Consider the following 288358-nt stretch of genomic DNA (forward strand, 5'->3'; position numbering starts at 1 on the left):
TAAGATTTTGAAACTGTAGATATCAGAGTAAACCTTGATATATTATGTAAATTGAGAACCGAGGCTACTTATTGGTAGTGCTGAATGGATGGTTGATCATGTCTGGTGTCATAGAGTCATAGAGTTATACAGCACAGAAAGAGGCCCTTCGGCCCATCGTGTCTGCGCCAGCCATCAAGCCCTGTCTATTCTAATCCCATTTTCCAGCACTTGGTCCGTAGCCTTGTATGCTATGGCGTTTCAAGTGCTCATTTAAATGCTTCTTGAATGTTGTGAGGGTTCCTGCCTCTACCACTCTTTCAGGCAGTGAGTTCCAGATTCCAACCACCCTCTGGGTGAAAAAGATTTTCCTCAAATCTCCTTACCTTGAAACTATGCCTCCTGGTTATTGACCCCTCCACTAAGGGGAAAAGTTCCTTTCTATCTACGATAGCAAAATACTGCAGATGCTGGAAATCCGAAATAAGAACAGAAAATGCTGGAAAAACTCAGCAGGCGAGGCAACATCCGTGGAGAGAAATTAGAGTCAATGTTTCGGGTCAAAACCCTTTATCAAGACTAAAGAGGCACAGGGAATGAAATAGATTAAGAGGCCGGGCTGGGAGAGAACAAAAGAGAAGAGACATTAAGAGGTATTCAAAACGAGACGAGATGGTGATAGGACTAGTGGAGACAAAAGACAGCTCTAGATTAGGTGTGAAATGCGCTGGCAGAATGGGAGACAGCTGCCATGTGGGAGAGAGAAAAAAAAAGGAAAGGGGGGGAGGGAAAAACCAAAACAAAGGTGTGGATAAAAAATATAAGTAAAAATGTAATAGGGGCCGAGGTTATGATCTGAAATTGTTGAACTCGATATTGAGTCCAGAAGACTGTAAAGTGCCTAATTGGAAGATGAGGTGCTGTTCCTCGAGTTTATGTTGAGCTTCCGTGGAACAATGCAAGAGGCCAAAGACGGTGAGGTCCGAGTGGGAATGGGGCGGTGAATTAAAATGACAGGCGGCTGGAAGCTCGGGGTCACCCTTACGGACTGAACGGAGGTGTTCCGCAAAGCAGTCACCCAATCTGCATTTGGTCTCCCCAATGTAGAGGAGACCACATCGTGAGAAGCGAATACAGTATACTAGATTGCAAGAAGTACAAGTAAATCGCTGTTTCACCTGGAAGGGGTGTTTGGGGCCCTGGACAGTGGGAAGGGGGGAGGTATAAGGGCAGGTGTTACATCTCCCGTGCTTGCACGGGAAGCTGCCAGGTGAAGGGGAACGGGTGCTGGGGGTGATAGAGGAGTGGACTAAAGTGATCCCACCACCAAACGCATATTCCCCTCCCCTCCCCTTTCAGCATTCCGTAGGGAGCGCTCCCTCCGAGACACCCTAGTTAGATATATTTCTTAAGGCTAAAGGGATCAAGAGATATGGGGAGAAGGCAGGGACAGGGTACTGAATTTGGATGATCAGCCATGATCTCATTGAATGACGGAGCGGGCTCAAGGGGCAAAATGGCCTACTTCAGCTCCTATCATCTATGTTTTTATGTTTCTATGTTTCTATACTCCCGTGTGTTCATCAACACCTTCAATTCATTTGCCTTACTTGCAAGACTCCTTGCATTAAAATAAGTGCCATCCAGTCTTGCCAAACTCCCTTGTCCCGTTATATATTTGCTCTGCCTTCCAGACTGACTTGTTTTTTCCTCTATATTTGGCTGTGCATCACTCCCGCTCCACTACATATCCCATCCCCCTGCCAAGTTAGTTTAAACCACCCCCCCAACAACACTAGCAAACCTCCCTGCAAAGATGTTGGTCCCGTTCCGGTTCAGGTGCAACCCGTCCGACTTGTACAGGTCCCACCTTCCCCAGAAACAGACCCAATGATCCAGGAAACTAAAGCCCTCCCTCCTGCACCAACTCTTTAGCCACGCATTCATCTGCTCTATCCTCCTATTCCTATACTCACTAGCATGTGGCACCAGGAGTAATCCAGAGATTACAACCTTTGAGGTCCTGCTTTTTAATCTGCTACCTAGCTCCGTAAATTCTTGTTGCAGGACTTCATCCCTCTTTCTAGCTATGTCGTTGGTACCTATGTGGCCTTCATTAAGGTGATGGCACAGCTATGCGACAGCTTTCTTGCTTAGTCTCAGTCTACTAAGGCACTGCTCTTCATTCATTTGCAGGTAGCTGTACTTGGGACCATAGTCCTGATGTGTTACATGTTGGCAGGACCTGATAGTCTATCTTGTGCTCCACCTTATAGCACAGTCAGCCCTTTCCTGCTCTTGTTGGCGGTTACATAAGAACATAAGATAAGAACATAAGAAATAGGAGCAGGAGTAGGCCAATCGGCCCCTCGAGCCTGCTCCGCCATTCAATAAGATCATGGCTGATCTGATCCTAACCGCCAATCCACTATCACAGAACCATCTCATGAATCTAACAGAATTAGACACACGAAATAGGAGCAGGATCAGGCTACATGGCCCCTGGGCCCGCTTCGCTACCCACAGGGCCATGACCGATCCGAACCTAGACTCATGTCCAAATTCCTGCCCGCTCCCCATAACCCTTAATTCCCTTTACTTCTTGGAAACTGTCTATTTCTGTTTTAAATTTATGTAATGATGTAGCTTCTACAGCTTTTTGGGGCAGCATATTCCATGGACCTACCACCCTCTGAGTGAAGTAGTTCCTCCTCATCTCAGTTTTGAAAGAGCAGCCCCTTATTCTAAGACTATGCCCCCTAGTTCTAGTTTCACCCATCATCGGGAACATCCTCCCCGCATCCACCCGATCCAACCCCTTCACAAACTTATATGTTTCAATAAGATCGCCTCTCATTCTTCTGAACTCCAATGAGTAGAGTCCCAATCTACTCAACCTCTCCTCATATGTCCATCCCCTCATCCCCGGGATTAACCGAGTGAACCTTCTTTGTACTGACTCGAGAGCAAGTATGTCCTTTCTTAAGTATGGACACCAAAACTGTGTGCAGTATTCCAGGTGCGGTCTCACCAATACCTTGTGCAACTGAAGCAATACCTCCCTATTTTTATATTCTATCCCCCTAGCAATGAAAGCCAACATTCCATTGGCCTTCTTAATCACTTGCTGCACCTGCATACTAACCTTTTGAGTTTCGTGCACCAGGACCCCCAGATCCCTTTGTACTTCAGTACTTTCCAGTTTCTTGTCATTAAGATAATAACTTGCTCTACGATTTTTCCTGCCAAAGTGCATAACCTCACACTTTCCAGTATTGTATTCCATCTGCCAAATCTCTGTCCACTTACTTAGCCTGTCTATGTCCCCTTGCAGGTTTTTTATGTCCTCCTCACTCACTACTTTCCCTCCCATCTTAGTATCATCTGCAAACTTTGATATGTTACACTCGGTCCCCTCCTCCAAATCATTAATATAGATTGTAAAGAGTTGGGGACCCAGCACTGACCCCTGCGGAACACCACTAGTTACTGATTGCCAGTCTGAGAATGAACCATTTATCCCAACTCTCTGCCTTCTGTTAGATAGCCAATTCTCTATCCATGCCAGAATATTACCCCCAATCCCGTGATTTTTTATCTTAAGCAATAATCTTTTGTGTGGCACCTTGTCAAATGCCTTTTGGAAGTCTAAATACACTACGTCCACTGGTTCCCCTTTATCTACCCTATATGTTACTTCCTCAAAGAACTCCAGCAAATTTGTCAAACATGACTTCCCCTTCATAAAACCATGCTGACTTTGTCCTATTAAATTATGATTATCCAAATGTCCTGTTACTGTCTCCTTCATAATGGACTCCAAAATTTTACCTACCACAGATGTTAGGCTAACCGGTCTATAGTTTCCAGCCTTCTGTCTACTGCCCTTTTTAAATAAGGGTGTTACATTAGCAGTTTTCCAGTCTGCCGGGACCTTTGCCGAGTCCAGGGAGTTTTGGAAAATTATTACCAATGCATCCACAATCCCTACCGCCACTTCCCTCAAGACCCTAGGATGTAAGCCATCAGGTCCAGGTGATTTATCCGCCTTGAGTCCCATTATTTTACCGAGTACCACCTCCTTAGTGATTTTGATCATGTTTAGCTCCTCCCTCCCTTTAGCCCCCTGTTTGTCCAGTGTTGGGATATTCTTAGTGTCTTCTACTGTAAAGACTGATATAAAATATTCATTCAGTGTTTTTGCCATTTCCATATTTCCCACCATTAATTTCCCGGTCTCATCCTCTAAGGGACCAACATTTACTTTAGCCACCCCTTTTCTTTTTATATAACTATAAAAACTCTTACTATCTGTTTTTATATTTTTTGCTAATTTACTTTCATAATCTATCTTCTCTTTCTTAATCAATCTTTTTGTTATTTTTTGCTGTCTTTTAAAGTTTTCCCAGTCCTCTATCCTCCCACTAGATTTGGCTACCTTATATGCCCTTGTTTTTAGTCGAATACTATCCTTAATTTCTTTACTTAGCCACGGATGGCTGTCTTTTCTTTTACACCCTTTTCTTCTCAGTGGAATATATATTTTTGGAAGTTGTAAAATAACTCCTTAAATGCACACCATTGATCATGTATCATCTTACCCTTTAATCTATTTTCCTAATCCACTCTACTCAATTCCGCTCTCATAACTTCATAGTCTCCTTTATTCAAGCTTAGCACGCTTGTTTGAGATCCAACCTTCTCACCCTCTAATTGAATATGGAATTCAACCATGTTATGGTCACTCATTCCAAGGGGATCCTTTACTAGGACATTTTTAATTAATCCTGTCTCGTTACACAGGACCAGATCTAAGGTTGCTTGCCCCCTGGTCGGTTCAGTTATATACTGCTCAAGAAACCCATCCCTAATACACTCAATGAACTCATCCTCAAGGCAGCCCTGTCCAATTTGATTTGTCCAATTAATATGATAGTTGAAATCCCCCATAATTATTGATGTTCCCTTATTACAAGGTTCTCAGTCAACTGCGGTGCTCGTAAAAAATTGAATCCAAGACCCATTATAGACAAAAACATGCTCAAGGTTGTAGCTGAGCTATGTAGCTGCTCACTTATCAGTACAAACAATCTGCAGTCTTGACTCAACATTGGCCTCTTACTGGACTCTGCAGCCTTTGACTTGATCATACCATCCTCCTTACACACCTCTCCTCTGTTGTCCAGCTCGGTGGGACTGCCATTGTCTGATTCCATTCTTACCTATCTGATCATAGCCAGAGCACCTTCAGCAGTAGTATCTCCTCCCACCACTACACAGTTACCTCTGGAGGCCCCGAGGATCCAAAATTCTGCTGCCTATTTCTTAGGGCTTTGAGGGTGTAACAGAGAGGGTTGATGAGGGTAGTGTGCTTGATGTTGTGTATATGGACTTTCAAAAGGTATTTGATAAAGTACCACATAATAGACTGGTTAGCAAAATTGAAGCCGATGGAATTAAAGATGCAGTGGCAGCGTGGATAGGAAATTGGCAGAGAGTAGTGGTGAACGGGTGTTTTACAGACTGGAGGGACGTATACAGTGGTATCCCCCAGGGGTCAATATTAGGACCATTGCTCTTTTTGATATATATTAATGTCCTGGACTTGGGTATACAGGGCATAATTTCAAAGTTTGCAGATGACATGAAACTCGGAAATGTAGTAAACAATGAGGAGGATAGTAACAGACTTCAGGAGGACATAGACAGACTAGTGAAAGGGCAGACACATAGCAGGTGAAAGTTAACACAGAGATTTTGGAAGGAAGAATGAAGAAAGGCAATATAAACTAAATGGTACAATTTTAAAGGGGGTACAGGAACAGAGAAACCTGGGGGTGTATGTTACACAAATCTTTGAAGGTAGCAGAACAAGTTGAGAAGGCTGTTAAAAAGGCATACGAGATCCTTGGCTTTATAAACAGAGGCATAGAATACAAAAGCAAAGAAGTTATGCTAAACCTTTATGAAACACTGGTTAGGCTCCAGCTGGAGTATTGTGTCTAATTCTGGGCATCATACTTCAGGACGATGTCAAGGCCTTACAGAGGGTACAGAAGAGATTTACTAGAATGGTAGCAGGGATGTGGGACTTCAGTTACCTGGAGAGAATAGAGAAGCTGGGGTTGTTCGCCTTCGAGCAGAAAAGGTTAAGGGGAGATATAATTGAGATGTTCAAAAGCATGAAGGGTTTTGATAGAGTAAATAAGGAGAAACTGTTTCCAGTGGCAGAAGGGTCGGTAACCAGAGGACACAGATTTAAGGTAATTGGCAACAGAACCAGAGATAAGATGAGGAGAATTTTTTTATGCAGTGAGTTGTTATGATTTGGAATGCACTGCCTGACAGGGCGGTGGAAGCAGATTCAATAATAACTTTCAAAAGGCAATTGAATAAATACTTGAAGGGGAAAAATTTGCAGAACTATAGGGAAAGGGGCTAATTGGATAGATCTTTCAAAGAGCCGACACAGGCGCCGAATGGTCTCCTTTTGTGCTGTATCAGTCTATGATTCTATATAAAATCATGCACCAAGTCCCACTCGCCTATCATCCCTGCCTTTACTGACTTACATTGGCTCCCAGTCCCCAACGCCTGAAATTTAAAATTCTCATCCTCCTGTTTAAATTCTTCCATGACCTCATTCCTCCCTATCTCTAACCTTCTCCAGCCCTACAATTCCCTTCCCCCAGTCAAACTGGCCATTCCTCTGATTTGTCTTCATCCCTCCCTTCCCCCCATCATTGGGGGTCTTGCCTTCACCCACATAGCCTCCATGCTCTGGAATTACCTTCCTAAATCTCTCGATCACTCCAACTCCTTCTTCTTTTTGAAGACTTAACTTAAAACTCACATCTTTGATGACGGTTCTGGTCACCTCCCCCGCCCCCCCCACCTGCAACCCCCCAACATTGTCTTCTTTAGCTCGGCATCCATTTATTGATTACACCCCTGTGAAGTGCTATGAGACATTCTTCTTAATTAAAGGTGCTATATAAATGCAGGCCTTTGTTGTTGTTGGTGTGTGAACTTTGAAATATGATGCATTTTGGAATGAAATACCTATTATACCATCAGTAATTATCTTAACAGGTTTTGTGTTACAGCTCCACAAGTCACTTCCTGCAAACAACAATTTAACAACATACAAAAACTATCGCACATTGCCAAGCTCCTGCTTGTGGGAGCATTCAGTGTTACTTTCCTTTCCAATTATTACGATTCTCTACCACATGAATAGCACAGGAGTTCAATGGAACCCCAGCTTGAATCTTGCACTCATTAATCCATGCTGGAAAACAGAACTTTAAAAAAAATGACCACCTTGTGTCAGAATAAATTTCCTGTCAGGTGCAATACAAGTTGCATGAAGGATAAATCTTCTTCCTCGCTGGCCTTGACCGTCAGCCTCAGCAGAAAGCCCCTCCTGCACCTCCAATTCCCACACTAGCATCCTTGTATCCTCTTTGAGTAAGATTTATTTAAATTAGTGCTACACCTCAACCAGTTTTGCACTTTGGATAATCATTAGGAAATGAATTGAGACCTAATATAGTGGAATCTTAATTATTTGTGATAATGGAAGGGACCCCCTCCCCAAAAATGTTTAATGTTAACTGACACACCACTGAGAGCCCCGCCCCCCACCCCGACCTTAGTCTAACACAGTGGAGTAGAATTTCTGTTGGGATTCTTCAATCTCCTGCTGTAACCCTGCAGAAGCACTGTAAACAGACATTGACACCAATTCACCAGGATTTCCACCAATCTTCCACTATAGTTACTGTCATAAATCGCAACACCTACAAGAAGTAACTCAGGAAGTGTAAAGTCCGCGCCTCAATAATACACGGACTTCGGGAGAACAGTTTAACAGGTACTTTACTGAACAGAAGGCAGTGTCAGACTGAAAATACAGAAGCCTGCTAGGGCCTTTTATACAGGGGTGGTCACTGCCAGTACTGCAGTCTAAGACCAGTTATTCCCTTAAAGGTACATACACAACAATTCCTCCCCTTTTAGATAAACAGTACATAACATTCATTTAACAACTAAATAATAACTAATTACAATTACAATTTTCTCAGTAATATATACATCAACTGAAATAGTCATTTATAAGTTCAGTCTTTGAGGAGGCTTCCTGATCCTGACTGGATAGCGCCTTTCTCGAGTATCCTGTTCTGGCGGTGGAGTCAATTCTGGCTCATTGTCATTGGTTGGTTCGTCAGCTTCCAATACCCCTGCTTCTGAGGTAGACGCAATCTGTACTTCAGGCTCATTACCAGGTGCACATGCTTGTGGTATAGGTTTGGCTTGTTCCTGTGACTCTAGAATCTGGTCAGCATGGCGTCTCACGATGCTCTCTCCAACGTCCACTGTGTACATTAGTGGTCCCTGCTGTGTGCATATCGTTCCTGGCTGCCATTTTTCTGTTCAGTAGTCGCAGGCCAAGACTGGTTGCCCTATCTTGAAACTCCTGGTTGGCTTCTCATTTATGTGCTGGAACTGCTTATCCTCAACATCTCGTCTTATGTTTGGTTTGAGCAAATCCAAGCGACATCTTAGTCTCCGGTTGAAAAACAGTACGGCTGGAGTTTGGTTGGTTACTGCATGTGTCGCATTCCGGTAAGCAAACAAGAAGTTATCCACCTTGTGTTGCAGTGGTATGTCGTCATTATACATTGCCTTTATGGCCTTTTTAAAGGTCTGAACAAACCTCTCAGCCAATCCATTTGTGGCTGGATGATATGGGGCAGATGTGTAATGTTTCACCCCATTATTCTTCAGGAACCTCCGGAAATCCTCAGACGCAAACTGTGGGCCATTGTCGGAACAAATCTGTTCTGGCAACCCATTCCTGGCGAAGACTGCAATAGTTTTCTCCGTGGTGGTGGAGGACATTTTAATGAGCTCTGGCCATTTTGAATGGGCGTCCACAGCGATTAGAAACATTGAGTCCATAAATGGACCAGCAAAATCAATGTGTACTCGTTGCCATGGAGATGAGGGCCACTCCCATGGATGTAGCGGGGACTGTGGTGGAGCGTTTTGGACCTTCTGGCATCCTGTGCATCTCTTGGTCATATCCTCGATTTCTTTATCGATTCCCGGCCACCACACAAACGCCCTGGCTAGGCTCTTCATTTTTAGCCCTCCCAGATGACCCTCGTGAAACTCATTGAGCACTCTATCTCTCAACTTGGGTGGAATTACCACTCGAGATCCACACATCAAGGTTCCCCGGCACACTGACAGCTGTTCTCTCCTTGGCGAGAATGCTGGCAACAGTGAGTCACCATATGCTGGCCATCCCTTCACCGTCAAATCATAGACCCGAGAGAGTGTCGGGTCATTTCGGGTTTCCTTCTCAATACTTGCGTTTGTAACAGGCAAACATTCGACTATGGTCACATGGAATATCTCCACAGGGTCCACTGCAGGTGCTTCTTCCACCGTAGGCAACGGTAGGTGCGACAGCCCATCAGCGTTTCCATGTTGTTTCGTACCTTTGTACTCTATGTCATACTGATGTGCCCCTAGAAAAAGTGACCATCTTTGCAGCCGTTGCGCCGTCATCACCGGAACGCCCTTCTTTGGGTTAAAAATTGAGACCGGGGGTTGATGATCAGTCAGTAGGGTGCATTTCTGCCCGTGCAGATAGTGATTGAACTTCTTCACCCCCCACACCAGGCTGAGGGCCTCCCTGTCAATCTGGGCATAGTTACGCTCGGCTGAGGTTAGCGAGTGCGATGCAAAGGCTATTGGCCTCTCTGAACCGTCACGGAATTTGTGTGACAGCACTGCTCCAATGCCGTAAGGTGACACATCACATGCCAACCGAATCGGTAGTGTTGGGTTGTAGTGGGCCAATACTTCTTTTGAAGTGATTAGGCATTTACATTCCTGAAAGGCACGCTTACACTCATCACTCCATTTCCATGTTACACCAGTTTGAAGCAGGGCGTTCAGTGGGTGCAGAATTGTAGATAAATTCGGCAAGAACTTATGGTAGTAGTTCACCAACCCGAGGAACGACCTCAGTTGTGACACATTTTCCGGTGCTGGAGCCTTGACTACAGCCTCAATCTTGTCCGGCGACTTATGCAACCCTTCCTCATCAATCATGTGGCCACAATACGAGATTTGTCTCCTGAAGAACTCGCATTTGGGACGGTTGCCTCGTAGCCCATATTCCTGCAATCTCGTGAGCACCTGTTCCAGGTTGGCAAGGTGTTCATTGTCATTTTCGCCCGTAACCAGGATGTCGTCCAAATAACACTGGGTCCCCGGGATCCCTTGCAGGACTTGTTCCATTGCCCTCTGCCAAATAGCCGGGGCCGATGCTACCCCGAATACCAGTCGATTGTACTGGTAAAGGCCTTTGTGAGTGTTTATCGTGAGGTATTTCCTCGATGCTTCTTCCACCTCCATTTGTAGATACGCTTGAGCCAGGTCAATCTTTGTAAAACGTTTCCCTCCAGATAGTGAGGCGAAAATATCTTCTATCCACGGAAGCGGATACTGTACTGTGTGCAGGACTGGGTTCACAGTCACCTTGAAGTCCCCACAGATGCGAACCTTCCTTGGCACCCCAGGCGTGCTGCTCAATGCTTTCTTCATTACAGGAACGATGGGTGTGGCCCACTCGCTCCAGTCCACCTTAGACAGCACCCCCGAACGCTCCAGACTCTCCAGTTCAGCTTCCACAGCTGGGCGGATCGTGTATGGCACCGGTCTGGCCTTGAAAAATTTTGGGGTTGCGTTATCCTCAATCTTTATGGTTGCCTTTACTCCTTTTAGAATCCCAAGTCCTTGTTGGAACACCTCATCCGCGTCAGATAGAATTTGTGACAGACGTCCAGGTGCGACGTCGTCATCTTTTTTGTCAGTCACAGTTAGTGCCAGAATGGAATGCCAATCCAATTGTAGTTTTCGGATCCATTCACGTCCCAATAATGGTGGTCCTCCATCTCGTAGTATATACATCACAGATCACAGATCACACAGATCACAGAAACCCCACAGTGCAGATAGAGGCCATTTCGGCCCATCGAGCCGACCCTATCCCCGTAACCCCACGTATTTAATCCCCCTAACACTAAGGGTCAATTTATCATAGCCAATCAACCTAACCTGCACATCTTTGGACTGTGGGAGGAAACCGGAGCACCCGGAGGAAACCCACGCAAACACGGGGAGAATGTGCAAACTCCACACAGACAGTCACCCGAGGCCAGATTCGAACCCGGGTCCCTGGCGCTGTGAGGCAACAGTGCTAACCACTATGCCACCGTGCTACCCTGTGTTTCCTTTCCGTTATATTCAACTGGCACCCTTATTTTTCCTCTGGGGTAGACCTTTTGCCCCGTGTATGTCTTCAATACAATGGATGTGTCCTTTAAGGCTATGTGTGAGAATAGCCGCTCATAGTCTCGTCGATTCATGACAGTTAGGGCTGATCCTGTGTCCAATTCCATCTTTACTGGGGACCCTGCTATCATGAGGGTGACCCAAATGGTTCAGTGATCTTCCTTTGCGATCATGTTGTGTAACTTTAAACAACTTATTCTCCTGCTCCCGGAGTCCTTATCACTCTCCTGATCTTCTGAACTACTATCTGTCAGTTTCTTTACTTTCCTGTATTGTTCCTTAGTAGTTCTTGTCATGTTGGTCTTCTTTCCCGACCTGCAGACTCTTGCTATATGTCCCATTTTTCTGCATTGCCTGCATATTTTGTCTTTAAACCAGCAGTCCTTCTGCTCATGGGTTGTTCTGCCGCAGCGATAGCACTTTTCGGCTCCATACGCCATTTCGTTAGCGCTGTATTCTTGTGGTTTCTGTTGTATTTCCGCAGCTCCCCGTGCTGCTGCTTCGTAGGATACTGCCACGCTGAAAGCCTGTTCTAGCGTCAGGTCCTTTTTTGAAAGTAGTCGTTTCTGGGTTCCTTCACTCTGGAGCCCGCAGACAAACTTATCCCGTAAGGTGTCTGCCAGTCCTGCTCCGAACTGGCAGTGCTTCGATAACTTGCATAGTTCCGTAAGATACTTAGCATTGCTCTCATCTTTGTGCTGGTTTATTTTATGGAACTTGAATCTTTCTGCTATCAGCAGTGGTGTAGGGCTTAGGTGTTCCTGTAAGATATGAACAATCTCCTCAAAACTTTTCTCCATTGGTTTAGCTGGGGTAATTAAATTCCGCAATAGGCCGTACGTACTCGCACCCATCAGATTTAATAATACCGACGCCCTCTTTCCATCGGCCACCTCATTTGCCTTGCAGTACACTTCATTTCTATCCGCATACGTGGTCCAGTCTTCTACTTCGTTGTCGAAAGCAGAGATACTGCCACTTTTCGGCATCTTGGGCGATTTAAAATGGCGCCTCCCGCGCTTTTGCTTCTGCCGCAATGGATTAAAATGGCTCCTCCCGCACTTTTGCTTCTTCCCCAACAGGATAAAATGGCGCCTCCCGCACTTTTGCTTTTTCCCCTTACTGCCACGCTGTTCCTAGCATTCTACGGGGTAATGGCGGCGACCCGCAGCTTCGGCGCGTCTCGCTTTCCTTCCCCCCATTTAGTTTCTCTCCGCTGTCCTGTTCTGGGGCATCGGCCGCGACCTGTGCGCTCCACCCTCTCTCTCTTGTTTTCTTTTCCCGGCGACGCTGCACGGCCCGTTTTGTAGAGTCGCTCGATCGAGCTTGAGCCCGCTGCAGTCCGGAAGGGTCAGCGTGCTACCTGTTACCAGCACGATTCGCTGGAACCACAGTCTCTCCCGCAATTCTCCGAACACCGATGAATTCTTTGGGCGGTTGCCCTCGGTCGACGCCCGTTGCTCAGACTACGACCTTCCAGGACCCTCCTCTCAGGCGAGATCCCCGTGAGATGATGCCACACTGCAGGTGAGTTCGAACTTACTCGTCGCCACTGTAAAGTCCGCGCCTCAATAATACACGGCCTTCGGGAGAACAGTTTAACAGGTACTTTACTGAACAGGAGGCAGCGTCAGACTGAAAATACAGAAGCCTGCTAGGGCCTTTTATACAGGGGTGGTCACTGCGGGTACTGCAGTCTAAGACCAGTTATTCCCTTAAAGGTACATACACAGCAGGAAGTACTACTGAACGGCCAGCTGAGCGCACCGCCCGAGGAGTATAAATACTCGGGCGTGGGCCCAACTTGGCCAGAGACAATCTGGAAACAGGAAGCTAGTGACTACTAACTAGACCTCCATGTTTTGTTACAAGTCGATTAAAGCCTTGCTTTATGTACAACCAAGTGTGTTGTGAGTCTTTATTACGTCAATTTAATCGACTTGTTATCGTCTCCACACCTTGGGTGATTTGGAACAACCAGCTGCAACTCGAACCGCAGAAAGGGACCTGGGCAAGAAACTGATCCATCATGGAAAAACTCCTTAGACCCGCTCGTCTCGACCTGGACCCAAATGCACCTGTGGCAGCGAAGGTATGGAAGCATTGGTTTCGTACCTTTAGCAACTTTCTTGAAGAATGTGGGGCGGGTGCGTCTAATAAATTACGAATGCTTATTAACTACATATCCCCTCATGTGTATGATTATATTGAGGACTGTATAGACTACGATGCTGCTGTGACGGTACCACCGGTTGTACCTTACATAAAGACACATAATTCGCTTTAACTTACGTTACTGCATGTTTAACTTACCTTTTGGGGCCGTTGCCCTTTTAACTTACCTGTTGGGGCCATTGCCCCTTTAAGACACACCCTAGCGCGCTGACATCACGTCACGTACTACGTGACGTGCGTGCGGTGGCTGCCGGCCCGACTCGGCCTTCCAGGATGGCCGCCGGCACAGCCCGGCCGAGCGTCTTCGGCCTCAACGGCCAGCTGACAGGAGCGACGCGATCTTCCGCTCCCGCGGCAAGCACCGGCACAGCCCGGCCTCGCAACCTCGGCCTCAACGGCCAGCGACGCAACGACGTGCATCACGTGACGCCCTAAGCACGGGAAACGTGAACAACGTGATGACGTCACAACACAAACGCGATGCCGTCATCACGCTCCCCACAGGACTGCAAACTCAGTCCTCGTGGAGTCCCCGCTGGGACAAGACCTATACCATGATGCTCCTACAGTCAGCCATCTTACCTGCCATCTTACCTGATGTAATTAGTCTGTTCCTGTAAATAAACAACTTGTTAATAGTTCGTCAAAGTCAAACTCTCTTATTTAGTGGCGATCTACCCGAACTGCTACATTGGTGACCCAACGATGTGAGTACGGGAGCTCATCAATTACAACGCTACATTGGTGACCCAACGACGTGAGTACGGGGCATCAATCGCTACATTGGTGACCCAACGACGTGAGTATGGGAGCTCATCAATTCCAACCCTACAATTGGTGAACCCGTATCTGTGAACGATTTTCACGGTAGCAACGCGCACCTGAACCTCGTCTTCCCACAAGACAACCGACGAACAACCACGGAACTGCAATCGCCTAACACCAATTCCTCCAAAGGTGACCCCGTCTTTGCGAATGTATTTGCAAGGTAAGCGCAGTCTGGAGCAGATCCTGTTTGACACGGACAAAACTCAACCGGACCCCGTTTTTTTTTGTGAGCAATTTTCACAAAAGAAGCACGCCATGGAAGCACCAGCCGTTTTGCTGTCGCTACCGCAATCCAGGGAGCCACAGTCTCCCTCGTGCTTTATACCGGTAGAAGCCCCATTCGACGAGAACATCGATGCGGCGCCGACCAAGCACTTGCTCACGGTCCCCGTACTCGTCTTTCCTACCGCCACACGGATCGTCCGCCTCTACGTCCACAGCAACAGCAAGTATAAATCTCTCCAAGCGCGGGGTACAGCATGTTCGGGCCCACAAAATCGGAGCGCGCCCTGCGGGGATACCATGAGGACTCACCCCTGTGAAACACGAGGACCCACTCCTCGCGCACGAGGACCCATCCCTTGCGAACCACGAAGACCCATCCCTCGTGAAAAATGACGACTCCTTCTCCGCCGATGATGCACCAGCCCTTCAGCCTGCTGGTTGTGTTACCTACTACACGATTCGGCGTGAACAAAAGGCGTGCCGCCCTCCCGGCTGTTTTCTCCTAAATCTACAACTGTTACAAGTGTTGCCGCCCTCCAGGCAGAGTTAACCCCTCCTGAAAGCAACAACAACCTGGACCGTTGCCGCCCTTTCTCCAGTTTTCCCTTTAACAAACGCAAACGTCTACTGAAGCTGCACACATCGAGGACGGGTCCAACGGGCATCCTGCGGCCGCGATCAGCCACGTGAAAGTTGCTAGCCTCACCGATCACAGGATAATGCAGTAACTCTTCACGCTCTGTTGTGTTAACGTCGTAGCACTATGGCACACACCGTTCTGCGTGTTCCAGCCTCCTGAAGGTTTCGCTCACCTGTCGGCGAGTTCACTCACCTTGCCTGTCAAGTCCTTCTGGAACGTTCGTTTGGCGTTCCTGCAGAGTTCGTCGTAACAAGGACTTGCTCCAACGTCAACAGAGTCATCGCCCACGTTCGCCCAACCTGCCCGTCACTCTGACAAGGCCTGCTGTTTCGCACGTCTCCACGGTCCTTCGCCTGATGGATACATTTTATTCGCCACGACACGCGTACAGATCTCCTCACGGGCAGCATCTTCGGACCTCGCTCGCCAAGCCGAGACAGCACGACCGCCGTGACCACCAGCTCGTCAGACCATCTCATCCTTGGACTTTCGTTAAAGTGAATTCTGGGGGGGCCCATGTGGTGGTACCACCGGTTGTACCTTACATAAAGACACATAATTCCCTTTAACTTACCTTACTGTATGTTTAACTTACCTTTTGTGGCCGTTGCCCTTTTAACTTACCTGTTGGGGCCATTGCCCCTTTAAGACGCGCCCTAACATGTGTGCAGCGGCTGCCGGCCCGACTTGGCCTTCCAGGATGGCCGCCGGCACAGCCCGGCCTAGCGTCTTCGGCCTCAATGGCCAGCCGACGGGAGCGACGCGATCTTCCGCTCCCGCGGCAAGCACCGGCACAGCCCGGCCTCGCGACCTCGGCCTCAACGGCCAGCGACGCAACGACGCGCATCACGTGATGCCCTAAGCACGGGAAACGTGAACAACGTGATGACGTCACAACACAAACGTGATGGCGTCATCACACTTCCCACAGGACTGCGAACTCAGTCCTCGTGGAGTCCCCGCTGGGACAAGACCTATACCACGGTGCTCCTACAGTCAGCCATCTTACCTGCCATCTTACCTGATGTAATTAGTCTGTTCCTGTAAATAAACAACTTGTTAATAGTTCGTTGAAGTCAAACTCTCTTATTTAGTGGTGATCTACACAAACCGCTACACTGCTATCGAAATTTTACAGCAGCTATATGCCAAGTCCCCGAATGAAATCTTTGCTTGACACCTACTGGCCACAACTCGGCAGCAGCCTGGGGAATCACTCGATGAATTCCTCCAGAAACTTTGCTGGCTCAGCAAAGATTGTAACCTTAAAACGGTTACAGCTGAACAGTATCAAGAGTAACTAATCCGCGATTCCTTTATCAATGGGATTGCGTCCCCTTTTATACGTCAGCGCCTGCTGGAAAATAAAACCCTCAATTTACGGGCTGCTTATGACCAGGCGTGTTCCCTGGACTTGGCCAAGAAGAATGCAGACACTTATCTCTCACCACGTGCATGGGCGGCTATCACCCTTAATAAGTCTTTCGATAGGTCTCGGGTGGATGCCCCCGCTGATGATGACTCTACTCTAACAGACGATGACCCTACCCTAGAGGCCTTTGCTGATGATAACCCCGCCCTAGCAGCATCCTGGCAATCAGGAAGAAAGTGTTTATTTTGTGGAGGTACGTTCCATTACAGAAAATTTTGCCCGGCTCGTAATGCGACCTGCAATCATTGCAGCAAGAAAGGACACTTTTCCAAGAAATGCCAGTCACGGGCCTCTGCTAACAAGAAAGGCCGCTCCTCTAAAGTATACCGGTCGAGAGCTCCTGTTAGCTTCACAGCTGCTATCTATGGAGCTGCTCCTCCCCCAAGAACCACTACTAAGGCTACAGCTGCTGAAGGAAAAATTACCCCTCCTCCCATCACTGCTGTTTTTCCCCAAAGTTTGTCCCATGCAGCCACAAAGGTTTCAGTAAATGGGCACACTCTAAGCGTGCTAATCGACTCCTGCAGCTCTGACAGCTTCATTAGTAAGCGGGCTGTCAGCAGGTTAAAACTGCGCATTTATCCCTCGGACAGGGAGATTGCAATGGCTCCGACGACTCTGACCACCAATTCTTCTGGCTTCTGTCTTATCAACCTCATCCTCAATGGTCGCACGTATCCCTCCACCTGGCTCGGAGTATTCAAAAACTTATGTAGCGATGTGCTTCTGGGACAGGACTTCCAGAAGCAGCACAAAAGACTCACTTTTGAGTTTGGAGGGTCGAAGCCGGAGCTTACCATTTCTAAGGTGCCATTTTGTGCGCTCTCAGCGGCACTGCTCAGTGAGCCCTCCCTGTTTGCCAATCTCTCCCCCCGCTGTAAACCCATAGCCACCAAATCGCGGTGCTTTAGCCAAGACGACCAAGCATTTATCGAGGCAGAAATCTCTCGCCTTTTAGCTGACGATATTATCGAGCCGTGTTCATTCCCCTGGCGGGCTCAAGTCGTCATTGTGAAAAACCCTTTAAAAAAACATAAGAAACGTCTGTGTATTGATTATTTGCAGACTATTAATCAATATACCGATCCGGATGCCTACCCGCTACCACGCCTAGATGACATGGTCAACAACCTTGCCAAATACAAGGTATTTTCAACCTTCGATTTAAAGAGTGCATACCATCAGGTACCGCTGAAAGACTCTGACAAAAAGTATACGGCCTTTGAGGCCAATGGTCAGCTTTATCAGTTTCGTCGCCTTCCATTTGGGGTCACCAATGGGGTGGCCGTCTTCCAACGGGCAATGGATGGCCTAGTCCGGCAAGAGAACTTGACGGATACCTTTCCGTATTTAGACAATATCACTATTGCCGGCCATGATCAAAAGGAGCATGACGCCAATCTTCAGAAATTTTTTGACATTCTCCGTCTTCGCCACTTAACGTTAAACGAATCCAAATCGGCGAAATCAGTGAACATTCTCGGCTACTGGGTGGGCAACGGTGTTATTAAACCGGACCCAGAGCAACGTTGTCCACTTCAGGAGCTCCCTCCCCCTACAAATCTCGGCTCTCTTCGTCGGGCACTTGGCATGTTTGCTTATTACGCAAAGTGGATACCTCGCTTCTCCGATAAAATACAGCCCCTGCTTCATGCGAAGTCTTTTCCATTAGAAGCAACAGCTATTTCTGCCTTCAACCTCCTCAAACAACAGCTGGAGAAAGCCACGCTTCGCTCCATTGACGAAAACCTTCCTTTTGTGGTCGAATGCGATGCATCGGAGGTGGCGATCTCGGCTACCTTGAATCAAGGTGGTCGGCCCGTGGCATTCCTATCCAGAACCTTACAGGGTAGCGAGCTCCATTACCCCCCTGTCGAGAAGAAGGCTACAGCCATCATCGAGGCTGTACGCCAATGGAGTCATTTTCTTGCTCGGCATCATTTCACGCTCATAGCTGACCAGCGCTCCATGGCCTTCATGTTGGATAACCGGAAGCGCACAAAAATCAAAAATAATAAAATTCAACTCTGGAGGATGGAGCTGGCCGCCTTTGGATATACTATCCATTACCGACCCGGCAAACAGAATGTGGCCCCAGATACCTTCACACGGGCATTTTGCTCTTCAATGTCAACGTCGACTCTGGCGGATCTGCATATGGACTTATGCCATCCTGGCGTTACCCATATGTTGCACTTTGTGCGCTCCAAAAATCTACCATTCTCAACGGAGGATGTAAAGAAAACATGCTCCTCCTGTAGGATTTGTGCAGAATTGAAACCACAATTCTTCCGCCCATCAAATGACTTACTCATACATGCAATGCAGCCTATGCAGAGGCTCAGCATAGACTTTAAAGGGCCATTGCCTTTGTCGACACTGAACACCTACCTACTTACGATGGTAGACAAGTATTCACGCTTTTCCTTTGCCTTCCCCTGTCCTAATATGCTTACCTCTACGGTAATTAAATGCCTCGATCAGGTCTTTTCCCTTTGCGGGACGGCCAATTTTATCCACCCGGATCAGGGTCCCTCTGTTATGTCGAGTGAACTTAAAAGTTATCTCTCCCAACGGGGAATCGCCTCGAGTAAGACGACACCATATCACCCAATCGGCAATGGACAGGTTGAACGATACAATGCCATCATCTGGAACGCTGTCTGTCTGGCACTGAGATCACACTCTCTCAGGTCTCTTCTCTCCACATCCACTAATGTCACACCTCATGAGCGATTCTTCAAGTTCCGGCGTCGCTCTACACATGGGACATCTCTACCGTCATGGTTGCTGGCTCCAGGCCCTGTGCTACTCCGGAGGTTCATCCGGTTGGCCAAGAACGACCCTCTCATTGATGAGGTGGTGTTAACGGAGGTAAACCCCACGTATGCACACGTGCGGTACCCCGATGGCCGGGAGTCCACCGTCTCGCTCAGAGATCTGGCTCCCTGCCCAACCGGTCACACGGGCCCGAATGATGTAGGATCCCACGACGATGATGTCAACACTCTGCACCCCTATGAAGATGACGCCCTGCCTGGGACATTGAGGGATCTGCCGGCAGTGCTACCAGATCAACTCAGGGAGCCGAACGCTCCCCGTAGGATGGCCACCCGAAATCAGGACGCCGGACAATCTCCGGCTACGACCCAGGATGAGGCCAGCTCTGCGCCTGTGGGGACCCGCACCCGGAGTCATGATATTCCCAGGCCTCCACAGGATGATCAAGATGACGCGGACTCTGCCGACTTACCGGTATGGACCAAGCGACCTAGGGACCAGGACACGGACCGGGTTGATGTGCCTTCCGGTCACATGCAGAAAGCTAAACAACTACGGCTATTTTTGGTCCGCCTAGTCCGTTAAAGGAAGACTGGACTTCCAAACCTTTTAGGGAGGAAGAATGTCATAAATCGCAACTTCTACAAGAAGTAACTCAGGAAGTACTACTGAACGGTCAGCTGAGGGCACCGCCCGAGGAGTATAAATACTCGGGCGTGGGCCCAACTTGGCCAGAGACAATCTGGAAACAGGAAGCTAGTGACTACTAACTAGACCTCCATGTTTTGTTACAAGTCGATTAAAGCCTTGCTTTATGTACAACCAAGTGCGTCGTGAGTCTTTATTACGTCAGTTACAGTGAGAGATGGGGAGATGCGCCGTGGAAATTCTGCCCTTATATGATTCCAGTTCCAAATTAAATATTCTTGGAGTAAGTTGCTTGTATCCCATCCCCTGCTGGTTTCCTATGCCCAGAGTCCTGACTCCCACTAGTCTTCTGACATGAAGCTCAATATCACAACTGAATGGATGTAGATTCCACCAGGTATAGGGCATCTGGATAATAACTACTTACCCTGCTGGATCAAGAACTCAGACTCTGAAAATTCAATTAAAAATGGTCAATTGCATTACTTTATGCAAAGATAATCCTTGACTCCCATAAAAATGTTTGTAGATAATCGAAAGTATGGATAATGGAGTGTGCATAATCAAGGTTCCACTGTAATGTGTTCATCTAAAAAGCAGCATTCAAAAGCGGCACTTCCATTACAGCTGGCATTCAAGCAGTTTTGATAGGGCTGATCCAGTCCTTGACTCCTCTTACTATTAATCTACATAGCAGAGAGTTGGCTCATGTTTTTAAATATATTTTCTAATGTTTTCTTTGCTGCTATAAAAGAGGAGCTGAGCAATGGGTAGGTCTCATTGAAACTCCTTGAACATCAAGTAGGATGAAAGTAGGGGGTTGGAGAGAGGTAAGCTGTGACTGCCTTGTTTTCTGCTCCCATTGCTCAGAAATAGGAAGACAGAAGAGGCACAAAGTTCTGAAATTTGTGGGTGGGGCGGGGGGAGGGGGCGGTGGGGAGGTGGTGGTGCAAAAGTGGTGTTGTTCTGGTGTAGGGGCTAGAATTTGGGGTGTGAGGCAGATACATTTGAGTTGCACTGGTTCTAAAATATATGTTGAATTCCAGTAGCACTGTAAACAGACATTGACAGCAATTCAGGCTGCTGGCAGAAGATGCACGCACCCCAAAGTGATGCATGTGTTTGGAACTAAGAGAATAATGGGTGTAATAGATACTGACCTAGGAATTCCACCATTTACACTAGAATTGCACCTAACTCAAGCTTAAGATGAGTAAGTTTCCAGCATGACTTGACAAAACAGGAAGTGGTTCAGTTCATAGGCTTTGACTGTCCACAATCTTTGTCTGAAACATCAGCTATGACTGGAGGGATTAGAAACATATTTTCTCAGCTGTGCTACTAAGAAAGGATTCTACAAACTTTGGCCCCCAACCCCAATAGCCTGTCCTCCTGTCCCATATCTCCATAAGGAGCACATCCAGGTCCGACTTCCTGACGTTTGTTGCCCACTTCTTTGATCTGGCTGTCATCCTTCTTGCCCAGGTTGCCTTCTTCCTGCAGTGCTGCCATTACTCCTTTAAAGAGTAACTGGTTTTTATTTGATTCTGCCTCCAGTGGAGGTTTATGCATCCATTTTCCACCCCTTCTTTGCGAGCCATTCAGGGCCCATTTAGGACCAGTGCCCCAGCTCTGCAGGAGTTTTCCGGCTTCCACACTCCTAGCATATCTGAGGTGCTGTAGGTCTTATTTAGACAGCCTGCACACTTCTCAGTATTTCAATGAGCTGGCCCTGCAATTTGGCACAGGGTCTGTGCCGTAACCTCCTGGAGTCCTGTCTTCCTCGCTTCCAGATGCTGTTGGAATCTTGGGGTCAAGAAATTAATTTTAATCAAGTTCACACCACTGTTAAAATAGTAGGGAGAGGACTGTTATATGAGTATGTTAAGCCTTTGCCTCTTTATATCAGCAGTTAACATGCCTTTTAAATGACAAAAAAACATTTAAAAGTGACCCTCCCTCACTTGACATTTGTAAAAGCTGTTCTTTTAAAATTGTGTAGAATCTCATCGATAGAACGTAAATTATTTGAGTTTCTATCTGAGATTAAACAATTGTGCTTGAAATCTGATAAAGAATTACAATAAGGTATCTTGCTGACTCTTGAGTTTGAAGAATAGAATCAGACTTGCAACCCACTATTTCCGAAATGGTGAAACCAGTAATTTAACATGGGCCTAAATTCTAGCTTTCAAAAAATTTAACCTGACATTTGTGTCCTGGCTGATTGGCCATAAGAACAAAACACTCTCATCCTCCCTGTTGGAATCCATTTGGTCAGTATGAGCTGTCTGTCCAAATGCTGATTTTTCAAGTAAGAATTCTGAATCCCAGAGGCATGCTTTGCATTGTATATCATAATGTAACGTGTTAAATTTTAATTCAGAGACTCTTGAGAAACAGATTTATTCAATAATTCTACTGTAGCAGCAGCAGGTATACTTTGTCCTCTAAACTTGAAAAACAAATGCATTTCCCTTTGTTTCACTTTTCTGTGTTATGGAGATATATTATGCTGGTCGAATTATAGATAATAGAAGGATTTTTAAAATAGTTTTTCTATGCAAATCATAAATATATATTTCTTAATCTAAATCTAAATATTAATAAACAGCAATAAAAATATTGATGTTTCTGCAGGGAAGAACAGTAATGCTAGTGTTGAAGTCTGTAGTCTTCTTCTTCTTAGGCAATCCCTCGGAACCGAGGATGACTTGCTTCCACATTAAAAATGAGCTTGCAGGTGACTGATGAGTCCAATGTTGGACCTATAGACTCTGTCACAGGTGGGGCAGACAGTGGTTGAAGGGGCGGGTGGGTGGGGTGCTTGGGTTGACGTGCGCTCCTTGCGCTGCTTGCGCTTGGCTTCCGCTTGCTCCCGGCGAAGAGACTCGAGGTGTTCGGTGCCTTCCCGGATGCTTCTCCTCCACTTTGTGCGGTCTTGGGCCAGGGATTCCCAGGTGTCGGTGGGATGTAGTAACTTAATGCTCTGTAACAGTCCCAGATTACCGCACAGAGATACATATATTTCCAAATTTCTATAAAGTTTAAGAAAAACAATTGTTAATTCATTGGAATTCATATACATTCCCATCCATATTAACACCTCATTTTATTAATAATCTCTCAGGTAAATACCTCCCCACTTGATTTTATTTCATTATTATGCATGGTTTATTTTTCCTGCCTTTTGCAGATTTCCATAAATCCCAGATTAATAAAGCAGCAGAATTTAAATTATTTTTGTCTCTGTTTACTTTCCGGTATTACATTTTTATTTTGAACTGTAAGGATTAAATTAAATGGACTCTCCATCACTGGCCCACTCTTGCTGTGCTGTTCATGATCATAAATTATTTAAAAAGTCAGTGACGCCATTGGAACAATAGCACTGCGAGGTCACCATCTGTTACAGTTTGCTACCTACACACAAAATGAACCGCATCATGTAATCATCTTGTAATGCATTATATATGTGTTGGAGAAGGTGTTCATGGAAATATATGATTACTGTATCAGTGTGTGAATTCATGAATAATAGGTTCTGTCGTACAGAAAGCTGTAATTTAATGCACTTTGCGCTGATGGAATAAGCAAAGTGGAGTGCTTTTAGTAGTCATTAATGTATACTTGTTAACATTAACAAGCACTTATGTGGTGACATAACGTCTGTGACAGTCTATAGAATTCTGTCCCTTGTCAATGCACTCTGGTGCTTTCTCCAGTCTGAATTATTTCCCTTTAATCAGGATTGATTTTCACTTTGATTCAATTTGTAGTTTCTCAGCAAAGCTCACAGCAGGAAATGTGAGAATTTGGTAATGTTGGATTTGTCCATTATGAAGAAAATGTTGCAGCATTTGAGGTCATGGCAAACTGTGATCAGCAAAAAAAAAGCCACCAGCAATTGTTCTTTTCACAATAAGGACAGCATGACACTTAATGAACGATAATTCAATATAAAACCCAGCTCACCATATCACACAGTTTGATTGCCCTTTGCATATCAGTTTGACCCACAGAAATTTCATCTTTGTTTAATCAGGGCTGTGCTGAAGCATTTTAAATGATCAGTTCAGACTATTTAATGGTACCACTTAAGAAGAGAAGCTAGAACAATGAAATTTAATTAAGAAAATGTGCACAAGATGCAGTAACAGCATGCTACGACACCAATACGCAGTACTACAATGTGCTGAGATGCAAGCTTGATTTTGCCACTTCCCAGTCTGAGCTCCCATCTCTGATCTTCTGTCTATCCCCGGGCACCTGCACTGCAATGGGTAAAATTCCCGATTAGCAAGGTTCACAGAGAAACATTTATCACATCTGTACCACATTCCTGTGAGTGGTATTTTTAGGCAGGTGTTAACACAACACTCGTGTAAAAATGATGCACGAACTTCACCGATCTGAGCTTTTGCCCTCTTGTCTCACAAGTCGGTCAAGAGTGGCGTAGGCGAAAGTCCCGGGATGCTCAGGACATGTAGGGCTCAGTGAAACAACAACAGGAAGGGAAATGAAGGAAACATTGGATTAGATAGCTAAAAAATAAAAAATGGTAATGAAACCCAAGCTCAATAATAAACATTGAGAAAAAAATATTTTGGCCCAAAAATTGAGGTCCGCAGTATAGCTCTGGAGTACGCTGCGGACCTGCGAAACGAATATGCACCTACTGGATGACGGCCCTTCTTCATAAACTTGCTCTCTGACGTTGCGAGTAGGAGGGCAGCGTAATGGTCCACGGATCCCAGGGACGCAGCCTATGTGGAAGCATACCTGGGATCACGTGGGTCTAGTCCTCCAATCAGGAAACAGATGGTCTTTCATTCATTTAAATTATTACATTGCTTAATTTCTACAGTCTTTAAAATACACTGGGAATACTATCAGGAATGGTAGCATATTGGTTATGTTAATGGACTAGTAATCCCGAGGCCTGGACTAATGATCCAGAGATGTGAGTTCAAATCCCACCACGGCAGCTGGGGAATTTTAAATTCAGTTAATCAAATAAATCTGGAATAAAAAGCTCGTATCAGCAATGGTGACCATGAAACTATCGGATTGTCGTAAAAACCCATCTGGTTCACTAATGTCCTTTAGGGAAGGAAAACTGCCGTCCTTACCTGGTCTGGCTTATATGTGACTCCAGACTCAGTTGACTCTTAACTGCCCTCTGAAATGGCCTAGCAAGCATCTCAGTTGCTATGAGAAACAATAATAAGAATAAAACCGGATGGAACAACCCAGCATCGACCTAGGCACCGGCTTCAGACATGACAATGGCACACCCAGCCCAGTCGACCCTGCAAAGTCCTCCTCACTAACATCTGGGGACTTGCACCAAAATTAGGAGAGCTGTCCCACAGACTAGTCAAGTAACAGCCTGACATAGACAGAATCATACCTTTCAGCCAGTGTCCCAGACTCCATCATCACCATCCCTGGGTATGTCCTGTCCCACCAGCAGAACAGACACACCAGAGGTGTTGGCACAGTGGTATACAGCTGTGAGGGAGTGGTCCTGGGAATCCTCATCTTTGACTCCGGACCCCATGAAGTCTCATGGCATAAGGTCAAGCATAGGCAAGGAAACCTCCTGCTGATTACCACCTACTGCCCTCACTCAACTGATGAATCAGTACTCCTCCATGTTGAACACCATTTGGAAGAAGCACTGAGGGTAGCAAAGGCACAGAATGTACTCTGGGTGGGGGACTTCAATGTCCATCACCAAGAGTGGCTCGGTAGCACCACTACTGACTGAGCTGGCCGAGCCCTGAAGGATATAGCTGCCAGACTAGGCTTGCACCAGGTGGTGAGAGAACAAACATAAAGGTAAAACCTAGTTGATCTCGTCCTCACCAATCAACCTGTTGCAGATGCATCTATCCATGACAGCATTGGTAGCAGTGACCACCGCATAGTCCTTGTGGTGACGAAGTCCCATCTTCACACTGAGGACGCCCTCCATCGTGTTGTGTGACACTACCACCGTGCTAAATGGGATAGATTCAGGGCAGATCTGGCAGCTCAAAACTGGGCATCCATGAGGTGCTGTGGGCCATCATCAGCAGCAGAATTGTATTCCATCACAATCTGTAACCTCATGGCCCAGCATATCCCTCACTCTACCATTACCACCAAGCCCAGGGAACTCTGGTTCAATAAGGAGTGTAAATGAGCATGCCAGGAGCAGCACCAGGCATACCTAAAAATGAGGTGCCAATCTGGGGAAGCTGCAGCACAGGACTACATGCATGTTAAAAAGCGGAAGCAGCATGTTATAGACAGGGCTAAGCAATCCCACAATCAACGGATCAGATAAAAGCTCTGCAGTCCTGCCACATCCAGTCGTGAATGGTGGTGGACCATTAAACAACTAAGAGGAGGAGGAGGCTCCATGAATATCCCCATCCTCAATGATGGTGGAACCCAGCACGCGAGTGCAAAAGACAAGGCTGAAATGTTTGCAACCATCTTCAACCAGAATTGCTGAGTGGATGATTCATATTGGCCTCCTCCTGAGGTCCCAACATCACAGAAGCCAGTCTTCAGCCAATTCGATTCACTCCACATGATATCAAGAAACAGCTGAGCGCACGGCCCTGCACCTGTTTCCAGCAGCTGTAAAATTTCCGTATGCAGTTGCTGGACAGTTGGTGGGCAAATAGCCCAACTCTGCGCCGGCAATTGGTTTTTCTTAGGCCATGCGGATGATCTGTCAATGCATACGTTGACAGACTGCAAGTTTGGGATTTAGCGCATGCACAATCGCAGGTGGAAATCTCGAACTTTCGGTGGATTTCAAAGGCGGTTTGACGGCGTACTTTGAGAGTACGCCACCATGCCCACCGCAAAATCCAGGCCAAAAAGACTAATGTTTAATGGTCCAGAATTTTCTACCAAAATAACAGTGAGGCTAATGGCACTCGCCGTTATTTATGCGCAAATGCTGCAGCAACTTCAGGCGAGGGACAAATGTGCGGTTAAATGCGGAAATCCAAAAGTTGCTGTCCGAGAGAGATGTGCCGCTCCACCATTAGCTTTGCGAAAACAGCATCTCACTGAATGCTTCATAATTGAAATGGATTTAATGACATGAAGTTGCTGTATTTGCGCTGTAGATAAGAGCTAAACTCGGCACAGAAAGCTAGTGCTTGTCTGAAGTGACGCGAGAAGCTTGTTTTGGAACCATTTAAAGTCCGCGCTTATTTAATTAAATCTAGATTAACTGTCAGAGATTCTTTTAACGATGTGCTAAGTGTTAATTACTGCCAATGAACCTCTCTGGCACTGAAAATTAACAATTACAAATGTGGTGTCTCAGTCCTTCAAGTTTTAATTGTTGGATTTTTAAATTTATAATTACATTTTTTTTACTTTTCCTTTCTGTCTCTTTTTTCTCTCTCTCTTAATCCAATATTTCTTTCCCTCTCCTTATTTCTCTTTCTGTACCTGATTTGACAGTAAATTCACCCACTCTAATTTACACTTCCTTCTCAGTCCTTGCACTGTTAATTTCACAATCCTTCAATCTGATTGGTTAAGGAGATACACAGTTGCTTGTCCTGTTCACTCAAGTCCCAGATGCCCGGTTTCCCTCACTGTGATGTTATCAGCTCACACTTTCAGCAACTTGCTGTGCAAGATATCATTGTGATTAAATGGGCAAGGGCAAGTCTAACTAAAGGTGGGCGCCATCCGTTGCCCTGCTACAACAAATTATGGCCAATATCTCTTTATTTTTGCTGCAAAGCAATTCTTTTTTATTCTTTCACAGGACATTTTAGAGAATTTATACCAACAAAATCAGCAGTAGAAGTATTAATTTAACACTGTTGTTATTGGTATTTAAGCCTGATGAATGGATAACTTATCGTGGAGGTGGTGTCGTAATATAGGAAAATTAGACTATAATTTAATTCAATCTTGCCCCCCCAATAATTGGCTCAATTGGTCATCAGTCATCTGCACATGTGATCAGTTCCTAACTGTGTCATAAATCATTTTTGTTTCTACAAACAATAGGCTAGATTCTGCTCTCAGCAGTGAACAAATGGCACCAGCTGTTCATTACACGTGCCCAGAGACTTTCTGTGGGGTTTTGCACTGGAACTTGCTGTAATTAGAAAGCCATTTCAGCACAGTGCCTTATACAGGGGATCTGGAACCTGTGTGAACTGGGCAACTGTGCATTTCCTTAACCAATCAGATTGAAGAATTGTTACTGAGTCGCACAGAGTCTGAACCAGGAAGCATACAGAAAACGCTGGAAAAACTCAGCAAGCCAGGCAACATCTGTGGAGAGAGAAACAGAGAAACAGACGTTTTAGGTCGAAACCCTTCTTCAGAACAGAGAAAAAAAAGGCAGGAAATGAAACAGATTAAAAGGCCAGTTTGGGGGCTGGGAAATGGGGGAGGGGATGAAAGAACAAAAGGGAATGTCTGGAAGGTGAAGAGACAAAAACAACAACTTATATAGCTCCTTTAATATAGTAAAACATGAGCACTGATAGCCTCACCATTATTTCTACAGCAAAATCTGGCCCCATATTTCCTTTCATTTTGTCGGCGAAAACCCTTTGGCAATTTGCCCGAATGGCATGGCATTAGTCTGTGGTGCAATCTCAAAACTTTTTTAAAGTGCTTTTTCAGGTTGGGATAATGCAATTTTTGCCTCATACCAGCCTTTACCCTCGAGTTGTACATTGTACTGCCAAAAATGCCATCTATCTATAACAATCTCTAAATTTACTCAATAATGCTGAAGAGTACAATTTTTCTGAACTCTCACAATCACATAGATGAGTCACATAAACTCACAGAACTTATTTCTTTCTCTGGCCTTTGCCCCTTCCAAGCCCTCTTTTCTTTGTCTCCACTCCCTCTGCTATATTTTCATGGCTTTTGCTCCTTTCCTCAGTAGGAAATTATGTGTATTCATTCTCCTTACTATAAATGAAATTATTCCATAATCTTTGAAAGTTATAAAGCAATTTAGCGTGTGCTAAAGAGGATGAATGAACTGTAGCAATGCTACTATACTTCACCCTCACCTGGAGAAGGAATGAGGGAGGCAAAATCATGAAAATGCTGGCGGAAGAGAATAAAGGCCAGGGAAGTGTGGAATGAGGGAATGCAATCTTTTCACTAAGGTCATTGCATACTTTGACGTTAAGGTATGCCTGAATCATATTATGCTAGAGTAGTTACTGCAAGCTTTATTAACTCGTATTAATTATATTATTATACAGATATTAAGCTTTTGTAATGCCAAAACTGGAGGAATATTTTAATTGGTGGATCTGCCCTAAGAAGGGCTTAATTGGTGTTATTTAATTCTGTAACAGAAATTGTCTAATGTTGAACTAAAAAATCAGAAAATGCTACAGTACTTTGAATTAACAATCCATCGGCACATTTCCACACCAAATCTGTTGTTTTCTAAATGGTGCAAAATTGATATAAATGTCACCGACACACAGTAAAGAACCCTACAAGTTTCTATTTCAGATAATAGTCACTAATTTCAATATTCAATGACCCTTAGGTACCTAGCCAGCAATGGGTGTGGTTTATGAATACCAATTATTGGGAGGAAGATTGAAATAAATTACGGTGTCATTTTTTTATATTACTAAGCCTTTACACCATCTCCACTTTAAGTTACCGATTGATGAGGCTTAAATACCAATAACAACAGCCTTAAGTTAATACTTTTATTAAGAGGTCATGAGGGACTGAAGCTGACCTTGCATTCATACTGGCGAGGGAAGGCAAAAGAGCTGGAAAAAGGCTAAGGGAAGAGCACAGGGATGTCTATAGTGTAAGATACTAAATGAAGGAACATTAATCTCAATAAACATTTGTATGTTGCATTTATTTTTAACAAATAAAAAGTCACTGCAACGAAAGGGGTGATCCATTCAAACATAGTCCTGATTTAAACCTAACCCACCTGTCAAGAATGGGTCCGATGCCCGATTTACACCCCACCTGATGCTCCATTCGCTTCAATTGACTTTGAATCTGTCCTGTTCTCACTGGGTGGGTTAGGTTAAAATCCAGGCTATAGAGTCCAATCTCAGTTAATTTTTGGAATTTGATAGCCCTATATCATGCAATTTGTGTGGCTATTGCAATGGGACATTTTGATTGACGTTTGAAAATTGGCCCCAGGTTTCAATGATCTAACATCTATAGAAATCAATTTCTTTAAATTTTTAATGGAATGTTGCTGCATAAAGTAAAATTAGAAAACATTCTGAAACCATAGAACATAGGCAGACAAATGATTATTAATGCCCATATATCACAACCTGATGGAATATTGTATGTCAGATCAATTATAGATAAGAATGCATTGATAAACCACACTCCTGCTAAGGGTCATTGAATGTTGAAATTAGTGACCATTAACTTAAATATAAACTTGTAGGGCTACTTACTGTGTGTCGGTGACATTTATACCAATTTGGCACCATTTAGAAAACAGCAGAATTGGTGTGCAAATGTGTCTATAAATTGTTAATTCAAAGTACTGTAGTATTTTCTGATAACGTTTCTTTTTAGTTCAACATGAAACAATTTCTGTTACTGAATTAAACATCAAGTAAGCCCATTAATAGGGGCAGACCCACCAATTAAAATATTCCTCTAATTTTGGCATTACAATAGCTTAATGGGCCAGAAATTCGGGTCCAAATGCGTGAGTACGGTCTGGGTACTCACGCATCTGGCCGGTGGAAATGCCAGCGTTCAGCATGCACAGCGCATGCGGGGAACGCCGGCATTTCCAGTCCTCTGAACGAAGGGGTTCAGAGGCACAGCGCGTGCGACTGCACAGGCAGCGCTTGCGCAGTGAACTTCGTCGATTTCATTCATGGATTCAGTGAGGGTAAGTCCTTACAAGTTACACTTGAAAAAAGCATGTGTAAAGTTGGTCCAAGGCTGCGGAGGAAGATATATTTTATCGTGGAGCTTCTGAAAGGCAATATTTTTGTTTGGGAAAGGGAGGGAAGTTATTTTAAGAAATTTTAAGTAAGTTTTAAAGTTAAAATTTTTTTTTTTAAACGGGTTTTCAGAATGGTAGGTAGAAGGAGCAATTGTGGCTGTGTGAATTGAATGTGAAAATAAGTGTTCTAAAATGAGTAATCTTCTTTTCTGCTCCATTCCAGACTTTCTATTCCAATTCATATCATATGTAAGCTGGAATCTTCAGAATGATGATATTCACCCTCTAATAGTTACTGTTTCTGGAAAGTTCTGTCATATGTGTCGCTCCTTAAAGTAATTTTTATGAATATGCCTTGCCTTTCCGAGTTCCAGTCGAAAAGGTACAAGTACAATGTGATGCACAAAGGCTCATTGCATATATCGCAGGAACAATTTCTTGCATCTTGTAGCCAGTCTGAGGCACCAGCTAGCAGCCAGCTCAGAGTGGGATTGTACAGGGCCAGTTCACCTTCTCAAGCCCACAACCTGGGTTACAATAAAGGGCCCTGCAAAAATTTTAAAAAGAAACTAACTGACAGACTTGAAGACTGTCACTCAGCAGATGTTTGTGGTCATCAGCATTCTTTGGTAATATGACTTTTTTTTTCCAAGTGTAATTATTTTGACGCAACAAAGTTCTTAATATTTTCTTTGGGAATTTAGATGCACACATTTTTCATCAATTATTGACCAATATACATTGATCTTTTATAGTGAAACATGGTTGCAAATTCAGGTTTAGATACTATTCACACACAGACACAGAAACCCCACAGTGCAGATAGAGGCCATTTCGGCCCATCGAGCTTGCACATATCCCACCCGATCCCCGTAACCCCTACACCAACACATGTCCCACTCTATCCCTGTAACCCCACGTATTTAATCCCCCTAACACTAAGGGTCAATTTATCATAGCCAATCAACCTAACCCGCACATCTTTGGACTGTGGGAGGAAACCGGAGCACCCGGAGAAAACCCACGCAAACACGGGGAGAATGTGCAAACTCCACACAGTCACCCGAGGCTGGATTCGAACCCGGGTCTCTGGCGCTGTGAGGCAACAGTGCTAACCACTATGCCACCGTGCTTTTTAGATTTTGTGAGCTACAATCTACACTTGTCATATGTTCTCAAGATCATTAATAGTTCTAACTAATGCTCTCTTTATTTGTTGGGCTATCTGCTTTGTGTGTTAAAAATATTATATTGTTCCTAATTTTTCATTGTAAGCTAGTGCACAGGTACAACAGATAATCAAAATGGCTAATAGTATGATAGCAAAATACTGCAGATGCTGGAAATCCAAAATAACAACAGAAAATGCTGGAAAAACTCAGCAGGCTAGGCAACATCCGTGGAGAGAAATTAGAGTCGACGTTTCGGGTCGAAACCCTTCTTCAAAACTGGAAAGGAAATGAAAGGGATCGAAAGGAGGGCTGGGGAGGGAACAAAAGAAGTGAATAGAAATTAAGAGGTATTCAAAACGAGACGAGATGGTGATAGGACTAGTAAAGAGACAAAAGACGGCTCAGATTAGGTGTGAAATGCACTGGCAGAATGAGAGACAGCTGCCATGTAAAAAAAAAAAGAGGAAAGGGGGGGAGGAGGGAAAACCCAAAACAAAGGGGTGGGGAAAAAAATATATAAGTAAAAATGTAATAGGGGCCGAGATTATGATCTGAAGTTGTTGAACTCGCTATTGAGTCCAGAAGGCTGTAAAGTGCCTAATCGGAAGATGAGGTGCTGTTCCTCGAGTTTACGTTGAGCTTCCATGGAACAATGCAAGAGGCCAAGGGCGGTGAGGTCCGAGTGGGAATGGAGCGGAGAATTAAAATGATAGGCGACCGGAAGCTCGGGGTCACCCTTACAGACTGAACGGAGGTGTTCCGCAAAGCGGTCACCCAATCTGCATTTGGTCTCCCCAATTTAGAGGAGACCGCATCGTGAGCAGCGAATACAGTATACTAGATTGCAAGAAGTACAAGTAAATCGCTGTTTCACCTGGAAGGGGTGTTTGGGGCCCTGGACAGTGGGAAGGGGGTAGGTATAGGGGCAGGTGTTACATCTCCTGCGCTTGCACGGGAAGGGGTGCTGGGGGTGATAGAGGAGTGGACTAGGGTGTCTCGGAGGGAGCGGTCCCTACGGAATGCTGAAAGGGGAGGGGAGGGGAAGATGCATTTGGTGGTGGGATCACTTTGGAGGTAGCGGAAATGGCGGAGGATGATCCGTTGAATGTGGAGGCTGGTGGGGTAAAAGGTGAGGACAAGGGGAACCCTATCGTGGTTCCAGGGGGGAGGGGCAGGAGTGAGGGTGGAAGTGCGGGAGATAGAACGGACACGGTCGAGGGCCGTGTCAACCACGGTAGAGGGGAATCCTCGGTTGAGGAAAAAGGAAGACATGTCGGAAGCACTGGTATGGAAGGTGGCATCGTCAGAGCAGATGCGGCGGAGACGGAGAAACTGGGAGAATGGAATAGAGTCCTTACAGGAGGTGGGGTGGGAGGAAGTGTAGTCCAGGTAGCTGTGGGAGTCAGTGGGCTTGTAGTGAATATTGGTCAATAACCTATCCCCAGAGATGGAGACGGAGAAGTCGAGGAAGGGAAGGAAAGAGTCAGAGATGGACCATGTGAAGGTGAGGGAAGGGTGGAAATTGGCTAATAGTATGTTGGCCTTTATCTCAAAGGAGTTGGAATTCAAAAGTGAGGAATTGGTGCTTTTTCCTTATTCGTTCCTGGGATGTGGGCGTTACTGGCAAAGCCAGCATTTATTGCCCATCCCTAATTGCCCTTGAGAAGGTGGTGGTGAGCTGCCTTCTTGAACCACTGCAGTCCGTGTGCTGAAGGTACTCCCATAGTGCTGTTAGGGAGGGAGTTCCAGGATTTTGACCCAGCAATTAGGAAGGAGCGGCGATATATTTCCAAGTCAGGATGGTGTATGACTTAGGGGTGATGGTGTTCCCATGCGCCCACTGCCCTTGTCCTTCGAGGTGGTAGAGGTCATGGGTTTGGGAGGTGCTGTCGAAGAAGCCTTGGTGAGTTGCTGCAGTGCATCTTGTAGATGGTACACACTGCAGCCACGGTATGCTGGTGGTGGAGGGAATGAATGTTTAAGGTGGTGGATGGGGTGCCAATCAAGTGGGCTGCTTTGTCCTGGATGGTGTCGAGCTTCTTGAGTGATGTAGGAGCTGCACTCATCCAGGCAAGTGGAAAGTATTCTATCATGCTCCTTGCTTGTGCCTTGTAGATGGTGGAATGTCTTTGGGGAGTCAGGGGGTGAGACATTCGCCACAGAATACCTAGCCTCTGACCTGCTCTTGTTGCCACAGTATTTATGTGGCTGGTCCAATTAAGTTTCTGGTCAATGGTGACCCCCCAGGATGTTGATGTTGGGGTATTCGGTGATGGTAATGCTGCTGAATGTCAAGGGGCGGTGGTTAGACTCTCTCTTGTTGGAGATGGTCATTGCTTGGCACTTGTGTGGCGTGAATGTTACTTGCCACTTATCAGCCCAAGCCTGAATGTCATCCAGGTCTTGCTGCATGTGGGCATAGAATGCTTCATTATCTGTGGAGTTGCGAATGGAATAAAACACTGTGCAATCATCAACAAACATCCCCACTTCTGACCTTATGATGGAGGGAAGGTCATTGATGAAGGTGGTTGGGCCGAGGACACTGCCTTGAGGAACTCCTGCAGCGATGTCCTCGGGCTGAGATAGCTGGCCTCCAACAACCATAACCATCTTCCTTTGTGCTAGGTATGACTCAAGCGAGTGGAGAGTTTCTCCCGATTCCCATTGGCTTCAATTTTACTAGGGCTCCTTGATGCCACACTCGGTCAAATGCTACCTTGATGTCAAGGGCAGTCACTCTCATCTCTCCTCTGGAATTCAACTCTTTTGTCCATGTTTGGACCAAGGTTTTAATGAGCTCTTGAGCTGAGTGGTCCTGGCGGAACCCAAACTGAGCATCGGTGAGCAGGTTATTGGTAAGTACCGCTTGATAGCACTGTTGACAACACCTTCCATCACTTTGCTAATGATTGAGAGTCGACTGCTTGGGCGGTAATTGGCCGGATTGGATTTCTCCTGCTTCTTGTGGACAGGACATAGCTGGGCAGTTTTCCACATTGTCAGGTAGATGCCAATGTTGTAGCTGTACTGGAACAGCTTGGCTAGATGTGTGGCTAGTTCTGGAGCACAAGTCTTCAGCACGACAGCTGAGATATTGTCGGGGCCGTTGTTGTATCCAGTGAGCTCAGCCATTTCTTGATATCACGTGGTGTGACTCAAATTGGTTGAAGACTGGCTTCTGTGATGGTGGGACCTCAGGAGGAGGCTGAGATGGACCAACTACTCGACACTTCTGGCTGAAGATGGTTGCAAACGTTTCATCCTTGTCTTTTGCATTCACTGCTGAGATCAGCCATCATTGAGGATGGGTATATTCATGGAGCCTCCTCCTACCATCAGTTGTTTAATGGTCCACCACCATTCATGCATGACTGGATGTGACAGGACTGCAGAGCTGCTTCTGTTGCTTAGCATGGATGTAGTCTTGTGTTGCAGCTTCCCCAGGTTGGCACCTCATTTTTAGGTACGCCTGGTGCTGCTCCTGGCATGCACTTCTACATTCCTTATTGAACCAGGGTTGGTTGCCTGGCTTGATGTTAATGGTAGAGTGAAGGATGTGCTGGGCCATGAGGTTACAGATTGTGGTGGAATACAATTCTGCTGCTGCTGATGGCCCACAGAGCCTCATGGATGCCCAGTTTTGGGCTGCTACATCTGTTCTGAACCTATCCCATTTAGCACGGTGGTAGTGCCACACAACACGATGGAGGGTGTCCTCAGTATGAAGACGGGACTCCGTCTCCACAAGGACTGTGCGGTGGTCACTGCTACCAATGCTGTCGTGGACAGGTGCATTTGCGACAGGTAGATTGGTGAGGACGAGGTCAAGTAGGTTTTTCTCCTCGTGTTGGTTCTCTCACCACATGCTGCAGTTATGTCCTTCAGAACCCGGCCAGCTGTAGTGCTACCAAGCCACTCTTGGTGATGAACATTGAAGTCTCCCACCCAGAGTATATTCTGTGTCCTTGCTACTCTAAGTGCATCTTTCAAGTGGTGTTCAACATGAAGGAGTACTGAGGGTGGTAGGTGGTAATCAGCAGGTGGTTTCCTTGCCCATGTCTGACCTTATGCCATGAGACTTCATGGGGGCTGATGTCAATGTTGAGGAGCCCCAGGGGCACTCCCTCCCAATTGTATACCACTGTGCCACCACCATTACTGGGTCTGTCCTCCCAGTTGGACAGGACATACCCAGGGATAGTGATGGAGGAGCCTGGGACATTAGCAGAAAGGTGTGATTCTGTTAGTATGACTATGTCAGGCTGTTACTTGATTAGTCTATGGGACAGCTCTCCCAATTTTGGCACAAGTTCCCAATGTTAGTGAGGAGGACTTTGCAGGGTTGACTGGGCTGGGTGTGCCATTGTTATGCTCAAAGGCCAGTGCCGAGGTTGATGCCGGGTGGTCCATCCGGATTTATTCTTATTGTTTTCTGTAGCGGTTTGTTACAATTGAGTGGCTTGCTCGGCCATTTCAGAGGGCAGTTAAGAATCAACCACATTGCTGTGGGTCTGGAGTCACATATACCAGGTAAGGACAGAAGATTTCCTTTCTTGACGGGCATTAGTGAACCCAACTTAATTTAAATTCCACAGCTGCCAACGTGGGAGTTGAACTCACATCTCCAGATTATTAGTCTAGGCCTCTGGATTACTAGTCTAGTACCATAACCACTATGCTACCGTTCCCTGGTTCTAGAACTCTTCAGTTCTACAGAGCTGTGGTCAGATCCCATCTGGAGCACTGCATTCAGTTTTGGGCACCCAACCTCAGGAAAGATATATTAGCCTTAGAAGGGGTATAGTATAGATTCACCAGAATTATTCACCTGGGCTTAAAGGGTAAAATTATGACAGATTGCATAAACCTGTGGGTGGGGTGAAAATCCCCTGGTGGTCTCCCACTGTCAGAAGCAGTGAGGTACAAATCCAGACCTGTACAGGCAGAATTGCAAATAAAAATGCTGCAAAAATCATTTCCAACTGCAGATATTGTGAGTGAAACTCTCCACACTCTTCAGGCTGAGCAACTCCTCAATTCTACCTATCTCAGTTGATGCTGGCGACAGCTGTGCCTTATAATTCTCCGTCTAAGTTACCCCGAGTGCTTTGTCAGTGTCAAAGTAGGAAACTTGGAGCTGCAGAATCATAGGCCCTCAGTATAATATATGTAAATAAGATCACTCAGGACTCACAGGTCGGATCACAGAAAAGGCCAAAAAGCACAAAGGAGCTTGGGGAATCGATCTTGGGGGTGGATAACCACTAGAAACAGCTTCCACTAAATTGCACCAAAAAACAGCCTGGGAATTCTCCCCCTTTCGTGTTTTAAGAGCACGGGAAGGTGCATGTACAGTACTTACAGTAAAACTAAAATGGGCTTATATTCATAGTGTGGCAGGAGATCCAATGGACCCCCTCCCAGCACTTCTTAAACTCTACAAGAGCCTGCACCAGGAGTTATACTGCATATGGTGTCAAGCCCAGGTGAAGAGGTGAAGAGCCTTCCTGAGGAGGGTTCTCACACTGCAGTCTGGATTTAGATTGGGGTCCGATTTCTGAATTACACCTTCACCTTTGCATCTCTGCAAAGTAAAAACTGCTCTTTACTGCAAAGGAAAATTAGCCAGGTGTTCTACATGCATGGTATTGGTGAAAGTTTTGTAATATCACATAACTTAAAAAAGCATATTTGCACCAATGTTTGATTTGGGGAAAAAATATTTATTCAACAGACTCAGAAAATTAAATTAGCTCAGCTACAGAGCCAGAGTGGTACATTAGAGTGAATGGATGAGTTAAAGAATGAATGAATGTCACCAGGGGTATACTGTAATACAAGTGTGAAATGAACTGCCAGAGACCAGAATGATATCCATAAAGTAGCATCAAAAATAGCTCCAACCTCATGCCCTAATGTATATTGGAGTGAGCTCAGCAGCAGGCCTGCCATGCCTCACTCATTTCGAGTGCGAGTGGGCTTGCAATCTCTTCCACTCACATTTATACTCATAAAATATCACTCCTGGCAATGTGCTCAAGCTGGCAGCTGTGGCACAATGAAAATGTAGAGCTCTTATTACCACATTAAAATGACTGCTGCTCGAAAGCGACTTAACAGCTCTTAACTGTGCATGATACAAAGGGTGGATGAAATCTCCACGCTTGAATTGGAGAGTAGATGGATTTTCAACTGCTAGAAAAGTTCTGACTTGAAAGAGGCCAGAGCTTCAAGAGAGAAGGCATAGTTCAATTTTGAGGATTTCAAGTCGTGAAAAGTAGACATTCAAATTATTATATAATTACATGTGTAACTAAAGGAGCAATAACTAGCAGATTATTACATGATTATGCTAACAAATCAGCAATAACTAGTAGATTATGTGTGTCTTTCATTTTTTCATAAGTGAAAATAAATTATTGAGTTGTTTATTTAAAATTGAATCTAATTCATGTAGTCAAGATTATTTATTCATGGTAGACACTATCTTTATCAGTTGGGCTCATGGCCAGGACTAATAATTATAGATTTTCAAGACTGTTTAATAAAATCAATAAGCACAGTGGGAGCTATTTGCAGACTGTCAGTAACTTTTACAACTTACCATCATATAGTAGACGGCACTCTAGTGTTAAGCCTACTTTGGTGGTGTAAACATCAGTTTGTGTATTCCTGTGGAAGTTCAACATATTGGTAAACTGAAACATAAACTGAACCAATTATGGTAGTGGGAGGTGGATCCAATTGAATTATTATCTGTGTACCTGAATGTACATGATGCACATTGGCACTTTCATACGGCTCAAGCAGCTATACTGATTGTTGGGTGAAAATAAATTCACATCTAATCTGTGGCAAAGTAAAAGGTGCAGTTTATTGAAAACAGAGCTCTGGGAGAAGCGTCTCGGACCCCGCGGTCTGTGCGAGCACCTTCTTCCCGATCAACAAAATTCACAAGCTTATATACAGTACAAGACTGGAGCACACCGATAGCCGTTATTACATTACTTATTCCTTGGCCAATCCGGCCCAATTATATTCCTTCAAAAACAACCTAATTATAACTTTACAACATTAGCTAAGCCCCTTCTTTCAGTTCTGTCTTTTATCTAAGTTTGTCCAGTTATCTGGATCGCAGGGTCCATTCTTGCTTCATCGTGGCTTCGGCCGATCATGATTGGACATGGCTCAAAGGTTAATCAAATATACCTTACATACATCCGCGTGACAGTTGTTACTTCGTAACCTGATTGTTCTGCAAATGTTAACCTTGTTATTGCAGCTTCTCATATCTCCACATGCTTAATCATTTTTGTAGTTCAGTTTCTGACCATCTGTTCCATTTGTGGTTTCAACTAGTTTCAACCGAAACTAAGTTGTCATGCTGTGTCGTTTGACTGCAACATTCAACTGGCTCAAATCCCAACCCTTCAATCCCTCCTGTTGGCCCCGGTACAAATTTAGATTTTGCCCCGGGATACCAACTTCCAATGCTGTTTCTTGCCATCCACCGGGTAGTCACCCTGTATTGAGGGTTGGGCTCAATTGTCCTGAGCTCGTCCTTCGTTGATCATCATGTGACTCCTTACATGTGAGACTCGTCTTCCTCGTCGTCTTCTCCTGTTGCTTGTAGTTCGTCTGTCGTTGATAGCAGGGGTTTTATCGCATCTTCAGATGCTACTAGAATGCCAGCGAGTGCCAATCTGCTAGGGAGGGCAAGTGATGGATGTATGGCACCACATATCTCAAATAGCAGGACCCGGTCCAATTTCGTGGAAGCCATGGGTATGCCTTATGCCCACAAATAAAATAGGTCCCGTTATAGGCAGTTAGGTTCATATTCGTTGCGACTGAGGAAAAGCCGGACTCGCCGTTACTCCCTGTGATTCCGTTCCATTTCCCCCCACTAGTGAGGTTTGTTAAACCAGTTGTGTTAAACCACCAAACTTCTAAGGGTGAACCTTGTTCGAGTGTTGTCCAATTATGTTTACAACTACTGTTTCCTGCTTCCAGATTCCCCTCTTGCCCTCTGCTTACATTCCTTATCCAACATATCGCCCCAACGGGTCTTCCTACCCCAGTTGTGTTTTTGAGGATAAGGTACGGTGGCTTTTTGCTTATATTATACACGGGTTTGTACCATCCTTCAAACATGTTTAAGGGATATCCTGCACTCCTGAACTGTACTCTTTGTTCCTCCCATTTTCTGCTCTGGGTGTCGTTACCATTAGTAATACTACTCGTATTGTTTCTACTAACTAACCATTCTGCCATTTGAATTACGTTCAATGGTATTGGTCTAAGAGGGATTCCCCTGTTGGAGTGGATTGGGATATGGCTACATACCCAACACACACTTTCTCCCTTGTCCCTTACATACACATAACTCATATACAAAAACGTATTAACATGTAACTCTCGCTTTTCCCGTGCCGGGTGGCATGTCACTCCGGTCAACGCCACACATATTCCACAAAACAATACTATAGTCAAATACATTTTAAAGACGTATTAACAATTTTCCAAAGGGTTATTGAGATTGATTGCAGGTATCACCTGTTAAATATACAAATATGCATTTTAGTCCTTGTAGACCTTCAGTTGAGTCCAGTGTTTCCATCGCCCCATCCCCTTTATATCTATATACATGCGCAAGTATCTCCACTAATAAGGACTTCAGTTAAAGCAGCTGCATGTCCATGCTCATCTTCCGAGGCGATTAACAGGTCATCCACGTATTGCAACACAGTGCTGCAATACGGGTTGAGGTTCACTGTTTCTAACAGTGAACTCATTACCCAGTGGAATACTGCCGGGCTGTTATGGAACCCCTGAGGTAGCCTAGTCCATGTATACTGTCTTTCCCCGACCGCAAAGGCAAACTTATTCTGGGATTCCTGGTCTAAAGGTAAAGACCAGAATCCATTAGCTATGTCCAAAACTGTAAAAATGTTGTGCTCCGAGTTCAAGGCATTTAAGATTGTGGATGGGCTGGCCACGATTGGGTGCAATTTGGGTGTTACCTTGTTTAATTCAGTATAATCAATAGTCAGTCGGAATGATTTATCCGGTTTGGTGACTGGCCATACGGGCGAGTTGGTCGTGCTTTCGGTAATCCTAATTATGCCCCTTTCTTCCAGATCACGCACTATTTCTTGTACCGCTTCCCGTGCTTCTGGTTTAATAGGGTATTGCTTATGGGGCTTGTGTTCTGGACCTGGAACCGTGATTGGCTCCGTTTTTACCCGTCCGGTGTCCTGTTCTGTCTTAGCCCAAACCCCTTTCATAATTTTGCATATGGTCCTGTATGGTTTTCGTTCTAGTTCCCAATCCCTGCTCAAAGATGCTGCGCTCCCTATCCTAGCCAAATTGGAGCATGGTTTATCTATACTGACCTTGGACCCATCTCCTTTGGACCAAACAATTTTATTTTGCGCTGAGTCCACCAATATATTAAATTATTTTAGCAAGTCTATTGCAGCTGGGCGGCGCAGACACGATGGGCCGAAGGGCCTCTTTCTGTGCTGTAAAACTCTATGACTCTATTCCTAATATGATACCTTTGTTATTTGGACACACATAAAATTGGGCGGGGAGTTTTCCTGTTATCTCTAAAACTTGTACTTCACTTTTATAAGCCTTAATTTTTATACCCCCTAATCCTACTATATATATATATACTCCTTGGTTGTCGGAAGGGGCAAATCAGTCAAGGATACTGATGCTCCTGTGTCAACTAACATTTCACACGGTTGGCCCCCTAATAATGCTGCTACCCTTTCCTGTTTAATTTTTTACATCTCCCTACTAAAGTTTCTAACTCTGCTATTCTCATTCCTTGTTCTTCAATCTTACTGGTTTGTGTCTTAACCCTTTTTGTTAACATTACGAACTGATGTATTAAAATTACTCCTGCTTTCTTAGTTTTCTTTTGTTTCTGCTTTTCCCACCACTCCCGTTGTGTTATTGGTTTTTCTAGTGGATCCCACCCATCTTTCTTCATTTTATCGATCAAAACCTTTTGGTCGTCAGCATAGAGCCGACTCATCGATCCTGATGGACCCCAGTCTGAGCCTCCGCCTTCCGCCATAATGTATTAATTCTTGTTACTAGTTTACCGTGTCCCGGTCCCCCCATATAACTCGTTCTCAGAGGTCTACCTATCGTCCACCACTAGTGATGGCGGTCCTGACTTGTAACTATCTCGCGGTCAGAGGTGATTGTTTCACTTGCAGCCGTTAATACATTAATACAATACATCACGTAATGCAATACAACAGATCCCGCAACGCAACACAGCAGAGAGACTTTTAGTCTGTTTCGGATTCCCAACTAACTCTGGCCTTCACGTGGGGCCCAGTCGCCCTCTTAATTCCGGCTCAGTATGGGTCCTCGAGACATTTACATTCCGAAATAACACATCAGGTTTCAATCAACTTAACCACTATTTAAACTGCACCTCTCACCCGTCACAGATACCAGATTCTTTCGAACTGTGTCGCTGTCACACCGCCCTTCTGAGTGATCCAATTTCTGGACGGTCAAAGATCTGACTACTCGCCCCGCTCACTGGTGCAGGCAGTCTTCCAGCTCCACAGTACCCTGCTCGCAGCGCCAATTTGTTGGGTGAAAATAAATTCACATCTAATCTGTGGCAAAGTAAAAGGTGCAGTTTATTGAAAACAGAGCTCTGGGAGAAGCGTCTCAGACCCCGCGGTCTGTGCGAGCACCTTCTCTCCAATCAACAAAATTCACAAGCTTATATACAGTACAAGACTGGAGCGCACCGATAGCCGTTATTACATTACTTATTCCTTGGCCAATCCGGCCCAATTATATTCCTTCAAAAACAACCTAATTATAACTTTACATCGTTAGCTAAGCCCCTTCTTTCAGTTCTGTCTTTTATCTAAGTTTGTCCAGTTATCTGGATCGCAGGGTCCAGTCTTGCTTCATCGTGGCTTCGGCCGATCACGAGTCAGTGACTCGTGATTGGACATGGCTCAAAGGTTAATCAAATATACCTTACATACATCCGCGTGACAGTTGTTACTTCGTAAACTGATTGTTCTGCAAATGTTAACCTTGTTATTGCAGCTTCTCATAGCTCCACATGCTTAATCATTTTTGTAGTTCAGTTTCTGACCATCTGTTCCATTTGTGGTTTCAACTAGTTTCAACCGAAACTAGGTTGTCATGCTGTGTCGTTTGACTGCAACATTCAACTGGCTCAAATCCCAACCCTTCACTGATTTTCACTGGAGAAAAGAAGATTGAGGGACAGCATGATACAGATCTTCAAAGTAATTAAGGGAATAGGTAAGGTTGAAGTAACTCAGCTATTTAAGTTGGACCACAAAGGTAATTCAGCGCTCCCGGCAGGGAACTGTGCTCGAGAGGAAAGAGGGTTGGAGAATCTACCTGACAGTGTTGCAGTTAGTACTCCTACCTGACCTTCCTTCGAGTAAAACTTCACGTGATGATGGTGTGGTGAGGGGTGGAGGAAGGAGCACAGGGTTGATAATTTACCTTTAAAATGAGCTGGATCAATATCTATTGTGGAGAGAAAAGGTTATACTGATTCATCAGTATTTGATCTGGCTTCCGGGGAGGTAGGGGGAGGAAGTTTTGGATCAATACACTGATCCTGCACTCACAGTGGGGAGCAGTGTTTGAAGTGAGCGCAGATTGGAGACAGGGCTACAACACTGTAGTGCCGATTCTTCATGTCACATTCTCTTTGAATGTGGCTGCCTTTAGGGAGAACAGGATTACTGAATTTATCCTCTGATGTCTCGAAAGTAGGGGATCAAAGTTGGTGAAAAAGGACAGGAGTCCATGCATGGACTCTGAATGCAGCAGGTTTGGGGCAAATAGCCTTTTCCCACTTTGAATTTTCTTTTGGTGTCAGACCCTTAGTTATATTTGGACCAGGTGATACCGCTGCCAACAAACTTAAAGGATAGGGAAAATCTTAGGGAGTAACTTTTAATTAAAGTACATCTTTTTATGGGAGAAAATGATAAACTCGCCTGAAATTTTTTTGACTTAGTTTTTTTGAAAACATCCTTGCCTTGCTAGTACACTCTTGTAACATCTATTACGGGGAGAATCTCTGTGTGTCCGGGATGCGGTAGTGTAGTAAAGATATTGAATTAGCAAACCAGAGGAAATCAGTTCAAACCCTGCCAATGTCAATTAGGAATTTGAAATCAATAAATCTGGTCATTTGTAGGCCACAGCAGAAAAAACAGGAAAATGATAACATGAAAGTTACTATATTGGCATAACAACACAACTGGTTCACCAATATCCTTCGTGGAAGGGAAGTTGTTACTTCTACCTGACTAGCCTACATGTGCCTCAATCGATACGCTGTTGTTGAGTCTCAATGCCCTCAGGGATTAGGTAATAAATGCTGCCATGTCAGTGTCGCTCACATCCCAAGAGCACATTTTTTAAAAAGTAGGCAACATGTCAAAGCATTAAAACTTACATGTGAGCTGGGAATGTAAAACTGGCATGGAAGGGAAAAGAAGGAGTTAGAGGAAAGAGCTAGAAAAAGGAAACCTTTTACAATAAGAACACATAAATATTATAGATAAAGCTCATTATTGTTTCTACTGTAAACTCAATTTGCATATCAATGTGATCATCTTCATTATAACCGTTTCCAGTTAAAAAAAACACACAAAATATATTTAAAATGGTTGTAATGCCACAGAAGTCCTGAACAGGAGAAATATGTGAACGGGATGAGAGTGATTGCTAAAAATGCATTATTCTCTGCTATTTCAATTTGATCAGTATCCACAAATATGTATCGTTGTTTTTGTAGTGTATGTGCCTTTAAGTCAGAACTACTTTTACAGCTCCTGTATACGGTAGTACCGGCAGTGACCACACCGGTATATAAGCTTTGCGCATGCCTCTGTACCCCCAGTCTAGAGATTACCCTCCTCCAGTAAAGACCTGTTATTTGTTAATGTACAGCATCTGTGTGATTATTTATCCATTGAACCACGGATCTAACAGTGGCGACGAGTGTCGATTCGAATCTACCTGCAACATAAAAAAGAAAACAAAAATTTTTTTTTTTAAATAGTCGAGGCCAGGAACACGGGCGTCGACCACGAGCAACCGCCCAGCAGTCAGGCAGAGATCCAACTTCGCAGGGGAGGCTGTGGAGAGCCGGGCTTGGTTCCCCAGCCACAACGAGCAGTAAGAGACCGACGACAGGTCCAGCGCAGACCCTTCCCGAGCAGCGGCGGCTGGAGCCGACCGACGGCAGAGAGAGAGCCGAGCAGCGTCGACGGGGTAAGACAGAGGGTGAAGAGCGCAGGGCGCAGCCGGGGGTTGAACACCGAGCGGCGTCGAGGAAAATAAAACAAATCGGAGAGAGAGAGGGTAAGAAACAGTCGGGCTCTAGACTGAGCGGCGTCGAAAAATATAAAAAGGAGAACGCACAGAGCACAGCCAGTGCTCACGGGCTGAACAGGGTCCGCGGGGCGAAGAAAGGGGAGATGCCATTGAGCCGCGGACAAGAAGGAAGAGCGCGGGAGGCGCCATTGAGCCGCGGAGAAGCAGGGAGAGCGCGGGAGACGCCATTGAGCCGCGGAGAAGCAGGGAGAGCGCGGGAGACGCCATTGAGCCGCGGAGAAGCAGGGAGAGTGTGGGAGACGCCATTGAGCCGCAGAGAAGAAGGAAGAGCGTGGGAGACGCCAATGTGAAAAGCCGCAGCGGAGAAGAAGGGTGAGCGCGGGAAGGAAGGAAAGCGTGGGAGACGCATTTTGTGCCAGCGGAGAAGAAGGGGAAGCGCGGGAGGCGCCATTGGTGATAGTTAACGTACACCCAAGGATGCCGAAGAGTGGCAGTATCTCTATGTTCGACAATGAAGTCGAAGATTGGGCGACATATGTGGAACGTATTGAGGTGTACTGCATGGTGAATGAAGTGCCAGATGCTAATAAAGCACTGGTTCTGTTAAATTCCATGGGTGCAAAAACTTATGGGTTACTGCGAAATCTAATAACCCCAGAGAAGCCGGTAAACAAGAATTTTGAAAGCATAGTAGAAATCCAACAGAACCACTTAAACCCCACACCGCTGCTGATAGCAGAACGATTTAAGTTCCATAAAAGGAACCAACACAAAGACGAAAGCAATGCTGAGTACCTAACGGAACTGTGCAAGCTATCAAAACACTGCCAGTTTGGAGCGGGACTAGCAGACACGTTTGTGTGTGGGCTACAAAGTGAAGGAACCCAGAAATGGCTTCTATCAGAAAAGGACCTTACGCTGGACAAAGCTTTCAGTATGGCAGTATCACATGAAGCAGCTGCAAGGGGCGCTGCAGAGATACAACGGAGACCGCAAGAATATGGCACCAATGAAATGTCCTATGGAACAGGGAAGTGCTATCGCTGCGGCAGAACAACACATGACCAGAAAAATTGTTGGTTCAAGGACCAAGTGTGCAGACAGTGTGGGAAAGTAGGACACATAGCAAGAGTCTGCAGGTCAGGGAAGAAAACCAACAGTAAGAAATCTCCACAGGAGAAGTACAAAAAGGTACACCAGGTGATGGACAGTGGTTCAGACGAACAGAAAAGTGACACAGACTCCTGAAGCAAGGAGCTGGGTTGTCTGAAACTACATAAGGTAACCGAAATGGAGGATCACCAGACTATCTGGGTTACACTCAAGATAGACGGAGTCCAAGTGGAAATGGAATTGGACACAGGGTCAGCTCTAACAGTCATAAATCAAAGAGACTACAAGCGGCTATTTTCACACATACCCTTGAAAGCTACAAAGATTGTCTTGAAGACGAATACGGGGCAAAAAGTCTACCCCAAAGGAAAAATAAGGGTGAAAGTGACATATAAAGGCCAGGAAATACCTAAAATGGATATATATGTATTGCCAAATGGAGGACCACCACTGCTAGGACGTGAATGGATCCGGAAGATACAATTAGATTGGCATTCCATACAGGCACTGAAGGTTGAGGCCAAAAAGGATGATGACGTCACACCTGGACGACTGTCAAAAATGCTAACTGACGCAAAAGAAGTGTTCCAGGAGGGACTAGGAACACTAAAAGGAATAACAGCAACGATTAAAATAGAGGAAAATGCAAGCCCAAAGTTTCTGAAGGCCAGACCAGTGCCTTATGCGATCAGACCAGCTGTTGAAGCAGAGCTGGAAGGGTTGGAACGTTCAGGAGTACTGTCCAAAGTGGACTGGAGCGAGTGGGCTACACCCATCGTTCCTGTAATGAAGAGGTCGTTGAGTAATACTCCTGGGGAACCAAAGAAGGTTCGCATCTGTGGGGATTTTAAGCTGACAGTGAACCCAGTCGTTCACACGGTGCAATATCCACTTCCACGAATTGAGGATATTTTCGCCTCGCTATCTGGAGGTAAACGCTTCACCAAAATTGATCTAGCCCAGGCGTACTTGCAAATGGAGGTAGAAGAAGCTTCGAAACATTACCTTACGATCAACACTCATTAAGGTCTCTATCAATACAACCGGCTGGTGTTTGGAGTAGCCTCGGCTCCGGCTATCTGACAAAGGGCGATGGATCAGGTCCTGCAAGGGATTCCAGGGACCCAGTGTTATTTGGACGACATCTTGGTCACGGGCGAAAATGACGGTGATCACCTCGCCAACTTGGAGAAGGTGCTCACCAGATTAAAGGAGTATGGGCTACGAGCTAATCGCCACAAGTGCGAGTTTTTCCAGAAACAGACCTCGTATTGTGGCCACGTCATCGATGAAGAGGGGTTACATAAGTCCCCTGACAAGATTGAGGCAGTAGTCAAGGCTCCAGCACCGGAAAATGTGTCACAACTGAGGTCGTTCCTCGGGCTGGTAAACTATTACCACAAGTTCTTACCAAATTTGTCGACGGTATTACACCCGCTGAACACCCTACTGCAAACAGGGGTACCATGGAAGTGGGATGACGAACGTAGATGAGCTTTCCAGAAGTGTAAAGAATTGATCACATCAAAAGAGGTGTTGGCCCATTTCAACCCAGCACTACCAATTCGCTTGGCATGTGATGCATCACCCTACGGTATTGGAGCGGTGCTGTCGCACAAATTCCCAGACGGGTTGGAGAGGCCAGTATCCTTTGCATCTCGGTCACTAACCTCAGCCGAGCGCAACTATGCCCAGATTGACAGGAAGGCCCTGTGGTGATTATTCTTTATGTTTAGTAAGAAGTATTGTGATTGGTTGTTTGTTTCCTGCCTTGGGATATATGCTGTAATCTCATTGGTAGTTGATGTCATGTGATTTGTGGTGGCCATCTTAAATTCAGTTCTTTCCAGCCTTTAGTTGGGACTGGGTGTTGAGGATGTGCTACAGGATTTTTAAGTTAATAAAGCCTAGATTAAAAAGGCAAATCTATTCTTTATTTCAATTTATTAACTTTATGTCAGAATGGAGCGATATCTTCAACCAGAACGATTCAATGCTGACCCTAATTCTGCAGGAGTGGATGATAAATGGAAACACTGGTATTGTACATTTAAAAACTTTTTGGGCGTGTTGGATCAAGAGTCTCTAAATAAGCTGAATATGCTGATCAACTAAATTGCTCCGGATGTGTATAAGTATATTTTGGACTGTAAAACTTACGAAGTGGCTATTTCTACATTGGAAAAGATTTTTGTTAAACCAAAGAATGAGGTATTTGCATGTCACCTTCTATCTGCCCGTAGGCAGCAGGTGGGAGAATCTTTGGATACTTATTTACAAGCGCTTCGGTGCCTTAGTGTTAACTGTAATTATAAGGCCGTGACGGCTGAAGAATATAAGGAAGAATCGGTATGGGATGCTTTTATTAATGGATTACTGTCTAGATCAATTCATCAGCGGTTGTTAGAAAATAAGACTTTGGATCTTAAGAGTGCTTTTGAGCAAGCTTCTACATTGGATGTGGCTCAGAGAAGTTCGGATTCTTATGCTCTTTTTAATCGGCCTGCGACTGTGGTTTCGGCAGTTCCGGATGAAAAGGAATTATGTGGACTTAATAGGAGTGGTTTACTAGATTCTGAAACAGTTTCTACTTCGGCGGCTGTTGCCTCTAGGATTCAGAAGTGTTATTTTTGTGGGAACGTCCGGCACCCTCGTCTGAAGTGTCCTGCTCTGGAGGCTGTGTGTAGTAAATGCGGCAAGAGAGGTCATTACGCACGTGTGTGTAAATCATCAGGTTCAATTACCTCCTCTGTGACTATTCAGCCTTTAGATAGGGCGTTTATTGCATCAATTTCTGCTGCATTTGCTCATGGCCTAAACAAAGCTATAGTTACGGCCCAAGTTAATGGGTTGGAAGTGAAGGCCCTTATAGATACGGGCAGTACCGAGAGTTTTATAAGTCTTCAGTTTGCAAAGGAGAAGCATTTGAAAATTTCGCCTTTTTCCTATCAGGTGTGTATGGCTCAGACGACTCTCACTTCACAAGTAGCTGGTTGTTGCCTTGTGAAGTTGATTCTTCTAGGTAATACGTATACTGATATATGCCTATCTGTTTTGCCTAATCTCTGTGTGGATATTTTGATTGGTCATGATGTGCTTCAGTTACACGAGTCTCTCAGTCTTTCATTTGGAGGGGCTAAGCCACCTTTATCTATTTGTGGATTAACCTCTTTATCCATTTCCCCATTATCACTTTTTTCCAATTTGATGCCGGATTGTAAGCCAATTGCTACCAAGTCAAGAAGGTATAGCAGTCAGGATAGAGAATTTATTAATTCTGAAGTTCAACGTCTCTTATTGGAAGGAATCATTGAACCTAGTTGTTCGCCTTGGCGGGCACAGGTAGTTGTCACGACTAACGAGAGACATAAGAAACGAATGGTGATAGACTATTCCCAAACTATTAATAGGTATACTCAATTAGATGCGTACCCTTTGCCTAAGATTGATGAGCTTATCAATAAAGTATCTCAGTGTAAGGTTTTAAGCACTATTGACTTAAAGAGTGCTTATCATCAGATTCCTATTGTTAAGAAGGATCAACCATATACGGCCTTTGAGGCTGGTGGAAAGCTGTATCAGTTTTGCCGAATACCATTTGGTGTTACTAATGGTGTTGCTTGTTTTCAACGGGCAATGGATGCTTTTATAAGTGATAACTCTCTCTCTGACACCTTTTCATACTTAGATGACATCACGGTGTGTGGCAAATCAAGGGTGGAGCATGATTCTAATTTAGAAAGATTCCTTCAAGCTGCGGAAAAAGTTGGTTTAACTTTCAATAAAGAGAAGTGTACCTTTTCGACCACTGAGGTAAATCTACTGGGGTACATTATCTCGGGAAACAAGATTAAACCAGACCCAGAACGTCTGCGACCATAGATTGATTTACCTTGTCCTACTAATTCTAAGGCTTTGCAACGAGTTGTTGGACTGTTTTCTTACTATTCTAATTGGATTGCAAATTTTTCACAGAAGATCCGGCCTCTTATTCGTGTTACGACATATCCTCTATCATGGGAGGCCAGGACGTGTTTTGATAATTTAAAAAAGGATATCCTTGGAGCAGTTGTGCATTCTATTGATGAGCAGGTTCCTTTTGTGATTGAGACGGACGCTTCTGATTTTGCAATTGGGGCTACTCTGAACCAAAATGGAAGACCTGTGGCCTTTTTCTCACGTACCTTGAACAATAGTGAAAAAAGGCATTCTTCAATAGAGAAAGAGGCGTATGCAATAGTAGAAGCACTGCGTAAATGGAGACATTATTTATCGGGGTGACATTTTACGTTGGTAACTGATCAAAAGTCTGTGTCCTTTATGTTTGATGTCAAACATTTTGGAAAGATTAAGAATGATAAAATAATGAGGTGGAGGATTGAGTTGGCATGTTACCATTTTGATATAGTTTATCATCCGGGGAAGGATAATGTTGCTGCTGATGCGCTGTTGAGGGCTTGTTGTTCTGTGATTCATGGAGATACGCTTATTAATCTTCACAATGCCTTATGCCATCCTGGGGTTACGAGGACGATACACTTCGTACGCAGTAAGAATTTGCCCTTTTCAGTTGAAGACTTCAAGCGGATGACTTCATCATGTTCTATCTGTGCTCGGTGTAAACCGAATTTCTTTAAGCCTCAACGAGCTCATCTTATAAAGGCTACTTCTCCTTTTGAACGTTTGAGCATCGATTTTAAGGGGCCTCTTCCTTCAACTACTCAAAACCGATATATATTTACTGTTTGGATGAGTTTTCAAGGTTCCCTTTTGCTTTTCCTTGTGCAGATGTATCAGCTGCTACAGTTATCAAATGTCTGACTCAACTTTTTGTCATCTTTGGGATGCCTGCGTATATCCATTCGGGTCAGGGAAGTTCTTTTATGTCTTCCCAGTTGAAGGAATACCTTCAGAGTCGGGGAATTTCTACGAGTAGAACTACCCCGTATAATCCCCAGGGTAATGGACAGTGCGAACGATACAATGGGGTGATCTGGAAGGCAGTTATGTTGGCTTTGACATCCCGGAACCTTAAGAATACACATTGGGAAATGGTACTGCCTGATGCCCTGCATTCCATTAGATCATTGCTTTCAACGGCTACTAATGTGACCCCCCATGAAAGGCTCTTTAACTGTCCACGGAGATCTACTACGGGATATTCGGTACCTTCATGGCTTACTATGCAGGGACCTGTGCTGCTTCGACGCCATGTTAGATTGTCAAAATATGATCCTTTAGTGGAGAAGGTGGAGCTGTTGGAGGCAAATTCCCAATATGCTCATATTCGATTCCAAGATGGGAAAGAAGGTACCGTTTCAATTAAAGGCTTGGCTCCTTGTGGTGGCCAGCCCTCTTCTGAGGATATTAACAATAGTCATGATTCAGATAATGTGGATGTTGTTACAGATACTACAAATATTTCCAATCCGACTGCAGATAATTATACTTCTATTAGTCAGCCCTCGGTGGATGTTCATGACCGTCCCAGTTTACCTCCTGATGGGATTCCTAATCCGGAAACCGTTGAAAATCGGGATATGGATAGCCTTCCTGCAGAAGATACTTCTGTGTCTCCTGGTGTGGGAGGGCAAGGAATTTCACCAAGGTTAAGAAGGTCGACACGAACAAGATATCCGGTCGACCGATTGAAAATGGACTTTTAAATTGATAGTAATGTTTTAAAATTGTTGAAATATTATATTATATTGTTTTAGTTGAGAGATACTTAATACTTATGTGCAATGTTACTATTTGTTGTTGCTCACTTAGTATTGTGTCATGTTGAATAGTTTTATTTTGTCTGTGCATAGTTTTAGTTGTATATAATTAATTATAAATTGTAAAGGTTATTTAGGTTGGAGTATATTTTAAAAGGAGGGGTGAATGTGGTGATTATTCTTTATGTTTAGTAAGAAGTATTGTGATTGGTTGTTTGTTTCCTGCCTTGGGATATATGCTGTAATCTCATTGGTAGTTGATGTCATGTGATTTGTGGTGGCCATCTTAAATTCAGTTCTTTCCAGCCTTTAGTTGGGACTGGGTGTTGAGGATGTGCTACAGGATTTTTAAGTTAATAAAGCCTAGATTAGAAAGGCAAATCTATTCTTTATTTCAGGCCCCCAGCCTTGTATGGGGAGTAAAAAAATTCAACCACTATCTGCATGGGCATAAGTTCACCTTGCTGACTGACCACCAACCACTTGTCTCCATCTTTAATCCTAAGAAGGGCGTTCCAGTGATGACTGCACAGCGGTTACAAAGATGGTCCCTGTTTCTAGGGGCGAATCAGTATGAAATAGAATATAAAGGCACGAAACAGCATGGGAACGCTGATGGGCTATCGTGATTGCCACTGCCTACTGTGGAGGAAGCACCAGCAGTGGACCCTATCGAGATATTTTATTCGTTGATAATTGAACGATTGCCAGTAACAAACGTGGATATAGAGAAGGAGACCCGCAATGATCCGACGCTGTCACGGGTATATGAATTGACGGTGAGGGGATGGCCAACACATGGCGACTCACTGTTGCCAGCATTCTCATCCAGAAGAGAACAGCTGTCAGTATGCCAGGGGGCAGTGATGTGTGGATCCAGAGTGGTGATTCCACCCAAGTTAAGGGAGAGAGTGCTAAATGAGCCACATGAAGGTCATCTAGGGGGAGTGAAAATGAAAAGCCTTGCTAGGGCTTATGTGTGGTGGCCGGGAATCGATCAACAAATCGAAGACCTAACTAAGAGCTGCCTAGGATGCCAGAAGGTCCAAAATGCACCATCACATGCCCCTCTACACCCATGAGAGTGGCCCTCCTCTCCATGGCAACGGGTGCATATTGATTTTGCTGGTCCATTCATGGACTCAATGTTCTTAATAGCAGTGGATGCTCATTCAAAGTGGCCTGAGGTGATAAAGATGTCTTCAACCACTACAGAGAAAACGATTGCAGTCCTACGGACCATATTTGCCAGAAACGGTTTGCCAGAGCAGATTTGCTCTGATAATGGACCACAGTTTGTGTCCGACGAGTTCCAAAAATTCATGAAAAGGAATGGGGTAAGGCATTACACATCTGCCCCGTATCATCCAGCCACCAATGGATTGGCTGAGAGGTTCGTACAAACCTTTAAGAAGGCGATAAAGGCCATGTGCGACGATGAAATTCCACTACAGCATAAGATGGACAATTTCTTATTAGCCTACCAAAACGCGACACATGCAGTTACCAACCAGACCCCGGCCATGATGTTCTTTAACCGAAGGTTGAGATCTCGTCTGGACTTGCTCAGACCAAATGTGCGAAGAAATGTTGAGGACAAACAATTCCAGCACATCAATGAGAAGCCGACAAGGAGCTTCAATGTAGGGCAACCAGTCTTGGCCCATGACTATCGAACAGAGAAATGGCAACCCGGAACGATATGTACAAGGCAGGGGCCATTAATGTACACAGTGGATGTCGGGCAGAACATTGTGTGACGCCACGTCGATCAGATCTTAGCGTCACAGGAACGCGTCAACCCCATGTCTCGAGTACCTGGGGATGAACCCGACATACCGGTAGCATCTACTTCAGACCCAGTAGCAGTGGAACCCGATGAACTACCCGATGAAAAGGGGTCAGAATCGCCTCTGCACCAAGAACAAGAACCTCTGGAAAGGCGCTATCCCGAAAGGGTCAGGAAGCCGCCCCAAAGACTGAGGCCTAGAAATTCAGTATAGCCACTTTTGGGGCGTTAAAGTCGGGCGGGCGCTAAAGTTTGCGCCCGCCGGAAAGTGGAGGCCACTTCGCCAATATTCAGTAGCTTTGGCCAAGGAGTTTGCTCGAGCGCTAAAACTGGCGTTGCACGCCTATCTTTAGGCGCTAAGCCGGCGGTGCAGACTGATACCGCCGAGGCCGGGCGCAGCGCAGGTGCGGTCATGTTTTGATTGACAGCAGACACCCTGGCGCCGGCCAGCTCTTAAAGGGGGAAGGGTCGACTTGGTCTGCTGCCACGCCCTGGATACTGCAGCCCTCCAGCTAGGCCTAAATACTGCTGCTGGAGAGAAATAGCGCCAGCAAGGATGCAGAGGGCCCGTGAGCGAGCGCAGCGCTTCTCTGCCCATGATTTAAAGGTGCTGGTTAAGGCTTTGGAGAGGAGAAGCCATATCTTGTTCCCGGACAGTGGCAAGAAGCCTCCCAAGAGGGTGTACAGGAGAGCCTGGAGGGAAATCGCCCAGAGGGTCACAGCCAACAGCGATGTCCCCAGGACTGCTGACCAATGCCGGAAAAAGTTTAACGACCTCACTCAGGTTGTCAGGGTGAGTACCCTTTCCAGTGTCCTCCTCATCCTTGCATGTGCACCTCACATTATGGGCAAAGGGACCTCAAAGGCCTAATGGCCAGCCCTCATCCAGCAGCTATGGCACTGGCATGAACATCAATTGCACTTTCTGCACTTTACACACTGGCCAAGCTATTCGACCATGGGAGGCAGTGCACACAACAACAGGGCACCACACTGGCCAAGCTATTCGACCATGGGAGGCAGTGCACACAACAAAAGGGCACCACACTGGCCAAGCTATTCGACCATGGGAGGCAGTGCACACAACAACAGGGCACCACACTGGCCAAGCTATTCGACCATGGGAGGCAGTGCACACAACAACAGGGCACCACACTGTACTTAGAGGCCGTCCTTTCTCTTGCAGGCCAAGCTGGCCCAGAATCTGAAGAGCCGGACTGACACCGGGGGAGGCCGTGCCCAGTTCCAGCAGCTCAGTGACCTGGAGGAGTGCGTGGGTCGACTCATGGGTGCCCGGGTGATTGGCCCCGTTGCAATTGGAGATGCCGACCCTGTGCTGGGCCCCAATGGTAAGGACATGACTGTTTGGACCTCTCTCGTTCCCCTTGCGCTTCAGATCTACATCCTTTGCCACTGTCCGACCAATGCGCAGAATGCCACCACTCATGCCTCCCTCGCTGACGCCCTGTCCTCACTCTAAAGCTACTCTTGTGCCTTCCTGCTTTCAGCTGGTGAGGAGGAGGTCCCTGAAGCTGCGAGTGTCAGTCCCTCGGAAGAGGAGGACGAGGAGGAGCAAGAGGAAGGCGGCACATCGGGGGAACCCTCATCCACGCCAGGGGATGGCAATGGAGGGGACACGTCTTCCCTGGAGGAGAGCCAGGGGGAAGTGTTGCAGGGGGGTGTAGCTCCTGTGCCCAGTGGCGTCCAGCCACGCGGGAAGGGTCGGGCAGCTCGGCGGCCTTCTCCCCAGAGGGGGGAAGTGTTGCAGGGGAGTGTAGCTCCTGGGCCCAGTGGCGTGCAGCCACGCGGGAAGGGTCGGCCAGCTCGGCGGCCTTCTCCCCAGAGGGAGAGTCTGGCCTCCAGTCCGGAGACGATCCTTGCCCAGGAGGTGCGCCTCCTTGATCAAATGTCCGCGGACTCGGATCGTCGGCACACCGAGTTCATGGGGGTTGTGGGACGGTTGCCGGAGGCCATTGAGTCCCTGGCTCATAGTGTGGCCGATTTCGGGGCCTCACAGGCCAGGGGTTTCGAACAACTCGCGGCAGCACAGGCCAGGGGTCTCGAACAATTCGGGGCATCACAGGACGTGAGTCGGGCACAATTCGGGGCATCACAGGACGCGAGTCGGGCCGAATTCAGGGCATCACAGGACGCGAGTCGGGACGACTTCAGGGCAGCACAGGCAGCGAGTGGAGTGTTGCTCAGTGGTGCCGTGCAGTCACTGGCTGGTCTGATGCGGGCACAGACCAGGGCAGTATGGGCACTCACTGCTGCCACACTCGCTGTGTCACGCACGCATCGCCAGGGCACCCGCCGCGCTGCTGCAGCACAGCGGTCTGGCCTTCACCAGATTGCTGCGCTTGCTGCAGTGCCAGCCCGGCCGAGTGCCAGTGTCTCTGGCGACCAGCGAGCGCCTGGCATCAGCCAGCTTGCCCCCATTGCTGCAGCCGCCACTGCCACTCCCCCAGCAAAGCTGCGACGAGCTGCTGGAGAGACTGATGCTGCCCAGCCACAGCTGCAGCAGTCAGCAGCCGGCCCCTCGAGGGCCGGGGCTCGTCTAGGCCGACCCCCAAGGGCATCTGCCGTCACGCAATGTGCCCCTCAGGAGCCTTCCCCCAGCCTTGCAACACCCACAGGGCCCAGGTTGAGGCGGAGCAGCAGGTCGGCCAGGGGCCGGAAAAGCCTGGACAAGGACTCGCTCTCTCGGCACACAAAGTAGAGTGTGTTGCCAAATGTTTTTTTATCTGGGGGTGTTTGTGTTCTCTATGGGGGGGGTTTATTTTGGTAAGGCCGAGGATGAAGGCAAATGTTTTTTTATATGGGGGTGTTTGTGTTCTCTATGGGGGGGTTTATCTTGGTAAGGCCGAGGATGAAGGCCATTCTTTTTTTATATGGGGGTGTTTGTGTTCTCTATGGGGGGGGGTTCTTTTGGTAAGGCTGAGGATGAAGGCCATTTGGATGGACAAGTTTTGTTATTCCTCCCCAGGTTGTGGGAGTGAGATGTTTTTGACTGTTTTTTGGGGGTGTTGTCTGTTTTTGGGTTTCATGTGGGAAGGGCCCTGAGTTTGTTCAATAAAGCTTTTTATTTATTCAGCTTGTCCATGTGTGATGTTTCAAGTGGTTGTTGCGTTAACCGGCTGAGGGCTTGCGGAGCGGCTGCATTCATGTGCCTTCATTGCCGCAAGCCATTCCCTGACAGGGGGCCTAGAAGTGTCGTTCAATAAGCCGCCGACGGACGGCCCTTGGACCTTGTGGCTCCCTCCTGGGCTGGTACTCCTCCTCCTCCTCCTCCTCCTCCTCATGGTCCTCCTGCTCGTCCTCCTGAGGTGGTGGTCCAACGTGAGGTGGCAGTGCCTGAGTCCTGCGGATAGCCAGGTTGTGCAGCATGCAGCAAACGACGACGAACTGGGAGACTCTATCCGGTGAATACTGGAGAGATCCGCCGGAGCGATCCAGGCAGCGGAACCGTTGCTTGAGGACGCCAATCGTTTGCTCTATGATGTTCCTTGTGGCTTGATGGCTTTCATTGTGTGCCTCCTTAGCAGGGGTCCTGGGCGCGCGGAGCGGGGTCATGAGCCATGTACACAAAGGATAGCCTTTGTCCCCGATAAGCCATCCTCTTGGGGGAGGCTGTGCCTGGAACATGTCAGCCACAGTAGTCTGGCGCAGGATAAATGCATCGTGGCTGCTGCCTGGAAAGCGGGCATTGACAGCTAGGATGCGCTGCCTGTGGTCACACACCAGCTGTACATTGAGGGAATGGTAGCCCTTCCGGTTGCGGTAATCCTCGGCATTGTCGATAGGTGCCCGCATAGCCACATGCGTGCAGTCAATGGCGCCCTGCACCATGGGGAAGTCGGCGATCCTCGCAAATCCGACTGCACGCTGCTCCTGCCTCTCTAGGGTCATGGGGAAGGAGATGAATTGGTGTCTCCTTGTGAAAAGGGCATCGGTGACCTGCCGGATGCAGCGATGCACGGCAAACTGGGAGATGTTCGCTATGTCCCCAGCAGCGGCTTGGAAGGAGCCGCTTGCATAAAAGTTCAGAGCCACCGTGACCTTCACTTCCACCGACAGAGACATCCTGCACATCAGCTGTGGATGCAGATCTCTGTGAAGCAGCTGGCAGATCTCTGCAACCACCTCCCTTCTGAAGCGCAGCCTCTTAACACAATGCACGGCAGTCATGGTGAGATAGGACACCTGCTGGCGGTATTCCCTGAGTGGGTAAGGCCTACGTTGCCGACGCCTGATGGACCCTCTGCATCTAGGCATGGCTGCCCCTCTCACACAGCGTCTGCGAGCCCTTCGCACATAATGCTGGAACTGAGGGTTGGAACCCCATGCAGCCCCCATAATATACTTGCAAACAGCGAAATCACAATGAGTCAAATTTCCAAGCTCTGGCCAGAAGCCAAAAATACCTCTCCTATGTTGGCCCAAATCAGTAAGGTCTCTTCCTTGGTCTCTGTCCAGAAATCCGTAGCACTAAAGTCATTGCAGCAAAATGGCAGCCCTTTATTGTTCAGTCTAAGTGCCCTTTAATTAGCGCTCCCCGAGGCCCACAGGGCCTCTGCTGCGTTCCACCTCACAGTTCTTAACAGCGCCACGCCCACATTGGGCGGGCGCCACTGAAGTTCCGGTTTGGGGCGCACAAACGGCGTTGCACGACGAAATGACGTCATAAGTTGCGCGCGCAGCTGAGCGTGCGCAAACACTTTGCGCCGGCGCTAAATGTCAACTGAAGTTGGGCGTAGGCGCAGATCGTTCTGCGCCCAGCCGCTAAGTGCCTAGCGCTCGAGATCTACTCCTCTTATGGCGCTAACGGCTGGCGAACGCAACTGAATTTCTAGGCCTGAATCTATAAATGGACTTTTGTTGTTTAATGTACATGTAAAAATGTTAATTGTTATTTGAATATTAGGGGGTATTATTAATCTAAAAGGGGAGGAATTGTAGTGTATGTGCCTTTAAGTCAGAACTACTTTTACAGCTCCTGTATACTGTAGTACCGACAGTGACCACACCGGTATATAAGCTTTGTGCATGCCTCTGTACCCCCAGTCTAGAGATTACCCTCCTCCAGTAAAGACCTGTTATTTTTTAATGTACAGCATCCGTGTGATTATTTATCCATTGAACCACGGATCTAACAGTTTTATTCACAGATCTGCAGATTACTGGCTGCCAGGTTTCGGAAGGATCCATCTCGCAAAGGATCTTTTATGGGGGTGCATCCAAGTCTCCTCAATCAAAGCCTGCAAGGACATTGTGCAAGCTCTGAGCAGTAACATCATGCAAGTGAAAGGAAGGCATCAGTGTTGGGAGCAGATTTGCAAGGGAGCCAATCTGTTTTGCCATCTGTGCTTAGCTCAGTTGTATGTTTCACTAAGTTGCTGCGTAGCTTAGCATCTTGGTGTTTTCAAATTGCACACTGACATGGACATTTTTAGTGGCCTCATGCAGCAGGCAAGATTTCCCTCTCCACAAAGCTCTGGGATGATGGCTGGGATGTCAAAGTGACATCATCTGTCGTATGTGGCCGACCGAAGTGTTGGCTGGAATGTGGTTTCAGAGCCTCAGCTTGTACAGTGAATCTCAGAGAAGGCCCTGTGGAGAATCCAGAAAGGGTTTCCCCATCTCTTGTAAGTACAGTGCATCTGGTCCCTGTCATGAATAGAGTGTTTAAGGCTGGATAGTAAATGTATTCAATTACTGCTACCTATCTGCCTAAAGTGTTTTAATCTCCCAAACCACTTACAACTGCTCTCTTAAAGGCTCAACTGCTTATCCTTTGGCTCTCTATTCGACAAGATAACTCTGCAGCTGTTGATGTCTCAATCATTCTCTCACCTTTGATGTCCTCATCTCCCTCCCCAGGAAATCTTTCCCTGCCTCCCATCCCAGTTGCATTCTCCGATAGGGCCTCTAACTTCAGTTATGTGGAGAGACTAGAGAAGCTGGGATCTCCTTCAAGCAGAGAAGGTTAAGGGGAGAGGTATTCAAAATGTTGAAGGGTTTTGATAGAGTGACTGAGGAGAAACTGTTTCCCCTGGCAGATGGGCCAGTAACCAAAGGACACAGATTGAAGATCATTGCCGAAAGAACCAGAGGGGAGATGAGGAGATTTTTTTTTACGCAGCGAGTTGTTATATTCTGGAATGTACTGCCTGAAATAGTGATGGAAGCAAATTTAACAGTAACTTTAAAAAGGAAATTGTATATATACTTGAAAAGGAAAAGCTTGCAGGGCTATGGGGAAAGAGCAGGAAAGTGGAATAATTGGATAGCTCTTCCACAGAGCCAGCATTGGCATGATGGGCTGAATGACCTGATTCTGTGCTGTAAGATTCTGTGGGGGCAAAATTAGGTCGCGCCCCCTTTGGGACGCTTACTTTGCCCCGAAACAGTTCGCGCCCCCACGCCCAAAATTCACTGATAGTGCCCCAAGAGGGAGGTGGGGCACTACTGGAAGCGCCCCACCTCCCTCTTGGGGTGCTGTGAGTGAATATCGCGGCGCTACATGCCGCAGTGCCACACTCGCTGGCACATCGCACCGCGGTACTGCAGGCCTTCCTCCCCAGCTGGGCCACCAGGAATCGGAGTGCCGGCAAAAGAGCCCGGCACTCAAGAGGAGGACAGCAACGGAAGCAGGTGCTGGCAGGCGGCCAGCAACAAAAATGGCCGCCCAGCACCTCCCCTTTAATTTGCGCCGCCCCGGCCGCAGGTAGGCCTCCTTGACCCTGTCGGACATAGCTTCTGGCAGTAATTCAGGGGGCGCTACCGAAGATCGCGACTGGAGCATGACTGGGGTGCTGCGCATGGTGATGATGTCATTCTCGGAGGCGCAGCACCACGGAGCGCTAACGGTTACCGCCGCCGCTAACCTCCTGCTGAGTTTTGCGGTGGGTGTTAGCGGCGCTGCACCCAGGCGCTAGTTGCGTTGCGCCCCATTAGCGCCTAGCGCCCTCTTAGGGTGCTAACGGGAGGTGCAAATCAACCAAATTTTCCCCCCTGTGTTTCTATGAAAATACAAATCAACCGGAGTCTTGATTAAGAAGCCCTGAGAATATGGATTGCAGCATTCAAAGAGAGTTTGGGGGCGAAATTCAACTTTGACAGTCGCACAAAACGGGCGACAGCGAGTTGGTGGGCCGTTTTACACCCCGCCCGATTATTGTTTTCATTGACCTCAATTTTGCACTACCGCTAAAGTCAAATTTCACTCTCCCCCTTACTTTAACTACATTAAACCTTCTGAGATGGCTGGGACATTGCAATCAGGAATATATATCTGTAAGGGTTTTGTTTCTGACAGTTTTAAATTACACCCCGGGCTGGACATGCAAAGGATAATATCTCTTTCAGGTGAAAGATATGAAGACAAAAGAGGTTAATTACTTCCTTATAAGCAAATATTTGAAATTAATAGCTCAGATCAGCTCTACGGTTCTTCAGCTACAAACAGAATGTTGTAAATTAAATTCATCTGATTGCATTCAAAGATAAAGTATATAAACATTTAGAAAGATAAGATTAAAGACTTAAATATAAATCAATGATAATACAGAACTTTAAAAATTAAAGAATAGCCAAAAGCTAGTAAAATTGATCCCTGGTTTATTCTGTGCCACTGTAAGCCTCAGCAGTAAGCTGTGATTTAATTGATTGCTGGAAGCTTTGTATCCAGTGGTTAAAAATGGATAAATGCTGAAGCAGGCATGATGTTTTATGTGTTCTCAAGACTTGTGGTGCCTTTATATTTCTTGCTCATCCCTGGCTTTAGATCATAAGGTGAAATCTAAAGGCCATTCAATCTTAGTCTTAGTAAATTATATTTAGTAAGGAGCATGTAATCCTATTTCTGGGAGAGACAAAGTGACCTTTTAGCTGGATGACACAGATCAGGTAATTTACAGCACATGCAGGTCATCTGTTACCTCCGTGGTTCTCACCAACACATTCATCTGCTCCTGAAATTAGTTTTGAGGACTGCAAAAGAGCAAGTACCACACTGAAAGGTGCAGCAAGATTCAAGAAACTCTTTACAGCCACATTGGTAAGTTATAAATTTTTCAACTTTAAAGAATAGTCAGTAAAAAAAATGGATTTTCATATATTGCATCCTAAATTTTGCTTTGTGCAGGAATCCTATAATGTAAGAATTTTAGTATTAAAATGCAGAACGAGAAGTGCTCTCACAGATAGGTGGTATAATGTTCTAAAGAACGAAAAGAGTTTTAAGAACATGTTTATTTTCTCATTTTCTTTTCTGTGTGGAGATCAGGAGAGGGGGATCTTCATGGATCTGATATTGCAAGACATCAAAAATTATTCCAAGGGACCCCACCCAGTGGCCTGGAGTTTCCCACCCGGCTGGATTGCTGTAATGTGGAATGACCAGCAGTGCCAGTTAACTGATTTATTTTATGTTCTGTCCGTTTCACATGCTGTAATGGACCAATTGCATGAGTCCATGATTGCCTTTAAAGTTTAATTTCCTCCCCCCCCCCCCACCGCACCCATTCCTTCAGCAATTCTGGACACCAGGGTTGGCATATTTCCATCATTAACATTTGGGTGTATTCAGTGTTTGCTGTCACTTCCGACAGGGAATTCCAGAAGTGGTGGCGGGGGCAGGTGAACAGGAAGAACGACTCCCCACCATGTTTTCTGCACCTGCCCAGCCAGAAACTGTGCCAAATGGGTGGAAAAATATAAATTCTACCTACTCATTTCTTTGGTATCAAGTTATTGTTTCAAAAATAATGGCGTGTAGTAGTTAACTCAGCTACAAGTTAAATATCTGGTTGAAAGTACTGGACAGTCACTAACTAATGGTTTGATGTTAACAAAAGAATGGAAATAAAAATCAGGAGAGAAAGAAAGAAGAACCTGCATTTATATAGCACCTTTCACGACCTCAGGACATCACAAAGTGCTTTGCAGCCAATGAAGTACTTTTTGAAGTGTAGTCACTGTTGTAATGTAGGAACTGTTATAAATCTCATCATTCAAGAAACTACTCGTAAACTAACGCTGGATGGCCAGCTGGTAGCACCGTCCAAGGAGTATAAATACTCGGGCGTCGGCCCCAGCTTGCCAGGGACATTTTGTAAGACAAGGAACTAGTGAAGTACAACTAGATCTCCATGTTCTGAAACAAGTTGATTAAAGCCTTGCTTTATGCTCAAACCAAGTGCGTAGTGAGTTTTATTATGTCAGGAACTGCAACAGCCAATTTGTGCATAGAAAGATCCCAAAACAGCAATGTGATAATGACCAGATAATCTGTTTTAGTGATGTTGGTTGAGGGATATATATTGGCCAAGACACCAGGGATAACTCCCCAGTTCTTCTTCGAAATGGTGCCGTGGGATCTTTTACGTCCACCTGAGACTGCAGACGGGGCTTCGGTTTAACGTCTCATCCGAAAGACAGCACCTCTGACAGTTTAGCACCCCCTCAGTACTACACTGGAGTGTTAGCCTAGGTTTTGTGCTCAACTCTAGAGTGGAGCTTGAACCCGCAACCTTCTGATTCAGAGGTGAGAGTGCTACCCACTGAGCCAAGTCATGCAAAACCATGTAAGGTTCCTGCAGAAGGTTCCTGATGCCATCAGCATGATTTCAAAATATCATGTGACTGTTCAAATGAGTGATGCTGCTACTAAAATGCAGAGGAAAGTATCATTTTTCTATACTTTAATATTGTTTTAAAAAGGAGAATGTCAAATAAAGAGACCAATGGCACATGTTTAAATGCAGCTACAAGAATGATCTAACACTTATACGTGCATCAAAAAGTATTACAAATGTTTGTACACCTTTAGCTGCACAGTGTTTTTTTATGTAGTACATTTTGCATGGTCCAGGAGAAGCTCACAGTTGCCAGCCAAGTAAGAGCTAGCACCATTGGGGAACTGGAGGGAGACTGCCCTGCTGCCATAGGAATCACATCTTTTTTAAACTGATCAGTGAAATACAGCTAAGAGTAGATTTCCTGTAGGTCCCCCATAAATGTGTGTGTATGCCTAATGCTGTTGCATGTGATGGCAGAAGTGTTATTCTGCTGACTACCACAGTTTACAAGCAGTCGACAATAAACGCAGCATGTGCTGCCATGTCAGTACTGAAATACTATTGTGTTTAATCACTCATGGCATGCCATCTGCTCTCTTTGCAGGTGAAGGGAGCATAAGTAGGGAAGAAACAGCAGCACATGAGAAAGAGGGATCTCTGGGTTCACATTTGTCCTTTTCAGTATCCTGAGCAGTGCCTCAGTAAGGAAAGCTGGTGATATAGAGCATGACTCCCGGTTGCGAAGGTAGGAGCTGTACTGATGATAGGTACAATCAGGGGAATGTTTGGAGAGGCTAGGAGATGCTGTGTGAGCCCCAACCTTCCTGCAACCCCTCCTGATAGTAATAGGGATGCAGACCCACTTGAGCAGATGATGCTGCACGATGTAAAAATGTGTTTTGCTCCAACGCGAACACTTTGGAGGGAGGTTTCAGTGGTCTGCAGCAGTACGTTACCTAAATGTCTAGCAGTTGGCCCTTATTATGGAGCAAAGATTGTTTTTCCCCCTGCATTTTGAAGGTCAGCAAGTGGATGCAGCTGTGATATCTCCAGCACCGACATCCATTATGGAGACCAGAGCACAGTTTATGGCTGATAATACCGCAAGTCATAACACTACAGGACAGAAACTATTGCCAGTTGAAGCTAACTATGATAAAAGGAGTAGAAGAATCTTGAAGGATGAATTTCAGCAACCTCATGAATGTGGATGGGTCCGTGACCTTCATGGAGACATAACCCCTATAGTTGCAAGTGTGCTGACATGCAGCTGTTCTGGTTGACAGTCATATTTGTGACAGCTCTGTTCACACACCAAGCACAGCAAGCACTGGTGGAACAATCCTGCAAAACCATGAATGAAGGAACGATACAGCAGCAAGAAAGTCCTCTGACTGTTACCAGTCCATTTAAGATGCTGTGTAAAGAGGCTGCTGCAGGTCTTCAGCGCTTCCCGTCATTTGTTGAGGGGGGGGAAGGATTAACTTCTACTGTACCTTGGTACATCATTGTAGAAGAAAGCATGTGGAGGTAGGACATCAGAAGTAATTGCAAGATGTAGTTAACACATTGAACAGAGCATCAGTGAAAAATATAAAGTCATATATTACGCATTCAGCTGATGTCACTTATATTAATCTGATTACACACAGCACCATCTACATTCACACTGGTGCAGGCAGATAGGGCTAGATTTTCAGTATAGGCAGTTTTGGGGCGCTAGCTTTAGCGCCCGCCCGAAGTTAGCGCCCGCCCCAAAGTAGCGCCCCGTTGCCGGGAATTCAGTGGCTTCGCCCTAAGAGAGTGGTGGAGCGCTAAAAGAGGCGTTCCACTACTCTCTTTAGGCGCTAAGCCGGCGGTCCAGAGGGATAGCGCCCAGGCGGGGCGCAGCACGGGTGCGGTCATTTTTGCACTGACAGCAGACCCCGTGGTGCCGACCAGCTCTTAAAGGGGGAAGGGACGAATTGGTCTGCTGCCACGCCCTGCACACTGCAGCCTTGCAAAGAGGCCTCAACACTGCTGCTCAGCCCCAGGGAGTCATGGCAACGCCAGAGAAGGCCCGTCAGCGTGCCCTGCGCTTCTCAGAGGGTGATCTGGACATAATGGTCACAGCTCTGGAGGTGAGGCGCAAGATCTTGTTTCCAGAGAGTGGGAGGAATCCAACCCACCACGACTACACCAAAGCCTGGAAGCAGATCGCCCAGAGGGTGACGTTCACCGGCGAGGCCCCCAGGACCCACAAACAATGCCGTAAGAAATACAACGATCTGACCAGGATTGTGAGGGTGAGTAGCCTTTCCAGTCTCCTCCTCATTCTTGCATGTACACCTGACATGATGGGCAAAGGGACCTGAAAGTCCTTTTGGCCAGCCCTCAGCCAGCAACATTGGGACAGTCATGAGCATCAAATGGCCATTCGGCACTCTACACTTTGGCCAAGCTATTCCACCATGGGAGGCAGTGCACACTACATCAGGGCTTCACTCTGTCCAAGCTATTCCACCATGGGAGGCAGTGCACACTACATCAGGGCTTCACTCTGTCCAAGCTATTCCACCATGGGAGGCAGTGCACACTACATCAGGGCTTCACTCTGTCCAAGCTATTCCACCATGGGAGGCAGTGCACACTACATCAGGGCTTCACTCTGTCCAAGCTATTCCACCATGGGAGGCAGTGCACACTACATCAGGGCTTCACTGCGCACTTACAGCCCGTCCTTTCTCTTGCAGGCTAAAGTAGCGTTTAATCGCCAGGCCCGTGCCAGGGGTGGCCGCGCCAAGCTGCAGAAGCTCACTCGGCTGGAGGAGCGCGTGTGTGTGCTCATGGGAGCCCGTGTGATTGTCCCCACAGCGTGCGGTGTATCCGACCCTCCACTGCCCGGCAATGGTAAGGACCTCGCCTTTTGGCCCTCTCGCGTCGCACTGGCCCATCCGAGCTACCTCCTTTGCCACTGTCCCACCAATGCGCTGAATCCCACCAGTCCTAACTCCCTCGCTGACGCCGTCTCCTCACTCTGAAGCTACTCTTGTGCATTCCTGCTTTCAGCTGGTGACGACCAGGACCCTGAGGCTGCCAGTGACAGCACCTCCAACCAGGAGGAGGAGGAGGAGCAAGCCGGACCTTCGGGGGAACAGTCACGTCCCGCAGGAGAGGAGGAAATGCTCGACACCTCCTCACTGGACGAGTGCCTGGAGGAACTGTCGCAGGGCAATGCAGCTTCTGGGACCAGTGGCGTCCAGCCACCCAGCAGCCGTGCGCGTGGCCCGCGGCCTTCCCCCCAAAGGGGGGAAGGATCAGAGGGGAGTGCTGCTGCTCGGCACACTCGCCGTCACCAACGCGGCAAGGGTCCCCTAGTTCGGCCCCCTCCTCCCCAGCGGGAGAGTCGCGACTCCAGTCCGGACACCTTCACTTCGGAGGAGGTGCGGAAGCTCGATCAGATGGCCGACGACTCGGACCGGCGCCACACGGAGCTCATGAGCGTGGTGGGGCGCATGCCTGAGGCCATCGAGTCGCTGGCGACCAGTGTGCGCGAGTTCGGGGCAGCAACTGCCGCGACTGGCCGCATGCTAACTGATGCCGTCAAGACCCTGGCGGATGTGATGCGCGCGCACACCAGGACCACAGGGCCACTCACTGCTGCCACACGCGCTGTCTCAGGCAGGCATCGCCAGGGCAGGCGCCGCGCTGGACCATCCCAGCAAGCCGGCCGTCGGCTGATTGCTGCGGATCCTGCAGTGCGGGCCCGGCCGAGTGCCACCGCGCCACAGCACCAGCCAGCGCATCCCAGACGCCAGCTGGCCCACATTGCGCCATCCGTCGCCGCCATTCCCCCTCTGGGGCGTCAAGGGCAAGCGGCTGCAGCTGATGGTGGCCAGGCTCAGGTGCGCCACTCAGGAGACGGCCCCTCGAGGCCCAAACGCCGTGTAGGCCGCCCCCCAGCGGCATCTGGCGGAAGGGCATCTGAGCCTCAGGCGCCTTCCCCCAGCCTCGCAGCAGCCACTGGGCAGAGCTTGCGAAGGAGCAGCAGGCAGGGCAGGGGAGGCAAAATGCTGGCCAAGGTCTCGCCCTCGCGGGCCACTCAGTAGAGGGTGTGGCCAGCTTTCCTTTAATATGGCGGTGGCCATCTTTATTTTGCCCATGGTTGTGCTTTTGGAGGGCTTTTTTTTTGCGTTAGGCCGACGTTGAGGCCCGGTTTCAATAAAGGTGGAGTGGCTCCTCCCCAGTTTGTGGGAGTGAGTCGTTTGTTGGGCTTTTTGTGGGGCCCGTTTATTGTTTTTGGGGATTCATGTGGGAAGGGCTTTTCATTTTTGTTTAATAAAAAATTATCTTTATTCATGCAGTCTCCATGGTTGTTCTTCTTAGTGTTTGTTGGCTTCGCCGGCTGAGGGCTTGCGGAGCGGCTGCATTCATCTTCCCTCATGGCCCCTGGCCATTCCCTGACAGGGGGCTTAGAAGTACCGTGTAATAAGGTGGCGTCGTGCGGCCCTTGGCCCTGGTCGCTCCCTCCTGGGAACGTACTCCTGCTCCTCCTCCTCCTCCTCCTCCTCCTCCTCATGCTCCTCCTGCTCCTCCTCCTGAGGTGCTGGTCCAACGTCAGGTGGCAGTGCCTGAGTCCTGCGGATAGCCAGGTTGTGTAGCATGCAGCAAACCACCACAAATTGGGAGACCCGGTCCGGCGAATACTGGAGAGCTCCTCCGGAGCGATCAAGGCAGCGGAACCGCTGCTTGAGGACCCCAATAGTTAGCTCGATGATGTTGCGGGTGGTTTGATGGCTCTCGTTGTAGGCCTCTTCAGCAGCGGTCCTGGGCGCGCGGAGCGGGGTCATGAGCCAGGTGCACAAAGGATAGCCTTTGTCCCCGAGTAGCCATCCTCTTGGGGGAGGCTGTGCCTGGAACATGTCATGCACAGTACTCTGCCGCAGGATAAAGGCATCGTGGCTGCTGCCTGGGAAGCTGGCATTGACTGCCATGATGCGCTGCTTGTGGTCACAGACCAGCTGCACATTCAGAGAATGGTAGCCCTTCCTGTTGCGATACTGCTCGCCATGCTCCAGAGGGGCCCGCAAAGCCACATGCGTACAGTCAATGGCGCCCTGCACCAAGGGGAATTCCCCGAGTCTGGAAAATCCCAATGGCTCTCCAGGGCCATGGGGAAGGAGATGAATTGGCTTCTCCTTCTGAACAGTGCTTCGGTCACCTGGCGGATGCAGCGATGCGCGCCGTACTGGGAGATGTTTGCTATGTCCCCAGCAGCGTATTGGAAGGAGCCGGTGGCATAGAAGTTCAATGCCACTGTCACCTTCACTTCCACCGACAGAGATGTCCTGCACCTGAGCTTTGGCCGCAGATCTCGGCGAAGCAGGTGGCAGATCTCTGCAATCACCCCCTTTCGGAATCGGAGCCTTTTAACACATCGCGCGGCACTCATGTTTAGGTAGGAGCGCTGCTGGCGGTATAGCCTGACTGGGTAAGGCCTACGTGGCCGACGCCTGTAGCCCCCTCTGCCTCTAGCCAGGGCTGCCCCTCTCACAATGTGTCTGCGAGCCCTACGGACATGGAGCTGCAGCTCCGCGTTGGCACCCCATGCAACCCCCATCAAATCCTGGCAAACACTCTAATGTCCAAATGGCCACTTGCAGCGCTGTTGCCTGAGTCCAAAAATACCTGGCTCTTGCTGCTTGAAACCAGTTAGCTATCCTCCTTGTTGTGTCTCCAGAAATGCGTTGCACAAGACTGTTTTCTGAAAAAAGGATGGCCTTTATACTGGAGAGGACGTTCCCTTTAATTAGCGCCCCCCGGGGCCCGCGCTGGTTGTGTTGCATTCCTTTTTCCAAACGCTCCGGCCGCCCGCCGCACAATGGGGCGGTCCGACTGAAGTTTGCAATCGGGGCGGCCAAAGGGCGTTGCACGAGGATGTGACGTCATTTTCTGCGCGCGCATCCGGGCGGGCGCTAAACTTTGCGCCGGCGCTAACGGGCAACTTAATTTGGGGCGGGGCGCAAACTGCGCTGCGCCCGGGCGCTACATGCATAGCGCCCGGAAATCACTTCTCTTAAGGCGCTAACTGCTGGCGCAAGCTACTGAAAATCTAGCCCATAATCTCTTATTCACCAGTGATCAACTTTTATATGTTTAAGACAATTGATTTAACTTATAAGCAAATAAAGATTTGAATTCTTCTCCCATTGATGGGTTAGTGGCAGGCTTTGCGTGCTGCAAGAAAAGGGAATTGATTTTTGGTGCAGTCTTTAGTCAGTTAAAGGGGAGCATTTTCTATAAGAACTTCTGAAGCAGCAACAGCCTTGGGATGTAAACAGCTGGTAAGGCTCTCAGATTTTCAGAAATATCCTTCGACAATCTTTTGCTGGAAGTTAGGGCCAGAAGAGCAAAATTGCCGGGCACTGAGGAGAGGAAGCTAATAAGAGGGTGGTGCAGGCTGGATGGAGCGAGGCAGCAAAGGCAGTCAGTGCTGCCTCCATCAGTGCCTGATGAAGTGTAATGACCTCAATAGGGTGAGTCTAGGGCATTGGTGCCAACACACACCTTCCACCATTCATACTGCCTTCACTCACCTCCTTACCTATCATATTCTTTCTCTCTCAGCACTTGGGTGTCAAGGAAACTCAAAGGGAAACTTCTCAAAACACTCAAGTAGCATCTAAACTAACAATCACCTGTCATCTCACTTAGCCTGCAACAGGGGCTTTGGCGATCTACAAGAACAACCTCATTTTAAAAGAGACAATGTGCTTCGGACTTCCATCATCATGGAATGCATTTGCTCATATGGGACAAGTATCCCTACCACTCAAGTCTTTAACATTCTCTTCTTTCCTTCCAAAGGAGATAAAGGAGAAGTTGGCCCATAACTATCGAATGATACATACAACTCAGGGAGGAGAGCCATCATTTCAAACTTTGAGTTGTAAGTAGAGGAGGCCTTCGATATCATAGACCTAGGGGGGAGAAATTCAGTATTGCCCCATTTGGGGCGCCGTTATCAGCCGTGCGCAAAATTTAGCGCCTGGCGCTAATTATCGCCTCCAATGGCAAACTTGGCTTTTATCGCCTTTGGAGGTGATTGGAGCGCTAAATCAGGTGCTACACACCTCTCTTAAGGCGCAAAGGCAGAGGAGCGAGGCGCTACTTCAGAGCGCGGGCGCAGCGCAGGTGCTGTCAGTTAGCGATTGAACACAGCCACACTGGCGCCGGCCAGTTCTTAAAGGGGAGGGTCAATCTTGCTCTCCAGCCACACCCTGCTCATTGGAGCCTTGAATGTCGGCCTGGACAGACCTGTGGCTAAATCTTGCAGGCAAGGACTATGGAGAGGGCCAGGGAGCGAGCACAGCGCTTCAGTGAGTGGGCCTTGTAGGCTCTGGTTGGCGCGGTGGAGCGCAGAAGATCTATACTATACCCAGAGAGTGGCAGGAGGCCTTTGCCGCGCGAGTGCAGAAGAGTGTGGAGGGAGGTGGCTCAGAGGGTCTCCTCAAGGAGCATGGTGCCCAGGACCCATATCCAATGTAGAAAAAAGTTCAATGACCTCACTCGGGTCATCAGGGTGAGTGTCTTTCTTTCAATACCTCTCCATCCCTCCATCTCAACCTCACTCTATGGCCAGAGGGTCTTAAAAGCCCCAATGCCCAACACTCATCCAACACCTATGGCCCTTTCATCAAACACACACGCACATTCCACACTTTGCATACAGTAAGGGCTATTCAACAATGGGGAGCACATCAGGCAAGACCATGGCTGCATACAGTAAGGGCTATTCAACTATGCGAGGCATATCAGGCAAGACCATGGCTGTATATTTACTCAGACGCCGTCCTTTTTCTTGCAGGCCAAGCTATCTCATAATAGGAGACAGCAGCAACGGATGGGTGGAGGGCGGCCTCAGCTGCAACCCCTCGGCGATCTTGAGGTGTGCATTCCCAGGATTGTGGCAAGCCGGGTGATCGGTCCCGTCGCCACTGGAGACGCCGACCCCGTTCTGGACAGCAATGGTAAGGTCTTCACCTTTTTGTCCTCTCTCCTTCCACTTGTCCCTCACAACACCAGCCTTTGACACTTTCAATCCAACTTACTAAATCGCTGCACTCATTCCTCCCTTACTGCCATCCTGTCCTCACACTAAAGCCACTCTTGTATCTCCCTGCTCTCAGATGGTGATTCACCAGCTGAGGAGACGGGCCCTCAAGCTGCCAGTGGGAGTGAAGCTGCAGGCGAGGAGGAAGAGGAAGCCGGAGCATCAGTGCCACCCTCTCCCGAGGAAGCCCATGCCCACACTGGGAACACGCCTTCTCTGGAGGGGAGCAGGGGGGAAGAGTCTGATGAAGGTGAAGCTCCAGGACCCAGCGGGCTGCAGCAACGCGATGGGGTAGGGAAGCTCGGGGGCCTTCTCCCTGGAGGGCGAGTATGCCAGCGAGTCCTGCTGCACTGGACGCAGGGGAGGAGCGGCTCATCGCTGAAATGAACACCCAGGCGGTGGACATGCACACTGAGCTCATGGGTGCAGTGGGAAGGGTGCCCGAATCCATTAAATCACTGGCAAGGAGTGTGGAGCACTTCGCTGTAGCACAGGCGGATGTCACGCAAATGCTTAGTGCTGCAATTCAGTCACTGGCTGCCATGACCCCATCTCTGACTGTTCTCATGCAGACTCAGATTGAGGCCACGCGAGCACTGACTGCTGCCATCCTCGCTGGTTCGGGCACATTTCCCCGGGGCTCTCACCGCACTGCAGCAGGCCAGCAATCTGTGCTTCAGCAGATTGTTCCGGATGCTGAAGAGCTGCCCCGTGGGAGTGCCAGTGTGTCAGTCGAGCAGGGAGTTACTGTCCTCTCTCAAGATGACAGCATTCCTGCTGCCACCACTGTCACTTCTCCACTGCACTTGCCACCGCCTGTAGGACAGACTGCTGCCGCCCATGCAGAGTTGGTGCAGTCTGCAGCCGGGCCCTCCAGGCCCAGAGCTGGTCGAGGCCATCCTTCAAGGGCATCTGCAGTCTCACGTTGTGACAATCAGCAGCCTTCCACCAGCCTTGCTGCAGCCACTGGGGTCCCATTACGGAGGAGCAGTAGGGTGGGAAGGGGGGAAGTTTGCAAGGGAAGGAGATCACCCTCGAAGGGCAAAATGTAGGAGGTGTGACAAAATATTGTTCATTTTTTTATTAAAGGCCGAGGTTCATGGTCAATTTTTTTTTAGTGTTTTGGACATTATCTCCAGGTTGTGAGAACCAGTTATGTTAATGACTGTGTTATTTGTGTTTCTTTCTATTAGTTTGTCATGCGGAAATGACACACACAGAGTTTGTAAAATAAATACGTTTTTGTATTCAAAATGTACATATTTGCTCTTTGCAATCATTGTTGCCTTTGCTGGCTTAGGGGTTGCGGGTTGCTTTCATTCATGTTGTTCTCAATGGCAGAAGCCATTTCCTCAGCAGGGGCCTAGAAGCGGCTTGCTATGAGCCTTTGACGGACGGCCCTTCCAGTTTCTACATTCTGTGCCTCCCTCCCGCCTTGGTGCTGCTGATGATCATCCTCCTCCTCTTCCTCCTCCTCTTCCTCCTCCTCTTCCTCCTCCTCCTCTGGTGGTGCTCCAAGGCCTGCTGGCATTGGCTGCGTCCTGAGGATTGCCAGGTTATGCAGCGTGCAGCACACAACAACGAAGTGGGAGACTCGCTCAGGCGAGTACTGCAGGGCTCCTCCAGAATGGTCCAGACACCGGAACCGTTGCTTGAGCACGCTGATTGTGTGCTCAACGATGTTCCTGGTAGCTTGATGGCTCTCGTTGTACTGCAGCTCAGCAGGGGTGTTGGGCGTTTGGAGTGGTGTCATCAGCCAGGTGCACAGTGGATATCCCTTGTCCCCGAGAAGCCAACCACCTGGGTGATGCGGTGCCTGGAAAAGTTCTGCCACAGCAGTCTGGCGCAGGATGAATGCATCGTGGCTGCTGCCAGGATAGTGGGCATTGACAGCGCAAACCAACTGAATTTTTCCCCCTAGGAGTCTTATTAGACTCAATGCTCAACATGTCCAAACAATACAGAGCAGCAGTTAACAAAGCCAATAGAATGTTGAACTAAATAAGCAAAACTGTAGAACATAAGTCAGAGCAAGTGATGATCGAACTGCATTGTGCTCTGGTCAGAACACACCTTGAATACTGCATCCCGTTCTGATCACCAGGAAATATAGAGGAAAATATAAATCTCAGTGCATAAAAACCCTTTTGATTAACATATTCACGACATTAGCATATAATTCCTGAATGGTCACATGGGTGAAAATTATTAATTCCCTGATCTCTACATAAGCTTATGAATTTGGTAAAGAACATGACTGTAGGTTCTGTTCCATATCAAAGCAAGTGTTGTCATATATAACCACCAAACACTTCTGCAACCTGATGAATACATTGCTGCACAGGGTAATGGCGCACCACTGTTAGATCCACTTCGAGTGTTTGAATGCTACAAGGAGTATTAAAAGTAAATGCTATTGTGACCTTCACTGGCACAGAAAGTGATGCTCACAGGTGAATGACTGCAGGTTCTTTTGCAGCAGGCTTTAGAGTTTTGTGAGCATCTCCATGGAAAGTATCAACCTCAAATGTATTGCTCTTCCATTAGATCGAGGTAGGTAGTCCTGGCCTTACCCACATAGCCCTGAGATAGTTGGTACGATGGATAGTCATTTTTCTCTACAGCCTTTAGACACTTGCAATGGTTCAGTTCAACAAATGTGACAGGTATCACTTTCATTGAGCAACCACTCTGTTCAGATACTATTGCCGTTCAGCTATGCAGCACAGTGACCACATGAGTGTTTCTAATTCCCAATAGCAGGCGTTTTAAAATGAATAGCCTAACGAGTTATTGAGACAAATTTCAATTTTATTTAAGGCAGAAACAGAATAACGTTAATCACAGCAACCAACATGAATAAGGTATTTCTCATATGTTTCTGTTACTTGTAACAACTATAGTTTACACAGCAAACTACTTTCCCAAAATATTGGGACTATTTTATTCTGATGTAAATCACTGTAAAAACCCATAATGTGAAAACTGGTGTGAATCTGATCTTTTTTGTAAATTTCCTTCGCATTATTCTCGCTTTAAAGTGATTTACATAGAAACATAGAAACATAGAAGATAGGAGCAGGGGTAGGCCATTCGGCCCCTCGAGCCTGCTCCGCCATTCAATAAGATCATGGCTGATCATCCAAATTCAGTACCCTGTTCCTGCCTTCTCTCCATATCCCTTGATCCCTTTAGCCTTAAGAAATATATCCAACTCTTTCTTGAATATATTTAATGAATTGGCCTCTACTGCCTTCTTTGGCAGAGAATTCCACAGGTTCACCACTCTCTGGGTGAAAAAATTCCTCCTCATCTCTGTCCTAAATGGATTACCCCTTATCCTTAAACTGTGACCCCTGGTTCTGGACTCCCCGACCATCAGGAACATCCTTCCAGCATCTAGTCTGTCTAGCCCTGTTAGAATTTTATAAGTTTCGATGAGATCCTCTCTCATTCTTCTAAACTCCAGCGAGTACAAGCCCAATCGACCCAATCTCTCCTCATACGTCATTCCTGCCATCCCAGGCTTCAGCCTGGTGAATCTTCGCTGCACTCCTTCCATGGCAAGTACATCCTTTTATCCCCATTTGTAAAGTGCTGATGTGCATAAGATCATAAGTGTATAAGAAATAGGAGCAGGAGTAGTCCATTCGGCCCTTCGAGCCTGCTCCGCCATTTAATAAGGTCATGGCTGATCTTCTACCTCAACTCTACCTTCTCGCACTATCCCCATATCCCTTGATTCCCTTAATATCCAAAAAAAATAATATAAGTATAGAGAAGAAGAATAAAGGACTTGATGACTGCTAATTGCGATCATAACATGATTGAGTTCAGTGTAGTGTTTGAAAGGGAGAAACGCGAAACAGCTACTAAGGGCTGGATTTTGCTCACCTCAGAGAGTCCGGGGCAGGTGACGTCAGAGCCGGGTTCCAACCCCGCTGCTGGCTCCATCCCACTCTGGAAAATGATTTTGCATTGATAGGGCTTGTTAAGCCCGCCCAGTGCGTTTCCTGGTCCAATTAGAGGAAGCAGGTCTGGTGACATCATTCATGATGCGTCATCAGCCGGTTTCCTTAAACGGACCATGGCCAACTTTCTTTTAACATTTGTGCTGGTTGTTCTACAGCATTGCAAACACTGACAATGACTTTACAGAAGCAGAGGGCTGCACCCAGGTTCTCCCATGATGCCCTCCATATGCTTATAGAGGGAGTCACAGCATGCAGGGAGGTCCTTTTCCCTTCCGATGGATGGAAGAGACCTCCCCAGGAGACGAATGCAGTCTGGTTTTACATTGCAGAGCAGTTCACAACCACAGATGTCGTCAGGAGGACCAGGCTGCAGTGGCGCAAAACTTTCAATGATCTCAGTAGATCACGAAACATTAGTACAAAGCCACACTCAACCTCATCCTGCTGTGCCTCTCATCACATCCCCATCACTCTGCCTTCCCTACGCTACTCCTGCACATCCTTACTCACACCAACTTACCCTGCACATCCACCCATCCCTCTATCTACATTATCACAACCCCATCTCACTAGCAACCCCCCACACTCACCCTCATCCTAGTGCAATCATACCAACTAACAACACACAAGGGTAGGCACTTGGGTGTTTTAGCCAATGTTCATGTGAAGTTCCTGATAATGAGCTGTCAAACATTGAAACCTTTATTTTCAACACTTTGCGTTCTTGGACAGATTTGTGTGCACCTTTGGAAGTGGCTTAGTGAATTGCATTGAATGGTGAGACATAACGGTACCCCCCCCCCCGCCATGGTGATGAGTGTGAAAGGAATGGCTTGGGCATTGTAGGGATGCTTTATGGTGTTGGTGTGGGGTGGTGCCATCCTGGCGCATCACGTGGCAGCCAGTGTGTGAAGTAAATCTGACCATGGTGAGGCCATCCCTGGCCTCCCAGGCAGCAATGTGCTTGGGTGCTGATGCCCTCTGTCCTGTGCAGCACCAGGTGATTGTGGAGAAGGTTGGTTTTGTTGCTGGTGTTGCTGGTGTGACTGGTGCTGCTGGTGTTGGGGCTGTTCATGGTTGGATTCTGAGGACCAAGGTGAGACAGCATAAAGGGCATCTATGTTGACGGAATAGATGGCAGATGAAGTAGCGATGACAGAAGCATTCTGGCAATGGTGAGAGAGTTCTGCCAATGGGGTAAGAGTGGATGGAGAATGGAAGGTGGAAAGCTTGCAGAATCTGTGCTGGAAATGGACTGAGAAACAGCTTGTGGCTGAGTAAAGTGATGATCTGTCAGGTGGGAGCTTTTACTGTACATTTGAAGCTGTCAAGTAATCAGCTGGAGCAATGGCCACTGAACTCCCACCTCAGGTTGACAGCCATGGTCCCCGAACAGCGTGGTTCCCATGGCTATGAAGTTAAAGTAAAAAGTTTCCGACATTACAACTGTGACTACACTTCAAAAAGTAATTCATTGACTGTAAAGTGCTTTGAGATGTCCGGTGGCCGTGAAAGGCACTATATAAATGGAAGTCTTTGTTTCTTTCTTAAAAGGTAAGTTAAAAAAGTCTGTTAATGATCTATCAACTAAATGCTAATGAGTTTAATTGGGTCCCCCACCACTGCCTGTTGGGACTGCTCAGCGCTGACAGACCCGACATTGGGAAAGGCACATTAAGGCGGGTTGACAGCAGGGTCCTGACCTGCTGTCAAAAAAATCAAATTTCCCACCTGACTCACCACCGATCCTGCCCGCTAACGCCCTGGAAAATTCTGGACTAAGATTCTAGATTTAGGTAAGGCTGACTTCAACGGGATGAGACAGAGACTGTCCACAGTAAACTGGGCAAATCTGTTAATGGGTAAAAAGGTAGAAGATCAGTGGGAGGTGTTCAAAAAAGAATTGAATGTGATACAGAACCAGTTTATACCCCTGAGGGGCAAGAGCTCTACTTGCCAAAAAAAAACAGCCATGAGCGACTAAAGAGGTAAAGAGACAGCATAAAACTAAAAGAAAAAGCATACAAAATTGCAAAAAATAGCATAGATGCTAGTGAATGGGAAAGATACAAAGAACAGCAGAGGGTGACAAAACAGATAGTAAGAGCTACAAAAAGGGAGTATGAAAAGAAACTTGCAAGGGTTATTAAAATCAACACAAACATTTTTACAATTATATTAGGAAAAAGAGGATGGTCAGGAGCAACGATGGCCCCTTGAAAACTGATATTGGTGATATTGTCAATGATAATAAGGAAATGGCGGACATGTTGAATAATTAGCTTGTGTCAGTATTTACATTACAGGAAGAGGATAGCATGCTGGAAATCCCAAGGAAACTAATATTGAATCAGGGTCAGGAACTCAATAAAATTAACATAAGCAAAATGGCAGTAATTAAGAAAATAATGGCACTAAAGAGTGACAAATCCCCAGAACCAGATGGTTTCCATCCCAGGATTTTAAAGGAAGTAGGTGAGTACATTGCAGCTGTCCTAACTATAATCTTCAAAAGTTCTCTCGATTCAGGAACCGTCCCTTTAGATTGGAAAATTGCATGTGTCATGCCGCTATTTAAGATTGGGGAGAGAGGGTAACCAGAGAATTATAGACCAGTTAGCCTAACATCTATGTTGGGAAATTACTAGGGTGACTGAACACCTCAAAAATTTTCGACTGATCAGAGAGAGCCAGCATGGATTTGAGAAAGGTAGGTCATGCCTGACAAACCTGATTGAAATTTTTGAACAGGTGACTAAAGTAGTGGACAGGGGAATGTCTATGGATGTTATTCATATGGACTTCCAGAAGGCATTTGATAAAGTCCCACATAAGAGACTTTTAACTAAAGTTGAAGTCCATGGAATTGAAGGCAAATTATTGACCTGGTTAGGAAATTGGCTGAGCGGCAGGAAACAGAGAGTAGGGATAATGGGCAGGTACTCTAATTGGCAGGATGTGACTAGTGGTGTCCCGCAGGGATCTGTGTTGGGCTGCAACTATTCACAATATTTATTAACGACTTAGACGATGGCATAGAAAGTCACATATCCAAATTTCCTGATGACACAAAGATAGGCGGCATTGTAGGCAGTGTAGATGAAAGCATAAAATTACAAAGGGATATTGATAAATTAAGTGAATGGGCAAAACTATGGCAAATGGATTTCAATACAGGTAGACTACCCTTTATCCGGACTTCCGAAAACCGAAACCCTCTAAAAACCGAAGGTTTTTTCGTTCAGCGTAAGTCGTGCGTACGAACGAAAAAACCTTCGGTTTTTAGAGGGTTCCGGTTTCGGAAGTTCGGATAAAGGGTAAGTCGTGCGCACGACCCCCCGCCGACCCCCCCACGGACCCCGCCGGCCCCGACAACCGCCGATCCCCCCGCGGACCCCGCCAGCCCCGACAACCGCCGACCCCGCCAGCCCCGACAACCGCCGACCCCCCCGCGGACCCCGCCGGCCCCGACAACCGCCGACCCCGCCAGCCCCGACAACCGCCGACCCCCCCGCGGACCCCGCCGGCCCCGACAACCGCCGACCCCGACTGACTTACGCTGAGCGTCAGCGTAAGTCATGCGCACGACCCCCCGCCGACCCCCCCGCGGACCCCCACCGACCCCCCCGCGGACCCCCGCCGACCCACCTTCCGAAATCCGAAATTCTCCTTTATCCGAAACTCGGCTGGTCCCGAGGTTTTCGGATAAAGGATAGTCTACCTGTATAGGCAAATGTGAGGTCATCCACTTTGGAGCTAAAAAGGATAGAGCAGTGTACTTTCTAAATGGTGAAAATCTAAAAACAGTGGAGGTCGAAAGAGACTTGGGGATTCAGATATATAGATCATTAAAATGTCGTGAACAAGTACAGAAAATAATTTAAAAGGCTAATGGAATGCTGGCCTTTATATCTAGAGAACTAGAGTACAAGGGGGTAGAAGTTATGCTGAAGCTATACAAAACCCTGGTTAGACCACACCTGGAGTACGGTGAGCAGTTCTGGGCAACACACCTTAGGAAGGATATGTTGGCCTTGGAGGGAGTGCAGCGTAGGTTTACCAGAATGATACCAGGACTCCAAGGCCTAAAAAGGCCCTAAGAGGGTGCTAATGGGGTGCAAAGCATCTAGTGCCCGGGCGCGGCGCCGCCAATGCCGCCAACGCCGCCAGCGCCTCCTGCGAAACTCAGCAGGAGGTTAGCAGCAGCGGTCCTGTTAGTGTCCCGCGGCGCTGCGCTGCCGGCGATGACGTCATCGCTGTGCGCAGCGCCCCGCTCATGCCCCGGCCTCAATCTTCTGTAGCGCCCCCTGACTTACCGTCAAACATTATGTCCGACGGGGTCAGGGGGACCTACCTGCGGCCGGGGTGGCGCTAATTAAAGGCGAGGTGCCAGGCGGTCATTTTTGCTGCACTTCTCTTGAGTGCCGGGCTCTTTTGCCGGCACTCTGATCCCTGGTGGCCCAGCTGGGCCCCGGGTTGCGCTGCGCAAGGCCGCTCCCCTTTAAGAAGGGGTAGAAGGCCTGCAATACTGTGGCGCAATATTCCCTTGCATTGCCCCAAGAGGGAGGCGGGCGCTTCCAGTAGTGCCCCGCTTCCCTCTTGGGGCACTACCGATGAATTTTGGCCGTGGGGGCGCTAATTTTTTCAGGGTGCTAAAAGTAGCATCCCGGCGAAGTTAGCGCCCCAAAGGGGGCGCGACTCCATTTTTCCCCCCAAGGGTTAAATTACGAAGAGAGATTAGGTTTGTATTCCCTAGAATTTAGAAGGTTAAGGGGTGATCTGATCGAAGTTTTCAAAATATTAAGGGGAACAGACAGGGTAGATAGAGAGAAACTATTTCCGCTGGTTGGGGATTCTAGGACTAGGGGGCATAGTCTAAAAATTAGAGCCAGACCTTTCAAGAGTGAAATTAGGAAACACTTCTACACAGTAGAAGTTTGGAACTCTCTTCTGCAAATGGCAATTGATGCTAGATCAATTGTTAATTTTAAATCGGAGATTGATAGCTTTTTGTTAACCAAAGGTATTAAGGGATATGGGCCAAAGGCAGATATATGGAGTTAGGCCACAGATCAGCCATGATCTCATTGAATGGCGGAACAGGCTTGAGGGGCTGAATGGCCTTCTCCTGTTCCTATGTTCCTATGTTTCTCAAGACCTGGAATGTGCTTATTGAACCATTTTACATAGAAACAGTTGGTGCTTTTCTTAGCGTAGAAACAATTTGCGGTGTGTTATTCTCAAAAAATCTGACCTATAATAATTTACTAAGAGAAATGAAGGTGTTCATGTATCAGCAAACCAGACTATCTGAAATTAGGTCACTGCTTTCAGAGGGACATGGGTGATTATCTTGTTGCTATTTCCAGGACAGCCCTCACTCTCACAGATGGCCTCCATGTTCAAACCCACTTGGTTCAATGGAAGTGCAGCTCAGTATGAAGCAGGTGGGTGGCAGACATCTTGGGTGGCAGACATCTTGAGGTGCAAGCACACAAATTTAAAGAATCTTCATGTTAATTATGTAATGTGGCAAAGGAGGACTCAGCTGCTAGACCTGTAGAAGGATGCAGAGCAAGTGCCACCTGAGACCTAGGCGCATGCCATATGACAAAATTCAAAATGTCTTCATTCTCCATTTTCTTCAAAGGGGAAATAGCCCACAACCAGAGACAAGGAAGTCCCACCTCAATCCCCCCCCAAGGCCCCTTCTGCAAATCCTCAGTCAGCCACCTTCATCAGCTCCTGCCACTCTAGGAGAGGTGGGCAGCTGGGATTGGAAGCACACACAAGAGAAGGCACAGGGTCTTAAACACTAGGAAGGTGGCCAGATATGATGCCAGAGAGATGTTGGGGGGAATTTTAACATGGGTGAGCGGGTGGGAGTAGATGCGGGGAGGGGGAGTGGTTAAATGGCCCAAAAATCAAATTTTGCCGGGAAGCAGGGGGGTCAGACCCCGGGTCCGGGATCAGACCCCCCCCACTCCTCCAGGATCAGGGATTGGATCCTCCTTGGGATTCCCACTCCAACCCTGGGTCGGGCATCGGACCCCCTAGAGTTAGGGATCAGACCTACCTGGCCCGGCGTCCTCCTCCAGAGTTCTCCCTGTCCTATCAAAAGCCAAGTCTGTCAATCAGGCTGACTTCTGGTGACTTTGGTACAAGGTGGGGGAAGATCTGTGCAAAGAAGTAACAGAGTGATCTCCAACTGGGAGCCTTGGTATGAAGGGATAATTACTGGTCCTAGCCCCTTTAGGGTTACCCTGGATCGGGCGTATTTCTCAAGACATTCACTTTCAACTAAAGTTTGAGGTAGCCGAATCCTAAAGATGCTTAATTGGGTCTAAAGGTCTGGACTATCTCTCCCTAAAGGAAAGGAACACCCCGAGAATGTTACCATCCTCCAGAAAGCACTTTTAATATGTTCAGCTAGACTGTATGAGGGTCCAGAAAACTCCCTCAGAATTCTGCAACTCCTCACCAAAGAGTGTACAGATATTGAGTTTGCGAGTTTTTGATACAGAAGTCTTATGTGAGACAATTCTAAAAATATATAGATTTATTAAAGAACCGACATGTAATTTTCAGTTGGTGAATCAATCGCAACATTAACAGTTCCAGAAAGAGAAAGCTTACAATCTTATTATCAGAGAATCTTACTTTCAAATCTTAACTTTGCTACAGTTTTATAGTTCTTAAAGTCTACAGGATATCCACCAAAATCAAATACCTTTGATCCCCGAGGTACAAAGAGTGGTAGACTACAGAGCTGCCTCTGAAGCCAAGAATCGCTTTGCCCGATTAAAGCGAGTCTACTATCCCATTTGAGAGTTCAATATTTATACCCTTTTCCAGTGGTATTTCCTTTAAGGTTTTCTGCTGATGTAAGCTAATTATCTCTAGTCATTTTTCTGCTGACCGCTGCAATTTTTACTGCCAGCTCAGCCAGACTCATGTCTCATCTCGAGGTGTTCTAAGTTTACCATATAAAAAACGATGTGACAGCAAATGTTCCTTACTTGATATCATCTTTACGAGGGCAGATGTTCCTTACTTTATGTGCTTCTTTACGAAGTGTAAATTAGAACACCTTATCGAGGGTGAACATTGTTTCGTTCCAAAAAGGTCAGCCTGTCAGAGCCCTTAACCTTCTGTTTCAATAAGGTTATTTATTCAGGGACAACAACTACCTTATCTCAATAGCCAGAATGCTTTCACAGCTGTTTCAGAGTTAGGTTTCTAGATTTCCAAACTAAGTTTGTCCTGTTTTAATAAGGCCAGAATTCTTTAATAAGATGGTGTCTTTTTCTGACTAGGTTATACGGCTTATTCCTTCACAAGTAGCTGTGGAGGACAGCTCAATATCAGTAAGTGATGCCATTGATTTTGTTACCAAAGCACAACTATGCTGGTAGCACCCATCAGGCTGTGGGCCTGGATCTTAGCTGAAGGTCTCCCTTATAAGCAATGTCCACAACCATCTGGCAGTTTGCATAACTCAATTCCTGCTTTGTGAAGAAGGTGCAGCCTTCTGAAGCATCGCTGACAGGTCATGGTTAAGTAGCCCAGCCTGAATTAGCAAACAGGGAGGCATAGACAACAGAAGACAGGGGCCACAGGCCACATACTGTACCTATGCAGCCTGGTGAGATGCAGTAATCCTCCTCTTCTTTCTCCTCAAAGCAGAGGAACAGGTGAAGGTCCAAGGAAGATCTGAGATTTAAAATATTCTTTTAAATACTTAAACAGCCTTTAAAAATATTTGAAGAAACTTAAAACATAGGAAAATTAAAAACCTTTAAAAATCTTTGGACTTAAATATACTTTAAAAAACATTTACTTTCAGATTGCTCTGGGTCCCTTGTGCCACCTTCAAGCAGGGCCCCAATACTTCTTTCCTGGCAGCAGTCATGACTCATTCATCCTGCGCCAATCCTCTGTGCCTTCTTTATTCCAATCAGGCCATCAAGTTACAGGCTGGCTATAGGGTGACAAGGCTATCATCTCCAGACATGGCTTTTGACTCCTGTCAGGAACCTGGGTACCGCTGCAGAGCTGGTCTACAATGAGAGCCATGCCGCCGCCAGAAACATGATCAAGCAAACAACTGTCGTGCTCAAGCAATGTTTCTGCTGTCTAGAACATTCTGGAGGATGAGATAGAATTAAGAAGGAAAAAATAGGATAAGTTATGAAGAAACCCCATGCGATGTCTCCTCCAGCGTTGCCAGTCGCCATGGCCATGACTCTACCCCTGCCCATGGTGGCCAGTACACTTTATTCGAGGGGGAGAGGGTGTGATGGTGGGCTCAGCCTCCTATGCTAGTAGCCTGCTGTCTGGAGTTGTAGGTGACTTTCTCCTACAAGAAGAAGGGAGTATGTTAGTGACAATCTTGTGAAGGTTTAGAGAATGTGCCTGTCATGTTAGACTGGCTGGTATGCAATGTGTCAGATGTGAAGTGTGGAGAAGTGTGGCAATTATAGTGAGTGTGCTAGTCTGAGTTAAAGAACGTACAGTGAAGTGTGGTGCAGTGATTGTAGGTGAGTGAAGGGGAGCAGGACAGGGGAGTAATGGGAGTATTGTGAGTAGTGAGGCTGGAGGTGGTGGAGGTGTGAGTAGAGAGTAAGAGAGCAGCATTCATATCTTGACAACTGTTGTGAGGACTTTGAATTATTTTCAACATTGCATCCATGACCTGGAAGCGAAGCTCCTGCATTGACCTCCTCTGCGACGTCTTCACATTGGCAGCAGAGGTGTTGCCTTGGAGGGCTTTCGGCTCCTTGGAGGCAGAGGATCTCTCTCCTTCTGTCCATTGCCTACACTAGGGCTCCAACACAGCCTCAGAAAACCTTGGTGTCCTCTCAGTACTTGCTGCAACCATTTCTGTGTACAGAACTGTCTCCTTGTTGTCTGCAGCCAGAGTGCACCTCCCCTTTAAGAGGTGTTTGCTGCCTTCAAGTGGTGTCAGAAACGCCAATATCTGGCCCCCCAAACAGACGTGCAGCCAATGAACAGCACGGGTGGTGCAGGCTGCATGCCTGACTCATGATAATAAACAGACAGCTCAAATATTATGCAGCGCACATCCTGCCCCTTGCGCGCCCATATTTGGGTGTGATCAAATTTCTGGGTCATTGTGTTTTTGGTCACACCATAAATAAATCCCCTAATAAGAAATCTGATCTGGAACTGTGCAATGTCCTCATACATGTGGTCAGTGGGTTGGAATGTCAGCTGTGGCCAGCCTCAAATCTATGTTAACATTCTGTTATGCGTCATTAACAAGTAAGTCTCCTGTGCTGTTGCACATGGGGAGTCAGGATCAAGTGCAGTACTGAGGTCATGCAGGGTTAGAAGTTGGGGGATATTTGGACCCAGGCAGGGAAGGAGGGAAATGGGAGGAAGCAAATAGGAGAGAGGTGGGGGGTGTGAGAGGCAGGAAGGACAACGGAGAGGGGAAAGGAGAAAAGGTGGAGAAGAGAGGAATGGGAGGGGATAAAATAGAAAGAGGAGAGAAGGAGAATGAGGCAAGAGGGTGGGGGATGGGGATGTGGGAAGGGGACAGGGAGCAAGAGAGGGGGGAAGGTGGGAACAAAGGCAGAGAGCTTACCTCAACAGAAAGGGGTGGCCCAGATTTCCCTGAGTGGAGTGGGGGGGGGAGCTGCTGAACTTCCCTTTCCCCATGTTTGAAAAATTCCTCTCAGCAGAGGAAGGGAATTCAGCAAAACGTTTTCTTCCAGAAATTCCTACTGATGAAGAGACTGGTGGATGGCTGAGCCAAAGTTTCCCTCCCCCAGTGCACAAGATTCCTCTCGATTGGGGAGGACTCAATCTTCACTGCCCACAGACCACGGATTTCAGTGAGGGAGGGGGAACTGAGAAGCTTAGCTCCTTCCTCTCACCAATAGGCCCTGAAATTCCTCTCAGTTGGGGGAGGGTTTGAGGTAGCCTAAATTTTTATTCCTCCTGACCCTGAAATTCACCTCAGCATTTCTATGAGGATCAGCTCCCTTCACTGACAGGCTCCAAATTTTCTCTCCGTAAAAGAAGAAGATTAAATGTTCACTCCCTCCCCACTCCATAATTCTGTTCCGTGTGGGGGAGTAGGGATCATTGGGGAGCAATACATCCATGATGGCAGGTGAGGTGCTTTCTTAGCACACTATCATTATTATTATTATATGTTGTATAAAGCAGTCAGAATGGAAGTAGGGTTTAAGGGGCTGAATGGATTCAAATTATTTGGAATTAAAGGGAGCAGAGGTTTCAAGGGATGTTGAAAGGAGGCGTGCTTTTATGTGTGAGGTGGGCAGATGTCAAAGTGCTCAGTTATGCTCTCTGAAGTCAGAATTTTGATGTCTGCTTCTGCTGGTCATAAAAGTCTGTTAGAGTTTTACCAGATGGCCAGTATCTGGATATTGCTGGATAATTCATTACAATTACTTTACTCTGTCAAATCCTGGTTTTCGAGCTCACATCACCAGGACAGATTTATAATGGAAAATGGGCACTTACAACATCACCATCAAGCTTATCTTTTTTAACAGGCAATGCATGTTTCAGCATTGTTAGTAACATGAAAACAGAACATGTTGGGAATATACAGCACGTCATAAGGGTTAACAACATGTTATTTAAGTTTTAAATTAACAAAGTCCTCATCTGCTACAATATTTGCCCATCTTCTATGAAATAAATAATGGCTGTAATATGTTTTCAGTTTATTTAAAACTTTGGTTGTTCGATGTAAAATCATAATATATTTGTAGTGAGCCAAGGCACAATAACATAATAACAGCCATCTTACCATGAAAATGTTTTGAGTCCTTTTAATTGAAGGGTCCCTTTTTACTTTCTGATTGGTCCGGCAGATTGCAGAATTAGAGGGACAAAGACGCCATGACAGTAACCAATGTGAGGATCGGTAAACTGGGGCGTAGGAGGATGAAGCGACAGTGGCAGGGAAAGATTATGGCCTAGAAATTCAGTTGTTAGCGCCAGCCGCTAGCGTCTTAGGAGGAGGAGAAGTGGGGCGCTAAGTGGCTAGCGCCCGGGCGCGGTGCGATCTGCGCCTCTCGCGAACTGCACTCAAGATTTAGCGGCGGCGCAAAACTGCAGCGCCCGCTCAGCTGCGCGCGCAGATCGTGACATCATTTCATGGTGCAACGCCCTTGGTGCGCCCCGAACTGAAACTTCAGTGGCGCCGCCCTTCCGTGCGCCTGGCGCCCCCAGCGACTGGTAGAGGGGAACGGTTCCCAGTCACTGCGGGGTGCGGGGGGCGCTATTTAAAGGGGACTCCTCCTGCATTATAAGTGGCAGCCATTTTGTGCCAATCCTTCTGTGTGCGAGACGAATATTTGGAGAGAGACAAAGGGAGAGAGCTTTCTGCTTTGACTCAGCGCTCGCACAGGTACTTCTGGCTTCAGGCCAGAGCTTTGCACTTGGATTTAACTTTCAGTGCCATAGCCTTGAGTCGCCACATATAATGGGGGCTGCAATGAGTGGAAACGTTGGCTTTCTGCATTGCATTCAAAGGGCTCAGAGATGCCGTGAGAGAGTGCCAGTCATGGCCAGACGGAGAAGGGCCAACAGGCGTCGGCACAGGAGGCCTTACCCACCCAGGGTATACCGCCAGCAGTTCTCATATCTGAACATGTCTGAGGAGCAGTGTGTTCGGAGGCTGCGATTCAGAGATCTGCCACCTGCTTCGCAGAGATCTGCAGCCACAGCTGAGGAGCAGGACGTCTCTGTCGATGGCAGTGAAGGTGACAGTGGCTCTCAACTTCTATGCCACCGGCTCCTTCCAATCCGCTACTGGGGGCATTGCCAACATCTCCCAGTTCGGGGTACATTGCTGCATCCGCCAGGTGACCAATGCCCTTTTCAGAAGGAGACGTCAGTACATCTCCTTCCCCATGACCCTGGACAAGCAACAAGAGCATGCAATGGGATTTTGAAGAATAGTGGGCTTCCCCATGGTCCAGGGCGTAGAACTGATGAACCAGCAATGGTCAGGCCTTGCTTCAGGGCTGCAGTGTGCAGGGCGTGGCAGCCAAACAAGTCGACCCTCCCCCTTTAAGAGCTGACTGGTGCCAGCGTGCCTGCCTTCATTCAGAAACTCGCCACACCTGTGCTGCACCCGCCCTCGGTGTTAGCGCCTTGGCTCGCCGGCTTAGCGCCTTATCATAGTCGTGCATCGCCTGCTTTAGCGCAGCAGCAACCTCTTGGGGCGATGCAACTCAATTTTGGCGAAGGTGGTGCTAATTTGCTCCGGGCGCTAAATTTAGCGAACGCCCGGCTGTAGCGCCCCAAACGTGGTGGTACTGAATTTCTAGGCCTATGGGTCCTAACTTGAGCTGTAGCAGCAGGAGTGGGGTGTCCATCTGTGACCTCTGAGCAGGAAGATGATGAACATCAGAGACCACGTTCTAAGAACATAACAACATAAGAAATAGGAGCAGGAATAGGCCACTTGGCCCCTCGAGCCTGCTCCGCCATTCAATAAGATCATGACTGATCTTGGGCTCAAAGCCACTTCCCAGCCCACTCCCCATAACCCTTCACTCCCTTATCTTGCAAAATGTTGTCTATCTCCACTTTAAATATATTTAATGACCCAGCCTCCACAGCTCTCTGGGGCTGAGAATTCCACAAATTTACGACCCTCTGAGTGAAGAAATTCCTCCTCATCTCAGTTCTAAAAGGGCGACCCTTTATTCTGAGACTGTGCCCCCGAGTTCTAGATTTCCCCATGAGGGGAAAAATCCTCTCTGCATCTACCCTGTCGAGCCCCCTCAGTATTTTATATGTTTCAATAAGATCACCTCTCAATCTTCTAAATTCCAATGAGTATAGGCCCAGCCTGCTCAACCTTTCCTCATAAGTCAAACCCCTCATCTCTGGAAATAACCTAGTGAATCGTCTCTGAACTGCCTCCAATGCAAGTATATCCTTCCTTAAATAAGGAGACCAAAACTGTACGCAGTACTCAAGGTGTGGTCTCACCAATACCTTGTACAGTTGTAGCAGGACTTCCGTATTTTTATACTCCAACCCCCTTGAAATAAAGGCCAACATTCCATTTGCCTTTTTGATTACTTGCTGTACCTGCATGCTAACTTTTTGTGTTTCATGCACAAGGACCCCCAGGTCCCTCTGAACTGTAGCATTTTGTAATCTCTCTCCATTTAAATAATAGTTTGCTTTTTTATTTTTCCTGCCAAAGTGGATAACCTCACACATTCCCACATTATACTTCATCTGCCAAATGTTTGCCCACTCACCTAGCCTGTCTATATCACTTTGCAGATTCTTTGAGTCCTCTGCACAACTTGCTTTCCCACCCATCTTTGTATCATTCGCAAACTTGGCTACATTACACTCGATCCCTTCATCCAAGTCATTAATGTAGATTGTAAATAGTTGGGGCCCCAGCACCGATCCTTGTGGCACCCCACTAGTTACCATTTGCCAACCAGAAAATGACCCATTTATCCCGACTCTCTGCTTTCTGTTAGTTAGCCAATTCTCTATCCATGCTAATATATTACCCCCAACTCTGTGAGCTCTTATCTTATGCAGTAACCTTTTATGTGGCACCTTATCGAATGCCTTCTGGAAATCCAAATACACCACATCCACTGGCTCACCCTTGTCCACCCTGCTTGTTACATCCTCAAAGAACTCCAGCAAATTTGTTAAACATGATTTCCCTTTCCTAAAACCATGCTGACTCTGTTTGACTGCAGTATGTTTTTCTAAATGCCCTGCTATTGCTTCCTTAATGAAGGACTCCAGCATTTTCCCAACGACAGATGTTAGGCTAACTGGTCTATAGTTTCCTGCTTTCTGTCTCCCTCCTTTCTTAAATAGGGGTGTTACATTAGCGGTTTTCCAATCTGCTGGGACCTCTCCAGAGTCCAGGTAATTTTGGCATCCACTATCTCTGCAGCCACTTCTTTTAAGACCCTAGGATGTAGGCCATCTGGTCAAGAGGACTTGTCGTCTTTTAGTCCCATTATTTTATCGAGTACTATTTCCTTAGTGATAGTGATTGTCTTTAGTTCCCCACTCCCTGTGGCCCCTTGATTATTCAGTATTGGGATGTTGTTAGTGTCTTTTACAGTGAAGACAGATGCAAAATATTTGTTCAGAGTCTCTGCCATTTCCCGTTCCCCATTATTAATTCCCCAGTCTCATCCTCTAAGGGACCAACGTTTACTTTAGCTACCCTCTTCCCTTTTTATATAAGTGTAGAAGCTCTTACTATCTGTTTTAATATTTCTTGCCAGCTGACTCTCATAATTCATCTTCTCTTTCTTTATTGTTTTTTTAGTCATCCTTTGCTGGTTTTTAAAAATATCCCAATCCTCTGGTCTCCCACCAATCTTGGCAACATTGTATGCCTTTGTTTTCAATTTGATACCATTCTTTACTTCCTTAGTTAGCCACAGATGGTGCTCCCTTTTCTTAATTATCTTTCTTTCTCACTGGAATATATTTTTGTTGAGAGTTATGAAATATCTCCTTAAATGTCCGCCACTGCATTTCAACTTCCTTACCCTTTAATTTGCCCTCATGCCATTATATTTGCCTTTGTTTAAGATCAGGACACTGGTTTGGGATACAACTTTCTCACCCTCCAACTGAATTTGAAATTCTAGGTCCAAATAACCCATGAGCAAAGCAATGGAAGACCTATTAGTCATATAAATGAATGAGATTTATTTTGAATGACTATATTCATTATGTGACATTTAATATTAAACTTTAATCCAATCAAAATTGAACATATTTTCAGACCAAAGTCTCACGAATAGTCTATTTGACAACCTCCCCACAATGGCACTGAACTAATCAGACCGGAAAGAAAGAAAAGAAAGGACTTGCATTTATATAGCACCTTTCACAACCTCCCAAGGTGTTTCACAACTAATTAAGTATTTGTGGTTTGTTGTCACTGTTTTAATGTAAGGAAACATCGAAACATAGAAACATAGAAGATAGGAGCAGGAGTAGGTCATTCGGCCCCTTGAGCCCGCTCCGCCATTTAATGAGGTCATGGCTGATCATCCAAATTCAGTACCCTGTTCCTGCTTTCTCCCCATATCCCTTGATCCCTTTAGCCTCAAGAAATATATCCAACTCCTTCTTGAATCTACTTAATGAATTGGCCGCAACTGCCCTGTGTGGCAGAGAATTCCACAGGTTCACCACTCTCTGGGTGAAGAAATTCCTCCTCATCTCAGTCCTAAATGGCTTAACCCTTATCCTTAGACTGTGACCCCTGGTTCTGGACTCCCCCACCATCGGGAACATCCTTCCTGCATCTAGTCTGTCTAGTCCTGTTAGAATTTTATAAGTTTCAATGAGATCCCCTCTCATTCTTCTAAACTCTAGCGAATATAAGCCTAATCGACCCAATCTCTCCTCATACGTCATTCCTGCCATCCCAGGTATCAGTCTGGTGAATTTTTGCTGCACTCTCTCCATGGCAAGAACATCCTTCCTCAGATAAGGCGACCAAAACTGCATACAATACTCAAGGTGTGGTCTCACCAAGGCCCTGTACAACTGCAGCAATCCTTGCTCCTATACTCGAATCCTCTCGCTATGAAGGCCAACATACCACTTGCCTTCTTAACCGCTTGCTGCACCTGCATGCTTACCTTCAGCGACTGGTGCACAAGGACACCCAGGTCTCGTTGCACTTCCCCTTTTCCCAATCTATTGCCATTCAGATAATCATCTGTCTTCCTGTTTTTGCCACCGAAGTGGATAACTTCGCATTTATCCATATTATACTGCATTTGCCATGCATCTGCCCAATCACCCAACCTGTCCAAATCATACTGGAAACACAGCAGCAATTTGCAATAAGTAGCAATGAGATAAATGACCAGATAATCTGTTTTTGGTGATGTTGATTGAGGGATAATTGTTGGCCAGGACAGCCAGAGAATTTCCAGCTCTTTTTCGAATAGTGCTTGGGACCTTTTATATCCACCTGAGAGGGCAGACGGGTCCTTGGTTCCATGTGTCATCCAAAAGATAGCAGCTCCACCACTGCAGCACTCCCTCAGTATAGCACTGAAGTGTCAAGGTGGACTTGAACCCAGAACTTTCTGACCTAAAGGCAAGAGTGCTACCACTGAGCTAAATCGACAAAGGTCTCTGATTTGGGTTCAGTTAGCTGTATTCAGCTAGGGTGGTAGTGAGGATGCTACAATTGGACAGTGCTCTTGCTCTAGGGAGGGGAAATTAGCCATGGCTCTCATTCTTGATTGGTTGAAAGGATTATTACTAGTCCTAGCCCCTTTAGGGCTACCCCAGATCAGGCGTATTCCCCAGACGTTCACTTTCAACTAAAGTTTGAGGTAGCTGAATCCTAAATTGGGTCTAAAGGTCTGGACCATCTCTCCCTAAAGGAAAGGAACAACCTGAAGATGTTACCGTCCTCCAGATAGCACTTTTAATAAGTTTAGCTAGACTGTAACATTCCGGATAATCTGCAGCAGCAGCGGCAGTGCGGACCTGGGAGGAGCGGCGAGGCAGCGATAAAAGGCGAGCCCGAGGCACAGGTGGGCCCCACAGCAGCAGCAGTGGCAGAGCGGACCTGGGAGGAGCGGCGAGGTGGCAGCGGCGATAAAAGGCGAGCCTGAGGCGGAGGTAGGCCCAACAGCAGCAGCAGTGGCAGTGCGGACCTGGGAGGAGCGGCGAGGCGGCGGCAGCGATAAAAGGCGAGCCCGAGGCGCTGGTAGGCCCCACAGCAGCAGCAGCAGTGCGGACCTGGGAGGAGTGGTGAGGCAGCGGCAGCGATAAAAGGAGAGCTCGAGGCACAGGTAGGTCCCACAGCAGCAGCAGCAGCAGCAGCAGTGCGGACCTGGGAGGAGCAGCGAGGCGGCGGCGACGATAAAAGGAGAGCCCAAGGTGCAGGTAGGCGTACCAATCTCAGAGCTCCGAGAGCGTGAGAGAGAAGTAAAAAGTAATCGAAGTGTGACGTCACCAGAAAGCAGGTAAGTGATTGGTTGGTGAGTATTTCTCTCTTTCTCATTTTTTCTAAACTTAAATTTTGTGGTTTATAGTTTCTAGGGTCTCTGTTGTGTAGCGGGGACTGCTGTTAAACAAGGGCCCTTGAGCATATCATTTAATTGTAGTGTAATTGGTGGGATTGATTTGATTTAATTTAAGTTGAATTAATTAAAGGGTAAGTCATGGCAGGACAGCTCGGTGCTGTGGTATGCTCCTCCTGCACTATGCGGGAAATCAGGGACACTTCCAGTGTCCCTGATGACCACGTGTGTGGGAAGTGTATCCAGCTGCAGTTACTGGCAGACATCATTGCGGCACTGGAGCTGCGAATGGATGCATACTGGAGCATTTGCAATGCTGAGGACGTCGTGGATAGCACGTTTAGGGAGTTGGTCACACCGCAGGTAAAGGATGCACAGGCAGGAAGAGAATGGGATACCACCAGGCAGAGTAGTAGGCGCAGGCAGGTAGTGCAGTGGTCACCTGTGGCCATCCCCCTCTCAAACAGATATACCGCTTTGGATATTGGTGAGGGTGATGGCTTATCAGAGGAAGGCAGCAGCAGCCAACTTGCTGGCACCATGGGTGGTTCTGCTGCACAGGACAGGAAGAAAAAGAGTGGGAGAGCTATAATGATTGGGGATTCTATTTAGGGGGAATAGATAGGCGTTTCTGCGGCCGCAAACGAGACTCCAGGATGGTATGTTGCCTCCCTGGTGCAAGGGTCAAGGATGTCTCAGAGCGGCTACAGAGCATTTTGGAAGGGGAGGGTGAACAGCCAGTTGTCGTGGTGCATATGGGTAACAACGATATAGGTAAAAATGGGATGAGGTCCTAAAAGCTGAATATAGGGAATTTGGAGGTAAATTAAAAAATAGGACCTCAAAGGTAGTAATCTCAGGATTGCTACCAGTGCCACATGCTAGTCAGAGTAGAAATAGAAGAATATTTCAGATGAATATGTGGCTAGAGGAATGGTGCAAGGGGGAGAGATTCAAATTCCTGGGACATTGGAACTGTTCTGGGGGAGGTGGGACCAGTACAAAACGGACGGTTTGTACCTGGGCAGGACTGGGACCGAAGTCCTCGGAGGAGTGTTTGCTAGTGCTCTGGGGGAGGGTTTAAACTAAAATGGCAGGGGGTTGGGAACCTGTGCAGGGAGACAGAGGAAAGGAAAACAAGGATAGAAGCAAAAGACAGAAAGGAGAAAAGCAAAAGTGGCAGTCAGAGTAATCAAGGGTTTAAATCAAACATGGCCACAGCAAATAATAATTCTAAAAGTTCTAAGAGTGTTAAAAAAACAAGCCTGAAGGCTTTGTGTCTTAATGCGAGGAGCATTCGTAATAAGGTGGATGAATTAGCTGCGCAAATAGATGTAAACGGATAAGATATGATTGGGATTATGGAAACATGGCTCCAGGGTGACCAGGGCTGGGAACTCAACATCCAGGGGTATTCAATATTCAGGAAAGACAGGCAAAAAGGAAAAGGCGGTGGGGTAGCATTGCTGGTTAAAGAGGAGATTAACACAATTGTAAGGAATTATATTATATTAGCTCTGATGATGTAGAATCTGTATGGGTAGAGATGAAAAATATCAAGGCACAGAAAACGTTAGTGGTAGTTGTATACAGACCCCCCAAACAGTAATGCGGAGGTTGGGGATGGCATTAAATGGGAAATTAGAGATGCGTGCAATAAGGGCACAGCAGTTATCATGGGTGTCTTTAATCTACATATAGATTGGGCTAACTAAATTAGTAACAATACTGTGGAGGAGGAATTCCTGGAATGTATACGGGATGGTTTCCTGGACCAATATGTCGAGGAACCAATTAGAGATCAGGTCATCTTAGACTGGGTATTATGTAATGAGAAAGGAATAATTATCAATCTTGTTGTGCGAGGCCCCTTGGGGCGGAACGATCATAATATGATAGAATTCTTCATTAAGATGGAAAGTGAAGTAGTTGACTCAGAGACTAGGGTCTTGAATTTAAATAAAAGAAACTATGATGGTATGAGGTGCAAGTTGGGTAGGATTAATTGGGGAATGTTACTCAAAGTGTTGATGGTGGATAGGCAATGGCAAACATTTAAAGATCACATGGATGAACTACAGAATTTGTTCATCCCTGTTTGGCATAAAAATAAAACAAAAATGGTGACTCAACCGTGGCTAACAAGGGAAATTAGGGATAGCATAAGATCCAAGGAGAGGACATATAAAGTGGCCAGAAAAGCAGCAAACCTGAGGATTGGGAACAGTTTAGGATTCAACAAAGGAGGACAAAGGGATTAATTAAGAGGGGGAAAATAGAGTATGAGAATAAGCTTGCAGGGAACATAAAAACTGACTGTAAAAGCTTCTATAGATATGTGAAGAGAAAAAGATTGGTGAAGTCAAGCGTAGGTCCCTTGCAGTCAGAATCAAGGGAATTTATAATGGGGAACAGAGAAATCGCAGACCAATTAAATACATACTTTGGTTCTGTCTTCACAAAGGAGGACACAAATAACCTTCCAGAGATGTCGGGGAACATAGGGTCTAATGAGAGGGAGGAACTGAAAGAAATCAGTATTTGTAGGAAAACGGTGTTAGGGAAATTGACGGGGTTGAAGGCCGATAAGTCCCCAGGGCTTGATAATCTATATCCTAGGGTACTTAAGGAAGTGGCCCGACAAATAATAGATGCATTGCTGGTCATCTTCCAAAATTCTCCACACTCTGGAACAGTTCCCATGGATTGGCGGGTAGCTAATGTTACCCCACTATTCAAAAAAGGTGTAGAGAGAAAACGGGGAATTATAGACCAGTAAGCCTGACATCGGTAGTGGGGAAAATGCTAGAGTGCATTAGAAAAGATGTAATAGCAGAGCACTTGGAAAACAGTGACAGGATCGGACAAAGTCAACATGGATTTACAAAAGGTAAATCGTGCTTGACTAATCTACTGGAATTTTTTGAGGATGTAACTGGTAAAATAGATAAGGGAGAACCAGTGGATGTGGTGTATTTGAACTTTCAGAAGGCGTTCGATAACGTCCCACATAAGAGATTAGCGTGTAAATTTAAGGCACATGGGATTGGGGGCAAGGTACTGACTTGGATCAAGAACTGGTTGGCAAACAGGAAGCAAAGAGTTGGAATAAACAGGTTTCTTTCTGAGTGGTGGGCAGTGACTAGTGGGGTACCGCAGGGATCGGTCCTAGGACCCCAGCTATTCACAATATATATTAATGATCTAGACGAGGGAACTAGATGTAATATCTCCAAGTTTGCAGGCGACACAAAGCTGGGTGGGCGTGTGTGCTGTGAGGAGGATGCAGAGAAACTCCTGTATGATTTGGACAGGTTGGGTGATTGGGCAGATGCATGGCAGATGCAGTATAATGTGGATAAATGCGAGGTTATCCACTTTGGTGGCAAAAACAGGAAGGCAGATTATTATCTGAACAGCAATAGATTGGGAGAAGGGGAAGTGCAACGAGACCTGGTTTTCCTTGCGCACCAGTCGCTAAAGGTAAGCATGCAGGTGCAGCACGTGGTTAAGAAGGCAAATGGTATGTTGGCCTTCGTAGCGAGAGGGTTCGAGTACAGGAACAAGGATGTCTTGCTGCAGTTGTACAGGGCCTTGGTGAGACCACATCTTGAGTATTGTGTGCAGTTTTGGTTGCCTTATCTGAGGAAGGATGTTCTTGCCATGGAGGGAGTGCAGCAAAGATTCACCAGACTGATACCTGGGATGGCAGGAATGACATATGAGGAGAGATTGGGTCGATTGGGTTTATACTCGCTGGAGTTTAGAAGAATGAGAGGGGATCTCATTGAAACTTATAAAATTCTAACAGGACTAGACAGACTTGATGCAGGAAGGATGTTCACAATGGCCGGGGAGTCCTGAACCAGGGGTCACAGTCTAAGGATAAGGGTAAGCCACTTAGGACAGAGATGAGGAGGAATTTCTTCACCCAAAGAGTGGCGAACCTGTGGAATTCTCTACCACAGAAGGCAGTTGAGGCCAATTCATTAAATATATTCAGGAAGGAGTTAGATATATTTCTTAAGGCTAAAGGAATCAAGGGATATGGGGAGAAGGCAGGGACAGGGTACTGAATTTGGATGATCAGCCATGATCTCATTGAATGGTGGAGCATTCTCGAGGGTGCCATATGGCCTACTCCTGCTCCTATCTTCTATGTTTCTATGTTTCTATATTATGAGGGTCCGGATAACTCCCCCAGAATTCTGCAACTCCTCACCAAAGAGTGTACAGAGATTGAGTTCGCAAGTTTGATACAGAAGTATTATGTGAGACAATTCTAAAAATATATAGATTTATTAAAGAACCGACATGCAGTTTACAGTTGGTGATTCAATCGCAACATTAACAGTTCCAAAAACAGAAAGCTTTTACAATCTTATTATCAGAGATCCTTATTTTCAAATCTTAACTTCTTTACAGTTTTACAGTTCTTAGTCTTATTCAGAATATCCACCAAAATCAAATATAGTACCGTTGATCCCCGAGATACAAAGAGTTGTAGACTTACAGAGCTTGCCTCTGAAGCCGAGAATCGCTTTGCCCCTTTACAGCGAGACTATCATCCCATTTGAAAGTTAAATATTTATATCCTTTTTCATTGGTATTTCCTTTGAAGTTTTCTGCTGAAGTAAGCTAATTATCTCTAGTCATTTTTCTGCTGACCCCTGCTATTCTTACAGTCACTTCAGCTGGTAGCAATACAGAATTGTGTCTCTACCTCAGGTGTCCCAAGCCCACCATAAAAAATGTGCAGGTGCATCTATTTGATGTCATTTTTATCAAGGTCTTCTGTTTCTGTCTTTTTACGAAGTGTAAATTAAAACACCGCAACCAGGGTGATCTATACAATTCTTAGTCACCTCAGCTGGTTGTAACACAGAACTGTGTCTCTCCTGTGTATGTGTTCCAAGTTCAAGACAAGACAGCAGGTGTTTCTTTTACTTGATGTCATTTTTACGAAGGCATATGTTTCTTAATTTTATGTGCCTCTTCCCAAAGTGTAAATTAGAATACCTTAACAGGGTGTACCATTGTGTTCTTTCCAAAGCTTCAGACTTCAGGAGCCTCCAACCTCCTGTTTCAATAAGATTATTGATTCAGTGTCAACAACTTATCTTATCCTAATAGCCTGAATGCTGTTAACAATACAGCTTCTCCATTGTTAAGTTTTTAGATTTTCAAGCCCAGTTTGTCATGTTTTCATAAGGCCAGAATTCTTTCATAGAATGGTGTATTTTTCTGAATATGGCTTATTCCTTCACATGGTTGCCAGTGACTCTTGCTGCAAAGTATACAGGTGTGAATGTCAGACGAGGACAAGATCAGGCGCAGCTTCAATGACTCCACAGTCTAACTGCAAGTTAGGTTGATGCCTTCTGTGTCATTAATGTGTATTCAGTTATCTCACTATGTTTAGAATGTTTGGTTTCCAGTTTACCAGTACCTGTATATTATACTAATGATAAAACGTAGAGCTGTTAAGGCTGGGTCTGGGAGTTCCCTCCTGTGCTTTGATAAAGTGTAGCATTCTGTATACAGCAGAGCAGCCCCTCCCTCAGGAAGGGAAATGCTGCCTATAACCTTCTTCCAGGTAAAGTCAACTCCAGCTTTCAGATTGTTCCATTGGTTTAGACTGGCAGTAAGGGAGAGATATGCTCATCCCACCCTTGCAATTGGAGAAACCTCCCAGGCATGAAGCAGAAAGGTATAAAAATCCTTCCCACAGGTTTTAAAATGGAAAAAAGGCTGATCCTTCTTACAGAAGTAAGTTTATGGGATAGCATGTTAAGCAGGCCTGTGAAAAAAGGTAATTCCCTTTCCCTCAGGTATGCAGCAGGTCTGTGCATTTAATCTTATTTGTACCTGAAGTTTAGGTTAAGAAAATAAATACCTATTGCAAATAAAACCAGTCATTTTTAAGAAAACCCATATGTGCACCATCTGAACATAGACCTTTGTGAAGCTGGCCCCACCTCTCTCTCTCTCCCTCTCTCTCTCTCTCTCTCGAAAGTTCACCTCCTCCCCTTACATAACAGCATGCTGCTACTCGCTATCTGCATTGACGTCACCCGGCTTTATCTCTTCACCTCTGTCATCAATCCCCAGGCTGCTGCTACATTCTCCAACTGCTGTCAGTCATTAAGACCCAAATTAGCCATAATTTCCTCCAGCATGCTGTTGGCAGAATCAAAGCCACCTTTTTCATTTCCCAAAAGCCACTTTGTGTTTCTGGCCTTGGCTGGCACCTCAGGCTTAACCCAGAGCTGTGAAACCTTGGCATACTGCTCAGTTCTAAGCTAAGCTTCCTTCCCCATATCCATTCCATTACCAGGATTGTTTTCTTATATATGAACATAAGAACATAGTAAATAGGAGCAGGAGTAGGCCATTTGGCCCCTCGAGCCTGCTCCACCATTCAATGAGATCATGGCTGATCTGGTCTTGGCCTCAACTCCACTTCCCTGCCCGTTCCCCATAACCCTTGACTCCCTTATCGTTCAAAAATCTGTCTATCTCCACCTTAAATATAGTCAATGACCCAGCCTCCACAGCTCTCTGGGGTAGGGAATTCCAAAGATTCACGACCCTCTGAGAGAAGAAATTCCTCCTCATCTCCGTTTTAAATGGGCGATCCCTTATTCTGAAACTGTGACCCCTAGTTCTAAATTCCCCCACGAGGGGAAACATCCTCTCTGCATCTACCCTGTCAAGACCCCTCAGAATCTTATATTTCAATAAGATCACCTCTCATTCTTATAAACTCCAATGAGTATAGGCCCAACCTGCTCCACCTTTTTTCATAAGACAACCCCTTCATCTCAGGAATTAACCGAGTGAACCTTCTCTGAACTGCCTCCAATGCAAATTCTTCTACCTCTATAGCATCCTATCTGGTCTCAACCATTGCCAAAACCTTAATGTGTGCCTTTATTAACTTGAGGCATGGTTTCTCTAATTTCCTACAAACTGACATCCCACTTGCACCCACTACAAATGGCAACTCATTCAAAATGCCACAACTTCATCTGCACAAATACCCTATCCTTGCCAAGCTCCATTGGCTCCCTGTGCCCCCAGGTTTTGATATCAACATCCTGGTCTTTCCTCGCAAATCCCTGCACAGCCTCACCCTCCCCATCTCTATGATCTCCGCTATCTATATGTCACTGCATTTACCCTCCATTCCTTGTTCCCAGCTCCCTTTGCTCAACCATTAGTGGCTGCTCTTTCAGCCACTACTCCCCTACCTTGTTGAACTCTCTCCCTAAATGTATTTGCCTTGACTCTTTCTTTCCTGTTTACAAAAGTTCCCTAAAACCTTTCTTCTCATGATGGCTTTCACTCCCTTCCAACTTTTTCTGATTTTCCACTTGTTTGGCATTCACTGGTTTCCATCATCTTGTGAAGTACCTTAAGACATCTGTGTGCGTGAGGAGCTCCATAAAAATGTATGTTGTTGTTACTTAGGTTCAAAAATGAAAGGCTCAATTTTAATAGCCCTGAGGAGGCGGATTTGGAGGTGGGTCTGTAGCGAAAATCAGAAAAAATGGCTTTAGGCACCCAACCCGCCTCCATCCCGCCCCCACTCGATTTTCGTGAGTGCTTAATCTTTTTCTTACGCGTGTTTCTACGTCGTGCTTCCCCTGTGGCTTCAGCAGATGTAGAGGCACCTTGCTGACTAGGATGCTGCGCCTGCTTAGACGCCTTTGGTGTGCGTCCTCTGGGTTTGGGGGCCTGGGAGGGCTTTTCAACAGTCTGGTCTTCCTGCGGCTGTGCAGGGCCTGAAACGGCCATCTCAGTTGTCTCTGCAAAGAGGGTCTCTGACCGAGGGCTCCGTAGTGGTCATTTGAGCGCTTTGAGAGGAGCCCACACATCCTTCTGTCCTGCCAACAACATCTCTCTCATGGGTCAGCCGCACCTCAGTACTGGCAAGTGGCTGGAGAGTACCTTGCTGCACATCAGGGGGACCATGAGGACCTGTATCTGCACTGGCAGTCCTAATCACAAGGACGTCCATGAAGCTCTGGTCTCTCTGCTCAATAGCTACCCATCGCTCCTCCAGAGATGACATTCTATTCTGAACAGTCACCATGTTTTCCTGACTCTGGCGATTTATTTCCTCCATGGCCGTAGCCATCCTTTCCACTGAGGTAGCCAGCCTTTCCACGGAGGTTGCCATCCTATCCATGGAGGTGCGTTCATGCGCCATTGCCTCCACCACGGCAGTGCTGATATTCGAGATGGACTCCTCCATTCTCCCCACACTCACACTAATCCTGGAGGCAAACCCTTCCAGAGACTCCTGCATTTGTTCCTGTATTTCCCAAATGCTCTTTTTGTGGATGGCCCCAAAGGCACAGTGTCTGCATGGAGCTCAGCAGAGCTAGGAGAGTCCTGCAACCTCTGCCGAGGACTCTCCACTGCTGTCGCTGTCTCCACCATCTGCTGATGCTCACTTGTGCGCTGTGATAGACCAAGTGGCAACACTACTCTAACTCATTAGGGCCCCACCGAGGTGAGCATTGCTGCGCTGGTGCTGGGTGTGCTGAGTCCTGGTGACACTGGTCCCTCAGAGGCTTCAGGTTCCTCTGAGGACTTGTCCAGCTCTTCGTCCTGGATCGTGGGAGAGTAAAGGCATGATTTAGACATCTGATATTCATGTAGCCGACACATCCTTTTGAGCAGATGATACAACGCGATTCTCTATGAACATCATATGCCATTGCATTCTGAGAGGGATGAAACTCTATTATGTCACCAGCTTCCTCTAGTGTGCCCATCTCTCCATCACCCACTTCCAGGCCCTCGCCACTGCCAACAATCTCATTTGCAGCCTCCTCAGCTCTTGTCAATGTGGCTAGGGTAGGTGTTCCTCCTACAGTCATTGCTTGCTCCCTCTTATAGTGGGCTATCCTTTCCTGCAAGGAGGGACACAAGCGGTGTTTCCGCCACAGTGATGGAGTGAGGGTCAATAATTCCTACCATAGAAGCTTTGAGGGAGACCAAGATGGGGTAAGGTGCCAAGAGGAAGCTAGCTCCCTCTGCGATGTTAGTTGTTGTCACTGCATGACAGTGAGAGTGAGTCAAAGGGGTGCATAGGCAGGATGCTGAAGTGATTCAGTGCAGAGACAAGGATGGATAGGATGAAAGGATATTTACTAGTCCTAGCCCCTTTGGGTCTATCCCGGATCAGGCGTATTCCTCAGATGTTCACTTTCAACTAAAGTTTGAAGTAGCCGAACCCTAAAGATGCTTAACTGGGTCTAACGGTCTGGGCTATCTCTCTGTAAAGGAAAGGAACAACCCAAGTATCTTACCGTCCTCCAGATAGCGCTTTTAATAAGTTTAGCTAGACCGTAACATTGCAGATATTATAAGGGTCCGGAGAACTCCCCTCAGAAATGGAGCTCTCCACCAAAGAGTGTACAGAGATTGAGTTTGCGAGTTATTGATACAGAAAACCTATGTGAGATAATTCTAAAAATATAGAGATTTATTGAAAGAACTGACATCCAATTTACAGTTGGCGAATCAGTCAATCACAACGTTAACAGTTCTAAAAAGAGAAAAAATACAATCTTATTTTTAACAGAGAATCTTACTTTTAAATCTTAACTTCGCTACAGTATTACAGTTCTTAAAGTTTTCTATACAATATATCCATCAATATCAAAATACCTTTGATTCCCCAAGGTACTAAGAATGGAAGACCACAGAGCCGCCTCTGTAGTCGAGAATCGTTTTGCCCAATTAAAGCGACTCTGCTATCTCATTTGAGACTTCAATATTTATACCCTTTTTCAATTGCATTTCCTTTAAGGTTTCTGCTGATGCAAGTTAATTATCACTATTCATCTTTCTGCTGACCTCTGCAATTCTTTACTGCCACTTCAACTTGTAATATTCCAAAATCTGCCACATCTCCAGGTGTTCTGGGTTCACCATATAAAAAGGCGTGAAAGGCAGGTGTCCCTTATTTTATGTGTCATCTTTACAAGGGCAGATGTTCCTTATCTTATGTGTCATCTTTACAAAGTTTAATTTATAGCACATATCCAGGGTTGACTATTGTGTTGTTCCCAAAAGGTCAACCACTCAAAGCCATCCCATTCTTCTGTTTCAATAAGGTTATTTATTCAGGGTCAACAACTTGTCCTGTTTCAACAAGGCCAGAATTCTTTCATAAGATAGTGTATTTTTCTAAAAAGGCTATATAGTATATTCCTTCACAAGGAAAGGGTGCAAGGGAAGTAAGGGTAAGGTGGGATGTGAAGGAGGAGGCTTACAATGCAGAGTGCTGGTGATGAGAAGAGAAGGGAAGCAGATTGAAGGCAAGTGTGATGGGATACTCACTTTTGATGTTTGCACAAGATCATTAAACCTTTTTCGGCACTGGATCCATGAGCGTGCATATATGGAACTTGCGCTGACCTCCTCAGCAATGCGCAGCCAGGCTGCTTTAGCCTGTTGAGGAGGTTTCCTCTGGCCATCAGGAGGGAAGAGAATCTCCCTGTGCCCTCTGACAGCATCCACAAGAACATGGAGGGAGTCATCATTAAAACGAGGAGCTGTCTTGCCTCTGGAAGAAGTCATTGTGTCAAAATCAATTTCAATGAGTCCAGGAATCCAGAAGAGAAAGGCTTAGGCTGAATGGCAGCTTTAAAAACAGTAGCTATGATGACGTCATCAGAGGTGGCCAGCGACCCGATCACACTCATTGGACCGGCCAGCGGTCCCATTGAAATTAACAAGCTCATTGAATCAAAATCAGACATCAGCAGCTGATCCCGCTGGAAACGGCTCTGGAACCCGCCTACCACGCAATCCGACTCCAATCCGCCTCGGCAATTAAAATCGAGCCCAATGAATGGCCACTTGCCCATGGAAGCAGAGAGCACCTGGTAACTTCAAAACAAGTAAGTACTTTCTGGAAAGAAGGGGTGAAAAATAGAAAGGAGAACAGATTGCTGGTGTGCTCGGTTGAAGTACCATAACCACTTTGATGTTTACATGATACATAGAAACATAGAAGATAGGAGCAGGAGTAGGCCATTCGGCCCCTCAAGCCTGTTCCGCCATTTCATGAGATCATGGCTGATCATCCAAATTCAGTACCCGGTCCCTGCCTTCTCCCCATATCCCTTGATCCCTTTAGCCTTAAGAAATATATCTAACTTATTTTTTCAGAGTATTCTTTTAAATGTTATGTATATTTTACTAAAGGTGCTACATTAGTGCAAGTTGTTATGAAATTGATTTGAAACTGACAAGTAGGAGAAGGACACTGACATCTTTAAACTGTAGAGCAACAGAAATTCACTGCTGAGTTATTAAGCCAACCGTTGTTTGCTTAAAAGGTAAAAATTATAGATAAGCCAGCTGGTTGGCTCATGATAATCTTCGTCGTCATGTTGCAGAACTGATTTTGCCATCTGAATGCAGAGTTTAATTAATTTGATTAGAAATACAAATGTTTTCTATTTATCCAGTTGAGAGCAGAAATGTTCTTTATATAATACCTGAAGACTCGAAACACTATTACCACAGGTAACTATGCACAATAGAGCTCATTTCTCTTTACCGAACCACAAATGCTCTAATTTAATTTTCTGGACTACTGGGTTCCTTTTTTTTCCATTTCAGTATTTTTATTGCTGCTATCAGCTTGGAAATCGCGTAGGGTGAAAAACATTGCTTTCAACCATATTGCTTGCTGGAAACTGCAGTCAATTGATTACAAACAACTTCAGATTGCATTTCCATGTTAATTTATTTAAGGTTTAGCATAAACCAATTTAATGCAACATGTTATACATTAGCCTTACTTCACTAATCATTGGACTAGACTGGAAAGTTGTCCATTTTTCATCTGAGAATGTGATTTTTTTTTTAGCTGTCCGTAAGTGGGCGACATTGGCAAGGCCAGATTGATTGACCATCTCTAGTTGCCCTGAGAAGGTGTTTGTGGGCTGCTTCTTGAACCGCTGCAGTGCTTGTGGTGCTATTGCTCCCACAATGGTGTTAATTAGGAGGTTCTAGGACTTTGTCTCAGTGATGAATGAAGGGAGATATATGCCCAAGTCAGACTTGGGGGAGTCGGGGGTGGAGGGGTGGGGGGAGGAATTTGAAAGTGATAGGGGGAGAAATTCAGTTGGCTGCACCACCCGTTAGCGCCTTAACAGGGCGCTAAGTGGGTCGCAAGCCAACTGGCGCCCAGGCGCGGCACTGTCCACGCCTCTCGCTAAATTCCGCGGGATGCTAGTGGTGGCGCTAGCCGTTAGTGCTGCACCGCCACCGATGATATCATCGGTGTGCGCAGCGCCCGGCTGACGCTCCGGCCGCGATATTTGGAAGCGCCCCCTGATTTACCGCCGGACGCTATGTCCGACCGGTTCAGGGGGGCCTAACTGCGGCCAGGGAGGCGCAAATTAAAGGAGAGTTGTTGTTGACCGCCTGCCAGCGCCTGCCTGCGCTCCCGTCCATGGCCTCCTGAACCACCACCACCCCCCCCCCGCGGAGTGCCGGCTGCGTTCCAAGAGCCCGGCACTTCTCCTCGGTGCCGGGCTCTTTTGCCTGCACTCGTGATCCTCAGGGGCCCAGCTGGGCCCCAGATCACGCTGCACATGGCCCCTCCCCTTTAAGGAGGGGAGGAAGGCCTGCAATACCGCAGCGCGATGTGCCGCAGCGTGTGGCGCTGCGGCACGTTGCGCCGCGATATTCAGTCGCAGCGCCCCAAGAGGGATGCGGGGCGCCTCCAGTAGCGCCGCGCTTCCCTTTGGGGCGCTACCACTCAATTTCCGGCGGGCAGCCGCGAATGCTTCCGGGGTGCTACTTTTAGCGCCCTGGCGAGGCTGGCGCCCCAAACGGGGCTATACTCAATTTCTCCCCCATAGTGTTCCCATCACATTGTTGCTGTTGTCCTTCTCAGTGGTAGAGGTCATAAGAGAGGAGAGTGCTGCTCAAGTAAGCTTGGTGAGTTGCTACAGTGTATCCTGTAGATAGCTCATACTGTAGCTGTGATGCACTGGTTTCATTAGTGGTAATCAAAAAAAAAAGCAGTAATGATACGCATTTGAAATCTATATATATAAAGCGATGCTTCTGTCCTTCTGTCTGTCCTTCTGTCTGTCTGTCATTCTGTCTGTCATCGCGTGTGCGTCTGTCGGGCTATGCGCTCGAAAGTTACAGGGCGTACCTACACGTGCGTTACGTCGAAAGAAAGCTTACCTTTCCAAAACGGTCTTAAGCGTATTTACGTTTCGGCCGGCCTAAAATCGCGCCCGCGGTATCCAAAAAACCTTCAACATTCCGCTCATTAGCATCTCATTATCTGCTCATTAGCGACAGAGTGACCTCGAGGTCGACCAATCGTACGCCGGCTTGCTGCTGCGTGCGGCCGGGCCCTCCTACGATCGAGTGACGGGACGATTGACCAATCCTACGCTTTGGTCACCTGACGGTCGACCAATCGGTGTGTGTGTGGGCGGGCCTTATCGTTCTGAACCGAGGTGAGTAGCCGCCATCTTGCTTCCATTCTTTTTCCTGCTTTCTGCGTCTTTCTTTTCAAATATACATTTCCAGCAAAATAAAATTGAATTTATTTAATTGTTTTAAAATAAATCACTCATTTGTAAATATTTTATCTAACCTGAAGATTCTTTTTCCTACCTTTCCCCGTTTTTTTCTGAGGCCTGAAAGCCTGGGCCTTTCTTGCCCAGCCAGGCCCGAGCTAGGTAATTGGGCTGCTGCTAAGCTCCTCACCACCCCCCCCCGGTGTCAGCCATGAGGGTCAGGGTGCGCGCGCAGCAGGAGCAGGTGAGACTCTGTTCCGCGCTCGGCTCGGGCGGGGGGGGCAGGGCTCTCGAGAGTGCGGATCTCGGCCTTGGTGAGCGGGAAGGGTTACCCCGGCAACGGGAGTGCGGGGCGGCTGGGGCTTGGAGAGCGGGGCTCTCGGGAGTGCGGGGCGGGCTCGGAGAGCGGGGCTCTCGGGAGTGCGGGGCGGGGCGGCTGGGGCTTCGAGAGCGGGGCTCTCGAGAGTGCGGGGCGGGGCGGCGCAGCAGGGTTACCCCGGCAACTGGGTGTGGCCAGCTCTCAGCCTCAAGCCCTCCCTTCCTCCCTTCCCCCCCACCCTCCCTTCCCCCCCGCCCCCTCCCTGCCCCGCCCCGCACCCCCACCGCTCCCCCCGCCGCTCCCCCCTGCCCCCCTCCCCCGCGCCCCCCCGCCCCTCCCCCCCTCCCCTCTCCCCCCCGCCCTCTCCCCCCTCCCTTCCCTCTCCCCCCGCCCCCCTCCCTTCCCCCCCCGCCCCTCCCGCCCGCCCCCCTCCCCCCCTCCCTCCCCCCTCCCTCCCCCCCGCCCCCCCTTCCCCCCTTCCCCCCCGCCCTCTCTTCCCCCCAGTCTCTCTCTCTCTTCCCCCCAGTCTCTCTCTCTCTTCCCCCCAGTCGCTCTCTCTCTACCCCCCAGTCGCTCTCTCTCTACCCGCCAGTCGCTCTCTCTCGTCCCCCCAGTCGCGCTCTCTCTCTCTCTCTCTCTCTCTCTCTCTCCCCCTCCCCCCCCCAGTCGCTCTCTCTCTCTCTCTCTCTTCCAATAACAACATGCCCTCGAAAAAGCCTCGGCACCGCCGGGCACTTCAGCTAGTAATGATATATAACAATTCTACAGTCGCTACTGAGCCACTTAATTGGTATAAATGTTAAAATGCAGCTCTGTATTGTGCAATATTTGTGGATAAAGGTTTAATAACAATTAAGTGAAAGCCAGTTTAGCAATTAGGCTCTGCACTTATTGATAACCTCAATAATAGAGCATCACAATGAGTAGTGAAGCATGGCCCCAAATATGTTAAGGAAGCAACAAATGTGATAATTCATCACCAAACTCCACAGAGCTGCCATTTCAAGCTAGAACTGTCACTGCATGACCATTTGGGAAGGTGGCTCTACAAAGTAAGTTTACCGCACAGCTACCCTATCTGTGCATGTTCATTTACTCACACACAAGCTGGGATGGAAAGTGGCCAGTTGGCTGTCATTATCTATGTGCCCTTCAAACCTCCAACCACTCTGCCTGCAGGACAAAATGGCGTGCAGGTTAGAATTGGGAGAGGCCTTCCATATTTTAAATCTGAGTCAGTATGAACAGGCCTTGCTGGGCATGATGGGGCCTGAGAATGTAGAGGAAGTGGGTTATAGCTAGAGACAACCTTGAAGGGGATTGCTTGTACCATTATTTTCTTTTTATTCTTTGTTCACTCATTCACTCACTCACACACACATTGCAGCAAACCACCATGATACACTTTAGCAAAATAGGTTGTTTCAGAGGTGCATTTCAGCCACTATTCTAACATATCTACTTCTTTTGTTTCTATGGTCGTTCTTGAATGAACATTGCAGATCCCACTGGTGTCCATGAATCCAGCACCTCATAGCACTCAGCTCCACTCACTCCCTCTCTATCAGCACAGGTACATACACCCTGGGTGATCTTGGTAGATTTAGATGGGCACATGAGGTGCATCACAAAGCACAAATGAATGAGAGCAGATGATGGAGACAGCAGAGGAGCAAGCATCCGTTGGCTGGAGGATCAGCTTACATCCTTCATCATCTGCAGAGCCCTGACCTCACGGGACCTCTATTAAAAAGGATACTACACGCACACCAACGTTTTATTCCATCATTATAGAGCCTGCCAAGCACCCTGCAATGTCCGGTGGCAACTGTGAAGGAGTTCACTACTTGACTATATAATAGTTTAACAGAACTTCAGTTCAACGTGGAGTTCATGACAACTCCAGAGTCATCCGCAGCGGAGTGCCCAGTGATAGAAGCCCTACGTCCACTCAAAGTATCTCTTTTGAATCCTTAGACTGGAGCAGTAGAGGACTTTGGCTCCAATCTCCAAGGTACTTGGTTTCAGCATCCTGATGGATAGAATGGAAACATTGGTTGCCCAGAACATCACTGCCCTCATTGCTGTCCAGAGGTCTGCTCCCATGCAAATCGCATGCAGAAGGAATGCCCAATAGCAGGTGCATGTCTGGAATAGGTATGGACTCAGATGTCACTCAGAGCAATGTGTCATCTCATCCCCCAGAGGTCCACCTCTGATACAATGTGGCCTGCCTCACATCCTTCCTTTCATCCACTTTGTCCTTCTCCAAATAACAAAAGGAGAGGATTCACAATTGGAGTGCCCATTTACACAAATATAAACACAGTAACTAAAAAAGTGACAGCCAAAACTCTTGGCCAATAACATAAAAAATAGTGTCCTAAACTTAAATAAAGGCAATTACAAAGGTATGAAGACAGAGTTGGCTAAAGTGGATTGGGAAAATTGATTAAAGGGTAAGACAGTAGATAAGTAGATATTTAAGGAGATATTTCATAACTCTCAGCAAAGGTTTATTCCAGTGAGAAAGAAAGACTGTACGAGAAGGATCCGTGGCTAACTAAGGAAGTTAAGGATGGTATCAAATTGAAGGAAAAAGCGTACAATGTTGCAAAGTTTAGTGGTAGGCCAGAGGATTGGGAAATTTTTTAGAAACCTGCAAAAAAAAATAAAGAGAGAGAAGATAGATTATGAGAGTAAACTAGCTAAAAATATAAAGAGCTTCTATGGGCATATAAAAAGGAAGAGAGTAGCTAAAGTAAACATTGGTCCCTTAGAGGATGAGACTGGGTAATTAATAATGGGAAACAGGGAAATGGCAGAGACTTTGAACAAATATTTTGTATCAGTCTTCACTGTAGAAGACAATAAAAGCATTCCAATAATAATCAAGGGGCAAAAGGGAGGGAGGAACTTAAAACAATCACTATCACTAGAGAAAACGTATTAGGCAAACTAATGGGCCTAAAGGCCGACAAGTCCCCTGGAGCTAGTAACCTGCATCCCAGGGTTTTAAAAGAAGTGGCTGCAGAGATAGTGGATGCGTTGGTTGTAATCTACCAAAATTCCCTGGATTCTGGAGAGGTCCCAGCGGATTGGAAAACCGCAAATATAACTCCCCTATTCAAGAAAGGAGGGAGAGAGAAAGCAGGAAACTATAGGCCAGTTAGCCTAACATCTGTCATTGGGAAAATGCCGGAATCCATTATTAAGGAAGTAATAGCAGGACATTTAGAAAATCATAATACAATCAAGCAGAGTCAATATGGTTTTATGAAAGGGAAATCATGTTTGACAAATTTACTAGAGTTCTTTGAGGATGTAACAAGCAGGGTGGATAAAGGGGAACCAGTAAATGTAGTGTATTTGGATTTCCAGAAGGTATTCGATAAGGTGCCACATAAAATGTTACTGCACAAGATAAGAGCTCACGATGTTAGGAATAATATATTAGACTGAATAGAGGATTGGCTAACTGACAGAAAACAGAGAGTTGAAATAAATAGGTCATTTTCAGGTTGGCAAACTGTAACTATTGGGGTGCCATAGGGATCAGTGCTGGGGCCTCAAATATTTACAATCTATATTAACGACTTAGATGAAGGGACTGAGTGTACTGTTGCCAAATTTGCTGATGATACAAAGATAGGTGGGAAAGCAAGTTGTGAGGAGTACACAAAGTGTCTGCAAAGGGATATAGATAGATTAAGTGAGTGGGCAAAAATTTGGCAGATGGAGCATAATGTGGGAAAATGTGAGTTTATCCACTTTGGTAGGAAGAATAAAAAAGCAAAATACTATTTAAATGGAGAGAGGCTACAGAATTCTGCAGTACAGTGGGATCTGGGTGTCCTCACACATGAAAAACAAAAAGTTAGCATGCAGGTACAGCAAGTAATAACAAGGCAAATGTAATATTGGCCTTTATTGCAAGGGTGATGTAGTATAAAAGTAGGGAAATGTTGCTACAACTGCACAGGGTGTTGGTGAGACCACACCTGGAGTACTGCGTACAGTTTTGGTCTCCTCATTTAAGGAAGGATATGCTTGCATTGGAGGCAGTTCAGAGAAGGTTCACTAGGTTGATTCCTGAGTTGAAGGGGTTGTCTTATGAGGAAAGGTTGAGCAGGTTGGGCCTATGCTCATTGGAGTTTAGAAGAATGAGAATGTTTCTTATTGAGACATATAAGATTCTGAGGGGGCTTGACAGGGTAGATGCAGGGAAGATGTTTCCCCTCGTGGCGGAATCTAGAACTAGGGGGTATAGTTTCAGAATAAGGGGGCACCCATTTAAAACGGAGGTGAGGAGGAATTTCTTCTTTCAGAGGGTCGTGAATCTTTGGAATTCTCTGTGGAGGCTGAATCAGTGAATATATTCAAGGCGGAGATAGACAGATTTTTGAAAAACAGGGGAATCAAGAGTTATGGGGAACGGGCAGGAAAGTGGAGTTGAGGCCAAGATCAGATCAGCCATGATCTTATTGAATGGTGGAGCAGGCTTGAGGGGCCAAATGGCCTACCCCTGCTCCTATTTCTTATGTTCTTATGTTCTAAGTAGAGGAAAATTAGTACTGAAAATAACACCTAGCAAAATGCTAAATAAAGATCCGACTTTCTGAGATCCTTCTCCATTTAATTGCTAATTTCCTGTCAGTTCATAATATGCCATGTTCCCATTGCATATTCTATATACTTTGCATCTGTCTTCACAAAGGAAGTGGATTATGTGAAGGTTACACTGAAAGAGGAGAGGGACATTATGGACAGGATAATAATAGATAAAGAAGACATACTAAGACAATTTGCATAACTGAATGTTGGTATGTCACCTGGTCTGGATGGAATACATCCTAGGTTGCTGAAAGAAGCAGAGATAGAAATAGTAGAGGCACTGGTCACAATCTTTCAATCCTCATTGTTTACAGGAGTAGTGCCGGAGGACTGGAGGGTTGCTAATATTATACCACTGTTCAAGAAGGGGGGAGAGGGATAAACCAGAAAAGTACAGATTAGTCAGCCTAATATTTAACAGAACCAGCATGGATTTGTTAAAGGTAGATCATGATGAGGATATTGGGGAAGTTATTGGAAACCACTATCAGGAACAGAATAAACTTCCATTTGGAAAGACATGGGTTAATCAAGGAGAACAAGCATGGATTTGTTAAAGGTAAATCATGTCTGACTAACTTGATTGAATTCTTTGATTAGGCAACAGAGAAGGTTGAGCAAGATAGTGCAGTAGATGTTGTATATCTGGACTTTCGGAAGACATTCAAAAAAGTGCCACAAAGGAGGCTTATTAAGAACAGGGAAGCCCATGAAATTAAGGGGAAAGTGGTGGTATGGGTACAAAACTGGCTCAGTGGCAGGAAGCAAAGGGTAGTGGTGGATGGATGTTTTTCAGAAGGGAGGTGGTTTGCAGTGGTGTTCTCCAAGGGTCAGTTTTGGGTCCATTACTCATTGCCATTTTTATAAATGACCTAGACTCGGGTGTAGGGAGCAGCATTATAAAGTTTGCAAATGATACAAAACTTGGCAAAGTAGTAGATCATGATGAGGATAGTTATAGGCTTCAGGATGACATAGACAGGATGGGGAAATGGGCAGAAGCTCAGCAGATGGAGTTCAATGCGGAGAAGTGTGAAGTGATGCACTTTGGGATGACTAATATGGAAATACACTATACTATAAATGGCACAATCTTGAAAAGTGTAGATGAGCAGAGAGACCTTGGTGTCCATATACACAAATCCTTAAAGGTAGCAGGGCAAGTTGAGAAGGTGGTTAAAAAAGCATATGGGTTACTTGGGTTTATAAATAGAGGAATAGAATATAAAAGCAGAGGTCATGCTAGAACTTTATAAATCACTGGATAGGCCTCAGCTGGAGTATTGTGGACAATTCTGGGCACCACACTTCAGGAAAGCTGAAAAGGCTGTAGAAAGGGTACAGAGGAAGTTTACCAAGATGTTACCAGGGATAAGCAACTTCAGTTATGAGGAGAGGTTGGAAAAGTTAGGACTATTCTCCTTGGAACAGAGAAGGTGAAGAGGTGACCTAATAGAGGTTTTCAAGATTATGAGAGGTTTTGATAGAGTAGATAGAGAAACATTATTCCCTCTGGTGAGTGGGTCAATAACCAAAGGTCAGAGATTCAAAATCATTGGAAAACAATCTAGGAGAATTGTTTTCACTCAGAGTTGTCGGGATCTGGAACTCTCTACTTGAAAAGGTGATGGAAGCTGATTTCATAAATAATTTTAAAAGAGCATTGGACAGGTACTTGAGGATGAGGAACTTACAGGGTTATGGACAAAAAGCAGGGATGTGGGACTCAGCACGACTGCTCTTTCAAAGAGCCGGCACAGGCATAATGGGCCGAATGGCCTCCTTCTGTGCTGTAAGTTTCTATGATTCTGTGATTATGGGGCCAACTTTAACTTGCAAGAATCAGCATTAATGGAGTGATAACAACTTCAAGATGGGATTGGTAGATTTACCATTAGCGCCAATACCACCATATTTACAGGGCCTACCACTCGGCAGTTGAAGCACTCACCTGTTTTAGTATGCAAATCAAGGTCCTATGATAGGCATAGCTCCAAGTGCCAGACCTGATCAGAGCCATGCCCACTCCGACCAATTTTACTGGAGGTACAGCTAAAGAGGCGCCAATAAGGTAAGATTTACATAGTCTTCGGGCAGTCCAATATTGCACCTGAATCTGGCCTGTTTAGCACCCATAGCTGGCCTGTTCTATTTAAATCAGGCCTGGGCCTCAAAATGGCTCTGGTGTCTTTGCTACTGGAATGGGAGGTGGGGGTGGAAGGGTTGGCCAACGTACTCTACCGGTCAGCAACCCAAAGTTAAAATCTACCCCTATGGATGTACTTAGTGCATTCCTGACACAAATCCTGGAAAATTGTATGTGGCGCAGAGCTGATCCTGTAAGATCAATCTCCATCTGAGTTTCCAACATCTCAGTACCTGTTCTGCTCCAGTGCCAGCAGCAATGGTGGCCAGTAGATATACCCTCACCTTCCTTTATGTATTCAGAGTGCTGAACCACACACATCCTTAGAGGAACAATAGGTTATGTAGGAGTAAGTAATGCCATTGAAAAGCGTCTATTTATGCAAATTATTTCTCTTTAGTTCTGCATGGAAAATACTTCATTTTACAACTTAGTAGCTGGATTCTGCTTTCATTGATCAACTGACTGAAGACTGTCACAATGTTTGCCCAGCTCATAAATGTATAGTGAAAGCAACATTTCGTTGTAACATTGAGCCCAGCAAATTGTAGAGAAATACTTAGCTGGGTGGCTAACATGAAACTCCACAGGCAGCAGATCTGAAAAGTAACTGCTGAAATCCCAATGCAAAAAAGGGAAGCTATATTGTTAGTATCTAAATAAGAAAAGGATATAAAATTCTAAAAGGACTCGACAGACTAGATGCAGGAAGGATGTTCCCGATGGTCGGGGATGTTGTACCCGTGTGTTAATGGAGACACGGAATGCAGGAGTTGGTTTAACAGGTGCTTACTGAACAAAGTCTGGAGGTGAACTAAAAGATACAAGACGCTATACAGGCTTATATACCCGAGTGGTCACTACCGGTATTACAGTACACAGGGGCTCTTAAAGGTGCATACACTACAATTCCTCCCCTTTTAGATAATTAGTACATAACATTTTAAGTAATCATTAATTAACATGTTTACAAGAACAATAATCTACACATTTGCTGCAGTTAATCAATTATAAGTCAGTCTCTCTGGAGGCTTCCTGACTCGGTCCGGATAACGCCTCGGTGGTTTAGTAGTTTTCGGTGGTGTAGTAGGTTCTTTTGGCAAGGTCGATTTGGCTTGAATGCCAGTGTCGGGTTCATCTGGTTCCAGTATCACCGGATCGGAGGTAGATACTATGGGTATCTCTGCTTCATCATTAGGCGTATAGAGTTGTGGTCTAGGTTGTCCCTTTCCGGATGACTCTATGATCTGGTCAGCATGGCGCCTTATTATGCTTTCACCAATGTCCACGGTATAGATCAGCGGTCCTAGTCGTGTGCAAATAGTTCCAGGCTGCCATTGCTCGGTACGGTAGTCCCGGGCCAAAACTTGTTGACCTATCTGGAAGGTTCTAGTTGGCCTTTCATTCATGCCTTGAAATTACCAGTTCTCTACGTGCTTCTGATGTTTGGCTTGACCAAATCCAGCCGGCATCTTAGTCTTCTATTGAAAAACATCATGGCGGGAGTTTGGTTTGTAACCACATGTGTTGCATTCCTGTACGCAAACAAGAAGTTGTACCTTATGTTGTAGATTTATGTCTTCATTACCCATGGCCTTTATGGCCTTCTTGAAGGTCTGGACAAACCTTTCAGCTAATCCATTGGTGGCGGGATGGTATGGGGCAGACGTGTAGTGCTTAACCCCATTGTTTTTTAAGAACTTCCTGAATTCTTCGGGCACAAATTGCGGTCCATTATCAGAACAGATCTGTTAAGGCAGCCCATTCCTGGCAAATATGGTCCTTAATACTGTGATGGTTTTTTCCGTGGTGGTGGAGGACATCTTTATTACCTCCGGTCACTTGGAGTGTGCATCCACCGCGATCAAGAACATTGAGTCCATAAATGGACCAGCAAAGTCGATATGTACCCTTTGCCATGGAGATGAGGGCCACTCCCATGGATGTAGAGGGGCTTGTGGTGGGGCGTTTTGGACCTTCTGGCATCCTAGACAGCTCTTGGTCATTTCTTCGATGTCTCCATCGATGCCTGGCCACCACACAAACGCTCTGGCTAGGTTCTTCATTTTCACTCCACCCAGATGCCCCTCGTGAAGCTCCTTTAGCACTTTATCCTGGAGTTTGGGTGGAATCACCACTCTGGATCCACACATCAAGGTTCCTCGGCACACTGACAGCTGTTCTCTTCTTTGCGAGAATGCTGGCAACAGTGGTTCGCCATGTGCTGGCCATCCCTTCACCGTTAAATCGTAGATTCGTGAGAGAGTCGGGTCATTTCTTGTTTCCTTTTCAATGGTAGAATTTGTTACTGGTAGACATTCCACTATGGTTGAGTGGAACATCTCCACTGGGTCCACTGTAGGTGCCTCATCTACCGTTGGGAACGGTAGGCGCGATAAGCCGTCAGCATTCCCATGCTGTTTTGATCCTTTGTATTCTATGTCATATTGGTGTGCCCCTAGGAAAAGGGACCACCTCTGTAGCCTTTGCGCTGTCATAATGGGAACGCCCTTTTTAGGGTTGAATATGGAGACGAGGGGTTGATGGTCAGTCAACAAGGTAAATTTTTGTCCGTGTAGGTAATGGGTGAATTTCTTCACTCTCCACACCAGGCTGAGTGCTTCCCTGTCGATCTGGGCATAGTTACGCTCAGCTGAGTTCAATGAGCGTGACGCAAAAGCTATCGGCCGCTCTGAGCCATCAGGGAATCTATGCGATAATACCGCTCCTACGCCGTAAGGGGATGCATCGCACGCCAGTCTGATTGGCAGTGATGGGTTGTAATGAGCCAACACTTCCTTGGACGTGATCAATCGTTTGCATTTATGGAAGGCACGTTTACAGCCTTCGCTCCATTTCCAAATTACTCCCGTTTGTAGCAGTGCGTTAAGAGGGTGCAGAACAGTTGACAAGTTCGTTAAAAATTTATGATAGTATTTTATCAATCCCAGGAACGAGCTTAATTGTGAGACATTTTCAGGTGCTGGGGCTTTTATGACCGCTTCAATTTTTTCAGGTGACTTATGCAACCCTTCTTCATTAATTATATGGCCACAATATGATATTTGATTCTGGGGGCGATTTGCTCGTAGGCCCCGTTCTCTCAGCCTAGTGAGCACCTGCTCCAAATTGGCAAGGTGCTCGTTGTCATTTTCTCCTGTTACAAGGATGTCGTCTAGGTAGCATTGAGTCCCTGGAATCCCTTGCAGGACTTGCTCCATAGCTCTTTGCCAGATAGCTGGAGCTGATGCTACTCCGAAAACCATTCGATTGTACTGGTACAGGCCTTCGTGAGTGTTTATCGTGAGATACTTCTTAGAGGCCTCCTCAACCTCCATCTGTAGATATGCCTGTGTCAAGCCAATTTTGGTGAAATGTTTCCCTCCGGATAGTGAGGTGAAAATATCTTCTATCCTCGGAAGAGGATACTGTACCATGTGAAGGACTGGGTTTACAGTCACCTTGAAGTCCCCACAGATGCGAATTTTTCTCTGTTCTTCAGATTCATCATTATTCAACGTTTTCTTCATGACCGGGATGATGGGTGTTGCCCACTCGCTCCAATCTACCTTGGATAACACGCCTGCTTTTTCCAAATTCTCCAGCTCTGCCTCGACTGCTGGGCGAATTGCGTATGGCACCGGCCTTGCCTTAAAAAACTTGGGAATTGCCGCATCTTCCACTTTTATTGAGGCGGTGACGCCTTTCAAGGTTCCTAGTTCCTGTTGAAACACTTCTTTGGCGTTGGCCAAGATGTCTTTTAATCGTTCAGGTATGACGTCATCATCATTTTTTTCTTACTGGTCACCGTCAGTGCCTGAATGGAGTGCCAGTCTAAACGTATCTTCCTGATCCATTCACGTCCCAACAGCGGTGGACCACCATCTTGCAGAACGTATAAATACAACTTCTGTATTTCCTTGCCGTTGTATACAACAGGCACCCTTATTTTCCCTCTGGGGTATACTTTCTGCCCCGTATATGTCTTCAAGATAATGGATGTGTCTTTCAAAGGTATATGCGGAAATAGCCGCTCATAATCCCGTCGACTTATGACGGTCAGAGCTGACCCTGTATCTAGCTCCATTTTAACTGGGGACCCTGCTATCGTGAGGGTAACCCAAATGGTCTGGTAATCTTCTTTGGCAATTACATTATGTAATTTGAGACAGCTTAGTCTCTTGTTTCCAGAGTCGCTATCGATCTTCTGGTCTTCGGAGCTACTGTCCGTCATCATTTGTACCTTTCTGTACTTTTCCTTATTGATTTTTTTTCTGTCAGTGGATTTTTTGTTTCCAGATCGGCATACATGTGCAATGTGTCCCATCTTTCCGCATTGCCTGCATGCTTTGTCCTTGAACCAGCAGTCCCTCTGGTCATGGGTGGATCTGCCGCAGCGATAACATCTCTCGAAACCCCGTGTCATTTCATGGGTGCCGAAGTCCTGTGGCTTTTGCTGTATCTCTGCAGCTCCTCTTGCTGCTGCTTCGTATGATACAGCCACACTGAAAGCCTTGTCCAGTGTCAAATCTTTCTCAGAAAGTAGCCTTTTCTGTGTTCCTTCACTTAGGAGACTGCAGATGAATTTGTCTCGTAGAGAATCTGCCAGTCCTGCCCCGAATTGGCAGTGCTTTGACAGCTTTCTTAATTCGGTGAGGTAATCAGCGTTACTTTCATTCTTGTGCTGATTCCTCCTGAAGAATTTGAATCGTTCCGTTATCAGCAGCGGTGTTGGGTTTAAGTGCTCCTGTAGGGTATCAGCAATCTCCTTAAAATTCTTGTCCATCGGTTTGGCTGGAGTGATTAAATTTCGTAACAGCCCGTATGCCCTTGAGCCCATCAGATTTAGAAGTACCGATGCCTTTTTATCATCCTCTACTTCATTCGCTGTGCAATATACCTCCACTCTTTCCACATATGTGGTCCAATCCTCTATATTACTATCGAAAGCGGTAATATTGCCAGTCTTAGGCATCCTGAAAATCAAAAATGGCGCCTCCCGCGCTTTCCTTTTTTCCCTGCCGAGTAAAAATGGCGCCTCCCGCGCTTTCCCGCCGCTGCCGCTGCTGACAACGCTGTTCTCCGCGGTTTTTATTTACACAGATATTTTTAATAGTTGGAGACTCGTTCCCGCCGGACTCTCTGGGACTTTTCCCTCCCTCTGCTTGGTCCAAACGCCAACCTGCTTTGCAGCGCCGGCCGTCTCCCGAGTGCTCCACCCTCCGTCTCTGTTTGCCTCCACCTTCCGACTCGCTGCTCGGCCCCGCTGCAGAGCCACCCGATCGAGCCCCAGCCCGCCGCCCAGGAAGGATTAGTGCAGTACCTGCCACCAGCCCGGCTAGCTGGTGAAACCTCAGTTTTTTTTTTGTTTTTTTTTCTTGGACCTTCGTCTGAGGAATCGATCTCCTTGAGGTGCTGCCGAATTGCAGGTAAGTCCGTTTCCAATTCGTCGCCACTGTTGTATCCGTGTGTTAATGGAGACACGGAATGCAGGAGTTGGTTTAACAGGTGTTTACTGAACAAAGTCTGGAGGTAAACTAAAAGATACAAGACGCTATACAGGCTTATATACCCGAGTGGTCACTACCGGTATTACAGTACACAGGGGCTCTTAAAGGTACATACACTACAGGGGAGTCCAGAACCACGGGTCACAGTCTAAGGATAAGGGGTAAGCCATTTAGGACAGAAATTAGGAGGAATTTCTTCACTCAGAGAGTGGTGAACCTATGGAATTCTCTACCACAGAAGGCAGTAGAGGCCAATTCATTAAATATATTCAAGAAGGAGTTGGATATATTTCTTAAGGCTAAAGGGATCAAGGGATGTGGGGAGAAAGCAGGGACAGGGTACTGAATTTGGATGATCAGCTATGATCGCATTGAATGGCGGAGCAGGCTCGAGGGGCCGAATGGCCTACTCCTGCTCCTTTCTTCTATGTTTCTATGTTTCTATGTCACATTACAGCACAAATCTAGATGGAAATATAAATATTAAAGTAGCTTGTAGTCTTCCTGTCTAAATAGAGGGAGAAAAAAAATTCACCATTGACGAAAATGACAGAAATTCGAGACCTCGCGTCCGGTGAAAACAGGGCAGTGATGCCCCAGAAATCGCAGGCAAAGACTTACTGCCCCATTCTGGCTGTTGTTGTGGTCATGGAAATCCTCCCCCAGACCTACTGCTGGGTGGCCAGAGGGTCCCCTGGGTCAGGCGATGGACCCATTTAAAATGCAAATTGAGTTTGTATGACGTACATAGGACCCCGGTTACCAATTTTGGCGAGGACTGGGTGGAGCGTGCACCACAGGTAAGTCTGAGTTTATTTCTGTGGGGCCAGGAGGAGCAGGAATGTTCCACCGGGTCCCACTAAAATACTGTGGGCTGCAACCAGTCTTGCCCCCTCAACTTGATCGCCACACCAGAACCCCCACCCCAAGGACCTACCTGCAGCTGCTGCCGGCCGACATTCTGACACACTACGCAGGTTTCTTCTTTGGTTCCAAAGGTCATGAACTCTCAAATCAACACATAAGAGACCCAAATGAGGTTCAAATCTGCTCATCCCTTGTGTTGAAATGGTGTCATCCATGTACAGATAAAATATTCCAATATACACAAATGTTATTTATTTTTCTTCTACTATAAGGGCTGGTATTGCCTGTCAACTATGGTTGAGACACAGCAACAAAGGTAAGTTAGTGTCCAACCATGTAAGAAAAATTCTTATCTGAAAGCTGGAAGTCTAGTGGAAAGCATCTAATTCCTGTGAGTCTGGTAGAACCATCCAAATTTTAGTGGGTTAGTAAGAGGTGGCCTCTTCTTCCAGACACTGGTTGAGTAAGTGTCTAATCACTTTTATTTTCCTTATTGAAGAAGAAATGTGTGAATGGAGCAGGAAGTTATAAACAAACATAGAAAGACTAAGCATGTGGCCAACACTTTGGCAGGTGGAGTTCAATGTGAGGAAGTGTGAGATCATCCACTTGGGATCCAAAAAAAGTCTCTCATCATATTTTCCTCATGGTGAGAGACTAGAGGGGAGAAATTCGGTTGATTTGAGCCTCCCATTAGTGCCTTAAGAGGGCACTAATGGGGCGCAAAGCAACTAGCGCCTGGGCGCGGCACTGCTAACACCTCCTGCGAAATTCAGCAGGAGGTTAGCGGCTGCGGTAATCGTTAGCGCCCCGTGGCGCTGTGCCTCCGGCGATGACATCATCATCAGGCGCAGCGCCCGGCTTGCACCCCGACCGCGATCTTTGGTAGCGCCCCTTGACTTACCGCCGGACACTATGTCTGATAGGGTCATGGGAGACTACCTGCGGCTGGGGTAGCGCAAATTAAAGTGGAGGTGCTGGGCAGCCCTTTTTGTTGCTGGCACCTGCCCCGTTGCTGTCACTGGCCTCCTGTGCAGCCCCCCCATGGGGTGCCGGCTACGCTCCGTGAGCCCGGCACTTCTCTTGAGTGCTGGGCTCTTTTGCTGGCACTCCGATCCCTGGTGGCCCAGCTGGGCCCTGGGTCGCGTTGCGCTCAGCCCCTCCCCTTTAATAAGGGGAGGAAGGCCTGCAATACCACGCGCGACGTGCCGCAGCATGTGGCGCTGCGGCACGTAATGCCGCGCTATTCACTCGCAGCACCCCAAGAGGGAGGCGGGGCGCTTCCAGTAGCACCCCGCCTCCCTCTTGGGGCGCTACCAGTGAATTTCGGGCACGGGGGCGACAACTTTTTCGGGGTGCTAAAAGTAGCACACCGGCGAAGTTAGCGCCCCAAAGGGGGCTCAACCCGATTGTGCCCCCTCGGAGCTGTGGATGACCAAAGGGATTTAGGTGTCCATGTTCCAAAATCACTGAAAGCACAGGTATAAAAAGTAATCAAAAGGGCTAATCGAGGTGTTTAAAATGATATAGGGATTCAGTAGGATACAGAGAATCTGTTTTCTCTGGTCAGGTAATCCAGAACAAAAAGGCATTATCTTAAAATTAGAGCTAGGCCATTTAGAAGTGAAATCAGGAGGATAACAAGAAGTTAGCAGGAATCTGGCACTCCCACAAAATCCAGTGGATGCTGGTTCGATTGACATTTTCAGGGCTGAGATCAATAGATTTTTGTTGGATAAAGGTATCAATGGATTATGGATCAAAGGCAGATAAATGGAGTTGAGGTACAGATCAGCCTTGACCTAATAGAATGGCACAAGGGGCTGAATGGCCTACTCCTGTTCCTATGCTTCTATGGTCCTATGTTCTGATGTATTAGCATAAAGTATTCTAATAAATGTAACATTTGATGGCAATGGAACCAGAGAAGGAAAAATTGCCCAGTGAGAAAGCTGCAGAGCTAAGCCAAGAGCAAAATGTATGGATGGTTCCATTTTGATATGTTAGGAATCTAAATATGACAGCATCCAGAGCAGCTGAAGCAAAGAATTCAACATTGTAAACAGGAACTCCAAACAAAGCACCAAGGCCTACAAATTCGATTGCATAGTGCCCGTTATTTGGGTGCTACAGGTGCCATTTTGGGTCGAAAATGGCATCCAAGTAGCGCGTGCACAATTCTGGTGTGGGCCATGCCTCATCTTAGTGAGGGCGTTAGCGTTGGAATTCGGCAGCAGAAGTATGTAGAGTAGGTAGTTCGTGACATCAATCAGCATGCAGCGCTGATTTGATGCCAGCACTGCAATTTTCATCCTCAATGCTGGAAGTAACGCCCTGTGTTAACCTTGCACAGTTGAACATGCATTTAGCAGCTGCAATGACCCTCTACCAGCAATATTTAAAGGGATCACCAACCATTCTCAGTCAGTTGCTGATTAATTTCTGCTGGCTCTGTGTAAGTTTGTAAAAGTGTTTGCAGCTTTCTAGAGTTGTTTAAAGTTGGAGTGTTGCTGCAAGTGGAGAAGGCCTTGCTTCTCAATTCAAGGGTTCTGGTCAGACCACTTGCTCCCAGTCATGGGTACTGTAATTGTTATCCCCCTTGGTCTGTAGCATAACAGGGAGATGGAACAGAGGCAGCAAAGAAGAGGACAAGCAGCTCGCAGAGGGAGGAGGAGGAAGGGGAGAAGGGCTCAACCTGAGCCAGGAGCAGTGTGTGATGCGGAGATGCTCACAGAACTCTGCTGTCTCTTGCAACCAGACCTGCAGCCTCACACCAAGGCAAGGACAGCGCTGCCAGTGGCTGTAAAGTAACCGTGGCCCTGAATTACTTTGCGTCGGGATCCTTTCAGGCTGGAGCATGCGACATCTCTAACATCTCTCAATTCACCATCCACTGTTGGATAAGAGAGGTGACAGAAGCTCTTTAGGCCAGCAGAGGGGACTTCATTGTCTTCTCACTGACTAGAGAGAAGCAGGCGGAGTGTGCATGTGGCTTTGCCAGGGTAGTGGGCTTCCAAGGTGCAGGTCGCCATCGACTGCACGCATGTGACTTTGCGAGAAATGTATCTAAATGCTGAAATGTACCGCAACCACAAAGGTTACGACTGACTGAATGTGCAATTGGTGTGTAACCATGCTCAGCACATCATGATGGTTAATGCTCGGAATCCTGGCAGCAGTCATAATGCTTTTATTCTGTGCCAGCCCATTCTTCCCTCAGTCTTTGAGCCACCAAGACAAACCAGAGACTGGCTTCTGGGCGACAAGAGCTATCCCTTGATGACCTGGCTCTTTACTCCGCTCCGCAACCCAACCACACATAGGCAGCATGTGTATAATGAGACCATTGCTGCCAAATGGAACCTGATAGAGCAGACCATTGGCATCCTTAAACAAAGCTTCCGCTGCCTGGACCGCTCTGGAGGAGTCCTGCTGTACTCACCTGAACGCATCTCAAGATTCGTCGTGGTCTGCTGCATGCTCCACAACTTTGCCTTCATAAGGGCCCAGCCCTTTCCAGGCATATGGCAACCAGCTATGGAGGAGTAGGAGGAAGAGGAGGAGGAGGAGGCGGAAGAGATTGTGATCGACTCATACAACTGCGCTACAAGTGATCTCAACCCCAATTCCCCAACCAACTATAGTCCCACACCTTACCTTCCCTCTGTTACAGACGATTACAGCGTCCTCTTGGCCACTATGCTGAAATAAAAGCCACCATAAAGAAACATTCCATCCAACTTTATCCATCAATCCATTCAATATAACCTAACAAAGTCAACTAATCACCTTTTTGCATTAGTGCCTGTCTTCAGTGTGTCTTTGCCTGTTCTAGTGCTCCTACAAAGTGCTACCCCAGTGGCTGCAGCATGCTGACTTTCAGTGGGGGAAACTGCAGATGGGCATGCAGGATGACCTCAAGCATCTATGGGCCTAGAAGGCCCGGCTGCAGACTGCACCACCTCGGCATTTGCGGCAGCAGACTGAGCTGACTGGCTGACAGGCAACAGCAAGGGCACTGGCGGAGTGGCCATCATCCTGAGAGAGGACAGCAGGTTCATCCTCCACGGAGCCACTGCCACTCCCCCAGGGCGGCACCTCAGCATTCCTAACCATCTGTTGGAGCACAGTTTGCTGGACTGCTGTGGCACTCAGCAAGCCCCTTTCCACAGTGGTAAATACAGCCATGATGGCAGCAGTCTGTGCTTGCATGGCAACAGCACTCAGATGTAGGGTGGCTTGTGCTGCAGAGGAAGCTGAGACATCAGCCATCAGATGCTGCAGGAAGGTTGGGTCCACAAGTGCGCTAAAGGAGTTGCCCACCCCTTACATGCACAAAACTCTGCACAAAGCCCTGTGCAAGGTTGGTGCCGGACTCCTTCATGCTCCTTGAAAATGCACTCAGGCTTTCTGGCAGGCCTGCCAATACATCAAGTATTTGGTTGTGCATTCCCATCAGTATTCTTCTGTAGGCCGCCCCATCGAAGTCCTCATCTGAGTCCTCTGCAGCAGAACTTGTGTGCGACATTGCCCTCCGGGGAGCTGGCACCTGCGCTATCCATTTCCCTTGTTTGCTGCAACCCATTTGAGCCTGGTGACTCACCTTGTGTAGATTCCACCTTTAAGCTACCCTCTAAACTCCGCGTAGTGCCAGCGTCTGAGCTGGTGGCTGCGAGTGTCAGATCGGTGTTTCTTCTTCTTCATCACTCTCCTCTCCCTCTTCTTGTACAACCATTGGCTGGGCAGGTTGGATTTCTTGGGTATCTGAAATGAGAAAGGCACAAGGGTTATGATGAGGGCAGTGGGGGAAAGCAAGCAGTGCTTGCTCACAAAAACAAAAACTCCATGGGAAAAGTGATCCAACCGTGGTTAACTAAAGAAGTTAAGGATAGAATTAGATTGAAAGAAGAAGCTTATAATATTGCAAAGAATAATAGTAAGCCTGAGGATTGAGAGAGTTTCAGAAACCAGCAAAATTTGACCAAAAAATTGATAAAAAAGGTAAAAATAGAATATGAGAGAAAACTAGCAAGAAATATAAAAACAGATTGTAAGAGTTTCTGCAAGTATGTAAAAAGGAAAAGAGTAGCAAAAGTAAACATTGGTCCCCTTAGAGGCTGAGACAGGAGAAATTATTATGGGGAATAAGGAAATGGCAGAAATGTTAAACAAATATTTTGTATCTGTCTTCACAGTAGAAGACACAAAAAGCATACCAAAAATGGTGGGGAACCAAGGGCCTAATGAAGTTGAGGAACTTAACGTAATTATTATAAGTAGAGAAAAAGTACTAGAGAACCTAATGGGAAATTAGTGGTGGGGAACATGGAGATGGCAGAAACGCTGAACAAATATTTTGTATCAGTCTTTACAGTAGAGGACACTAAAAATATCCCAACACTGGACAAACAGGGGGCTATGGGGGGGAGGAGCTAAACATGATTAAAATCTCTAAGGAGATGGTACTCGGTAAGATAATGGGACTTAAGGCGAATAAATCCCCTGGACCTGATGGTAATTTTCCAAAACTCCCTGGATTCAGGAAAGGTCCCAGCAGATTGGAAAACTGCTAATGTAACGCCCTTATTTAAAAAGGGAGGTAGACAAAAGGCTGGAAACTATAAACCAGTTAGCCTAACATCTGTGGTTGGTAAAATGCTGGAGTCCATTATTAAGGAAGCAGTAACAGGACATTTGGATAAGCATAATTTAATCGGACAGAGTCAGCATGGTTTTATGAAGGGGAAGTCATGTTTGCCAAATTTGCTTGAATTCTTTGAGGATGTAACAAACAGGGTTGATTAAGGGGAACCAGTGGATATGGTGTATTTGGACTTCCAAAAGGCATTTGACGAGGTGCCACACAAAAGATTACTGCACAAGATAAAAAATCATGGGATTGGGGGCAATATACTGGCATGCGTGGAAGATTGGCTATCTAACAGAAAACAGAGAGTTGGGATAAATGGTTCATTCTTGGGTTGGCAATCAGTAACTAGTGGTGTTCCGCAGGGGTCACTGCTGGGACCCCAGCTGTTTACAATCTATATTAACGATTTGGAGGAGGGGACCAAGTGCAACATATCCAAGTTTGCCAACGATACAAAGATGGGAGGGAAAGCAGTGAGTGAGGAGGACATAAAAAACCTGCAAAAGGACATAGACAGGTTAAGTGAGTGGGCAGAAATTTGGCAGATGGAATATAATGTTGGAAAGTGTGAGGTTATGCACTTTGGCAGAAAAAAATCAAAGAGCAAGTTATTATCTAAATGGAGAGAAACTGCAAAGTGCTACAGTACAAAGGGATCTGGGGGTCCTGGTGCATGAAACACAGAAGGTTAGTATGCAGCTACAGCAGGTGATCAGGAAGGCCAATGGAATCTTGGCTTTTATTGCAAGGGGTGTAGGATTCGCAAAATTGGATTTCATGTTAATAAGGGTTAAATGGCAGAAGAGGCCGTGATTCTAAGACTGTTTTAAAAGAAGCCCAGAAAAAGGGGCATACAAAATGGCCACCGTACCATGTGATCAGCTTATTGGGACACTTTAAAATGGCTCCTGCGCAACCTCAGACAGCTTTGTGGATTCAACCCACAGTAAGTTCTGGAAGCCGTTCCTGAGAGAACGAAACCAGACCCACAGGTATGCATATGGATTAGATGCAGATCTAGTCAAGATCGGCCTGGAGACAAAGGCCATCAAGATGCTGCCCCAGACAAAAGGGGACAATTTCATATTCATGAGAACAGCACCCAGGACTAGATAACGAGATCAGCAGGACATTCAAAACAATGAAAGCCATTTCCAACCAGAGATGGGCCTGTTACCAGCCGCTTAAAATGATTTTAAATATAATAACTGCCCCGCTGTGCTCAAAGACCGCCAAAGTTAAAACAAAGACTAACCTGATTTTGGGCGAGAAGTGAGGCCTCGGGAAGAAAGGTATAACTGAAGAGACCTTTCAGCAGTTGAAGCACGGAGCGCAGCACCCCAGACACGCAGCTTGAGGAGGAAGAAACAGCTTGGAAGGAGACGCTGGGAGAAGCTTGAATCAACAAGCTCGGACAGTCACAAAGAGAGCCGAGAAAAAGGACAGTTTAAAATCGGACAGTCGTTGCAGCCCCAGCAGCCTGTCCAGCTTTTGAGCTGGGCAAAGAGGAGCTGGCTTGGGGAAAGATCAGCGGACTCTGCTCCACCGTTGGAGAAATCAGAAGGACAATTCTGACTGTATAAAGAGTCATTTCGGAACCAGCGTCCCGCCCCGGGGAAGACCATCGGGAGATCATCGACCATCCCCGGGCCGTAGCTGAAGGTAGAAGGGACCACACCAGTCCAAGGCTCCCCTGACCAGGGTCGAGCCAACGATCCTCGACCTCGCCGACATCCAGGCCTGCCGGTGTCCAGCCGCCCCTGACCCCCACCTCAGGAGAGAGGTGTGGCGCAGTTCGCAGGGGCTCCATGATCCACGTGGAGACGAAACGCCTGAAAGGACCAAACACTGACTCGATTTCAAAACCTTGCACTTCCTAATGGGATTGGTGAGCATGTTTCTGGCCCTTCACAATCAGATCTAGATAGGTTTCATAAGGGGGTGGATTTAAGGGTACAATTAACATGAGTTGTTGTCCCTCGATGTTCCGTGTGTTTCCTTATTTCATGATGATCTTTGTAGAATATAAGATGCCTGTATTTGCCTTAGTTAGTGTAATGTCGTTATGATTTGTTTGTATTTGTTTTGCCCTCCCATGTACCGTACTCTTATCTTTTGTTGCATTTGGTTTGATATTTTTCCATTTGCAATAAAATTTCATTTTGATTCATCAAACTTGGTCTACAAGAGTCTTCTCTGCATTGCAGTTCCTGCACCTCAGTCCAGAGTATAGAATCTAAGGGGTGAGTGGGTTGAACCACTCAAAGTTTTACTGTGCAAGAGAGAGAGGCCTCTAGAGAGAGAAACCTCTGGGAAACCTCTCGAGGAAAACCCCTTACAGGGGGATGGAGTATAAAGGCAGGGAAGTCTTGCTTCAGTTATACAAGGTACTGGTGAGGCCACACCTGGAATATTGTGTACAGTTTTGGTTTCCATATTTAAGAAAAGGTATACTTGCGCTCGAGGCAGTTCAGAGAAGGTTCACTCGGTTGATTCCGGAGATGAGGGGGTTGACTTATGAGGAAAGGTTGAGTAGGTTGGGCCTCTACTCATTGGAATTCAGAAGAATGAGCGGCGATCTTATCGAAACATATAAGATTGTGAGGGGGCTTGATTGGGTGGATGCGGGGAGGATGTTTCCACTGATGGGTGAGACTAGAACTAGGGGGCATAATCTTAGAATAAGGGGCTGCCATTTCAAAACTGAGATGAGGAGAAACTTCTTCACTCAGAGGGTACTAAATCTGTGGAATTTGCTACCTCAGAGAGCTGTGGAAGCTGCAACATTAAATAAATTTAAAACGGAGATAGACAGTTTCCTAGCTGATAAGGGAATTAGGGGTTATGGGGAGCAGGCAGGGAAGTGGACGTGAGTCTAGGTTCGGATCAGCCATGATCCTATTGAATGGCGGAGCAGGCCCGAGGGGCCGTATGGCCTACTCCTGCTCCTACTTCTTATGTTCTTATGTTCTTATGACTAAAAGCCACAAATCCCCTGGACCTGACGGCCTACATCCTAGGGTTCTAAAAGAGGTGGCTGAAGAGATAATGGATGCATTGGTTTTGATCTTCCAAAATTCCCTAGTTTCTAGAATGGTTCCACCAGATTGGAAGGTCGCAAATGTAACGCCGCTATTCAAGAAAGGAGGGAGAGAAAAAACAGGGAACGACAGGCCACTTAGCCTGACATCAATCATCAGGAAAATGCTGGAATCCATTGTTAAGGAAGTGGTATCAAGTCACCCAGAAAATCATAACATGATTAGGCAGAGTCAACATGTTTTTATGAAAGGGAAATCATGTTTGACAAATTTATTAGAGTTTTTTGAGGATGTAACTAGCAGGGTAGATAAAAGGGAACCAGCGGATGTAGTATATTTGGAATTCCAAAAGGCATTCTGTTGAGTCTGTGTGTTCCAGATATAGTTACTTTAAATAACTGGACACAGACAACAGGAAAAACTTAAACAGGTCTTTACTACTTGAAGGTCAGGGCTGAACTGCTTTACAAATTACTACACAGAGCTTATATACCGATGTGGTCACCACCGGTACTACAATATACAGTAGCAAGAGAAAGTAGTCCATCTTCTTAAGGTAGTTCGCTTAAGGTGGTACAGGGTACATACACCACAATTCCTCCCTTTTTAGCTTAACAGTGTACACCCCAATTTAAACATAACATGGATAACATATATACAACTTTCATGCAACTGTTCAAAGATTCAGTCTCTGAGGAGGCCTCCTGATCCGAGTTCGATAACGCCTTTCAGGGGTCTCTGATTCTGGTTGCTGGGGTGACTCCTCTAATTGATCTCTTATGGATTGAACGTCCTCATGTACGTTCGCGTTTGAGGTAGATGCTACAGGTTCAATAATTTCTTCCACTGGTGTCTCTGCCGTAGCCATGGGTTCGACCCTTGTTCTCGATTCTACAAGTTGGTCAGCATGACGTCGTATTACGTTTTCACCAATCTCTACCGCGTACATCAGGGGTCCTTGTCTGGCATGAATTGTTCCAGATTGCCATTTCTCATTCTTATAGTCCCGGGCTAACACTGGTTGTCCTATTTCGAAACTCCGAGTGGTCTTGTTATTTACATGCTGGAACTGTTTGTTTTCGACTTCCCTACGCACATTTGGTTTTAACAAATCCAACCTGGACCGCAACCTCCTGTTATAAAACATAATGGCAGGACTTTGATTTGTCACTGCATGTGTGGCGTTTCGATATGCCATTAGGAAATTGTCCACCTTGTGTTGTAGTGGAATATGGTCTTCGCTCATGGCCTTTATCGCCTTTTTGAACGTTTGTACAAATCTCTCGGCCAACCCATTTGTAGCCGGATGATATGGGGCAGATGTATAGTGTTTCACCCCATTCTTCTTCATGAATTTCTGGAATTCTTCTGACACGAACTGCGGTCCGTTGTCTGAACATATCTGTTCTGGCAATCCATTTCTTGCAAATATGGTTCTTAGAACTGTGATCGTATTTTCCGAGGTAGTGGTCGCCATCTTAATCACTTCTGGCCATTTAGAATGTGCGTCTACCGCTATCAAAAACATGGAATCCATGAATGGACCTGCAAAGTTGATATGTACACGCTGCCATGGGGTTGAAGGCCATTCCCATGGATGCAGCGGTGCAATTGGAGGTGCATTTTGAACTTTTTGGCACCCTGAGCAGCTTTTAGTCAGATCCTCTATTTGTTTGTCGATACCTGGCCACCACACATAAGCCCTAGCAAGGCTTTTCATCTTGACTCCCCGCAGATGACCTTCATGCAGTTCCTTTAGAACTCTCTCCCTTAATTTAGGAGGAATAATCACCCTTGTTCCATACATCAATGTTCCTTGACAAACAGACAGCTGTTCTCGTCTGGCTGAGAATGCCGGTAACAGTGGTTCGCCATGTGCTGGCCATCCCTTCACTGTCAATTCGTAGACCCGAGACAGTGTCGGGTCGTTCCTGGTCTCTCTCTCAATACTCGCATTGGTGACTGGCAAACATTCGATGATGGTCGAGTGAAATAACTCAACAGGGTCAACTGTCGGTGCCTCTTCCGCTGTAGGTAGTGGCAGGCGTGACAGCCCATCAGCATTACCATGTTGCTTTGTACCTTTGAATTCGATCTGATATTGATGTGCCCCTAGGAAAAGGGACCATCTCTGGAGCCTCTGCGCTGTCATCACCGAAACACCCTTCTTAGGGTTAAAAATGGAAACCAACGGCTGGTGGTCTGTCAGCAGCGTAAACTTTTGGCCTTGCAGGTAATGATTAAATTTTTTTACTCCCCACACGAGGCTGAGAGCCTCCCTATCTATCTGAGCATAGTTGCGCTCAGCGGAGGTCAATGATCTGGATGCGAACGCGACTGGTCTTTCCAAGCCATTTGGCAACTTATGTGATAGCACTGCCCCAATACCATATGGAGAAGCATCACAAGCTAAACGAATAGGCAGCGTTGGGTTAAAGTGAGCCAACACTTCCTTAGAGGTGATCAATGCCTTGCTTTTGTGAAAAGCCCGCTTACAGTCCTCGCTCCACTTCCATGGCACTCCCTTTTGTAAAAGAGCGTTCAGCGGGTGTAGCACCGTGGATAAATTTGGCAGAAACTTATGGTAATAGTTAATCAACCCTAGGAACGACCTCAACTGGGATACATTTTCTGGAGCGGGAGCCTTCACAACAGCTTCGATCTTGTCAGGTGACTTGTGAAGCCCCTCCTGGTCAATGACGTGACCACAGTACGAGATTCGCTTCTGAAAGAACTCGCATTTCTGGCGATTAACTCGAAGTCCATACTCTTTCAATCTGGTGAGCACCTGTTCCAAATTAGCAAGGTGTTCCTCATCATCATCTCCTGTAATAAGAATGTCGTCCAGATAGCATTGTGTGCCAGGAATTCCCTGTAATACCTGCTCCATGGCCCTTTGCCAAATCGCTGGAGCTGATGCCACTCCAAAAACCAGTCTATTATACCGATATAAACCCTTATGCGTGTTGATCGTGAGATACTGGCGTGACGCTTCATCAACTTCCATCTGTAAGTACACCTGCGCCAGGTCTATCTTGGTGAAGTGTTTCCTGCCAGACAACGAAGCGAAGATATCCTCAATCCGCGGAAGCGGATATTGCACCGTGTGAAGAACCGGATTAACAGTGATCTTGAAATCGTCACAGATGCGAACCTTCCCCGGTTCCCCCGGCTTGTTGCTCAATGAACGCTTCATGACGGGAACAATGGGCGTGGCCCATTCGCTCCAGTCCACCTTTGACAGTACTCCTGAACATTCTAGCCCTTCCAGCTCAGCTTCCACAGCAGGTCGTATCGCATAAGGTACCGGTCTGGCTTTGAAAAATTTCCGGTTTGCATGTTCTTCAACCTTGATGTTTGCCGTAATTCCTTTCAGTGTTCCCAGTCCCTGTTGGAACAGCTCCTTAGCACCGTCCAATATTCTGGACAGTCGTTTAGGTTTGACATCGTCCTTTTTACCGGAATCTACAGTTAGTGCTTTTAAGGAATGCCAGTCCATATTTATTCTCCTGATCCATTCCCGTCCCAGTAGTGGTGGACCTCCCTCAGGTAACACATACAAGTCCATTCCTTTGCTTTCTTTACCCTTGTGGACCACCTTTACTTTTATCTTTCCAATGGGGTACACTCTTTGCCCCGTGTATGTTTTTAATACAATCTCCGTATCCCTTAGGGGAATGTGTGAGAATAACCTTTTGTAATCTTGCTTATTCATGACCGTCAATGCCGATCCCGTGTCCAATTCCATCTTCACTTGGACTCCTGCTATCTGGAGTGTAACCCAAATAGTTTGGTGGTCTGCTGTGTTACCCACATTATGTATTCTTAGACAACCCAGTTCCTTACTGCTGGAGTCTGAATCCGTCTTCTGTTCATCCGAACTGTTCTCTGTCACCTTGTGTACTTTTTTGTACTTCTTCTGTGGTGACTTTTTGTTGCTGGTCTTCTTTCCTGACCGGCATACTTTCGCTATGTGACCGAGTCTGCCACATTTTCTGCATTCTTGATCTTTGAACCAGCACTGGTTCTGATCATGCGTTGTCCTTCCGCAACGATAGCACTTTACTGCACCCAATGCCATTTGATTGGTGCTGAGTTCCGATGGCCTTAGCTGCATTTCCGCGGTGCCTCGTGCTGCCACCTCGTGCGATGCTGCAATGGTGACAGCTTTATCTAGCGTAAGGTCCTTTTCCTCTAGCAGTCACTTCTGAGTTCTTTCTTTTAATAGTCCACACACGAACTTACCTCTCAGAGCATCTGCTAGTCCTGTACCAAACTGACAGTACTTTGATAGCTTGCGCAGTTCAATTAAGAATTCAGCGTTGCTTTCCTCTTTCAGCTGCATTCTTCTGTAAAATTTAAATCGTTCCGCTATCAGCAGCGGCATGGGGTTTAAATGCTCTTGCAGGATAGTAACAATATTCGCGAAAGTCTTATCCGCCGGTTTATCTGGTGTTACAAGGTGCCTTAATAACCTGTACGTCTTTGCACCCATCGAGTTTAATAGGGTTAGTGCTTTCTTTTCAGCCGGTATCTCATTTGCTGTACAATAAACTTCAATACGCTCCACATAAGTGGCCCAATCTTCGACATCGCTATCAAAAGCAGTGATGTTACCGTTTTTAGGCATCCTTGTAAGTTTCTTTAAGTATTTTATTTTATTTATTATTATTTTTTTTTCCAAAATGGCGGCTTCCCGCGCTTGGCGGCTTTTCCCGCGCTTGTCTTCTTCCTGCGCTGACTAAAATGGTGGCTTCCCGCGCTTGGCTTCTTCCCCCGCTGGCTACAATGGTGATTACCGCGCTGTTCCCGTTCTCGCCTCCCAGCGGTCCTTAATTTCCCCCGACGCTGCTGCTTTTACTCCCCGCTGTCCTCGTGGGTATTAGCGCTACCTTTCTTGCTGCGCGTCTATTCCGATTGCAGCCCGGCCCTTTACACCGGCTGCGGTTGAGTTCTCCGCCCTTTTTCCTCCGGTCTCGCCCCCCTTCTCCACTGACAACGCGGCCGACTTTCTGCCCGTGTCGCTAGATCGGCTTACCCACCGCCGTGGAAGAAGAATGATCACTGCCTGTCGCTGATGGTGGACTTCGTGGTCAGCAATTCCAACCCGGGTTCTCGATGCCTCCCGTGCGAATACGGTGCTCAGCAGGATGATGAGGGCGGATGCCTCTTCTCGACGCCCGTTCTGGGGACGAAGCTGCCTTGGATGCAATTGCCGCTGGGTAAGATCGACTCGTCGCCACTGTTGAGTCTGTGTGTTCCAGATATACTTATTTCAAATAACTGGACACAGACAACAGGAAAAACTTAAACAGGTCTTTACTACTTGAAGGTCAGGGCTGAACTGCTTTACAAATTACTACACAGAGCTTATATACCGGTGTGGTCACCACCGGTACTACAATATACAGTAGCAAGAGAAAGTAGTCCATCTTCTTAAGGTAGTTCTCTTAAGGTGGTACAGGTTACATACACCACACATTCAATAAGGTGTCACATAAAAGGTTATTACACAAGATTAGGGCTCATGGGGTTGGGGGTAATATAGTATCATGGATAGAGGATTGGTTAACAGACAGAAAACAGAGAGTAGGGATAAACTGATCTTTTCAGGTTGGCAGGCTGTAACTAGTGGGGTGCCGCAACGATCAGTGTTGGGGCCTCAGCTATTTACAATCTATATTAATGACCTAGATGAAGGGACCGAGTGTAATGTATCCAAGTTTGCTGATGATACAAAGCTAGGTGGGACAGTAAGCCGTGAGGAGAATACAAAGGGCAGGATTTTCATTGGGATTGGAAGCATGCGGGGGGTTAAAATCCCGAAATCAGGGGTCCCGTCCCCATCCCACACCCAAACCTGCCTCCATGCCAGTTTCAAAGGAGGCGGGTACCCGCCCCGCACTGGGACCCACCTACTCGAGGCGGGAAGGGATTAACAGGTAGTTAACAGGCAGTTTTTAGCCTAATCCCTATTTTTATGGTTGAAGTGTGGGATTCCTGACGGCTCCAAACCATGCCAAGTTCGAGGAGGCGGGCCGTCGGGTTGAAGGACTTGGAGGGGTCGAGATGTCGGTGTTCAGGTGAGTAATGGGTGCATGAGTGCAAAGGTAAGTGTGTTTGGTGTGTCTAAAGTGATTAAATAAGTTTTACATACCTTTTCTTACCTTTTCAGCCTTCCTTACTTTAGGTCTCAGGAGTCCCTCATCTCACCGGCACAGAAAGCAGAATGGCTGCGAACTGTCAATCGTGACAGCCTGCAGCTTTCTGTGCAGGAGAGATTTCTAACTGAGTCTGTGGCGAAGGACTCAGGTTAGAAGTAAGACTGTCAGTGTTTGACAGCTTCAAACAGCTGTGAAACTTTGATATTTCATCTGTCAAAACCTCTTGACAGATGAAATTTCAGTCTGTGACGTCACCTGTTGCTGGGTGGCCCTTAATTGGCCTGCTGAGCCCGCTGGGTGGGCTCAACAAGGTCAATCAAGTTAAAATCACGTGGATTGGCCGCATCTCGATGGAGGCGGGACTACAACCCCGAAAGTTGTAGTCCCGCCTCCAACCCAACTCCTGAATGAATATCCTGCCCAAAGAGTCTCCAAACGGATATAGATAGACTAAATGAGTGGGCAGTAAGGTGGCAGATAGAGTATAATGTAGGGAAATGTGAGGTTTTTCACTTTGGTAGGAAGAATAGGAAAACAGATTATTTTTTAAATGGTGAGAAACTTTCAAATGTTGGTGCTCAGAGAGATTTGGGTGTCCTCTTGCAAGAAACACAGAAAGCTAGCATGCAGGTACAGCAAACAATAAGGAAGGAAAATTGCATGTTGGCCTTTATTGCAAAGGGGTTGGAGTATAAGAGTAAGGAAGTCTTGCTCTTGTACAGGGTCTTGGTGAGACCACACCTGGAGACCACACCTGGAGTACTGTGCACAGTTTTGGTCTCCTTATCTAAGGAAGGATGTACTTGCCTTGGAGGCGGTGCAACAAAGGTTCACTGGATTGATTCCTGGGATGAGAGGGCTGTCCTATGATGAGAGATTGTGTAGACTGGGCCTATACTCTCTGGAGTTTAGAAGAATGAGAGGTGATCTCATTGAAACACACAAGATTCTGAAGGGGATTGACAGGGTAGATGCTGAGAGGTTGTTTCCCCTGGCTGGAGTGTTTAGAACTAGGGGTCACAGTCTCAGGATAAGGGGTAGGCCATATAAGGCTGAGATGAGGAGGAATTTCTTCACTCAGAGGGTTGTGAACCTTTGGTATTCCCTGCCCCAGAGGGCTGTGGATGCTGAGTTGTTGAGTATATTCAAGGCTGAGATCGATAGATTTTAGACTCTAGGGGAATCAAGAGATATGGAGATCGGGCGGGAAGGTGGAGTTGAGGCCGATGATCAGCCATGATCTTATTGAATGGCGGTGCAGGCTCGAGGAGCTGTATTGCCTACTCCTGCTCTTATTTCTTATGTTCTTATGTTCTTACACCATTTGCAGATTGTAAATCAAAAAAGATTGTGGGATGAGGGGGAAGTGGGATGTGAGAAGGAGGATAACAGATGAGGATACCGGCATCTTCTATTCTTTCAGCCCCGCCACTGGCCACGGGCTCAGCAGTGTCCCTCCCACGAATGGCCAGCACCATCTCCTCAAAGGGGGTGAGGTGATGTGGGCGAGCCAGCCCCCTGCCAGTTAGGTTCTGCTGGTGCCAGTTATGCGCCATGTTTTCCTTCAAGAGAAAGGGAAGTGCGTCAGTGAGCGTGGTGTAATGTGTTTGGGTGATGTGCCTGTCATAGTTGAATAGCTAGCACGGTGTGGATGCGGTGAGATGTGGGTGTGAGGCTTGCAGCAGTGGTAAGTGTGTGAGGGTGAGGTGAAGTTATGAATGTGAGGTATGAGTTGTGTTTGGCAGATGGTGGGATATGGCATTTGAAGATGAATTCACTGACCTTGACCACTCGTGTGACGTCATTAAACTTCTTCCTGTACTGCATCCACGTCCTCAGGGCAACACTGCTGGCATTGACCCCATTGGCTATCTGCTCCTATTGCATTTTTGTCTATTGCCTGGAGGGCCTCCTGGCTCCCTGTGGAAAGAGGACCTCTCTCGTCGAATTGCCCCCTTGCACCAAGGCTTCCAGTGCTGCATCAGTGAACCTTGGTGCACAGTCTCTCCCCTGTTGAGCCATCATTAATATATTTTTACCACTCTCTTCCCCAGCCAGTTCAATGACCTGCTGCAGGCAGAATGCACTGCCCCTTTAACAGGGGCACACTACTTTTAAGTAGTGCAGGCTAGCTTTAAGTGGTGCACTTAAGTATTTTATTTTATTTATTATTATTTTTTTTTCCAAAATGGCGGCTTCCCGCGCTTGGCGGCTTTTCCCGCGCTTGTCTTCTTCCTGCGCTGACTAAAATGGTGGCTTCCCGCGCTTGGCTTCTTCCCCCGCTGGCTACAATGGTGATTACCGCGCTGTTCCCGTTCTCGCCTCCCAGCGGTCCTTAATTTCCCCCGACGCTGCTGCTTTTACTCCCCGCTGTCCTCGTGGGTATTAGCGCTACCTTTCTTGCTGCGCGTCTATTCCGATTGCAGCCCGGCCCTTTACACCGGCTGCGGTTGAGTTCTCCGCCCTTTTTCCTCCGGTCTCGCCCCCCTTCTCCACTGACAACGCGGCCGACTTTCTGCCCGTGTCGCTAGATCGGCTTACCCACCGCCGTGGAAGAAGAATGATCACTGCCTGTCGCTGATGGTGGACTTCGTGGTCAGCAATTCCAACCCGGGTTCTCGATGCCTCCCGTGCGAATACGGTGCTCAGCAGGATGATGAGGGCGGATGCCTCTTCTCGACGCCCGTTCTGGGGACGAAGCTGCCTTGGATGCAATTGCCGCTGGGTAAGATCGACTCGTCGCCACTGTTGAGTCTGTGTGTTCCAGATATACTTATTTCAAATAACTGGACACAGACAACAGGAAAAACTTAAACAGGTCTTTACTACTTGAAGGTCAGGGCTGAACTGCTTTACAAATTACTACACAGAGCTTATATACCGGTGTGGTCACCACCGGTACTACAATATACAGTAGCAAGAGAAAGTAGTCCATCTTCTTAAGGTAGTTCTCTTAAGGTGGTACAGGTTACATACACCACACATTCAATAAGGTGTCACATAAAAGGTTATTACACAAGATTAGGGCTCATGGGGTTGGGGGTAATATAGTATCATGGATAGAGGATTGGTTAACAGACAGAAAACAGAGAGTAGGGATAAACTGATCTTTTCAGGTTGGCAGGCTGTAACTAGTGGGGTGCCGCAACGATCAGTGTTGGGGCCTCAGCTATTTACAATCTATATTAATGACCTAGATGAAGGGACCGAGTGTAATGTATCCAAGTTTGCTGATGATACAAAGCTAGGTGGGACAGTAAGCCGTGAGGAGAATACAAAGGGCAGGATTTTCATTGGGATTGGAAGCATGCGGGGGGTTAAAATCCCGAAATCAGGGGTCCCGTCCCCATCCCACACCCAAACCTGCCTCCATGCCAGTTTCAAAGGAGGCGGGTACCCGCCCCGCACTGGGACCCACCTACTCGAGGCGGGAAGGGATTAACAGGTAGTTAACAGGCAGTTTTTAGCCTAATCCCTATTTTTATGGTTGAAGTGTGGGATTCCTGACGGCTCCAAACCATGCCAAGTTCGAGGAGGCGGGCCGTCGGGTTGAAGGACTTGGAGGGGTCGAGATGTCGGTGTTCAGGTGAGTAATGGGTGCATGAGTGCAAAGGTAAGTGTGTTTGGTGTGTCTAAAGTGATTAAATAAGTTTTACATACCTTTTCTTACCTTTTCAGCCTTCCTTACTTTAGGTCTCAGGAGTCCCTCATCTCACCGGCACAGAAAGCAGAATGGCTGCGAACTGTCAATCGTGACAGCCTGCAGCTTTCTGTGCAGGAGAGATTTCTAACTGAGTCTGTGGCGAAGGACTCAGGTTAGAAGTAAGACTGTCAGTGTTTGACAGCTTCAAACAGCTGTGAAACTTTGATATTTCATCTGTCAAAACCTCTTGACAGATGAAATTTCAGTCTGTGACGTCACCTGTTGCTGGGTGGCCCTTAATTGGCCTGCTGAGCCCGCTGGGTGGGCTCAACAAGGTCAATCAAGTTAAAATCACGTGGATTGGCCGCATCTCGATGGAGGCGGGACTACAACCCCGAAAGTTGTAGTCCCGCCTCCAACCCAACTCCTGAATGAATATCCTGCCCAAAGAGTCTCCAAACGGATATAGATAGACTAAATGAGTGGGCAGTAAGGTGGCAGATAGAGTATAATGTAGGGAAATGTGAGGTTTTTCACTTTGGTAGGAAGAATAGGAAAACAGATTATTTTTTAAATGGTGAGAAACTTTCAAATGTTGGTGCTCAGAGAGATTTGGGTGTCCTCTTGCAAGAAACACAGAAAGCTAGCATGCAGGTACAGCAAACAATAAGGAAGGAAAATTGCATGTTGGCCTTTATTGCAAAGGGGTTGGAGTATAAGAGTAAGGAAGTCTTGCTCTTGTACAGGGTCTTGGTGAGACCACACCTGGAGACCACACCTGGAGTACTGTGCACAGTTTTGGTCTCCTTATCTAAGGAAGGATGTACTTGCCTTGGAGGCGGTGCAACAAAGGTTCACTGGATTGATTCCTGGGATGAGAGGGCTGTCCTATGATGAGAGATTGTGTAGACTGGGCCTATACTCTCTGGAGTTTAGAAGAATGAGAGGTGATCTCATTGAAACACACAAGATTCTGAAGGGGATTGACAGGGTAGATGCTGAGAGGTTGTTTCCCCTGGCTGGAGTGTTTAGAACTAGGGGTCACAGTCTCAGGATAAGGGGTAGGCCATATAAGGCTGAGATGAGGAGGAATTTCTTCACTCAGAGGGTTGTGAACCTTTGGTATTCCCTGCCCCAGAGGGCTGTGGATGCTGAGTTGTTGAGTATATTCAAGGCTGAGATCGATAGATTTTAGACTCTAGGGGAATCAAGAGATATGGAGATCGGGCGGGAAGGTGGAGTTGAGGCCGATGATCAGCCATGATCTTATTGAATGGCGGTGCAGGCTCGAGGAGCTGTATTGCCTACTCCTGCTCTTATTTCTTATGTTCTTATGTTCTTACACCATTTGCAGATTGTAAATCAAAAAAGATTGTGGGATGAGGGGGAAGTGGGATGTGAGAAGGAGGATAACAGATGAGGATACCGGCATCTTCTATTCTTTCAGCCCCGCCACTGGCCACGGGCTCAGCAGTGTCCCTCCCACGAATGGCCAGCACCATCTCCTCAAAGGGGGTGAGGTGATGTGGGCGAGCCAGCCCCCTGCCAGTTAGGTTCTGCTGGTGCCAGTTATGCGCCATGTTTTCCTTCAAGAGAAAGGGAAGTGCGTCAGTGAGCGTGGTGTAATGTGTTTGGGTGATGTGCCTGTCATAGTTGAATAGCTAGCACGGTGTGGATGCGGTGAGATGTGGGTGTGAGGCTTGCAGCAGTGGTAAGTGTGTGAGGGTGAGGTGAAGTTATGAATGTGAGGTATGAGTTGTGTTTGGCAGATGGTGGGATATGGCATTTGAAGATGAATTCACTGACCTTGACCACTCGTGTGACGTCATTAAACTTCTTCCTGTACTGCATCCACGTCCTCAGGGCAACACTGCTGGCATTGACCCCATTGGCTATCTGCTCCTATTGCATTTTTGTCTATTGCCTGGAGGGCCTCCTGGCTCCCTGTGGAAAGAGGACCTCTCTCGTCGAATTGCCCCCTTGCACCAAGGCTTCCAGTGCTGCATCAGTGAACCTTGGTGCACAGTCTCTCCCCTGTTGAGCCATCATTAATATATTTTTACCACTCTCTTCCCCAGCCAGTTCAATGACCTGCTGCAGGCAGAATGCACTGCCCCTTTAACAGGGGCACACTACTTTTAAGTAGTGCAGGCTAGCTTTAAGTGGTGCTAGCCTCGCACGAACTTAAGCTCCTGCTGAAGGTTCATCCACTCAGCAGTGTGTTTTGCATTGGGCTGAGCGCTGCATTCATGCAAATGAGAGCGGGCAGCACAAAGTTGGCGTGCTGCCTGCAGTCCTCCGAACGGGCGCGGGTTGCGAGCACATCATAATCCCCACACCTGTTTTCGGGATCAAACTATTTTCTGGGCCCAACACACCTGGAGAAAGTTTAAGAAAAATCTGGAGAAAGTAGATTCCCAGAAAAGGCAGGTGGAATATACTGCAGAGAAATTTAAAAAACATGAAACCCCAGGTGATGCAAGTATAAGAAGATACAGGTAGGGATTGGTGGCAGACGAGAATCAATTGCAACATCAAGAAGGTCAGAGACTAGGGTGTTAAACATTTCACAAATCAAGTTCATCAGTTGAACCACTAATCATCCTATTCCTGTGAACTGCACCCCCCCTCCACCCCACCTCCCCCAAAACCCAGAAATTCATTTTCACTCTTTATTTATTTATCTTTTCCCATGTTCGGATATTGCTGTTCTTAACCTCAATTACACAAAATAATAAAGCCGATTCTTATGTCAAGTTACTGCAGCTCCAATATGGCATTGATGGCCAGTGATTTCTGAAGCCTCTGAGCAGTTATATTTAAAATGGGTTCACAATGAGCAGCTGCCAAATGCAACTGCAATTAATTACAGGCAAATATTAATCCATTAAATAGCAAATGTAGGTATATTCAGCTGAATAATATTATTTCATGTACAAATCACACAGCTCTTTAGGCAACAGATATCTGTATGTAAAAAATAGGTGTTCCTCACAACCTGTTTAGCGTCATTAAAATTGTTTACCAGAATCCTGATTATAAAAATGATTTTAAATGTAGTAATTCAAATGCTATAAATCATTATCACAGGTGGGATTACTGTAATTTATTAATATAGACTGAGCACTCCTCAGTTTTAGGTCTCTCTCAGGAAATGTTGAACCGAGGCAGATAGAAGAGCAAAGAATTCTCCCAGTGCTTTGCTCAACATTCCTCCCTCAAGCAGCAACATCAAAAATTATTTATCTGGTCATTCATTCATTTGCTGTTTGTGGGACCTTGCTGTGCACAAACTAGTTACCGTGTTTCCCTACATCACAACATTTACTCTGTGTCAAAAAGTACTTAATTGACTGTGAAACATTTTAAACCATCCTGAGATACTTTATAAATACAAGTTCATTCTTTCTTATCAGAATAGGTCATACAGGAACATGATAGGTAACACTCGATGACAAAAGATATGTGCCTAAATTTCTCTGCATACTCCAAGAACGGATATTAGCGATTGAGGCAGCAATGACTTAGAAGTTGAAGAGATCGCAAAATCTCTGAAGAATGGACTCAGTCGGGAATATTTTGTGGACTTTATGGGATTTTTCTGAGGGTATTTTCCCTGTTATGGGATCGCCCTGTGCAGATACCGGTTTGTTCAAACTCCAAAGAACGCATGGCATTTGGCTGTGACAAAAGAACTGTCAGTCATCCAGAATGTATGGGTTCGCCCAACAGTCCTGGAAAAAGGAAGGGGGCCATTGAACTTGATTAGAAAGGCCACTCTAATATGCAAAAGCACTTCTCACCTCCATCTCAGAAGAGAAGCAGAACAATGAACCCACTGGTCTCAGCCAGCCGAAAGGGAGCCAGTGTTTTTCCCAACACAAAAACCGAAAGATATGTCCCAGACTTAGGGCCATTAATCCAATACTCATGGGTCCGAGGATGACTCATCACTGATTAAGCACCGGAGTGCTTAGAAACAACAGGAATTTAAAGATTGGTGGGAAAAGATAGGGACTACGATAAAGATAAATTATTTTCCACCATTCTCTCTCTCTCTCACTCCCTGCTCCAACAAGATTGAACTAGCAAGAAGTACCAGAGAAGCCGACAAGCAGAGCGATCGAAACCGACCATGTGTGGGGGTAAGCATAATCTCTCAGAAGTGAAGCTTTTGGGCTATTCCGAGGGTGGGAGCTTCGTTTGGTTCAGCCAGGCGAAGGGGTTTATGCGACTGGGTAATTCATCGGTAGGGGTGGAATTAGAGTCCACCATAGCAACAAGGGAATTACTGCTTGTTATAGTCCCCAGTTTTGTACTGTATGTATGTTGATTGCAATCTGGATTTTATTCTCCACAGGAACAGTGATTTTGTTTAGTAGTGCATGTTTTAGCCAGTGTATGTTAGACCAAATAAATATAAGTTTGATTTTTCACCGAAGCATTCCTGTCCGTGACTTATTTCATTCACACTCTGAATAATAATTCCCGGGTATAGAACTTTCGTAAGGCGGGGGCGATTCGAACCATCCATCTAGCAATTGGGCTAGGGTCAAAAACCGCTTACATCTCTTGGCGACCGCGGTAGGACCTGGGTTAAAGGAGTGTAAATCAGTCATGGACAGCGGTTCTGGTCAAAGATCCCAAATGGAGGAAAGGATTTCTTCATATGTGTTTAAGAAGGTTAACGTCACTAAGAAGTGGGTGCTAAGCTTGTTGCGTGCTGAGTGTCCGGTGGACGCAGCGGCAGAATGGATGGAGGGCAAGGAGCATAGGCACAGCATTGAAAAGGTGATATGGCTCATCTGTCTACAAAGACAAGTGCAACTGCTAGATAAGCAGGTTGCTAAGTTAGAGGCAGAGCTCAGGGAGTCCGAGGCACAGTCAGATGCAAGGGCTGTAGTAGGGAGCAGGTCATGCACGGAGCTAAGGGATGAGAAGCAGGGAAGAATAAGCCAGGAGGAAACCTTCCGTAACCATAAGGAGTTCTTGCAATGCCAGGTAACTGAGGCAAAGGGGAATGAGAGGATGGTTAGGGAGGAGAATGCTCGCTTGTCGAGTGAGGTAAAGTTACTGGGAGAGCAGTTGAAGGATATTCAGGTGGCATACAGAGTCACCAGCACTGGAGAGTTTGATATGGGTAATCATGGTCCTTGTCAGGAGCAGATCCAGAATTTGACCAATGCTCTGTCTAACGCCAAAGGGATGGTCTGCTTAGTAGTTCCGGGAATGGCCCGGGTAGACGAGGTAGAGCAGGAGGGAGATAAGGAGGACTGTGAGGCAGAGGAGAACGCTTGACCACCGCCCGAAGTGCCGGGACCAGGACCCATGTGCCCTGTCCGGCAGCGGAAATACAGTGCGCCCATAGATGGTCAAGAGCAAGGAGCACTGCAGAGTGACTTCGTGGTCCCGTATACAACCCCCCAGCTGCAGGCAATGGTCTCTAACCTGACCAAACTGACCAGCACAGGGGACCCATCTGTCCATTTTACGGATGTGGAGCAGGTGGGGAGGATCAATAATTGTAACGAAGCTGAGACAGCCAAATTACTTTTATTCTCCCTGGATAGTAGGTTGTACCAGTCGCTCTCAGCGGGTAGCAACAGGGGGCAGGGTACGTTAGAGGGGATAAAGGATGACATGCTAGAGGCTATGAGCCTCAATGATGGAAGTCCCTTCTCCCGAGTGGAAAGGACACTGCAGTCAGCTGGGGAGCCACCGCAGGCTTTCACGGACAGGCTTTGGCCCATCTACCGGAGTGCCTGTGCGGGGGTGCCTGACCGGGTGCAGCTGCAGGGGGAGCCTAGGGCTCATTGGCTGAGGACCCTGGTGGTGAACAGCCTGCTCAGGATCAAGGCCAAAGCAGAGCGGTGGTTCATTTCCAGGGATCCCCAGACCACAGAAGAGAGTGTGATCCGGCAGTTAACTCTCTCTTTTAAGAATGGTAGGGGTGAGGATGACAAACCAAAGGGCAGAGTACACGAGTTAAAGCCTAGTGGAGGCAACGTTAGAAGAGAGTGGCACCAGGAAGGGGGTAGCTCAGAGAAGAAGCAAGGTTGTTATAGGTGCGGGAGTAAAGAGCACTGGAGGAAAGACTGCCCAGTCTCTGACAAAAGGAGCGGGAAAGGGGATCCTCCAGCGCCAGTGCAGAAAGCCGTAGCTGTGGCAGGAAGCAACACTGATCTGTTCACAGTATTAGTGGCTGCTCTCCGCGCAGTCTTTCCGGCAGGGCAGGGTAGGGTGGACGTGGCAGCGGGCAGCGTACTCCCATCCACCCCGAACAATCCCGACCCATGACTAGGGGCGTCTCAGCCCGTTTACCTGTGCCCACTAAGTTATGATGCTTGGAAGAGACCGTGCGTGAAAATGGGGGTGGAGAAGGTGCAAGGGACCTATCTGCTTGACACTGGAGCTTCAAGCACCATTGTTTATGCGGCTAACCCGACCACATCACCTCTATCGAGCGGGGTCCCATATAACTTAGTAGGGTTCACCGGGAATGAACAGGCTGGGTCTTTCTCCATCCCGCTAGCCATCGATCTGGGTTCACTCCATGCGGAGTGGAAATGCGTCCTGATGTGGTGGGAGCGGGAGGGAATAGGCATTTTGGGGGCAGACTTCATACTGGCCCACAAGATATTGGTAGATTTCCGGAATCACTGTCTTTGGGGGGCAGTAGGCATGGGGAAGGAGAAGGAGGTGGTAGTTATACCAGGGAAGAAAGGCAAGGGAACCATGTATATGCAGAAGCCCAAGGGTAGTTATGACCTTGAACTTTTGGTCACTTCTACCCTGGCAGAATACATAGCGGATGTGCGAGCCAACCTCACGGCATTCGCTACACACAAGCACGACTGTGGGAGGGTAATAGGGGTGGAGGTCAGAGTAGAAGGAGACCCCATGGCCCGACCACAGAAACAGTACAACTTCCCCAGAGAGGCAGAGGTGGATTTAGAGACGGCAGTGGGATCACTGGTTGAGCAGGGTGTGTTGAGACCCATAGCGACACATGTGAACTCTCTGATTTGGCAAGTTAGGAAACTGGACAATTCGTGGAGAGCCACTGGGGACTATCGGGTTCTTAACAAGAACATCCCAGCCTGTGCCCCCACCGTCGCAGCCGTAGCCGACCTGATCGGGAGTATCCCAGCATCCACGAAAACATTCATGGTGCTGGACATTACGAACGGATTCTGGTCTATCCCTCTCAAAAGGGAGGACCAGTATAAGTTCGCATTCACTTTCAAGGGTCAGCAGTACACATGGACTTGCCTTCCCCAAGGGTTTCACAACAGTCCTTCTATTTTCCACCAATGTATGGCCAACTGTTTAAAAGGGTACAGCAGACCACAGCAGCTTGTGCAGTACGTGGATGACCTGCTTTTGTTCTCCAATGAGGGGGAGGAGCATGGCCCCCTGCTGGCTGAGCTGCTGAGTCTGTTAAAGGGAGCTGGGTTCAAAGTTAATCCCAAGAAAGCACAGATTGGCCAGCAGGAAGTAAAATTCCTCGGGCTGACTGTGCGTGCTGGGGAGAGGGCCATCGATGAGGCGAGGAGGAAGGCGGTACAGGAGCTACCTGCCCCGACCATGGTAACGGGGGTAAGATCCTTCCTGGGACTCACAGGGGACTGCAGGGATTTCATAGAAGATTATGCTGCTATGGCAGCTCCTCTACTCCGGCTCCTCCACAAGGGAGTGGGCTGGGAGTGGGATGAGGACTGCATGGCAGCTTTTAGTCCTCTGAAGGAAGATCTGCAGACCGCACCGGCTTTAGGAGCGATTGATGGGGGAAAAGGAGTTCTTTTTGGAGGTAGCTGCCACAGGGGACAGTTTGAGCGCAGTGCTGCTCCAGGAGTGGCATGGCAAGCTGAAGCCTGTGGTATACTCATCAAGAATCCTCACAGATGTAGAGAGGGGGTACTCCAATTGTGAGAGGCACCTGCTTGCCACACATTGGGCCATGAGGAGATCACAAATCTTCACGGAGGTGTCCCCGGTAACTCTCTTAACCCATCATACGCCCACTCAGATGCTTCTGGATGGGAGGATAAAGGACGGCACAGTGAGCAGTGCACGCATTGTTCGCTGGACTTTATTGCTCTCTCAGATGAATTTGAGTGTGAAAGGCCTCTGTGAGCCTAAGCTCGCCGCAAATTTGATCTACCCAGTGTTAAGTCTGTGTGTTATAGTGATAATTACTACACAGACTACAAGAGTAAATTCAACAGGTCTTTACTGGTTGGAGGTAGGGACTATACTGAATACAATATTACTACACAGTGCTTATATACCGGTGTGGTCACCACCGGTATTACGTATACAGCAGCCAGAAAAAGTAGTACATCTCTTAAGGTGGAACAGGCTTAAGTTCTCTTAAGGTGGAACAGGTTACATACACCACAATCCTCCCTTTTTAGCTTAACAGTCATATCCCCATTTAACATAACATAATAACATATATACATATATAACTTCAGGTATAACAGTTCAAAGGTTCAGTCTCTCAGGAGGCTTTCTGATGCGGCTTGGATAACGCCTCTCAGTAGTCTCTGATTCTTGTTGTTGAGGTGCCTCCTCTATTTGGTTTCCAATGTATTGGGTGTCATCATCATCAAGTACATTCCCTGCCGAGGTAGATGCTTCAGGTTCATTAACGTCTTCCACAGTTGTCTCTGTCACAACCATGGGTTCGACCCTTGCTCTCGACTCTACCAGTTGATCCGCATGACGCCTTATCACATTATGACCAATATCTACTGTGTACATCAGAGGTCCTTGTCTGGCCCGAATTGTTCCAGACTGCCATTTTTCGTTTCCATAGCCCCTTGCCAACACTGGTTGTCCTACGTCGAAAGTTCGAGTGGTCTTGTTGTTAATATGCCGAAACTGTTTGTTTTCCACTTCCCTCCGCACATTTGGTTTTAACAAGTCCAACTTGAACCGCAACCTCCTGTTATAAAACATCATGGCAGGACTTTGGTTAGTCACTGCATGATCGGCGTTTCGATATGACATCAGGAACTTGTCGACCTTGTGTTGCAGCGGAATCTGATCATCGTTCATGGCCTTCATTGCCTTTTTGAATGTCTGGACAAATCTTTCAGCCAACCCGTTTGTCGCCAGATGATATGGGGCAGAGGTATAATGTTTTACTCCATTCTTCTTTAAGAATTGTCGGAATTCTTCCGATACAAACTGTGGTCCGTTGTCCGAACAGATCTGTTCTGGCAATCCGTTCCTTGCGAATATTGTTCTTAACACCGCAATTGTCTTTTCTGAAGTAGTGGTATTCATCTTGATCACTTCTGGCCATTTGGAATGTGCGTCCACCGCGATTAGGAACATGGAGTCCATGAATGGACCAGCAAAGTCAATGTGTACGCATTGCCATGGGGCTGAAGGCCATTCCCATGGGTGTAGCGGTGCTATCGGAGGTGCATTTTGCACTTTTTGGCACCCAGCGCAGCTTTTCGTTAACTCCTCAATCTGTTGGTCAATACCCGGCCACCATACATAAGCCCTAGCAAGACTTTTCATTTTAACTCCCCCCAGATGACCTTCATGCAGTTCGTTTAAAACTCTTTCCCTTAACTGGGGAGGAATAATCACTCTTGTCCCGTACATCAAGGTACCATGGCAGACGGACAGCTGGTCTCGCCTTGCCGAAAATGCCGGAAACAGAGGATCACCCCGTGTTGGCCATCCTTTCACTGTCACCTCGTAGACTCTGGACAGTGTTGGGTCGTTCCTGGTTTCTCTTTCAATACTTGCATTGGTGACTGGTAAACACTCGATGATGGTCGAATGAAATAACTCAACAGGGTCAACTTTCGTTGTGTCTTCTTCTTCAGGTAGTGGCAGGCGCGACAGCCGATCAGCATTGCCATGCTGTTTCATACCTTTGAATTCTATTTGATATTGATGTGCCCCTAGGAAAAGAGACCATCTCTGGAGACGCTGCGCTGTCATCACCGAAACACCCTTCTTAGGGTAAAAAATGGATACCAACGGTTGATGGTCTGTCAGAAGTGTGAATTTTTGGCCCTGCAGGTAATGATTAAACTTCTTCACTCCCCATACAAGGCTAAGAGCCTCCCTATCGATCTGCGCATAGTTGCGCTCAGCGGAGGTCAATGATCTGGATGCAAACGCGACTGGCCTTTCCGTGCCATTTGGCAACTTGTGTGAGAGTACTGCCCCAATACCATATGGAGAAGCATCACAAGCCAACCGAATAGGCAGTGTCGGGTTGAAGTGAGCCAACACTTCCTCTGAAGTGATCAATTCTTTGCTTTTGCGAAATGCCTTCTTACAGTTTTCGCCCCATTCCCATGGTACCCCTTTCTGTAAAAGAACGTTTACCGGGTGCAGTACCGTGGATAGATTTGGCAGAAATATATGGTAATAGTTAATTAATCCTAGAAACGACCTCAACTGAGAGACATTCTCCGGAGCGGGAGCCTTTACAACTGCCTCAATCTTGTCAGGAGACTTATGAAGCCCCTCCCGGTCAATGACATGGCCACAGTACGAGATCCGCTTCTGGAAGAACTCACATTTCTGCCGATTTACTCTAAGTCCATACTCTTTCAGTCTGTTGAGCACCAGTTCCAAGTTTGCGAGATGTTGTTCATCACCATCACCTGTGATCAGAATATCGTCCAGGTAACATTGTGTGCCTGGAATTCCCTGTAATACCTGCTCCATGGCCCTCTGCCAAATTGCTGGAGCCGATGCCACTCCAAAAACCAGCCTATTGTACCGGTACAACCCTCGATGCGTGTTGATCGTGAGGTATTGGCGTGACTCTTCCTCAACCTCCATCTGCAAGTACGCCTGCACCAGGTCTATCTTGGTGAAGTGTTTCCCGCCAGACAATGAAGCGAAAATATCCTCAATCCGTGGAAGCGGATACTGCACCGTGTGAAGCACCGGATTAACGGTGATTTTGAAATCTCCACAGATGCGAACCTTCCCTGGATCTCCTGGCTTGTTGCTAGCAGGACGTTTCATAACGGGAACAATGGGCGTAGCCCACTCACTCCAATCTACCTTAGACAGTACACCTGAACGTTCTAGTGCTTCCAGTTCCGCTTCAACAGTAGGTCGTATTGCATAGGGTACCGGTCTGGCTTTAAAAAATTTTGGTTGTGCATGTTCATCAATCTTGATGTTTGCCGTAATTCCTCTCAGTGTTCCCAGTCCCTGCTGGAACACCTCTTTAGCATCATCCAATATTCTGGACAATCGTTTAGGTTTGACATCTGTTTCCCCGGAATCTACCGTTAGTGCCTTCAAGGAGTGCCAGTCCATATTCATTTTCCTAATCCACTCCCGTCCTAGTAGTGGTGGACCTCCTTCAGGTAGCACATATAAGTCCATTACTTGGCTTTCTTCGCCCTTGTGGACCGCTTCTACCTCTATTTTTCCGATGGGGTACACTCTTTGCCCCGTGTATGTTTTCAATATAATCTCCGTATCCTGTAGGGGAATATGTTGGAATAACCTTCTGTAATCTTTCTTATTCATGACCGTCAATGCCGATCCAGTGTCCAATTCCATTTTTACTTGGACTCCTGCTATCTGAAGAGTGACCCAAATTGTCTGGAGATCTGCATCCTTACCAACGTTGTGTACTCTTAAGCTATCCAGTTCATTACTGCTAGCGTCTGAATCTGACTTCTGTTCGGTCAAACTGTTCTTTGTCACCTTGTGTACCTTTGCGTATTTTCCTTGCGGTGACTTTTTGTTGCTGGTCTTCTCTCCTGACCGGCATACTTTAGCTATGTGGCCAAGCCTGCCACACGTTCTGCATTCTTGGTTTTTAAACCAACACTGGTTCTGATCGTGCATTGTCTTTCCACAACGATAACATTTGACAGAACTCAAACCCAATTTGTTTGTACCGAGTTCCGGTGACCGTAGCTGCATTACTGCCGTGCCTCTCGCTGCGGCTTCGTGTGCTGCTGCCATAGTGACCGCCTTCTCAAGCGTCAGCTCATTCTCCTCGAGCAGTCGCTTTTGTGTATCCTGTTTAAATAAACCACACACAAATTTATCTCGTAGTGCCTCTGTCAGTCCCGTTCCAAACTGACAATATTTTGCTAGCTTACGTAATTCCATCAAATATTCAGCATTGCTTTCATTCTGCAGCTGCCTTCTGTCATAAAATTTAAATCATTCCGCTAGCATCAGCGGCGTGGGGTTTAGATGATTTTTCAGGACAGTAACAATCTCCTCGAACGTCTTATCCGCCGGTTCATCTGGTGATACAAGGTGTTTCAATTGCCCGTATGTCTTCGCACCCATTAAATTTAATAATGTTAGTGCTTTATCTGCATCAGGAATTTTATTTGCCGCACAATAATTTTGTATGCGTTCTACATACATGGCCCAATCTTCGATGTCACTATCAAAGGTAGTAATGTTCCCATGTTTAGGCATCGTTGCAATTTATTGTATTTTTATGTTATCCAAGATGGCGGCTTCCCGCTCTTGTCGTCGTCCTCCGCCCACAAAATGGTGGTTTTCCCGCACTTGGCGGTCTTCAACCGTCCCCCGACGCTGTCTCCGCTTCACCGCGGCTCTCGCGCCTTCAGCTTCCCCAGACGCTGTGCCTTTTAGCCTGAATGCGGCCCTTATCTCCGGTCGCGATCGATGTCCCCGCGCTGCGCCTCTCGCTCGAAAGCGGCCCGGCCCTTATCTCCGGTCGCGATCGATCTCACTGCCCTTATTCCTCCGTCTTCCCAACCCCATCTGTACAGCCAACGCGGTTGACTTTCTGTTGCGTCGCTGCCCGGCTTACCCACCACCGAGGTAGAACGAAGAAGCTGACAGTCGCTGATGGAGGCTTTGAGGTCAGGATGTCTTCTGCACTCCGGTTTCTCGATGCCTGCCGCTCGACGTGTCTTCCAGTAAGGTGATGAGGGTGGAAACCTCTCTTCGACGTCCTGTCTGTGGACGAAGCCGCCGTGGAAATAACTGCCGCAGGGTAAGAATCGGACTCGTCGCCACTGTTAAGTCTGTGTGTTATAGTGATAATTACTACACAGACTACAAGAGTAAATTCAACAGGTCTTTACTGGTTGGAGGTAGGGACTATACTGAATACAATATTACTACACAGTGCTTATGTACCGGTGTGGTCACCACCGGTATTACGTATACAGCAGCTAGAGAAAGTAGTACATCTCTTAAGGTGGAACAGGCTTAAGTTCTCTTAAGGTGGAACAGGTTACATACACCACGCCCAGGGTTGGCCCGCAAATGTTCTGTTGAAGGGGTATGGGACGTAGACATAGGGTTTCAGGCTGGGATCCATCCCACGGGCTGCGAGATCTATGTAGACGGGTCCAGTACAGTGGTGGCCGGGGAGCGACTCACTGGATGCGGGATTTTTGACCCAAAGGCAGGCATTGCCAAGGCCATTAAACTCCCGAGCACCATGAGCGCCCAACACGCTGAACTGTCGGCGGTGGTGTATGTGGTTACCCACCCTGAAGAGTTCCCTACACCCTACATGATTTGCTCGGACAGCGTGCTCACTTGCAATTCGTGTACAGAATATTTAGCCATTTGGTCTCGTCGCGGGTTCACATCTGCAGATGGGAAACCCCTATCAACCAAGCCATTGTTGCGACAGAACTTAACATCGATAGGAACCCAGGGGGATTTCTATATCCACAAAGCCAAGGCCCATTCTAAGACAGAACCCTGTGCGGAGGGCAATCAGCAGGCCGACATGCTGGCCAATGAGGGTGCTCAAACGGGCACGTTTTGGGATCCATATGTGGGTCGAGTCTGGTAGCAGCGATTAGAGACAGAGGTGGGACCCAAGGGAGTGCAGGGGTAGCATTGGCCCCGGACCTAAAGGTGGTCCAGGCACAGGATCCCGCCCTAAAGACTGTTCTGGAGGTGCTGGCTAAGGGAGATAAGGTAGAGCGTCCATACGGAGTGGCAGGTAAAGGAAGAAGCCTTCCCATGCCGAATAGCCACAGCTTTGGGGACCACAAGGATTCTAGTGAGAGAAGTGTTCTCTAGGTGGGGGCTACCACAGTATGTGGAGTCCGATCAGGGGAGTCACTTCACAGGGGCAGTCATGCAGGCGACTCTGAAGATGCTAGGTGTAGAGGGTAAATGGCACGTCGCACACAACCCACAGTCATCGGGGATTGTGGAGCGAATGAATAGGACCATCAAGGAAAGGTTACGGAAGGAGACGGGAGACTCGCCTAGAAAATGGGCGGAGGTCTTGCCGTTAGTTCTGATGGGGGTCCGAGCCAGCCCGTCTAGAAGCACAGGGTATTCCCTGCATGAGCTTGTGACTGGCAGGGTCATGAGAACACCCAGCCATGTACTGACCCTGGTTCTCACGGAAGGTCAGTTGAGAGAGGTGAACCGGCACAGGTTTGTTAAGAATTTGCTTGAGCATATCAGACAGACAGATCCATTGGCAGGCTGCCAGTCACATGGGGAAGCAACATCGTAGAAATCGTTTATTGCTTGAGCCTCAGAGGCACCACGAGTGGAAGGTCACCAGGGTAGGGACTTTTGAACCGCTGTACATGGGACCGTACAGTATCGTGGATAGGGTGAGTCCAATAGTATATGCGGTCAAAATGCCCCGATGCACTAAGTGGTTCCATATCAATCAGTGCAAGCTTTTTAACCCAGGGGAAAAGCTGATAAGAGGAGGAAACAGCAGGGAGTGGTGAGCTGCGCTACAGGTGTGGGTCTCCAGCCCCTAATCTGGGACTGTGAGGAGCCCACAGAGGGACCAGTCATTCCGTCTGTGGGGGCAGGAGTGAGAAGGAATGCCAGGATCCCATGTCCGAGGGTGCCGTGGATGCCTCCTTACACACCGGTGAATGAAGGAAGCCAGAGTCGTAAGAGGCCCAGGGTTGAGGAGACCTAGTGTGGCCACCCGGAGACGGGTGGTGCTATACATAACTTCTTTTTCTCCTGTCTGTTGCCTTAGCTTGTCTGTATAGTTTGGATTTTAATCGTGTGTAGCTGCGTCTGGAAAGGTGAGGCATCACCCAAGGACAACATTACATTCTGTGTGTTTTCAGGGAACGCCTAAGAACAAGATGAAGTCAGTCATGGTAGTCCTGATTGTCATGATTAAAGCCAGCACGAGTCACAGGGGCGACACGGAGGAATCGGTTGTCTTCGGCTGCACCGGCGGAGACAGATCGACCGTGACCACAGGAGGTGGCTCGAAGGAGGGGGTGAGTGTCTATCTCCACAAGGGAAGATGGCCTGGATGGCTGGGGTCGAATTCCACCCGGTATTCCAGCCATGACGAGTTCACCTATGGTGAAGCGTCCGTCCCATGCCCGAGAATAGGGGCTACCGCCTCCCGGGTTAGGGTAACAGAGGGTAAACGGGTGTGCCTTAGCTGTAGGGGACACATTCCACTGGGAAGGTGGTGGTGGCTCAGGAAACTGAGCACGGATACAGGGGACCAGACAGCTAACTGGGAAAGACTAAGTAATGACACGTACCGGACGATCACGGGTTCTCAGGGAGGAGTGAATGTGTGTTGGGATAAGTGGTGGGAATCCGAGGAAGGGATTTATGTGTGTATGTGGGGGTCGGAAAAGATCTGCCCAGCAGGTGTGTCGATCGCGTTTAGCAGGCGATGGCAGGACGCCGGGGGTGGGATCGGTTGGGATCGGAGTGTGGATTCCTGTGTAATCCCAAAAACCCCCGAACACCATCAACGCCACAGAGCTCATCTCATACACCAGGAAGCCCCCGCCCAGAGCCCCGACGGTACAGATAACTGTAGATGGGTGTCCCACCACCACCAGGGGTCCAGGGAATGGGTTGGTGTTAATCCCCACTGAGAAAGTGTTGTTTCAGAATGTGCACTACGCCATGGCATCCATGATACTGAACCTGACTGAATTCCATCTGCCTGTGTAGTGTCCAAGGAAGACGGAGAAGCTTTATGAAGCTCTGTTAAAAGTGATGTTTCAGGAATTTTATGAACTGGACTATGGAAATGTAGAGAAAAAACAGCTTTATAATCTGAATGTTGGGGGTAGTGTGGGGTCCGGGAGGCAGAGAAGAGGGACCTGGAACGAGGTAGCCACAGCATTCAGTACAGGAACGGGTATTATTAATAGAATGAATGATGCACAACTCCAGATTCAGATCACTGGGTTAAAGAACCAACTGCGTAAGATTCTAGGGGAAGAGAATACAGTGGTGGGTTCAGAGCTTCATGAGGACTAGGCAATGACTGTTCATTTAAAGGAGGTCATTGCGGAGCTGGAGAGGCATGCAAAAACTGTTAATGATTTGATACGGGAGGAGAGGAATGCCTCGGAGCAGGCTGCACGGAATGAGGTGTGTGTGTTGTATGGATCATGGTTGCTGGGTGAGGGCCGCAGTAACCTGGAGGACCTGAGGCAAGGTCACGTCCCTTCATGGTTAAGCAGCAAGCATCTCGCTGCGCTGCACCTGTATAGCAATTCGTTGAGCCCGTGCCAGCTTCGTTTAGCCTCTGAAGCCTACCTTGTCCCTGTAGATTGCGGGCGGTCCAACCATACTATGTGAAGCATTTTGGGTACCCAATTCCTTTTCTGCTGGAACACCTCATTGAGTTAATAAAGAGCGTTGAGCTCTCCCAGAAACATTTTTACACTTTAGAGCAAAAGACTCTAGAGCAAAAGGCACTGAATCACCTAGATGGTAAGGAGACCTACATCAGAATGCTGTTCATAGACTACAGCTCAGCATTCAACACTATCGTCCCCAACAAGCTGGCCACCAAACTCCAAACTCTTGGCCTGAACACTTCCCTCTGCAACTGGACCCTGGACTTCCTAACAAACCGACCCCAGTCTGTCAAATTAGGTAACCACACCTCCTCCCCCTGATCCTGAACACGGGGGCCCCACAAGGATGTGTGCTGAGCCCCCTCCTCTACTCCCTCTTCACCCACGACTGTGTGGCTGTTAATGGTTCCAACACCATCATCAAGTTTGCGGATGACACCATGGTAGTAGGCCAGATCATCAACAACGATGAGTCAGCCTACAGGGAGGAGGTCCAGCATCTCGTGAAGTGGTGCGCCGATAACAACCTGGCCCTTAACACCAAGAAAACAAAAGAAATCATTGTGGACTTCAGGAAGTCCAAAGGCGGAAGTCACACCCCCATCCACGTCAATGGGGCTGTGGTGGAAAGGGTGGACAGCTTTAAGTTCCTCGGAGTCCACATCACGGAAGACCTCTCCTGATCCCTCAACACCTCCTCTCTGGTGAAGAAGGCCCAGCAGCGCCTATATTTCCTAAGGAGGCTGAAGGGATGTAATCTGTCACCCCTGATCCTCTCTAACTTTTACCGCTGCACTATAGAGAGCATCCTGACAAACTGTATCACAGTATGGTATGGCAGCTGTAGCTACTATGACCGGAAAGCCCTGCAGTGGGTAGTCAAAACTGCCCAACGCATTACCGGCACCCGGCTACCGACCATAGAGCACATATACCAGAAACGCTGTCTACGGAGGTCACGGTCCATCATCAAAGGCCCTACCCACCCCAGCCACAGTCTGTTCGCCCTCCTGCCATCTGGGAGACGCTACAGATGCATTCGCACCCGTACGACCAGATTTAGGAACAGCTTCTTTCCCAGGGCTGTCATCCTACTGAACTCCACAAATAAACTCTAAAGACTGCACATCTGCCAATGCACCTTATTATGGTTATATTTATGTTAATATACTACAAGCCAAATGTATGTTGAATGTTTAAATGTCTTAATCCAAATGTACACTCTCGGGAGCCGCAAGCCTACATTTCGTTGTACTGCACTTGTGCACTAACAATGACAATAAAAGTTGATTTGATTTTGATTTGATTTGAAGACAGTAGAAGTGGGGGAGGAGATCAAATGGATTGTGTGAGGTTATGCACTTTGGCAGGAAAAATCATAGAGCAAGTTATTATCTTAATGGCAAGAAACTGGAAAGTACTGTAGTACAAAGGGATCTGGGGGTCCTGGTGCACGAAACTCAAAAAGTTAGTATGCAGGTGCAGCAAGTGATCAAGAAGGCCAATGGAATGTTGGCTTTTATTGCTAGGGGGATGGAATATAAAAACAGGGAGGTATTGCTGCAGTTGTACAAGATATTGGTGAGACCGCACCTGGAATACTGCATACAGTTTTGGTGTCCATACTTAAGAAAAGACATACTTGCTCTCGAGTCAGTACAAAGAAGGTTCACTCGGTTAATCCCGGGGATGAGGGGGTGGTCATATGAGGAGAGGTTGAGTAGATTGGGACTCTACTCATTGGAGTTCAGAAGAATGAGAGGCGATCTTATTGAAACATATAAGATTGTGAAGGGGCTTGATCGGGTGGATGCGGTGAGGATGTTCCCAATGATGGGTGAAACTAGAACTAGGGGGCATAATCTTAAAATAAGGGGCTGCTCTTTCAAAACTGAGATGAGGAGAAACTTCTTCACTCAGAGGGTGGTAGGTTTGTGGAATTTGCTGCCCCAGAAAGCTGTGGAAGCTACATCATTAAATAAATTTAAAACAGAAATAGATAGTTTCCTAGAAGTAAAGGGAATTAAGGGTTACGGGGAGCGGGCAGGAAATTGGACATGAGTCTAGGTTCGGAATGGTCATGGCCCTGTGGGTAGTGGAGTGGGCCCAGGGGCCGTGTAGCCTGGTTCTGCTCCTACTGTGTTCTAATTCTGTGTTAGATTTCAGGAGATGGTTTTATTCCTGTTCCTGGCTGGGGTGGAGATCGCCTTTACAGAAGGTAAGTACTGTAGATAATATAGGGACAGAGTGATCTCCTGGAAGAATTTCGATCGCCTAGATGGGTCGGAGAGGAATTTCCCAGATTTTTTTCTCCCAAATTGGCCATTGGGTCTTTATCTGGTTTTTCGCCTCTCCCGGGAGATCACATGGGTTCGAGTGGATGCACAGTGATAGACGATTTGAGGTTAGGATCAGATCAGCCATGATCTTATTGAATGGTGGAGCAGGCTCGAGGGGCCGATTGGCCTACTCCTGCTCCTATTTCTTATGTTCTTATGTTCTTATGTCTCGCCACCATGGTGGGACATCGGTCTGAGTACAGAGATTCCCCCCTGGATTTGCATCTGTTCCCATGCATTAGTTATCATACAATTATTGCTTGTAAGCTACTTGTTTTACACCAGCTGCAGGCGACGGAGCCAGATGCTCCGAGCGTGGTGCCAAGGGGTGTAAGATCGATCCGGAAAGGTATAATTCGATTTGTGTTGATGGTGGTTTCTCCCTGCAAGACTTCTAATGTACCAAAGTTCTGTAAGCAAGTGTATTGTATTCTGGTTATATTATTGCACACTGTATTGCGCGATGTGTGCTGTTGCATTTTTGTAATGTGTTACCACCTGTCAATGCTGTACTGTGTGATGTGTGCGGTGACTTTTTGGTAACGTCCTGTGGATCTTATTAATGTTCTGTATTTTGACTTGAATTTTGTCGATGGAAATTGGAACCCAGCTGTATGAATGTGTTAAGAAGCCGTTTCGCTGATGCTTTGACTCGGTAAAAGGGAACTATGAAAAGCAAGTAAGGGGTACAGTTCCGGGCTTTTAAATTGTAAAATCAGGGAAACAGCTTCACTTGTGGGAGACTTTGGCCTTTGCTCTCTCATCGAGTGATGCTTTGTGGAAAGAAAAGCATCAAACGGGGGACTGAAGAGATTGCAAAGTCTCAGAAGAATGGACGCAGTCGGGAATATTTTGTGGACTTTATTGGATTTTTCTGAGGGTATTTTCCCTGTTATGGGCTCGCCCTGTGCAGATACGTGAAAGACTGGTTTGTTAAAACTCCAGAGAACGCATGGCAGTTGGCTGTGACAAAAGAACTGTCAGTCATCCAGAATGTATGGGTTCGCCCGACAGTCCTGGAAAAAGGAAGGGGGCCATTGAACTTGAACTTATTAGAAAGGCCACTCTAATATGCAAAAGCACTTCTCACCTCCATCTTAGAAGAGAAGCAGAACAATGAACCCACTGGCCTCAGCCAGCTGAAAGGGAGCCAATTTTTTTCCCAACACAAAGACCGAAAGATATGTCCCAGACTTAGGGCCATTAATCCAATACTCATGGGTCCAAGGATGACTCATCACTGATTAAGCACCGGAGTGCTTAGAAACAATAGGATTTTAAAGATTGGCGGGAAAAGATAGGGACTGCTATAAAGATAGAGGGCAGGATTTTCATTGGGCCGTGGAGTCGGGATTGGAGGCGTGTGGGGGGTTAAAATCCCGAAATCAGGGGTCCCGACCCCATCCTGCACCCAACCCGCCTCCATGTCAGTTTCAAAGGAGGCAGGTACCCGCCCCGCACTGGGACCCGCCTACCTGAGGCGGGAAGGGATTAGTGCCAATTAACTGCCTGGTAACAGGTAGTTAACAGGCAGTTTTTAGCCTAATCCCTATTTTTAATGCTGAAGTTTGGGATTCCCGATGGCTCCAAACAACGCCAAGTATGTGAGGCGGGCCATCGGGTTGAAGGATTTGGAGGGGTCGAGATGTCGGTGTTCAGGTGAGTGATGGGTGCATGAGTGCAAAGGTAAGTGTGTTTGGTGTGACTAAAGTGTTTAAAGAAGTTTAAATTACCTTTTCTTACCTTTACAGCCTTCCTTCCTTTAGGTCTCGGGAGTTCCTCATCTCACCGGCACAGAAAGCAGAATGGCTGCGAACGGTCAAAAGTGACAGCCTTCAGCTTTCTGTGCAGGAGAGATTTCTAACTGAGTCTGTGGAGAAGGACTCAGGTTAGACGTAGACTGTGTTTGACAGCTTCAAACAGCTGTGAAACGCTGATATTTTATTTGTCAAAACCTCTTGACAGATGAAATTTCAGTCTGTGACGTCACCTGTTGCCGGGTGGCCCTTAATTGGCCTGCTGAGCCTGCTAGGCGGGCTCAACATGGTCAATCAAGTTAAAATCACGTGGATTGGCCACATCTCGATGGAGGTGGGACTACAACCCCGAAAGTTGTAGTCCCTCCTCCTACCCGACTCCTGAATGAAAATGCAGCCCAGATTCTTTTCCACCATTCTCTCTCTCTCTCTTGCTCCCTGCTCCAACAAGATCGAACTAACAAGAAGTACCAGAGAAGCCGACGAGCGGAGCAATCGAAACCGACCACGTGTGGGGGTAAGCATAGTCTCTCAGAAGTGATGTTTTTGGGTTATTCCGAGCGTGGGAGCTTCGTTTGGTTCAGCCAGGCGAAGGGGTTTATGCGACTGGGTAATTCGTCGGTAGGGGTGGAATTAGAGTCCAGCATAGCAACAAGGGAATTACTGCTTGTTATAGTCCCCAGTTTCTGTACTGTATGTATGTTGATTGTAATCTGGATTTTATTCTCCACAGGGACAGTGATTTCGTTTAGTAGTGCATGTTTTAGCCAGAGTATGTTAGACCAAATAAATATAAGTTTGATTTTTCACCGAAGCATTCCTGTCCGTGACTTATTTCATTTACAATCTGAATAATAATTCCCGGGTATAGAACTTTCGTAAGGCGGGGGCGATTCGAACCATCCATCTAGCAATTGGGCTAGGATCAAAAACCGCTTACAATGTTCAGGTAACAAAAAGTTGTATTGTAGCCGCCATGATGTTCGACAGGTTATGCCGGAGAATTACATTGTCCTTGCACAGTTCACTCTCAAGACATATTCTTCTTCTTTTTGGAGGAGAAGGTGAAGGTGAATTGGCAAGAGCACAGCCTTTACTTTCAAGGAAACAGTAGTGGAGATCATCAGCAAGATGATAGTTAGGGAGCTTTGGAATTTCTGAGATTGAAGGATGCGCACAGCTTTGTGCCGAGACTCTCGACTTGGTGAGTTTGTCATCTCATTTAAGTCATTGGAGAGTTACTGGCGATAGGGGAGGAGCTTTTCCACAGGAAGGGAAAATAATCCTACCAATAAAGAACAAAAATATTTTAAGTTAAAAAAATCAACTTATGCAACACAGGCAAAATCCAAATTGCCATCAAGAATGTCTGGGGCATGGTTCACCCTGAAAATGTACATTTTTGACACTGAAGGGAAAATTGCTCTTGTTGCTGCATGTAGCAACATGGTAAATGCATTCAAAAAGAATATGCTTATGATTTTGATACACAATGGATAAAGAATCATAGAATCATAGAAACTTACAGCACAGAAGGAGGCCATTCGGCCCATCTTGTCCGTGCCGGCTGAAAAAGAGCTATCCACCCTAATCCTACTTTCCAGCGCTTGGTCCATAGCCTTGTAGGTTACGGCACTTCAAGTGCATATCCAGGTACTTTTTAAATGTGATGAGGGTCTCTGCCTCTACCACCCTTTCAGGCAGTGAGTTCCAGACCTCCACCACCCTCTGGGTGAAAACATTTCTTCTCAAATCCCCTCTAAACCTCCGACCAATTACTTTAAATCTATGCCCCCTGGTTATTAACCCTTCTGCTAAGGGAAATAGGTCCTTCCTATCCACTCTACCTATGCCCCTCATAATTTTAAACACCTCAATTAGGTCTCCCCTCAGCCTCCTCTGATCCAAAGAAAAAACCCCAGCCTATCCCATCTTTCCTCATAGCTAAAATTCCACAGCCCAGGCAACATCCTCGTAAATCTCCACTACACCTCCTCTAGTGCAATCACATCCTTCCTGTAATGTGGTGACCAGAACTGCATGCAGTACTCTAGCTGCAGCCTAACTAGTGTTTTATACAGTTCAAGCAGAACCTTCCTGTTCTTATATTTTATGCCTTGGCTAATAAAGGCAAGTATCCTGTATGCCGTCTTAACCACCTTATCTACCTGTCCTGCTACCTTCAGGGATCTGTGGACATGTACTCGAATGTCCCCCTGATTTTCTGCACTTCCCAGTTGTTGAATCCGTGAATGTTAATGTATGGTATTCTTCAATAAATCGACAGAGACTGCAGAGGAACAATCAACAGGTGTTTACTGGATGCAGGTTACTCAAATACTAAAGTACAGATCCCTACTCAGAATTTATATACCGGTGTGGTCACTACCGGTACTACAGTATACAGGAGCTGTAAAAAATAGTTCTCCCCTTAAAGGTACATACACTACAATTCCTCCCCTTTTAGATTAACAGTACCATAACATTCATTTAACAATTAACACTTTTAACATGTAACATGTAACATTAATGGCAAATAGTCCATTTATAAATTCAGCCTTTGGGGCGGCTTCCTGATCCTTTCTGGATAGCACCTTTCCTGAGTGTTTTGCTCTTGGTGCGGAGGCGATTCTGGCCCCCTGTCGTCGGTTGGTTCATCAGCTTCCGATGCTACTGTTTCTGGGGTATGTCGGGTTCATCACCAGGTACGCGAGACCTGGGGTGGACTCTTTCCTGTGACTCTAGGATCTGGTCGACATGGCGTCTCACGATGTTCTCCCCAACATCCACGGTGTACATTAGTGGCCCCTGCCGTGTGCATATCGTTCCTGGTTGCCATTTCTCTGTTTGGTAGTCGCGAGCCAAAGCTGGTTGCCCTACATTGAAGCTCCTTGTTGGCTTCTCATTGATGTGCTGGAATTGCTTAATCTCAACATCTCTTTGTACATTTGGTTTGAGCAAATCCAGACGAGATCTCAACCTTCGGTTAAAGAACATCATGGCCGGGGTCTGGTTGGTGATTGTATGTGTCGCATTTCTGTAGGCTAACAGGAAATTGTCCATCTTATGCTGCAGTGGAATGTCGTCATCGCACATGGCCCTTACTGCTTTTTTAAAGGTTTGTACAAACCTCTCAGCCAATCCGTTTGTGCCTGGATGATACGGAGCGGAGGTGTAATGCCTTACCCCATTCCTTTTCATAAATCTTCAAAACTCTTCGGACACAAACTGTGGTCTGTTATCAGAGCAAATCTGCTCTGGCAAGCCGTTCCTGGCAAAGATGGTCCGTAGGACTGCAATAGTTTCCTCCGTGGTGGTGGAGGACATTTTGACCACCTCAGTCCATTTCAAGTGCGCATCCACAGCTATTACAAACATTGAGTCCATGAATGGACCAGCAAAATCAATATGCACCCGTTGCCATGGAGATGAGGGCCACTCTCATGGGTGTAGAGGGGCATGTGGTGGTGCACTTTGGACCTTCTGACATCCTGAGCAGCTCTTTGTCAGGTCCTCAATTTGCTGATTGATCCCCAGCCACCACCTAGCAAGGCTTTTCATTTTCACCCCTCCCAGATGGCCTTCGTGAAGCTCATTGAGCACTCTCTCCCTTAACTTGGGTGGAATTACCACTCGGGAGCCACACATCAAGGTCCCCTGGCATACTGACAGCTGTTCTCTTCTGGATGAGAATGCTGGCAACAGTGAGTCGCCATGTGCTGGCCATCCCTTCACCGTCAAATCATATACCCGAGACAGTGTCGGGTCATTTCGGGTCTCCTTCTCTATAACAGCGTTAGTTACTGGCAAGCATTCAATTATAGTCGAATGAAATATTTCAACAGGATCCACTGCTGGTGCTTCCTCCGCAGTAGGCAGTGGCAGGCGTGATAGCCCATCAGCGTTTCCATGCTGTTTCGTACCCTTATACTCGATATCATATTGGTGCGCCCCTAGAAAAAGGGACCATCTTAGTAGCCATTGCGCAGTCATCACAGGAACGCCCTTCTTTGGGTTAAAGATGGAGACAAGTGGTTGGTGGTCAGTCAGCAAGGTGAACTTCTGCCCATGCAGATAGTGGTTGAACTTTTTCACTCCCCATACTAGGCTGAGGGCCTCCCTGTCAATCTGGGCGTAGTTTCGCTCGGCTGAGGTTAGTGACCGAGACGCAAAGGCTACTGGCCTCTCCGAGCCGTCTGGGAATGTATGCGACAGCACCGCTCCAATGCCATAAGGTGATGCATCACACGCCAACCGAATTGGTAGTGCCGGGTTGAAATGAGCCAACACCTCTTTTGATGTGATCAATTTTTTGCACTTCTGGAAAGCTCATTTACATTCGTCATTCCACTTCCATGGTACCCCCGTTTGCAGTAGGGTGTTCAGTGGGTGTAGAACTGCAGACAAATTTGGCAAGAACTTATGGTAGTAGTTCACCAACCCGAGGAACGACCTCAGTTGTGACACATTTTACGGTGCTGGAGCCTTGACTACTGCCTCAATCTTTTCAGTGGACTTATGTAACCCCTCTTTATCAATAACGTGGCCACAATACGAGATCTGCTTCTGGAAAAACTCGCATTTGTGGCGATTAGCTCGGAGCCCATAATCCTTCAATCTAGTGAGCACCTGCTCCAGGTTGGCGAGGTGATCACTGTCATTTTCGCCCATGACCAGGATGTCGTCCAAATAACACTGGGTCCCTGGAATCCCTTGCAGGATTTGATCTATTGCCCTTTGCCAAATAGCCGGAGCTGATGCTACCCCGAACACCAGCCGGTTGTATTGCTAGAGACCTTTATGAGTGTTGATCGTGAAGTACTGTTTCGAGGCTTCTTCTACCTCCATTTGCAGGTACGCCTGGGCCAGATCAATCTTAGTGAAGCATTTCCCTCCAGATAGTGAGGCGAAAATATCTTCAATCCGCAGAAGCGGATATTGTACAGTGTGAAGGACTAGGTTCACTGTCACCTTAAAGTCCCCACAGATGCGAACCTTCTTTGGTTCCCCAGGCGTATTACTCAACGACCTCTTCATTACAGGAACGATGGGTGTAGCCCACTCGCTCCAGTCCACTTTGGACAGTACTCCTGAATGTTCCAAACCTTCCAGCTCTGCTTCGACGGCTGGGCGGCTCGCATAAGGTACCGCTCTGGCCTTAAAAAACTTTGGGCTTGCATTTTCCTCTATTTTGATCGTTGCTGTTATGCCTTTTAGTGTTCCGAGTCCCTCCTGGAACACTTCTTGTGTGTCAGTTAGCATTTTTGACAGTAGTCCCGGTGTGACGTCGTCATCCTTTTTGGCATCTACAGTCAGTACTTGTATGGAATGCCAATCTAGCTGTATCTTCCGGATCCATTCACGCCCTAGTAATGGCGGTCCTCCATCTGGCAATACATATATGTCCATTTTTGGTGTTTCCTTGCCGTTGTATATCACGTTCACCCTTATTTTTCCTTTGGTGTAGACTTTTTGCCCCGTGTACATCTTCAAGACAATCTCTGTATCTCTCAAGGGTATATGTGAGAATAGCCACTTGTAGTCCCTTTGGTTTATGACTGTTAGGGCTGATCCTGTGTCCAATTCCATTTTCACTTGGAATCCGTCTACCTTGAGCATGACCCAGATAGTTTGGTGATCCTCCATTTTGATTACATGATGTAGTTTCAGACAACCCAGCTCCTTGCTTCCGGAGTCTGTATCACTTTTCTGTTCATCTGAACTACTGTCCGTCACCTTATGTACCTTTTTGTACTTCTCCTGTGGAGATTTCTTGCTGCTGGTTTTCTTTCCCGACCTGCAGACACTTGCTCTGTGTCCTACTTTTCCACACTGTCTGCACATTTGGTCCTTGAACCAACAGTCCTTGTGGTTGTGTGTTGTTTTGCCACAGCGATAACACTTCACTGTTCCATATGACATTTCATTTGTGCCATATTCTTGCGATCTCCATTGTATCTCTGCAGCGCCCCATGCAGCTGCTTCGTGTGATACTGCCATGCTGAAAGCCTTGTCCAGCATAAGATCCTTTTCTGATAGAAGTTTCTGGGTTCCTTCACTTTGAAGCCCACACACAAACTTGTCCTTTAAAGTATCTGCTAGTCCCGTTCCAAACTGGCAGTGTTTCGATAGTTTGCGCAGTTCCGTTAAATACTCAGCGTTACTTTCGTCTTTATGCGGGTTCCTTTTGTGAAACTTAAATGTTTCAGCTATCAGCAGCGGTGTGGGGTTTAAGTGGTCCTGTAGGATTGCCACTATGCTTTCAAAATCCTTTTCCACTGGCTTCTCTGGGGTTATTAGGTTTCGCAGTAAGCCGTATGTTTTTGCACCCATGGAATTCAACAATACCAGTGCTTTCCTGGCATCTGGCACTTCATTCGCCTTGCAGTGCACTTCTGCATGTTCTATATATGTTGCCCAATCTTCGACTTCATTGTCGAACGCTGTGACACTGCCACTCTTCTGCATCCTTGGGTGTGGTTAGACTGGCTAAAAATGGCATCTCCCGCGCTCTCCCTTCTTCTCCGCCGGCTCAAAATGGCATCTCCCGCGCTTCTTTCCTCCCCCGTGGACACTGCTCAGCCCTTGAAACCCCGGCCGCGCGTTTTCCCTTCTCTCGTTGACGCCGCTCGGTCTTCAACCCCGGCTGCACCCTGTGCGCTTCACCCTCTCTCTTACCCCGTCGACGCTGCTCAGCCTTTTTGTGTGCCGTCGATCGGCTCCAGCCGCTGCCGTCCGGGAAGGGTCTGCGCCGTACCTGCTGCCAGCCCGCTGTACTGGATCGTCTCGACTGGGGAACCAAGCCCAGCTCTCCACAGCCTCCTCTGCGATGTTCAAGTCCTGTCCGGATGGTCGACGCCCGCACTGGTGGAATCGGCCTTCTTTTACAGAATTGCAGGTAGGTTCGAATCAACTCGTCGCCTCTGTTGAATCCGTGAATGTTAATGTATGGTATTCTTCAATAAATCGACAGAGACTGCAGAGGAACAATTAACAGGTGTTTACTGGATGCAGGTTACTCAAAAACTAAAGTACAGATCCCTACTCAGGGTTTATATACTGGTGTGGTCACTACCGGTACTACAGTATACAGGAGCTGTAAAAAGTAGTTCTCCCCTTAAAGGTACATACACTACACCAGTGTCCTACCATTTATAGTGTATTCCCTTGCCTTGTTAGCCCTCCCCAGAAAAGATGATGATGTGAGATAACACATTCCTGCTCAATTTTGTACTTGTGCCACGCCAAAACTGCCATAATTGGATGCAGAAATATTGGAATATCCAGACCTTTGTGTTTTACTCGTGGTGTGATATTAGATTGTATGTTAATTGCGGTAAGATATTAGATTGTCCATGTGTTAATTGTGGTCTGATGTTGGAATATCTGTGTGTGAACAGCGGTGTGATGTTTGAGTATCTAACCTGGATTTGCTGATCAGAATTACCTGACCACGATTATAAATGGGTTTATGGTCAGGTTAAAATAACACTGATCTAGGTTGCTAATCATGGTCTGATGTTGCAGTGACAATTTAAGCTGGAGTTACTGGGGCTAAATTGGATAGCCCCTGAAAATGGGCGCGGGTATCGCGATGCGCGATTAACCCGTGTCCGTTGATTGAGATATAGGCAGCATGCCAACTTCATGCTGCCTGCTCATTATAATGATTTCTGAATGGATATGGCGGACTGATTTAGCCATTCATCGCCAAATCTGGCTGGACCACATCAAGCACTATCGGGTCCTGCTCTCATCTGCCAAAACTGTTCATTATTCCAAGATCACTCTGGAATGCAAGGATAACCCTCGGCTTCTTTTCTCTATTGCAAACCGTCTTCTTAAAGCCCTCTTCCCTGTCTCCTCTACCCTCACCTCCAACAACAAGTGCAAATAGCTCATGGACTTCTTTGTCTCTAAGATTACCTATAAACATCTGACATTATTCTCTGACTATATAAGCTGTGTTTTTATGCATCTCTCCACTTCACCTGACGAAAGAGCAGTGCTCCAAAAGCTTGTGATTTCAAATAAAGCTGTTGGACTATAACCTGGTGTTGTGTGATTTCTTACATTCTAAGATTTAAGACCATCCGTTCAGTTGTCTCTGCCACTTCCCTTCCTTCCCCATGCCCACTGGGCCAAACTTCCTCTAAGATTCCCCCCTGCCCTAGCCCTGAACTCACATCTTTCTCCAGTTTCTCTCCGATCTCCCCTCATGATCTCTCCATGCTCATTTTGTCCATGAGACACACTTCCTGCTCCCTCGACCCTATTCCCACCAAACTGCTGACCACCCAACTTCCTTTTCTGGCTCCCATGTTAGCCGATATTGTTAACTGTTCTCTCTCCTCAGGTACTGTCCCCCTCTCCTTCAAATCTGCCATCATCACGCCTCTCCTCAAAAAACCAACCCTTGATCCCTCTGTCCTTGTAAACGACTGCCTCATCTCCAACCTCCCTTTGCTCTCCAAAGACCTTGAATGTGTTTTTGCCTCCCAAATCCGTGCCAATCTTTCTTGGAACTCCATGTTTGAATCGCTCCAATCAGGTTTCTGCCCCTGCCATAGAACGGAAATGGCTCTTATCAAAGTCACAAATGACATCCTATGTGACTGTGACAAAGGTAAACTATCCCTCCTTGTCCTTCTCAACATGTCTGCAGCCTTTGACACAATTGACCACTCCATCCTTCTCCAATGCCTCGCCACTGTCATCCAGCTTGGTGGGACTGCACTCGCCTGGTTCCATTCATATCTATCTAACCGTAGCTAAAGAATCACCTGCAGTGGCTTCTCTTCCCGTTCCCTGCATCGTTATCTCTGGTGTCGCCCAAGGATCTTGTTGAGTCTGTATGTCCCAGTTAGGTTTAGGATCAATCACTGGACACAGACAACAAGAATAACTTTTAACAGGTCTTTACTATTCGAAGGTCAGGGCTGAACTGCCCAACAAATCCTTGCACAACACTTATATACCGGTGTGGTCACCACCGGTATTACAGTATTACAGTATACAGCAGCCAAGAGAAAGTAGTACATCTCTTAAGGTAGTTCTCTTAAGGTGGAACAGGTTACATTCACCACAATCCTCCCTTTTTAGCTTAACAGTTATATCCCCATTTAACATAACATAATAACATATATATATATACAACTTCATGCAAAACAGTTCAAAGATTCAGTCTCTGAGGAGGCCTCCTGATTCGAGTTGGATAATGCCTTTCAGGGGTCTCTGATTCTCGTTGCTGGGGTGACTCATCTAGTTGGTCTCTTATGGATTGGACATCATCATCAGGTACATTCACTTCTGAGGTAGATGCTTCAGGTTCACTAACTTCTTTCACGGTTGTCTCTGCCGTAACCATGGGTTCGACCCTTGTTCTCGATTCTACCAGTTGGTCAGCATGACACCGTATTACATTTTCAACAATATCTACCGTGTACATCAGGGGTCCTTGTCTGGCCCGAATTGTTCCAGATTGCCATTTCTCGTTTTTATAGTCCCGGGCTAACACTGGTTGTCCTATTTTGAAACTCCGAGTGGTCTTGTTATTTATATGCTGGAACTGTTTGTTTTCAACTTCCCTCCGCACATTTGGTTTTAACAAGTCCAACCTGGACCGCAACCTCCTGTTGTAGAACATCATGGCAGGACTTTGGTTTGTCACTGCATGAGTGGCGTTTCGATATGCCAGTAGGAATTTTTCCACCTTGTGTTGTAGTGGAATCTGATCTTCGCTCATGGCCTTTATTGCTTTTTTAAACGTTTGTACAAATCTCTCGGCCAACCCGTTTGTAGCCGGATGATATGGGGCAGAGGTATAATGTTTCACCCCATTCTTCTTCATGAATCCCTGGAATTCTTCTGACACGAACTGCGGTCCGTTGTCTGAACATATTTGTTCTGGCAATCCATTTCTCGCAAATATCGTTCTTAACACTGCGATCGTCTTTTCCGAGGTAGTGGTAGTCATCTTAATCACTTCTGGCCATTTAGAATGTGCGTCCACCGCAATTAAAAACATGGAGTCCATGAAAGGACCAGCAAAGTCAATATGTACACGTTGCCATGGGGTTGAAGGCCATTCCCATGGATGCAGCGGTGCAATCGGAGGTGCATTTTGCACTTTTTGGCACCCTGAGCAGCTTTTCGTCAGCTCCTCTATCTATTGGTCGATACCCGGCCACCACACATAAGCCCTAGCAAGGCTTTTCATCTTGACTCCCCCCAGATGACCTTCATGCAGTTCCTTTAGAACTCTCTCTCTTAACTTAGGAGGAATAATCACCCTTGTTCCATACATCAATGTTCCTTGACAGACGGACAGCTGTTCTCGTCTTGCTGAGAATGCCGGTAACAGTGGATCACCATGTGCTGGCCATCCTTTCACTGTCACTTCGTAGACCCTGGACAGTGTCGGGTCGTTCCTGGTTTCTCTTTCAATACTTGCATTGGTGACTGGTAAACATTCGATGATGGTCGAGTGAAATAACTCAACAGGGTCAACCGTCGGTGCCTCCTCCTCTGTAGGTAGTGGCAGGCGCGACAGCCCATCAGCATTACCATGCTGCTTTGTACCTTTGAATTCTATCTGATATTGATGTGCCCCTAGGAAAAGGGACCATCTCTGGAGTCTCTGTGCTGTCATCACCGAAACACCCTTCTTAGGGTTAAAAATGGATACCAACGGCTGGTGGTCTGTCAGAAGCATAAACTTTTGGCCCTGCAGGTAATGATTAAACTTCTTTACTCCCCACACAAGGCTGAGAGCCTCCCTATCTATCTGAGCATAATTGCGCTCAGCGGAGGTCAATGATCTGGATGCGAACGCAACTGGCCTCTCCTGGCCATTTGGCAACTTGTGTGAGAGTACTGCCCCAATACCATATGGAGAAGCATCACAAGCCAAACGAATATGCAGCATTGGGTTGAAGTGAGCCAACACTTCCTCTGAGGTGATCAATGCCTTGCTTTCGCGAAAGGCCCTCTTACAGTCCTCGCTCCACTTCCATGGTACTCCCTTCTGCAAAAGAGCGTTCAGCGGGTGCAGCACCGCGGATAAATTTGGCAGAAACTTATGGTAATAGTTAATTAACCCTAGAAACGGCCTCAATTGGGATACGTTATCCGGAGCGGGAGCCTTCACAACAGCTTCGATCTTGTCAGGAGACTTATGAAGCCCCTCCTGGTCAATGACATGACCACAGTACGAGATCCGCTTCTGAAAGAATTCACATTTCTGGCGATTAACTCGAAGACCATATTCTTTCAATCTGGTGAGCACCAGTTCCAAGTTTGCAAGGTGTTCCTCGTCATCATCTCCTGTAATCAGAATATCGTCCAGGTAACATTGTGTACCTGGAATTCCCTGTAATACCTGCTCCATGGCCCTCTGCCAAATTGCTGGAGCCGATGCCACTCCAAAAACCAGTCTATTATACCGGTACAAGCCTCTATGCGTGTTGATCGTGAGATACTGGCGTGACTCTTCCTCAACTTCCATCTGTAAGTGCGCCTGCGCCAGGTCTATCTTGGTGAAGTGTTTCCCGCCAGACAATGAAGCGAAGATATCCTCAATCCGTGGAAGCGGATACTGCACCGTGTGAAGCACCGGATTAACAGTGATCTTGAAATCACCACAGATGCGAACCTTCCCCGGTTCCCCCGGCTTGTTGCTCGATGAACGCTTCATGACTGGGACAATGGGTGTGGCCCACTCACTCCAGTCTACCTTAGACAGTACTCCTGAACATTCTAGCCCTTCCAGCTCAGCTTCCACAGCAGGTCGTATTGCATAAGGTACCGGTCTGGCTTTGAAAAATTTCGGGTTTGCATGTTCTTCAATCTTGATGTTTGCCGTAATTCCGCTCAGTGTTCCCAGTCCTTGTTGGAACACCTCTTTAGCATCGTCCAATATTCTGGACAATCGTTTAGGTTTGACATCTTTTGTACCGGAATCTACCGTTAGTGCTTTTAAGGAATGCCAGTCCATATTTATTTTCCTAATCCACTCCCGTCCCAGTAGTGGTGGACCTCCCTCAGGTAGCACATATAAGTCCATTCCTCGGCTTTCTTTGCCCTTGTGGACCACCTTTACCTCTATCTTCCCGATGGGGTATACTCTTTGCCCCGTGTATGTTTTCAATACAATCTCCGTATCCCGTAGGGGAATATGTGGGAATAACCTTTTGTAATCTTTCTTATTCATGACCGTCAATGCCGATCCAGTGTCCAATTCCATCTTCACTTGGACTCCTGCTATCTGAAGTGTGACCCAAATTGTCTGGAGGTCTGCTGCCTTACCAATGTTGTGTACTCTTAAGCTACACAGTTCATTACTGCTGGCGTCTGAATCTGACTTCTGTTTGTTCGAACTGTTCTCTATCACCTTGTGTACCTTTCTGTACTTTCCCTGCGGTGACTTTTTGTTGCTGGTCTTCTCTCCTGACCAGCATACTTTAGCTATGTGACCAAGCCTGCCACATTTTCTGCATTCCTTATTTTTGAACCAGCACTGGTTCTGATCGTGCGTTGTCTTTCCACAACGATAACATTTTACTGTACCCAAGACCATTTGATTTGTGCTGAGTTCCGGAGACCGTAGCTGCATTACCGCTGTGCCTCTCGCTGCGGCTTCGTGCGATGCTGCCATAGCGACAGCTTTACCAAGCGTCAGCTCATTCTCCTCAAGCAGTCGCTTTTGTGTCTCTTCTTTTAACAATCCACACACAAATTTATCTCTTAGCGCATCTGTTAGTCCTGTTCCAAACTGACAGTACTTTGCTAGCTTACGCAATTCAATTAAAAATTCAGCATTGCTTTGATCTTTCAGCTGCTTTCTGCTGTAAAATTTAAATCGTTCCGCTAGCATCAGCGGCGTGGGGCTTAAATGATTTTTCAGGATGGTAACAATATCCGCGAAAGTCTTATCCGCCGGTTTCTCTGGTGATAGAAGGTGTTTCAATTGCCCGTATGTCTTCGCACCCATTAAGTTTAATAAGGTTAGTGCTTTCTCCCCATCTGGTATCTTATTTGCTCTACAATAAACTTCTATGCGTTCTACATACGTGGTCCAATCTTTGATGTCGCTATCAAAAGTATTAATGTTCCCATGTTTAGGCATCTTTGCAATTTTTTTTTTTTCATTTTTTTCATCACGGGAGCTTTCCCGTGCTCGTCTTCTTCACCCGCTGGCTGCAATGGCGATTGCTGTGCTGCTGCCGGTCTCGCCTCCCCAGTGGTTAACAACTCCCCCGACGCTGCTTCTACTCCACCGCGGTTCCCGTGGGCATTCGCGCTTCCCTGCCGTCGCGCCTCGCAGCCCTTCTTGCAGCCCGGTTATGTGCACCCGCTGCGTTCGAATTCACCGCGGCTCTCGCGCCTTCAGCTGCCCCAGTCGCTGCGCCTTTCGGCCCGAATGCAGCCCGGCCCTTTTCACCGGCCGCGGTCGATCTCACCGCCATCTTTCCTCCGTCTTCCCTCCCCTTCGCTACAGCCAACGCGGCCGACTTTCGCTGATTGGCTTACCCACCACCGTGGTAGAAGGAAGATAGCTGTCTGCCGCTGATGGGGGCTTCGAGTTCAGAATTTCTCTTCTTCACTCCGGGTCCTCGATGCCTCCCGCGCGACGTGCTGTTCAGCAGGATGATGAGGGTGGATGCCTCTTCTCGACGCCCGTTCTGAGGACGAAGCTGCCGTGGATGTAAACTGCCGCAGGGTAAGATCGGACTCGTCGCCACTGTTAAGTCTGTGTGTTCCAGTTATATTTAAGGTCAATTACTGAGACAGACTGCAAGAATAACTTTTCAATAGGTCTTTACTATTTGGAGGTTAGGGCTGTACTACCCAGCAAATTACTACACAGCACTGATATACCGGTGTGGTCACCACCGGTATTACCGTATACAGCAGCCAGAGAAAGTAGTACATCTCTTAAGGTGGAACAGGTTTAAGTTCTCTTAAGGTGGAACAAGTTACATACACCACAGCCAGGATACTGAGAGAACTCCCCGCTCCTCTTGTACTTCTGCCATGTGATTATCTTCCGTCCACTTAAGCAGGCAGTTTAGGCCTTGGTTTAATGGGCATCTCTGACAATGCAGCAGCCTGTTAGTCCTGTTCTGAAGTATCAAACTAGATAATGTGCTCAAGAGGCAACTGCTGTGTATGTACCTTTAAGAGAATAACTGGTCTCAGACTGCAGTACCGGCAGTGACCACCCCTGTATAAAAGGCGCTAGTGAGCCTCTGTTGTTTCAGTTTCACGATTGACTTCCACCAGTAAAGACTTATTTTGTTCCACTCCTGCTGTCCGTGTCTCAATCATTCACGGACGTAATACTGGCGACAAGCAGATACGAACCTACCTACAGTCTGCACCACCTCCTGGGATCCATTCCTACAGCGAAGTGAGCAGAGGTCGAGGCCAGAAAGAAAAGAAAGTAAGAGGCAGTAGAAACGGGCGTCGACCGTGGGCATCCGCCCTGTGTTTCAGAGTTGAAGATTGCTGGAGAAGCTGTCGGATGCGGGGCCTGGTTCCTGTCGACAGTGCTTCAGCTAATCGGGCTGGTGGCAGGTAGTGCACTGATCCTTCCTGGGCTGCGGCGGTCGCAAACTCGAGTGGGTGGTTTGCAACGGGGCCGAGCAGCGTTGTCGGGAAGAAGAGAGAGAGAGGGTGGAGCACACAGGGCGCGGCCGGTGTTATGAAGCCGGGCTGCGTATAGACTCGCGAAGAGGGAGGCAAGAGTCCCACAGGGTTGTTCCACGACGGAAAAATAATTAAAAAAATATACATATATATTAAACGCGCAAGAAACCGTGGAAAGCAGCGCTAACAACAGCGGGGAAAAAGGCAAAGCGCGGGAGGTGCCATCTTAATCAGCGGGGAAGAAGGCAAAGTGCGGGAGGCGCATTTTGTTAAATCGGGGAAGAAGGCAAAGCGCGGGAGGCGCCATTTTAGATTTGCAAGATGCCGAAGACTGGCTGTATCACTGCTTTTGATAATAAAATAGAGGACTGGACCACGTATGTGGAAAGAGTCGAGGTATATTTCGAGGCAAACGAAATAGTGGAGGAGAAAAAGGCATCGATATTGCTAAACTTAATGGGCGCTAGAATGTACGGCCTATTGCGGGACCTGATTACTCCAGCCAAACTGAAGGCGAAGAGTTTTAACGAAATTGTTGCTGTCCTACAGGAACACCTAAACCCTGCACCGCTGTTGATAGCAGAAAGATTTAAATTTCACAGGAGAACTCAGCAGAAAGATGAGAGCAATGCTGAGTATCTTACGGAACTACGCAAGCTATCAAAGCACTGCCAATTCGGAGCAGGACTGGCAGATACCCTACGGGACAAATTTGTCTGTGGACTCCTGAGTGAAGGAACACAGAAGAAGTTACTCTCAGAGAAAGAGCTGACGCTAGATAAAGCTTCCAGCGTGGCAGTATCGTATGAAGCAGCAGCCAGGGGAGCTGCAGAAATTCAACAAAAACCACAGGAATACGGCACCCACGAAATGACACGGGGATTTGCAAAATGTTATCGCTGCGGCAGAACTAACCATGACCAGAAGGACTGCTGGTCCAAAGACAAAATATGCAGGCAATGCGGGAAGATGGGACACATTGCCCGAGTTTGCAGGTCTGGGAAGAAGACCAGCGACAACAAAAAGGCTACTAAGGAACCGTACAAGAAAGTACAAAAGATGATGGACAGTAGTTCCGAAGACCAGATGAGCGATAGTGAATCCGGGAACAGGAGACTAAGCTGTCTCAAACTTCACAATGTAATCACAAAAGAGGATCACCGAACCATTTGGGTCACTCTCACGATAGCAGGGTCCCAAGTTAAAATGGAATTGGATACAGGATCAGCGGTAACCGTCATGAATCGACGAGACTACGAGCGGCTATTTTCACACATACCCTTGAGAGAGACATCCATCGTCTTGACGACGTATACAGGGCAAAAAGTATACCCCAGAGGAAAAATAAGGGTGCTTGTCGAATACAACGGCAAGAAAATATGGAAATTGTATCTCTACATACTGCCAAATGGTGGACCACCGTTATTGGGACGGGAATGGATCAGGAAGATAAACTTAGATTGGCACTTCATTCATGCAATGACGGTGGAAGGTAAAAAAGATGAAGACGTCACTCCTGGGCAATTGTCAACAATCTTAGCTAACGCCAAAGAGGTATTTCAACAAGAACTGGGCACGCTTAAAGGCGTAACCGCCTCGATAAAAATAGAAGAGAATGCAGTTCCCAAGTTTTTCAAAGCAAGACCGGTACCATATGCAATTCGCCCAGCCGTCGAGGCAGAGCTGGAGAATCTGGAAAAGGCGGGCGTGTTGTCTAAGGTCGACTGGAGCGAGTGGGTGACACCCATCGTTCCTGTCATGAAGAAAACGTTAAGCAATAAGTCCGGGGAGCCAAGGAAGATTCGCATCTGTGGGGATTTCAAGGTGACGGTGAACCCAATCCTTCACACAGTGCAATATCCTCTTCCAAGGATAGAAGACATCTTCGCCTCACTGTCTGGAGGGAAAGCGTTTTACAAAAATTGACCTAGCACAAGTATATTTGCAGATGGAGGTTGAAGAGTCCTCTAGGAAGTATCTCACGATAAACACTCACAAAGGTCTTTACCAGTATCATCGATTGGTATTCGGAGTAGCATCGGCTCCGGCGATATGGCAAAGAGCGATGGAACAAGTCCTGCAAGGGATTCCGGGGACTCAGTGTTACTTGGACGACATCCTTGTGACAGGTGAAGATGACAGTGAACACCTTAACAACCTAGAACAGGTGCTCACTAGACTACGGGAACATGGGCTGCGAGCCAACCGCCCCAAGTGCGAATTTTTTAAGAAACAGATATCGTATTGTGGCCACGTGATTGATGAAGAGGGGTTACATAAGTCCCCTGACAAAATTGAAGCGGTTGTTAAGGCCCCAGTGCCTGAAAATGTGTCGCAATTGAGGTCTTTCCTCGGATTGGTGAATTACTATCATAAGTTTTTGCCGAATTTGTCAACAATTCTGCGCCCACTGAACGCCCTGCTACGAACGGGGGTAGCATGGAAATGGAGCGATGATTGTAAGCGTGCTTTTCAGAAGAGTAAGGACTTAATCACTTCAAGGGAAGTATTGGCTCACTGCAACCCAGCACTGCCGATCAGACTGGCGTGTGATGCGTCTCCCTACAGCATTGGGGCGGTACTGTCACATAAATTCCTTGATGGTTTAGAGAGGCCGATAGCTTGTGCGTCACGCTCGTTAACTTCTGCCGAGCGTAACTACGCCCAGATTGACAGAGAGGCCCTCAGCCTAGTGTGGGGGGTGAAGAAGTTCAATCACTACCTGCACGGTCAAAAATTTACTCTACTAACTGATCATCAACCTCTTGTCTCCATTTTCAACCCTCAGAAGGGCGTACCGATAATGACAGCACAACGGCTGCAGAGATGGTCCCTTTTCCTAGGGGCACACCAATATGACATCGAGTACAAAGGAACTAAACAGCATGGAAATGCTGATGGATTGTCACGTCTACCGTTGCCGACGGTGGAAGAAGAAGACCTTGCAGTGGATCCAATGGAGTTATTCCACTCGACCATAGTCGAATGTCTCCCTGTGATGAATGCAAACATAGAAAAGGAAACACGGAATGACCCGACACTATCACGGGTCTATGATTTAACGGTGAAGGGATAGCCAGCACATGGTGAACCACTGCTGCCAGCATTCTCGCCGAGAAGAGAACAGCTGTCAGTGTGCAGAGGAACCTTGATGTGTGGATCCAGAGTAGTAATTCCACCTAAGTTGACGGATAGAGTGCTCAATGAGCTTCATGAGGGTCATCTGGGTGGGGTAAAAATGAAGAGCTTAGCCAGAGCGTTTGTGTGGTGGCCGGGAATCGATAGAGAAATCGAAGAGATGACCAAGAGCTGTGCAGGATGCCAGAAGGTCCAAAACGCCCCACCACAAGCTCCTCTGCATCCATGGGAGTGGCCCTCATCTCCATGGCAAAGGGTGCACATTGATTTTGCTGGTCCCTTCATGGACTCGATGTTTTTAATTGCGGTGGATGCACATTCAAAGTGGCCAGAGGTAATAAAAATGTCCTCAACCACCACGGAAAAAACTATCACAGTTTTACGAACCATATTCGCCAGGAATGGGCTGCCTGAACAGATTTGCTCTGACAATGGACCACAGTTTGTGTCTGAAGAGTTCCGGAGGTTCTTAAAGAACAATGGTGTTAAGCATTACACATCTGCCCCATATCATCCAGCCACTAATGGATTGGCCGAGAGGTTTGTCCAAACATTCAAGAAGGCTATCAAGGCAATGTGTAATGAAGATATACCCCTACAACACAAGGTGGACAACTTCTTGTTTGCCTACCGGAATGCGACACATGCGGTTACCAACCAAACTCCAGCCATGATGTTCTTCAATCGAAGACTACGATGCCGCTTGGATTTGGTTAAGCCAAACGTCCGAAGAGATGTGGAGAACAGGCAGTTTCACAATATGAATGAAAGGCCGACCAGGAGTTTTAAGATAGGTCAACCAGTTTTGGCCCGGGACTACCGCACTGAGAAATGGCAGCCAGGAACGATTTGTGCATGACAAGGACCTCTCATGTATACCGTGGACGTTGGGGAGAGCATTGTAAGATGCCATGCTGACCAGATTCTAGAGTCACTGGAAAACATCAACTCCACACCACGATCTGATACACCTGGTAATGAAATCGACGTTCCAATTGCAGCTACCGCAGAACCGGTAATATTGGAAGCAGATGAACCAAACAACGACATTGATCCCGACTCAACATTGCCAGAAGAACCTGATACCCCAAAGAGGCGTTATCCAGACAGAATCAGGAAGCCTCCTCAAAGACTGAACTTATAATTGCTTAAACTTAACCAATGTATCTAGCAACAGTAATTGTGATTGTAATTAGTTATCATTTAGTTGTTAAATGAATGTTATGTACTATTTATCTAAAAGGGGAGGAATTGTTGTGTATGTACCTTTAAGAGAATAACTGGTCTCAGACTGCAGTACCGGCAGTGACCACCCCTGTATAAAAGGCGCTAGTGAGCCTCTGTTGTTTCAGTTTCACTATTGACTTCCACCAGTAAAGACTTATTTTGTTCCACTCCTGCTGTCCATGTCTCAATCATTCACGGACGTAATAGCAACTCTCAATGTTTCAGCTCCTTTTACCATTTTGGATCATTGATAGAATTGCACGTGTGTCAGAATGCATTTTATTTTATTGGCTGTGTCAGTTTACATTGCTTTACTACATATGTCTGCAAGTTATGCGTGAGGGATATATATGGTAGAAATAAACCAAGATAGATGGTACTGATGCGCACAATGAAACAAAGGGTGGAGTAGAAGCTCCACAGTAGATTAGCACGCTCACCTTTCATCTGGGAGCAGGGTTTGATCCAGCCCAGGGGGATGCTAAGTGTAAATGATCCCAAGTGAAATGAATTTGAGCAATCTCGACCCAATTCATAGTGGACCTCAAGCATACAATTACCACTAATTTGGTATTAAATTGGCACAAAAGGAGTGAATCTTCAGTAGCATTTACAACGGTGACTTCACTTCAAAAGCATTTCATTGGCTGTGGGACGACCTGAAGTGGTGAAAGACGCTAAATAAATGCAAGTCTTTCTTTTACTTTCACTGGGTAAGAAATATGTCATGAGAAGTTTGTATTCCATATATTCTTTATCTCATCACAGGTCAAACAACATTTGAGTAGTCCATCTAAATCTCCAAAATCCAGTTTATCAGATGAATTGATAAAAGTATTGTGACATCTATGATTCCTGAGGGATGCATGCCTTTCTGCAATTCGAGCTTGCCTGTGCTACCAATACCTATCCGTCACCACAAAATTGACAAAACAATGTGAATACAGCAACCATTTATATTCTTTGCCATCAGTTACTCCACTACAGGGTAGATCAAACAATGACAGCGTGGATGGAATTATGGCTCATTCAGTTATGTGCAAAATGTAGAGGTGCACAAAAATGCTTTAAAAGCTGAAAAAAATGTCAAATTCAAACAATGACACACAGCGTTGCATGCTTTAAATGAAGGTGCACAGTTGTGTTCTGTGTAGACAGCGACACTCAGAAAATAGAGCAGTTTTTATTTCTAATCACATTTCTCTTACACCCTTTGGCACATCTCCATTTGATTTTCGTAATTGGCTGATGCCCTTAGCTATTACATTGACAATGCAACTTTAATTTGCAGCAATGTAACGTTTATCCCAATTCCCTTTGCAGCAAACCATTGAATTTGGCAATATGAAACTGCTGCATTTTGACTTCTAATTTGAAAATTAATGATAAAAACAAAATTAAAACTCAATTTAAGATACTAGCCCAGGAAATCAATGGAGTTCATCCCAACAATTACACCTTGCCAAAATTTGCATGATCAGGTAGAGGGCCTCGTGGAGTGGAGCTTCAGCGATTTGGACGTACATTTCTGTTGCTTCCCCCTGCCGAAGACCCTGCTAACGCTGGTGCAGCTCACTGGTCTGGGAGGAGTGCTGGTTTACCCCTGTCAGAATAAGCAGTCTGTCCGCCACAGTCCACTTAGAAAGGAGGCCACTTTAAACAAAAAACCTAGGCCAGAATTTTCTGATGTCCGTGTGGGCGGGAATGGAGGTGGGTCGGGAGGGAAATTTGAAGTTGGAGAGGGTCGTAAACCCTTCGTCATCCGGCCCCCACACGCCTTTCCCTCGGGTGCGTTTGCCAGCATGTAAACGACCCGAGCCAATTCAGATGATTATTAGGAACTTTTCAGACCCTTAAGAGTCTTTTTAACCCTACCTTTCAAATTTCCCTGGATGAGCATGGGAATCACGCAGCTCAGGAACCACGTCTGAGAACCTGAGTACTGAGGTCGAGGAGGGATATAATGAAAACCACATTTCCACCAGATATGTCATAGAGCAAAGAATAGGTATGCTCAAAATGCGCTTCAGATGCCCTGACAGATCTGGAGGAGGCTGTAGTGTATGTACCTTTAAGGGGAGAACTACTTTTTACAGCTCCTGTATACTGTAGTACCGGCAGTGACCACACCTGTATATAAACCCTGAGTAGGGATCTGTACTGTTAGTTTTTAGAGTAACCCTCATCCAGTAAACACCTGTTGTTTGTTATCTGCAGTCTCTGTCTATTTATTGAAGGACACCATACATCAAGATACACGGATTTAACAGTGGTGACGAGAAGTGGATTCAAACCTACCTGAAAGAAAAAAAAAAGAAGGCCGAGTCCAGAAATACGGGCGTCGACCATCCAGAGAAGACTTGAGCATCGCAGAGGAGGCTGTTAAGAGCTGGGCTTGGTTCTCCAGTCACGACAATCCAGTGCAACGGGCTGGCAACAGGTACGGCGCAGACCCTTCCCGGACAGCGACGGCACAGATAAAGTCCGAGCAGCGTCGACGGGGTAAGAGAGAGGGTAAAGCGCACAGGGCACAGCTGGGGTTGAAGACCGAGCGGCGTCGACGAAAACAAAAAAAAAGAGAGAGAGAGGGTAAAGCGCACAGGACGCAGCCGGGGTTCGGGACCGAGCGGCGTCAACGAGAGAGGCGCACAGGAAAACGCGCAGAGCGCAGTCATGATCAAGGGCCGAGCAGCGTCCGCGGAGAAGAAAGGAAAGCACGGGAGATGCCATTTCTTTTTTGAGCCGCAGCGGGGAAGAAGGGACAGCGCGGGAGATGCCATTTTGAGCCAGTCTAACCACACCCAGGGATGCCGAAGAGTGGCAGTGTCACAGCGTTCGACAGTGAAGTCGAAGATTGGACGACATATGTCGAACGCATAGAAGTGTACTGCAAGGCGAATGAAGTGCCAGATGACAGGAAAGCGCTGGTATTGTTGAATTCAATGGGTGCAAAAACGTATGGCTTACTGCGAAACCTAGTAACCCCAGAGAAGCCAGCGGAAAAGGATTTTGAAAACAAAGTGTCAATACTACAGGACCACTTAGACCCCACACCCCTGCTGATAGCGGAAATATTTAAGTTTCACAAAAGGATCCAGCATAAAGCTGAAAGTAATGCTGAGTTTTTAACGGAACTGCGCAAGCTGTCGAAACACTGCCAGTTTGGAACGGGACTAGCAGATACTTTAAGGGACAAGTTTGTGTGTGGGCTTCAAAGTGAAGGAACCCAGAAACGGCTTCTATCAGAAAAGGATCTTACGCTGGACAAGGCTTTCAGCATGGCAGTATCACATGAAGCAGCAGCACGGGGCGCGGCAGATATACAATGGAGAACGCAAGAATATGGCACAGATGAAATGTCATGCGGAACAGTAAAGTGCTATTGCTGCGGCAGAACAACACACGACCATAAGGATTGCTGGTTCAAGGACCAAGTGTGCAGGCAGTGTGGAAAAGTAGGACACATAGCAAGAGTCTGCAGGTCGGAAAAGAAAACCAGCAGCAAGAAATCCCCACAGGAGAAGTACAAGAAGATATATAAGGTGACGGAGAGTAGTTCAGATGAACTGTAGAGTGACACAGACTCCGGAAGCAAGGAGCTGGGTTGTCTGAAACTACATAATGTGATCAAAACGGAGGATCACCAAACTATCTGGGTCACGCTCAAGATAGCAGGAGTCCAAGTGAAAATGGAATTGGACACAGGATCAGCCCTAACAGTCATAAACCGAAGGGACTACAAGCAGCTATTCTCACATATACCCTTGAGAGATACGGAGGTTGTCTTGAAGACATACATGGGGCAAAATGTCTACCCCAAGGAAAAATAAGGGTGAACGTTATATATAACGGCAAGGAAACACCAAAAATGGACCTATATGTATTGCCAGATGGAGGACCACCACTACTAGGGCGTGAATGGATCTGGAAGATACAGCTAGATTGGCATTCCATACAAGCGCTGATTGTAAAAGCCAAAAAGGATGAGAACGTCACACCTGGATGACTGTCGAAAATGCTAACCGACGCACATGAAGTGTTCCAGGAGGGACTCGGAACACTAAAAGGCATAGCAGCGATGATCAAAATAGAGGAAAATGCAAGCCCAAAGTTTTTTAAGGCCAGAGCGGTACCTTATGCGCTCTGCCCAGCCGTCGAAGCAGAGCTGGAAGGTTTGGAACATTCAAGAGTACTGTCCAAAGTGGACTGGAGCGAGTGGGCTACACCCATCGTTCCTGTAATGAAGAGGTCGTTGAGTAATACGCCTGGGGAACCAAAGAAGGTTCGCATCTGTGGGGACTTTAAGGTGACAGTGAACCCAATCCTTCACACTGTACAATATCCGCCTCTGCGGATTGAAGATATTTTCGCCTCGCTATCTGGAGGGAAACGCTTCACTAAGATTGATCTGGCCCAGGTGTACCTGCAAATGGAGGTAGAAGAAGCCTCGAAACAGTACCTCACGATCAACACTCATAAAGGTCTCTACCAATACAACCGGCTGGTGTTCGGGGTAGCATCAGCTCCGGCTATTTGGCAAAGGGCAATGGATCAAGTCCTGCAAGGGATTCCAGGGACCCAGTGTTATTTGGACGACATCCTGGTCACAGGCGAAAATGACAGTGATCACCTCGCCAACCTGGAGCAGGTGCTCACTAGATTGAAGGATTATGGGCTCCGAGCTAATTGCCACAAATGCGAGTTTTTCCAGAAGCAGATCTCGTATTGTGGCCATGTTATTGATGAAGAGTGGTTACATAAGTCCCCTGTAAAGATTGAGGCGGTAGTCAAGGCTCCAGCACCGGAAAATGTGCCACAACTGAGGTCGTTCCTCGGGTTCGTGAACTACTACCATAAGTTCTTGCCGAATTTGTCTACAGTACTACACCCACTGAACACCCTACTGCAAATGGGGGTACCATGGAAGTGGAATGACGAATGTAAACGAGCTTTCCAGAAGTGCAAAGAATTGATCACATCAAAAGAGGTGTTGGCTCATTTCAACCCAGCACTCCCAATTCGGTTGGCGTGTGATGCATCACCCTATGGCATTGGAGCGGCGCTGTCGCACAAATTCCCGGATGTCTCGGAGAGGCCAGTAGCCTTTGCGTCTCGGTCACTAACCTCAGCCGAGCGTAACTACGCCCAGATTGACAGGGAGGCCCTCAGCCTAGTGTGGGGAGTAAAAAAGTTCAACCACTATCTGCACGGGCAGAGGTTCCCCTTGCTGACTGACCACCAACCACTTGTCTCCATCTTTAATCCAAAGAAGGGCGTTCCGGTGTTGACTGCGCAACAGCTACAAAGATGGTCCCTTTTTCTAGGGGCGAACTAATATGAAATCGAGTATAAGGGCACGAAGCAGCATGGAAACGCTGATGGGCTATCACGCCTGCCACTGCCTACTGCGGAGGAAGCCCCAGCAGTGGACCCTGTCGAAATATTTTATTCGACTATGATTGAACGCTTGCCAGTAACTAACGCTGATATAGAGAAAGAGACCCAAAATGACCCGACACTGTCTCGGGTATATGACTTGATGGTGAAGGGATGGCCAACACATGGCGACTCATTGTTGCCAGCATTCTCATCCAGAAGAGAACAGCTGTCAGTATGCCAGGGGACCTTGATGTGTGGATCCCGAGTGGTAATTCCACCCAAGTTAAGGGAGAGAGTGCTCAATGAGCTTCACGAAGGCCATCTGGGAGGGGTGAAAATGAAAAGCCTTGCTAGGTGGTGGCCGGGGATCGATCAGCAAATCGAGGACCTGAAAAAGAGCTGCTCAGGATACCAGAAGGTCCAAAATGCACCACCACATGCCCCTCTACACCCATGGGAGTGGCCCTCATCTCCATGGCAAAGGGTGCATATTGATTTTGCTGGTCCATTCATGGACTCAATGTTTTTAATAGCCATGGATGCGCACTCGAAATGGCCTGAGGTGATCAAAATGTCCTCCACCACCACGGAGAAAACTATTGCAGTCCTACAGACCATATTTACCAGGAACGGCTTGCCAGAGCAGATTTGCTCTGATAACGGACCACAGTTTGTGTCCGAAGAGTTTCGAAGATTTATGAAAAGGAATGGGGTAAGGCATTACACCTCCGCCCCGTATCATCCAGCCACAAATGGATTGGCTGAGAGGTTCATACAAACCTTTAAAAAAGCCGTAAGGGCCATGTGCGATGACAACATTCCACTGCAGCATAAGGTGGACAATTTCCTGTTAGCCTACAGAAATGCGACACATGCAGTCACCAACCAGACCCCGGCCATGATGTTCTTTAACCGAAGGTTGAGATCTCGTCTGGATTTGCTCAGACCAAATGTACGAAGAGATGTTGAGAATAAGCAATTCCAGCACATCAATGAGAAGCCGACAAGGAGCTTCAATGTAGGGCAACAAGTCTTGGCCCGCGACTGCCGAACAGAGAAATGGCAACTAGGAACGATATGCACACGGCAGGGGCCACTAATGTACACAGTGGATGTTGGGGAGAACATTGTGAGACGCCATGTCGACCAGATCCTAGAGTCACAGGAACAAGTCAACACCAGGTCTTGCGTGCCTGGTGATGAACCCGACATACAGGTAGCATCTACCCCAGAAACAGTAGCATCGGAAGCTGATGAACTAACCGACGACAGGGGGCCAGAATCGCCTCCGCACCAAGAGCAAGACACTCAGGAAAGGCGCTATCCAGAAAGGATCAGGAAGCCGCCCCGAAGACTGAATTTATAAATGGACTATTTGCAGTTAATGTTGCATGTTAAAAGTGTTAATTGTTAAATGAATGTTATGGTACTGTTAATCTAAATGGGGAGGAATTGTAGTGTATGTACCTTTAAGGGGAGAACTACTTTTTACAGCTCCTGTATACTGTAGTACCGGCAGTGACCACACCTGTATATAAACCCTGAGTAGGGATCTGTACTGTTAGTTTTTAGAGTAACCCTCATCCAGTAAACACCTGTTATTTGTTATCTGCAGTCTCTGTCTATTTATTGAAGGACACCATACATCAAGATACACGGATTTAACAGAGGCCTTCAGTATGCACTAGCCAGGGTCTCCAGAATCATTGTGGTCTGCTGCACCATGCACAACATAACACAGCAGCAAGGATTAGCGCTGCATGAGGAGCAAGGCTCTGAACGCACAGCCTCTTCAGAGGAGGAGCATCAGCTGGAAGACGAGGAGGAGGAGGATCAGGAGGAACCTGTGGTCCAGATCCCACCAGCACCCAGGCACATTGCTGCCCAGGAGACCAGGAATGGCCTCATCATGGCCAGATTTACTTAACTTCAGGCAGTACACCCATATGGCTGCCACATGCTGCGCCAGGTTGGGACCACCCCACAGCAACACCGTAAAGCATCCCTACAATGACCAAGTCATTTCTTTCACACTGACCACCATTGCTGGAGGTAACGTTATGTCTCACCATTCACTTCAACTCACTGACACTTCCAAAGTTGCAGACACAATTAGCATGACCGAAAAGTGGTGGAAATACAAATTTTTATCTGTGACATCACATTAACGTAAACTTCACACAAACAGTTATTAAAACACACAAGTGCTTACACTTTTGGCAGATATCCTCTGGGTTTTGGAGCCTGTGATGGCCTCGCCAAAGTCTGCTCCTCCTGCGACTGTGCAGGGGCAGACTCGGACATCGCGATCCAAGGAAACAAAGCATCATAGAATAGTACAGCACAGAAGGAGGCTATTCGGCACATCGAGTCTGTGCCAGCTCTTTTGAAGAGCTATCCAGTTAGTCCCACTCCCCAGCTCTGTCCCCATATCCCTGCAATTATTTCCTCCTTCAAATATTTATCCAATTCCCCTTTGAAAGCTGCTATTGAATCTGTATCCCCGACCCTATCAGGCAGTGCATTCCAAATGCTAACCACCCGTGTAAAAAACTTTTCCTCATGTCACCTCTGGATCTTTTGCCAATCACCTTAAATCTGTGTCCTCTGGTTATCAACCCTTCAGCCATTGGAAACAGTTTCTCTATCTAAAGCCTTCATGATTTTTAAACACCTCTTATCAAATATAATTCTATCAAATCTCCCATTAGCCTTGCCTGCTCCAATGAGAACAACCCCAGCTTCCCAAATCTATCCATGCAACTGTAATCCCACATCCCTGGAACCATTCTAGTAAATTTCTTCTTTTAACTTATTCATGGATTTGGGCGTCGCTGGCAAGGCCAGCATCCACTGCCCATCCCCAACATCTGGGGTTCTGACTGAGGGGAAGGTAACAGGGAGAAGTGTGAACACTTTGAGAGAAGTCCCCACTTCCATGTCCCCTCTCACCATCATCCCTCTCATGGGCCACCCGCACTTCGCTGCTAGCAAGGAGCTGGAGAGCACCTTGCTGCACAGCAGTTGGGCCATGAGGACCCACGTCTACACTGACATCCCTCCTAGAGAGGAGGTCTATGAGTCTCTGCCATCTATCCTCCATAGAGACCATGTGCTCCTGTGAGTGGCGCATTAGCTGCTCCATGCAGGTGGCTATCCTATCGCTGGAAGAGCCTACAGTCACCATCACTTGCGATACACTGGGGCTCATGTTGGAGATGGGCTCCTCCATTCTCTGCACATTTGCAGACATCATGGTCACAAAACTTATCAAAGCCTCCTGCATTTTTTGCTACACCTCCAGGATCGCCCTTTTTCTGGGTGGCCCCCGAGGCTCAGCATCTGCATGCAGCTAAGCAGAGCTGGGAGTGTCCTGTGCCCTCCGGCAAGGAGTCTCCACTGCTGTTCCTGTCTCCACCATCTGCTCTTGCTCACTTGTGAGTAGCACGACACCAGGTGACAACACGACTCTATCTTGCGTGGTGTGTGTATCTGCGCTGGTGCTGGGTGTGCTTATGTCTGGTGACGGTGTGCCCTCAGAGGCTGGAGGCTCCTCCAAAGAGTCATCGTCTTCTTCCACCTGGACAGTGCGGGGCAGGGGGGACTTTTGATGGACCTGTGGGACAGTAAAGAGTTGATTTAGAAATTTAATATCAAGAATGGGTAACGATACCATTATGCACATGATGAACATTCATTGGCTGCTGACATCAGTCCCCATATGAGTGACTGCTGTGTGCCATGTGGCTGTGTGAGATGTAATTCTGTCACCAGGTTGCTGAGATGTCCCCCTCGCTCTGTCTCCCACCTCCAGCTGCTCTGCGACTCCTGACACTTCCAAGGCAACCTCCTTTGCTGCTGCCAATGATGGAGGGCCACCTCTGGTTCTTGTTGAATCCGTGAATGTTAATGTATGGTATTCTTCAATAAATCGACAGAGGCTGCAGAGGAACAATTAACAGGTGTTTATTGGATGCAGGTTACTCAAAAACTAAAGTACAGATCCCTTATCAGGGTTTATATACCGGTGTGGTCACTGCCGGTACTACAGTATACAGGAGCTGTAAAAAGTAGTTCTCCCCTTAAAGGTACATACACTACAATTCCTCCCCTTTTAGATTAACAGTACCATAACATTCATTTAACAATTAACACTTTTAACATGTAACATTAACGGCAAATAGTCCATTTATAAATTCAGTCTTTGGGGCGGCTTCCTGATCCTTTCTGGATAGTGCCTTTCCTGAGTGTCTTGCTCTTGGTGCGGAGGCGATTCTGGCCCCCTGTCGTCGGTTGGTTCATCAGCTTCCGATGCTACTGTTTCTGGGGTAGATGCTACCGGTATGTCATAGAGTCTAGGGGCTAGATTTTCAGTTGCTTGCGCCAGCAGTTAGCGCCTTAAGAGAAGTGATTTTCGGGCGCTATTCGTGTAGCGCCCGGGCGCAGCGCAGTTTGCGCCCCGCCCCAAATTAAGTTGCCCGTTAGCGCCGGCGCAAAGTTTAGCGGCTGCCCGGATGCGCGCGCAGAAAATGACGTCACATCCTCGTGCAACGCCCTTTGGCCGCCCCGAATCCAAACTTCAGTCGGACCGCCCCATTGTGCGGCTGGCGTCCAGAGCGTTTGTAAAATGGAACGCAACACACCCTGGGGAGCGCAAATTAAAAGGCACTCCTCCTGCACTATAAACGGCAGTCTGCATGTGTTGTGTGGAAGGATCCAGTGTGTTGTTGTGAACGGTGTATTTATGTTTACCACCACCACCACCACCACCACCACCACCACCACCACCACCACCACCACCACCTCCGAAAAAAACACATGCACCCTTCCCCTTTAAGAGCTCACTGGCACCAGAGTGTCTGCCATGCGCTGCGCCTGAGCTCGGGCGCTGCGCTCTGCACCGCCGGCTTAGCGCCTAATGATAGTAGTGGAACGCCTCTTTTAGCGCTCCACCAACCTCTTAGGGCGAAGCCACTGAATTTCCGGCAACGGGGCGCTACTTTGGGGCGGGCGCTAACTTCGGGCGGGCGCTAAGGTTAGCGCCCCAAAACTGTCTATACTGAAAATCTAGCCCCCAGAGTTTTACAGCACAGAAAGAGGCCCTTTGGCCCATCGTGTCTGCGCCGCCCATCCATCCCTGTCCAGTCTAATCCCATTTTCCAGCATTTGGTCCATAGCCTTGTATGCAATGGCATTTCAAGTGCTCATCCAAATGCTTCTTGAATGTTGTGAGGGTTCCTGCCTCCACCACCCTTTCAGGCATTGAGTTCCACATTCCAACCACCCTCTGGGTGAAAAAGTTCCTCCTCAAATCCCCTCTAAATCTCCTGCCCCTTACCCTGAATCTATGCCCCCTTGTTAGTGACGCCCCCACTAAGGGGAAAAGTTCCTCTTTATCTACCCTATCTATGCCCCTCATTATTTTGTACACCTCAATCAGGTCCCCCCTCAGCCTTCTCTGCTCCAAGGAAAACAACTCCAGCCTGTCCAGCCTCTCTTCATAGCTGAGGCGCTCCATCCCGGGTAACATCCTGGTGAATCTTCTCTGCACCCTCTCCAAAGCAATCACATCCTTCCTATAGTGAGGCGACCAGAACTGCACACAGTACTCCAGCTGTGGCCTCACCAGCGTTTTGTACAGCTCCATCATAACCTCCCTGCTCTTATATTCTATGCCTCGGCTAATGAAGGCAAGTATCCCATATGCCTTTTTAACCACCTTATCTACCTGCTCCGCTGCCTTCAGGGATCTATGTACATGTACACCAAGGTCCCTCTGACCCTCTGTACTTCCTAGGGTCCTACCACTCATTGTGTATTCCCTTGCCTTATTTGTCCGTCCAAAATGCATCACCTCGCACTTTTCAGGGTTAAATTCCATTTGCCACTTTTCCGCCCATCTGACCAACCCGTTTATATCGTCCTGTAGCCGGAGGCTTTCCTCCTCGCAATTTACCACCCCACCAATTTTCGTGTCATCTGCGAACTTACTGATCATACCTTTTACATTCTCATCCAAATCATTTATGTAGATCACAAACAATAAGGGACCCAGCACCGATCCCTGAGGTACCCCACTGGACACAGGCTTCCAGTCACAAAAGCAACCTTCGACCATCACCCTCTGCCTCCTGCCACTCAGCCAGTTTAGGATCCAACGCGCCAAGGCACCCTGGATCCCATGGGCTCTTACCTTCTTGACCAGTCTCCTATGCGGGACTTTGTCAAAAGCTTTACTGAAGTCCATGTAAACCACATCCACAGCATTTCCCTCATCCACCCCACTAGTCACCCCCTCGAAAAATTCGATCAGATTTGTTAGACATGATTTACCCTTGACAAAGCCATGCTGACTATCCCCGATTAATCCTTGCCTCTACAAGTGGAGATTAATTTTGTCCCTCAGAATTTTTTCCAATAATTTCCCCACCACAGATGTTAGACTCACTGGCCTGTAATTCCCTGGTTTATCCCTGCTACCCTTCTTGAATAATGGTACTACGTTAGCTGTTCTCCAGTCCTCTGGTACATCCCCTGTGGCCAGAGAGGTTCTGAAAATTAGTGTCAGAGCCCCTGCAATCTCCTCCCTTGCCTCCCACAGCAGCCTGGGATACATCTCGTCCGGGCCTGGGGATTTATCCACTTTTTGGCCCGCTAAAACCGCTAGCACCTCCTCCCTTTCGATGCTAATATGTTCGAGTATGTCACAGTCCCCTTGCCCGATTTCTATGTCTGCATCGTCTTTCTCCATAGTGAACACAGATGCAAAAAATTCATTTAAAACCCCGCCTACATCCTCTGGCTCTACACACAGATTGCCACTTTGGTCCCTAATGGGCCCTACCCTTTCCCTGGTTATCCTCTTGCCCTTAATATACTTATAAAACATCTTAGGATTTTCCTTTATTTTGCTCGCCAGTGTTATTTCATGGCCCCTCCTCGCCCTCCTAATTTCTTTTTTAAGTATGCCCCTGCACTTTTTATACTCCTCTAGGGCTTCTTCTGTCTTTAGTCTTTTGTAACTGCCAAAAGCCCCCCTTTTATTTCTAATGCATTTTTGTATATCCCTTGTCATCCAAGGTTCCCTTTGCTTGTTGGTCCCACCCTTGACCTTTACAGGAACATGTTGGCGTTGTACTCTCTCTATTTCCCTTCTGAAAGTCTCCCACTGTTTTGATGTGGATTTTCCTATAAGCAGCTGCTCCCAGTCCACTTTGGCCAGATCCTGCCTTATCATATTAAAATCGGCCTTCCCCCAATTTAGAACCCTTATTTCCGGGCCGTCTTTGTCTTTTTCCATGACCACCTTAAATCTCACCGAATTATGGTCACTGTCGCCAAAATGCTCTCCTACTGACACTTCCACCACTTGCCCGGCTACATTCCCCAGAATTAGGTCCAGTATCGCCCCCTCTCTTGTAGGACTTTCTACATGTTGGCTCAAAAAGCTCTCCTGGATGCACTTTAAGAATTCTGCACCCTCTAAGCCTTTCACACTCTGACTGTCCCAATTTATATTGGGGAAGTTGAAATCCCCCACTATTATTACCCTATTATTTTTGCACTTCTCTGAGATTTGCCTACATATCTGTTCCTCTATCTCCCCCTGACTGTTTGGGGGCCTATAGTACACTCCCAGCAAAGTGCTTGCCCCCTTTTTGTTTTTAAGTTCTACCCATATGGCCTCATTAGAGGAACCCGCTAATATATCATCCCTCCTTACAGCAGTAATTGACTCCTTAATTAATATTGCAACACCCCCTCCCCTTTTACACCCCCCTCTGTCTCGCCTGAAGATTCTATACCCCGGAATATTGAGCTGCCAGTCCTGACCCTCCCTCAACCATGTCTCCGTGATAGCAACAATATCGTACTCCCATGTGTTCAACAACAACTTCAGTTCATCGACCTTATTTGCAAGACTCCTTGCATTAAAATAAATGCCTTCCAGCCCTGCCATATTCTCTTTTGCCTTCACATATTTGCTCTGCCTTCCCAGCTGACTTGTTTTTCCCTCTGTATTTGGCCGTAAATCACCCCCTACTATAGCTCCACTCTGTACCCCAACCCCCTGCCAAGTTAGTTTAAACCCTCCCCAGCAGTGCTAGCAAACCTCCCCGCAAGGATATTGGTTCCCCCCTGGTTCAGGTGTAAACCGTCCGACTTGTACAAGTCCCACCTTTCCCAGAAGCAGACCCAGTGATCCAGGAAACTAAAGCCCTCCCCCCTGCACCATCCCTTTAGCCACGTGGCACCGGGAGTAATCCAGAGATTACAACCTTTGAGGTCCTGCTCCTTAATCCTTCACCTAGCTCCATAAATTCTTGCTGCAGGACCTCATCCCTCTTTTTACCTATGTCGTTGGTACCAATGTGGACCACGACCACTGGCTGTTCTCCCTCCCCCTCCAGAATGCCCTGCAGCCGCTCAGTGACATCCTTGACCCTGGCACCAGGGAGGCAACAAACCATCCTGGATTCACGTCTACGGCCACAGAAACGCCTATCTGTTCCCCTTACTATAGAATCCCCTACCACTATTGCTCTCCCACTCTTTTTCCCCCCTTCCTGGGCAGCAGGAGCACCCCCAGTGCCAGGAAGTTGGCCGCTGCTGCCTTCCCCTGGTGAGTCATCCCCCTCAACAGTATCCAAAGCGGTATACTTGTTTGAAAGGGGGATGTCCGCAGGGGTTCCCTGCACTACCTGCCTGCCTTTGTTGCTCCGCCTGATGGTCACCCCCTGTGCTGCCCTACCCTGAGGCGTGCACAACTCGCTAAATGTGTTATCCACGAGCCTTTCAGCATCGCGCATGCTCCAAAATTCATCCACCCGCAGCTCGAGCGCCGCAATGCGGTCTACAAGTAGCTGCAGCTGGATGCATTTCCCGCACACATGGTCATCAGGGACACTGGCAGCATCCCTGACTTCCCACATAGAGCAGGAGGAGCAGAGCACGGGTCTGAACTCTCCTGCCATGACTTACCCCTTTAATTACTTTAAAAATGTATTCAATACCCCAGTTACAGGTATGCTCTAGGGCGCTTTATTTACCAACTATCCCCACTACACCACAGAAATTTAACACCACAGAAATTAAGCTTGGGTTCATCACCAGGTACGCGAGACCTGGGGTGGACTCTTTCCTGTGACTCTAGGATCTGGTCGACATGGCGTCTCACAATGTTCTCCCCAACATCCACGGTGTACATTAGTAGCCCCTGCCATGTGCATATCGCTCCTGATTGCCATTTCTCTGTTCGGTAGTCGCGAGCCAAGGCTGGTTGCCCTACATTGAAGCTCCTTGTCGGCTTCTCATTGATGTGCTGGAATTGCTTATTCTCAACATCTCTTCGTACATTTGGTTTGAGCAAATCCAGATGAGATCTCAACCGTGGTCTGGTTGGTTACTGTATGTGTCGCATTTCTGTAGGCTAACAGGAAATTGTCCACTTTATGCTGCAGTGGAATGTCGTCATCGCACATGGCCCTTACTGCTTTTTTAAAGGTTTGTACAAACCTCTCAGCCAATCCATTGGTGGCTGGATGATACGGAGTGGAGGTGTAATGCCTTACCTCATTCCTTTTCATAAATCTTCGAAACTCTTCAGACACAAACTGTGGTCCGCTATCAGAGCAAATCTGCTCTGGCAAGCCATTCCTGGCAAAGATGGTCCGTAGGACTGCAGTAGTTTTCTCCGTGGTGGTGGAGGACATTTTGATCACCTCAGGCCATTTCGAGTGCGCATCCACAGCTATTAAAAACATTGAGTCCATGAATGGACCAGCAAAATCAATATGCACCTGTTGCCATGGAGATGAGGGCCACTCCCATGGGTGTAGAGGGGCATGTGGTGGTGCATTTTGGACCTTCTGGCATCCTGAGCAGCTCTTTGTCAGGTCCTCGATTTGCTGATCGATCCCCGGCCACCACACATAAGCCCTAGCAAGGCTTTTCATTTTCACCCCTCCCAGATGGCCTTTGTGAAGCTCATTGAGCACTCTCTCCCTTAACTTGGGTGGAATTACCACTCGGGAGCCACACATCAAGGTCCCCTGGCATACTGACGGCTGTTCTCTTCTGGATGAGAATGCTGGCAACAGTGAGTCGCCATGTGCTGGCCATCCTTTCACCGTCAAATCATATACCCGAGACAGTGCCGGGTCATTTCGGGTCTCCTTCTCTATACCAACGTTAGTTACTGGCAAGCATTCAATTGTAGTCGAATGAAATATTTCGACAGGATCCACTGCTGGTGCTTCCTCCGCAGTAGGTAGTGGCAGGCGTGATAGCCCATCAGCGTTTCCATGCTGTTTCGTACCCTTATACTCGATATCATATTGATGCACCCCTAGAAAAAGGGGCCATCTTTGTAGCCGTTGCGCAGTCATCACCGGAACACCCTTCTTTGGGTTAAAGATGGAGACAAGTGGTTGGTGGTCAGTCAGCAAGGTGAACTTCTGCCCGTACAGATAGTGGTTGGACTTTTTCACTCCCCACACTAGGCTGAGGGCCTTCCTGTCAATCTGGGCGTAGTTACGCTCGGCTGAGGTTAGTGACCGAGACGCAAAGGCTACTGGCCTGTCCGAGCCGTCCGGGAATTTGTGCGACAGCACCGCTCCAATGCCATAGGGTGATGCATCACCCGCCAGCCGAATTGGTAGTGCCGGGTTGAAATGGGCCAACACCTCTTTTGATGTGATCAATTCTTTGCACTTCTGGAAAGCTCGTTTACATTTGTAATTCCACTTCCATGGTACCCCAGTTTGCAGTAGGATGTTCAGTGGGTAGAACTGTAGACAAATTCGGCAAGAACTTATGGTAGTAGTTCACCAACCCGAGGAACGACCTCAGTTGTGACACATTTTCCGGTGCTGGAGCCTTGACTACTGCCTTAATCTTTTCAGGGGACTTATGTAACCACTCTTCATCAATAACGTGGCCACATTACGAGATCTGCTTCTGGAAAAACTCGCATTTGTGGCAATTAGCTCGGAGCCCATAATCCTTCAATCTAGTGAGCACCTGCTCCAGGTTGGCGAGGTGATCACTGTCATTTTCGCCCATGACCAGGATGTCGTCCAAATAACACTGGGTCCCTGGAATACCTTGCAGGACTTGATCCATTGCCCTTTGTCAAATAGCCGGAGCTGATGCTACCCCAAACACCAGCCGGTTGTATTGCTAGAGACCTTTATGAGTGTTGATCGTGAAGTACTGTTTCGAGGCTTCTTCTACCTCCATTTGCAGGTACGCCTGGGCCAGATCAATCTTAGTGAAGCGTTTCCCTCCAGATAGCGAGGCGAAAATATCTTCAATCCGCGGAAGCAGATATTGTACAGTGTGAAGGACTGGGTTCACTGTCACCTTAAAGTCCCCACAGATGCGAACCTTCTTTGGTTCCCCAGGCGTATTACTCAACGACCTCTTCATTACAGGAACGATGGGTGTAGCCCACTCGCTCCAGTCCACTTTGGATAGCACTCCTGAATGTTCCAAACCTTCCAGCTCTGCTTCGACGGCTGGGCGGATCACATAAGGTACCAGTCTGGCCTTAAAAAACTTTGGGCTTGCATTTTCCTCTATTTTGATCAGCGCTGTTATGCCTTTTAGTGTTCTGAGTCCCTCCTGGAACACTTCTTGTGCGTCAGTTAGCATTTTTGACAGTCGTCCCGGTGTGACATCGTCATCCTTTTTGGCATCTACAGTCAGAGCTTGTATGGAATGCCAATCTAGCTGTATCTTCCGGATCCATTCACGCCCTAGTAGTGGCGGTCCTCCATCTGGCAATACATATATGTCCATTTTTGGTGTTTCCTTGCCGTTGTATATCACGTTCACCCTTATTTTTCCTTTGGTGTAGACTTTTTGCCCCGTGTACGTCTTCAAGACAATCTCTGTATCTCTCAAGGGTATATGTGAGAATAGCCGCTTGTAGTCCCTTTGGTTTATGACTGTTAGGGCTGATCCTGGGTCCAATTCCATTTTCACTTGGACTCCGTCTATCTTGAGCGTGACCCAGATAGTTTGGTGATCCACCATTTTGATTACATGATGTAGTTTCAGACAACCCAGCTCCTTGCTTCCGGAGTCTGTATCACTTTTCTGTTCGTCTGAAGTACTCTCCGTCACCTTATGTACCTTTTTGTACTTCTCCTGTGGAGATTTCTTGCTGCTGGTTTTCTTTCCCGACCTGCAGACACTTGCTCTGTGTCCTACTTTTCCACACTGTCTGCACACTTGGTCCTTGAACCAACAGTCCTTGTGGTCGTGTGTTGTTTTGCCGCAGCAATAACACTTCACTGCTCCATATGACATTTCATTTGTGCCATATTCTTGTAATCTCCATTGTATCTCTGCAGCGCCCCGTGCTGCTGCTTCGTGTGATACTGCCATGCTGAAAGCCTTGTCCAGCGTAAGATCCTTTTCTGATAGAAGCCATTTCTGGGTTCCTTCACTTTGAAGCCCACACACAAACTTGTCCCTTAAAGTATCTGCTAGTCCCATTCCAAACTGGCAGTGTTTCGATAGTTTGTGCAGTTCCATTAAATACTCGGCATTACTTTCGTCTTTATGCTGGTTCCTTTTGTGAAACTTAAATCTTTCGGCTATCAGCAGCGGTGTGGGGTTTATGTGGTCCTGTAGGATTGCCACTATGCTTTCAAAATCCTTTTCCACTGGCTTCTCTGGGGTTATTAGGTTTTGCAGTAAGCTGTACGTTTTTGCACCCATGGAATTCAACAATACCAGTGCTTTCCTGGCATCTGGCACTTCATTCGCCTTGCAGTACACTTCTACACGTTCTATATCTGTTGCCCAATCTTCGACTTCATTGTTGAACGCTGTGACACTGTCACTCTTCTGCATCCTTGGGTGTGGTTAGACTGGCTATAAAAATGGCGTCTCCCGCGCTCTCCCTTCTTCTCCACCGGCTCAAAATGGCGTCTCCTGCGCTTCTTTCCTCCCCCACGGACGCTGCTCAGCCCTTGAAACCCCGGCCGCGCTCTGTGCGTTTTCCCTTCTCTCGTTGACACCGCTCGGTCTTCAACCCTGGCTGCGCCCTGTGCGCTTCACCCTCTCTTCTTACCCCGTCGACGCTGCTCGGCCTTTTTGTGTGCCGTCGATCGGCTCCAGCCGCTGCCGTCCGGGATGGGTCTGCGCCGTACCTGCTGCCAGCCCGCTGTACTGGATCGTCTTGACTGGGGAACCAAGCCCAGCTCTCCACAGCCTCCTCTGCGATGTTCAAGTCCTCTCCGGATTGCCGACGCCCGCACTGGTGGAATCGGCCTTCTTTTACAGAATTGCAGGTAGGTTCGAATCAACTCGTCGCCACTGTTGAATCCGTGAATGTTAATGTATGGTATTCTTCAATAAATCGACAGAGACTGCAGAGGAACAATTAACAGGTGTTTACTGGATGCAGGTTACTCAAAAACTAAAGTACAGATCCCTGCTCAGGGCTTGTATACTGGTGTGGTCACTGCCGGTACTACAGTATACAGGAGCTGTAAAAAGTAGTTCTCCCCTTAAAGGTACATACACTACAGTTCTCTCCCTTTCCCTCTTATTGTAGGCTCTCTTCTGCAAGGATAGAAAGAAAGAAGGTTGAGTGAGAGTGATGGAATGAGTGTAAGGAATGGATGGGTTACATCTGTAGAGGGAGTGGGGTGCCAATGCCAAATGGCCTCCTTCTGTGATGTTTGTTGGTAAGAGTGCATTAGGATGAGGGTGAGTGTGAGGGGCAGTTAGTCAGGTGGTGATGTGAAAATATAGATAGAGAGAGAGGGTTAGTGGAGGTGCAAGGTAGGTTGGTGTGAGTAATGATGTGCAGGAGTAGGGTTGAGAAGGCAGAGTGATAGGGATGTGATGAGAGGCGCAGCAGGATGCCATTGATTGTGGCTTTGCACTCACCTTTCCTGATCTAATGAGATCATTGAAACGTTTGCGGTACTGCACCCAGGTCCTCCTGAACACATCCCTGCTGTTGACCTCCTCTGCTATCTCCAGCCAGGCTCCTTTGGTCTGCTGGGGAGGTCTCTTCCACCCATCGGAAGGGAAGAGGACCTCCCTGCATGCTCTCACTCCCTCCACAAGCATATGGAGGGAGCCATCTGAGAGCCTGGGTGCAGCCCTCTGCCTCTGTGCAGTCATGTTTGCTCATCTTTTCAACACTCCAATGGTCCAATGCAGTGCCTGCACAATCCTAGATGAATCTTTAAATGTAATGTGGCCATGGCTCCTTTAAATATCCCGGCTGAAAACGCGTCATCGATGACACCATCAGACCCGCACCATTTAATAGGGCCGGGTAACGCGCAGCGCTGCCTTACTAGGCGCCATTAACGGAAAGTCGATCTCAGGAGCGGGATGGAATGAGGAGTGGCATTGCAACCTGCCACAGCGATCGCCCGCACCCGACCTGCCCAGGTACAGAAAATTCCAGCCCTAAATTTTGCCTCATTCATCTCCATGGGTCTAGGCCCCAATCCTGGCTTAGATCCTCAGGTGGGCCACACTTTGCCAGTATCGGCAAAGGTGAGACCTAACATCCCTGCACTGATGCTACGCTGGGTCCCGACTGAGAACTGGGAGGTGTGAACTCCCGACCAAGGGAGTACCTGCCCCCACGCCCCCTTGTGTTCACAGCCTTCCATCTCTCTAAGGCCATACAGAAAACTCTGCCTTAAGGCTGGGATCCTGCATATCTGGGTCCTGGCTGAGTTTGTAACTGTTGTGGCAGATTCCCGCCAAACTTTCAACAACTTCAGTGCAGCACTGAGGGAGCGCTGCAATGTCGGAGGTGCAGTCTTTCAGATGAGACATTAAACCAAGACCCTGTCTGCCCTCTCAAGTAAAAGATCCCATAACGCTATTTGAAGAACAGTAGGGGAGTTCTCCCAGTATCCTGGCCAATATTTATCCCTCAACCAACATCATTAAACAGATTATCAGGTCATTTATTTCACTGCTGTTTGCGTACCTTGCTGTGCGCAAATTGGCTGCTGCATTTCCCTACATTACAACAGTGACTATACATCAAAAGTACTTCATTTTCTGTAAAGTGCTTTGGGACATCCTGAAGTTGTGAAAGGCACCATATAAATGCAAGCCCTTTCCTTCTAACAGTCCACTAGAGCCAATGATGGCCTAGTAGAACCTATTGGTACACAGCTTTGTGCCCAAGACTCTCCACTTGTTGAGTTCATCATCTCATTTAACTCACTGGGGTGTTACTGAATGCAGGGGAGGAGCTTTCTCACAGGGAGGGAAGATAATCCTACCAATACAGACCTAGTATATCAAAAGTAAAAAAATTAACTTAAGCAACACAACACAGGAAAAATCCAATTTGCTGCCAAATGTCTGGGGCATGATACCCCCAGAAAACTTTGAGTTTTGGCACTGTGAGAGAAAAATTGCTCTGGTTGTTGTTTGTAGGAATATTGTAAACGCATTCAAAAATAAGCTGCTTATGATTCTGGTGCACAATTCAATAAGGAAGATTAATACTTTTGTCTACACTATACATGTTTGTTTTAAGGAAAACACCTGTATTTCATTGACAAGACCGATTGATTTAAATTGCCACATTAATTTTAATAGCTTGCAACCAAAAGGAAACTCTTTTTAAAAAAACAAAATAAATCCTGTCTGTCTTACTTTGTTGCTTCTCGTCTGAAATGAATAATTGTACCAGATTATTTTGATCGAATGCCTTTGATGCTGTAAAGCTCTGAGTGTTAATTGTTCTGCTGTACACCTGTTTGCTCAGTAAGTCATAATTATTCACTTATGCAATTTCAAATTTAAAAGGAAAATTAGAAGGAAATAGAAAAATATGCTTGACTTGGTATTTGCAGTTTGTAGGCCACAAAGCAATTAATTTACATTTGAAATGAACACTAGTAATCCTGTGTGCTCCCAAGCTTTTAAGGGTCTGATTCTTATGTTGAATTACTTTAAAACTTGCATCAAAAATTACTCCAAGTAAAATCATTCAATAGTATGTTACTGTAGTAGGCTTCAAATATTTGTCGTTATTTACCAATCCCTCCATAGCCTCATTCCACCCAATGGGGGTAATTTTAACTTACTTAATTTACATATTTAAGAGGCCAATTCCTCTTTTAGGCATTTGCCCAGGACCCCTAACTAAAAGGGTCTACAAATGTAGCAGTGGGACTGACACTGCAAAATTTGGGCGCATGCCATGCCACTGAATTGGTGCATTTTGCGTTTGCGTTACGCTCAAAAAACAGGAGCATTCCATACCAATTTCTAACCCTATAATTGAGCTGTTTCGTTATACTAAAGAGTAAGGCGAATTTCATATTCCACATTTAATAATCACTAATATAATTGTTGTTCTGATGAAATTTGATTTGGGCAGATCCCCAATACTTGCTTAATGGATAAACACACTGCGTACAGACCACAGGGTCTCTGCAGTTAGTTGACCTTAGCTGGAGTAATAATTGGGGTGATACAGCAATCCTGGGGTAGGAAGGAAAAATTTAATCAGGACTTCTGATTGCTTTTTAGAGATGCCTACTGGAGAAGTGTACATGTCCGAGCATCAAGTGAGGACAGGTTAAGTTTGATGCCCTCCACTGTGAAATAGCCTGTCAACAAGATCGCAAAATAGATTTGCATAAAGAAGGCCTTTCACCACTTTTGATCTCATCCTTTTAGAATATCACATCCAATATGTTGCCATTATTGTATCTTGTTTGTAAAATGAATCCAAGGTCCTGACCTCAGCCAACTTTCCTAGCAAACCATTCCAGGTGTGTAAAGAAATACGTCATGGTGCCTGTGTGCAGTTTGCCCTAAACACTCACCAGTCCAGCTCATACATCAAGAATGGTCACCAAGATGGCCAGAGCCGGAAAAAGTAATCATGAAAGGTTGGGGGAAAATGGGAAAAAAATGGGCTTAAATTTTGATCTGCAATTTTGGTCTGAAAAACAAGCAAGCAAGGGTGAGATCTGAAAAGTGAAGTCTCAGGAGTTGAGAACTGAAGGTATAACAGGACAGGACAGGTACTCAGGATTTTCCTGTAGAAGCTGTTGTTTCAAGTGCAGCGTTGTGCTCTTGGAATCAATCCAAACGATTGATGGCAATTTTGCTGACCATATTTAGAATCGGAGAGATTAAAGAACACTGATTGATAATCTGAACCTGTGTACCAGCCAAGTAGGTTCTAATCACTGACATCATATGGTGGGGTTAATGGTCATCAGCAACTCTCAGCAACTTAGTAACAGTGGAGTTTATGATCACTATTGTTACAAAACCTGTACGTGCTTCTTGATCAGATTTTAGTAAGTAGGTGTTTATATAGCTTTATGATTGTTTTGGGAACATCAGTGGATTTCACCATTAAATTTAATCTCTAAAACAGACAACCATGATTCTACTAAATCAGCATAAGTGCATTGAAAGTAAAAAAAATAATGAGTTTGTAAAATTAATTGGCCAACCTAGACTGATTCCTGAAATCCACTGATTCTCTTAAACAGTTTGGTATTCTATATTTAATTATCTTCTGCCAGTCATCGTGCAAAAGACAAGGCTGATGTATTCGCAACCACCTTCAGCCAGAAATACCAAGTAGATGATCCATCTAGGCCTCCTCCTGAGGTCCCCAATATCACAGATGCCAGTCTTCAGCCAATTCTATTAACTCCACATGCCATCAAGAAATGGTTGAGTGCACTGGTCACAGCAAAGGCTACAAGACCCAACAATATCCCAGCTGTAGTGCTGAGGACCTGTGCTCCAGAACTAGCCATGTCCTTAGCTAAGCTGCTCCAGTACAAACTACAACATTAGCATCAACCCGACAAACTGGTAAACTGCCCAGCTATGTCCTGTTCACAAAAAGTATGACAAATCCAACCCAGCCAATTACCATCCCATCAGCCCACTCCCAATCATCAGCAAAGTGATTAAAGGATGCATCAACAGTGCTCTCAAATGACACTGACCAATAACCTGCTCACCGATGCTCAGTTTTAACTTCCCACTTGCCTGGTTTTTGCCAGATGGGCAGCATTAAAATCATCCCTTTTGTTTCTGGTCACTTGCAACCTTTTCCTTTGCAAGGAGAGAACACAATGATGAAGTAATCTGATTACCAATTACACTTTTCATCACCCAGGTGTCCACATAAAACGCACAATTGTAATGCTCGCGGTGAAGATTCCCTTTGAACCTCTCTCGTTCAAGACTAACAGAAGCCCTAATGAGAGCTCGCAATAAGGTTTGGAGTTAACATGGTGCATTATTGTTTTCAGGTCTTCACTCACTTGTGAATAGGTCAGTCAGGTAATGAGACTGAGCGGGCATGAGAGGTAAGGAGGTGAGGCATGTCTCCATCGTTCCTACAGATTATGAATGGGGAACAGTGCCTTCACTTACCTTGGCCAATCTTGTAAGGTCATTAAACCTCTTCCTGCACTGTCTGGCAGTTCATGTGGTGGTGGAAGTGGCACTCATTGTCTGTCCCGCCTTCCTCCAAAAATTCTGGTTACCCTCATGTGTCTTCCTGTTCAGGGTATCTGGGAGTCCTTCTCTTCTTTCCCTTCTTATTGTTAGTAGGACATCAGCTGTGGAAGCAATTCCTGCTGCTGACCTCCCTCCCCCCATGTAGCTCCTACCTAATTCATTCTTGCACTGTTCTGCTGCTTCCAGCCAAAAAAACATGGGCCTCCTTTAGTCAGCAAAGCAGCTTTAAATGCTGCAGCACCACTGAATTTTACTCCTTGTTAGTGATAGTAAACCACTGAATTTTACTCCTTGTTAGTGATCGTATACCACTGAATTTTACTCCGTTAGTGATAGTAAACCACTGAATTTTACTCCTTGTTAGTGATAGTGAACCACTGAATTTTACTCCGTTAGTGATAGTAAACCACTGAATTCCACTCCGTTAGTGATAGTAAACCACTGAATTCCACTCCCTGTTAGTGATAGTAAACCACTGAATTTTACTCCTTGTTAGTGACAGTGAACCACTGAATTTTACTCCGTTAGTGATAGTAAACCACTGAATTCCACTCCGTTAGTGATAGTAAACCACTGAATTCCACTCCCTGTTAGTGATAGTAAACCACTGAATTCCACTCCGTTAGTGATAGTAAACCACTGAATTTCACTATGTTAGTGATAGTGAACCACTGAATTCCACTCCCTGTGAGTGATAGTAAACCACTGAATTTCATTATGTTAGTGATAGTAAACCACTGAATTTTACTCCCTGTTAGTGATAGTAAACCACTGAATTTCACTCCCTGTTAGTGACAGTAAACCACTGAATTTCACTATGTTAGTGATAGTGAACCACTGAATTCCACTCCCTGTTAGTGATAGTAAACCACTGAATTTCATTATGTTAGTGATAGTAAACCACTGAATTTCATTATGTTAGTGATAGTGAACCACTGAATTCCACTCCCTGTTAGTGATAGTAAACCACTGAATTCCACTCCCTGTGAGTGATAGTAAACCACTGAATTCGACTCTGTTATTGACAGTAAACCACTGAATTTTAGTCCCTTTTAGTGAAAGTAAACCACTGAATTTCACTCCCTGTTAGTGACAGTAAACCACTTAATTTTACTCCCTGTTAGTGATAGTAAACCACTGAATTTCACTCCCTGTTAGTGACAGTAAACCACTTAATTTTACTCCCTGTTAGTGATAGTAAACCACTGAATTTCACTCCCTGTTAGTGATAGTAAACCACTGTATTTTACTCCCTGTTAGTGATAGTAAACCACTGTATTTTACTCCCTGTTAGTGATCGTAAACCACTGAATTTTACTCCCTGTTAGTAATAGTAAACCACTGAATTTCACTCCCTGTTAGTGATAGTAAACCACTGTATTTTACTCCCTGTTAGTAATAGTAAACCACTGAATTTCACTCCCTGTTAGTGATAGTAAACCACTGAATTTCACTCCCTGTTAGGGATAGTAAACCACTGAATTTCACTCCCTGTTAGTGATAGTAAACCACTGAATTTTACTCCCTGTTAGTGATAGTAAACCACTGAATTTCACTCCCTGTTAGTGATAGTAAACCACTGTATTTTACTCCCTGTTAGTGATAGTAAACCACTGAATTTCACTCCCTGTTAGTGATAGTAAACCACTGTATTTTACTCCCTGTTAGTGATAGTAAACCACTGAATTTTACTCCCTGTTAGTGATAGTAAACCACTGAATTTCACTCCCTGTTAGTGATAGTAAACCACTGTATTTTACTCCCTGTTAGTGATAGTAAACCACTGAATTTTACTCCCTGTTAGTGATAGTAAACCACTGTATTTTACTCCCTGTTAGTGATAGTAAACCACTGAATTTCACTCCCTGTTAGTGATAGTAAACCACTGAATTTCACTCCCTGTTAGTGATAGTAAACCACTGAATTTCACTCCCTGTTAGTGACAGTAAACCACTGAATTTCACTCCCTGTTAGTGATAGTAAACCACTGAATTTCACTCCCTGTTAGTGATAGTAAACCACTGTATTTTACTCCCTGTTAGTGATAGTAAACCACTGAATTTCACTCGCTGTTAGTGATAGTAAACCACTGTATTTTACTCCCTGTTAGTGATAGTAAACCACTGTATTTTACTCCCTGTTAGTGATAGTAAACCACTGAATTTTACTCCCTGTTAGTGATAGTAAACCACTGAATTTCACTCCCTGTTAGTGATAGTAAACCACTGAATTTTACTCCCTGTTAGTGATAGTAAACCACTGAATTTCACTCCCTGTTAGTGATAGTAAACCACTGAATTTCACTCCCTGTTAGTGATAGTAAACCACTGAATTTTACTCCCTGTTAGTGATAGTGGACCATTGAATTCCACTCCCTGTTAGTGATAGTAAACCACTGAATTTTACTCCCTGTTAGTGATAGTAAACCACTGAATTTCACTCCCTGTTAGTGATAGTAAACCACTGAATTCCACTCCCTGTTAGTGATAGTAAACCACTGAATTTTACTCCCTGTTAGTGATAGTAAACCACTGAATTTTACTCCCTGTTAGTGATAGTAAACCACTGAATTTTACTCCGTTAGTGATGGTAAACCACTGAATTCCACTCCGTTAGTGATGGTAAACCACTGAATTCCACTCCGTTAGTGGTAGTAAACCACTGAATTCCACTCCATTAGTAATAGTAAACCAATGAATTTTACTCCCTGTTAGTGAAAGTAAACCACTGAATTTTACTCCGTTAGTGATAGTAAAACACGGAATTTCACTCCGTTAGTGATAGTAAACCACTGAATTTTACTCCGTTAGTGAAACCACTGTATTTCACTCCCTGTTACCGATAGTAAACCACTGAGTTTCACTCTGTTAGTGATAGCAAACCACTGAATCCCACTCCCTGTTAGTGATAGTAAACCACTGAATTTCACTCTGTTAGTGATAGTAAACCACTGAATTTCACTCCGTTAGAGATAGTAAACCACTGAATTTTACTCCCTGTTAGTGATAGTAAAACACTGAATTCCACTCCCTGTTACTGATAGTAAACCACTGGGCCTAGAATTTCAGTATAGCCAGTTTTGGGGCGCTAACGTTAGCGCCCGCCCGAAGTTAGCGCCCGCCCCAAAGTTGCGCCCCCTTGCCGGAAATTCAGTCGCTTCGCCCTAAGAGGTTGCTGGAGCGCTAAAAGAGGCGTTCCACTACTATCTTTAGGCGCTAAGCCGGCGGTGCAGAGGGATAGCGCCGAGGCGGGGCGCAGCGCGGGTGCGGTCATTTTTTGATTGACAGCAGACCCCGTGGCGCCGACCAGCTCTTAAAGGGGGAAGGGACGATTTGGTCTGCTGCCACGCCCTGCACACTGCAGCTTTGCTAATAGGCCTCAACACTGCTGCTCTGCCCCAGGGAGTCATGGCAACGCCAGAGAAGCCCCGTGAGCGTGCCCTGCGCTTCTCAGAGCGTGATCTGGGAATAATGGTGACAGCTGTGGAGAAGAGGCGCAGGATCTTGTTCCCAGAGACTGGGAGGAATCCGACCTACCAAGAATACACCAGAGCCTGGAAGCAGATCGCCAACAGAGTGACGTTCGCCGGCGATGCCCCCAGGACCTACACCCAATGTCGGAAAAAATACAACGACCTGACCAGGATTGTCAGGGTGAGTACCCTTTCCAGTCTCCTCCTCATTCTTGCATGTACACCTGACATGATGGACAAAGGGAGCTGAAAGGCCTAATGGCCAGCCCTCAGCCAGCAGCTTTGGGACAGTCATGAGGATCAATTGCCCATTCTGCACTCTACACTCTGGCCAAGCTATTCCACCATGGGAGGCAGTGCACACTACATCAGGGCTACACTCTGGCCAAGCTATTCCACCATGGGAGGCAGTGCACAGTACATCAGGGCTACACTCTGGCCAAGCTATTCCACCATGGGAGGCAGTGCACACTACATCAGGGCTACACTCCGTGCTTACAGCCCGTCCTTTCTCTTGCAGGCTAAAGTTGCCTATAATCGCCAGGCCCGTGCCAGGACCAGGGGAGGCCACGCCAAGCTGCAGAAGCTCACTCCCCTGGAGGAGCGCGTGAGTGGGCTCATGGGAGCCCGGCTGATCGTGCCCACAGCGTGCGGAGTAGCCGACCCTCCACTGCCCGGCAATGGTAAGGACCTCGCCTTTTGGCCCTCTCGCGTCACACTTGCGCATCCGAGCTACCTCCTTTGCCACTGTCCTACCAATGCGCTGAATGCCACCAGTCCTGACTCCCTCGCTGACGCCGTCTCCTCACTCTGAAGCTACTCTTGTGCATTCCTGCTTTCAGCTGGTGACGACCAGGTCCCTGAAGCTGCCAGTGACAGCCCCTCCGAGCAGGAGGAGGAGGAGGAGGAGGAGGAGGAGGAGGAGGAGGAGCAAGAGCAAGCCGGACCATCAGGGGAACACTCAGGTCCCGCAGGGGAGGACGAAATGATTGACACGTCCTCACTGGACGAGTGCCTGGACCAACTGTCGCAGGGGATTGCAGCTGCTGGGACCAGTGGCGTCCAGCCACCCAGGAGCCCTGCGCGTGGGCCGCGGCCTTCCCCCCAAAGGGGGGAAGGATCAGAGGGGAGTGCTGCTGATCGGCACACTCGCCGCCACCAACGTGGCAAGGTTCCCCTAGTTCGGTCCCCTGCTCCCCAGCGGGAGAGTCCCGACTCCAGTCCGGAAACCTTCACCTCGGAGGAGGCGCGGAAGCTGGACAAGATGGCCGAGGATTTGGACCGGCGCCACACGGAGCTCATGCGCGTGGTGGGGCGCATGCCTGAGCCTCAGGCGCCTTCCCCCAGCCTCGCAGCAGCCACTGGGCAGAGCTTGCGAAGGAGCAGCAGGCCGGGCAGGGGAGGCAAAAGGCTGGACAAGGTCTCGCCCTCGCGGGCCACTCAGTAGAGGGTGTGGCCAGCTTTCGTTTTATATGGCGGTGGCCATCTTTCTTTTGCCCATGGTTGTTTGGTTCGTGGGCTTATTTTTTGCGTTAAGGCCGAGGTTGAGGACAGGTTTGTACAAATGTGGAGTTACTCCTCCCCAGTTTGTGGGAGTGAGTCGTTTGTTGGGCTTTTTGTGGGGCCCGTTGATTGTTTTTGGGGATTCATGTGGGAAGGGCTTTTCATTTTTGTGTAATAAATAATTATCTTCATTCATAGAGTCTCCATGGTTGTTCTTGTTAGTGTTTGTTGGCTTCGCTGGCTGAGGGCTTGCGGAGCGGCTGCATTCATCTTCCTTCATGGCCACAAGGCATTCCCTGACAGGGGGCTTAGAAGTAACGTGTAATAAGGTGGCGTCGCGCGGCCCTTGGCCCTGGTCGCTCCCTCCTGGGAACGTACTCCTGCTCCTCCTCCTCCTCCTCCAGCCAGGTTGTGTAGCATGCAGCAAACTACCACAAATTGGGAGGCCCGGTCCGGCGAATACTGCAGAGATCCTCCGGAGCGATCAAGGCAGCGGAACCGCTGCTTGAGGACCCCAATAGTTTGCTTGATGATGTTGCGGGTGGTTTGATGGCACTCGTTGTATGCCTCTTCAGCAGCGGTCCTGGGCGCGTGGAGCGGGGTCATGAGCCAGGTACACAAAGGATAGCCTTTGTCCCCGAGTAGCCATCCTCTTGGGGGAGGCTGTGCCTCGAACATGTCATGCACAGTACTCTGCCGCAGGATAAACGCATCGTGGCTGCTGCCTGGAAAGCTGGCATTGACAGCCATGATGCGCTGCTTGTGGTCACACACCAGCTGCACATTCAGAGAATGGTAGCCCTTCCTGTTGCGAAACTGCTCGCCATGCTCCAGAGGGGCCCGCAAAGCCACATGCGTACAGTCAATGGCGCCCTGCACCAAGGGGAAGTCCGCGAGTCTTGCAAATCCCAATGCGCGCTGATGCTGGCTCTCCAGGGCCATGGGGAAGGAGATGAATTGGCGTCTCCTTCTGAACAGTGCTTCGGTCACCGGGCGGAAGAAGCGATGCGCGCCGTACTGGGAGATGTTAGCTATGTCCCCAGCAGCGGTTTGGAAGGAGCCCGTGGCATAGAAGTTCAATGCCACCATCACCTTCACTTCCACCGACAGAGACGTCCTGCACCTGAGCTTTGGACGCAGATCTCTGCGAAGCAGGTAGCAGATCTCTGCAACCACCTCCTTTCAGAATCGGAGCCTTCTAACACATCGCGCGCCAGTCATGTTGAGGTAGGAGCGCTGCTGGCGGTATAGCCTGACTGGGTAAGGCCTACGTGGCCGACGCCTGTTGCCCCCCCTGCCTCTAGCCAGGGCTGCCCCTCTCACAATGCGTCTGCGAGCCCTACGGACATGGCGCTGCAGCTCCGCGTTGGCACCCCATGCAACCCCCATCAAATCCTGGCAAACACTCAAATTTCCAAAAGGCCACTTGCAGCGCTCTGGCCTGAGTCCAAAAATACCTGAGCTGTTGCTGCTTGAAACCACTTAGCTATCCTCCTTGTTGTGTGTCCAGAAATGCGTTGCACAAGAGTGTTTGCTGCAAAATGGCTGGCCTTTATACTGGAGGGTACGTCCCCTTTAATTTGCGCCCCCCGGGGCCCGCGCTGGCTGTGTTGCGTTCCCTTTTTCAAACGCTCCGGCCGCCAGCCGCACAATGGGGCGGTCCGACTGAAGTTTGGAATCGGGGCGGCCAAAGGGCGTTGCACGAGGATGTGACGTCATTTTCTGCGCGCGCATCCGGGCGGGCGCTAAACCTTGCGCCGGCGCTAACGGCCAACTTAATTTGGGGCGAGGCGCAAACTGCGCTGCGCCCAGCCGCAACACGCATAGCGCCCGACATTCACTTTTCTTTAGGCGCTAACTGCTGGCGCAACCAACTGAATTTCTAGGCCCTGAATTTTACTCCCTGTAATTGATAGTTAACCACTGAATTTTACTCTCTGTTAGTGATAGTAAACCACTGAATTTCACTCCCTGTTAGTGATAGTAAACCACTGAATTCCACTCCATTTGTGATAGTAAAGCACTGAATTTTACTAATGTTAGTGACAGTAAACCACTGAATTCCACTCCGTTAGTGATAGTAAACCACTGAATTCCACTCTGTTAGTGATAGTAAACCACTGAATTCCACTCCTTTAGTGATAGAAACCACTGAATTCCACTCGCTGTTAGTGATAGTAAACCACTGAATTTTACTCCGTTAGTGATAGTAAACCACTGAATTTCACTCCTTTAGTGATAGTAATCCACTGAATTTTACTCCGTTAGTGATAGTAAACCACTAAATTCCATTCCCTGTTTGTGATAGTAAATCACTGAATTTCACTCCGTTAGTTATAGTAAATCACTGAATTTCACATCCTGTCAGTGATGGTAAACCACTGAATTTTACTCCGTTATTGATAGTAAACCACTGAATTCCACTCCCTGTTAGTGATAGTAAACCACTTAATTTACTCCGTTAGTGATAGTAAACCACTGAATTTTACTCCGTTAGTGATAGTAAACCACTGAATTCCACTCCCTGTTAGTGATAGTAAACCACTGAATTTTACTCCGTTAGTGATAGTAAACCACTGAATTCCACTCTGTTAGTGACCAGTAAATCACTGAATTTCACTCTTGTTAGTGATAGTAAACCACTGAATTCCACTCCCTGATAATGATGGTAAACCACTGAATTTCACTCCGTTAGTAATAGTAAACCACTGAATTTTACACCGTTAGAGACAGTAAAACACTGAGGGCTAGATTTTCAGTTGATAGCGCCAGCAGTTAGCGCCTTAAGAGAAGTGATTTTCAGGCGCTATGCGTGTAGCGCCCGTGCGCAGCGCAGTTTGCGCCCCGCCCCAATTAAGTTGCCCGTTAGCGCCGGCGCAAAGTTTAGCGCCCGCCCGGATGTGCGCGCAGAAAATGACGTCACATCCTCGTGCAACGCCCTTTGTGTGCCCCGATTCCAACTTCAGTCGGACCGCCCCATTGTGCGGCTGGCGGCCGGAGCGTTTGGAAAAAGGAACGCAACACAACCAGCGCGGGCCCCGGGGGGCGCAAATTAAAGGGGACGTGCTCTCCAGTATAAAGGCCAGCCTTTTTTCAGAAAACACTCTTGTGCAACGCATTTCTGGAGACACAACAAGGAGGATAGCTAACTGGTTTCAAGCAGCAAGAGCTCAGGTATTTTTGGACTCAGGCCAGAGCGCTGCAAGTGGCCTTTTGGAAATTTGAGTGTTTGCCAGGATTTGATGGGGGTTGCATGGGGTGCCAACGCGGAGCTGCAGCTCCATGTCCGTAGGGCTCGCAGACGCATTGTGAGAGGGGCAGCCCTGGCTAGAGGCAGAGGGGGCTACAGGCGTCGGCCACGTAGGCCTTACCCAGTCAGGCTATACCGCCAGCAGCGCTCCTACCTAAACATGAGTGCCGCGCGATGTGTTAAAAGGCTCTGATTCCGAAAGGAGGTGATTGCAGAGATCTGCCACCTGCTTCGCCGAGATCTGCGGCCAAAGCTCAGGTGCAGGACGTCTCTGTCGGTGGAAGTGAAGGTGACGGTGGCATTGAACTTCGATGCCACCGGCTCCTTCCAATACGCTGCTGGGGACATAGCAAACATCTCCCAGTACGGCGCGCATCGCTGCATCTGCCAGGTGACCGAAGCACTGTTCAGAAGGAGAAGCCAATTCATCTCCTTCCCCATGGCCCTGGAGAGCCAGCATCAGCGCGCAATTGGATTTTCCAGACTCGGGGAATTCCCCTTGGTGCAGGGCGCCATTGACTGTACGCATGTGGCTTTGCGGGCCCCTCAGGAGCATGGCGAGCAGTATCGCAACAGGAAGGGCTACCATTCTCTGAATGTGCAGCTGGTGTGTGACCTCAAGCAGCGCATCATGGCAGTCAATGCCAGCTTCCCAGGCAGCAGCCACGATGCCTTTATCCTGCGGCAGAGTACTGTGCATGACATGTGTGATGAAATATATTCCATTCATCACTGCCTGTGACTGTGGTCGGTTTCAGTGTCATTTCCCTTCCCCCAGTCCTCATTGTATTATGTATTGGAATGTGCTGGAATGTGCTGTGTGTAGGGCTCCGCCCATACCTGGCCCCTTTTGTAAGCTGGCTCAGTCTGGCCTCAGCCTCCAGAAGGAAGACATCTCTCTCTTTACGTGTTACTTTCTAAGTTAATAAAGCCTTGTTTTGTTTCGCTAACATCGAGTCTCGGAACTTATTGAGGCACATCAACATTTTCCAGGCACAGCCTCCCCAAGATGATGGCTACTCGGGGACAAAGGCTATCCTTTGTGCACCCTGGCTCATGACCGCGCTCCGTGCGCCCAGGACCGCTGCTGAAGAGGCCTACAACGAGAGCAATCAAACCACCCACAACATCATCGAGCTAACTATTGGGGTCCTCAAGCAGCGGTTCCGCTGCCTTGATCCGCTCCGGAGGAGCTCTCCAGTATTCGCCGGGACCGGGGTCTCCCAATTTGTGGTGGTTTGCTGCATGCTACACAACCTGGCTATCCGCAGGACTCAGGCACTGCCACCTGACGTTGGACCAGCACCTCAGGAGGAGGAGCAGGAGGAGCATGAGGAGGAGGAGGAGCAGGAGTACGTTCCCAGGAGGGAGCGACCAGGGCCAAGGGCCGCACGACGCCACCTTATTACACGGTACTTCTAAGCCCCCTGTCAGGGAATGGCCAGGGGCCATGAGGGAAGATGAATGCAGCCGCTCCGCAACCCCTCAGCCGGCAAAGCCAACAAACACTAAGAAGAACAACCATGGAGACTGCATGAATAAAGATAATTTTTTATTACACAAAAATCAAAAGCCCTTCCCACATGAATCCCCAAAAACAATAAACGGGCCCCACAAAAAGCCCAACAAACGACTCACTCCCACAAACTGGGGAGGAGTCACTCCACCTTTCTTCAAACCGGGCCTCAACGTCGGCCTAACGCAAAAAATAAGCCCTCCAACAACACAACCATGGGCAAAATAAAGATGGCCACCGCCATATAAAAGGAAAGCTGGCCACACCCTCTACTGAGTGGCCCGCGAGGGCGAGACCTTGCCCAGCCTTTTGCCTCCCCTGCCCGGCCTGCTGCTCCTTCGCAAGCTCTGCCCAGTGGCTGCTGCGAGGCTGGGGGAAGGTGCCTGAGGCCAGATGCCCTTCCGCCAGATGCCGCTGGAGGGCGGCCTACACGGCGTTTGGGCCTCGAGGGGCCGTCTGCTGAGTGGCGCACCTGAGCCTGGCCACCATCAGCTGCAGCCGCTTGCCCTTGACGCCCCAGTGGGGGAATGGCGGCGACGGATGGCGCAATGTGGGCCAGCTGGCGTCTGGGATGCGCTGGCTGGTGCTGTGGCGCGGTGGCACTCGGCCGGGCCCGCACTGCAGGATCCGCAACAATCAGCCGAGGGGCGGCTTGCTGGGATGGTCCAGCGCGGCGGCTGCCCTGGCGATGCCTGCCTGAGACAGCGCGTGTGGCAGCAGTGAGTGCCCCTGTTGTCCTGGTGTGCGCGCGCATCACATCCGCCAGGGTCTTGACGGCATCAGTCAGCATGCGGCCACTCGCGGCAGTTGCTGCCCCGAACTCGCGCACACTGGTCGCCAGCGGCTCGATGGCCTCAGGCATGCGCCCCACCACGCTCATGAGCTCCGTGTGGCGCCGGTCCGAATCCTCGGCCATCTTATCCAGCTTCCGCACCTCCTCCGAGGTGAAGGTGTCCGGACTGGAGTCGCGACTCTCCCGCTGGGGAGGAGGGGGCCGAACTAAGGGACCCTTGCCACGTTGGTGGCGGCGAGTGTGCCGATCAGCAGCACTCCCCTCTGATCCTTCCCCCCTTTGGGGGGAAGGCCGCCGGCCACGCGCACAGCTCCTGGGTGGCTGGACGCCACTGGTCCCAGAAGCTGCATTGCCCTGCGACAGTTCCTCCAGGCACTCGTCCAGTGAGGAGGTGTCAAGCATTTCCTCCTCTCCTGCGGGACGTGACTGTTCCCCCGATGGTCCGGCTTGCTCCTCCTCCTCCTCCTGCTCGGAGGTGCTGTCACTGGCAGCTTCACCAGCTGAAAGCAGGAATGCACAAGAGTAGCTTCAGAGTGAGGAGACGGCGTCAGCGAGGGAGTTAGGACTGGTGGCATTCAGCGCATTGGTGGGACAGTGGCAAAGGAGGTAGCTCGGATGGGCCAGTGCGACGCGAGAGGGCCAAAAGGCGAGGTCCTTACCATTGCCGGGCAGTGGAGGGTCGGATACTCCGCACGCTGTGGGGACGATCACACGGGCTCCCATGAGCACACACACGCGCTCCTCCAGCCGAGTGAGCTTCTGCAGCTTGGCGTGGCTACCCCTGGCACGGGCCTGGCGATTAAAGGCTACTTTAGCCTGCAAGAGAAAGGACGGGCTGTAAGTGCGCAGTGTAGCCCTGATGTAGTGTGCACTGCCTCCCATGGTGGAATAGCTTGGCCAGAGTGAAGCCCTGATGTAGTGTGCACTGCCTCCCATGGTGGAATAGCTTGGACAGAGTGAAGCCCTGATGTAGTGTGCACAGCCTCCCATGGTGGAATAGCTTGGCCAAAGTGTAGAGTGCCGAATGGCCATTTGATGCTCATGACTGTCCCAATGCTGCTGGCTGAGGGCTGGCCAATAGGACTTTCAGCTCCCTTTGCCCATCATGTCAGGTGTACATGCAAGAATGAGGAGGAGACTGGAAAAGCTACTCACCTTGACAATCCTAGTCAGGTCGTTGTATTTTTTACGACATTGTTTGTGGGTCCTGGGGGCATCGCCGGTGAACGTCACCCTCTGGGCGATCTGCTTCCAGGCTTTGGTGTAGTCGTGGTGGGTTGGATTCCTCCCACTCTCTGGGAACAAGATCTTGCGCCTCACCTCCAGAGCTGTGACCATTATGTCCAGATCACCCTCTGAGAAGCGCAGGGCACGCTGACGGGCCTTCTCTGGCGTTGCCATGACTCCCTGGGGCTGAGCAGCAGTGTTGAGGCCTCTTTGCAAGGCTGCAGTGTGCAGGGCGTGGCAGCAGACCAATTCGTCCCTTCCCCCTTTAAGAGCTGGTCGGCGCCACGGGGTCTGCTGTCAGTCCAAAAATGACCGCACCCGCGCTGCGCCCCGCCTGGGCGCTATCCCTCTGGACCGCCGGCTTAGCGCCTAAAGAGAGTGGTGGAACGCCTCTTTTAGCGCTCCACCAACCTCTTAGGGCGAAGCCACTGAATTCCCGGCAACGGGGCGTTACTTTGGGGCGGGCGCTAACTTCGGGCGGGCGCTAAAGCTAGCGCCCCAAAACTGCCTAAACTGAAAATCTAGCCCTGAGGGCTAAAAATTCAGTTGGGGGCGCCAAGCTCGCCTGGGCGCCGAAATTACCGCTGCGTGCGGAGCCACTTGCGCCATCCGTATATTCAATATCTGCGCCCCAAATGGAAGCGGGCCACTAAACGAGGCTTCCCGCGCCCCGCTTGGGGCGCTGAAACTGAATATGGGCGAGTTAAGGGCCGCAGCGCCACCCGCTGCGGCACGGCACGCTGCGGTACTGCAGGCCTTCCTCCCACTGTTAAGGGGGAGGTGCCTGCAACAGCGCGATCCCCGCTCGCGAGTGCCGGCAAATGAGCCCGGCACCAAGGAGAAGTGCCGGGCTCTCGGGAAACAGCCGGCAATGCCGCGGGGGGGTGGGTGTAGGTGCCGGGGACGGAGGTGCGGGCAGGCGGGCGCCGAAAAAGCGGTCGGCCGCACCTCCACCTTAACTAGCGCCACTATCGCCACAGGTAGGCCCCTGTGTACCGGTCGCTATTTGCGGCCGGCGCTGAGGAGGCAGGCGCGACCAAATATGGCCATCGGGGCGATAGCGGGGCGCTGCGCACACTGATGACATCATCGGTGGTGGTGCAGCGCTACAGGCTAACGCCGCCATTAGCGCCCCGCTAAATATCGCGATAGGTGTGGCCAGTGGCGCAAAAGCCACTGAGTGCCCTCTTTGGGCGCAAACTGGTGGTGCAGGCCACTGAATTTCTAGGCCTGAATTTCACACTGTTAGTGATGTTAAACCACTGAATTTTACTCCGTTAGTGACAGTAAACCACTGAATTTTACTCCGTTAGTGATAGTAAACCACTGAATTTTACTCCGTTAGTGATAGTAAACCACTGAATTTTACTCCGTTAGTGATAGTAAACCACTGAATTTTACTCCGTTAGTGACAGTAAACCACTGAATTTTACTCCGTTAGTGACAGTAAACCACTGAATTTTACTCCGTTAGTGATAGTAAACCACTGAATTTTACTCCGTTAGTGATAGTAAACCACTGAATTTTACTCCGTTAGTGATAGTAAACCACTGAATTTTACTCCGTTAGTGATAGTAAACCACTGAATTTTACTCCGTTAGTGATAGTAAACCACTGAATTTTACACCGTTAGTGATAGTAAACCATTGAATTTCACTCTGTTAGTGATAGTAAACCACTGAATTTTACTCCCTGTTAGTGATAGTAAACCACTGAATTTCACTCTGTTAGTGATAGTAAACCACTGAATTTCACTCCCTGTTAGTGATAGTAAACCACTGAATTTCACTCTGTTAGTGATAGCAAACCATTGAATTTCACTCCCTTTTAGTGATAGTAAACCACTGAATTTCACTCCAGGTTATTGATAGTAAACCACTGAATTTCACTCCATTAGTGATAGTAAACCACTGAATTTCACTCCATTAGTGATAGTAAACCACTGAATTTTACCCTCTGTTAGTGATAGTAAACCACTGAATTTTACTCCATTAGTGATAGTAAACCACTGAATTCCACTGCCTGTTAGTGATAGTAAACCACTGAATTTTACTCCATTAGTGATAGTAAACCACTGAATTTCACTCCCTGTTAGTGATAGTAAACCACTGAATTTCACTCCCTGTTAGTGATAGTAAACCACTGAATTCCACTCCTTGTTAGTGATAGTAAACCACTGAATTTCACTCCGTTAGTGATAGTAAACCACTGAATTCCACTCCATGTTAGTGAGTAAACCACTGAATTTCACTCCGTTAGGGATAGTAAACCACTGAATTTCACTCCATTAGTGATAGCAAACCACTGAATTCCACTCCATGTTAGTGAGTAAACCACTGAATTTCACTCCGTTAGGGATAGTAAACCACTGAATTTTACTCCGTTAGGGATAGTAAACCACTAAATTTTACTCCATTAGTGATAGTAAACCACTGAATTTCACTCGCTGTTAGTGAGTAAACCACTGAATTTTACCCTCTGTTAGTGATAGTAAACCACTGAATATTACTCCATTAGTGATAGTAAACCACTGAATTTTACTCCGTTAGTGACAGTAAACCACTGAATTTTACCCTCTGTTAGTGATAGTAAACCACTGAATTTTACTCCGTTAGTGATAGTAAACCACTGAATTTTACTCCGTTAGTGACAGTAAACCACTGAATTTTACTCCGTTAGTGATAGTAAACCACTGAATTTTACTCCGTTAGTGATAGTAAACCACTGAATTTTACTCCGTTAGTGATAGTAAACCACTGAATTTTACTCCGTTAGTGACAGTAAACCACTGAATTTTACTCCGTTAGTGACAGTAAACCACTGAATTTTACTCCGTTAGTGATAGTAAACCACTGAATTTTACTCCGTTAGTGATAGTAAACCACTGAATTTTACTCCGTTAGTGATAGTAAACCACTGAATTTTACTCCGTTAGTGATAGTAAACCACTGAATTTTACTCCGTTAGTGATAGTAAACCACTGAATTTTACTCCGTTAGTGATAGTAAACCATTGAATTTCACTCTGTTAGTGATAGTAAACCACTGAATTTTACTCCCTGTTAGTGATAGTAAACCACTGAATTTCACTCTGTTAGTGATAGTAAACCACTGAATTTCACTCCCTGTTAGTGATAGTAAACCACTGAATTTCACTCTGTTAGTGATAGCAAACCATTGAATTTCACTCCCTTTTAGTGATAGTAAACCACTGAATTTCACTCCAGGTTATTGATAGTAAACCACTGAATTTCACTCCATTAGTGATAGTAAACCACTGAATTTCACTCCATTAGTGATAGTAAACCACTGAATTTTACCCTCTGTTAGTGATAGTAAACCACTGAATTTTACTCCATTAGTGATAGTAAACCACTGAATTCCACTGCCTGTTAGTGATAGTAAACCACTGAATTTTACTCCATTAGTGATAGTAAACCACTGAATTTCACTCCCTGTTAGTGATAGTAAACCACTGAATTTCACTCCCTGTTAGTGATAGTAAACCACTGAATTCCACTCCTTGTTAGTGATAGTAAACCACTGAATTTCACTCCGTTAGTGATAGTAAACCACTGAATTCCACTCCATGTTAGTGAGTAAACCACTGAATTTCACTCCGTTAGGGATAGTAAACCACTGAATTTCACTCCATTAGTGATAGTAAACCACTGAATTCCACTCCATGTTAGTGAGTAAACCACTGAATTTCACTCCGTTAGGGATAGTAAACCACTGAATTTTACTCCGTTAGGGATAGTAAACCACTGAATTTTACTCCATTAGTGATAGTAAACCACTGAATTTCACTCGCTGTTAGTGAGTAAACCACTGAATTTTACCCTCTGTTAGTGATAGTAAACCACTGAATTTTACTCCATTAGTGATAGTAAACCACTGAATTTTACTCCGTTAGGGATAGTAAACCACTGAATTTTACTCCATTAGTGATAGTAAACCACTGAATTTCACTCCCTGTTAGTGATAGTAAACCACTGAATTCCACTCCTTGTTAGTGATAGTAAACCACTGAATTTCACTCCGTTAGTGATAGTAAACCACTGAATTTCACTCCATTAGTGATAGTAAACCACTGAATTCCACTCCATGTTAGTGAGTAAACCACTGAATTTTACTCCCTGTTAGTGATAGTAAACCACTGAATTTCACTCCGTTAGGGATAGTAAACCACTGAATTTTACTCCATTAGTGATAGTAAACCACTGAATTTCACTCGCTGTTAGTGAGTAAACCACTGAATTTTACTCCTTGTTAGTGATAGTAAACCACTGAATTCCACTCCCTGTTAGTGATAGTAAACCACTGAATTTCACTCGCTGTTAGTGATAGTAAACCACTGAATTTCACTCTGTTAGTGAGTAAACCACTGAATTTTACTCCCTGTTAGTGATAGTAAACCACTGAATTTTACTCCCTGTTAGTGATAGTGAACCACTGAATTCCACTCCCTGTTAGTGATAGTAAACCACTGAATTTCACTCCCTGTTAGTGATAGTAAACCACTGAATTCCACTCCGTTTGTGATAGTAAACCACTGAATTTTACTCCCTGTTAGTGATAGTAAACCACTGAATTCCACTCCCTGTTAGTGATAGTAAACCACTGAATTCCACTCCGTTAGTGATAGTAAACCACTGAATTCCACTCCCTGTTAGTGATAGTAAACCACTGAATTTTACTCCCTGTTAGTAATAGTAAACCACTGAATTTCACTCCCTGTTAGTGATAGTAAACCACTGAATTTTACTCCCTGTTAGTGATAGTAAACCACTGAATTTTACTCCCTGTTAGTGATAGTAAACCACTGAATTTCACTCCCTGTTAGTGATAGTAAACCACTGAATTTTACTCCCTGTTAGTAATAGTAAACCACTGAATTCCACTCCCTGTTAGTGATAGTAAACCACTGAATTTTACTCCCTGTTAGTGATAGTAAACCACTGAATTTTACTCCCTGTTAGTAATAGTAAACCACTGAATTTCACTCCCTGTTAGTGATAGTAAACCACTGAATTCCACTCCGTTTGTGATAGTAAACCACTGAATTTTACTCCCTGTTAGTAATAGTAAACCACTGAATTTCACTCCCTGTTAGTGACAGTAAACCACTGAATTTTACTCCCTGTTAGTGATAGTAAACCACTGAATTTTACTCCCTGTTAGTGATAGTAAACCACTGAATTTTACTCCCTGTTAGTGATAGTAAACCACTGAATTTTACTCCCTGTTAGTGATAGTAAACCACTGAATTTTACTCCCTGTTAGTGATAGTAAACCACTGAATTTTACTCCCTGTTAGTGACAGTAAACCACTGAATTTTACTCCCTGTTAGTGACAGTAAACCACTGAATTTTACTCCCTGTTAGTGATAGTAAACCACTGAATTCCACTCCCTGTTAGTAATAGTAAACCACTGAATTTTACTCCCTGTTAGTGATAGTAAACCACTGAATTTTACTCCCTGTTAGTGACAGTAAACCACTGAATTTTACTCCCTGTTAGTGACAGTAAACCACTGAATTTTACTCCCTGTTAGTGATAGTAAACCACTGAATTCCACTCCCTGTTAGTAATAGTAAACCACTGAATTTCACTCCCTGCTAGTGATAGTAAACCACTGAATTTCACTCCTTGTTAGTGATAGTAAACCACTGAATTTTACTCCCTGTTAGTGATAGTAAACCACTGAATTTTACTCCCTGTTAGTGATAGTAAACCACTGAATTTTACTCCCTGTTAGTAATAGTAAACCACTGAATTTCACTCCCTGCTAGTGATAGTAAACCACTGAATTTCACTCCCTGTTAGTGATAGTAAACCACTGAATTTCACTCCCTGTTAGTGATAGTAAACCACTGAATTCCACTCCCTTTTAGTGATAGTAAACCACTGAATTTCTCTCCCTTTTTCTGATAATAATCCAATGAGCAGCAGGTTCACCATTATAAACCCACCCGCATAACTCATGACGATCACTTCATGCAACATCAATGGGTTAATAGCGGGGTTACCTGGATGGGCAGAAGTCACTCACCCTCCCACTACCCCCCGCAAACCAACCCCCCTCCCGCCCCCGCCATCTGCTTATCCACCATTTAATAAAAATTCCAGCTCAGTGTGTGTACAGGCAAGAGAGATACAGAAAATGATACAGCAGTCTGGGGTTGGCCATTCCTAAAGATGAGAGAAAAACAGAATTGTATGATGTTAACATTGAAAGGAAAAAAAGAACAGCCATACTTACAATTCAATTCATGATGTATCTGCATAATCCAATTCATTCCACTCAGAGATATACATTAGTTCCCATTTATAGCAGATTATGTGGAACAGCCAACCATAAAATGAAAGTCAAATAAACATTACTTTCACAGGTGACAACGGACTTTTTCATCAACCTCAAATATTCTCCTATTCTGACAAACATGAAATGAAAACAACAAATTCCTGTGCTATTTTCTACTGAATACCAAGTGGAATTTGTGAGTGGCACTGCATAGTCTTTTATGCTATGTAAGGGGTGGTGTGTGTGGTCAGCTTTGACTCTGACTCCTGAGCGGTTCAAATCGCTCCCACTCCCTTGGTTCTAGACTTTGGACTTATTTGGGGGTTGTAATGAAATTGCAACAGACAACTGAGTTGTTGAAAAAAACTTGGATTTTATTTGAGACAAGAAAATATACACAACACAATAATCTTATCACTCTAAAAAGGGGGAACACTTTGGAATATACGAGGGAGAATAACAATAGACAGAATACTTCACCCCTCCCAATCCCACTACACTAAGTTGGACTCCAGAGGACCAGGGAAAATGCTCACCAAACGACTTTCTTGACAGTTGTAGAGGTTCGTGATTTTGGGGTTCTCTAGGTGTGGTGGTTGGGGCCTGCCGTACCCCGGACATGGTAGAAGACTTCACCTGCGTTGCTTTTTCAGTCTTCGCATGTCCGCTGATGCGGTCGGGTGCATATTGGATCTATCGGGTAAGTATCCAATTTCCTTTGGTCAGCAATAGGCTTTAGAGTCTTTTCATCAAATCTTACCCAGGGGTCAGTCAGGATAGTTTGTAGAGTGGAAACAAACTTGCAAATCTTTGGTTTCTTCCAGGTTGATTTCTTGTTGGTCGCGGTGGCCCAATATTACCTAGTTGTTGGTAATATTGTTGGTTGTTTGTTTCTTGGGGCCCTTGGTTGCCGCGATCCCTTTCTCCTTTCCTTCCATTCTCCTTCCGTTGTCCTTTCGTCGAATGATTCATTTCAACTGAAAAAGCAGGCCCCAATTATACCATTTGATGCCTTGCTTATCTGCCCGCCAAATCTTCTCTGGCCCATTGTCAATTTTGGCGGGCTCGTTAACATTAATAGTTTTGAATTCTTTAACAGGTTTCAAGCTGGTCCTATCTATTTTTAATTGATTTAAGTTGGTGTAAACGAGGTTCGGGCTAGTCCACCGAAACCTAAATTGGCTTTAAATGACTGTTTAATCTTTGGTCCGATTAGTAAGTTTTGTCTTCTCCTGCTGGGGTCAGGGTCCCTTTTGTTGATCAGTGGCATGTACTGCATTATACATACACTTGATGGCTCTGTAATTTTGGCGGGAACTGCCCTTTCGTAGGCCTTTTGTCTTGTATGTGAAATGACTGAGACAGCCCAGAACATTCCCAGACAGTTTGGCCAATACCCAAACTGTTTGTTTTACAGAGGCCCATCCCAACCCCTTTGTCGCAGCCTTCCACAGGCCTGGACATGCCCTTTTAAAATAACCAAAATCCTGGGGTTTTAACTTTAAGTCCCTTTTTGGCCCAACATTCTTTTAAACAGTCCAAAATCTCTTCTTTGGGGTAATCTTTCTTGGTTTGAGGGAATCGGCAGAATTTTGCGAACCTTACAGCTAATAGTATAAATCCCAGAATTAAACTGATTTTATGATAGGATTAATCATTTAACGTAGATACACTCCTCCTCTTCAATTGCGGAAACCGACAATAATATTCCAACTGTGATCAGAAGTAAACAATTCTCAAAGGATTTGAAGGAGGTAATCTATCAATCCTTTCATATCTCCAACACAAGAACATGTTTTTGGCTCACTTTAATATGAGTGTGTGAATGCGGATCTGCCTCGTTTGATCTGGTTGACATTTTTAGATCTTGCTCTTTCTGATCTGTTGACTTTTTAAAATTTTAAGGGGGAAAAATTCGGTTGGTTTGCGCCTCTTGTTAGCACCTTAAGAGGATGCTAATTGTGATGAAATAACTCTGTGTTCTGGCATTTGTATTGCTGTTGTTGTTGTTGTACTTGTTAATGTCTGGAATGTTCCACCGGTGTAACCACTAATGCTCCTCCCTAGCCCTGCCCCTCTTCTGGAATGTTCTACCAAGGGCTGGGTCGGTGATGACTGTGTTAACTTGATGCCATGTTCTTACTTAATAAAAGCCTTTAGTTTTAAGCTTTAACCTCATGGATTCAGGCAGTTAGTTGGCACATCAATTTTATTAAGTAACAACTTTTGGAAGATGGATCGATTTTTGAAACCAGAGCGTCTGGATATCGATCCCCATTCGGCAGACGCGTCGAAGAAATTTACGCATTGGCTTCGATGTTTTGAACACTTCATCGCATCGGTCGATTCGACGGTTAACAAGTTGGGTCTTCTAACCAACTTGGTAAGTCATCAAACTTACTCAATAATTGAAGATATTACTACATATGAAGAGGCCCTCGCAGCCCTTAAGGCCCAGTACCTTAAGTCAGTTAACGAAGTATACGCCAGGTATCTTTTGTCTACTCGCAGGCAATTACCCGAGGAATCTCTGGACGATTTCCTGCAGGACCTTAAGGCTTTGGCTAAGGATTGCAACTACAAGGCTGTCTCTGCCATAGTGTATCAGGAATAAGCCATCCGCGATTCTTTCATATCTGGCCTCCGATCTAATTATATTAGACAGAGACTCCTCGAGAACGACTCGTTAGTTTTAAAAACGGCCGTTGCTACTGCTCGATCGTTAGATGTAGCCCAGAAGAATTTAGAAGTGTATGCATCAGCCCATGCGTCTCTCTCAGCCTCGTGTGTTCCGAGTATGGAGGCATCCATAACACCAATGGAGCCTCCACTTAATCCTATTGTTGCGGCTGTACCCCATGGGTCTAAGTGTTATTTTTGTGGCCGATCTAAACACCCCAGGCAAAGATGCCCAGCCAGAGAGGCTACCTGTTTAAATGTAAGAAACGGGGACATTTTAGTAAAGTGTGTAAGGGTGTGTGTACCCGATGTCTTCTCTGCTGCCGCCCATAGTTTTACTCTAGCCTCGGCTACGGTTGACCAGACCGTACCATGTTCCTTGTCGAAATCTATGATGGACATCAAGATTAATGGTCGCCCTACTGGGTGTTTGATAGACTGTGGCAGTACTGAAAGTTATATACACCCCAACCTTGTTAACTCCTGTTCATTGAAGGTGTATCCTACTCGAAGTGAAATTGTGATGGCGTCCAAGTCCCTTACTTCGGAGGTAACTGGATATTGTAAAGTCACATTGACCATTAAGGATACGGAGTATAAGGACTTTAAACTCCTCATATTACCTCAGTTGTGTGTGAACTTAATTTTAGGCTTGGACTTCCAGTGTCAGCATGAGAGCGTTACCCTTAAGTATGGTGGATCTCAGCCTCCACTCACAGTGCAGCCTTTCTACTTTAAAAGTAAGTCTGCCTTCTTTGTTCGCGAACCTTGCTCCTAATTGTAGACCTATAGTGACTAAGAGTCGACGGTATAGTTCAGAAGATAAAACATTTATAAAAGAGGAAATGGAAAGGCTTCAACGGGAGGGAATCATCGAACACAGTAATAGCCCGTGGCGTGCCCAGGTGGTGGTGGTTAAAACTAATGAAAAGAAAAGACTTGTGGTCGATTATAGCCAGACTATAAACTTGTATACCCAATTAGATGCCTATCCTTTGCCTCGTATTTCTGAGATGGTGAACCAGATAGCTCAGTACCGCGTGTTCTCCACCATTGATTTAAAGTCTGCCTACCATCAACTCCCCATTAAAATAGAAGGCCGACCTTATCCGGCCTTCGAAGCTAATGGGCGCCTGTACCAATTCCTTAGGGTGCCCTTTGGAGTGACGAATGGGGTATCTGTCTTCCAACGGGAGATGGATCGTATGGTGGATGAATACGCGTTGGAAGCAACATTCCCATACCTGGACAATGTTACTATCTGTGGGCGCGACCAACGGGAGCATGATCAAAATCTCGCAAAGTTCCTGGAGACTGCAAAGAGTTTAAACCTGACTGTAGTGTCCGTGATAGAGACACTGAAGACAGGAGTTGGTTCATAGGTGTTTACTAAGCAAAGTCTGGAGGGGTACTAACGGATATAACACAATATACAGGCTTATATAGCCCGAGTGGCCATTACCGGCATTACAGCACACATGGGGCTCTTAAAGGCACATACACTACAATTCCTCCCCTTTTAGCTAACCAGTACATCATATTTTAAGTAATTATTAATTACATATTATAAGAAAAATAATATACACATTGCTGTAGTTAATTAATTATAAGTCAGTCTCTCTGGAGGCTTCCTGACTCGGTCCGGATAACGCCTCAGTGGTGTAGTAGTTTCTGGGGGTGTAGTAGGTTCTTTTGGCAAGGCTGATTCGGCTTGAATGTCAGTGTCGGGTTCATCGGGTTCCAGTATCACCGGATCGGAGGTAGATATGGGTATCTCTACTTCATCGCTAGGCGTATAGAGTTGTGGTGTAGGTTGTCCCTTTTCGGATGACTCTATGATTTGGTCAGCATGGCGCCTTATTATGCTTTCTCCGATGTCCACGGTATACATCAGTGGTCCTAGTCGTGTGCAGATAGTTCCAGGCTGCCATTTCTCGGTACGGTAGTCCCGGGCCAAAACTTGTTGACCTATCTGGAAGGTTCTAGTTGGCCTTTCATTCATGCCTTGAAACTGTCGGTTCTCCACGTCCCTTCTGATGTTGGGCTTGACCAAATCCAGCCAGCATCTTAGGTTTCTATTGAAGAACATCATGGCGGGAGTTTTGTTGGTAACTATATGTGTTGCATTCCTGTATGCGAACAAGAAGTTATCCACCTTGTGCTGAAGTTTTATGTCTTCATTACCCATGGCCTTTATGGCCTTCTTGAAGGTCTGGACAAACCTTTCAGCCAATCCATTGGTGGCGGGATGGTATGGGGCGGACGTGTAGTGCTTAACTCCATTGTTTTTTTAAGAACTTTCTGAATTCTTCGGACACAAATTGCGGTCCATTATCAGAACAGATCTGTTCCAGCAGCCCATTCCTGGCAAATATGGTTCTTAATACTGTGATGGTTTTTTCCGTGGTGGTGGAGGACATCTTTATTACCTCCGGCCACTTGGAGTGCGCATCAACCGCGATTAAGAACATTGAGTCCATAAATGGACCAGCAAAGTCGATGTGTACCCTTTGCCAGGGAGATGAGGGCCACTCCCATGGATGTAGAGGGGCTTGTGGTGGAGCGTTTTGGACCTTCTGGCATCCTAGGCAGATCTTGGTCATTTCTTCGATGTCTCCATCGATACCTGGCCACCATACAAACGTCCTGGCTAGGTTCTTCATTTTCACTCCACCCAGATGCCCCTCGTGAAGCTGCTTTAGCACTTTATCCTGGAGTTTGGGTGGAATCACCACTCTGGATCCACACATCAAGGTTCCTCGGCACACTGACAGCTGTTCTCTTCTTTGCGAGAATGCTGGTAACAGTGGTTCGCCATGTGCTGGCCATCCCTTCACTGTTAAATCGTAGACCCGTGAGAGAGTCGGGTCATTTCTCGTCTCCCTTTCAATGGCAGAATTTGTTACTGGTAGACATTCCACTATGGTAGAGTGGAACATCTCCACTGGGTCTACTGTAGGTGCCTCTTCTACCGTTGGCAACGGTAGGTGCGATAAACCGTCAGCATTCCCATGCTGTTTTGATCCTTTGTATTCTATGTTGTATTGGTGTGCCCCTAGAAAAAGGGACCACCTCTGTAGCCTTTGCGCTGTCATAATGGGAACACCCTTTTTAGGGTTGAATATGGAGATGAGGGGTTGATGGTCAGTCAACAAGGTAAATTTTTGACAATGTAGGTAATGGTTGAATTTCTTCACTCCCCATACCAGGCTGAGTGCTTCCCTGTCGATTTGGGCATAGTTACGCTCAGCTGAGTTCAATGAGCGTGACGCAAAAGCTATCAGCCGTTCCGAGCCATCAGGGAATTTATGCGATAATACTGCTCCTATGCCGTAAGGGGATGCATCGCACGCCAGTCTGATTGGCAGTGATGGGTTATAATGAGCCAAAACTTCTTCGGGTGTGATTAAGTCTTTGCATTTATGGAAGGCACATTTACAGTCTTCGTTCCATTTCCAAATTACTCCTGTTTGTAGCAGTTCATTAAGAGGGTGTAAAAGAGTTGATAAGTTCGGTAAAAATTTATGATAGTAATTTATTAATCCCAGGAACGACCTTAATTGTGAAACATTTTCAGGTGCTGGGGCTTTTATGACCGCTTCAATTTTTTCAGGTGACTTATGCAACCCTTCCTTATTTATTATGTGGCCACAATATGTTATTTGATTTCGGAAAAATTCGCACTTCGGGCGATTTGCTCGTAGGCCCCGTCCTCTCAGCCTAGTGAGCACCTGCTCCAAATTGGAAAGGTGCTCGTTGTCGTTTTCTCCTGTTACAAGGATATCGTCCAGGTAACATTGAGTACCCGGAATCCCTTGGAGGACTTACTCCATAGCTCTTTGCCAGATAGCTGGAGCAGATGCTACTCCGAAAACTAGTCGATTGTACTGGTACAGACCTTTGTGTGTATTTATCGTGAGATATTTTTTAGAGGCCTCTTCAACCTTCATCTGTAGATATGCCTGTGCCAAGTCAATTTTGGTGAAATGTTTCCCTCCGGATAGTAAGGCGAAAATATCTTCTATCCTCGGAAGAGGATACTGTACCGTGTGAAGGACCGGGTTTACCGTCACCTTGAAGTCTCCACAGATGCGAATTTTTCTCTGTTCTTCAGATTTATTATTATTCAATGCTTTCTTCATGACTGGAACGATGGGTGTTGCCCACTCGCTCCAATCTATTTTGGATAATACGCCTGCATTTTCCAAATTCTCCAGCTTTGCCTCGACTGCTGGACGAATTGCGTCTGGCACTGGTCTTGCTTTAAAACCTTGGGAATTGCTGCATCTTCCACTTTTATTGAGGCGGTGATGCCTTTCAAGGTTCCAAGTTTCTCTTGAAACACTTCTTTGGCGTTGGCCAAGATGTCTTTTAATCGTTCAGGTATGATGTCATCATCGTTTTTTTTCTTACTGGTCACCGTCAGTGCCTGAATGGAGTGCCAGTCTAAACGTATTTTCCTGATCCATTCACGTCCTAACAGAGGTGGGCCACCATCTTGTAGTATGTATAAATACAACTTTTGTATTTCCTTGCCGTTGTATACAACAGGCACCTTTATTTTTCCTTTGGGGTATACTTTCTGCCCCGTATATGTTTTTAAGATAATGGATGTGTCTTTTAAAGGTATATGCGGAAATAGCCTCTCGTAATCCCATCGATTTATTACAGTCAGAGCTGATCCTGTATCTAGCTCCATTTTAACTGGGGACCCTGCTATCGTGAGGGTAACCCAAATGGTCTGGTAATCATCTTTGGCAAGTACATTATGTAATTTGAGACAGCTTAGCCTCTTGTTTTCGGAGTCGCTATCGCTCTTCTGGTCTTCGGAGCTACTGTCCGTCATCATTTGTACCTTTCTGTACTTTTCTTTATTGATTTTTTTTTTTCCTGTCTGTGGATTTATTTTGTCCAGATCGGCATACCCGTGCAATGTGTCCAATCTTTACGCATTGCCTGCATGCTTTGTCCTTGAACCAGCAGTCCCTCTGGTTATGGGCGGATCTGCCGCAGCGATAACATCTTTCGAAACCCTGTGTCATTTCATGGGTGCCGAAGTCCTGTGTCTTCTGTTGTATCTCTGCAGCTCCTCTTGCTGCTGCTTCGTATGATGCAGCCATACTGAAAGTCTTATCCAGTGTTAAACCTTTTTCAGAAAGCAGCCTTTTTTGTGTTCCTTCACTTAAGAGACCACAGACGAATTTGTCTCGAAGATAATCTGCTAGTCCTGCCCCGAATTGGCAGTGTTTTGATAGCTTTCTTAATTCGGTGAGGTAATCAGCGTTACTTTCATTCTTGTGTTGATTTCTCTTGAAGAATTTGAATCATTCCGCTATCAGCAGCGGTGTTGGGTTTAAGTGCTCCTGCAGGGTATCAACAATTTCTTTAAAATCCTTGTCCTTTGGTTTGGCTGGAGTGATTAAATTTCGTAACAGCCCGTATGCCTTTGCGCCCATTAAATTCAGCAGTACTGAAGCTTTTTTTTCATCTTCTATTCCATTTGCGGTGCAATATACCTCTACTCTTTCCACATATGTGGTCCAATCCTCTATTTCGCTATCAGAAGCATCAATATTGCCAGATTAGGCATCTTAGAAAAGATATGGCGCTTCCCGCACTTTTCCGCCGCTGCTGCCGATGACAACGCTGTTTCCCGCGGTTTCCGTTCTTTTTTTATTTATTTATTTACAGTTGGAGACACGTTCCCGCCGGACTTTCTCTCTAGGTCTGAACGCCGACCTGCTTGCAGCGCCGGCCGTCTCCCGAGTGCTCCCTCCCCATTTGTTATTGCTTGCCTCCGATTTCGCTGCTTGTCCTAGCTGTAGAGCCAGCCGCTGGAGCCCCAGCCTGATGCCCAGGAAGGATTAGCGCAGTACCTGCCGCCAGCTTGGCCAGCTGGTGAAACCACAGCTTCTTTCACTCCCTTGAGTCTTCTGGACGCCCGAGGAATCGATGTCCTTGAGGTGCTGCCGAATTACAGGTAAGTCTGTTTCCACTTCGTCGCCACTGTGGTGTCCGTGTGTTGATAGAGACACTGAAGACAGGAATTGGTTCATAGGTGTTTACTAAGCAAAGTCTGGAGGGGTACTAACGGATATAACACAATATACAGGCTTATATAGCCCGAGTGGCCATTACCGGCATTACAGCACACATGGGGCTCTTAAAGGCACATACACTACACTGACCTACAACGAAAAGAAGTGTACCTTCAATACTACACATTTGTGCATTCTTGGTTGCGTTGTGGAGAATGGGGTAATCGGGCCAGATCCTGAAAGATTACACCCACTTAAGGAATTACCTTTACCTCACACTGTAAAAGCTTTAAGAAGGTGCCTGGGATTCTTCTCGTACTATGCCCAGTGGGTGGCTAACTACTCAGATAAAGTCCGACCTCTTATTAAGTCGACGTCTTTTCCGCTATCGGCGGAAGCTCAGGAGGCTTTCCTTAATATCAAACGGGACATTGAGAAGACAGTGGTATGTGCCGTGGATGAGAAGATCCCTTTTCAAGTGGAAAGTGATGCATCTGATTTTGCGTTGGCAGCAACTCTTAACCAAGCTGGTAGACCAGTAGCTTTCTTCTCTCGTACATTGCAAGGACCAGAAGTTCGACATTCTTCAGTGGAAAAGGAGGCACAGGTTTGATGTACAGGTCTCTCCAGGCCGAGATTCAAGGCTGCAATGAGCAGGGTGTGGATGGACAGCAAGATCAACCCTCCCCTTTAAGAATTGGCTGGTGCCAGTGTGTCTGTGTTCCATTGCTGACTGACATCATATGAGCTTCGCCAGCGCTCTGAGGTAGTGCCTCTCTCCTCGGCCTTTGCGCCTTAAGACAGGTGTGTAGCGCCTGATTTAGCGCTCCAATCACCTCCAGGGGTGATAAAAGCCAAGTTTGCAGTCAGAGGCGATAATTAGCGCCAGGCGCTAATCTTTGCACCCGGCCGATAATTGAGCCCCAAATGGGGCGATACTGAATTTCTCCTAAATGTTTTGAATCGGCAGTGTTGCTCCGTATTTTGGTTTTATAATACTACTGTGAAGCGCCTTGGGACATTTTACTCCATATAAGGCACTGTATAAATACAAGTTGTTGTTGTTGTTGCATCCCATAACTAGCTCCATTTATTACAAATTTGGATCTGCCACAGGTATTCACTTGGGATCGGTGGAGCCACTTGCGTCCTCAAGCATTCTGGTTGCCTGCTTTTTTATGGAACTTGACTTCCACTGTCCTGTGTTGCTAGTGCAGTAGCAGGATCCAGGAGTATAACATTCCCTTGTGACTAGGACTGGGTCTCCAGGTCTTAAGCATGTGCACTCCATTATTCTCTCTAAAAGGTGAACCAAGTTAGAACTAGGTGAGGCATTGTTTGGCTTGGTTCATAAACTGCTTAATTCCACAGTAGGCAAAACATACGGAACACTGCGTAGGTTGAAATTCACCTTGCAGAATCATAAGAACATAAGAAACAGGAGCAGGAGTAGGCCATACGGCCCCCCGGGCCTGCTCCGCCATTCAATAGGATCATGGCTGATCTGATTCTAGACTCACGTCCACTTCCCTGCCCTCTCCCCGTAACCCCGAATTCCCTTATCTGCTAGGAAAATGTCTATCTCCATTTTAAATTTATTTAATGTTGCAGCTTCCACAGCTCTCTCAAGTAGCAAATTCCATAGATTTACTACCCTCTGAGTGAAGAAGTTTCTCCTCATCTCAGTTTTGAAAGGGCAGCCCCTTATTCTAAGATTATGCCCCCTAGTTCTAGTCTCACCCATCAGTGGAAACATCCTCACCGCATCCACCCAATCAAGCCCCCTCACAATCTTATATGTTTCGATAAGATCGCCTCTCATTCTTCTGAACTCCAATGAGTAGAGTCCCAACCTACTCAACCTTTCCTCATACGTCAACCCCCTCATCTCGGGAATCAACCGAGTGAACCTTCTCTGAACCGCTGAACCTTCTCAGTAAAATTTGAGTGCGTGTACTGTTCCATGAAATAAAGAATATGCATTCCACTAGCCTACTTTGAGGAATCTTGTCTTAATTTAAAAAGAATAGATTATCACTCTGCTACCTTTCCTAACAAACAGGGCAGAGATCTATTCTCCTCGACACCATTTCTGCTGCCTTCGCTGACCTTTGGATGTTTGGACCAATTGGAAAATCGGGTGAAATGTATAACAGGCAGCCAATCCGCAAGTAGTTGTTTTCCGCCCGCACCCAACATGGAAATAACCACCCCCATTCCTACCCTCCCCTCTCTGGTATCACAGTTGATTTTTTAAATTATTTTTAAATCTTGAAAGACAAGCAGAGATCAAAGAAATTTGTCAACAACAAGCTGCTACATGACTCCTGAATAACCAAACATTGCTAACAAATGGGCCATTCTTTGGCAACTCTTAAAAACAATGGCCCATCCTGCATTTAAAACATGTTTGCAATTTGCCTCTGGATTGGCAACTCAGCATAGGACTGTCTGGCGCGAGCTTCTGTTTAAAATATTTGAACACAGCTCATGTATTTGTCCTATTTGTAGAAACAATGGCCACAGAATCCTGAATTATGGCAGTGATTAATCTAATAGCTCTGTTTATCCTGAGTCAGTCTATTTCAAAAATTTGTGCAAATTAAATTTTGCAATAATATTGGAATCAAGTATAATTTTTTTATAACCTCCACTGTAACACACATTGATTCGAGTGTCTCGAAGGCTGCCTTGTGTAGTGATGCAGAATAATATTTATCACACTGTAAAAGTTCCAAAATATGAGTCTAGCATGGATTTGTTTAGGGAATGAATTTAACTATTCACATCATTAAATATTTACTTGTTCAGCATTATTACTTTTGGACTTTGGCGTTATTCAGGATTTTCCGTATCTTGGTTTATTTTGTATACTCAGAAATGAAAAGCATTAAAGGAAGAAGGAACTTCCATTAAATAGCACCTGTCACATTCTCGGAACGTCCCAAAGTGTTTCATAGCCAATGAAGTACTTTTGAAGAATCGTCACTGTCATTATGTAAACAAATATGACAGCCATTTTTGGACAGCAGTGTCCCACAAACAACAATGGCCCAGAAATTCAGGTCGGGGGCTTCCCGCGGGTGTAAGCCCCCGACCTGCACTTACCTTGCGCGCCGGCCGTTGAGCTGTGGGCCCCTGTGGAATTCCGATCCGGGGCCTGGTCCAACTGCCGGCGCGCAGTGCTTGCGTATCCCAGGGGCACAGTTAGTTCGATGCGTCCCCTGGGATCACGTGGGCCATGGGGAGCCAATCGGAGCAGGGAATGCTCCATTCATAAGTTTGACAGGAAGAGCTGTCAAAACTTAGAAATACTATGGGCCCCAAAACATCACTAAATCTTCAAATAATTTTTTTTTTAAATCACATTTTTTAAATAAACTATAAATTACATGAAATAACTATCTAAAACAATAATTTAAATTTTTGAAAAAAGTAATTTTATTTTCTAACGGGGCTAAAAATAAACTTACCTTGCTTTAAAGTATTTAAAAATAATAAACCTGTGGAAAAAATGTTTTAATGTTAATTAATTCACCACTTACCTTGTAAAAAGCAGGCCTTACGCCTGCTTTTTAAATGTGTAAATTCTGGAGACTTACCCTCCCGGGAAAACCTGCAAAAAAAAACTAAGTTTGATGCGCACGCGCAGCCTCTACTGCGCACGCGTTCGACCTCTTAACCCCTGCTTTCAGGGGAACGGAAGTGCCGGTTTTCCGCGCATGCGCAGTGCATGCAGGAAACCGGCACTTCCATTGGGCTTACGGGTGAGTACCCCATGCGTACTCACCCGTGGAGACCCCAAGTTCTAATATTAATGAGATAAATCTGTTTTGGTGGTGTTAGTTGAGGGACAAGTATTGGCCAGGTTATGGAGAGAACTCCCTTACTCTTCTTTAACTAGTGCCGTGGGATATTTTATGTTCAGCGGAACAGGCCGTTGGGACCTCAGTTTAATGTCCCACCCCCCAACATTGCAACACTTCCATAGTACTGCACTGAAATGTCAGTTTAGACTATATGCTCAAGTACCTGGAGTAGGGCCTGAACTCATGACCTTCTATCTCAGAGACAAGAGTGCTACCCTGAGACATACTGAAACATGAACTGAAATATGTATTAACCATTACAAATTTTCAGGTTATGCACTAAATACTTACTTGGGTTCAGTAGCTCTGGTCACTCTTGTAAATGACCTCACATCCCCTGCAAACAGGAGTGTACCTTTTAAATATTTAGTAAATGATAACCTGACTATAACACAGAACTCTTGTATGCTTGTCTAGTGTAATCTTGCAAGTGCTGCCATGTGTATTCTGAAAAGCAACTTAGCAAGATGAGGCGGCATTGTAAACCAACTAATTGTGCTCAGCCCCCTTCTGTACTCCCTGTTTACTTACGATTGTGTGGCCACGCACAACTCCAACTCCATCACCAAGTTTGCTGATGACACTACCGTTGTAGGCCTGATCACAGATGGCGATGAGACAGGCTACAGGGAGGAGGTAAGAGCCCTAGCAGAATGGTGCAAGCACAACAACCTCTCCCTCAACATCAGCAAATCAAAGGAGATGATCGTGGACTACAGGAAGCGGCAGGGGGAGGGACACACCCCAATCTACATCGAAGGGGCTGAGGTGGAGAGGGTTAGCAGCTTCAAATTCCTGGGTGTATTCGTTACGGAGGACTTAACATGGTCCAATCACATCGACGTCGTAACCAAGAAGGCATTCCAACGCCTGTTCTTCCTCAGGAGACTGAAGAAATTTGGAATGGCCCCCCAGATTCTCACCAACTTCTACCGGTGCACCATCGAGAGTATCCTGTCCGGCTGCATCACTACCTGGTATGGCAACTGCACCGCCATAGACCGCAAGGCTCTACAGATGGTGGTGGAAGCTGCACAACATACTATAGGAATTAAACTACCTGCTGTGCAGGATATCTACCCCAAGAGGTGCCGGGGGAAGGCCCTGAGAATCATCAAAGATACGAGCCACCCCAGCCACAACCTCTTCGCCCTGCTCCCGTCCGGTAAGAGATATCGAAGCATACGGTCTCGTATCAGCAGGTTTCGAAACAGCTTCTACCCCCAGGCCATAAGACTCATGAACGAATAATTTATTATTTATTACTGTTGTTTTATTTATTAATACTGTATTTCTATTAGTATTTTTATCATTGCTATGCCATATTTATTCCAATGTTGGGAGGACTCGTAAAAATCACCATTTCATTGTGCAGTACACACGTTTGCTGCATATATGACAAATAAAATTGAATGAATGAATGAATTAGTTTATTAACATGCATGAATGGCAGAATACAGTTTTCAGAGTGAAATATATAAGGGCTATGTAAAAGCAGGTGATTTCTTTTATTTCTGGGTGAAAACTCACTTTAAAGCTAACTAATCTCAAGTCAACTGGTTCTGTCATTATGGTTACAAGCTACATAGGTTTTGTGGTGATTATTCTTGTTTTATAAGAAGCATTGTAATTGGTTGCCTGTTTTCCTGCCTTGAGATATATGCTGTAAACTTATTAGTTAGTTGATTCCATGTGACCTGTGGTGGCCATCTTAAATTCAGTTTTCTACAGTGGTTGAGACTGGGTGCTCAACATGTACTTGCTGGTTTTTTAAGGTTAATAAAGCCTAGCTTTTGAAAGGCAATCTACTCTTTATTTCAGGTTTACATGCTCAGTCTCATGTGTTTTAGGGAGAAAAACATCTGTTGTCGGGAAATTGCTAGAGTCTATAATTAAGGATAGGGTGACTGAAAACCTGAAAATTTTCAGTTGATTAGGGAGAGCCAGCATGAATTTGTGAAATGTAGGTCATGCCTGACAAACCTGATTGAATTTTTGAGGATATGACTAAAGTAGTGGACAGGGGAATGTCTATGGATGTTATTTATATGGACTTCCAGAAGGTATTTGATAAAGTCCCACATAAGAGACTGGTAACTAAGGTCGAAGCCCACAGAATTGAGGGCAAATTATTGACCTGGTTAGAGCAGCAGGAGACAGGCAGTAGGAATAATGGGTAGGTACTCATATTGGCAGGATGTGACTACTGGTGTCCCGCAGCGATCTCTGTTGGGGCCTCAACTATTCACAGTATTTATTAATGACTTAGATGATGGCATAGAAAGTCATATACCAAATTTGCCGATGACACAAAGATAGGTGGCACTGTAGGCAGTGTAGATGAAAGCATAAAATTACAAAGGGATATTGATAGATTAAGAGAATGGGCAAAACTGTGGCAAATGGATTTCAATGTAGGCAAATGTGAGGTCATCCAATTTGGACCTAAAAAGGATAGAACAGGGTACTTTCTAAATGGTGAAAAACGAAAAACAGACCAAAGAGACTTGGGGGTCCAGGTACATAGATTATTAAAATGTCGTGAACAGGTACAGAAAATAATCAAAAAGGCGAATGGAATGCGGGCCTTTACATCTATAGAACTAAAATACAAGGGGGTAGAAGTTATGCTACAACTATACAAAGACCTGGTTAGACCACACCTGGAGTACTGTGAGCAGTTCTGGGCACCACATCTTAGGAAGGATATATTGGCCTTGGAGGGAACGCAGCGTAGGTTTACCAGAATGATACTCGGACTCCAAGGGTTAAGTTACAAAGAGAGATTACACAAATTAGGGTTGTATTTCCTGGAATTTAGAGGGTTAAGGGGTGATCTGATTGAAATTTTCAAGGTATTAAGGGGAACAGATAGGCTAGATAGAGAGAAACTATTTCCGCTGGTTGGGGATGCTAGGACAAGGGGGCATAGTCTAAAAATTAGAGCCAGACCTTTCAGGAGTGAAATTAGGAAACACTTCTACACACAAAGGATGGTAAAAGTTTGGAACTCACTTCTGCAAACAACAATTGATGCTAGATCAATTGTTAATTTTAAATCGGAGATTGATAGCTTTTTGTTAACCAAAAGTATTAAGGGATATGGGACAAAGGCGGGTATATGGAGTTAAGAACATAAGAAATGTGAGCAGGAATAGGCCACTTGGCCCCTTGAGCCTGTTCCACCATTCAATAAAATCATGGCTGATCTTGGGCTCAAAGTCACTTTCCTGCCCGCTCCCCATAACCCTTCACTCCATTATCTTGCAAAAATCTGTCTATCTCCACCTTAAATGTATTTAATGACACAGTCTCCACAGTTCTCTGTGGCAGAGAATTCCACCGATTTATGACCCTCTGAGAGAAGACATTTCTCCTCATCTCAGTTCTAAAAGGGAGACCCTTTATTCGGAAACTATGCCCCCGAGTTCTAGATTTCCCCACAAGGGGAAACATCCTCTCTGCATCTACCTTGTCGAGCCCCCTCAGTATCTTATATGTTTCAATAAGATCACCTCCCATTCTTCTAAATTCCAATGAGTATAGGCCCAACCTGCTCAACCTATCTTCATAAATCAACCCCCTCATCTCTGGAATCAACTCAGTGAATCGTCTCTGAACTGCCTCCAATGCAAGTATATCCTTCCCTAAATAAGGAGACCAAAACTGTACGCAGTACTCAAGGTGTGGTCTCACCAATACCTTGTACAGTTGTAGCAGGACTTCGCTGCTTTTATACTCCAACCCCCTTGAAATAAAGGCCAACATTCCATTTGCCTTTTTGATTACTTGCTGTACCTGCATGCTAACTTTTTGTGTTTCATGCACAAGGACCCCCAGGTCCCTCTGAACTGTAGCATTTTGTAATCTCTCTCCATTTAAATAATAATTTGCTTTGATATTTTTCCTGCCAAAGTGGATAACCTCACACATTCCCACATTATACTCCATCTGCCAAATGTTTGCCCACTCACTTAGCCTGTTTATATCCCTTTGCAGATTCTTTAAGTCCTCTGCACAACTTGCTTTCCCATCTTTGTATCATCCGCAAACTTGGCTACATTACACTCGGTCCCTTCATCCAAGTCATTAATGTAGATTGTAAATAGTTGAGGCCCCAACACCGTTCCCTGTGGCACCCCACTAGTTACCGTTTGCCAACTGGAAAATGACCCATTTATCCCGACTCTCTGCTATCTGTTAGTTAGCCAATTCTCTATCCATGCTAATATATTACCCTCAACTCCGTGAGCTTTTATCTTATGCAGTAACCTTTTATGTGGCACCTTATCGAACGCCTTCTGGAAATCCAAATACACCACATCTACTGGCTCACCCTTGTCCACCTTGCTCATTACATCCTCAAAGAACTCCAGCAAATTTGTTAAACATGAGTTCCCTTTCATAAAACCATGCTGACTCTGCTTGACTGCAGTATGATTTTCCAAATGCCCCGCTACTGCTTCCTGCTTCCTTAATGAAGGACTCCAGCATTTTCCCAACGACAGATGTTCGGCTAACTGATCTATAGTTTCCTGCTTAGGCCGCAGATCAGCCATGATCTCATTGAATAGCGAACAGGCTTGAGCGGCTCAATGGCCTACTCCGGTTCCTATGTTCCTATGTAAAGAGAGAGGGAGAGAACATAAGGTCCTTTGATCCCTTCCTTAACCCCGAGTGTTTAAGGGATTGGCTTGCTGAGCTGTCAAATCAAAGTTACTACTTTATTTGAAATGCCTATCATTTGATACAGGGATGTTTGTTTAGCTAACCCCCTGCTGGGTGCATTGACTGAACTGATACCTGGCCATTTAGGTATCATAAAGAAACTATTTCACCACAATGGTATGAAGTGCTTAAAATTCTACACAATGACTCCCATTGGTTCCTAAATAACATTCTCAATTGCCATGGCATTTCATGTGTGCTGGTCAATGTGAGTCAGAAAAGATTGAATTTTCTTGGAAGTTAACCTCTTATGACCTGAATGTAACAGTATAGGAATATCATAAAATAAATTAGAAAAGCCCTCTATAGGCAATACAGGTGAAAATTCAAAATGTTACTTTAGCAAACTGACTGCTTTCCCTGGCTAAATGGTCTTGTAAGTTTTCACTTCACACAATGTGACAGAACTAAACACTAGTATTCCAGTAATAAAGCTATTAAACTGTGATGAGTAGTTTTATTGCAAAATTAACCATAAACTATAAAAATAAATATTTAAACAAACTTAATTAAAAGTACAGAATGAAACACTTTGGGCTCCATCTTAACTCGCAAGAATGAATAGGTTGGGGTCGGGTCAGAGGTTAAAATGCAAAAAATCTGAAACAGGAACCCAACCTGCTTCGACCTTGCCTGCTTCCGGTTTTAAAAGAGGCGGGATGAGGGGCAGGCAACCAATCCACTCGGGCTGGACATTTAAATATTATAATGAGGCTGCCTGCCTTCATTTTAACTGTCATTCTATTTTGAACTCATTTTGGCCTGGTTTCCCAGGCCTTGGGAAACCCGGCAGCTGCAAGGAGGCAAGAAGGGCTGAATCCATATGTCTTTACAGCACTACTTGTGGGCCAGGAGGAGCAGGAGTGTTTCGTCCAGGCCCAACAAGTTACCCAGTAAACCCCCCCCACCCCCGCGATTAGTCTGCTCCCCCGACCACAATCAGACCCCCACAACCACCATCACCAACACCCCCCAGCCACCATTTTCACCCCCAACCACCATCTGAACCCCCCATACCCCCGTGATCAGGAAACCCCCCCCCCCGTGATCGGGAACCCTGAAAGGATTTGCAAATTTCATGTCTCCCCTGAAGATTTACTTCTGGCTTATTGGAGAAACCCTGGCTGGACTGAGTTTAAAATCCAGGGCTCCAGGGCCCAACAAGATGGCTACGGTTAACCTCATGGCCAAGGCCTGCAAAGTTCAGGTTTGGACTGACAAAGAAGGAATGTTCCAGAAATTAGAAGGCAGACGGGCCTTCTGCATTTATGTATGAGAAGCAAACAGTGGCATTCGGGCCTCTGATTAAAACCCATCAAGGCCGTTTGCACAGATAATCAACGGGTAATAACTGCGTTCAGACCTTCGTTAGTGTAGTGTATGTACCTTTAAGACAGAACTACTTTTACAGCTCCTGTATACTGTAGTACCGACAGTGACCACACCTGTATATAGCCTTGCGCATGCCTCTGTACCCCCAGTCTTGAGACTACCCTCCTCCAGTAAATACCTGTTTATTGTTAAGTTACAGCATCCATGTGTTTATTGAAAAACATCATACCCTCAGAATCACGGATCTAACAGTGGCGACGAGTGTCGATTCGAATCTACCTGCAACTCTGCATTTCCCTTCAAGGATTCGCTCCGGGAGGGCGGTGTAAGAAAGTCGAGGCCAGGAACACGGGCGTCGACCACGAGCAACCGCCCAGTCGTCCGGCAGAGAGGGAACATCGCAGGGGACGCTGTGGAGAGCCGGGCTTGGTTCCCCAGCCATGACGATCAGCAAGAGACTGACGACAGGTACAGCGCAGACCCTTCCCAGACAGCGGCGGCTGGAGCCGACTGACAGCGGAGAGAAAGCCGAGCAGCGTCGACAGGGTAAGACAGAGGGTGAAGCGCACAGGGCGCAGCCAGGGGTTGAAAACCGAGTGGCGTTGAGAAAAAAAAACAGAGAGAGAGAGGGTAAAGCAACAGCCGGGTTCAGGACCGAGCGGCGGAAACGGAAAAAAAAAAAGAGAATGCGCAGAGCACAGCCAGGGCTCAAGGGCTGAACAGTGTCTGTGGGGAGAAGTAGGGAGAGCGCGGGAGACGCCATTGAGCCGCGGAGAAGAAGGAAGAGCACGGGAGACGCCATTTTTAGAAGCCGCAGCGGAAAAGAAGGGCAAGCGCGGGAAGGAAGGAAAGCGCGGGAGACACCATTTTGTGACAGCGGAGAAGAAGGGGAAGCGCGGGAGACGCCATTTTTGACAGTTAAATCACACCCAGGGATGCCGAAGAGTGGCAGTATCTCTACGTTTGACAATGAAGTCGAAGATTGGGCGACATATGTGGAACGTATTGAAGTGTACTGCAGGGCGAATGAAGTGCCAGATGCTAGGAAAGCACTGGTTTTGTTAAATTCCTTGGGTGCAAAAACTTATGGGCTACTGCGAAATCTAATAACCCCAGAGAAGCCGGTGAACAAGAATTTCGAAAGCATAGTAGAAATCCTACAGGACCACTTAAACCCCACACCGCTGCTGATAGCAGAACGATTTAAGTTCCATAAAAGGAACCAACACAAAGACGAAAGCAATGCTGAGTAGCTAACGGAACTGCGCAAGCTATCGAAACACTGCCAGTTTGAGCGGGACAAGCAGATACGTTAAGGGATAAGTTTGTGTGTGGGCTACAAAGTGAAGGAACCCAGAAACGGCTTCTATCAGAAAAGGATCTTACGCTGGACAAGGCTTTCAGTATGGCAGTATCACACGAAGCAGCCACAAGGGGCGCTGCAGAGATACAACGGAGACCACAAGAATATGGCACCAATGAAATGTCCTATGGAACAGAGAAGTGCTATCGCTGCGGCAGAACAACACATGACCAGAAGGATTGTTGGTTCAAGGACCAAGTGTGCAGACAGTGTGGAAAAGCAGGAGACATAGCAAGAGTCTGCAGGTCTGGGAAGAAAACCAACAGTAAGAAATCTCCACAGGAGAAGTACAAAAAGGTACACCAGGTGATGGACAGTAGTTCAGACGAACAGAAAAGTGACACAGACTCCGGAAGCAAGGAGCTGTGTTCTCTGAAACTACAGAAGGTAACCAAAATGGAGGATCACCAGACAATCTGGGTTACACTCAAGATAGACGGAGTCCAAGCGAAAATGGAATTGGACACAGGATCAGCCCTAACAGTCATAATCTAAAGGGACTACAAGCGGCTATTTTTACATATACCCTTGAAAGCTACAGAGATTGTCTTGAAGATGTACACGGGGCAAAAGGTCTACCCCAAAGGAAAAATAAGGGTGAAAGTGATATATAAAGGCCAGGAAATACCTAAAATGGATATATATGTATTGCCAGATGGAGGACCACCACTGCTAGGACGTGAATGGATCCGGAAGATACAATTAGATTGGCATTCCATACAGGCACTGAAGGTTGAGGCCAAAAAGGATGACAACGTCACACCTGGACGACTGTCAAAAATGCTAATTGACGCAAAAGAAGTGTTCCAGGAGGGACTCGGAACACGAAAAGGCATAACAGCAACGATTAAAATAGAGGAAAATGCAAGCCCAAAGTTTCTTAAGGCCAGACCAGTGCCTTATGCGATCAGACCAGCTGTCGAAGCAGAGCTGGAAGGGTTCGAACGTTCAGGAGTACTGTCCAAAGTGGACTGGAGCGAGTGGGCTACACCCATCGTTCCTGTAATGAAGAGGTCGTTGAGTAATACGCCTGGGGAACCAAAGAAGGTCCACATCTGTGGGGATTTTAAGGTGACAGTGAACCCAGTCCTTCACACGGTACAATATCCGCTTCCACGAATTGAGGATATTTTCGCCTCGCTATCTGGAGGTAAACACTTCACCAAAATTGATCTAGCCCAGGCGTACTTGCAAATGGAGGTAGAAGAAGCTTCGAAACAATGCCTTACGATTAACACTCATAAAGGTCTCTGTCAATACAACCGGCTGGTGTTCGGGGTAGCATCGGCTCCGGCTATCTGGCAAAGGGCAATGGATCAAGTCCTTCAAGGGATCCCAGGGACCCAGTGTTACTTGGACGACATCCTGGTCAAGGGCGAAAATGAGAGTGATCACCTCGCCAACTTGCAGAAGGTGCTCACCAGATTAAAGGAGTATGGGCTATGAGCTAATCGCCACAAGTGCGAGTTTTTCCAGAAACAGATCTCGTATTGTGGTCACGTCATCGATGAAGAGGGGTTACATAAGTCCCCTGAAAAGATTGAGGCAGTAGTCAAGGCTCCAGCTCCGGGAAATGCGTCACAACTGAGGTCGTTCCTCGGGCTGGTAAACTACTACCACAAGTTCTTACCAAATTTGTCCACGGTATTACACCCACTGAACACCCTACTGCAAACAGGGTTACCATGGAAGTGGAATGACGAACGTAGGTGAGCTTTCCAGAAGTGTAAAGAATTGATCACATCAAAAGAGGTACTGGCCCATTTCAACCCAGCACTACCAATTCGTTTGGCATGTGATGCATCACCCTATGGTATTGGAGCGGTGCTGTCGCACAAATTCCCAGACGGGTTGGAGAGGCCAGTAGCCTTTGCGTCTCGGTCACTAACCTCAGCCGAGTGCAACTACGCCCAGATTGACAGGGAGGCCCTCAGCCTAGTATGGGGAGTAAAAAAATTCAACCACTATCTGCATGGGCAGAAGTTCACCTTGCTGACTGACCACCAATCACTTGTCTCCATCTTTACTCCTAAGAAGGGCATTCCAGTGATGACTGCACAACAGTTACAAAGATGGTCCCTGTTTCTAGGGGCAAATCAATATGAAATAGAATATAAAGGCACTAAACAGCATGGAAAAGCTGATGGGCTATCGCGCCTGCCACTGCCTACTGTGGAGAAAGCACCAGCAGTGGACCCTATCGAGATATTTTATTCGTCAATAATTGAACGATTGCCAGTAACGAACGCGGATATAGAGAAGGAGACCCGCAATGACCCGACGCTGTCTCGGGTATATGATTTGATGGTGAGGTGATGGCCAACACATGGCGACTCACTGTTGCCAGCATTCTCATCCAGAAGAGAACAGCTGTCAGTATGCCAGGGGACAGTGATGTGTGGATCCAGAGTGGTGATTCCACCCAAGTAAAGGGAGAGAGTGCTAAATGAGCTACATGAAGGTCATCTGGGGGAGTTAAAATGAAAAGCCTTGCTAGGGCTTATGTGTGGTGGCCGGGAATCAATCAACAAATCAATGCCGTAACCAAGAGCTGCTCAGGATGCCAGAAGGTCCAAAATGCACCACCACATGCCCCTCTACACCCATGGGAGTGGCCCTCCTCTCCATGGCAACGGGTGCATATTGATTTCGCTGGTCCATTCATGGACTCAATGTTCTTAATAACAGTGGATGCTCATTCGAAGTGGCCTGAGGTGATCAAAATGTCCTCAACCACTACAGAGAATACAATTGCAGTCCTACGGACCATATTTGCCAGAAATGGTTTGCCAGAGCAGATTTGCTCTGATAATGGACCACAGTTTGTGTCCGAAGAGTTTCAAAAATTTATGAGAAGGAATGGGGTTAGGCATTACACATCCGCCCAGTATCATCCAGCCACCAATGGATTGGCTGAGAGGTTCGTACAAACCTTTAAGAAGGCGATAAAGGCCATGTGCGACGAGGAAATTCCACTACAGCATAAGGTGGACAATTTCTTATTAGCCAACCAAAACGCGACACATGCAGTTACCAACCAGACCCCAGCCATGATGTTCTTTAACCGAAGGTTGAGATCTCGTCTGGACTTGCTCAGACCAAATGTGCGAAGAAATGTTGAGGACAAACAATTCCAGCACATCAATGAGAAGCCGACAAGGAGCTTCAATGTAAGACAACCGATCTTAGCCCGTGACTACCGAACAGAGAAATGGCAACCCGGAACGATATGCTCAAGGCAGGGGCCATTAATGTACATAGTGGATGTCGGGGAGACCATTGTGAGACGCCACGTCGATCAGATCTTAGCATCACAGGAACGAGTCAACCCCATGTCTCGAGTACCTGGGGATGAACCCGACATACCGGTAGCATCTACCTCAGAACCAGTAGCAGTGGAAACCGATGAACTACCCGATGAAAAGGGGCCAGAATCGCCTCTGCACCAAGAACAAGAACCTCAGGAAAGGCGCTATCCCGAAAGGGTCAGGAAGCCGCCCCAAAGACTGAATCTATAAATGGACTATTGTTGTTTAATGTACATGTTAAAATAGTAATTGTTATTTGAATATTAGGGGTACTACTAATCTAAAAGGGGAGGAATTGTACTGTATGTACCTTTAAGACAGAACTACTTTTACAGCTCTTGTATACTGTAGTACCGGCAGTGACCACACCTGTATATAAGCCTTGCGCCTGCCTCTGTACCCCCAGTCTTGAGACTACCCTCCTCCAGTAAAGACCTGTTTATTGTTAATTTACAGCATCCGTGTGTTTATTGAAAAACATCATACTCTCAGAATCACGGATCTAACAGTTAGCTGACTTCAACACTGTTTGGAAATGATCAACGGGGCATTAAAACTGGAATGGCCCCATCACAAGACCAGTTACACAAAGGAAAACACTTATGGGACGTTTAAAAACCGATTAACCGGCCATCCATGTCGATGGGCCCAGAACGGTTTCCTTTGTATAGACTTCAACATGAAACAGGCTGATCTTGTAGTGTATGTAACGTGTACTACCTTAAGAGGATACCTTAAGGTGAAGGACTACTTTTTAACAGCTCCTGTACATTGTAGTACCGGTAGTGACCACACCGGTATATAAACCCTGTGGAGTAATATGTATCTCAGTTCCCGCCCTGACCCTCAATCACTAAAGACCTGTATAGTTACTCTCTGTTGTCTGTGTCGTGTTATTCATAATAACTGCACTTGTAAACATAGACTCAACAGTGGCAACGAGTCTGATCGAACCTAGCAGCAGTTTTGCATCACCTCCCCCAGTATTGAATCTGGGGTACATTGGAAGGAGGCTGCATCCTGGAACACGGGCGCCGACCAAGGGCATCCGCCCTCAGCATCCTGCAGAGTGGTGCATCGCAAGGGAGGCCATCGAGAACCGGGCTTGGTTTCCTGGCCACGAAGTCCAGCATAAGGGCTGGCTACAGGTAGTGCGCAACCCTTCTAAGGCAGCGGCGGGTAAGCCCGATCGAGCGGCGCGGGGGAAGACGGCCGAGCTTGTCGGAGGGAGAAGGGGAGGAAAGCATAGAGGGCGGAGAACAAGACCGCAGCCGATGTCAGGGGCCGGACTGCAATCGCGGGGCAGAGACGCGCAGCAGCCAGAAAGGCGCTCCATTGTCACGAGGACCGCAGGAAGCGGCGTGGCAGCAACAACAACAACAACAACAACAGCAGCTCAAGGAAGCGCACATACAGGGAAAAACAAGTGCAGGAAGGACCGCTGTGAGGTGTGGGCAGCAGCAGCGCGGTAAAAGGTGCCATCTTGAGCCAGCGGAGAAGAAGACGAGTGCGGGAGCCGCCATCTTAAATTAAAAAAATAATAATAATATCCGAAGGGAAAGAAGAAACTCAGCTAGGATGCCAAAAACAGGCAACATTACTGCATTTGACAACGATGTGGAAGATTGGTCCACTTATGTGGAACGCATCGAAGTTTATTGTAGAGCGAATGAAGTGCCGGATGATAAGAAAGCACTAACCCTATTAAACTTGATGGGTGCAAAGACGTACGGGTTATTGAGGAACCTGATAACCCCAGATAAACCGGTAGAAAAAAGTTTCACGGATATTGTTGCTATCCTGCAGGAGCACCTAAACCCTACACCGCTGCTGATAGCAGAACGATTTAAATTCTACAAGAGGAATCAGCATAAAGATGAGAGTAACACTGATTACCTTATGGAATTACACAAGCTATCAAAGCACTGTCAGTTCGGAGCAGGACTGGCAGATTCCCTACGGGACAAATTCATCTGCGGTCTCCTGAGCGAAGGAACCCAGAAAAGGCTACTCTCAGAGAAAGAGTTGACACTGGACAAGGCTTTCAGCATGGCCGTATCGTACGATGCAGCAGCACGGGGAGCTGCGGAAATACAGCAAAAGCCACCTGAATTCAGCACCAATGAAATGGCATTGGGTGTAGTAAAGTGCTGCCGTTGCAGTAGGACAATGCATGACCAGAACCAGTGCTGGTTCAAAGACAAAGAATGCAGGCAATGTGGCAAACTTGATCACATAGCGAGAGTCTGCCGGTCAGGAAAGAAGACCAACAGCAAAAAGTCACCGCAGGAGAAGTACAAAAAAGTACATAAAGTGACAGAGAACAGTTCGGATGAACAGAAGACTGATTCAGACTCCAGCAGCAAGGAACTGGGTTGTCTGAAGATACATAATGTGGGCAACACAGCAGACCACCAAACTATCTGGGTCATGCTCAAGATAGCAGGAGTCCAAGTGAAGATGGAATTGGACACAGGATCGGCCTTAACGGTCATAAATAAGTGAGACTACAAAAGGTTATTCTCGCACATTCCCCTGAGGGATATGAAGATTGTATTGAAAACATACACGGGGCAAAAAGTATACCCCAAAGGAAAAATAAAAGTAAACGTGGTCTACAATGGTAAAGAAAGTCAGGAAATGGACTTATATGTGTTACCTGAGGGAGGTCCGCCACTACTAGGACGTGAATGGATCCGGAAAATACAACTGGATTGGCATTCCATACGAGCACTGACTGTGGATGCCAGTAAGGAGGACGACGTCAAACCTGGACGACTGGCCAAAATCTTAGACGATGCTAAGGAAGTGTTCCAACAGGGACTTGGGACACTGAAAGGAATTACTGCAACCATCAAGGTTGAAGAAAATGCAAGCCCAAAATTTTTCAAAGCCAGACCGGTGCCTTATGCGATACGACCTGCTGTGGAAGCAGAGCTGCAAGGGTTAGAATGTTCAGGAGTACTGTCCAAAGTGTACTGGAGCGAGTGGGCTACACCCATTGTTCCTGTCATGAAGCGATCGTTGAGCAACACGCCTGGTGAACCTAGGAAGGTTCGCATCTGTGGTGATTTCAAAGTCACTGTTAATCCAGTTCTTCACACAGTGCAATATCCGCTTCCGCGGATTGAAGATATCTTCGCTTCGCTATCTGACGGCAAGCACTTCACCAAGATAGACCTGGCGCAGGCGTACCTGCAGATGGAAGTTGATGAAGTGTCCAGACAGTATCTCACGATCAACACGCATAAGGGCTTATATCAGTATAATAGGCTGGCTTTTGGAGTGGCATCGGCTCCGGCTATTTGGCAACGGGCCATGGAACAGGTCTTGCAGGGAATTCCAGGGACACAGTGTTACTTGGATGACATCCTGGTTACAGGAGATAGTGATAGTGATCACCTCGCGAATTTGGAACAGGTGCTCATCAGATTGAAAGAATATGGGCTAAGAGCTAATCGCCAGAAATGCGAGTTTTTTCAGAAGCAAATTTCGTACTGCAGCCACGTTATTGACAAGGAGGGGTTACATAAGTCCCCTGGCAAGATTGAGGCAGTAGTCAAGGCTCCAGCACCGGAAAATGTGTCACAGTTGAGGTCGTTCCTCGGGCTGGTTAACTACTACCACAAGTTTTTACCCAATTTATCTACGGTGTTACACCCACTAAACACCCTCTTGCAAACGGGAATACCATGGAAGTGGAGCGATGACTGTAAGCGGGCTTTTCAGAAGAGCAAGGCGTTGATCACGTCTAAGGAATTGTTGGCTCACTTTAACCCAACGCTACCTATTTGGTTGGCTTGTGATGCATCTCCCTATGGTATTGGGGTGGTGCTCTCACATAGGTTTCTAGATGGCTCGGAAAGGCCAGTCGCTTTTGCATCCAGATCATTGACCTCCGCTGAGCGCAACTATGCTCAGATAGATAGGGAGGCCCTCAGCCTCGTGTGGGGAGTGAACAAATTTAACCACTACCTGCACGGACAACAGTTTACACTGGTGACAGATCATCAACCATTGGTTTCCATATTCAATCCTAAGAAGGGTGTTCCAGTAATGACGGCGCAGAGGCTTCAGAGATGGTCCCTTTTCCTAGGGGCACATCAATACGATATTGAGTTCAAAGGTACAAAGCAACATGGTAATGCTGATGGGCTGTCGCGCCTGCCACTACCTACAGCGGAAGAGGCACCGGCAGTTGATCCTGTCGAGATATTCCACTCGACCATCATCGAATGCTTGCCAGTCACCAATGCGGGTATTGAGAGAGAGACCCGAAATGACCCGACACTGTCTCAGGTCTACGATTTGACGGTGAAGGGATGGCCAGCACATGGCGAACCACTGTTACCAGCATTCTCAGCCAGACGAGAACAGCTGTCCGTATGTCAAGGAACACTGATGTATGGAACAAGGGTGGTTATTCCTCCTAAATTACGGGAGAGAGTCTTAAAAGAATTGCATGAAGGTCATCTGGGGGGAGTCAAGATGAAAAGCCTTGCTAGGGCTTATGTGTGGTGGCCAGGTATAGACAAACAAATAGAGGACCTGACAAAAAGCTGCTCAGGGTGTCAAAAAGTTCAGAATGCACCTCCAATTGCACCGCTGCATCCGTGGGAATGGCCTTCAGCTCCATGGCAACGCGTGCATATTGACTTTGCAGGTCCATTCATGGAATCCATGTTTTTGATAGCAGTAGACGCACACTCTAAATGGCCAGAAGTGATTAAGATGTCGACCACTACCACTGAGAAGACGATTGCAGTCTTGAGAACTATATTTGCGAGGAATGGATTGCCCGAGCAAATTTGTTCAGACAACGGACCACAGTTCGTGTCAGAAGAATTCCAGAAATTCATGAAAAAGAATGGGGTGAAACACTATACATCTGCCCCATACCATCCGGCTACAAATGGGTTGGCCGAGAGATTTGTACAAACATTCAAAAAGGCAATAAAGGCCATGTGTGAAGATCATATTCCACTACAACACAAGGTGGACAATTTCCTAATGGCATATCGAAATGCCACGCATGCAGTGACAAATCAAAGCCCTGCCATCATGTTCTATAACAGAAGGTTGCGGTCCCGGTTGGATTTGTTAAAACCCAATGTGAGACGGGAAGTTGAACACAAGCAATTCCAACACATAAATGAGAAGGCCACTCGGAGTTTTGAAATAGGACAACCAGTGTTGGCCAGGGACTATAGAAATGATAAATGGCAACCTGGAACAATTTGTGCACGGCAGGGGCCTTTGATGTACACGGTAGACACTGGGGAGAACGTAATACGACGTCATGCTGACCAACTTGTGGGATCAAGAACAAGGGTCAACCCCATGTCTCCGGCAGAGACACCAGTTGAAGAATTTATTGAGCCTGTAGCATCTACCTCGGACTCGGTTGTATTAGATGATGTTGAATCCATAGAAGATCAAGTGAATGAGTCACCCCAGCAATGGGAACAAGAGATCCCTGAAAGGTGTTATCCGGCATGGATCCGGAAGCCTCCTCAGAGACTGAACCTTTGAATATTCATTGTGTGTAAATTGTATATATGCGTATATATTCATGTACTGTATTAATGGGGTGTCCACTGTTAAGCTAAAAGGGGAGGAATTGTAGTGTATGTAACCTGTACTACCTTAAGAGGATACCTTAAGGTGAAGGACTACTTTTTAACAGCTCCTGTACATTGTAGTACCGGTAGTGACCACACCGGTCTATAAACCCTGTGGAGTAATATGTATCTCAGTTCCCGCCCTGACCCTCAATCACTAAAGACCTGTTTAGTTACTCTCTGTTGTCTGTGTTGTGTTATTCATAATAACTGCACTTGTAAACACAGACTCAACAGATCTGGCGAGTGATAAGGGCTCCCAGAAAGGGGTATACGTAGTCCCTCAGGAAGCCATATCTCTCTCTCTCTCGCCTGGACTCCGGTGCCCTGCCTTACCATCAAGAAGATCGACGAAAACCCTAAAGACATCGGCAGGCAACGGGGCACGGAGCAGGCATTCTAACATCTGAGACTGGTGAGCATAAACTTTCTGGCCCATTGCAAGACAACTTAGATAAGTGTAAAGGGTGGGAGTTAAGGGGATTGCTAAAATTGTCATTTTAGTCATTTTCCCTCGATGTGTCCATTTCTCCTCCCCTGCTAAGTGTAATTGTGATACATACATAGTGATTCTCTCTGTATAGTGTTTATTTTTCTCTATTTTTAATAAACATTGGTTTTCTTTGCACCAAACCACTGGTCTCGTTTTGTTTATATCGCTGCTCGTAATAAGTCCGGTGCTCAGAACTAAAAGGGGGAAGCGATTCGAACCGCATGGGGCTGGAGCAGCTCAGACATGACTGACTGGTCAGACACAAACCCCAAACCAAAACCCCCTACTGAAATGGTGATCGTGGCAAGGACATCAGTGACAGTATGCGATATAACAGACAGTGGTGTGGAGGGAGAAACCACAATGGAAGAGAGGTTGTCCACTTATGTGTGTAGAAAGGTCAATATCGCCAAGAAATGGGTGGGCGCTATGTTAAAGGCCGAGCGTCCCATAGATGCCGCCGTCCAGTGGACGGCGAGTAAACAGCATAAGAGGGCAATTGAAAAGGCAGCCTGGTTAATGTGCTATAAGAAACAGGTCCTAGTGCTGGACAGGGTTGTAGCAGCACAGGCTGCCAAGCTCAAGAAATTGGCCCTAGAAATGCAGGATAAGGTTGCAGCGGAAGAGAAGGTGCTAGTGGCGCGTCAGGCTTTAAGCCAAGAAAGAGCGCCGATTGCCAAGGAACACCAGGCAAAAGTAAAGTGCCTGGCGGTCCGGGCCGTCGAGGTGCAACGGGAATATCAGGCAAGGGTAGAGCGTCTGGAATACCAGACCGCTGAAAGTAAAGCCAGCACTAGACGCAAGATGGAGCACTTAGAATACCAGGTTAGAGAGGCGAGGGGCAGTGAGGTAAGGCTGCAGGACACAATTTGCGACCTTACCCAAAAATTAAAAGAGCAGGAGGAGAAAGTAAGGGAGGTAAAGGCAGCATATAAGCTGGCCTGCGACTGGGGGTTCGAGGAGGCAGATCACGAGCCCTGTAGGGAGGAGATAGAAAGCTTGGGCATGGCCTTATCGAGGGCGAAGGGGATGATATGCCTTATCAGCTCAAAGGCAGGCCAGTTGGACTTTACCGGCAACCCAAACAGAACCGTCCCACAGGCAGCACCCAGAACAAAATTGGCTAGGGAATCAGAGGTCCCACGGCCGCCACCCATAGCTCCGAGTTTTCAGGAGTGCTGGCAGCGAAGGGGGGAGGAGGATGAAGTGGTAGGGGAAGCACAGCAGGCCCCGCTAGATAGGCCGGGACCAGGACTGCTGTACCCCCTCCGACAACGGAGATACGGCCTGCCCATTGATGACGAGGACCCAGGAGCCATCCAAAATCAGTTTGTGGTGCCGCATGGCACCCAACAGCTCAGGGCCATGGTTAGCCACATCCCCAAGCTCACCAAAAAGGGAGACCCCTCTCTGCACTTCAGGGAGATAGAACAGGCAGCGTGCGTCAATGACTGCGATGACGCAGAGCAAGCTAAGATGCTACTGTTTTCTCTGGGGAGTAATCTCCTCCAGACCCTATCTGATGAATGTAAAAAGGGGCAGAAAGATTATGAGGATTTGAGGAACGAGATATTGGAGGCCATGGGACTCAATGACGGTAGTCCTTTCGCCCGGGTGGAAAAAACGGTACAGCTCCCAGGGGAGTCCCCGCAGGCGTTCGCAGACAGGCTGTGGCCAGTCTACCGGAGCGCATGCCCGGGAATGCCAGCGCAGGCATTACTGAACCAAGTTTAATTGACCCACTGGCTCCGTTGTCTAATGACAAACTGCCTGCCCCAAATCCGAGCCCACGCTGCGACCTGGTTTGACCCTAGTAGCCCCCAGACCACTGAGGAAACGGTGATCCGCCAGCTCACGATAGCATTTAAAAATATGAGGGGTATCGAGACGCCCCAACCCAAGGGAAAAGTCCATGAGGTTAAACCTGGGGGCCAGAGTAAGAAAGAGTGGCACCAGGAAGGGAACCGTCCCTCCCAGACTAAGTTAAACTGTTACGGGTGCGGGAAGGACGGCTACTGGTGCAAGGATTGTAAGAATCCCTGGAAGGAGAATAAGGGAAAGAATTCATCAGCCCCAGCCCAAAAGGCAGAGCCAGGTATCCCTCCCGCTGTGATCGAGCCACTCTTGGAGTCGATACGATCTTTCTTCCTGACCAACCAGGGGAAAATAGCAGCCACCACCAGTGCTTTGACCCCGTCTGCCCCATCCTACTCCCAGCAATGACTAGAGCCTGTCGAACTGTGTCCCCACAAAAACGCTGAGGGGAGCAGGCCCTATGTTAGGATGGGGGTGAAGACAGTGCAGGGGAGATATTCGGTGGACACTGGAGCTTCCAGCACGGTGGTCCATTCGGAAGACCCGACCAATTCACCCCGGTCTAACAAGGTCCCATTTAGCTTAATGGGACCCACAGGGAACGAGCAGACTGGGGAAAGGTCAAAACCTTTGGCCATAGGTTTAGGATCCCTCCATACCACATGGGAGGGTAACCAAAAGACCGACGAGGTGGCCAAGCAGGGGGACAGGGAAGGAGAGTTCTGGGACCCCTGTAGAGCAGGCCCGGTAGTAGCAATCCGGGACAAGGGAGGCACACAGGGGGTAGCTTTGGCCCCGGACCAAAAGCAGGTCCAAGCCCAAGATCCCGCCTTTAAGGCCGCCCTGGTAAGGAGAAAGAATTTAGAACAGGGTTACTGGCAGGCTGCTAGTTATATTAAACAAAGTAAGTTGTTTAAACCTGAAAAGAAAGAGCAGCCAGTTGGGACAAGGTCTGAGGTTAGAAATCCTCAGCCCGCAGCGGGTACAAGCTCACAGGCTGCACAGGCAGGCGCTGTGGCTTGTGTTAGGGGAGGAGCTATTCCGCCCACTGTTCAGGACCCTCCCCCAATCCTATGGGATTCCGAGGAGAAGGAGCCCGAATCAGATGGCCCCGAGCCCGAACCAGGTGTTGAGCCTGGAGGGGAAGACCCTCAGTCACCGGCAGCCGGTGGCAAGGGATTGCCCATCCCCAGTTCAGGTTTGGGAAGGGAGGGACCCGAGGGAGAAGGCCCCCAGCCAGCGAGGACTGTGACCTGAGCCAAGGGTCCGCTCGCCAGGGTAGCCCCATGATGCGCTATCGATTCTAATAAAAGGCCGAGTAGAGTTCAGAACAACAGGCTTTTATTAACTACTGAATGCAACTACAAACAGATCAGGACTATGCCTCTAGTGGATGACCGAATGGCAAAGAGCTGCCGTGCAGCCATCCTTATACCAGGTAGCCAAGGGCGGAGTCAGCTGAGGCATAGTCAGGTATAACAGTGAAACAAGAGTGAACGACAACAACAACAACAACAACAACAATAGTGAACACAGTGAACGACAGTGGTTTACCACACCCTACCAGTAGCAGTCCGCAGGAGGTCTCCTCGGCCACCCCAGCCCAGAAAAGTATGGTCACCGGCTCTTCAGTTAAAAAGGACGGTCTCCCGTGTCAGAGAGAAGCCGAGAGACAGAGGTCCCCAGCCAGCAGCCATAAACTGCGAGGGACCAGGAGTAGAGATCAGTGCAGCCACGCCGCAGGGAGCAGCCTGTAGCAGCCCAAACAGGGATTAGGCTGGCCGCCCGGAGATGGGCGGCGGATGTATATAGTTTAGGTGGTATAATTTTAAGTAATGTGTATAGAGGATTAAGTTAGGGTGTTTTTAATTTAATTCTAGGCAAGGAACCGGTAGTGTATAAGTTTTAAGTATGCAACCATTCCAGAGTGTTGTCTCCGTGAGCCGAGGTCGCGGGACCCGATTACACTTCCCCTGAGCCAGGGAGCCTCCAGGGAACCTGGCTAGATGCTTTTATGTCTTTTTCAGAATTTTCAAAATGTACAGAGGAATAATCCTGCTCGCCCTGTTCGGGCTGAGCCTCGCGAGAAGGGGCGATGTCGAGGCCTATCATATCTTTGGATGCTCGGGGAAGAGAGCGCCTCCAGCACACAAAGGAGGACAAAGGGATTAATTAAGAGGGAGAAAATAGATTATGAAAGTAAGCTTCCAGGGAACATAAAAACTGACTGTAAAAGCTTTTATAGATATTGTGAAGAGAAAAAGATTGGTGAAGTCAAGCGTAGGTGCATTGCAGTCAGAATCAGGGGAATTTATAATGGGGAACAAAGAAATGGCAGACCAATTAAATACATATTTTGGTGCTGTCTTCACAAAGGAGGGCACAAATAACCTCCCAGAGATGGAGATGTCGGGGAACATAGGGACTAATGAGGGGGAGGAACTGAAAGAAATCAGTATTTGTAGGGAAATGGTGTTGGGGAAGTTGATGGGATTGAAGGCCGATAAATCCCCAGGGCCTGATAATCTACATCCTAGGGTGCTTAAGGAAGTGGCCCTGGAGATAGTAGATGCATTGCTGGTCATCTTCCAGAACTCGATAGACTCTGGAACAGTACCCAAGGATTGGAGGGTAGCTAATGTTACCCCACTATTCAAAAAAGGTGGTAGAGAAAAAGCGGGGAATTATAGACCGGTAAGCCTGACATCGGTAGTGGGGAAAATGCTAGAGTCCATTATAAAAGATGCAATTGCAGAGCACTTGGAAAGCAGTGACAGGATCAGACACAGTCAACATGGATTTACAAAAGGTAAATCGTGCTTGACTAATCTACTGGAATTTTTTGAGAATGTAACTGGTAAAATAGATAAGGGAGAACCAGTGGATGTGGTGTATTTGGACCTTCAGAAGGCTTTCGATAAGGTCCCGCATAAGAGATTAGCTTGTAAAATTAAGGCACATGGGATTGGGGGCAAGGTATTGACTTGGATAGAGAACTGGTTGGCAGATAGAAAGCAAAGAGTCGGAATAAATGGGTCATTTTCCGAGTGGCAGGCAGTGACTAGTGGGGTACTGCAAGGATCGATCCTAGGGCCTGTAAGAATTCGCAATAATTTACAGTTCTGAAGATTCATTTTTTTTTGGATTAAATAATCCCTGGGCGTTGTGCTTTTAAATTTCCAGGGATAAAAATGGCTGTCACCACATGGCCGAAGACAAAGGACAATGCTTTGTTTACAAAGCAATTGAATGCTATTAGCATTTGTTTGTATATCGAGTGGATACATCTAACCTGCAGAAGAGACTTTTGTACCTTGAATGGGAAACGTTTAACATTTGAATGGGTTTTAAATCACCCAGCACTGGACAATAGAGCAGTTGTATCTCCCTTTTGTTTCAGCCCAGGGAGCTCCGGAAGACACATTAACCCAGTCAAACCACTTTGAGTTAGCCAATCACAGCTTTCTCTTGTGTATTGGACCCTTTTGGGTGGAGAATTTTGCACACAGCCCTTGCAAGGCAGAACGGCAGGACCTCATCAGGTATAAAGATAGCGGCTGAGAAGCTATCTCTCTCTCTCTCTTACTTCGCTGGACCAAAGGTGAGCAGGGTGTTCTGACTCCTCAGCAAAGCAACCTAGTTAAGAAGTTTGGGGGATGGTGATTTAAGGGAATTGCTAAGATTGTTTAAGTAACATTGTAGCCATTGTATCCCTCGTTTTTGCCGTCTGCAACCCCCCTGTTATATAGTTTTACAATTTTACTGTGTTCATGTGGGATAGTTTGATATTTTGATTATAGTTTCTTTTAGTTAATAAAACTTGATTTTTTTCTCTCATCCAAACTACGTGTCTGTTTTAATATCAATAATTATAAGCCCTGCAGTCAGAACTGGAAGGTGGGGTAGCGATTCGAAACCGCTGTTTTAAAATTGATTTTATTTTAAAATTGGTCTGAGTGCAGGCAAAGGCTGCAAGACCAGGAAAATTACTTTAAACCAGTTTAAAGAAGCCCCAAACCCTTACAATGGCGACCGCGGCAGGACTGCAGGCCGTTTTTGATATGATAAGTGGTCTGAATCTAGAGAAAGCATCAGTTATTGTCTTTCTTGCTTTCAGTCTGTGGGCAGACCTGCGGAAGGTAGTGGCAGTGTGTAAGCTGACCTATCGGGGTATAGGTGGCTGGGCTAGGAAGGGTGAGATGGGAGAGCAGGAGGAGTTTAAAGAGGCCAAGAATCGGGAGTCCCAGCTTGAAAAATGCCAGGCGATGTAGAACACCTCAGAGAGGTGTATGAGGCCAGAGCTAGTGGTATGAGGGTGGGGGAAGAGAATGCATGCCTCACACTAGAGGTCACGAAATGCCAGGCATTTATAGAGCGCCTTGTGCAGGAAGTCACAGAGGTGAGGGACAGAGAGATGAGGCTACAAGAGGAGAATGCACACCTCACCTAAAAAGCTAGCGAGGGAGAGAGCCATGCGAGAAATGAGATAGAATTCCTAAAGTACCAAATCACTGAGGCCAGGGAAAATGAGATGAGACTGCAGGAAGAGAATGCCAGGTTTGGTGAAGCAGATCATGGCCCCTGTCGGGCAGAGATAGAAAGCCTTAACATGGCTTTAAAGGCATCAAAGGGAATGATTAGCGTGATCAGCCTGAAGGCAGGTCAGCTGGACTTTACTGGCAGCCCAAGTAGAACCATCCCACAGGCAGCACCCAGAACAGTGCTGGATTGGGACTTAGAGACCCCAAGACCGCAGCCCACAGCTCCGAGTCTTGAGGAGCTCTGGCAGCGAGGAGGGGTGGACAATGGGGGGGTAGAAGAACACCAGCAGGTCCCGCTAGGCAGGCGGGGACCAGGACCAGTGTACCCTCTCCAACAACGGAGGTACGGTCCGCCCGTGAGGAGTGAGCCTGAGAATAGGAATCCTCAGCCCACAGCAAGTTCGAGTTCACAGGCAAGCACTGTGGCTTCTGTGGGGGGAGGAGCCATTCATATTCAGAGTAAGCTGTTTAAGCCAGGGAACAGGGAAGGAGAGTTCTGGGACCCCTGTAGAGCAGGTCCAGTAGCAGAAATCCGGGACAAGGGAGGCACACAGGGGATAGTTTTGGCCCCAGAAAAAAGGCAGGTCCAAAATTCCCCAGTTAAAGCCACCTGGGTGAGGGAACATGAGTTTGCTGTCCATGCAAGTTCAAGTTCACCGCCTGTAAAGACAGGCACTGTGGCCTGTTTAAAGGGACCAGCTTCCCAGCCCGCTTCTAGAGTGCCCCCCCCCCATGATGTGGGACCCTGTGGGGGCAGGGATAGCAATCCCTCTTGCAGGAGACAAAGGGGGGGAGCTGACACCAGGTTTTAAACATGGGGAGGAAAATTTCCAGCCACCAGCAGCGGGTGGTGAGAGTATACCTGCCCCCAGCACAGGAGTGGGCAGGGAAGAGCAGACAAACCCAGAGAGAGATTTGCACCGGCAGGCTGCCAGGTACATTATACAGTGCGGGCTATTTGGACATGGGGGAGAAGGTTCCCAGCCAGCTGGGGCTGTGACCCAAGCTCAGGGTCCGCCAGCCAAAGTTTCCCCTATAGAGACACCCCTCAGAAGGTCTCAGCGGGTGCCCCAGCCTAAGAAAGCATGGTCACCCACTTTACAGTGGAGTAGGGCGGCCTCCCGAGCCAGGGAGAAGCCAGAGAACAGGGGTCCCCACTCAACAGCCATAAGCTGCGAGGGACCAGAGACAGGAGGCAGTCCAGCTTCGCTGCAGCCAGCAGCAATCTACGACAGTGCCAGAGATTAGACTGGCCGTCCGGAGACGGGCGGCATTTGTATTAAAGCTATGTGTGTGAATATAGCGTGTACCAAAGGTGTTATTTAAGTTTTGTTGATTTAACTAGTTTTAAGTTTAAGTTTAAAGAGTTTAAGTTTACATGTGTGCCAAATGTTTGTATTTTGGTCCGAGGTCAAGGGACCCGACCATGTCTCCACCTAAGGCAGCAGGTCAGTGAGACCTGACTGCATGTCCTTTTAAGTTTTGTAGGAGATTGGAAAACTAAGCAGCCATGTTCGCCCAGCCCGAGCTGGGCATCGAATTAAGATATGGAGACAGAATGTTGGGGGTCGCCTCGCCACTGGACGAATCCAGGAGACCCCGCAGCGATCTTCGGGAAAAACCGGACAGAGTCCAGAGGAACTTGCCTACTCCTCCTATGGGGAGGAGATGGCTCCAGCTGGGTGGGGCACGGCCCCCAAACCAGCACTATCCTGACCGAAGTTCACTTGCGGGAGACCTCGCTGTCAAGGAGTCACGATGGGGAAGCGCGGGCGCCTTGTGATGGGGACGCGTTCCCCGGGGGTGGGTGGTGATGGCCCGGGAAGATTGTATAGAGGAGGGGGAGACCCAAGAGTCGTGTGGGTGCGGTCGGGGGAGGGAGGTACTCACCCGGGGGCCCACGGGCAAAGAGGATAAGTGTGGCTGGGAAGGATGAGTGGGTGGCCGGATCAGTGTGGGGCCAGGGAGAGCCGCCACACAGGCACCCATCATTTTCTGCAGCCAGTCGAGGGAAGACGGGAGGGGGAGGGACTGGGAGTCATGAGATCCCATACTCCCTGGTCTTGGTCTGTGCCAAGGTAAATTTTAAACGTGAGGGGTACCCCGCCTCCACAAAGGGACAAGGGAACGGTTCGGGGCTGGCGGAGCAGGCTGGTCGGTAAATCCATTCTGCCTGTTTTAAAGTTTAAGACGATCAAAGGGAGGTGGAAGGTACTTTTACTGCCCGGGTGGGAGGAGCAATGCCCACTCGAATTTCGCGAACCATCATCGGCACGTTATGATCGGGGTTTATTTAAGCATGTTGTTTCAAATGTTTAATGATTTTTTGTATTTTGTGTTTCAGCCCCAAGTTGAGCAGAGGCTTAGGACCCTCTGCGTGCTTGGCATCGTTTTGATTACATTGTGTAACTAAGATTGCAACATTTTGTAATAACTTATGATGTAAAAAAGCGATTGTAAATTTGGTTTACACTGTATAATTTTACAACCGTGTAGGGGTATGAGACCCCTTGTTGAAAACTGAAGTATCTGTAAGATGCCAACTGTACCATGTTTTTTTTTCTTGAATTAAAGGGGAATAGATGGGACGGGGATCAGTGGCAGATAGCTATTCGGTAAATACAGGGGATGGTTGTTTGTGGGGGGTCAGAAATTATTGCTAATTTCTTCCAGAGGATACTACAAGCAAGCTGGAAGTATCCAAGGGCGGACTGTAAGAATTCGCAATAATTTACAGTTCTGAAGATTCATTTTTTTTTTGATTAAAGAATCCCTGGGTGATGTGCTTTTAAATTTCCAGGGATAAAAATAGCTGTCACCACATGGCCGAAGACAAAGGACAATGCTTTGTTTACAAAGCAATTGAATGCTATTAGCATTTGTTTGTATATCGAGTGGATACATCTAAACTGCAGAAGAGACTTTTGTACCTTGAATGGGAAACGTTTAACATTTGAATGGGTTTTAAATCACCCAGCACTGGACAATAGAGCAGTTGTATCTCCCTTTTGTTTCAGATCAGGGAGCTCCGGAAGACACATTAACCCAGTCTAACCACTTTGAGTTAGCCAATCACAGCTTTCTCTTGTGTATTGGACCCTTTTGGGTGGGGAATTTTGCACACAGCCCTTGCAAGGCAGAACGGCAGGACCTCACCAGGTATAAAGATAGCGGCTGAGAAGCTATCTCTCTCTCTCTCTTACTTCGCTGGACCAAAGGTGAGCAGGGTGTTCTGCCTCCTCAGCAAAGCAACCTAGTTAAGGAGTTTGGGGGATGGTGATTTAAGGGAATTGCTAAGATTGTTTAAATAACATTGTAGCCATTGTATCCCTCGTTTTTGCCGTCTGCAACCCCCCTGTTATATAGTTTTACAATTTTACTGTGTTTGTGTGGGATAGTTTGATATTTTGATTATAGTTTCTTTTAGTTAATAAAACTTGATTTTTTTCTCTCATCCAAACTACGTGTCTGTTTTAATATCAATAATTATAAGCCCTGCAGTCAGAACTGGAAGGTGGGGTAGCGATTCGAAACCGCTGTTTTAAAATTGGTTTTATTTTAAAATTGGTCTGAGTGCAGGCAAAGGCTGCAAGACCAGGAAAATTACTTTAAACCAGTTTAAAGAAGCCCCAAACCCTTACAGGCCCCAGCTGTTCACAACATATATTAATGATCTGGACGAGGGAATTGGATGTAATATCTCCAAATTTGCAGACGACACAAAGCTGGGTGGGAGGGTATGCTGTGAGGAGGATGTTGTGAAACTCCAGTACGATTTGGACAGGTTGGGTGATTAGGCAGAAACATGGCAAATGCAGTATAATGTGGAAAAATGCGAGGTTATCCACTTTGGTGGCAAAAACAGGAAGGCAGATTATTATTTGAATGGCAATAGATTGGGAGAAGGGGAAGTGCAAAGAGACCTGGGTGTTCTTGTGCACCAGTCGCTGAAGGTGAGCATGCAGGTGCAGCAGGCGGTTATGAAGGCAAATGGTATGTTGGCCTTCGTAGCAAGAGGGTTCGAGTACAGGAACAAGGATGTCTTGCTGCAGTTGTACAGGGCCTTGGTGAGGCCGCACCTTGAGTATTGTGTGCCGTTTTGTTCGCCTTATCTGAGGAAGGATGTTCTTGCCATGGAAGGAGTGCAGCGAAGATTCACCAGGCTAATACCTGGGATGGCAGGAATGACGTACGAGGAGAGATTGGGTCGATTGGGCTTGTACTCACTGGAGTTTAGAAGATTGAGAGGGGATCTCATCAAAACCTATAAAATTCTGTCAGGCCTGGACAGACTAGATGCAGGAAGGATGTTCCCGATGGCTGGGGAGTTCAGAACTAGGGGTCATAGTCTAAGGATAAGGGGTAAGCCATTTTGGACTGAGATTAGGAGGAATTTCTTCACCCAGAGAATGGTGAACCTGTGGAATTCTCGACCACAGAAGGCAGTGGAGGCCAATTCATTAAATATATTCAAGAAGGAGTTGGATATATTTCTTCAGGCTAAAGGGATCAAGGGATATGGGGAGAAGGCAGGAACGGGGTACTGAATTTGGATGATCAGCCATGATCTCATTGAATGGCGGAGCAGGCTCGAGTGGCCGAAAGGCCTACTCCTGCTCCTACCTTCTATGTTTCTATGATGGAAGTGCTCTACGGGAAGCGGATGAAATCACCTCGTATGTCCACAAGGGGAGTTGGCCGGATGGGCTGTGATCCAATTCAACCGAGTATTCTAGCGTGACCAGCTTCACGTATGGGGAGGCCTCCCTCCAGTGCGCGAGGATACAAATCGTCACCCCAATGATTAGCGTCACCGTGGGCAAAAGAATATGTTTGACCTGTAAAGGGAACGTTCCCCTGGATAGGTGGTGGTGGCTCAGAAAGTTAAGCAAAGGCATGGGCAACCCTAGGGTAGAGTGGGAAAGGTTAGGGAATGACACTCACAGGACCATTACAGGGACCCAGGGAGGGTTAAGTGTGTGCTGGGATAAATGGTGGGAACCGGATCAGGGGATCTACGTCTGTATGTGGGGATCAGAGAAAGTCTGCCCCACAGGCGTTTCCATCATTTTCCGCAGCCAGTGACAAAATAACGGGAGGGGGATGGACTGGGAGTCTCACCTGGATGCATGCGCGATCCCGTACTCCCCAATCTCAGTTAATGCCACTGAACTAGTGACCTCCCCCGATGGCCCCTGCCCACGACCCCGACGTCACGGACAGTAGCAGAGGGATGCCCCGCCACCACCAAGGGACCAGGGAACGGCTTGGTGCTAGTACCCACAGACCAGGTGCTGTAACAAGGGGTGCATTACGTGGTGGCCTCAGTGATTTTAAACCTCACTGAGGTACACTTACCCACGTGGTGCCCCGCAGAGACTGCCAAATTGTATCAAGCCCTGTTAACTGACATGTTTCAAAAATTCTGTGAATTGACTTTTCGGAGGTCAATAAGACCACATTGTATACTCACCACGAGGTTTGGGACGGGGTTGGGAGGCAAAGAAGGGGTGTTTTTAATGACGTTTCAACTGGTTTTAACACGAGATCCTCGGTCATCAACAGTTTAGATGACATCGAGCTGCAGACCCAGATTAATGGTCTAAAAACGCAATTAAAGGGTATTTTAACTGATGAGAATAAGGTGGTATTTTGAGTTGCATGAAGACCAGGCCATAACTCTCCATTTGAAGGAGATCATCGCGGAGCTGGAAAAACATGCAAAGACGGTAAATGCTCTCATCAGGGAGGACAGAAACGCTTCTGACCAGGCTGCGCAAAACGAGGTGTGCGTGCTGTATGGAGCATGGTTGCTGGGCGAGGGCCGCAGCAATCTGGAGGATTTAAAGCAAGGTTTAGTCCCCTCCTGGATGAGCAACAAACACCTCGCAGCCCTCCACCCTTTTGAGAACGCATTAAGCTCGTGCCAGCTCCGGTTAGTTTCTGAGGCCTACCCAGTCCCGGTGGACTGTGGGCGGTCCAACCACACCGTCATGGGGATAGTTATAAGAATGCCGGTCATGGGCGGGACGGCCCGACCCGCACCGGTATACAGAGTGGAGAACATTGGAATAATTCAAGGGGGTGCACACATTCGTTTTGCAGCGGTCCCGCCCTATGTCATAAAGTGGGAGCATGCTATGACGGGTACTGACCTCTCGGGGTGCCATAGCCGGGGAGCACACATCATCCTGTGTCCCCAGCACTTGAATGCCTATTCAAAACCACAATGCGGGTTCAGAGCTGCTGACGTGAAACCTATAAATTGTACCATGGAAGCCATGGCACAAGGTCATGTTCCCCCACAGGTAGCATATATAGGGGGTGGGATATATTGCGTCACCACAGGAGTGTCTCACTACCAGCACGGACAGCACAGCTGGTGCGCGGTGAGTGACAGCAGCTTCTGTTTCAAACCTGAGGCAGAAGTTCAAGTGGCACAGATACGAATTGTTCCCATTCCTGAACCATCCACTGTTCACCTCACTGTGGAGGAGAATTTCACCCACCTCCAGAAATATGTCGCCCACTTCGGTTACCCGATTCCCCCTCTCCCAGAGCACCTTACCAAGTTATTAAAAGCCGTTCTAGTATCAAAAAAGCACTTCTACACTTTGGAACAGAAGACTGTACAGATAGGGGCTGACATTTTACATATTACAACCCCGCCCTGGTGGGACGTTTTTGAGAGTATAGAGGTCCCCTCCTGGATTCGAATGGCGTCCCACATCTTAGTAGTCTGCCAGCTAGGGATCGTCCTCTACCTGGTTTGTGTCCAGTGTAAAAGAAAGGGTCCCGGGGTAGAATTTAAAGCAAAAGGGTTGTGGAAGGACCAGTATGCCCGAGTGGAAGAAGAAACACCCGTGTGAGCATTGTGTCATATCACTGCCGAGTGATGGCAGATCCGTTTGTTATTTTAATAAAGCTCATTTTGCTTTTGCTCGTTATTTTTAATAAATATTTTTTTTTGGCCTGATGTTTATTTTTATTAAAGGTTGTGTGTTGAAATGAAGTTCTATGATGTCCCAAGTAGTGCAGGGGTGTTGGACCCCCTCCATGCTTGGATTATTGTAACAGATAGTAATTTGTTTCTATCGATAGATGCCTGTCGTGCACTATAGCTTTCTCTAAGTTAAGGGGAATGTATGTGTCAAGGGAGCGTGGATAGATAAATATAGGGGAAGGTTGTTTGTGGGGGGTCAGAAATTTGCTCATCTTGATTGAATACTTGAAGCAAGTTTCAGTATCCTAGGGGAGACTGAAAGGATTTGCAAATTTCATGTCTCCCCTGAAGATTTACTTCTGGCTTATTGGAGAAACCCTGGCTGGACTGAGTTTAAAATCCAGGGCTCCAGGGCCCAACAAGATGGCTATGGTCAACCTCATGGCCAAGGCCTGCAAAGTTCAGGTTTGGACTGACAAAGAAGGAATGTTCCAGAAATTAGAAGGCAGACAGGCCTTCTACATTTATGTATGAGAAGCAAACAGTGGCATTCGGGCCTCTGATTAAAACCCATCAAGGCCGTTTGCACAGATAATCAACGGGTAATAGCTGCATTCAGACAAACAAATAGAGGACCTGACAAAAAGCTGCTCAGGGTGTCAAAAAGTTCAGAATGCACCTCCAATTGCACCGCTGCATCCGTGGGAATGACCTTCAGCTCCATGGCAACGCGTGCATATTGACTTTGCAGGTCCATTCATGGAATCCATGTTTTTGATAGCAGTAGACGCACACTCTAAATGGCCAGAAGTGATTAAGATGTCGACCACTACCACTGAGAAGACGATTGCAGTCTTGAGAACTATATTTGCGAGGAATGGATTGCCCGAGCAAATTTGTTCAGACAACGGACCACAGTTCGTGTCAGAAGAATTCCAGAAATTCATGAAAAAGAATGGGGTGAAACACTATACATCTGCCCCATACCATCCGGCTACAAATGGGTTGGCCGAGAGATTTGTACAAACATTCAAAAAGGCAATAAAGGCCATGTGTGAAGATCATATTCCACTACAACACAAGGTGGACAATTTCCTAATGGCATATCGAAATGCCACGCATGCAGTGACAAATCAAAGCCCTGCCATCATGTTCTATAACAGAAGGTTGCGGTCCCGGTTGGATTTGTTAAAACCCAATGTGAGACGGGAAGTTGAACATAAGCAATTCCAACACATAAATGAAAAGGCCACTCGGAGTTTTGAAATAGGACAACCAGTGTTGGCCAGGGACTATAGAAATGATAAATGGCAACCTGGAACAATTTGTGCACGGCAGGGGCCTTTGATGTACACGGTAGACACTGGGGAGAACGTAATACGACGTCATGCTGACCAACTTGTGGGATCAAGAACAAGGGTCAACCCCATGTCTCCGGCAGAGACACCAGTTGAAGAATTTATTGAGCCTGTAGCATCTACCTCGGACTCGGTTGTATTAGATGATGTTGAATCCATAGACGATCAAGTGAATGAGTCACCCCAGCAATGGGAACAAGAGATCCCTGAAAGGTGTTATCCGGCACGGATCCGGAAGCCTCCTCAGAGACTGAACCTTTGAATATTCATTGTGTGTAAATTGTATATATGTGTATATATTCATGTACTGTATTAATGGGGTGTCCACTGTTAAGCTAAAAGGGGAGGAATTGTAGTGTATGTAACCTGTACTACCTTAAGAGGATACCTTAAGGTGAAGGACTACTTTTTAACAGCTCCTGTACATTGTAGTACCGGTAGTGACCACACCGGTATATAAACCCTGTGGAGTAATATGTATCTCAGTTCCCGCCCTGACCCTCAATCACTAAAGACCTGTTTATTTACTCTCTGTTGTCTGTGTTGTGTTATTCATAATAACTGCACTTGTAAACACAGACTCAACAGATCTGGCGAGTGATAAGGGCTCCCAGAAAGGGGTATACGTAGTCCCTCAGGAAGCCATATCTCTCTCTCTCTCGCCTGGACTCCGGTGCCCTGCCTTACCATCAAGAAGATCGACGAAAACCCTAAAGACATCGGCAGGCAACGGGGCACGGAGCAGGCATTCTAACATCCGAGACTGGTGAGCATAAACTTTCTGGCCCATTGCAAGACAACTTAGATAGGTGTAAAGGGTGGGAGTTAAGGGGATTGCTAAAATTGTCATTTTAGTCATTTTCCCTCGATGTTTCCATTTCTCCTCCCCTGCTAAGTGTAATTGTGATACATACATAGTGATTCTCTCTGTATAGTGTTTATTTTTCTCTATTTTTAATAAACATTGGTTTTCTTTGCACCAAACCACTGGTCTCGTTTTGTTTATATCGCTGCTCGTAATAAGTCCGGTGCTCAGAACTAAAAGGGGGAAGCGAATCGAACCGCACGGGGCTGGAACAGCTCAGACACGACTGACTGGCCAGACACAAACCCCAAACCAAAACCCCCTACAACCCCCCACCAGTCCAGATCCCCCCTCGCCACCCATCCAGACCCCTTTATGATCTCTCTCACTCCTCCAATACACCTACCTGTTATTGTAGGCTTTGGTCTTGTGAACCAGGCTTCCCACCCAAAAGGCCTCCAGCCTGTGAATCAGGCTGCCTGTGGGTGGGATTCCGACAGAAACAAATTTAAAGGAGCGCTGCAGTTATAAACTGCAGGACATTTGAGAAACCCGTTATTCCAGGTTTCCGACCTCACCACAGAACCCCACTGCTCAAAACTCGCCCCCAGGCTAAAGTCCAGCCCTTTAATTCTACACAATCTGTTGTCTTTTTTTATCCCATTTTCCTTTCCCATTTTCTCAGCAATTTTTCTTTTTCTTTTATTTACAAATCTATATATATAAAAGGATATGTTTCTCTGTCTGTCTCTCTGTCTGTCTCTCTGTCTGTCTCTCTGTCCGGCTATACAATCAAAAGTTATAGAGCGTACCTACACATATGTTATATCAAAAGAAAGCTCATCATTAGGGGACTCTTGTAGGCATATTTACTTTTTGATCGGACAAAAATTGTGCCGATGGTATCCAAAAAACATTCAAAATTCCGCTCATTTGCATCGAGTGGGGGCGGCTTCATTGTGTGTGCGGGCGGGCCATCCTACAGTTGAGTGACGTGATGATTGACCAATCCTACAGTTCAGTGACCTGACGGTTGACCAATCGGTGCATGTGTGGGCGGGCCTTATCGTTCTGAACCGAGGTGAGTGGCCGCCATCTTGATTCCAAACTGTTCATTTCTTTTTCCCACTTTCTGCGTGTTTCTTTTCAAATCTACATTTCCAGCAAAAAAAAATTGCTTTTATTAAATTGTTTTAAAAAAAAGTAAATAGATTTGTAAATATTTTCTATAACCTGATTCTTTTTCCTACCTTTCCCCGTTTTTGTAAGGCCTCAAAGCCTGGCCCTCTCCTGCCCAGCCACGCCCGAGCTAGGTAATTGTCCCACGGCTTGTGGCAAGCTCCTCCCCCCCTCACCCAGTCTCACCCGTCACGTTACCCGGGGCAACGGCGTCGGCTGCGAGGGACAAGGGACAGGCACAGGGTGCGCAGTCAGCACGCGACACACAGAAGCCCGAGGCATAAAGCGCGGGAAGCCAGCAGGTGAGATGCGGCGTCTCTCTCTCTCTCTTCCCCGCTCGGCGGTCTTGAAGCCGGCTTACGCGGGACAGTGGGGCTCGGGAGAGCGGGCGGGACACGGGAGAGCGGGGGGCGGGACTTGGGGGAGGGCGGGTCTCGGGCTGACCGGGGCGCTGCGCTCGGCTGGGCCATGTTAGTGCGTGGGGCGGCACGGAGCTCCGCGGAGCCATCGCCGGCAGAGGGGAAAGGGTCTGCTGGCTCCCCCCCTCCCTTTCTCCCCCCTCCCTTTCTCCCCCCCTCCCTTTCTCCCCTCCCTTCCTCTCCCCGTCCATTTCTACCCCCCTCCCTTTCTCCCCTCCCTTCCCACCCCACCCCACCTCCCCCTCCCACCCACACCCCTCCCCCCTCCTCCCCCTTCCCCCACATCCCCCTCCCCTTACCCCTCCCCCTCCCTTCCCCCTCCCTTTCCCCTCCCCTCCCCTTCCCCCTCCCCTTCCCCCCCTCCCCCCCTTCCCCCCTCCCCTTCCCCCTCCCCTTCCTACCCCTTCCACTTCCCCCCTCCCCTTCCCCCCTCCCCCCTCCCCTTCCCCCCCTCCCCCTCCCATTCCCCCCCTCCCCCTCCCCTTTCCCCATCCCCCTCCCTCCCCTTCCCCACTACCCCCTCCCCCATCGCCCCCTTCCCCTTCCCCCACTCCCCCCTCCCCCCTCCCCCTCTCCACCTCCCCCTCCCCCCTCCCCTCCACCCTCCCCCTCCCCCCTCCCCATCACCTCCCCCTCCCCCTCCCCCTCTCCCCCTCCCCCTCACCCTCACCCCTCACCCCCTCCCCATCTCCCCCCTCCCCAGTCGCACTCTCTCTTCCCCCCAGTCGCTCTCTCCCTTCCCCCCAGTCGCTCTCTCTCTTCCCCCCAATCGCTCTCTCTCTTCCCCCCGTCGCTCTCTCTCTTCCCCCAGTCGCTCTCTCTCTTCTCCCCAGTCGCTCTCTCTCTTCCCCCCAGTGGCTCTCTCTCTTCCCCCCAGTCGCTCTCTCTCTTCCCCTCAGTCGCTCTCTCTCTTCCCCCCAGTCGCTCTCTCTCTTCCCCCCAGTCGCTTTCTCTCTTCCCCCCCAGTCGCTCTCTCTCTTCCCCCCAGTCGCTCTCTCTCTTCCCCCCAGTCGCTCTCTCTCTTCCCCCCAGTCGCTCTCTCTCTTCCCCCCAGTCACTCTCTCTCTCTCTTCCAACAACAACATGCCCTCAAAAATCTCTCGGCACTGCCGGGCACTTCAGCTAGCTTAAAATAAAATGTCTCTTCCAAAACATATAAGGTAAATTTTGAAGTAACCCATTCCACTGGCTGGGGTCTCAAATGCAGCTCAATCACATGGGAAAATAATGGGCAGCGGGCTCATGGTTCTCCAATATATGATCACATGTGAGGCTCTGCTGGAGGTGTGAGGCATTGCAACATTTATACTTGTGATTCTCGAAGACTAATATTAAAAGCCTTTTCTTTGCTCTTTTCTTCTGTTTACTTGCTCTCAGCTTCCATTTTGGAGGTGAAGGTAAATTTAAAAGAACTTGGTTAATCAGCTAAAAATAACTTCAAAGGTGATTTCATTTTCAGCTTAGCCAATCAAGTACTAGAACAAATGATAATTGGCCTGGCCATCTGATGTGTCAGAACAGGAAGAGGCTATTAATAGGTAAGTGTAGTCAAGCACATGGACATGAAAACTCAGCTGTGGTGGAATGGAATACAACATTTCTATTTTTTATTGAAAATGCGACCACTGATGAGAGATTTTGTGCTCTATTAGCTGGGGCTTATATCGAGTCTTCCAATGGAATGGTTTCGACAACTTGCAGTTTAGCCTCTCTAATCAGTAAGGGCAGATGTTACAGAGGATTACACATTGCTTTCAGCATTGCTATCCTGTGCAAGGATATAAAGTCTAATTTAGTATTAAAATTTTAATCAAATAACAATAACAACATTTCAAAACTGTGGAACCTTACCTACCACCCTCAGTGTTCTTTTCCTTCAATAATCTACAGGGTAGTGTCAACTGCTCACTATTTCTTGATTTATTTTGTGTTCTATCTCACACTTGAGCATCTCAAGAGCCCTCGTCTGAGCCATAGCAACCATTCTCTTCCCATACTGAAGTCACTGGGGGAGCGCGTCATGGGCGCATAGAATAGTTAAGAGATCATTTAAGAAATAGCACTACGACTTCACACCACGGTGATAATTAGAAGCACTAGATTAAGTAAGAGAGTACTTGCAACAGGCACTGTGGCCTCATACCATGGTGATAATTAATGTGTAGGCATTTCTGTAAGCCAGTAAAATCATAAGGCTTTTGAAAGTCATTGGGCAGGCTTTTAATGAACGTGGCATATAACAGGGGGCGATTTGATATTGGCCTTTTAATACTCCCGCTGATGTAGAATCTTCTGGCAGAGTGTTCCTGTAGTAGCTGGTGACCCTGAAATGTTAGTTGACGTGAATATCAATGATGGTCTTTGGGTCGATGCGGATTATTTGAGAAATGCTGGACATTACTATGAATACTCTCCGCCTCTCCCTCATCCTTTAAGATGCTCCTTAAAATCTACCTCTTTACCAAGTGTTTGGTCACCTGTCCTAATGTCTCCTTCTTTAGCTTGGGCAATTTTTGTCTGATAATGCTCCTGTGAAGCACTTTGGGACGTTTTACTACGTTAAAGATGCAATATAAATGCAAGTTGTTGTTATTGTTATTGTAGTAACACAAGCAGAGATGCATATAATGTAATCCGCCTGAAAATTTGGATGGATGTTAATGCAGCTACTGCTTTGTTTTTTGGGTGTTAGCGGCATGACAATACCGCTCCCTCCCCATCTCCCACCACCAATACTGTCCCCACTGTCCAAACCAGTACTTGATTCTGCTTTGCTTATACTCAGATTTTTGTTTTTTTTGAGACAACTGAAGTTATCTGAAACTGTTCTGGACACAATTGTACATAATTGGAGTGACAGAGAGATACAAATGGAAGGTTATTTCACTCTAGTAACCAGATTCAAGTGTCAGGAATCTGCTGTGATGAATAAAAATTTAATTAAAATAGAAGAATTCAGCAGACAAATGTCTCTGCATTTTTATACTATTACTGTACTACAACGTAAGTGCAAGATAAACATTAGACTTAAGTACTCAGACACAATTATTTCAGTTGTGTTTGAATATATTTACAAAACATTTGTGGTGCTCATTACTTAGGCATCTGCTGAAAGACATGCAACTATAATAGACCATAATCCCCAATGATTTCTGTTAATCCAACATGCTAAGAGACTTCACTGGCTCTAAACTCCTTACCGAAAAAGTAACACATCTGCTGCTTACACTGTCTCATTTTTAGCCTCTGGGTCTGTCGTAGTCTTTCTGTGGCCATATTATGCATAGTGAAAGCTGTAGTTATTATACCAGCTGCCCATTGTGAAAAACAAATGCCAGTCTCAACTGTACATGATTTATGCAGATTCGAACCTACACCAGCAGGCTACTTGAAACGAATACCACAGCTTCTAATATTTTCTTTAGAAATTCCATAATTACTTTGGCTTTCTGTCCAGGGTGTGAGAGAAATGGAAATTTCTGTCTTTATTGCACGAGAAAGGCAAAATCGAGGTTGCACTCGCCTCAATGGGAAGGGTTAGCCTTGCCAAGTTTGACAATGTAAGCCTCTCCTCTTCACTTCCTTACATTCCCTGCACATGCAATATGTGTACAGAGAGGCAGACTGACATTTTGGATGTGTTGGATTCATAAAAGTGGCAAGCCAGCAGCTCTTAATGGGCTACTGCTCTTCATAAAAGGGAAGTTCTCTATTTTCCTGCCTTACATTGAAGGACAACGTGAAAGTACTGTATTGAGAGGGAGAAATGTGCACAAGAGGTGCATTTAGCACTCCTTCATTTAGTAATAGCTCCTTGGCGGTCTTGCTACCAGAGATACAGCAGCAGATGTTGGCACCCACTTGTTAAAGCAACAACGGCAACTTGCATTTATATAGAACTAGCTCCAGAATTAGCCACGCCTCTAGCCAAGCTGTTCCAGTACAACTACAACACTGGAATCTATCTGACAATGTGGAAAACTGCCCAGGTATATCCTGTCCAAAAAAAGCAGAACAAATCCCATCCGGCCAATTACCGCCCCATCAGTCTACTCTCAATCATCAGCAAAGTGGTGGAAGGTGTCATCGATAGTGCTATCAAACGGCACTAACTCACCAATAACCTGCTCACTGATGCCCAGTTTGGGTTCTGCCTGGACCACTCGGCTCCTGACCTCATTTCAGCCTTGGTCCAAACATGGACAAAGGAGCTGAATTCCAGAGGTGAGGTGTGCGTGACTGCCCTTCACATCAAGGCATCATTTGACCGAGTGTGGCATCAAGTAGTCCCAGTAAAACTGAAGTTAATGGGAATTAAGGATCAAGAAGACGGCTCACCAGACCGCCTTCTCAAGGGCAATTAGGGATGGGCAATAAATGTTGGCCTTGCCAGCGACGCCCACATCCCAGGAACGAATAGAAAAAAAAAGCGCCTTTAATGCATTAAACATCCCAAGGCACTTCACAGGAGTGTTATTAAACAAAATTTGACACCGAGCTACATAAGGAGACATTAGGATAGATGGCTAAAAGCTTGGTCAAAGGGACATCGTAAAGGAAGGCAGAGATATAGACAAGCGGAGAGGTTTAGGGAGGGAAGTCCAGAGCTTAGAGCCTAGGCAGCTGAAGGCATGGCCGTCAATGGTGGAGTGACTAAAATCAGGGATGCACAAGAGGCCAGAATTGGAGGAGCACAGAGACCTCGGAGGGTTGCAGGGCTAGAGGAGGTTACAGAGATTGGGAGGGGCGAGGCTATGGAAGGACAGGAAAACAAGGATGAGAATTTTAAAAGCACACTGCAGCAATTCGCCAAGGCTTGTTTCACAGAATCTCACAAACTCGCAACCATCACCGCCGGGAATGGCAAGTGCAGCAAATGCATGGGACCACTATCACCTCCAAGTTCCCCTCCATGTCACACACCATCTTGACGTCATAGAATCATAGAATCCTGGAATAGTTACAGCACAGAAGGAGGCCATTCAGCCCGTTGAGCCCGTGCCGGCTCTCTGCAAGAGCATTTCAGCTAGTCCCACCTATCCACCCTTTCCCTGTAGCCCTGCAAATTTTTTCCTTCAGGTACTTAGCCAATTCCCTTTGGAAAGCCACAATTGAATCTGCCTCCAGCACCCTTCCAGGCAGTGCATTCCAGATCCTAACTACTTGCTGCATAAACATTTTTTTCCTCATGTCGCCTTTTGTTCTTCTGCCAGTCACCTTAAATCTGTGTCCTCTGGTCCTCCAATGGGAACAGTTTCTCTCTATCTACTCTGTCTAGACCCCTCATGAATTTGAACACCTCGATCAAATCTTCTCTCAACCTTCTCTGCTGTAAGGAGAACAACTCCAGCTTCTGCAGTCTATCGAAGTAACTGAAATCCCTCATTCCTGGAACCATTCTTGTAAATCTTTTCTGCACCCCCTCTAAGGCCTTTACATCCTTCCTAAAGTGCGATGCCCAGAATTGGACACAATGGGCTGGATTTTACCTTAGGTCCGGAGGTCGAGGCGGGACTGCTGGTTTTCGGGTTTCAGTCCCGCCCCCAGCGATGTCTGATAAACAGACGTTATTTTGCCTTGATTGGCCTTATTAAGCCCGCCCTGCGGGCTTGCCGGCCAATTAAGGGAAAGCCAGTGTCAGATGTCAGATGACGCTTCATCTGCTGGTTTTGTTAAAGTGACAGGCCCCATAATTTTTTGACAGATGAATTGTCAGTGTTTGTCAGCATTGAGGTGCTATGAAGCACTGACAATCACTGTCCAAAAGTGAGCCCTTGCACCCAGGCTCTCCAATGACTCTCTCCTTAGGATGAAACAGATGGCAGCTACATGTGAGATTGCAGAAGCCATCTGTCACTTCTCCTGATGAGATGAGGCTGCACAAACACATCATAGCTTGTCACCTGCAGAAGCATCAAAACACAGTAAAAACATTTTTCCCAACATTCTCTCACCTGTCATATTTACCAGTTGTCCCATTGCAGCCTTCATTGCTACAGTTACAGCACAACAGACCCACAGCTCACCTCACTTACTGAGGCAGGGTTTCCCGACGTCGGGAAGCCCGCAGCAGTAGGCGCAAAATGGTAAAAAGCCTCTTAACTGCCTGTTAACTACCTGTTAACAGGCAGCTAATTGGCTCTAATCCCCTTCCCACCGCTAGGAGACAGGTCCCTGCGCGAATTGGGGACCCACCTCCCGGGAAGATTGTTTGGAGGCGGGTTGGGAGTGGGTTCAGGAACCGCTCCCATTTTTTACCATTTTGCCACCAGTCCCACCTCCAAACCTGCCCCCAGTCCCTTCCTGACTGCAAAATGTTCCCCTCAACCTGTTGTTGCTAGTGGCAGGCAGTAAGGCAGGGGGTGCCACTCAATATCCAGTCTGGGGTGCTACTGGGGCATTGCACATTCGACTGACATCACAATCGGTCAGCGCAGGAGATCGTGGTGGTAGTGTTTAGCGCCGCCGCAAAATGTCTAGTTAATTTTGCGAGCGGCGCAAACATCGCCACGCACAGGCGCTAGTTGGTTAGCGCCCCATTAGCGCCCTCTTAAGGCGCTAATGGGAGGTGCAAACCAACTGAATTTTTCCCCAAAAGAGTTGGAGATTACAGAGCTGCCTCTGAAGCCGAGAATCGCTTTGCCCGTTTAAAGCGAGTCTCCCATTTGAGAGTTCAATACTTATACCCTTTTCCAGTGGAATTTCATTTAAGGTTTTCTGCTGATGCAAGCTAATTATCTCTAGTCATTTTTCTGCCGACCTCTGCAACTCTTACTGCCACCTCAGCCAGACTCAGGTCTCATCTCTAGGTGTTCTAAGTTTACCATTTAAAAATAGTGTGATAGCAGGTGTTTCTTACTTTATGTAATCTTTACGAGGGCAGATGTTCCTTATCTTATGTGCTTCTTTACGAAGTGTAAATTAGAACACCTTTCTTCCCCAAAAGTTCAGCCTGTTGGAGCCCTTCACCTTCTGTTTCAATAAAGTTATTTATTCAGGGTCAACAACGGTCTTATTTCAATAGCCAGAATGCTTTCATAGCTATTTCATAGATAGGTTTCTAAATTTCCAAACACAGTTTGCATGTTTTAATAAGACCAGAATTCTTTCATAACATAGAAACATAGAAGACAGGAGCAGGAGTAGGCCATTCGGCCCCTCAAGCCTGCTCCACCATTCAATGAGATCATGGCTGATCATCCAAATTCAGTACCCTGTCCCTGCTTTCTCCCCATATCCCTTGATCCCTTTAGCCTTAAGAAATATATCCAACTCCTTCTTGAATATATTTAATGAACTGGCCTCCACCGCCCTCTGTGGCAGAGAATTCCACAGGCTCACCACTCTCTGGGTGAAGAAATTCCTCCTCATTTCTGTCCAAAATGGCTTACCCCTTATCCTTAGACTATGACCCCTGGTTCTGGACTCCCTGGCCATCGGAAACATCCTTCCTGCATCTAGTCTGTACAGGCCTGACAGAATTTTATAGGTTTCGATGAGATCCCCTCTCAATCTTCTAAACTCCAGTGAGTATAAGCCCAATCAACACAATCTCTCCTCATACATCATTCCTGCCATCCCAGGTATCAGCCTGGTGAATCTTCGCTGCACTCCTTCCATGGCAAGATCATCCTTCCTCAGATAAGGCAACCAAAGCTGCACACAATACTCAAGGTGCAATCTCACCAAGGCCCTGTACAACTGTAGCAAGACATTCTTGTTCCTGTACTCGAACCCTCTTGCTACGAAGGCCAACATACCATTTGCCTTCATAACTGCCTGCTGCACCTGCATGCTTACCTTCAGCGACTGGTGCACAAGAACACCCAGGTCTCTTTGCACTTCCCCTTTTCCCAATCTATTGCCATTCAAATAATAGTCTGCCTTCCTGTTTTTGCCACCAAAGTGGATAACCTCGCATTTATCCACATTATAGTGCATTTGCCATGTTTCTGCCCAATCACCCAACTTGTCCAAATCGTACTGGAGTTTCACGACATCCTCCTCACAGCATACCCTCCCACCCAGCTTTGTGTCGTCTGCAAATTTGGAGATATTACATCCAATTCCCTCGTCCAGATCATTAATATATATTGTGAACAGCTGGGGTCCTAGGACCGATCCTTGTGGTACCCCAGTAGTCACTGCCTGCCACTCAGAAAATGACCCGCTTATTCCAACTCTGCTTTCTATCTGCCAACCAGTTCTCTATCCAAGTCAATACCTTGCCCCCAATCCCATGTGCCTTAATTTTGCATGCTAATCTCTTATGCGGGACCTTATCGAAAGCCTTCTGAAAGTCCAAATACACCACATCCACTGGTTCTCCCTTATCTATTTTACCAGTTACATCCTCAAAAAATTCCAGTAGATTAGTCAAGTACGATTTACCTTTTGTAAATCCATGTTGACTTTGCCTGATCCTGTCACTGCTTTCCAAGTGCTCTGCTATTACATCTTTTATAATGGACTCTAGCATTTTCCCCACTACCGATGTCAGGCTTACCAGTCTATAATTCCCCGCTTTTTCTCTACCACCTTTTTTGAATTGTGGGGTAACATTAGCTACCCTCCAATCCATGGGTACTGTTCCAGAGTCTATCAAGTTCTGAAAGATGACCAGCAATGCATCTACTATTTCTAGGGCCACTTCCTTAAGTACCCTAGGATGTAGATTATCATGCCCTGGGGATTTATTGCCCTTCAGTCCCATCAATTTTCCTAACACCTTTTCCCTACAAATACTGATTTCTTTCAGTTCCACCGTTTCATCAGATCCTATGTTCCCCGGCATCTCTGGGAGGTTATTTGTGTCCTCCTTTGTGAAGACAGAACCAAAATATGTATTCAGTTGTTCAACCATTTCTTTGTTCCCCATTATAAATTCCCCTGATTCTGACTGCAAGGGACCTACGCTTAACTTCACCAATCTTTTTCTCTTCACATATCTATAAAAGCTTTTACAGTCAGTTTTTATGTTCCCTGAAAGCTTACTCTCATATTCTATTTTCCCCTTCTTAATTAATCCCTTTGTCCTCCTTTGTTGAATCCTAAACTGCTCCCAATCCTCAGGATTATTGCTTTTTCTGGCCAATTTATATGTCCTCTCCTTGGATCTTATGCTATCCCTAATTTCCCTTGTTAGCCATGGTTGAGTCACCTTTTTTGTTTTATTCTTTTGCCAAACTGGGATGAACAAATTCTGTAGTTCATCCATTCGGTCTTTGAATGTTTGCCATTGCCTATCCACCGTCAACCCTTTGAGTGCCATTCCCCAATCAATCCTACCCAACTCGCTCCTCAGACCATCGTAGTTTCCTTTATTTAAATTTAGGACCCTAGTCTCTGAGTCAACCACTTCATTCTCCATCTTAATGAAGAATTCGATCATATTTTGATCGCTCCGACCCAAGGGGCCTCGTACAACAAGATTGCTAATTAATAAGATAGCGTATTTTTCTGAATTATATGGCTTATTCCTTCACATGCCATGCCCTCTGCCTCCATGCGTAGATCTCCATTTTGGTCACTAATCAGTCCCACCCTCCTCTTACTACCCATTTACTACTTATGTGCCTAGAAAAGATTTTTGTCTTCCCTTTTATGTTAGCTACTAATCTATTCTCATATTCCCTTTTTGCCCCTCTTATATCCTTTTTCACTTCCCCTCTGAACTTTCTATATTCAGCCTGGTTCTCACTTGTATTCTGAACCTGTCACCTGTCATACATCCCCTTTTGCTGCTTCATCTTACTCTCTATCTCTTTCGTCATCCAGGGAGCTCTGGCTTTGGCTGCCCTACTTTTCCACCTCGTGGGAATGTACCTCACCTGTACCCAAACCATCTTCTCTTTAAAGGCAGGCCATTGTTCCATTACAGTTTTGCCTGCCAATCTTTGATTCTAATTTACCCGGGCCAGATCCATTCTCAACCCACTGAAATTGGCCTTCCTCCAATTAAGTACTTTTACTCTAGATTGCACCCTGTCATTTTCCATAGCTAATCTAAACCTTATGATACTATGATCGCTGTTCCCTAAATGTTCACCTACTGACACTTGCTCCACTTGACCCACCTCATTCCCCAGAAACAGATCCAGAAATGCCTCCTTCCTCATTGGGCTGGAAATGTACTGATCAAGAAAGTTCTCTTGAACACAGTTCAGAAATTCTTCCCCCTCTCTGCCCTTTACACAATTACTATCCCAGTCTATATTAGGATAGTTGAAGTTCCCCATTATCACTACTCTATATTTCTTGCACCTCTCTGTAATTTCCCTGCAAATCTGCTCCTCTATATCTTTCCCACTAGTTAGCAGTCTGTAGAATACACCTGGTCATGTAATGGCACTTCTGTTGTTTCTCAACTCTAACCAAATAGATTCTGTCCTTGACTCCTCCAGGAGATCCTTTCTCTCCAGCACTGTAATATTCTCCTCAATCAATATTGCCACCCCACCTCCTTTCTTTCCTTCCCTATCTTTCCTGAACACCTTGGGCTGGATTTTGATTGAGGAGGTGTGTAGGAGGCAAGACTACAACATTCGGGTTTGCAGTCCCGCCTCCATCGAGTTGTGGCCAACCCACGCGATTTTTACTTGATTGACCTTGTTGAGCCCACCCAGCGGGCTCAGCAGGCCAATTAAGGGCCACCCAGCAACAGGTGATGTCACAGATTGACATTTCATCTATCTAAAGCTTTTGACAGATGAAATATTAGTGTTTGACAGCTGTCAAACACTGACAATCTGTACTCCAAGTTAATTCCTTCCTCTCAGGCTGATTTAGAGATCTCTCCAGAACAGAAAGCTGAATGCTGCAACTTTTGACAGCTCGTGGCCATTCTGCTTTCTGTGCCGGTGAGATGAGGGACTCCCGAGACCTGAAGGAAGGAAGGCTGTAAAGGTAAGTAAATGTAAGTAAAACTTCTTTAAACACTTTTCAGACACCAAACACACTTACCTCTGAACTCATGCACCCATCACTCACCTGAACACCGGACATCTCGAACCCTCCAAGCCCTTCAGCCCGACGGTCCGCCTCGCTAACTTGGCGTGGTTTGGAGCCATCGGGAATCCCACACTTCAGCAATAAAAATAGGGATTAGGCTAAAAACTGTCTGTTAACTACCTGTTAACAGGCAGTTAATTGGCACTAATCCCCTTCCTGCCTCGGGGAGGCGGGTCCCAGCACTATCTGCAAAGATAGAAGAACAATATACCTGGATGGAACTCATGGAGGAGTGAATCTCTGACCTCCAGATGGATAGGAGGAAATGTACAAGTTTTCAGGTATCATGAGATGTGCAAGGGTGAGCCTATCCAAGTTTGATAGGTTACTACTGGTCCATAGCATGTAAGACACAATTACTACTTTTAATTTGTTTCACCTAAAATGAAGCAACATGTGATGCATGGAGACAACCCTCAACCTTTTTCACATATGTTTTCATGTCAAGAAAGCTGCAGGGCATATTTTGTTTGTGGCAGGACTGAAGTAGCTTGTACTTGTAATAGGGTCACCTGGTGGACTACTGATGTAAAATAACAATAAAGCCATGTGCAGTACAGTTCTTACTGGAAGCCATGTTGTTCTGTTGTATATATATATATATGCTGCATCTCAAAATATCACAGAATTGACGATGAGGATGTGATTGCGGATTCCCTAGCTGAAATGTTTGTTGGAGGTTAGTCCTGCCAACTGACGGAGGGACTGTTAGAGGTTCTTCATGTTGCAGAAAAAGTTAAAAATCCGAGGTAAATATTGAGCACACGTGGCTGAACTGTTGATGTTGCCAGAGTCCAGATAGCCGTGCCTATGGGAATAATAGGGCACTTGGGTGAGTTCCATTATGACCGAGAGCTTATGTGGAGCGGTTGGAAATGTTTTTCACTGCGAATAGTATCATCAAAGTCCCCGATGATGTAAACCGTAATCGGGCGGTTTTAGATAGGAAATGGGCTATTTTTTTGACTGAAGCAGGATCCAAAGTGTATGAAACCCTGAAAAATGTGCCAAGCCGAAGGGCACACCACTAAAGGAGATCCTAACCAAGTTAGAACAACACTACAGTCCTGAGCCCCTGGAAATTGCTGAAAGTTATTGTTTTGGAACATGTGATCAATTAAATGACGAGGGTATCAGTGAGTACATTGTAGCTTTAAAAAAGCTATCCATTCACTGACATTTTGGAAACTTTCAGGACTGAGCTTTGAGTGACCGCTTTGTTTGTGGGTTGAAAAATGAACGTATCAGAAGTAAATTGTTGACAACCCCTAGCTTGACTTTTGACTTAGCGTGACAGACAGCTATATCGATGGATATGGCCGACCAATACTCTCGAGAGTTCTGCGTCATTTCCAGTCATCAGACAACCGAGGAGAATTGGCTGCAGGCTAAAAGTAAAAGGCAGTTGGGCCCCAAGGCCTCAGCAACTGGCCAAGGTAACAATGCATTGAAGTCATGCTATCGGTGCCTAGGACAACACATCATTCAAAGCTGTCCATATGTGAGGGCAGAGTGCTTCTACTGCAAGAAAACTGAGCATCTTGCGAAGGCGTGCCAACAGAAGAGTAAACCGATTGGCAATGCTAGAAGTAGAAATTGGCAGACACTACATACCGTTGGAGAAGCAGCGGGATGAGGAGTTTCTGGAGATTAATGTCATCAGGAGCATGAAGGTATCTAACAGCGATTCGCGAGGTATTGTCATCCAAGTAGATGTCGCAGGAACCAGGATACCCATGGAAATCGACGCTGGTGCATCCATGAGCGTAGTACCGGAATCACTATATCGCGACAAGTTGAGTGAATATCGACTAGAGAAATTGAAGGTAGAGCTGCGAGGCTACTCAGGAGAGCAAATCCCTGTAGTAGGAAGTGTCACCATACCAGTGAAATACAAGGATCAGTGTCAAAGCTTGCCTCTCATAGTAGTGGCAGGAGACAAGCCTGCCTTGGTAGGTAGGAATTGGTTGGGATTACTGCAGCTGAATTGGAATGAGATTTTTTGTGTGGAAGCGAAATTTGCATCAAAAGATGATGTCATCAAGCAGTATCTGAAGGTGTTCCGTGAAGTGGGCAGTCCGAACCAAGACTTCAAGGCAAGTGTCAGAGTGCAGAAGGATGCAAGACTAGTTTACTGCAAGCCACGTCCCGTACCATACGCACCCAAGGAGAAAGTTGAGCAAGAACTTAAAAGACTAGAAACTGAGAACATTATCTCTAAGGTAGATCTGAGTACTTGGGCTACACCCATTGTTGTTGTCCCTAAGTCAGATCATAAGGTAAGGGTGTGTGGTGATTATAAGGTAACCATAAACCAGATTCTAGAGTGTAATCTACCCAATATGTTGCCAAATGTGGAAGATTTGTTCACAATGCTGACAGGTGGCCAGGTATTTTCAAAGTTAGATCTAACAAATGCCTACCTACAGCTTGAGTTAGATGAAGAATCCAAGTCATGCTTGACTATAAATACTCACCGAGGCCTATATCAGTTCAATTTGGAGCTACCATTTGAAGTGTCTTCTGCCCCCGGCATATTCAGGGGGTGATGAATGAAATTTTGCAAGGGGTAGTGTGTTATTTGGATGACATACTCATTTCAGCACCAAACAGGCAAATCCATGATGAGGTGTTGAAAGAATTGCTCAAATGGCTAGAGAAGCACAGAGTACGAGTGACAGCTCACAAGTGTGAGTTGTTTCAAAACTCAGTGGAGTACTTAGGGTACAGAGTAGATGAAGATGGTTTACATCCAACCAAGGGAAAGCTGGTTGCAATCAGAAATGCACCCACTCCCAAGAATGTCTCTGAACTTCGATCATTTTTGGGTCTTTTGAATTATTACGGAAAGTTCCTCCCAAACTTGGCTACATTGTTACATCCACTGAATGAGCTGTTGAGAAAACAGATCCCTTGGAAGTGGTCAAAAGAATGCGACACAGCATTCAAAGAGTGTAAAAGCCAGTTAGTAGAGAGTATCATTTTAGTTCACTATGATGTATCTAAGGAGATCAAGCTAGCGTGTGACTCCTCTCCATACGGATTTGGGGCAGTGATCTCTCATGTACTAGATAGTGGGAAGGAGAGAACAATTGCTTTTGCTTCACGCATTCTCAGTGCCAGTGAGCGGAATTATGCGCAGATTGAAAGGGAAGCTTTGTCATTGATTTTTGGGGTCAAGAGGTTTCACAAATACTTGTTTGGTCATAAGTTTACCATAGTGGCTGACCAAAAGCCCCTGACAGCAATCCTCCATCCAAATTCCCAAGTTCCAACCATAGCTGCAGCCTGAATGCAGAGATGGGCTTTGATTTTCTCAGCGTCTACGTATGACATTGAGTACAGACGATAAGCTGGTCACAGTAATGCTGATGCTATGTCCAGGTTGCCATCCCTATCACAAGTTCTACCCAATAAGGAAGAAGTGTTCTATTTCTCACACATTGATGAGCTGCCAGTCACAGCTGAAGAGATTGGTAGTGCAACCAAAAGTGACCCAATTATGTCAAAGGTGTATGATTACATAGCAAATGGATGGCCAAACCAGGTATCAGAGGAAGATATCCATCCATACTTCGTTCATAGGAATGAATTGTCAGTGGATAAAGATTGTATCATGTGGGGAGCAAGAGTGGTTATCCCAAATAGATTCAGGTCTAAATTGTTAGGAGATCTTCATGACCAGCACCTGGTAATGTGCTTGACCAAAAGCTTTGCACGCAGTTACTTATGGTGGCCAGGTTTAGATAAAGAGATAGAGTACATAGTCAATCAGTGTACAACACGTCAATCGGTGAGCAAGAAACCACCATCAGTACCATTACAGCCATGGAAATGGCCTCCCAGAGTGTGGCAAAGGTTACATGTAGAATCGGCTGAGCTAGAAGGACAGCAATTGTTCAGAGTGATAGATAGTCACTCGATGTGGGTAGAGGTGTTTCCAATGCGGATACAGGTTCAGCGTCCTGAATCCGGCAACCTCAGAACCGAGGCCGAGCCGGTTTTCATGTTTTTCAGGAAATATCGCAACCTGGGCACGGGCGTTTCCGGACTGCAGACATCAGAAGCACATTCCGAGTCCGGAAATGCCTGGGCCCAGGTTGCAGTTTGACAGGGTGTCTGGATTCCGGAACATTTTACGGATTCCGGACGTCCCTGCCACCAATCGTCCCAGAGTCTGGATTCTGACCATTCCAGATTCAGGAACTCCGGATTTTGGATGCTCAACCTGTAATAACAACAAGCAAAACACTAGACAATTTGCGAAGATTGTTTTCTTCATACAGCCTCCCAGAAGAAATTGTTTCTGATAATGGGCTTCAATTTTGTTCAGAAGAGTTCATACAGTTCATGAGCAGAAACGGTGTGAAACATATCAAAGTTCCACTGTGCCACCCTGCTTCAAATGGCGCAGCAGAGCGTACAGTACAAATTGTCAAATATGCCCTCATCAATCAAATGTTGGATTCAAGTCCAAAGAAGCATCAGTTGTCGTTGGACCACAAACTGGCAAACTTTCTGATTACCTAGCGGAATACTCCTCATACCACTACTGGTAGAAAACCAATAGAATTGTTTCTCAAACCACAGCCACGAACGAGATTCTCGTTGTTAAAGCCAAACTTGGCACAGTCTGTAGAAGAGAAACAATCAAGGCAGAAAGAAAGTCATGATAAAGGTAGAGTTAGAGAGAAAAGTGTGAAGTTGAACCAGAAGGTTAGAGTGAAGAACCATCGCCATAAATGGGCAAAGTGGTTACCAAGAAGTGTAGTGAGGATATGTGGCCCTCACACATATTTGGTTAAAATGTTTGATCACGGAAAGGTTAGGTTTGTTCACATTGATCATATCTTACCTACAGATGTGGAAGGAGTTGAAAGCTGGGATGATTCAATTTATTCTGATGAGTCAAATAGTCTTGTTACAAGTACGGTACCAGTAGCAAATCCTATATCAGACATACCAGAAACAAATCCAAGACAAAGTCAGAATTTAAGTCTGAGCCCGAGTCAGGCAGACAAACAGCCTGAAAGTGTAGAGAGTCCAAATGTAGATCAAGGTCAGCCCTTGGAGAAAAATTCTCCACAGGCTCAGCCTAGAATGAGTCAAAGTCCGACAACAAGATCTGAAAGCTCTGTTTAAGAAAGAAGGTATCCTCTTCAAAACAGAAAACCAGTGATTAAGTTTAACTTGTAAATATGGAAAATAAGTTCATATCTTTTGTTTGTGTTACAGAATTCTATAGAATCATAGAAAGTTACAGCAGTAGAATTTGGAAACATAAAATGGGTTTCATTTGAGAAATGTACACCAAGAGTTGTGTATACCATGCAAGTCATGTACAATGATTATTTGCTATGATTAATGTCTTCAATAAGAAAGGAGAAGTGTAATGGAGCCACCTGGTGGACTACTGATGTATATAATAATAAAGCCATGTGCAGTACAGTTCTTACCGGAAGCCATGTTGTGCTATTATATATATATACTAGCTGGGGAGCCCCGCATTGCGAGGGCAATTTTGGGGTGCGAGGGCAATTTTGGGGCATTTGGTCTCCCTGCCCCTGTGTGTCCCCCCTCTCCGTGTCATGTCCTCTCCCTGTCCTATCCCTCCCTCCCCTCTCTCTCTCCCTCCCTCCCCTCCCCTCTCTCCCTCCCCTCCCCTCTCTCCCTCCCCGCCCCTCCCCTGTCTCCCTCTCCCCCCTCCCCTCCCCTGTCTCCCTCTCCCCCCTCCCCTCCCCTGTCTCCCTCTCCCCCCCACCCCTCCCCTCCCCCGCTCCCCCACTCCCCTCTGTCCCTCTCTCCGGCCCCTCCCCCTGCCTAGCGCCTGAGGTCCGGTGCCGTTGCTGAGGTCCCCCGCGTATCGCGCGGCTGATGGACGGCCGCTGTGGGCGGGCGGGCAGCCCATGCGCGGTGAGTGCGGGCGGCGCATGCGCGGTCAGTGCGAGCGGCCCGCGGGAGCCGGCAAGGCCGTTAGCGAGTGGGAAACTTCGGGCGGCGCACCCGCGCTCCGTCCGCGACACCTGAGAGGGGGAAGTAGAGAGAGACAGAGAGGGAAGAGGAGAAGGAGAGAGAGGGAAGAGGAGAGAGGGAAGAGGAGGAGGAGAGAGAGGGAAGAGGAGAAGGAGAGAGAGAGAGGGAAGAAAGAGAGAGAGAGAGAGAAATTTTTTCAGCTTCAGGCCCCGAGGGCGAGGGCAATTTTGGGGCACGAGGGCAATTTTGGGGCGTTTTGTCTCCCTGCCCCTGTGTGTCCCCCCTCTCCCTGTCATGTCCTCTCCCTGTCCTATCCCTCCCTCCCCTCTCTCCCTCCCCTCCCCTCTCTCCCTCCCTCCCCTCCCCTCTCTCCCTCCCCTCCCCTCCCCTGTCTCCCTCTCCCCTCCACCCCTCCCCTTCTTCACTCCCCTCTGTCCCTCTCTCCGGCCCCTCCCCCTGCCTAGCGCCTGAGGTCCGGTGCCGTTGCTGAGGTCCTCCGCGTATCGCGCAGCTGATGGACGGCCGCTGTGGGCGGGCGGGCAGCGCATGCGCGGTGAGTGCGGGTGGCGCATGCGCGGTCAGTGCGAGCGGCCCGCGGGAGCCGGCAAGGCCGTTAGCGAGCGGGAAACTTCGGGTGGCGCGCCCGCGCTCCGTCCGCGACACCTGAGAGGGTGAAGTAGAGAGAGACAGAGAGGGAAGAGGAGAAGGAGAGAGAGGGAAGAGGAGAGAGGGAAGAGGAGAAGGAGAGAGAGGGAAGAGGAGAAGGAGAGAGAGAGAGGGAAGAAAGAGAGAGAGAGAAATTTTTTCAGCTTCAGGCCCCGAGTCCCCCCTGCGCGAGGGTGAGGAGGAGGAGGGGGGGGTTGCTAAACACAATATAAAACTCAAATAAATTGTTAATTAATTGCCTAACACATAATTGAAATATTTACCTTAGTTCCCTAACACACAGAAAGTGTGGGGGAAAAAATCGTGGAAAATCAAGATGGCGGCCACTCACCTCGGTTCAGAAGGATAAGGCCCGCCCACACATGCACCAATTGGTCGACCGGTCAGGTCACCGAAGCGTAGGATTGGTCAATCGTCGAGTCACTCGACACTCAACTGTAGGAAGACCTCGACGTCACACGGTCGCTAATGAGATGCTAATGAGCGGAACGCTGAACGTTTTTGGGATACCACGGGCGGGATTTTTGTCCGGCCGAACCGTAAATACGCCGATGACCGGTCCGGAATCGCAAGCTTTCTTTTGAGGCGACGCGCGCGTCGGTACGCTCTGTAACTTCCAAACGTATAGAGACCAGGCGGACAGACAGACAGACAGAAGAGCCGCTTTATATATATAGATATGCTGTATCTCAAGTATTTTCACATATAAATTGTTAGGTTTGCCCTAAACCAACTGTAAGGTTTCGCAAGAATTTCCAAAATTTCTACAGCCCCGATGATTATATTTTTGATTAAAGAAAACCTGGGTAGAATATACCTTAAAAATCCAGGGCATCAAAAAATGGCTGTCAGGCCTCGTGGCAGAAGAAGAAAAAAAAAGGCAGTCTGGGTGTATGTGAAAAGGAAAATCAAAGATAGCTGTCTGGCCTCGTGGCAAAAGACACAACACAGCCTGTGTGTATGTGAAAGGAAAATCAAAAATGGCTGTCCGGCCTCATGGCAAAAGACACAACACAGCCTGTGTGTATGTGGAAGGAAAATCAAAGATGGCTGATAAAGGATTTGGAAAAAAAAACCTAGCCTCTGAAGTAATGAGGTATTTAAACTGTCAATCAACTGCAGTTTAGGAAGTTTCACCGCAGGACAATGGATGTTTGTTTACACAAACGCTCTACAATGTTGACTCAAGAGATTAAGTACTTGAGACTGTCAATCAATTGCGGTTGGGCAGTGACCACAGGACAATTGGATTTGTTTACACTAACATCCAAGGGCTGTTTACTCAGCACTTAAGGAAACAGACATTTTTTTTCAAACTGAGACAGCTTTATTCAAACCAGTCAATGAATGGGGTAATACATTAAAACCCATCACAGTCAATGGGGACAGATTGATTCCCTTTTGTATAGCCCAGATACATCCGGATTTGGGCGCGAAGATTTCGGCTCCCAATTGGGGTATATAGATAGCCTCTCGGGAAGCCATTCTCGCTCTCTCTCTGCTGCCTCACCTCTGTGCTCTGCCTACAGAAGAACAGCTCAGCAAGCCCACCCAAAGGAAGTGGAATACCAGCAGTTACTTTTAAATACTGGGGTATCTCTACTTCGGGGCGGTGAAGAATACAGACCGCAGGGGCACGGAGCAGGCGTTTCACTGGTGAGCATAGATTTTCTGGCCCATTACAAGGCAACTTAGATAGGTATTAGGGGTGGGAATTAAGGGGGAATTTTGTTAAAATTGTAATTTTAGTCACTTTTCCCTCGATGTGTCCGTTTCTTCTCCCCTATTAAGTAAGTGTACTGTATTAAGTAAAGGTGTGCTGCACTAGGTAAAAGTGCTGTATCAAGTAAAAGAGTGTTGTACTAAGCAAAAGAGTGCTGTAGTAAGCAAAAGTGTACTGTATTAAGTAAAAGTGTGCCGCACTAGGTAAAGGTGCTGTATTAAGTAAAAGAGTGTGTATTAAGCAAAAATAGTGCTGTATTAAGCATAGGTGTGCTGTATTGATTATTTTCAATTTATTTCCTTTCATTTCAATAAATACTGGTCTTCTTTGCACCCAACCACGAGTCTCGTTTTGTCTACATCGCTACTGAATAAGTCCGGCAGTCAGAACCAGAAAAGGGGAGCGATTCGAAACTGCACGGAGCTCTGGAGCAGCTCAGATACTTTTGACTGGCCAGAGACTATAACCCCAGTTATAACCACATTTCTACACAACACTGCCAGCAGAAACTACAAGTATGCTACATTATAATGGACTCTCTCAAGAAGGGATACAAAATAGGTACAGGGGGTCTAGTGGTTCTTCCAAAGTCTAACATATGGATGCATTCAGAAGAAGTCAACACATAACCATGAGGAGAGAATTCAGACTGGGAAAGGACTTCCGAACCTTGGGCCACATCTCATTTCTAATAGAGTGCACTCAACATTTCTAGTCCCAATCATTTAAAGGAATGGGGAAAGAAGAGTTTGGCAGATGATGCCAGCACAAAGCATGTATTCTCTTTTCACTGGTCTGCTTATTTTCTGCTCATTCATTTAATACCATAGAGGTATATTTTGCATAACATCAACGTGGCACACATTGGCCCAGAAATTTGGGTCGGGGGCATCCCGCGGGTGCAAGCCTCCGACCTGCACTTACCTTGCGCACCAGTCATTGTGCTGTGGGCCCATGTGGGATTCCGATCCTGGGCCTCCTCCAACTGCCGGCGCACAGTGCTTGCGTATCCCAGGGGTGCAGTTAGTTCGAAGCGTCCCCTGGGAGCACGTGGGCCATGGAGAGCCAATGGTAGCAGGGAATGCTTCATTCATAAATTTGACAGGAAAAGCTGTCAAACCTATAAATACAATAAGCTCCAAAACATAACTAAAACTTCAAATACATTTTTTTTTAATCACATTTTTATAAAATAACTATAAATTACATGAAATAACTATTTTAAACAATAATTTAACTTTTTGAAAAAATTCATTACATTTTCTAACGACTAAAAATAAACTTACCTTTCTTTAAAGTATTTAAAAATAATAAACCTGTGGAAAAAATGTTTTAATTTTAATTAATTCACCACTTACCTTGTTAAAAGCAGGCCTTGCACCTGCTTTTTAAAAGTGTAACTGCTGGAGACTTACCTTCCCAGAGAAACCTGCAAAAAAAACGTAAGTTCGATGCGCATGTGCTGCCTCTCCGGCACACGCGTTCCACCTGTCAACCCCTTCTTTCAGTGGAGCGGAAGTTCCGGTTTCCCGCGCATGCGCAGTGCATGCACAAAACCGGCAGTTTCGTTGGGCCTACGCATGAGTACCCAACGCGTACTCACGCGTGGGGACCCGAATTTCTTGGTATCTTATATCTGTTGAAAGACATTACCTCCTGATACCATTGTAATACAGCATCTTCTCTCTTTCTGTTGGGGCTTCCCAAGATGAGGAGGCAGGCCCCAGTGACTCATTGGAAGTTTGAATTTTGCAATATGCTGTGTCCTGCACTTCACTTAGTGAAAGCACCAAGGTATGAGCATCCCAAGGCATTTTGACTGTGAGTTTGAGGAGGAAGCACTGTGTGAAGCACATATAACAAGTAAGGAGGAGCAAGTTGAGGTGGTGGTTGATAACACCTTATAATATTTATGTACGGCAGCTGGTCATTTTGCCAGCCCTGGGCATTCCTCAGCTACATGGATCAGGATTAATACTCCACTGCAGAAGGGAGTTTTTGGATGAAGCATAAGAACATAAGAACATAAGAAATAGGAGCAGGAGTAGGCCAATCGGCCCCTCGAGCCTGCTCCGCCATTTAATAAGATCATGGCTGATCTGATCCTAACCGCCAATCTACTATCACAGAACCATCTCCTGAATCTAACAGAATTAGACACACGAAATAGGAGCAGGATCAGGCTACATGGCCCCAGGGCCCGCTCCGCTACCCACAGGGCCATGACCGATCCGAACCTAGACTCATGTCCAAATTCCTGCCCGCTCCCCGTAACCCTTAATTCCCTTTACTTCTAGGAAACTGTCTATTTCTGTTTTAAATTTATGTAATGATGTAGCTTCTACGGCTTTTTGGGGCAGCATATTCCATGGACCTTCCACCCTCTGAGTGA

The sequence above is a fragment of the Somniosus microcephalus genome, chromosome 3, assembly GCF_052327205.1.
Source record: "Somniosus microcephalus isolate GS21.2 chromosome 3, FLI_Smic_1.0, whole genome shotgun sequence".
Lineage (NCBI taxonomy): Eukaryota > Metazoa > Chordata > Chondrichthyes > Squaliformes > Somniosidae > Somniosus > Somniosus microcephalus.